The following is a 267,274-nucleotide window of genomic DNA, read 5'->3' as shown; positions in this document are numbered from 1 at the left end:
GAGACGCGCCAAACTTTAAACTACATGCCAACGCCCCGGCAGTGAATTGTTGTGCGAGTGTAGTGTGTTCATGGGGCCGAGAGAGCTGTTGGCCCATTAATACGGCCACCCCCGCAAATAGGGGGCTAAATGCATATGGGGTGCGAAGGGTGGGGAACTAATCTGGGAATCTAAGCCCGATTTGGAGGCACTTCCGCTCTGGCGAACCCACTTGAGGGTTAGAAAGGTGTTTGAGGGCCTTGTCTAAGCGGCGATCGTCTAGACTTTGGCACTCACTCGTTTTCCGCCAACTACCGGAAACTACAGTGAATTAAATATGGAATCAACAAAACTTTTAATAATTAATTAATCAATTCATTAATTTGTAATGCAATCGAATTATGGAAATATTTGTAATATGTGGTTAGAGCTTAACAGTCACAATCGCACTTGTTATTAAACATCTTATGCATTGCAAAACTAACGATTGATAAGCAAAATAACTAAACTCGAAACAGGAATATTCAAATGTAGCTTAACTTCTTTAAGTGACACTTGTCCACCAACACAATATTGAATATCGACGTCTGATTTCTCCCCGTGCACTCCTCCAATGACAATCCGTGTCAGAAGCCTCAACAGGACAACTCGACTCTCGTTCCTTGTCAGCGGAGAAGTGATAGTGAAATGGAGTGCTGCCCGGCTGGGGAGGAGTGGGTTTTAGAGGATGGCAGACAATAAACTTACACAAAACCCCAAGCAAGCACGGCATTCATCATACGAAGGCAACGTCAGCCGCAGGACATTCCAAGCTGAGTTTCATTCGCTTTCAAGCCCACATTTTTTTCGGGGGTTAAAAGTGCATTTTGTAAATTGCCAAGTGATTGACACCAACAGCAAAAGGAAGTGCGATGGATGGGGGACCTCGAAAGGGTAGCAGGAAGAGGGATTTGGCCACCAGGAAAGGCAGGGTGGCAGGAAGGCAGGGAGGCATTGGAGGATTGGATAAGAGCAGGCAGCACTTAAACCGAACTCAAGCGGCCACTTTGTTGCTCTCGGTCCAGAGCCAAGTGTGAAACCGAACAGCCTACGACCAGCAGGGGCAACTTGGCCATCCTTTCCCATGTCCTGTGCGGCATCGTCGTCCTTTTCCTGTTTGCTGCTGTGAGTGATTGCATTGAGATTAGGCAGAGCAACAGCAGCAGCAGCAGTAGCAGCAGCAACATACATTGCAACACGGCAGCAACATCAACAGAACACGGCAGCAACTGCAACTGCAACTGCAGGGGGATGGCAACTTTCAAATTACTCATGCAGATAACGTTGCACTTTTGCAAATTCGTCCAGCTGCCTGTGCCTCTGATCAGAGAGTTCGAGTGCCTGGGCCGATGGCCGTCCCTTGTTTTCTTTTAAAATACATTGACAGGAGTCTGTACATGTCCGTGTAGACCGAAGATGTAGAACCATCAATTAAATGGGTGGGGAGCAAAGTTTGGTTGTGCTATACAATTGTGTAGATCATGCAATTCATTGAGGTTTTGGCTATCAGGCACTTATTGAATTAAGTTTTCAACAACAATACATTTTAACTTTTAGAGTATTCCCAATACCAATTATACTACAAAAGCAGTAAGCAGACTAGTAGTAGCTTCATCCTAAATATGTATATCTGTTCTTAGTATTCATATTTGTATTACCTGGTCAACATACTTGCACAACTTTAAGAACAACCCGCCAGTTCTCAGCCAGAGCCAAGGTGCATTGAACTGCTCAAGTGGAGTTCAGGGCAGGGGTCATTCAATATGCTCATTCCCTGCACCGAGCCAACTTCATCTCATCTCGTCTCGTCCGGACGGACTAAGAACCAAGTGAACTGAATGGAACCGAGCTGAGCTGAGCTGAGCTGCCGGGCAACTGGGTCAACTGTACTCCATTCCATCGAAGCGTCACTCTGGCCATTGCCAGCCTGGCTAAACTGGGCAACCTGGCAACCCTGAGCAGGTGTGCCAATTTCTCTCTTACATGCTGCTCAACCCGATTTACCGCACCGCACCGTGTCGATTTAAGGACCTTGCAAAAATATATAATCAAATATTTATTATAATGGCAAAAGCTCGCCTGAAAAGGGCGAGAACCGAAATGACGACCAAGAAAATGCAAGAAATGGGAGAGAAAGCGGTTGGGCAAGGAAGCTGTGGAAATAATGTAAGTATAATGAATACTTTCACTTGGTCGCCGAGGTTTCCGTTTCCGTTGCACATGGCGTATGAGCAATGTGACAAATGAAGCAGCGCTCATTGAATTATTACAAAAGCCACTCCCACTGCCCCCTTTCCTTTGCCTTCCTCTCCCTCCCTCTCCTTTTATTTCTGTATTTTTGTTGGCAACGCGCGAGTTGTCAAGGCAAGTAACTGGTAACTGGTTACTGGCAAACTGAAACTGGAACTGAAACTGTCGCACGTTGTCAAATGAAAAATGAACGCGACAATTATCGTAATTGGCCCGTCCAAAGCAGCCACAAGGTTTCGGCTGCCAAAAAACCCGAGAACCGTTTTGGCCCCACTCGAAATGTATATATAGGTTTATATCTGTATAACTTATAAATGATGCGCTTTAAAGCGCCGGCCAAAAGAAACTAATTAAGTAAATGGCTAACTCAGCTCCGTACTTTATGACTTCACTGGCACAGATACGCATAAACGCATATGTATAGAAGGGGATCAGGCTGAAGGGCAAACCGATTCAGCTGTCCAGAAATTAACATCAAAGCTGGCCACAGGCAAAACCAACTTAAGCAGTGCGGCAAAGCTCCAGCAAATAAAACACCCACCCGCCAAATAAAAGGACTAAAAACTTGACATCCTCCGGGCAAAAGTAAGTCGTCCAAAGTACAATACTCCCGCTTTCTTGGCCAGCACTCAGTTGCCAATCCTTGCTTATACCAACCCCATCGTCTTGGCTTCCAGTTGGCACTCTGGCCATTGCATTATATTGTTATTTTATGCACAGACTTTTGGGGGCCGAGCGTCTAAGGCTATTTGCCAGCTGGAAGATACGTTGCAACTGCATTCGGGACTACCATTAGATAGACCAAATTATTGGACAAAAGTAACCGCAAAGACAAAAGCCGGCTAGGATCTGCAAGTTGCGGCTAAAACCTGAGAGCTTTGTGACGAGATGTATGCTCTACAGCGGTGTGAATGCGCTGTGTACTTAGAACTTGCTATAAGTTTTGAAATTCGTGAAAAGGTGGCAGGAAAACTAATAGTCACTCAACTAGTTTCCTGAAGACTCTAAGCGGTAGGAAAAGTTTCGGGTAACAGCGCAGTTGTAATATTTATATTCAGAAAAAATATATTATTTATATCGCTTAGATGCACTACCTTCCATATTCTTAATAAGCCCTATCTACCCACCTTGGCAATTAGCTTGCAGGGTATGCAATGCCGGTAGAAAAAGCTGAAATCCTTTTTGGCTCACTACTGTCAAGGTAACTCTCGGACCCATTCTTAGTCCAATTCCCCACTCCCACAGCCAAAACCACTCTCTATTCCCGAGGCGGTGGTGCAGTGGTGCAGCTGTTGCAAATTTTTATGGCGCGCGGACACGTTGTGGGCGGTGCAAATGGGGTGGTGCTGGGTGGCACCACTAAAGCTGCGACAACTTTCGCCTTGGCACATAAAAGTGCCGCCCACTTCCTTACAGAAGCAGCAACAAACATCTGAGGCGACATCGGCAGAAATTGTTAGTTTAAATCGCATATAACTTTAATGCTTTTACCTTTATGTCCGACACTTTTACTACCCACCGAACAACAAGCATAACAACAACAACAACAACAGTTGCAGCAGTAGTAGTGTCGAAAACTATTGGAGACAATCTTTTTTCGTACTTATTTTTATTTTTTTTTTTTGTTGCCAAGAAATTCCATTTTGAGTTGGCCAAGTTGCCCATCGCCGCCCCCCGCAGTAAGCAGCTTAATTGAAAAATTCTAGAGTTCCTCACTCCGGCATCATAATTGAAAATATTTTTGTGCTGCGGTCGTTGCAGAAGCCGAAGTTCAGCCCGGGAATCCAAGAATCCAGAGCTAAGGCCAAAGTCGGGAAAGCTGGAAAAGCTGGGAAAGTCAGGAAAGTCAGAAAAGTCAGGACTTCGGACTAAAGCTAAATCTGCAGGTGAGCTGTCACCAAGCATTTCTATTCCTATTGTATGGTCATTGGATTTTGTTATGGCTTCAATTCGGTTTGGCCTGAGTGGCAAGGGTTCTTACTCCGTCTTTTTTTTTCATTTTTATGGCAGTGACTTTCAATGGGAAACAATATAAACGAGTTTAAAATTCATCGAGGAAAATTAAAACTTTAACAAGCCATTTGGAAAAATTCTTCACTTAAAACATTTGCCTAACTCGGCATATAGCTAAAAGCCAACTTATTCGAAAAACAATTGGAAAAGTGCGCCAGACATTAAACGCATACATGCACCTGCAACTGGAATGTAGCCACTCTGAAAAGTTTTCCTCTCCAAATCCATAGGTGAGTGCTTTGTGGGCCAGGCAGCAAATCCCCATATAATTGCTATCCATTTAAGCAACAACATTTTTTCTTTGCCTTTCTTGCTTTTCATATTTATGACTCCAGTCGGGAACAAAGTCGACCACAAACAAGTTTTAATGCACAACTTTTTAGATTTCCGTCATAATTTCTTGGCCCGCCAGATAAAGATTTCTGCATGTGAGTCAGTGTGAGTATGTGTGAGAGTGTGAGTATGAGTGTATTTGTATGCAGCGGCCGTGCGAACGAGAGGGAATGCCAGCATTACCACTATAAAGCGTGGAGCATAAAGCATATACTTTAGCCGACAATAAACTCAACTTTATGCACTTTCAATCCCGCCAACTTGTATGCACAGATTTGACTGCCATTCTGCCAGGAGTGTGCTTGCCGTCTCACTCTCTCCATGCCTTTTCCTAATCGGGCCCTCTCGCTTCCTCCTTCTTAGCCAGGCTGGTTTTCCAAGCACAAGATTCTCTTTCTTTATTCTCTTTCATGATGGTGAGCTAGACGGCTCAGTCATCGATTTTGAAAGAAGAGTATTTATAGAAAAGGGACATTTTTGAAATTAATTACCTATCTTCAAGCCATGTGGCTCATTTATACATTATATATTATTTTAATTTCAAAATATATTTAGTAACATTAATGAAAACATTTAATCATGTTAAAAAGTTGCTTTCCAGTTCGGCATGAAATCTTTTAAAGGAAAAATAAAGCAAGTGTATTCACAATTCAATTCAAAGCCCAATAACGAATCCTTCTTGTTTCAAAACCTAATGGAGTTTCCTGCAGCACACACACACACACACACACACATACACCGACCGTTCTCGCAATCCCTAACACATGCAAAGTTTTCGTTTTGGTTTTCGTGACGATAAGCAGCACGAGTCGGCGGCTTCCTGGCCAGCAAAATTTATGCATGCCACATAATTTGGGCACTATTATTTCTTTTGCCCCCGCCCCCCATCCGTCTCTTGTTAACCTGGACAGGGGGGGGGGGAGGGGAACTCGAACGGAATGGAAAACTTACACTAAAACTCGAGGGCAATTCAATTAGATGTCGGGGCTTTAAAGAACTGAAACTCAAGCAAACAAATCACCAAAACAAAATCAAATAACTATAATTCACCTGGGGCTTTATCGCGATTGAGTTGCCAGCGGGAGGCTGGCCAGGAAGTGCTCCTCGCTGGTTCCTCGCTGGCTTCTCCGGGCTTCTGGCTCCTAGCGGAGCTAAGAGCACTCCGTCTGATTAATTTATAGAATGTCGCGCGAGAGCAAAAAATATGCGAGTGAATATAAAGAGAAGGTGGCGAAACAATAAGTGGAAAGTGCGATAGAAAGCGAGCTGGCCAACTGGATTGAGATGGAGTCTAAGACGTTGGTGGGACAGAAAAAAAACAAAAATTGAGTCGCAGGAAACGGAAGCTACAGCACTGATGAAGGACAATGGGCGCTGGGACATCTGCTGCTGCTTCCGCTTCCCAGGAGATGCTTAAGTTGTGATAAACTAATAAAGCGACAAACATTTGCTGGACGAAACGGTCAGGATATTTGCTTTTTACAAGGCGACGGCCATAAAAATTCAAATTGAAAATGAAAATACTGGAATCGAGAGCGGCTGGTCGGTAGCAGATCAAGCCTTCAAGATAACCGCCAGGAGCCCAGGAGCAGTTACCCTCATCAGGGGCGGACCAGTTGTCACAGGCAGCCCAACTCAGGTGTTTGGAAGCCCACCTTGGGGCGTGCAATTTAAACGACGGACAGTGGGTAGTTTTTCCTAGCTGAGTAAATATTTAAGAGCCGGCTGAGCAAATGAAAAAAAAATGAAAAAAATGAAACGGAAAACAGGGAAGACGAAGCCGGCGACGAAAAAGGTGCAAAGTGTCGCCCTCAGCGCTTGGCAATCTGTTTTGCATTAATTTATAAGCCGCTTGCCACTGGCAGTACGAGACTCTCCTGCTCTCCTGCTCTCCAGCTCTACCGCCTTTGCTGCCGGCCAAGGAGCCTGTCAATATTTTTCCATGCGACCCTCCGATGGTTTTCCTGCGTAACTCTCACTTGCAGTTGGCATAACTTTAATGCCCCCAAAAGCAACAGCAAAAGCGTGGGACACCGCGCCACCACCACACCGCCCCATGCCTGTTTGTACATCATTTGGCTTGCATTAAGCTCTCCAACAGTGTCCTTGGTCCGAGCCGTGTCCTTGTCATCTCCACCCAACCCCGCCAACCTTCAGCATCACCACTTTCACCACCATGATCATCTTGCGGCGGTTTCAGCCGCTTTAAGTGCAGTCAGCGTGGGCGTGGGGGATTGGCGTAAAAGTTTACTTAGGCTCAATGCTTTTTAAGTAAGTAGCTGCCCGCCAGTTGTTGCTGATTCTGCTGACGGGTGTTGGGCTTTTAGTTGGCCATATTATTTCTGCTTTGCCCACGCTGGCCACGTCCCCCGCGCACCCTTCTTGTGTGCTGATGCTGGGTCGTATACTTAATGCCCGGGGCCAACTAGGCGTATGCGTAATATGTTAAGCAGTTGAACAAGCAACTGGGAACTTTGCATTAGCCATCGGACGAGGAAGTTGCAGCCCCCAAAAACGTTGATTTTCGCTTTTTCGCCTTGTTATTTTATCATTAGTGCCACTATTATGGAAGTTTTTTTTTTGCTAACATTGTTTGCCTACGAATTTTGATTCTGAAATTCTCTTTAAAAACGTTACCCAGCATGGGTTTTGGTCGGTCATTTATGTGACCCTATTGAAACGATTAAAAAAGGAATACAATACGACAATATCTAAGTCTTATTGAAACGATTAAAAAAGGAATACTAAGCTTGAGACAATATTGAAACAAGAACTTATGATGTTTAAGGTAATGCCACTTTAATAAATTCATATTACATTTTAATACAAACCGATAAATATAATCGTTTGGTTAACAATGATTTAATCCTGCTGCTTTGTTGCCTAACTATCAAACCAATCGCCACGTGTCATCGCTCACAGCTCAATCATCACTTTTCCGTGGGCCGACTGAATGTTGGTACACTGGTAGCCCGCCCACCGGCCACGCCTTTAAGCTCAGCTAAGAGAAAATCGAAGCTAAGCCAAAATCCAATGTCAACGAGCAAAAAGCAGTCATCAAAATTGCTTACATGGCACATTTCTCTTACGGCTGTCTTTAACAGCAACTTATTGTCAATTTGGCTGATAACACACTCACACACTTACACAGACAGCCTGCTGGGGACACGCACACACTCGCAGACTCACATACTCGCACACTTGCACACGCATACACTCACACTCGAGCAGAGGGGCAACAACTGGCTCATCACTTGAGCGGAAGTGTTGGCAAATGCAGTGATTTTCAATCTCAATGCGACATTTTGATTATTTCCATGTTAGCGTGTGTGCAAGCAGGGAAAAAATGATGGTGGCAAGCAGCAGAAGAGGAAAGCCCAGAATGAGATGGCTCACATCAGCAGGCTCACACAAACACAAACTCACACATGCTCGCACACACACTCACACATGCAGCAAGTGTCAGGACTCGAATCGGCACACGTTTGCCGCACCGGAAGCACTGCTTGTGCAAGACGGAAATTACTTTATGCTACACACAATGTCATCGATGCCGCATAAGCAGACAGCAGCAGCAGCCGCAGACAACGCGTGTGGTGAGGGGTGTTGGTAAGAGGGGAAGGGGGAAGGGGGGAAAGTGGGCTGCATTAGTACACTGAGCACAGAAAGACAATACATATACTTTAAATACACATTATACTTGTATTATATATAGTATAGGAAATCGAACAAATGTGAGGAATTTTAAACTATTCAAGTTTTTATGTGGCTCTGCTAGAAACAGGGACACTTAGCCATTTCCTAGCCGTTTGCAAATTGTGGTGGCAGGGGTAAATGCAATGCCACTGCGGCATGAGGAAGCTCCGCTGCACATCGGTCATTCGCCAGAGTGCAGCCCGTACAGTCAGACCGGCAAGGGTTCGTCCATCACGAATGCAGGGCACGCGGCAGCTGCTCGCTGGCCCCGCCGAGTGCGTGAGGGTCTCAAATGAATTTAATTAGAAAATGGTGCACAACTTCGGCGTAGCATCCACTGCCGCTCTCCCGAGATCCCAACTTGGCCAAACAAGCGCGCAACTTGTGGCCAAAAAGGAAGCGAGAAAACAAAAAAAAAAAAACTTTGCTCAGCCCAAGCCGCAGGGGAAAAGCCAAAAACTAAGCGGAAAAAGAGGCGGAGGATGGGAGGGTAAAAAAAATGATAACCGCATTGGGTATTTTTCTTAATTTACGCAATAGTTTTCCGAAGTGTGTACGCCAAGTTCCAAGTTTGAGACGAGGGTCAGAGCTCGCAGGACTTTTAATTAAATTTCACTCGAAACGGTATTAATTGATAATAATACATTGGGACCCGCTAAAGATTACTCCTATTCCATAGCCTAACGTATCATTTTTAATGAGAGCCTAATTCTCACATAACTTAGTTAATGCACCATTGATTGCAATCCATAAATTATTCTGTACAATTTAACTGAAGCATACTTCGTTCAATTATAGTCCATTCTTAATGCGAACGCAACTCATACTTGATTAGAATAAGATTAGTACTTGAAGCAAGTTGATTTCAAGCGTATTTGCAGTACAAACGATATAGCACACAATATATACTTCCAGAGTAATGCACATAACTTAGTTTAATATATTGTGCTTTTAATGATCCTATCCCCTCCATCTTAACTCTTTACCCACCCCCGCTGAGGCCACGGCTCATAAATGCTGCCGATTGTCTCGCACGTTTTGCCCGCGGCGAAAAGTTTGCTTTGAATTACAAAATAAATCAGCAGCAATGTGACTTTTTAATGTTGTATTGTTGTTTGCACGCCCACACCCAAACATGAATGCACACACACACACATGAAAACACACACCAACAAAGAGTGAAGCACACGAACACTTATGCAAATGGGAAAGGGAAAAACAGTTTATTGGTGAATGGGGCGAAAAAGTTTGCGTTGCTTATTTTTTTTTAACAAATTGATGTTGTGTTTGACAGTTGAAACTTGCAACAAATTCGACGCCAAATAAACAAATTCAGTCCAGCAAAAAACGGTTAGCGGGATTGCAACGTAAATGTTGGAAAATTTACTCAGTTAAATGTAAAAGTTGTATTTTTGTTGGCAAATGAATTCCAATTGCTGCATTTCGAAGTAGCTGGCTTTGGCCAACATACGTGAAGGTGTTGGTTACCATTTGGTAGCCAATATCCCTCTGGACAAAATAACAAAAGTTGGCAAATAAGCTAAAGTTGGCCACAGAACTTGGTTCGTCCTGATAGGGATACACATTTGTGCATATGTATATCCACTTTCGGAGGTGAATTTGTCTGTTAAACTTTCACTCCACCCAAATCTAATAAAACATTCAGAATGTGTGCGGCACGCGGGCAAAATTTCATGAGTTATGAACAAGCAGTTTTTCAGAACTTTGCTCGAAAGTTTTAAGTATGCACATTTCCAAACTGTATTAGTTTTAATTAAATATCTTCGACAGCGATATTCTATCTCAATAAAACCTTATACAAATGTCTCTAGTAATAACCTAACCCATTTATTTTGGCCTCCAATTTGCCAGCCTATTTGCGGCGCGTGTTTTTCGCAAATAAGGTCCACTTCTCTGTCAACAAAACAGATATACAAAACAAACAAAATGAGTTAATTTTTATACCCGTTACTTGTAGAGTAAAAGGGTATACAAGATTCGTTGAAAAGTATGTAACAGGCAAAAGAAAGCGTTTCCGACCATATAAAGTACATATATTCTTGATCAGGATCAATAGCCGAGTCGAACTAGTCATGTCCGTCTCTCCGCATGTCTCAATTTTTTTGTAATTTTACTAATTAGATGATGTAAAAATTCAAAAATGTCCCATGACTGAAGTTCTACCGTCCATAACTCAACTAATCTTAATCGGAATTTGAAGTGGCATACCTCTAAATGTTTGCACTTTTCAAAAATTCTTAATTTTTTTTTCTTTTTATTATTTTTTCCCCAATTTCTACCGATATTCAAGAAAATGTTTACATTTCTCGTCTGCACATCCACTAGTTGAGTGACGGGTATCTGATAGTCAGGGAACTCGACTATAGCATTCTATCTTGTTTAGCTTAACCCCAAGCAACTGACCAGACTAAAAGTAGCATCCTGCGAGGATTGGATCGAGAGCAGAGTTTCGCCTACTGCCCCTGGAGTCGACAAAGTTGGCAAAGCGTGAAATTGCAACATCAAAATCGCTTTGAAAAGGAAGGGGCCAGTTTACGAAAAAAATAACAATGTCAAGCTGGGAGCACTAAAACTATAATACAATTTACTAAAAATAACACAAAGGCTTGTTGGTGTGAGTGTATGTGTGTGTGTGTGCACAAAAGAGCACTAAATACACACATTCCAGACCCCAAAACCCATACTTCCCCTCCCTTAGCCACGCACACAGATGCCAGTGAGTGTCATATGTAAATTCTCCCCTGACGCCATTGACAGAGACACTTCACTGCATCCCCCTACCCTAAACCAGAAAAAGGAAAAAAAAAACAAAAAAAAGGGAAGAAATAAAGGAGCAGCAACAGCAATCCCCCAAAGAGAAGCCACTATAAAGTCGATATATACATTTGGGCTGTGGGCAAGGAGGCTCTATAAATTGTAGCATACTTTCGAGCAGGCCTGAAACTCTAAAACGCACACACGCCAGCAAACAGCCGGCAAACAACAAAAAACTTATCTTGCGGACTATCGTGTGCCTGTGTTGGTTTTGCCCCTGCAATGACCCTAATAACTGTCTACGGGCATGTTAAGTGTCAGCGCCGACATGTCCTGTCATGTCTGCACTGGGCCTCTGACCCTCCGCATGTCCTTTGAGTGCTTATATGGGTGTGTGTGCGTGTGTGTGTGCATATGTGTGTGTGCGGGGGCATAATATTGTCTATATTTCTTGTCAGCAAATAAAGCGACAAATAAATAAAGCTGCTAAAAACCGGGACCAATGAAAAATAAGCCAAATGGCGAGAAGGCACTGTCGGTGGTCAAGGCCGAACCGTAAGTATACTGCACTGAATTCTTACCACAACCAATCTGTAATTCTTCCCCTATTATAATGTTTTAAAGCTGTAAGGTTTTCAAAAGCAAGTAGCAAAATACTATAAGTTTGATAGAAACTGCATACTTTGCCTGTCATAAACTCATTAATAAATCTAAAAAATAGCATTTAAAATGTATACAGCATTTCAACTGTGTGAGAAGTACCTTTTCTTAGGGTATCAAAAAAGTCCTTCGCTGTGTAAAAAATGTCAAATTGCGCCTAAAAGCAGACCGCAATATTTCGTGGGCAGGAAAAGCGGTGGTAGTGGAAAAGAAAAACTATTGCCTGGCGATCTGCCACTCGCTCCGTCTCTCTCTGTCTCTCTTTCTCTTTCTACATATATATCTTTCTCCCTCTCCCTCTCGGTTGGGCCGCTTGGGCTTGTTGTTTTTTGTGTTGCTTTTGTGTTTGGCTTGCTCGTTGAACTTTTTCCATTTACTTTGGCTCATGCATTTTTCAAAGCACAAACGGCAAATTGTTTCTGCCCCCATCCCCAAGCCGCCTGCCACGCCCCCTCACCACATCCCTTGGCCCCGCCCACCGCTGCCTTAAGTGTTATTTATCTTTTGCTCCCACGACATTACTCTAGTTCGCTCCAAAGCCATGTGTCCCACGAAACTGGAAAGTCAGCCGGGTGGGCTGGTGTCCCCGAAACAAGAAGGTTTTTCCAGGGGGAGGGAAAACTCAACTGGACCATTGTCCAGTTGGCCAAATATTAACTTTGGCCTTTTTGCATTCGCTCTATAGTCGCCGTAATATAATTGTCAAAGTTTCCCCTGCCTTTTGTCTTTTAACTATTCGATTTTTTTTAGTTTCGGGGGTGGCCCCTAATTGTGTTTGCCCTACTAGGCAATGAAAAGTTAATTGCGAGAAAGGTGGCTGCATTGCTGCATAGCTGCGAGCCCGATGGATCGCATAAAAGTCAAATTCAATGCGTTGCCGGCATTCAGACTGCCGCTTGTGGCAACCGCAATTGTGCAGAGCGAGCTCTTTAGGGTCTGCACTGAAAACAAATTACGTTAATGAAAATATAAACAAATTTTTGCAATTTCATAATAGTTGTATGCTTTGATTAGGGATATATATATAAAACAGACGAAAATCAGCTTGGAAAGCATTTTTCCCCCTTGATTTGGTCTAAATACACATCATATTAGGTACTACTCAAACTAAACTTTACTGATTCCTTTCAGTCAACGTTCTTTGGCTCAGTGTAGAGATGGTGGATGGGAGCCGCACATAGACGACCGTACAGGTCGTGATCCCCAATGCGCCTTGCATTTGCATCGCAGAAAACGATTCAATTTCGCTTTTCCTATTTCCCAGCTCGACGCACCCCTTCACCCCCTCCAATTTCCGTCCCGGATCGCATCCCAATGCGTTTTGTTTGATTTTTAGGGAAAGCTTTATTTGGCTTAGCGCCGAGCTGGCTGTCTCTGTCGCTCCCGCTGATGTGCCATCTCAGTCGCACTCAATTCATGTGTATGTGTGTTTTTGTTTGAGCGAGAATCGCGTTTATTTCGCTGCTAAATTGCTAAAAATGCATTTCTAGTTGAGATTTTAGCCGCGTTTTTCCTCGGCTGCAGCCCGCCGCTACAGAAAGAAAAGTTTTGTCAGCTTAAAATTAATTGTAATCGGTTTAGAATCAAGCAAGATTTTATTATTTAATTGTTTTGGTAATCACTTTGGGCAATAGCAGTATCGTTTTTCAAAGAGGAAAAGGGTCGTTGAAGCTGACTTGAAAAGAAACAGAAGTATTTGATAATAATAAATAAGTTGTAGCATAATTAATATGATTTCATCTAATATAGTTAGTATTTAAAAGAGTGTGGTGTCCTTCGTTGAAAAGCACTGATCATTAAACCCAGCTATTTGTTATTGAGACCAGAACACTCTCGGGCGAGCTTAGGGGGTTTTCCATTTCATTTCTTATCCAGATTTGAGCACAACAAAATCATTTTCATTTGCTTGGCTTCACCTCACCGAAGGTAACTCTAGACTTGGTCAAAGAGTTTTCAGCTTAATCCTCCCATGGCATGTCGATGGGGTGCGGATGTCTAGGTACTTTAAACCCTTTCCCTTTCTGAGCATTTACCATTAGGGTTTATGTCCAAAAATCTGGTCCGTATAAAAAGCGTATTACTAACTGCAAAACGAGAAAGAGAGAGCGGTGGAGAGTGGGCGACAGAAGCCATAAGAAAAACCAAATAAATTTTATTACAACAATGTAATAAAATTTGCTCTAGCTGGGGATATACTCGTACAGTCGTACAGTCGTATGTGGATATGACAAATATATCGCGTGGTGCACGAATAAAATGGAATGCGAAATATTTTGTAATTTATGCGAAAATACGCATATTTAAGTCAAATGTAAATATTTAAGTTGCATATGAAATCTGAACGTTCTGCATGTCTCCGATAGAGGCAACACCAAATGCTGAACGTGCGAGGGAGACGGCGTTGGGATGAGAAAGGGACGCAGCACGATGGGTTACTATAAAATTCTAAAACCACAAAAAAGTATCAAGAAGCAGCGATAAAAACATATACAAAATCCGCATGCATGTGTAGGTATGATGTCAGGTTGTAAAACATAGCGATGCGTGATATTTGTATTTATTTTACATATAACCCTACCTCTCTTTTTCCCGTGCCTATCTCCCTCTCGCTCCAGACACCCATACAGCGAGAGTAAAACTTAAAAAGGACGAAAAATAATGTCAAGAGTGTGGCATGGTGTGCGTGTGTGTGAGAAGCCTGGGCATGAGATACACACACGTCCGCATAAAGAGTTACTCGCCAACATACACTTAACCAAAAAGTCACAAGGACAACACTTTTGCTAACCTTTGTTTGTCTTTCCGGCGTGAGACTTTCACAGTGTGAGACTGTGTGTGTATTATTTGGCGCATAGGTGAGTGTGTTCACCAATACTTACATATGCTGGTTTATTGGCTATCTGTTTTTATTTTGTACTTCAACACAGCGTTGTAACTCTTCGATATTCTCTCCGGTAGTATTTTGTATTTTTATAACGATTGTTGGCTTGAAATCTATTTAAAAGTTGAAGATTAACATTTTTCCTTAGATAGTTTATTTTTTTGTTTAAGTTTTATTATTTTTTTTTTTTTTTTTTGACATATATGCCAAAAAGAATGTTGAATGTTAGCTGAGTAACGGGTATCTGATATTCGAGGAACTCGCTGTCTTATGATTTTAATTTTAACAATTACTCGTTTTCTCTATATATTTGTATATATAATTCACAATTCATCAATAAACTCTTGTGACTGAACACTGCGTATGAGTTATATAACCTTTAAACTGACCAAAAGCATGCTCGCATTCAATTAAATTCAGTAAAATGGCACACAATGGAAAGTATACGCTTCCTGGCCAGCATTTTACATAAACCGACTGCTGATGTCAGTTTAATGCACTTTAGCATATGCCCATGTATGATGGATGGCATTTTGTTCGGCTGACAGCGTCATTTGTGGAGCTCAACGAAATCGCCATTTGTTTTGGGATGCTGTGGAGATGCCCAAAATGATGGCATCCAGTCCAACTTTGTCCGGTTCTGGTGCTGTCCATTTCGATTCGGTTCGGTGCGCTCACAAAGCTTAAGTAATTGCTGTTTAGCTGCGTTTATGGGGCGGGGCTAATAAGGCCGCCACATCCGAGACATCTGACAGGAGCTGAAAACGGAGGGCAGCATGCAGAGCCGCCGAAAACCCAGTTTGTTCGAATGCTGCCACGGGGTTGTTCGGTTAGCGGGCGAGGATGAGGGCCAGGGCGAGGGCGAGGGCCCCAACTCGTGGGGCTTGCAATGAAAATAAAGCGTGACCACAGCATCAATTGAAGCTCAAGCGACGAGCCTGCCAAACGTTGTTCAAAAGGCCTCACACAAGCACACACGCACACCCTTTCAATGTAGTGTTGTGTTTGTGTGCGCATTTCAATAAATCGCTCGCTTCTACAATAACACGAAAGCATGCGGCCAAAAGTAGGCAGCCTGCATAGGTCACGCACTGGAAAACCAGTTTGCAGGAAAGCAAATTGGCCAATATTTATTTCTATCTTCGTAGAACTTGTAAGCTACAAAAAAAAGTACCAAATTGCTTCAAAAATGGAATGTTTATAAGTTTATCACTAAAGTTAAAAATGGAAGTATATAATGTGTTTTATACACATGCATATATGCATAAGATCTAAAGTAATCATATTAAGGTAATGATATACAGTTAATCATATAAAGGTAATCATATAAGGATAATCATTTCAAAATAATATTACACCTGCATAGTTTAAATTTTACTTAGTTTACCCAAGAAAACCCAAGTATTTAAATATAAAAAATTACCTAAACACACACGTATATATTTACGATTTAATGATTGACTTTACTACATTTTTTATCGATATCAACTTTGACAGAAAATTAATTACGTTAAGTTATTAATTACTACATTTTAAGATCAAATATTTTCTGAAGTGAGTGGTGTGGCTGGGATAGGTTTTAGCGCTTTTGGATAGATGGCCGAAACGTGCAGGTAACATGATTTTGAGCCGGCGTTTAAAGGTGCCCGTGCTGGCCAACCCCAAAGCCCCTCTCCCCTTCCAGCTCCAGCTCCATCGTCCCCCCGCAACCCTTCATTGTCGCTGGGGTCCGCGTTCGTAGTCCGAAAATGCAGTTTGCATTTGGCAGCTTAAAGCGATTTTCATAGCAATAACCTGGCCCAAAATGCAACTCTGTCAGTGCGTGTGGATGTCGTGGTATGCGTGTGTGTGGCTGTGTGTGTGTGTGTGTGTGAGTGCGTCAGCCTGTAGCAAACAAATATGCAGCACGCCCTTCTGCAGTTGGCAACTAACTAACAGGAATAGTTCCCGACAGACGACTGCAACTGAAACGCACAGATAGATGGATAGATGGGCCAACGGTTGGGCTGGGATATAGATGATGCCCAGAGATAGATGGGATGCATATTTAGTTGGGTATGGCTGGCATGCATATTGAGTTCACTCGTTCAATCAATATTTAGCCATTGAAATCGCGATTTACGCGCACATTGCGCCAATAACAAATGAAAAGTGCACGGTTCGCATTTCCATTGCCCGCCCATCCACACTGTTGGCCTCCCCAATTTTCCCCCATTTTTCCCATTTTCCGCCTCCTTCTGCTGCCGGTGCTGCGCGAAGATTTATCGATAGCGAACGCAGCTTGCGGATCTCGGAACCGATGAGTTTTCCATTTATTCGTTTTCCTTGTTCATTTACTCTTATTTGCATGCGACTAAATGTTTGGCCAGTGCAACTTAGTTTCCTTTTCAAACTACCTGTGCCATCAGCAATTGAAATTCATGAATGCATTGAGCCAAGCAATGACGGCTTAGAATATGAATAATCGAATGTATTTGATGATTGGGGTGAAAATACGTAATTAGCCATTTATTCTGCGATTTCGAAAACAATTACTTACTAATTCAACGGAATTTACTAATTTCAACGGAATATAAATTTGTGAAATAATTGTATCTTCAAATAAATTAAGTAGAATAATGAAAATGTGTTTAATTAGTTTAGCAGCATAGTGATTTGATTAAAAAAGTCCTTGCATGTAATAAAATATGCCATATGTAAAAGAAACTCTGCAACCCATTTCCCTTTTTATTTTTTACTCTTTGGCATAATTTTACTTTTATTAAAAAGCAACTCTTGCCAATTTAAAAAACACAACCAATTGAAAAAAAGGTGCATGGCTATTCGGAACTAATAACTCAATTAATAACTTATTTTGCGCCCCAAATGAAACTTTAGCAACTGCAGTGGCACGCAGTCATTGCAATTTGTGCAAGAGCAACAAAATCACTGTTCACACCCCGTTGCGAAAGTTAAGAAAAAAACATGGTAGGCGGCCATCATTTAGCCAAGCGAACTTTTATAAAAAGCAAATTAAATGGCTTGACAAGCCCACGAAAAACTAACCGAAAGAGAGGAGGGAAAAAATTGTCTGCAATTTGATTACACACAAAAAAATGTGCAGGGACAACAAGTGGGGTGATGGGATAAGGACGAAAAGGACGAGAATGGGGCAACTGCAGCGACAACATTGTAATTCAATTTCAAGCACAGGAAGTGCTCAAAAGCAACAACAGCAACAACAAATAAAGCCAAAGGGATGGGAATGGCTATTCTGAAAAAGTGGTAGCTGCTAATGAAAGCAACGATGTCCGGGATACAGGATAAAAATGGGGATATAGACAGAGTGTAAGGACATGACAGTGTGTGTCACAAATGCAGTAAAACAGAAAAGCGCAATCGCCCCTGGGGCTTTTAGAGAAAATTTAAAATCATTACAGCCACGAGCCTGGCAAAAGGGAAAAATCATAGAAAAGAAGCATAAGGTAGAACTGAAGAAAGCCAGATCATCTCCATTGGAAATGCCAATAAGCTTCTGACGAAATCAATAAAGGATAATCAACTGAGTAGCAGACAATCACAGAAAGTCTCTGATGATTTTAAAGAAAGAGATGGTTATAAGTTATAAGAAATTGATAAAATTACCTGTCAGTCCTAAAAGAAAACTGTTAGAGATATCAATCAGGTATGTGTCAGAAGAAATCTCTTTCAACCAACTTTATTTTTGTCAACAGAGCCAGAAGTTCCAGCCACCTTAAAAGGAAAAATAAAACAAAGCGCTACCTTATGTATATGTGTTCGAACTTAAATGTAACAATTACAAATATTATTTTTTAACACCCTTTACACAAATCTCGTTCCAAAAAACTGAAACCATTGCAACCCTAATTATGCACACCTGTGAGCTCTGTTAGTGCTCAAGTGAACTGCAAACAGGCCGTAAAACTCCTTGGCTGAACTTCCTGTCAAACAGTTGGCTTTTCGACAAACCAACAAATGCCACATGTATTGGTTACCGAGCTTGTGTGGGTGCCAAGGTGGTTCATAAGGGGTGAAACAGCGCGACAGGAAGCGGAAATGCGCATTTACACGTAACATTAACTGCTGTCAGCGAATCGTTTGCAAAACTGAGAGCTGAGGGCTGAAGGCTGAGAGTTGAGAGCTGAGAGCTGGGAACCGCACCCACAGCAAAGCAAACATAAACCAGAAACCCAAAAACGCAAAATCAACAAGCAAACGAAAACAAACAAAAGTCGGGCATATTCCATATGGTAATGGTAAAAGCATTAAGGTGTACGCAACACAACCGATCCCAAATACCAAATACCAGATCCCGGTTCCCAGTACCCGGATCCCGGCCACTATTTCCCCATCCAGGCGTGTGAAGATTTGCGGCGACGATGCCAATGAGATGGCTATAACGCTGAAGTTGACGTTGGCGCCCAGGATGACTCCTCCAATATTTGCATAAGTCCCTCTAAGCACCGCGCTCTTCAGCTGCAAAATATCCCTTGCCCCAATGCCGTGTGCCTCATTTGGGGCCACGAGTGCCGTGCGGAAAGTTGTTCGCAGTTAGGTGGTGATGATTCAGATGATTCGAAAAGCGAATCGTTTCGCTGGACTATGGAAATACGAATGATTTTTATTAACAAGACTGATTAAACTTTCGATTTTTTCCATTATTAAATGTGCTATGTGTTATATGAAGCCAAAAGAAAGCAATAAGTACACCGCTAATGGTAATGCTATTGTCCTTAAAGCTGTTTGCTTTGACATTATTTTTAATATTGCTGCACACACTAATTGAGGAATATTTTATTGGATTTAAGTTCCCTGGTCGGTTCATCGTTCTTTTCCCCATCGAATTTTGTATCCCACATTTCGTCTTATACTCTTAGCTGTGGATTTTTTTTTACAAAGTTCCGCAAAAGGGAGCGAAAAAAAGCAAAGTGGAGTTCCCCAAACCCTTGGATTTTTCAGCTTTTCCTTTGGCTGATTCGTTTGCAGCTCGCTTGCCTGGTTCGTTCGCCTTTTGCTCATTACAAAGCCAACGGGACGGGCTATTAATCATGAGCTTATTGAGGCATAAACGCGTTGAGCCACAGTGCCCACGTCTTTTACGGTTTCAACGCTTTTGGCTCCTCTGTGCCTTTGCTTTTCCTGTTGTTGTTGCCTTTGCCTTTGCGTTGCTGCACTGCTTTAATAAATATTCATTTGATTTTAAAGCCGCTGCAGCTACATTTAGTAATTGTGGCGCCCACCTGTTTGAAGCCAAATCAAAGGGCCCGAGAGTTAGAGTCAGAAAGATACTGTTCTGCCAAGGGGGGACACATTCACTTTGGCAAATTTACATAGTGCCCCTGGCAATTCCACACGGTGTGACTGGGGCCCGGTCGCTGAAACTGGCATTGTCATGTTGTGCGAGTATCGCATATCCCCAAGAAATTCGCGTTATATTCCAGTCTACACGGACGAAAATGTGAGCATTCAATAATCTCTATGGGCACATAGGAAGTGCAGATTGTGTTAGTAACAATTAAGTAAGACAGTAATTTCGAATTCAGAGATCTATTTTGATACTTCGTTTTAACTTTTTACGACCACTTTTCTCTCTGTGTGGCAATGGGAAATGGAAAAACGTAGCTGTCACAGTATCATACGATACCAAGTGGAGAGCCCAACACTCACGCACTCTCTCACACGCACACACACACTCACTCTCACGCACACACACATGTGCAGCAGCAGCAATCACTCATGCCGACAGCCTCCGGCCAAGAGGGGCAGTGGGCGTGGCAGGATGAGGGTGCGGGATCTGAAGTTAGAGCTGAGTCCTTAGCTGACAACGTTCGGTGCTTGATAAGTGCCCCCGTTGGGTGCTTTTAGCATGAACGTCTTGCATTTATGTTTATTCAAGTGTTAGTTGGTGGTGCGAGTGGTGCGATGGTGTAGTTGTAGGTGGTGTTGGTGTTTGCATGGGTGTGGGGAGTGCCAGTGCAAACACCACCTATTTACGCATACAAACAAACAAGCATTTGGCATTGTAATGATTTATCGACAATCGTTGGTTCTCGAATCCTGTCGCCGCAGGTGAACGCAAGTCAGCGCTTACCATTAGCAAACCTCACACCCCAAGGAAAGCACAGCAGAACCACTGAAATGTCATCAAGAGAGCCACCAAAACGATATGCCATTTATTGCTAAACAAAAGTAATTCATTTTGATTTTTGAGTAAATATATATATACTAGGAACTCGGGCATCAACATAGGAATTCTAAGGTTAGGATTTTAACATCTGCTCATAATGATAAACAAATTTCATATTTATTTATATCAATTTAAAGAAACCACTTCACTTTGTGTCTTTATCCGTCCTCAATGGAGAACATATACTTAACGCATTATATTATCCCATTTGCACTTCTTTTTATGAACGCATAATACCCTGCCGCATAAATCATTAAAACTTGCCACATTACGCATACGCCGCGTTGCAGCAGCCAGCATAAAGTGTCTATAAAAACGCTTAAAATGTGTGAACACAAAAGCTTCAAACTCATGAGGCGAAACTTTGGCATATAAAAATCCTTGTCTTCGCAAGGTGGCTGGAGTGTGTGAGCCGCCCGCTAATAGACACCTTTATGAAGGGAGGGCGGTGCAGAGAGGACTTTGGCTGGGTCTTAATTTTCAATATTTTGTTGCACACAGCAAACTTTTACCATACCTCCAGCACCCCTTTGGCCCCCTCGCACACAGCCAACTTTGCGTGCATAATAACATAATTAATTAATGTGGTGCAAGAGAGCATACACTGGGGGAAATAACGAGTGGGCCGGCGCATGCTGGCAAAATCTGTAGCCTATTTTAAGACGAGCACTTTAAAAACTGCGGCCATGGGACTTTATATATTTATACGGCCAGCACTCGCAATTAGTGTGGCCGGCAAAGAGCTTTTGGCCGTCAGGTCTCGGTTAATTTATCGCTTGTTATGTTTTAAATAGAAAAAAATATATATGTATATATATCCGAGCAGCGAAATTGAAGAGCTGGAAAAATAGCGAATGGAGCAAAATCCCTAGCTGACCACAGCCATTAACGGCCATTGTGTTAAATATTTTGCGAGCAGACAAAAATATTTGCCAGCCCCAAGAAAGCCAAGAAGAAAGGTGCAGCGCGAACTCGAAGGTCCTGTAAATGGTGCGGAAGGGCTTGGCATGTGTGAGCTGGCTAGCTAGCCCAGCGGTATCTCTTAGCCACGGTTTAAAGCTGGCCCGAACATTATTGCGGCACATTAATCACCGGCAGCGGAAACTTCTGCCTGCCTGCCAGGCACTGAAAGCAAAAGTGTTTTACTGGACTCTCTCGAGTGGCAAGTGGCAAGTGAAAAGTGGCCGTGAGGAGTGCTGGCGTGGCTGGAATAGAGATAGAAGGGGGCTAAAAGCATGCCAACAGCATCTGGGCCAAGTGCCAGCGCACAAAAATTAATATGCAATTAAATGAAAATTAGCAAAAATCTGTGGCGAATTGATAATAATATTTAATGGCAAGTCAATTTGTTGCGGCCACCGAAACCCACACACACACACACACGCAAATACGCATCCTTCTCACGATGAAATGGCCTAAACAGCGATTTGCATATGTGTTTTCGCCAGGGAGTACGGGTCAAAATAACCGGACTGAACTCAACTGAACCCCATCGCATTGTTTGCTTCCAATAATTATGCATGAATTATGCATGGCCAGAGCAAATTGCAATCGGAATCTGGCAGAAGAAGAAGAAGATATGGAGAAGTGAATTCCATGCTATAAATCATGCGAAGTATACATACTCGTACATTCACGTATGCATATTTTTCTTTAAGTTGAAGTAACGCCCTAGTGCAAAATTAATGATTCTTAAATAAATAATTTATTATTATGCATAAGCCTATGTAGCGCAACTTATTTGGGGGATCTTTTATATCTGCTTTAAGCAGCTCATTCCAAAGACTTACAGGAGATTTCTTCGAGTGATACTAGAGGTCCTTGATTTAAACATAGCCACCAATTTGCGGTGCACTTGAATGCCAACGAGCCAGCTAACAACACTTTTCCGACTAATTTGGCAGTAAAGAACAGAAATGCTGACCCCTCAACCGAATTAAATCGTGAACCACAAACAGGTGCAGGATAATGCACACCAATGAGCGAATTTCAGTCTGCAATTTTATTATGATTATAAATTGCTTGCCGAATAATGCTAATTTTCGGTATATATTCCTCGCACTCAGCCTTTTCCACCTGCGCAACGGAAGCGATGAAAATTCGCTCCAAAATTAGTTTGCCGATCATTTGTGGTTCATAAAAATCCGGCCAAATGTAAACTGTAAATAATCCTGGCCAAAATAAATATGCATTTCTACGTACATATTTGTATTGAAAAGCAGGCGGACGCGGGCAGTCTGTTGTTATGCAATTGGAATATTCGGTTGGGCAGCTCATTGAATTTAATTATATAAATGAACATTTGGCGGAGCTCAAGTGGATGCTGCCATGATATGACCCGACACTGACCCAGACCAAAGTTTTCGTAATTTTAATTCGATTTAATTGCAGTTTATATGGGCATGCATAATGCACATTTTATGGGCATTTGATTTGTCTGTTTGGCCAGCGCTTTGCATTGTGGCAGATAATTAATTTGATTTGCTTTGAATTACATGTGTAAGCATAATTTTATTCTGAGTGGGCTTAATTCGGTTACAAGCCCTTCTAATTGAAGAGCCCAATAAACAAATTTTAGTTTTATGCTTTCATCAGTTGTTAAATTTTAGAAAACTATATTTTTTGATATATTTGAATGATGAAAGTAACAATATAAAAATCCCATCTCAAATAGTATTCACGCTCAGTTGAATCGGGCTAACGAACTTGCACTAAAACCCCCTTGAAACTGGCTAATCACTAAGCTAAATGCGCAATATCAATTAAAAGTTCAGATGGGTTTTGGCAAAAAATGTAAAAACCCATTTTATTTCACTTTTCGAACCCGATGTCGTGGGCTGTAATCCCGAGAAGCAGCCCTTTCAATCGAATGGTGATACTGAAAAATGAATAAAATTGATAAGCTGCAAAAATGCAATATTTTTTACGCCACCAAAGTGACATTGAAATCGAAGGATGTGAGCAAAAAGCTGGCATGGCAATGCGAACGCGAATGCGAATGCGAATACTTTTTGCACACAGTGTTGTAAATCAAAAGTGTTTCGGCATCGAGGCGTAGCACACATTTATGCATAAATTGTATTTACATTTACATTTCTATATCCAGGCAGAAAAAGTGGCATATCGCCGCGCAATGTCCGCTGCTTGTTGCACTCGTAAGCTGCATATTTATGTATTTATTTGCCTGCTGCAAACAAAGAGCGATTTATTCGAAACTTTTTCCCCTGGCTTTGTGTGCATTAAATATTTGAAGATTGGTAAAAAATGTTGGAGTGTCAAGGCTCATTATTGATTATGTATGCATTACTAGAAACAACAAAAGGCGGTTTAACTCACTAGTAGCCCAGCATTACTGATGATTGCTGGTTTTTTTGCTTGAATTTTGATTTGCATGCCCTTCCAGTGAGTTAATAAGCTAATATTAATTAACGCGGCTTAATTTTTTATTTCGTTATTACACTAATTGTGCGACTAATGGTTGTTAATGTATTATCGAGCCGATTAACCTGCGTCAAAGATTTTACCCCAACCTATCCATGTACCAAATTCGCTTTACCGAGAAGTGGAAAATGTATTTCACATCGAAAATGTCACTGCTTTCGAGTATTCTGCTCACACAAAAGTCAGCCAGCTGCTGGCAGATTAATGCATTTAGGCAAAACTAGACCAATTTACGATAACACCTGCTGGGCTTTCGCTTTTCCGCTTTCCTTTCAGTATTCCCAACCATGGAAATCCACACAGTATGTAGCTTAAATTTAATCGGCATACGAGAAGCGCGTTAAATGGAAATGTTGTTATTCAATTGCTTGTTGAATGCAGTGACGCGTGAGTGGGTGAGTTGTGGGCTGGGTGGCAATGGGTTTTGGCCACTTGAAATGAGTGGCATGTCGTCCTGGTTTCGGGTGGCGTGTCCTGGCTACCGGAGAATGCCTGGTGCCGTAACCCGTAGCCCGTTACCCGCTCTCCCGCGGTCCCGCGGTCCCGAATCCCGGAACTCCGAACTGGGAACTGAGAACTGGGAACTCGGAGCCCGTAATCGTTGCTGAGGCGACATGTTTACGGCGGTGCGTGCAGTTGGCTTGATGCATGTTTATTTCCAGCTGCAATTGAATGCTGCATTGAGCGTATATATATTTATACGTATACCGACATATGTGCTGTTGCACTCAGGAAAAATCGTGACAAAAATATATTACAATTAAGGCCTTTTTTCTATATTTATCCTCAAATAGGCTTTAATTTAGTCGTGCACTTAGGAATTATTTACACTTAAATATATTGCACCTTCTTTATACAATGTCTTTTCTTTCAGTATATGCCTTGGTACATTCAAGCGGGCCATATAATCCTCCATTTTTTACGGCATTTTATTCCATCCGTCGGAGAAACAAACATACGTGTTTTTCATAATGCATTTTTAATATAGATACCCCGCCGATGACTCTGATTTCAATTTTCTTTTTCACCGCTTTTTAAAATTCATTTCAATTTCGGCCGTCTGGCTTTTTATGGCCTTTTGTTTATGGTATTTATTTATAAACAATCAGTTGGCCCCATTGAGTCGTAATATACACTCTTCTGGCCTCGCCCTGCAAGTGACAAAAAATCAGTCAAAAGTTTATGGCAACCGCGTATCACTGCAGTTGATTTATGTCCTGTGGAGCTGGCTACCTCGGTTTGATAAGGACAATGCTGCTACCCGGCTTTTCCTGAAAAGTATACAAAGTCTCACAAAGCTAGCTTAATGATTCACCTATGGAGTATTGAATTTCCCCACAGTCTGAATGCATTCAACTGAACTCTCGTCCATAAATCCACAGCTTTGGTTGACCTTTACCGAAGGCCTAAATGCCACGCCCCCCACGTCTACTACCCACCGCCCACCGCAACCTGCCCCCATCGAGCACATTAATAATTTTCGCTATTTGCTAACAATATCAAGTGGCAAGTCATTATTCATGGCAAACAGCACAGAACCGAGAGAGCGGAGCGAGCAACTAATGACTATGAACAGCTTTGGTCATGGATATTTAGGTGGGTGGTTTCGGGCCAGTTCATGCAGAAAATTATATGCATTAAACCCGTGATTATGTTGTCCAGACGGGCTTGCCATTATTACAGCTGATAAAAAGCAAAAGAAAGTAAGCCAGCCGCACGACAGTGTAAGGACGTCCCGAGAGAAGAACGGACACATAATGCCCTATAAAACACATTGAAAATGTTGGAAATTTTATGTTAGAGAGTTTATGTTAGATACAGTTTCTGTTGGACAAATTGAACGAACTGTTCTTGAAACTTATCGAAAAAATCCAAGCTTTAAAGAAAGAAGAATTTCTCCCAATCATATAGATGTAGATATAGGGTTATTGCAATCTACATTGAGGACACTCTGGTAACTATTTTAAAACATATTGTGTTCAGAAGTTGCCTGTGTGATACAACCCTCTTAAAGGGTATTTCTAACCGCGACAATTGTTCGGTGCAATGTAAGTCACCAGTGGGCGTGACCTGAACTTGCTCAGGTTGAAGCGAGCCAAATAAGGAGGCCATTTCAACGGCCACAGCAGGAAAGTTAGCTTTAAAAATAAGGCGAATATAAAAAGGACAAGCGGTGCAGGCTCAGTTGCTGTATGGAAAGTAATTTTTGGTGAAGTTTGCCACGACTCGGGCCCGAGAGCACCTTTGGCACTTCCCCTGAGGCGGTGGCAATTATAGCACGACTGCCATATGTTGCAAGTGGCACTAAGAGCTGCGGCAGCTGCGTGCGGCAGCTAGATGCATGCCCCTGCGCTGCGGGGCAGCAACTTGCAGGCCCTGTTAATGTGTTGCACTTAAAATTTATACGCCCAAAATGGAGCTGGCAGACAACTTTAACTTGTTGTTTTTCGCCCCAGCCTTTTGCGCCTCCAATGGGCGGGTGGGGATTTTAAAGTGCCGTGGAAAAACCGCAGGACTTCACACGGGCAATGTGCGCATCGTTTGCCGAGCTCAGAGGACATAGCTGCGGTCGACCGCCGCAGGTGCAATATATAATTCAACCGCAATTTTAATTATGTTGGTAGAAAGAAGCAGTCGGCAAAGTGGGAAGGATCTAAAGGTGCCACACTGCGTATGCGAAATCTGTACATTCAATATTTACCAATTTAAGTTTCTCAGTTACGCCAGTATGAGTAGTTAAGTTCTACTTCATTGAAGCCACATGGCGTATGCGCAATGTAAAATTTTTTATAAAATCCGTGGGAATATTGAAGCATAATTAATCTGAAATACTCTTTATTCTGTCGAATTTCGTTGCCCCAATTCGCTTGCACCTGCGAATTTATAGACCTGCACTAGCTGGCAGCCAAAGATTTATATGACTGCATTAAATTCCCATTAACGTTAAAACTAAGCAAATATTTTAGCCGCCTGCCTTTAACGAGGCCCTTTGACTGGCAAGGGTAAACAGAAACAGAAACAGTCACAGACCCAGACCCAGACAGGGCTTAGATGCAGATACAAATGCAGTAACAGTTGCAGTTGCAAATACAGAAGCAGATACAGATGCAGTGGCAAAACAAACTCAAACAAAAGCTCACAAGAGCTGAAGAGCTGAAGAGCAAAGGCGGCGGCAGCAGCAAATGAACATGGAATTGTGTGCCGCATGGATTCGTTTTGGCAGTGTGTTTAAAATGTTAATTTGCTTGTTTAACTTCGGTTTTGGCTGCTGCTGCTACTGCAGCTGCATTGTGGCACTCAAAGTGGCTAAAACTTCATCAGATCCTGTGCCCTTGCTCCTCTCGGTCCTTTGAGCCGTTCCAGAGCCTCCGGTTTGGTCTAAACGGAATGCATTATTTATTTCCATGTCCGATAAATTGGCAACTATTTATTTGGGACTTCTTTTGAGCAACTTAATTTAATGCGCTTCAATTTATTTGGCCTGCAACTTGTTTTTCAACTGCACTTTGCTATATGATAAATGTCACCGGTGAGTCAGTCTGCAGGAGCTTTCAGAATTCTTGTCCGCTTAAATCATATTAAAGTTGTCAAAACAAACTGCATAATTTATGATACTTTGTCAGCCAGAAAGCATCACTGGCGACGGGCTTTGTGTTTGTGCTCACATGTATTATAATTAAGAATAATGCGTAAAGAGAGATTCTATGGCAAATCAAAATTCATAAAAAATTGAAAACACTAGTGCATGAAAGTGAGCATAATGTCCTGCGAATGCGATTCCCAGATACCCTTTCGCCCTTTTTGGCCAACCGGAAAATCAGGCTGAATGGAAAAGCGTTGGGACTGCACTTGCTGCACCTAACAAATCAGAAATCCCCCAATTAAATCAATCTTGCTGCCGTTGATGCAGCAAATTTTACGCATATCAATTTTATAAAAATAAAAAGAGACCAACAACGGAAACCGGAAAAATAAACACATATGTCGAGCTCGGACAGAAAATAAGCAAACACAAACTGCGTTGGCTTAAAAAACGTTGCGGCTGAATTGCAATGAAATAATAATGGTCAGAAATAGCTACATAATAAAATTGAAATTAATTAATTAAAAACAAGAACGGCCAGCAGGGCAGAGCAACACAGTAGAACTCCATTGCTGGGCAGGCGCAGGTTCGCAACGAATCAACAATGGCAGTTATCATTATCATCAGCATAAATGTAAATTACACTTTTGTGTTTTGGCCAGAAGTAAAAATGGCAAGTAACCAAAAACAAGCCAGGCACGAAGACGGGGCCCGAAAAAGTATGCTATAAAACCATGCACTTTGCAATTGCACTCAGACGAGGCGAAAAAGTGGTACCTGTGTTCCTGTGTTGGTATTGGTGCCGTTCCTGTATGTGTATGCTGGTGGCAGACAATACATAACTGTGAATTTAGATTACTTATGATTATTACGAGTGCCGTGTTTCGTGCCAAAAACCGTAAAGTTCTCCTTGGCCGCTGCATGTGCAATGGACTACTCACACAAAGTGCAGCTACCTTAACGATCCGCTGTTTAGCATACTCTATACCTCTATTCTGATCGTAAAAGTGGCCCAGCCACCGAGTCGAGTGCTCCTTTATAGCCAAACATAAAGCGCGAGCACTCGTTGCCCAAATAAGTTAACACTAATGCTGGGCTCCAGTTTATTGCACTTTTAGTACTCCTGCACTTACATCTAATTGCAGGCGCCTTTATTGTTGAGCATGTAAAATATGAATGGCTGTAAATTTGATTTGATTGCAGATCTAGTTCTAGTTCTAGATCTCAAAAAGTTCATTTTCCCGATCAGTATAGGCAATAGAACTGAAGCAATCAGCTGCCAAAACTCTGCCAATTGAGATATTCCTGCCAAGCCGCACAGTAATTAACATGAAACAGGACGTGGGGATAAAACATCAGCATTTTGCCACCGATATTTATTATTGAAATGTAATTGAGCCGTCCGCTCTCTGGAGCGTCGTTAAGCCTGTAGTCTATACTTATAATTAGCTGCGTTAACTGCTGATGGCCAATGCCACGCCCCCACTACCAACGCCCCCATCCACGCCATCTGACAAACCAGCTGCTGCGCCGGGTATCTTTTGGAAACAGTTTGGACCACTGGCAGTGTTAAGTTTAATTTAATTGCCCAACAAAAGGCCCAAAGCAACAGCAGGAGATTCCGAGCACTTACCCATTTATCATTATTCATGTGGACCGCACACACATTGCCTTATTACCACCACCACCAACACCACCACACCCATTCGCACATTTGTTGGCCTTGTTTGTTGCCACATTCGCATCGGAGGGAATATGTGTAAGCCGTGTTGTATTGGCCCACCACTCCATGTTTGCTCATCCTTCCCGGCATCCAAACATTCCTATCTCTGTGTGAGTCTGTGCGTGTCATACACGTTAATAATTGTAAATACCCACACAGAGAGGCGCGAGTGAGCTTTATTACTGCCCGGCGTTTTTGGCGTTTGCTGGCTTAAACGTAACCGCACATTTGGGGAAATTATTGTTAATAAGCAGCTGCGTTTGTGCCATTAAAGTCTGCCCCGGTTTCGGTCGCAACAGTCCCATCTGATTCGTATTGGTGAGCCCATTTAAATGGCTCCACTTTTCGTCGGTAATGTCCTTTGGCAAAAGTGCAATCATTTTTTTCATTATTCAGTCCACCATTAAATGTGTCTTGCCATACATGTGCTGAAAGTAGACGCTACTTCTTGTAACTCGAATGTATTTAGGATATATTAAATATAGAAATATTAACTAAAGTCTAGCAGAAAACCGCACAGTTTTAAACACTGCTTTAGAGGCACAGCAGTCTCGGCAGGTGCATTGTAATTTCAATTGAAATATCAAAAAGATAATTAGCATAATAATATTGCACTCCAACATGGCACACACACACACACACAGTCACGGAAGGCATACAATAGAAGCAGAAATAAATGCAAAATGAGAATCCCAAATGGAGTGGAGGCAGTGAAAGAGAGGTGGAGCGAAATTTATTACCGCCAACACACGTTGAAGTCCCATAAAGCGCTTTTCCACACACACACACAGAGGCACACGCACGCACGCACACACCTGCACACACACGGAGCACATTAGCGTTTTGAAATCAACTCATGGGAACGGTGGAAAATAGTGCATTCTCTTGCCACGAAACTCTTTGGCACAAATTTGAATTTTATTTGCTACTTCCGTCGCTATATTGTTTGACTACTGGCGGGCGGGGGCCACGCCCCCTTCCACTCCGATACGCCCGCCTAAGCCTACACGGCAATGGAGTTGCATATGCATTATTGCCAACCCAGCGGCATTTCAACTATTGCCGGGACCAACTATAAGTTATAAATAAGTCAGGCTGCTAATGTTCCACAAATTGGAATGAGCAGTCATAGAACAACATTGAAGTCAAAGCCAAGAAATTAAAATGGGAACTCCTGGGGGTTCTTCCGCATTAATGGGTAGTCAAATTAAAGTCAAAGCTATAAATGAGCGGAATTTGGCAATTCTAGGAAACACTTACCCATCAGCTCAAAACTTCACGTTCCTTTCGAATTTGATTCAGATTATTTCTAGCCTTCAAGCTACAAAACTATGAAAATCAGTCTCGAATTTTCTGATATCTTTACAAAGAAAAAATCTGCTCAGAAAGGCTTATAAGCAGAAATTGAATAAAGCCAGCAGTCATGACAATTTACACAACATCCTGGCACAAAATTAAAAAATCGCAGCTCTGTGGGAGTTTTTAATTAAATCCCTGCATATTTGACTTGTTCATGCATCTGCAGCAATAACTCAACTAAAAAAAATAAATACAAATTCCAGTTCTGGCACGGGGACATTTGGTTTATGGAAATGTTTATATGTGTGTCTATATATTTTTATTTCCGTTTTTCTAGTTTATAATTGAATTACAACAGATTTGTATAGACGCATTCTAGTGAGGATTTTTGTATAAATTTATACGAGTATATACATATATTTTTAGAGAATAATTTGCATGGCCTGAGCACCGAATTCAGCTGACAAATTACTAATTGAAAGAGCTCGGCAACTTTACATGAACGAGGCGTGGCAGTCGCTTCACACACGCACACTAAGGCACTAAGGCAAGTACACCTGGAACAATTAAGGTCACCTTTAGATGGGCATTTTTAAATGCTCATACGTGCTGGCTGATTTTCGACTGATTTTAGTTGAACCACGAACAAAGTTGCCTGTTGTGTAATGCATCCTTGCATGGCCAGCTGGTCAATATTTTTCTCAGTGCACGGCACAGTATGCTCTGGATACGCAGTGACCTGTGCGACTCGCGTTTGTTTGCCCAAATGCAGAATACGCGAGCTTGTGAGCTTCGAGCGTCTAACTAGCAGCGATTTTGCCCTGGACATCGGGATTTGAATCGGATTGGATTGGATTGGATGGCTTGGCTTGGTATGAAATAGAATGGAAGGGGGCGGTACAAACACCCAGCCATTTTCCCATACCACCCCCCTGTTCTGGTGGAACTGTTGCAGCGGGCGCCGCCCCTCTTTTTCACTGATTTATATGCAAAACGCGAGGAGCGGCGAAAAACAGTTTTTCAATTAAATTCGTTTGAGTTGTCTGCGCTGGATTTCAATTTGAAGGCTGTCGTATAATTTATTAGCATTAACATTAACCCCGCCACGACTTGATCCCACTTCTTGGGGCTCGACCCTCGAAAACCGCAGCCTCATCAAATGCTGCTCAATCCAATAACAGAATGTGAAACGAGGGAAAATGTGACAAATTTGCTTTTCACTTTGCAAAATTAAAAACGCTCACATAAAGTATACTTCCACGTAAATACCGTAAAGCAAGAACAAAAAAGCCAAGAAATTGAACGAATTTTTTGTTCCATTCATCATCGCAAAATTTGCTTGATGAAGCCAGCGGCATGATGAACAGTCGTTTTAGCTGCTCCATTGTGTAATTTGTCCAAGGGGTACATGCAATCTAATAGAGATCTCAGTTCCCAAGCACAAGGAAGTTACTAGATATTAAGCTATGCATACAATATAGTTCCTAAAAATAGGGCTTGCATCGTACTTATTGTACATACCATATGAATTAACTATATAACTTAAATATACGTAGATGTGGGTGTTTAATTTAATTTAGTTAAAGTAACCCTCTCTAAAATACATAAATTATTTGCTATTATTTCTTGCTTATAAATAAAGCCTACGTAAGAGTATGAACCCCTGGCCAAAATTGTCGGTTCCTTTTCACTGTGACTTGGCAAACTTAAGTCCCAGGCATTTGATATTGATTTACTTAAAAGGCAATATCAGTTTGCAGAGCAGCAACCCTTAGCCCGGCCATTCAGCCAAGCCCCCCTCCGAAAGTTGGCCCCCAGAAAACCTTGAAAACATATCGAAAAATGCGAAAATTGTACAATGAAAATTGAAGTGAAATTAAGCTTAAGCCCTGGGGCGATAACGACTGGCTTGTCACTCTCCGCTGCAGATCCACCAGCCCCCCCACAACCACTGTAGTCTACCCCCATGGCAACCCAGCCCCCTTTTCCGACAGCCTCGACTTGTTGGCATTCATTTAGCTCTGTGGCCGGCACAACTTTGGGACACTTAAGCGTCGTTCACCACGCTGACAATGTCTGAATGTTCGAGGGCCAGGAATGTGATGGCCAGTCTCTTTCCCCTTCCCCCTCATCGCACTGCCCCTGCTCCGCGCTCCCCACTTCCCACTGCCACACCCCTCGCGCACTTTCTAATGAGACAAAAATTGCGATTTGAATGCAAATAACTGCAGGGCTGCTCCAGACGGGCAACAATTACATGGGCTAAGAACTACACGATGAAAAAAGGGATTTAGTTATAGAAGGTCGTTGGTATTACACGAAAAACAAGCTTTCAAGCAAGCAGTGATTAAACGTCTCAAGTATCATAATGTTACACTCACACATAATAAGCTTATTAAAACTTTCTAAATAAGAAGAATATTTGTAATATAATGTAATATTTCCCAATCCTTTGAATAAATATCCAGGCCATTTTGGATAGTTTGTTGCTTAGATTTAGCTTTGGCAATTTTCTGCGATTTCAAGACCCTCTTAACAAGTCAGTAATGTTCCTGAAACCCATTTCTTTCAGTGCAGATCTATGGGATTCATTTCGTGTGGGAGTGCGCAGAGCTAGCTTTTGTCAAGGGGCATTTAAATTTGACAAAATGAAATGAACGAAATATTTGGTTTTGGTTTCGAGCTCTGCTTCGTCGTGGGCTGGCATTTTAATGAAGTTCTTTAAACTGGTGGCCGCAGAAGGGGGAAAAGCGAAGAAGGGTGTGCAGGTGGGCAGCTTCTATTTGCATTTAATTAAATGCCAATAATTGAATCAATTTGCACATGGAATGTGAAAAATCCTCGGCATTGTCATGACAGACTAATCAACTGCTACCGTCGGTTAACTTTCGCCCGGCACTGTGTGTATTTGTATAGCCATTATTAATTTGGATATTTGGCCGGCAAGGACACTTTTGGAGTAGCAACAGCCACAGGAATGTGGCCGACTGGGTCTTGGACCCACTGGTTTGGTTGGTCGAAAAGTATTTTGTCCCTGCCTGGCATACCGGAACATTCCAAACTAATTTGATTTGCTTGTCTTTTCCATCTCTTGAAGTTCACCTTCGATTTTCGTCCGAAGGCTGGTGAGGAATTCCTAGTTATCCCAGTTATGCCAATTATTTGCAGCAGTTTCTGCAAGCGCATCTAACGTCTATACAAATTTGTAATATAAGGTATTTCTTTTAGATATTTTTCTATTTTGCGTTAAGCAATTATGACAATAATTTTAATATTCATATAATTCACTGATTCACACAGGAAGTTGAAAGAGCTAAGTTTACATTGGTCAATTACATATCCGTAGATAAAGGAAGAAAAAAAATGTTGAATGCCGTTACATAGTTTTGAAAATTGCCAAGCCTTGACTTGCAGTAACTTTTTGCAAACGACATTTGCTTCTATTTTCGAGGCGTTTTCATTCTCAGTGCAATAAATAATGGATTTTATTTCAGTCCGTTTCCATTTCATCGTTTAATTTTGCTGGTCAAATCAAACTTTTAGCTCGCTACTAATTATATGCATATGTTTTTATTTACTTTTATTTGCATTTTTCGCTTTTTTCCGCCATAAAAACCAATCAAATATTTATTGCGTTTTTTGCAGCTTTATGCAAAGATATGGGCATGAGATTGGGATGGTTAGCTTGTTTTGATTTGATTAAATGTTAACATTTTGCACAAGTTAAGTGCAATAAATACGAATTGGATTGCGAGTAAAACGAGACACTTATTACATAAATATTGCTATTTGTGTGTGTTTTTTTTTTCCTTTGTTTTTTTGCTGAAAATTGTTTTCAGCAAATATCTTTAATTCAATTGAGCGTATAAAATCAGCCCTGTCACAGATTAAAGTGTTAATGCATAAAAATGTTTTACCTATTTGCATACATACTCGCTGGCAATGTTTTTATGCGTGTTTCTGGTTTAGCGAACAATTTGAATTGAGCCACAGATACTTTCTGGCATTACAATGCTAAACTGATTATCCAACAGCGAAAACGGTTCGGCCATCATTATAAATTCAATTTAACCAATCAAACGCTCGTAATTTGATTATGTTGATTTTTGCACATTAATTGCATTTTTATTGACTGAGCGCACACACAGCTGGCGAAAGTGCACAAAAAGTGGCGCATTTGTTTATTTGCCGCGTTACATCATCAAAGAAAATGTTATGCTAGTCGCAGCCGAAAGTGTTTTAATTGTCAATTAAAAGTCATATATTGCATATACAAAATGTACTTAAATTCCAAACTCACTGATGTACAGACGTAATACGCATGAGCTTTGGTGAAAAATCAGAAATACTCTCTATTTCTTTGCATTTCACTGAGCTGCACCACAGGGCACTTGTTATTACCTGGAGTCCTTGGTCATTTGCCAGCGTTTTCCGGTTTCCCAGCTTTTCTCGCATTTCCTTGTTGGCTGTTGAGTTTCGGCCTCTTCCAGTTTTCCCTCGGATTCTCTGCTGCTCAACACGACAGTTTGTTTTCCCAAAACTCGCTTATTGCTGTTTTCAGAGCTCGAATATTGGTTATACAATTTTAAAAGTAATTGAACTGTAGAAATATCAAATATCTTTCCTGTGGCTAGAGTTTGTTGATTTAAGACTGATTTGTAGTTAAATAGGCTTCAATTTATTTCACATTTTATTAATAACTTAATTTGCATAATAAAGGGGCGATTTTATTTACCTAACATCATAAACCAGACAACGAACGCGAGTGCTCCTCTAGTAGTCAAAAACAAAATATATATACATATATATATATACATATACATATATATATATATATACATATACATATATATATACATACATATACATATATATATATATACATATATATATACATACATACATACATACATACATATACATACATACATACATACATATATATATATACATACATACATACATACATATATATATATACATATATATATATACATATATATATATATATACATATATATATATATATATAATATATATATTATAAAAATTGTTAGTTTCACATCACATACACATCACTACACTACGACATACATATGCCTCAGCAGTTGGTCACTGGATATACTGGGTGTCAGAACGCCTATCCCATGGTGATTGTGTCAGAACTAGTTGGGAATTACAAGTTCCCACTGACGAATTTTATTTTTGAATTACACTAACGATAACGTGGTTGCAACATTGATGCATGTATCATGCTGATAGCTGATTGCAGCATGTTGTAAGTTGATTCTATCAATGTATTCTTTATTGTTGAATTTTAATAGTTGAACATTGATTTTTTTTCAGTGTATTTCACCTTATTATGTGGTGTTTATTTATTTTCTTTGTATTCAAGCCATCATTTTTATGTTTCACTGCGGGCGAAATAAGAAAACAAAACAAAAGTTGATTTGACGCCGCTGCGCTTTGTTTTTACAGCATTATTTCTTAATAAGCGCCAAGCTGGATTTTCCAGCCAACTCCTCGCGAGTTTTCCGCATCCGTTCATGGTGTTTTTGCTTTTGTATTTTGTGTGTGGGAAATTGATTGAAAACAGTTAGTACCCCTCCCCCCAAAAAAAAAATATTACCACATGTGACTAAAATGTATAGCCACAGGCCATCGAATGCTGTTTAAGTATTTCACACTTAAATGGACTTAGCTCGGTCCATAACTGGCCATATTAATTGGCAAAGAGCCAGATGATTCGGCTGCTTAAGCTCTCCTCGCATAAATTGCTCAACCATCTAGTTCTTTGTTGTGGCCTCTGGCTACCGGCCATAGGAAATGGGAAATTGGAAATTGGAAATTGGCTGTATTGAGGATTTCTTTCCTGGCCACTTTTTAGCTTGCCGGCATATCAAATTATATGCACACACCGCAAGCTTTTGCTGTGGCTTCTTTTGCCAATCGGCCAGTGGATAAACTCGCTCCTCCGGCATCCATCAGCTGGTTTAGTTGGGTACGGGTAAACCCGATCCCCATCCTGATCACCATTCCCTGTGGAATTCCTCTGCGTCCGCCGGACAGCTGCAGTTCATCTCCGGCACCACAGAGGGAATTCGAGCGAAAAGCTGTGACCGCCCGCAGTTCGTGCGAACGTGTCTCAATAACGAAATTAACAGAAATTGCAACATATTGTGTGGTGGTTGTGATGGTGGTGGTGGTGGTGGGGGTGGTGCTGAATTGCCATGGCTGGTGGGTGGAATGGGCGGGCGGTCCTGCAATCAAACTGCACAGAAAAGTGAACAGCACGTGGAGGCCAACAACTGTGTCAAATTGATATTAAAACCAAGTCGAGATGTTGCTACTTCGGTGGCAAATAAATGAAATTGTGCTTCGTTCCCATAAATATCTGTTAGCAAAGTAAGTAGCGCCAGAAATTGGTTCTGCAACTATATTAATAATAAAACAGCAGAAATTACACGTTTATGGTTACGTGCAAAAATTACTACGCTAAACATATATCAAATTCACATAAATAGCGCAATTCACATAAATAGCGCAAGGCTGAAGTTCTACACCCCATAACGCAACTTATCCCAATCGGATTTTGAAGTGGCTACGTCTAAATGTTTCTGGCGACTATAGTATTTTATCTTGTTTTTCTATTAAAATAGCCGTAATGTAAAGCGCTGTTAAACATAGAAAATCAGTCAGCCAAGGGTAAGAAAAATTGATTCACTAGTTGTGTACTTGAAAATGGAATTTAATACCCTATAATGGGCTACTTATACTGCACATTCTCCTGGGCTTCCTGTAATAACATGTTCCCGCTAATTATCGCATGACTAACCATTCTTCCAGGGAATCCCTGCACAAGGACCCCAAAAAAAAAACAAACTTCAACTCCTCGAATCCGTCACAGCTGGCTGCCTGGCAACAAAAACGCTTAATAAAGCGGCCAGCTAAAAAAACACTTATACTTGGATGGGGGTTGGCAAGGGATGGGGGCTACGGAGGTCACAGTCTTTGGCAACTGTTGCCCCAAAAACGAGCGCAGAGCTCGTTGCGGGAGCATTCACACAAGTGGGGAAAAATCAGCGCAGTAGAGGATGTGGGCTTGGAGTTGGAGGGGGAAAATGGAACCCACTGTGACCACGACGGACGGAGAGCCACACATGTGACCAAAGCCAGAAATTGGAGCGGCCATTGAATATGATAGAAATAGAAATACGTACGTGCAAAAATTTCAACGCTTGATTAAATTTCAGTCACAGTCGAGAGAAGGTTGCTGCGATAAAAAGGAGCAAAGGCGCCACAAGTGTGGGGCCAACTTGAAAGACAATCAGGCAGCAATTTAAAACCATTTTCACTGTGGCCAGCACACCCATACCCAATCCGACATCCAAAATCCACACCACCATCCGGATTGAGGGTTTGCCTGCAAAATCGGATGCCACCTGCTGTGCGGCAGTTGCAGTAACTTCTGCTTGATTAGTTTTGATTTGGTTATTTGGCATTAGGCCATGTGCTTGGCCTTCTTTAACATGCTCTTTTGGCTTCCTTCGATTTCCCCCGCCCTTCTGTCTCGACGGACAGTGAAATAAACTAATTCCCAGTGATTCGGTGACGCAGATGGCTTTCGTTTTTGGACTCCAGGATACGGAATACGGATCTTCCGGCATGTGTGCTCGAGTTTTAATAAAAACTCAATCATTGTCCGTTTTACCATATGGGTCGAAAGTTTTCGGTAGTTAAGAGAAACTTGCAATTTTCTGGTATGGCAAATTGGATTGGGAAATCCCCTAACTAAAATCTTAAGTAACACCCTAAACAAATGTACATTTATGTACATAGATTAATCAATTGAAAATGGAACAATTTTAACAATTTAACAACAAACAATTAAAAGTCTTCCACCATACAGGTGTACATTTCTGAGCACCTTAAAAATGCAGACAATATTTAATTACAGCCACGAACGTGTTTATCAATCTAAATACGTTTTCAGGGCAGAGACAGTGTCACACGTGGCGCATACTTAATATCAGTTAGCAGCGCGTTCAATGCCGCAAAGCAAAGGTTCAAATTGCACTAAGCCGCCCTCAAAACGGTCAACAAATCACTAACCTTCCACCCCCGCTGGAAAGTCAAATAGAAGGTAAGCCCAAGAGCGATTAAGACATTAAGTACACCGAAAGTGGGGTGAACTGAGTTTGCTTCTAGCACCTCTATAATTTGACGAAATGGAAACGCGAGGGAGTGAATCGTGGAAAATAATAACGAGCGCGATCGTTTGTCGCGCGTGCTGAAGTTTCCAGAATGCGGCAGGCACTACACTTCCGCTAAATGTCGCTATTATTTAACAATTTTGTTTATGTATGCCTTTCATGCGGCGCACCAGAAGCACCCGAAGGCAGCCAGCCCCATCGCAATGTGGAGTATAATTTATGGTTACTCTGATTCCCCCAGCGCCGTTGGGCAAACTAAATTGTCGCCCTCGACAGCCGCAACTGGAAAAAAATATGAAACAAAACAATTACACCTGACTTAACACTTCCGTTACTTGTTACAAAAGCCGCACACGTTCCCCAGTTCACCTGGCCACCCACCTGACCACCCACTTGGCCACCCACTTGGCCATCCACCTGTCCAGCCGAACAGGTCCAGCAGACACAGGTAGCTGCGTGGGCGACGGCAACGCACTTTCCCTCAAGCACTTGAAATTGTAATTTAGCACGTACAAGGAGTCCGCTTTTTGAGGGGTCGCTGTCGCCAGTCGCTGGAAGGTAGTTACATACATGACCTGATTTAACAATCCCCATTTTCGGGAGTACCCAAAAAGCTTAGAACCACTTCACAGTAACACTTAATAGACATAAACGGTTAGTACTGTAGTTAAAAAGGTGAATAAGTTCACATCTATATCGACCTATATAGGTTCATTCAAAAACGTTCGATTTTGTAATTATATTAACATTTTATTCAGTTTTCGTGTGTGTAAATCATATTGAAATTTAGTCCACATGCACTAAATTCAAAGGAAAAACAAAAAATTGGTATCAAAAAATAGTGATTTGTAAAGCACCTTAACGAAATCGTTTGATCGTACGTAATATACTTTCGTGCGCTTAAAACTAAAAGCTGACATTGCTTCCAAACGATGATTATCAGTAATATTTGTATAAAAATTGTTCATCGATACATTTGTGTTTTCATAACGATAACCATTCGATTTGTTCATCATACAGAGGCACTAAAGCTTATTGATTCATTGATTCTTCGCGTCTTCGAAGAGCCAAAACATCCTTCAACATATTCGATTTGTGCTTAAGTACTTAAATGCTAAACACGTAATGCAGTGAGAGAAATAAATAGTAATGTTAGACCTGTTTTGGTATAGAGTTTCATTGAGACACTAGATTTATAAACCGTTTTCATCAGAATCTTTGGAGACCTGGACGTACATAAATAAGAAATGGAAGATAAATGAGCGGGCAGGAAATATGTTTCGAGTATCGTGCGTGGTGACATAAATACTCATGAGTCTTTGAGTAATTCGCAAGATTCAATTCTTAGAAATGCGCAATGTTTGGCTGTCTAAACGTATTACATAATAGAGTTCAAACGAAGACAGACTTGCTTGATTGCATAAGATAAATAAGTTAGAAGAAATTCATTTTTACCTAAATAATTCGTTAAGCAATTTCATATCTCATTTCAAGCTAATTTTCAATTTGTTCGTAATAATATGTATACCTAGCAAAAAGTAATTGGTTGTCCAAATAGTTTTCGCTTGGGATTCGATCTACTTTGCAAATATTTTTTAGACCTTCACATTTTCATTTTTTTTAAGTTCAAATTCAAGTTATGGATGACAAAGCAAATAAACAAATGACATTATTGTCAGTTATTCGCGGAAGAACTTAACCAGTTTATAAATTCAAATATTTAAAGAAACACTTTACGCAATGTGTGTTAACATTTTATAAATAATCTGTAAGTGAAATTTCGCAAATTAGTGTTGCAATGTTAAATTAATATCAGGCTGGAAAACGATTGCCTTATACAAACAAAGTTTCAAAATCGGTACAAACAAAGGTGTAAATAAAAGTGCTACATCATAATATAACTTGATTTGTGCACAATTTGCATATGGTTTGTGCTCGAAGCGTGGGAGGTCTAGGATATATTCGATATTCTGATACTCAGTAACACTATAAAGTAAACCTGAAGCTCTATGTCTAGGCAAAGCTTGGACGTAACTGGGTGGTTGCTCAGGACTGTCTATCACTCCCTACTTTGGAGTTCCCGGAGGGGCGTTGGCCATGCCGAAGAGCTCTTCATAGGAAGGTGCTGAAAGATAGATACAAGTGTCAATCGGTAACTAATGCGTGAGTTCATGGCAACTTACGCAGCTCATGGGCTCCAGGCGCCTGGCGAGGATGCAGGAACGATGCTGAGGCCGAGGTGGATGGCAGTTGGCTGTATCCCGGTGCTCCTCCTGCTGCTGCACCAGCTGTTGGTGGCGGAGCGGCGACCACTCCGGCCGGCGGTGGTGTGAGGGCAAGGAGCGAGTACTGCGGCGACTCCGGAAGCGGGTAGGCGGGCAGGTGGGGTGGCGGATACGACTGCACCATAAGCGGACTGGACGAGTAGGGCATGTAGGGCACGTTGGAGCTGCGCAAGCTAGCCCTGGCCGAGGGACTGCCATACTGGGAGGACTGGGAGCCCGAGGTGTAGGACATATCCATGCCACTGGCTCCACCGCCCACGGCGGGACTCAGTGTGGCCGCCGAGGAGTCCGAGGTTATCGAGTTGATGGAGCTGCACTCGCTAAACTGCGAAGAGTGCGAGGGCGAGCCAATGGAAGAGTCCAGTGAGGGGTAGACCGGCAGGGCGGGCTCAAACGGATTGCCGGAGCCCACATCCGGTCCAGGTGGTCCATCGTTTGGTCGCGGCGGTGGCGGCGGACGCAGTGAACTCAGCCTATTCGACGTATCCTGTGAGTACACCTTGAAGGGGAGATTAAGGATCAAGTTCTTAAAAAATCCCCGCAGCACCGCCTCCACACGCAGCTCGTAGACAATGGTGATGACGCCGCTCATCTGGTCATCCGTGGGCTGAGCACCTTCGGGTAGCAGCAGCTCGTGGGCAAAGCTACGCTCGGTCTTCTTCTGCACCGAGCCCGTCTCCTTGGTGGCCACCGCAATGCACTCCACCTTCTGCACCCGCAGTGGCACATGGCTGTAATAGGTCACGTACTGCAGGACGGTGAAGCGCAGTTTCTCCACGGCGGTGGTGCTGTTGTTGATCACAGTGGCGCAAATCCTAAGCGGTTCGCCGCGCACCGCAAAATCCTCCGGCAGAAGGGCCAGCAGAGTGATCGGTCTGGTGCCAAACAAACTGATCGTCTTGGTCACCTGCTTCTCCAGCGAACTGGGTATACTGCGTTGCGATGGCTGGAGCGGCATGTTCTTCACCACGGTGAACGGAATCGTGTGGCGCTCGTCGAAGGTCCACGGTCGCTGGATGAGCACGCGCATCTTGTACTTGATGGCGCCATAGCTGCCCTTGAAACTCGATGGGAGCTGGCGACCCAGCGCCACTTCGAAGATGAACGTGTGCTCCCCAGGCGAGAGTTCCAGGCCACGCGGCTCGAAATCCGAGAGAGGCGTCTCGCTGTGCTCGTACACCTCCTTGCTCGTGTAGAACAGGCTGCGGGAGTACTCGTTGTTGTTTGAGTTCTTGCGCAGGATCTCCATCCATTTGCATTTTCCCTTGCCAGTGACCTGCACCTTGATGGCTGAAAGGAAAGTACACTTCATTAAACGATATCGTTTCGTTAAAAATTAAAACGTTTTAAAATTTAAATTAGCGGGATTTCCAACCATGGCAGCGTTGCCATTCGTTTCGTCTAGCGAATGTCACACCCATAACAGGGCTGCCAGGTCTCAATATTATCGACAGTATCGCCGCATTTTCTGTGACTTTTTCAGACGCCTTTCGGTATTATAAGCGGTAACCAATATGGTCCTATTGATATTTTCACGTACTTTTCACATTGCTGCAGCAATTCAATGTGAAAATCGTTTTGTTAATGCCTGATATACGCTTGGAAAGCGAATTATTGTGTAGTGATTAAGGACAATCGAAAGGGTAAGCTGCTCAGTGGCTGGAAATCCAGTTTGTGCACCTAAATTCAACGCAAACCGGTGCCGACATTTTCTCGCCCAATTGAATTGCGTGAATTGAGTGCGGATTTTGCCGCATAGCGTTTACAAAACCAGTGCCCTTTAAAACACCTTGATCTGTAAATGCCGTGAAGCGAAGAGGTCCTCGCTGCACACATGAACATCGAGTACATTGGCCAAGCCCTGGGCTACCACGGCCAGCCGCTCCAGAAGATCTGGGACGATGAGCGTGGCGTGGACGACCTGCGAGTGATGGGCCTCACCCAGGTGAACTATGGGGTGTACCAGGAGCGCCAGAAGTACTTCACCTTCCAGGAGCGGGCCAAGCGATTGAAGATGCACCAGTTTCTAGCCAGGAAGGCCACCGATTTGTATGATCGCACCCTGGTGGCCAATGTTATGGAGGACTCCGTGCTGGCACAAGGTGGGTTTACGACTGTTAACTGTAGTGGCTGTAGTGAGTGATAACTGCCGTGCTATATATTCCTTGCAGGCAACTCTTGCATGGCCCAGATGCCTCCCTTCGAGTTCTTCCTCAATGTGAAGGACAAGCGCAAGGGATGGGCGCACCGCCTGTCCGCGCTGAAACAGGGCGACATCATCTACACGCAGGTGACGAGGCTGGCCAACGGCAACCGGCTCATCGTGAAGCCACTCTGCACTGCCGAGCCCAAGCACGCCTACTTGGCCGACATTCCCATTAAGGTAAGAGCAGCTTATGGTCTTCCTTGGCTGACTAGTTGTAGCACCAGGACTTAAACTCAAAACCCTATTAACCCTCTATTTCGTCGTAGGCCGTGATCCTGCAGGACTACTGGGGTCCCCTGCCCCTGGACAAGCAGGGCAATCCGCGTAGCTTCGCCCAGAATGACATCGTGCGCTGTGAGATCAACAACATATCTGCGGATACCGAGCGACTCTCGCTGAACATGATTGGCATGTTCAACAAGGCGCCGGATTTAAAATTTGGTCTCTGCGACCTTAACGAGTTGCCCAAGTATTATCGGTAAAGGGTCCCCATCGTTTTAAAGCACATCTGCAATCCTGCTAAACCAATGCTTTTTCTGCAGTAAAATCCATAACGTGGAGCATCCGTCTACGTCTCACTACGAGGATGAGCTAAACAAAGCCTTGGAGTTTGAAAATCCAAACTATGATTTGCTGTTCCAATTGAACGGCTTGCAGCCGAACGAGAATCTGTCACTGATGGCACATCTAAGGGCGGGATTCCCGGAGGCGGAAAACGCCGCAGAGCTGCGTCAGAAGCAGGCCTCCCAGTGGGCCTTCCGGTAAGTCTATCTATATTGACCTTAAGCGTTTAGAGTGTTTGTCATTCCATCATTCGCACACCCTATCGCACCCCAACACCTTCATTGATTGGCCGATGATCAGCTCCGTGGCTGATGGCATCGAACACTTTAAGAACGGCCAACAGGTCGAAGCCTTTCAGTGCCTAAATAAGGCTTTAAACATTGATCCGCGCAATGTTGAAGGGCTGGTGGCCCGCGGTGCCCTCTACGCGAATCGCGGCAGCTTTCTTAAAGGGCTGCAGGACTTTGAGAAGGCACTGCATCTGAACAAGTATCATGTGAACGCGCGCAAGTACATGGGCGAAACGCTGGTGGCTCTGGGTCGCAGCTACGAAGAGGAGAATCGCATACCCGAGGCAGTGAAGGCCTATAGCGACTGCCTGAATCTGCTGCCACAGCACGAAGAGGCACGCCAGTCCTTGGACGCACTGCAGCGAAGTGGAGACGGTAAGCATAGAATAAGCGCTGAGCCGGTCAACTTGACCGGTGGCCCCTCCTCGGACGAGTCCACCTCATCGAGTGCCAGTGATAGTGAATGCGAGGATTCGAGTGAGTACATTTCGGGGTCAGTGCAAAGGCACTGATCCACGGTTTATTATTCCCCCTGCACGCTTCAAGTCGCTAACTTATTCCCATTTGTAGCTGGAAAGGCCAAGTCAAACATTAGTCAGCCCTTTTATGCACAAAAGACCTCGGGAGATGAAAAGTTGGCCGTCATTGATGCCCAAAAGGCAAATGAGTTCCGTCTGGACGACGACGAGACCGTGTCGAGTGTGCGGAAGCTGCTGCGCGAGGCAAGCAAGCACAAAAAAGCCAAGAAGAAGGGAAAGAAAAAAAAGGAGAAGAAGGAGCGAAGGAGGTCCAGGACCAAGTCCGATACGGAGGACCCCATGGAATTGCTTAAGAAGATGGACTTCCAGGAGGCCTTCAGGTGAGTTTTCCAGCAAAAGATGCTCGGCGCACAATAAGTATACATTTTCTTGAGATCTCCCTGCTTAACCCACTGCGATAGGCAAGACAAGTATGTACCAGGAATTCAGCTTGAATTCTGAACTGCATTTGCAACTTAATCGATGCTCTAATATGGAATGCATAATTCGGTTTTGTTGTCAATGCTGTTGAATTTTACAAAATTCGGAGTAATTACCGCAGCTTGTGTTTCTTTTAGGCTAATGAACAGCACCAGCAGCGAGGCGGAACTCAAGGCCAAGATCAAGAGCTATCTAAAAGAAGGAGTAGCAGATTCACCGCCTCCACCGCCGCCAATGAAAAAAACAGAAGTCCCATTGAAAAAATCTAGCTTTGACACCATGGGACCCAGCACATCGCGTCATGCGGCCTCCGTTATTGGCTTTGGCAGCGCCCAGCCACCTCCAGCGCCCAAGTTTCTGCAGGAAAAGAAACCTCCGGAGCCGACACAGAAGCTCTCCTTTCAGATCAAGCGACCGCTGCAGATGGACAAGCTGGGTATGCTGCGTCTAGCAGCGCCAGCGGAACCACTGAAGGGAGGACGGAGCAGCAGTTCCCGCAGCCGGAGTAGGAGTAGAAGTCGCTCGCGAAGTCGCTCACGTCATCGCTCACGTCGGCGTGGAAGGAGCTCGCGTTCGCGGCACAGGAGCCGACGATCTGACTCGAGGTCCAGATCGAGGAGCCGATCACGATCGCGTCGCCGACGCAGCTACTCCCGTTCGCGCAGCCACTCTCCACGCTGTTACGGAAATCGCTTTGTGGTTGGACGCTATCGTAATCGCCGATCTCACCGTTCGCGCTCCTTTCATCGTCGCAGGACGCCATCGCCCTTCGTGCCAAGGCGCTCGCCCTCGCCCCTTTCGAAACGTCGAACGCCTTCACCGTTTGTGCCCCGTCGCACACCATCGCCGGCATCCCGCTATCGGCGCAGCCGATCCCGAAGCCGCTCTCGCTCACGCAGTCGGAGTCCGCGTCGCTATCAGTCTCGCTACCCACAGAGGGGTATGGGCCACGGTCGCGGCAACGGAAATCGCAACAAGTACTCCTGGTACAATCACGATTCACGCAACGTATCCCGCGCCGTAGAGCCAAATGGCAAGGATGACAAGGCACCTACTCCGCCGAAGAAGGGTAGTGCCGATGATGGAGGAGATGCCGGAAAAGCCACGGTTATTGCCAAGCCCACGGTGGAGCAGATGGACAAGATGATTTGGGAGGCGCAGAAGGAGCGCAAACAGGGCCACGTCGGGACAACCAAGGAACTCAAGGAGTAGACACCTCAACAATAACACGCACTACGAGTCTTAAGTTTCCTTTTAGCTCATAGCGTTAATTTGATTTTGATATTCAAATTTGTATAACGCTCCCTTTGGGATTTGTTCTTTGATTACTAAATAAAGAAGCTTGCGAAGCGAATTTATTACAAACTTATATCTATCAGTCGATCATTGGTTCTTTTCAGACAACAAGTGATTAGGTAAGATTTAATTAAGTATATTGTAACAAAATGTTACTAAAAATGTTTCTTAATCCCAAAGATCGACTAAAACTAAACTAATCAAGATGTCTAACCTGGAGGAGGCAGTGAGAAATTATTGAAAAAAAAAAACATTAATGTAATAATGTTAAAATATGAAAAATATTTCGAGCAACTCAGAAATTGTATATAAAATAAAATATGTTAACCGTCACTTGGAATCTTACCAAAATTATTTAAATGTGATTATGAAAATGTTTTTTAGCTAAAAAATAAATGTACGTAAAACATGTAAGTATATGAATCAAGTACCTTTGCAGAATTAATCAATATTATGAAATGAGCCAACAGTGCTAGAAAAGAAACTAGTTTTCATTTTTGTATTTCAGATATCATAGATTTTGCATATGGAAGGAACTAAGTCCAAACTGCAGTCACTTCCAATCGACGCAAAGTGAGAGTGAGGGAGACCCCCAAAAGCGGAGAGCGCAAATATCCCCCCAGTGCACCTTAACATATCTGCATGCTGCACTTTCGCAGTGAGCGCAACAGAGAGAAAGAGCGAGAGAGGTAAAAGAGGGAACGAACAACCGGCTGTTGGTTGGGGCTCTTGAGAGAGCGAGAGCGAGAGAGCCAAGCCTGGAAGCTAAACAACAAGCATCGAGCAAACACAAGAGATAACGACTTGTTTCATTTGATATTCGCCAGCCGGCAGAAGCGGAACAAACAAAAAATAAGAAAAAATACAAATCGGACGCCGCAGCTGCGGACACGAAATTAGAATACTTACGGCGACAAGTTATCGCGCAAATTAGTACGCGGGCGAGAATTGCTACCGAGATACGTCGGCGGACACCCCAAATTTTTTCCCAGAAGCCAAGGTGCCGTGTAAGTGTGAAAGGAGGTGGTTTTACCAGCTGCTAATTTATATAACTATGAAAGCCGCCAGTAAAAGTGCAAGGCCGCGTGCAGTGCAGAAATTCAGAATTGCGGAAAAACAACTCAACACGCGCGACAAAACTAAACCACGTACATATGCATACATATAGTGTCTATAATTTTCCGTGCGGACTTTGGACGATAAGCGGGCGACAACAACAATATCTGGTTATATGAAGAAGACAAAGAACATAAGGCTGAAAAGCCACGCTTGTCTCTCCTGTTTGTTGTTATTGCTGGTGGCGCTCTTTTAAGTGTGTGCGCTACACTTGTTGCCATGCGGCATGTTGGTTCACGGGCACAACAGCTGACAAGTGATTTAGGGTTATTTTTACCCACTCTTCATTGCAGTGTGTGCTCGCAAAGTGAATGGAATCTTTGGTTAGATTCCCGTGATAAGTCATAGCGAAAACTATAACCTTCATCACCTTTGTATCAAACAATTGTTGCGTGCTTGGTAATCTTATCGCACCCATAGGATACTATATATACTGTAGCATGGTCAACTGGAATAATTTTGGTTTTACTGCCCAGATTATGAGTTATTGACCCTAAATCAAAGGATAAAAACCGCTTTATATTAAATAGAATATTCATTATAATTCATTTTTGTCTTGCAGCTCAAGGAGAGGTTGAGGAACTAGAGCCCAAACATGTATACGAAAATCTTTCGCGCTGTGATAATCGGAGCCCCCGGTTCGGGCAAAGGAACTATTTCGAATCTGATCTGCAAGAACCATGGATGCGTGCACATCTCCACGGGCGACATCCTCCGTCAGAACATCATGAAAAACACGGATCTGGGAAAGAAGGCCAAGGAGTACATTGCCAAAGGTCAACTGGTTCCTGATGCGATTGTGACCAAAACGACGTTGGCGCGGATAACCGAGGTGGGCAACAGGTCATACATCCTGGACGGATTCCCGCGCAATATTGCCCAAGCCGAGGCACTGGCCGCCCGCGAGCAAATCGATGCCGTGATCACGCTGGACGTTCCACACAATGTGATTATCGACCGTGTCAAGAATCGCTGGATCCATGCGCCCTCCGGCAGGGTGTACAACATAGGGTTCCAGGATCCCAAGGTGCCTGGCAAGGATGATGTGACGGGGGAGCCGCTGACTCAGCGCGAAGACGATAAACCCGATGTGGTGGCTAAGCGACTGCAGCTCTACGATGAGCTAATGAATCCGGTGATAGCCTGGTACGAAAAGAAGGGCCTGGTGGCCACCTTTAAGGGCAAACAGACCAAGGAGATCTGGCCGAGGATGGAGCTCTACCTCAAAGACCGCATAAATGCGTAATGGGGGAGCACCCCGAATTACATCCAATGTGCACAAACTAACGATAAACTGCTGTGTTCAATTAAGTGCATAACATATTTATATATATATACATATATAAATGAATACGTATGTAATATGTATGTTTGTGGGCCGGTTGAAAGGAACATGCGTATAATTAATGTAATTGCGAAGCCTTACAATGTAGCAGCTGTCGTCATGTATTCCTTTTTCCACACAAATCATTCCCCTCATGTCTTGCAGCTCCCCGTTTTTTGTATAAACATATTTTTGTACTCGTATTCTGTGCTCTGATAATAAATCGCGTTGGTTATGTGTATATACATACATACATTTGCGCTGATAACGCCGTAACAGCCGACTTTGACTTTTGGGGCAGTTAACGGACAGCCGTCGATCTATTTTTAGCCAATGTCCACAAACACGGCCCCATGCGTGAAATCAACACTTATGGCTTCACCTGATGTCACCCAAATGCCCTTCATTTTATCGCGTAGCGCATTAAACTTTTAGAGATGTGGGATAGTGTGCGCTCCCGTTTACTCTTGCCCTCTCTTACGCACACATGCAGCGGACCAGCTGCTGTTCTCACGCACACCTGTATAGTGGCAAATCACAACAGAGAGGCGCTTTATTGACAGTCAAGGGCACACAATTAGGTCAGGTATTAATTAATAGGTAATAATAAATATTCAAATCCATATGTGTTTTTAAAGGTTTACTTCATAATAATAAGAAGATAATACATTAAATATTTTTGGCTCGAAGACTATGAAAATACAATTATTAAGAACCTTAGTTTTGGCCTCCACTGTACTGAGAGCGCTTTTACACCTCTCTCTCTCATTTAGAGCTGACTTTGCGCCTGGCCCCATATTACCGCATTTCAGCACGCCAACAGAGCTCGCCTCTCTTCGCACATGCCTCCACCCCTGCCCCCTCGCTCGGTGCGTTTGGCTTGGCATTTCCTGAAACAAATGCCAGTACTGAAGACTCGTGAAGAACGAAACGAAATTCAATTGCAAATGCATCGGGTGGCAATTGAAAGCTTATCGATGAATGAAAGGCGAGCACCGATGGCAATTGAAGGAATTTGCGAGCAAGCATCTCGAAATTGCTGTGGAGCGGAGGGGGGAGCCCCATAAAATGGCCGCTGTGCTTTGTTAACTGATGGAGTTCTTTGTTTATGCGAATGGGGCCGCAACGAAAGTCCAGCTGGCCATCGGGCGGACAATGGGTTAAAAACCGCTGACAAAACAGAAAGAGTAGACATGATGGCCAAATGCGTTGAAAACCACATTTGTTTATATGTTTATATTTATATGTTTAGATGTTTATATGTATTAGATTACTCGATCTAAGCAAAATCTTTTTGGTGACAAGATCCCAAGTAAATAATACTAATTAACATAAACTAAGAGCTCAACGGCCAAATGGCGTGCAAGCTCATATCTGATATTATTTCTTTGAATGTCTACAGCGGCCTGAGTCACGGATGATGCAAGCCGGGCTTTGAAATATGCCAGGAAACCGCAAGGTATGCTCGACTACTGGCACTTACCGCGTATTTTGGTGCGCTTGCTCACGTTCATCCAGATCTCGCCGCGAATTATGTCGCCCGCAAAGTAAACCCGATCCGCACTGTCCAGCGTGATTCGCAGCCGCTCGCTTTCCATTCTGCTGGCGATGATGGTGATGACTCCCCCGGTTTGGCCACTCTCATCAAGCACTTATCCAAAAATAATTCCGTCATCAAAATGCCGCCACATCGAAACGTACTTGGATGCACTGCAGCACCACGACCCGCACCACCCTAAAGTATATGCAGAATAGTAGCACCACCACACGCACACGCACACGCTTCGCGATTTACGATTTACGATGTAGGATTTTACTACACACACCGCGCGGAGAGTGGGAGCTTTTTCGCGGTGATTGTGGCCAATTCTTGGGGAATCTCGATATCCATCAATCCGCAATGGGCCACAAGTGTTTGTCGCACACCCCGGGCTAATTCAATTCGATTGCAGGCGACCGCTGGCGGATTGAATAATTATATTTCTTATAAATTTACGAGATCCGAGAGTTACGCTTTTTGTTGTAGCTGCAGCTCTCTTTCGATAACCTGGAGAGCGGCGGTCCGATAGCAGAAACAGCTGTTGCGCGGTGCTGCCACCTGGCGGTTGGCTAGCTGAAGCGGTTAATTCGCAGACTTTTGAACCGGTTAGTCGAAAAGTATTTCAAATTGTGTTTAATTTTAAGTTCAAGAACTATACAACGTTTTATAGTGCAATGTTTTCAATGTTCAGTTTGTAGTCTCTAGAAATGCTTGTTTTATTGTTTGAAAGTTGAATTCAATTTTTTGGTGACTGAAGTGGTTTTTTAACAGAAACGCTATGTTTAAATATCAGCGGTACTTTAAGTTTAAGTATTTCATTAAGATTAAAGAAAAACTTTGTTGAAATATTCATAATAACCAGGCTTTATAATCTTCTTTGCAGATAATTACCATAATCGCAGGCTTAGTAAAACGCGTTGTATATGGGACACACATATACATAAAGTTTTTCGTGTGCTTCCCCGTTTATGACTTCCCTTCCTCTTCCAACTTGCATACTTCTACACGAGAAAAATCGCTCCGCAGTCCAACAAAGTCTTTTGATTATTCAGTATTAAGCCAGAGCTGCTCGCGTTTGGTGCTCGCGAGCTGAGTTGCCGCCGATTGCCGGAACGCCCGAATTCCTGGAATCCCAACCACCCCACACCATATCAATAAACCAAACACAGAAAGGAATCTGATATCTAGATACCGCCTAACACCGTCGCCAAGGAGCCAATTCTGGACAGGATGAGCAGCAAGGTGAACTTCGTCTTCGACAGCAATCCCCTGGGGGTCTATCAAGCCGGTCAGCTAATCTCCGGCACGGCTGAACTGGTCACGGAGCGTCCAAAGACGATTCGCTGTAAGTGGCACAGACATGCGGAAGAAGACGCAGTACATACATATTCCAATGGACTCGCAGCCATGACGTCATCCCCCTCCATCTCCAACCCCATTCAAATTCTGATTCCCATTCCCATTCGCATACCCATGTATACCCATTCTCATCCACTTTCGTTGCGTAGTCGCGGCGTCATTAATATTGTTGGTGCTTTGTTGTTATTGCTGCCGGTAGGTCTGTTTGAAAGATGTGTATTGTATAAAGTCGATTTTATATACATACACACATGTGGCCGCTTGGCTAACTTCGGATATCTGATAGCTGCCGGAAAACTAGTTTTGTTTAGAAATTGCGTACGCTGTCTGTATCATTAGATATTTGATTCAGTTACTGGTCAGCCCATTCGTGCCACTACCTTTAAATTGTGCTCTATAGGTCGCATTTTCGATGAATTAGGGGTGATTCATACATATATAGATCCATACAAATCCCATTAGCAAACTAAGTCGACCTTAGCCATATGCGAAAAGCCCATCAAGTATTGACCAGGGTATCCAACAGTCGAACTTCAGCAGCACTTTAATTCGACGGTGAACTTTATTAGGTAGCATTCGCCTTTTGTTATGCTTATGCCTAAATTATTGTTAGTTAATTAACCAACAGTTGCTGTAGCTGAGCCATTTTCCAATACAATTCCACATCCGCAGCACACAAAAGGTCCAAGGTCAGCGGCAATTAAACTAAATGCATAATTGAATTACATACCCGGCAGTACAGACAGTACAGACAAATTAACCCAATTGCAGCGATCTTTATAACCATAAATGGATACGGCGAGACGCGCTGGCAGGAGAGCGAGGAGCGAGTGGGCGAGGATGGGAAGACGACCAAGTCTGCGGTGACCCACACCACCACCGAGGTCTACTACAGCACTGATCAGCCGGTTTACGGACAGGCCGGCGGATCCCAGCTGGAGCTGCCCACCGGCAAGTACGTCTTCCCCTTCCGGACGACCATTCCGCCCAACGCACCCACCTCCTTCAATGGTGCTCATGGTCAGATTAAGCACGAGGTCACCCTGACCATTGATCGCGCGGTTCGCTACAACAACACCTTTAAGCAGTGCTTCACGGTGATCCTGCCACTTGATCTCAATCAGCGGCTGGAGTATAAGGTATGTAGTCTCGGTTCTTCCAAACTGGATAAGCTAACTTGAAGCCCTCTTCACTTAGGAACCCCTGCAACGCTTGGAGTCGAAGAGCTTCTGGTGGGGTTCAATTTTCGGTGCCCATAAGCCGATGATCATGGACGTGAGCACCTCCTACTCTGCCTACGTGCCCGGCCAGAAGATCCATTTCCATCTGGTGCTGGACAACCAGTCGGATGTGCAGTGCATGGACGTGAAGGTGCGTTTGCTCAAGAACGTCTCGTATCGAGCCAACTCATCGGGGGCGAAGGAGCAGCTAAAGGTCACCGAATCTCGGGTGGCGGACAAGCATTGTGGTGAGGTGCTGAAGCACAACAAGGCCAAGTTCAATGAGTTCCTCATGGTGCCGCCAACCACGCCATCCACACAAAGCGAAAAGGATCCCATTCGAGTCAGCTACACACTGCGCTTCATCGCCAAGACCTTCAAGCTTCACGGTGGCGGCGACTTGGTCATGGACTTTCCACTAACCATTGGCACAGTGCCGCTGCTGGGAAGTGCCGATGACAAGGGACCCGTGGCGGAAAGGGCCCAGCCTAGTGCTGCCTCCCATCCAGGTGAGTTTTCCATTCAAGAAAGCAGACTCCTTAGTGTTATTAATCGGCATTTCTGCGGCTTAGGCTCGCCCAACTTTCAGGAGGACGTCAGTGAAGAGCAGTTCGAGGCCAACGCCTTTAAGCCGAGATATCCCGTCTACCCATTTGATGGAAAGCCCGGAACTAATGGCTCCAACGGGGCAGCCAATTTTCCAAGTCTTTACCCCAAGGTAGCGGATGCGCATCCTGCTACACCTGTGAAATTCACACCCAATCCTGTGTCGCCAGCCTCACAAAAATCACCACCATATCCGACCAATATACCCGTTGCTGCGCCGCCAAGCGACAATTTTGAGGTGCTCGGATTCAGTATACCACCAGACTATAAGCCCACGCCCAGTGCTCCAGCCGCTTCTTCCACTGGCGGCATTGGGTGGAAATAGGGACCACAATCCAACCATTTCGTATTCTACTCTATTCTAAGCCATTTTGAAATGCACAAGAAAGCCCGCGTAAGTGGCAACGCTGTGCTCGTGACAGCAGAAGTAATATCGACATTTTACATTTAAGAATTGTATAGTCCCAAATTGACTTTTATCAACTTGAGCATAAACATAGTGATCTGGTTTCAGGGATTATGCTTACTATTACAAATATATTAATGTTCCAATAAACGATACAGATCGAGTGTAGTAATCATGTTTACACAATTAACAAAATCCCACAACTGGAAGTTAAATGCTAGCTATTTTCTAGCTATAATCGCCTGCCCGATAGCCAACAGCTGCCATCGCTGCATGTGGAAAGCTCATCTCCAGCGGCTCGAACAGCTGATTCCGTGCACTTGCCGACGTAACTTGGCTCGTTTTGTTGTTGTTGCAGAGAGGATTGGAGCAGAGCGACGTGAATTGGGGAAACCAGTTTCATTTTGTGGAAGTGGAAAGAGCGGCCAGCTTGGACAGCAGCAACTGCAACGGCATCTCAACGGCGGTGCTATTACAAATCTGGCGAAAAGAAAGTTTTGACGCAATCCACGGGCCGCTGCCTGTAATGAAGAAGCGTCGCCGCCGCAGTTTCTGCTGCACTCTGCCCGCGAACGGACGCATCTGCTCCAGGTGAGCTGAGATTCATCATCACCATCATCAGCATCATCATTATTGAGCGTGCCAGTGACTTGTCTTTGTCTCTTTATCTGAGCAGCAGCATCGGAATTTTGGGAACTGGACAACGGTCGGCGAAACATCGAACAACAAAAGCGGGAAAAAGTGAAATCGCTGATAAACCCGAATACCTACCAAGCTATTGTCAATCAATGAATGCTCGTCTGAACCTGGAGTGTCAACTTGGGAGCACTGCGAATTGGCGCGCAATTGGCCATAACAGAGATAATAGTGAAGTAATCGCAGTGACATCCGCACGCTCCGTGGAGCATGACACTTGTAAGTTCCATCCTCAGATGGATTCCACTCCTACTATTTCCCAATTCCTGTCTACGCACTTGTACACACAGTATACACCAATTTGTCCATCGACTTGATGAATGTGTAAACAACTCGAAGTTTGCACCCTGCCGCACCTCGAAAACGTTTTGAATGAAAGCTACAGGCAAGCTTGACTAAGTCCGATTTTGGTAAACTCCATCTGTGATAGCTAGCAGTGCAGCACAGCATGTATTCTGGTTTTCTATTTTATCAACAAACAAACTCAAGCTTACAATTAAATTACAAATTAGAAAGAGCCTTCTGAGACTTTAGGCTATACTTATTAGATACATGGCAGTTGCAAATTCCGAGTAGGTGGTTGCAGCCATTGAGTTCCGACTGTAATAACGTCTCCACCTGTCTGCGTTTCTTTATTTTACAGAAATGCCATTGAAAAGTTGGCAGTCGCAGCAATAAAAGTGAAATCCGCACGAGCAAACATACGCACACGAAAAGCGAAACCAAAGCCAGCACCGACGCAGACATGACGGTAACCACAGGCTCAGCCAGCGAGGCTACCGCAGCCACAGCTCCCGTGCCGCGACGCAAGCACAGTACGCGGGAGCAGCTGCATCAAATGCTGGCCGGTGGACTTTCGGCGGCCATTACTCGCTCCACCTGCCAACCGCTGGACGTGCTCAAGATCCGCTTCCAGCTGCAGGTGGAGCCGCTGGGCAAAATCGCCGCCAAAGAGGGCTCAGGAGTTCTTACCTCCAAATACACATCCATCGGACAGGCGGTGAAAACCATATACCGTGAGGAGGGACTGTTGGCCTTCTGGAAGGGGCACAATCCTGCCCAGGTGCTGAGCATAATGTACGGCATTTGCCAGTTCTGGACGTACGAGCAGCTGAGCTTGATGGCCAAACAGACCAGCTATCTGGCGCATCATCAGCATCTATCGAACTTCCTGTGTGGCGCTGCGGCCGGAGGAGCGGCGGTGATCATATCCACGCCTCTGGACGTCATCCGCACTCGACTGATTGCCCAGGACACCAGCAGGGGTTACAGGAATGCAACAAGAGCTGTATCGGCAATTGTCCGCCAGGAGGGTCCTCGCGGTATGTACCGCGGTCTGTCCTCCGCCCTGTTGCAAATAACGCCGCTGATGGGCACCAACTTCATGGCCTACCGCCTGTTTAGTGACTGGGCGTGCGCCTTTTTGGAGGTGAGCGATCGCAGCCAACTGCCCACGTGGACGCTGCTGGGACTGGGTGCCTCCTCGGGCATGCTCTCCAAGACCATCGTATACCCCTTCGATCTGATCAAGAAGCGACTGCAGATCCAGGGCTTCGAATCGAACCGCCAGACCTTCGGACAGACGCTGCAGTGCCACGGAGTCTGGGACTGTATGCGGCTGACCGTGCGCCAGGAGGGCGTTAGGGGCTTGTACAAGGGCGTGGCCCCCACACTCCTTAAGTCAAGCATGACGACGGCCCTGTACTTTAGCATTTACGATAAGCTCAAGCAGGTGCGCTTCTAGGTCTGGCTTCTAGGTCGGGGTTAATGGCGGCTCAAATCCATTGTGCGCCCAAACGAATCTACGCTGTATTTTCTATTTTTATATACATATATCTATCGCAGCGCGTATATAATATTAAGACTTAGGCTAGCTGTTGATTAGTTTTCGGTTGTGCGTATGGGGTTCTCTGTTTATCATAGACCAATCGACTTGGTCCGCGCTTTAGTACACACAAAAGTAGTTGGCGCACCAGTTAAGTTATAGATGTAAGTACAATATGTTAGATTGTAGTTCATTGTCCGAGCAGAAGCAGACACATTCAAGTTATGATTTATCTTTTGTTTAACTCGCAAACGAAAACGACTGCGCTGGCAGTTGATTTGATATTTAATTATCTTACACCTAAGAATTCAGGGAATTTAATAAAATTGACTACATCACTGAAATGAAATAAGGCAACTAGCTTGTTAAGATTTAATTCTTGTTAGCATCCGAGACTAAAATTTATACATATGTAAGTAATTGTGCGTTCATTATATTTTTTTCAAATTCTTTCCGGTGAAAAGATCGTTCCAATTGGAATAATAATTCCAATAATTTAAATTCCTTTTTATGAAATCATGTTAATGAACAGCTGCTAAGTTCCAAGCATAAGCAATGTTAAGAAAAGCTCGCTCTGTGAGCTTTTTGGTTGTGAAATGAGACGACGGTGTATAAAAGGAAGTGCATCTTGCGGTGCGGCAATACAGATACTTGAGCGGTTTCCCGCCTGGAGAAAATGGCCCTTGAGAAGACCTACACCATCGACAGCAACTCCATTCCTTGGGTTCTGTGGCTACCACCAGTAACAGCAGCGGAGCGTGGTACGCTCACATTTCATGGGCCACAGGTGGTGGCGTTTCACTTTGCTAAGAACCGGCACGGAGACACGTTGGACAAGTGGACAAAGCTGCTCGGCGAGGTGGCCCAGGAGTACGCCGGCCGGATATTGTTCGGCTTGCGTGACATCTCCAGCATAGGGGAGTTCTATGCGAATCTGAATCCGGAGGACTTTGGCAGCTACCGGAAGGGATTGCCACCGCGTATCTATGGCAAGGACTGCGAGGGCCGAATCTACGACATGCACAAGCTGGTCAGCGCCAAGTACCTGCGGGAGTTTTGCGACCAGCTGCTGGGGGATCAGCTCTTCCGTGCCGTAGTCCTGGGCGCCACTCCGTCGCTGGACTGCAAGCCAAGGAATTTCTTCGAGCTGCGGGAGGAGAGCAGCAGCGATGTACTGGTGATGTTATACGATCCCGCCTGCTACTACTGGCCCATCCAGAAGCGGATGCTGCGCAAGCTGGTCTGCCTGCTGTCCAGCGAGGATCTGCCCATTGTGATCGTGGACAAGGCGAATAACTACCTGGGCGTGGACTTCGCCCGCAGGTTGCAGATGGTCAACTGTCACGGCTCCATCATCTTTACCTCGCCACGTCGCGATGGCTGGAACAACATCAAGTTGTCGGTGCGAATGGAGAGCACACGTGGCTATCTGCGATACATTGCCCGCAACAGGCAGCCGGAGCTGATTGACTTCGATGCCGAGGGGGAACCCAGAGCACCGGAGCATGCCATGGAGTGCATCCAGTACCTGTTTTAGATCTCGACTCTAAGTGCGTGGCAAGTCACACATTAAACCTATAATCTATAATCCTTCTTTAGCCTAAGATGGCTTTTTTCGGGTTGGCATCCGTTAGGCATCGCAATACTAAAATCAAATGTTGAAATTAAACATTATTACCAATTCCACTGCTATTCACTAAAGATATTAAACCTGAAGGTACATAAAGGTACAGTAGCAGCCAACCTACATATAGAGAAAAACCTGTAGGCGATAACGAACCAAGCTCGGAATTGCTCCAAGACACCAAAAAATAAGAACTATTTGGTTCAAAGATAAGAGTGTGTATTCAGAACTTGACTTTGTTGTTCGCGTCCCTCGGCTGGACGTGGATCATGACCTTGATAGCGCCTCCGGTGCCGCGGCGGGAGGTCTCAAACGCCTCAGCCGTCTCCGTGATGTCGTAGTGGTGCGTCACTAGACGCTTCACGTTCACCTTGCCCGATGCCACCAGAGCCAAAGCGGCGGAATAGCTAAAATTGGTGAGTTATCAGTTGTGTTGACCCACCATGGTGCCACGAATCTAGCGATTACTTACTCATTGCAGTAGCGGAAGACGCCACGGATGTCGATCTCACGTGCCAAAGCGTTGATCAGGGGCAGTTTGATCTCGGGAGCGCCCATGCCCACAACCACAACTACTCCGCCGGAGCGAGTGGCCTGAAAGGAAGCGGGTTTATGCCTGGCAATCACCTCATACCCAATACCGATCCACTTACGAAGATGGCCAGGCGGGCGCTGCTCTCGGCTCCGCAGCAATCGATGGACTTGTCCGGCACCTCGCTCATCGTCTGGTGAACCACCTTGACGGTCTCCTCGGCGGACTGATCCCGCTGCAGGAGCAGCGTGTGTGTGGCGCCCAGCTCCTTGGCCACATCCAAGCGCTGCTGCACCAGATCGGTGATGAGGATCTCAGAGGCACCCATGGCTTGGGCAGCCTAGGTGGGAGAAAAAGTTCAATCTCCTTAGGCTGGTAGCATATTAATCGACTTCCTTACCAGCAGCGTAACCAAACCAATAGGGCCAGCGCCCAGGATGAGCACCTTTGAGCCCAGACCGACGCCTGCGCGACGGCAGGCGTGAACTCCCACGGACAGGGGCTCCAGGAGGGCACCCTCCTCCATGCTGACGTGATCCGGCAGCTTGAAGCAGAAGTCGGCGGCGTGTTTGTAGTACCTGGTCAGGTTGCCATCGTACGGAGGTGTGGCGCAAAAGACCATGTCGGCGCACAGGTTGTAGCGACCCTGCTTGCAGTGATCGCAGTAGCGGCAGGGCACTCCCGGCTCAATGGCCACGCGGTCGCCCACCTGCAGGGTGGTCACGTTCTTGCCCAGCTTGGCCACCACGCCGGCTGCCTCGTGGCCAATGATCATCGGCTTGGTCAGCACAAAGTCCCCGATGCGTCCGTGGGCCAGGTAGTGCACGTCGGATCCGCAGATGCCCACGCTGTCCATGGCCAGGAGAACCTCTGAGCAGGAGAAGGGAATAGGAAATCTGTCATCAAATTTATGTATGTATGTATCTATGAATCGATTCCTAGGCAATTGGGCGGTCGAGTGATGTATTTTTATGACTAGCAATACTTGCAATACAATGATCTAAATCACTCTACTAGCTGGGTTCATGATAACCTTGTAATCTGTGCTATCAGAAGGCCTTATCAGATGGTAAATGTGGTATAAATGAACATAGCTTAATTATGATAGCCTTTCGGTACAATATCATTTCAACAGCTCATGCAATCACTACCTTTTATTACTTGAATAGCAACGATTAATAAATATATGCATTTAGAAACCAAATACATGTCTCTAGTTCGAACTTAACAGAATGTATATACATAGGAGCTTTTTTCTTAGTGTACGAATCCCTTACCATCGTCGGCGATTTCCGGAACTGGGCGTTGCTCCTGCAGGAAGTGAATTAGCAGTTGCCTGACTTATTTCCGGTTTCTACTTACCAATCGCAGGTCCTCGATGCCGTGGAGAACCGCTGTTAAATTATCTGTTGCCATGATTACCGCTTGATTTCTCGTATTTCCACTTTCCGTTGCACAACCGCTCGCTTGGAAGGCCGATTTAGCACTGAATTCAGTATCCGATCCGCCCGATATGCTGTGCTGGCATATATATGTATGTATGTGTTTGTATATAATGTATATTTTTCTTAATTTTGCGTACTTATGTGTGTGTTTGCTTGGACGGGAATACAGTTATTATCAGTTATGTTGGCTGTGAAGTGCCGAAGCTACGCACTGTTATCATCTAACATTGTTGCCCAATTTACATAGATACTTTCCGGAATAGCGGTACTTATATGTATCTCTGCCTTTTGCCTAAATTCCTGTTATTGTTCAATAAGGCGAGCCCCTAAGTTCATTTTACTCGCTCTCGCCTGTAATTTGTTGCTGTTCGTTCTCTCGCTTACTCACATGCGTCCAACCCCGAGAACAGCTGTTTTGTATTTACCCCAAGTGCTTACATATTTCGTGTGGGCGTGTTGCCGGCCAAAACAAAACGGAGAAGAAGCTTGTTCTCTCCGAGTCGTTCTTATTACATACACTGAAAATATTTGTTTACGATTAATTAATTTAATTTATTGGCATTCGATTGCGGGTTATCATTAAAAAGTAAATAGATAATAAAATTGGATAAAAACAGAAGATTTTAAAACTACTATACTATACTAATATACAATTCTGACAAGTGTACGGAAACGTACATGTGGCCAAATACGTTATCAGTTGATTTATAAGCTTGCGCTGCTGGAAGTTAATTGAAAAAAAAGTACGTACATGTATGTATGCAAATAAGAGAATCTGTAGCTTTTCCCACTTAAGAACGCAATAAGATTAACCAGTTTGCTTATGTTTGCTATATGCTTTTATTGGCTTTATTTCTCTGGCTAATATATTCATTTCAATAAGTGTTTGATATTCGGGTTCTTAACATATAGAATTTCTATTTTAAAAACGTTTTCGCTTATATAAGTATGTGTATAAATGTCCGTGTGGCATTGCTGCGGCTTTTTTATTGACGTAGAAATAAAAAATGTTTGCTTAAAACTAAGAAAAAGTTCCCATCACGTCAACTGCGCATTTTAAGTGGCTGCTTTATTTGGTTTTAGTTCGTTTTGAAGATAAATGCATCATATTCTGTAAATGCTATACGTTCCTTAAACAGTTTTAAATTTGGCTTTGAGTTATAGAAAGGAAAGCTGAGTTTCACGTTTGCAGGCTAGTGCCCAACTACAACAGTTTACTGTCTTTTTTTTTATTTGATAACCTTGCAAATTGTCATAAATTAGAGTGGATGGATTTGATGTAGCAAACTAATTGGAAAAGTACAATAATTTGGTTACTGGGGCTTCCCATCAGAGGGAATCAGACAAAAAACGAATTTCAACCTCTAAATATTGAGCAATTATTAGTTTTGGCTGACACTTGCAAGATTATATCAGTTTCGGACTACCGAGCTATTTAGAAGTTTTCCTTGCATTATAGACGCTGTGCGAGTGTTAGATCTCTAGTAACTTAAGACTTTCTAGGGCTTGGATTATGTATGTTGTGGCTTTGATATCCATGTATATATATATATTGTATATCCGTTCACTAAAGCTGCAATTGCAGAGACATGCGATGATGTCAAGTTGAAAGGAACAAATTTGGCCAAAGGAAACTTAATGTGTCGATCTGCGTATGTAATTACGTTTTTTTTATATCACACTTATGGTCGAAACGAAACTGGAACCAGGAACCAGGTCCTCACATCTAACATCCTACATGGATAGTTCCTGGCGCGGTTTGTTGATGTGCAGCCGCTGAGGATCCTGCGGCGCCACACAAATGTCGGTCAGGATGACCACCTCGTAGGGACTGCAGTCGGGCATTCGCAGGAATCCGCACAACCAGCCATAGAATCCCTTCTCGATATCCGTGATGTCGTTCACCCAACTGCTGTACTGCAAACTCAACTGCCGCAATCCCGAGTAGATTCCCAGGCCGAAGGTGCACAGCACGATGGCCAGCGGATAGATCACGAACAGCAGCGGCGTCACCAGGATCTTGTGCAGGTACGTCCGCTCCTCGCAGTAATAGTTGAACATATTGTACCAGGTGAGTGTTCCAATGTAGAATGAGTACACCGCCGAAACGACGGTCACAAACGGCAGGCAAAACAGCGAGATGAGCAGAATGTGTAGACCGGTGCCACAGCTGCAGGTGCAGCACAAATTGCCACCCTTCTTGGCATCGCTGGCCATCGCATGGGCATTCAGCTGCTCCAGCTCCTCGCGACTGATGTTGATCTGTAGATCCACGGACTGGCCCTTTTTGCGACCCCGCTTGATGGTGCCCGTCATGGTCAGGTAGTTGCCGCCGCCCTCCTTGCGCGCCTGATAGCCCCGCTCTAGACTTTGATCGTAGTTGTTCAGGACACTCGTTTCGCCGGACTCCAGATCCTCGTAGTTGGCTATCTCCGGTGAGGAGCGCTGATTTCGCCCCTGGCCGGGCAGATCGGTTGTCCGTATGTTGACCCGCTTCTTGGAGGACGACCGGTTGCTTAGGCAGTCCTGCGACTTGCTCAACTTGGCGTCCAGGCTGCTCTCCGAATAGCAGCTGCTGGGCGTCACCGTGCTGCTCTCATGCCGCTGCGACGTGGACTTGGTGCCTTGCGATATGGATTCGAAGTTCTGCAGCTCGTTGAGATTGCTGTTCGATCTGGCTGACTTCTGGCTGTGCTGCGTGGAGCTGGCCGAGTGGGTACTAGCCAGGGTGTCGTGGGCACTGGGCACTCCCAGCTCTCCCGGCAGCTGCGGCAGCGGCTGCTTGTTCTTGATGATCAGCTTGGACTTGCGGAGCTCCTCCTCAAGTCCCGGATTGGAGGGCGATAACTTGGGCCGATTTTGCTGCAGGAAAAGCAATAAAGAAGTTTATCAATACTATAAGCACAACACGAACTCAATAACTTTTATATGTCGTAATGATTTCGATATTGCTCATCAATAATAAATCACTCCTATCTCTGTCAAGGATTTATATTGCCTAGAGATGCCCTAAAAATAAGCCAAATATGGAGCTTAACTATAGCGTTGTTGTGCAGACAAGACGTAGAACATACGTAGATGATTATCGCAGCACATTTTTGTTCTTTTGGGCCATAATTGTATTATATTCACCTGCACACTGACGATGTGATCCACATAGTTCTGCTTTTTGGCCTCGGACTTGGTTTGTTGACGTTTCCGGGGCGGAATGAAAACAGGGCGTTCCTTGCTGCCCGTGCTGGTGTCTCCGCCCAGGCCGCTGGAGCCCTTGCCCACCATTTTCCGGATTTTCTACTTGCTCCTGGCGCAAAAACCTACATCACTTTCCTCGCTAACGGACTAATTTTTTCGTTCGCCGTGACGTTACTTAACGCCCAGTAATGCAAAAAGTGCACTTCCGGCCTTTGTCGCTCCGCGGCTGTGTTGTTATCGATTTTTCCTGGCTGGCTGGCACGTCCTTGTGCTGATTTTGCGTTCATTGGCGTTTTTGGGGGGCTGCTGTTGTTGCATTTTGGGTTGGGCGGCAATGTTTACAAGAAATTTGGCGCCTGCGCGGGCGGCATGTTTAACTTTTGAAATGCAGTGATTTCAGCTGTAGCAACAGCTTAATTAGTATTTTTAGGCTATTTTAGTACTTATAAATGCACAAATTGCCACGTAACATTATTTTCAGTTTGTTTGTGAGTAGCTTTTGTTTTTCAGATCTTGTAACGGTTTAAGGACAGTCTACTTCCAACAGCTGACTTGAGCAGAGCAAAGTTGGCTGCGATTGTAAATGCACAAGTCAGGTGTGACCAAAACGTACAAACTGATCCTGATGCTTATTTTATTTCAATATAAATTTATGTAACATATTTTAAAAACAGTTTTATTTTTTAATAAATAAATTAAACTTTTTTAATTATATATTTAAAGTTATGTTTCAGAAAAGTATGGTTAATCGATCAAAAATTGCTGCGGCATAAACCAAAGAGATAGTTCGCAGTCCAGGTGAGCTTTTAAGATTTTCTATCGATCGTTGTCTGGTCACACTGCGCCGACCGGCCTTTTCCCGCCTCCTCTTCCTTATCACCATTCGTTCTCCGTTCGTTCTCCATTCGCCAATTGGATCTTGTCGCCAAACTTTCCACTGAACTATACTACAGAGATGTCTGCTACCGAGGGCAAGGTGAGTGCAGCAACTGGAATATTAATTAGCAGGAACACACCCTGGCTGTCAATATGAAACGCAGGTAATCACATGCAAGGCCGCCGTCGCTTGGGAGGCCAAGAAGCCGCTGGTCATCGAGGATATCGAGGTGGCGCCGCCCAAGGCTCACGAGGTTAGTCCACTGGGGATTATGACGGATGTAAAAGGTTTAACTAATTACCATGATGCATGACTCCAAAAGGTGCGAATCAAGATCACGGCCACGGGTGTCTGCCACACAGACGCCTTCACCCTGAGCGGCGCCGATCCGGAGGGCCTGTTCCCAGTGGTCCTGGGCCACGAGGGCGCCGGAATCGTGGAGAGCGTCGGCGAGGGCGTGACCAACTTCAAGGCGGGCGACCATGTCATCGCTCTCTACATCCCCCAGTGCAACGAGTGCAAGTTCTGCAAGAGCGGCAAGACGAATCTCTGCCAAAAGATCCGACTTACCCAGGGAGCTGGAGTCATGCCCGAGGGCACCTCCCGTCTCAGCTGCAAAGGACAGCAGTTGTTCCACTTCATGGGCACCTCGACCTTCGCAGAGTACACCGTGGTGGCCGACATTTCGCTGACGAAGATCAACGAGAAGGCGCCGCTGGAGAAGGTCTGCCTGCTGGGCTGCGGCATTTCTACAGGCTATGGTGCCGCCCTTAACACTGCCAAGGTGGGTTCGTGGAACTTTCTCCACATCACTGACTTACCAACGCCTCATTGCAGGTGGAACGTGGTAGCACCTGTGCTGTTTGGGGCTTGGGAGCCGTGGGCTTGGCCGTGGGTTTGGGCTGCAAAAAGGCTGGCGCCGGAAAGATCTACGGCATCGACATCAATCCCGACAAGTTTGAGCTGGCCAAGAAGTTTGGGTTCACCGATTTTGTCAACCCCAAGGATGTGGCCGACAAGGGTCTGATCCAGAACTACCTGATGGACTTGACCGATGGTGGATTCGATTACACCTTCGAATGCATTGGCAATGTGAACACCATGCGCTCCGCTTTGGAGGCCACGCACAAGGGTTGGGGCACCTCGGTGGTGATCGGAGTCGCCGGTGCTGGCCAGGAGATCTCCACCCGGCCCTTCCAGCTGGTCGTTGGTCGCGTATGGAAGGGTTCCGCCTTTGGAGGCTGGCGCTCCGTTTCGGATGTGCCCAAATTGGTGGAGGACTACCTGAAGAAGGATCTGCTGGTGGACGAGTTCATCACCCACGAGATGCCGCTGTCGCAGATCAACGAGGCATTCGACCTGATGCACAAGGGCGAGAGCATCCGATCCATTATCAAGTACTAAGCATGAGATAACAATGGCTTTCTTTTCACTTTTTATACGAGTTGGCAATTGCATGCGATTGCGTAGAAAATTAAACACCCAGTGTATATGTGGGACTATCTTCATTGGGGGTCGGATTACTGCCCCGCTCGCGTTTACTCCTCATAATTGCTCGGATTTGCTTATCTGCGCTGGCCCACTGAGGCTCAAAGTTCAACCACTTTGAATTGTTCCAGATTGCGGTTACTTAATACGTAATAGTAGTATTTCGCAAATTTGGTAAAGATTGATAAAGCTATCTGATGACCCAAACTTAGTTGACTGCTCCGAAAAGTCGTGGTTACACGTTTAGAATGTCTGTATTTAAATACGCACTACAACAAGGTTTGCAGACAAACACGCGCACAGATACTTAAAAATGCTAATATGTCTAGTATGTTGTTGAATCTAACAAACATGCATGCAGTTTTGGTTTTGTCGTTACATATATATCTCATTTGAAATGCATATTTCTTATGGAACTTGCTAGCTTATATACAAGTGTCTTTTAAATAGTCTGATATTGCATACATATGTGAGTAAAACTTTAGATTTGTTCGACTTTACTTGTGACTACGAATACGCTGACGTTAAAAACATACTGCGCTTCACTTTATGAACACAAAGGAGTATTAATACGTTTTCTTAAGCCTAGGAGAGCGTGATACTATTGAGAAACTATTGTTTTGGGACATTAAAACTTAAATTTATCGAAAACACAAGAGATTGTATATAGGGAGCTATGGATTATTCTAGGCGTGGGATTCGGTTTGAAACTATTTGAGCACGGGCAGGACCAAAAAAGTCCGCCTCACATCCGCGAATTGTAATACGGGTCATCTTCGCAGGGCGGATATCCGTAAAGGTACGGATGGTGGCATTGCACTCACGACCAGCGCGACTTCTGCAGGTCGATCTGTCCCTCCAGGGTCTTGGCCAGATAGATTACGAACAACTGCAACAGGGCTATGCCCAGGGCAACGCCGGCAATCACATACAAATTCCTCTCGACCCATACGCGCACGATCTCAATGCAGCCGCTGGTCCAGATGCGCTTGCTGGCGGCGGCCACTGAGTTCGCCTGCACGCCATACCCACACATGATGTTCACCAGGCCGGAGCTGATGTCGGTGGCATTGATGCAGCAGCTGTAGGGCACTCCACACTTCTCCACTGACGGCGATGAGCAGTTAAAGTACTCGTTCTTGCCTGTGCGTTTATACGGAGAAGGATATTTATAATATTTATAAATATAATATATATATTTGACTATATTAGCTATAGCTATATAATAATATATACATTATATATAATATATATAATAATATATACATTATATATAATATATTATATATAATATAATATATATTTATAGATATAATATTTATAAAGTAATTGAACATATATATCACGTATACTTTTAGTTTCGAGTTTAGCCATGTGCATATGTTACCGAAATCGTTTGTGGCTTAAGAATCAACTACTTACTCCAATCCTGGTAGCCGGCGTTGCTCAGGCCGCAGCACTTAAACTCCTTCTGGGCAAAGTCGATGAAGTTCTGCAGGTCAGAGTCGTCGCGGTACGAGTGGATGATTTTGTCCGTGAACTGGTACTCAAGGAACGAGTTCATGTACTGCGGAAAAACGAAGCAGATGATGGCCAGCGACATCTCGAGTATGAAGAAGAGAAGCAGGCACATGGAGTACAGCTTTAGCAGCCAGGTGTTCTCGCGCAGCGCCCCCAAACAGCCGGCGAAGCTGACCGTGAAGACGATGACTCCGGCAATGATCATCACCAGGGAGATGTTGAAGATCACATCGTAGACGGTGTCCAAGCGCAGCCAGCTATAGCCGTCCTTCAGCTTGTCCATGAAGGCGTATACGCCAATGCCCAGGAGCAGGCCGCCGAACAGCCAAAAGAGGAAGTTCAGCAGGAAGATCATGTACTTGACGCACGAGGAAACGTAGCTGAAGTGGTGCGGATAGGATGAGATCCGGGGGTGCATGTAGTTGCCCCCCTGATGGTATCTGTGGTTGCTCATGGCCGCGCGAATGTGGAAGTCGGGTTTTCAGTCGAGTATCTGGATGAGTATCGTTTTCCTGGGCTTTTTTCCCAGGTTTCCTCCCCCACAGTTTTCTTATTTCTTTTTTTTTTCTTTGTTGACGCCCTCTTTGCGTGTGGTCTGTTCTGTGGCCTGCTCTGTTTTGTTTGCTGTTTTGCAAGCTTCCGACAAGTGCGGCAGTAGTCGGCAGTCCAATTGAGGTGCTTCCCCGAAGCGATTTTGTGTAATTAAACCACTTGCTAAAGTTTTTTTTTACTGATAAGCGAATTTTATGGAGCCACAAAAAATAACAAAGTGGCCGGCGTTGCCAGACATTCAGCGCACTTGGGCAGCGGTTGGCAGCGCGGCCAGCAGTCAGCTGTCAGCTGTTCGCGTGACCGTACTGCATTGTTGCCCACAATCCGCAACGACCATTCCCCGTTCGATTGGCAACGCGAGCAGCCAGGTGTTTGATTTTCAACGCGTGCAGCTGTTTTCCCAAGCAGCTTTTTTTGTATTAGTTTTTAATTTTCCGCCGCTGCGTAACATTGCGACGCACGCTTGTTTTCGCCCGCGTTTGGCGCACTCATAAACAAAAGGCCAAAAATAGCAGCAGCACCATTTCGAGCGCTATTCAGCAGGTGAGTAGTTTACCAGCGGATGGAAAGCCCAAGGACGCAACATTTAAGTGTGGGAAAATGAAGTGTTTTTTGTTGTTCTCTGCTGGTGACATTGAAGCACAATTGTGAGCGCATTTTCCCTAATTGAGTTGCGACTTTCTCTGCGCTGCGCTTTCTCCTCGCCGAGGCGTAAATCGCAAAGTACTCAAAAGCAGAAAAGCGCTCGAAAATAGAACGATAAATACGGAAAATGTGGGAAATGAAGACGGAAGTGGCAACGCGAATTGCATAAATATTAGTTCGCGTGGGCGCAGTGTACAAAACATTGACTTTTCCACCATTTTCGCCCCTCGCTGTTGTGCTGATTGAATAACCAGGCAGTGGCAAGTGCAGTTGTCAACCGAAATTAGCCGCAAAATGTTTGCACTTTCTGCTCGCCACGCACTGCGGCGCACTCGAAATTTCGCCATTCAGCGCTTTTTCGCAGGTGAGTTGCACTGGGAGAAAAGCCAGGTATAGCTTCAACTACCTGTGTTGGGTGCGGTGTGTCGCGCCCTCTGAAGCAAACTATAGTATACGGCATGCTCATCGATTGGCCAACGGCTAATTTTAGACACAATTTGATTTGATTTTATTCACTTGCATTCCATATGAACGCAGATGCGGCGCTATTTTGCGACTTTGCTCGAAATTAATTCATTGTCTTCAATTGCCCGCGACACACTTGGCTGCCTTTTCAATTGTTGCACTCGGAAAAACCGAAAATAGGAGGTGACTGCTCCACCTCCACCTCCTATTCAATTCAATTTTCGTTTTTCGGCTTTTCGGCTTTTCCTTCCACCGTTTGCTTTGGGCGCCACTCCGTTTGATTGCCGGCTGGCAGCATAAAGCCATAGAGCCATAAAACTATTTTTGGCCCAATGCGTTTCTCCACACAATTTGATGATGGCCGCACTTAACAAATCTGTTTACACCTACATTAATTAGCAGCCAAGTTTGTATACCAAATTTGTGTTACTAATTCGCTGGATGCACAACTTTGGAATCGAATTTTCAAGAGGGAAAATAGGGAAAATAAGACAAGCAAATTGTGTTAGGAAAACGATATATATGATATACGATATATATTCTATGCTATTTATGGCCTCTGTTTAATATGGGAATACAAATCGAATTGGCTTCGTAGAATGGCCAAACTTTTCTTCTTATAATTTGTTATTGTATAAATTGATTGTGAAGCCAGTATCAGGATGATAAAGCCCTGCTATTTTCATCTCGTTTATGGCCCAAATCGCTTGTTTAAAATAACAATATGATTATAAGTTTCGAGAAAGTATTTTCCGCAACTCATGGCTGATAGCGCCCAGCAAGATTTGTTATCGGCTGGCTATAAGATGGCCGCATTTAAATAGGCAAGTAAGTATGCCCAAGATTTTGCCAAGTTGAAAGTCCCTACGATAAGGGGCAGATTATGACAGAAGCTTGACGAAGTCTCCACCACAACAACTACTCAGTTTCCATTACCCAACTGCTGGCGAACAGAAGAGCACACACTCAATCCGACCGCAAACCAAATACCACCGTATTGTATTGCATTTCAGATTCACGCCAAGACAGCGACAATCCGGCCAAAAGGTATTCCGGACAAGCGGCCATGGACAACAAGAGCGAGAAGGTTACGGTGAACAAGGAGGAGCTGCGCAAGCGCCTGACCCCGGTGCAGTATCAGGTTACCCAGGAGGCGGGCACCGAGCGACCCTTCACAGGTGGGTCCGCCCTCTCCTTGCTAAACATGCGGCCATAATCATGACTAAACTCATGACAACTCCTTGCTCCACCACCACATTCGAAAACCGAAAACCAAAATCCTAATCCCAAATCCCCACAGGTTGCTACAACAAGCACTACGAGAAGGGCGTGTACCAGTGCATCGTGTGCCACCAGGATCTGTTCAGCTCGGACACCAAGTACGACTCGGGATGCGGATGGCCAGCCTTCAACGACGTCCTTGACAAGGGCAAGGTCACGCTGCACCGCGACGCCAGCATACCAGGTGCGTATTGGCCAGGCGGCCCACTTTTGGCCATCTGACATTGTTCGGCACTCTTAGTTGTTTATTGCTGCAAACCGTTTTGAGTTCTGTTTTTATATGAGTTGCTGTTGTCTTGTTGCCGCACCCAAGAGTTGAGAATTTAATTTGCGTTTATCTTAGGAGACAATATATCCCAGACTAGAGACTTATATGCCCAGTTGTCATGTGTGCATAAGAGCAATCATACGATCAACAAGTAAAGCAAGTTTATAAGTATACCAAGTTTATAACGAAGCCTTGATAACGATAACCTATAGTTACATGAATTTAATAATAGAATACTTGCAGTGCTTATGATTTTTTCCATTTTTAAAGATAGTAGTGTGCAAAAGCCATCATAAAGAGATAAAACCATAGAGTAAGAAGTTGTAAGGAGAGGCTTATTAATTAATAGCTTAATTAAACATTATAAACCTAGTAGCATTATTCATTTCGAGTCTGTGCCGTTTGTGTTGCCTTGTTTGTTGTTACGTTTTGGCTTTGTTTCGTGTTGAACTTGATCCTGAACCCGACCCCGAAACTGTTCCATTGCCCAGAGTTCACTGTAGTTTTGCCGTTGGCCTTGCCGTTGTTGTGTTACTGTGTTTAGTCTTGTGGCGGTGATTGTGACTAGTGACTAGTGAGTGTTCCTGCTGCCGTTGCAGCACCTGAATGTGCAACAGAGCGAGAAGAAGCGACTACAAATGATTCCTAACCGAGTATTGTGTTCTCTTATTCCCCTCTCTATCCCGCCTGACTTTCTCAACATTTCTTTCCTTCTAAAAAACGAAAACAAAACTAAAAAACACACGAAATACAACTAATTCCATATCGATTCCACCCGAATATCACCCACGAGTATCACTTTTGAAACCGATTAAACCAACAGTAGTCATTTCGAAAACGCTAGGCATGGTGCGCACCGAGGTGCGCTGCTCCCGATGCTCCGCCCACATGGGCCACGTCTTCGACGATGGACCGCCACCTAAGCATCGCCGCTTCTGCATCAACTCCGCGTCGATCGATTTCGTGAAGAGTGCGACGCCATCGAAGGCGGATCCACCGACGGCCTCGTCCAAGAAATAATGACCGACCGATCTGCCTGCTAACCACAAGGAATACTATTGCACCCGGAGCAGTAGTTCCATATAGACCTGCGGGAACTCCTACTCCTCGTCTATAGAGAGCTGCGTCTCCAGCATAGAAAGATATTTAGCTATTTTATAGGCGTTTACTATGCAAAACTGTTTAACGAAAAGGAAACACATAGCTTATACACAAGAACGATGTTTGAATATGTATTGCGGAACGAGGAGTGAGAGATTAGTATTGTAGATCAGCCCAGATTCCATCTCCTATATACTTTTACCTCCTCACCTATGTCTGTTTCGGTTTCAAATCTCTATACTATGCTATCGCATTGACACTTTAATAAGTTGCGCCAGTTTTTCCTTGGTTAATGCACTCTTTTCGGTTTACAATCAGTCACTGAATACAAGAACTCTACTTCTCAAAAGTATTCCCATCGTATATATAGAAAATATTGTACGTTAATAAAAACTAACCCATTTCGTAGGAGCTTACATGCTTAGCAAGAAGTTAAGTTTGCGCAAGGTTACAATGTATTAGGGATCAGACGAGGGTTCCTTTACTTCGTTTATATGATTTCCGTTCGGTTAAGAGCAATTTTCACCCCTATTTCGGTTTTAAATCTACCAAGATCATAGAGCTTTCTCCACATACTCATTTCGATCATCAATCAAGGTCGGTTGGCTTTATTTTTGGGCCAGGGCCATTATGTCTATGTATGTCTGTGTGTGTGTGGTGCTTTTATTTTTAAATATTTCCGCATAAGTATTTTATTTTCTGGTGCTGTATTTGGTTATAAATATGATTTAGACTTTACGCTTCAGTTTTTTGCCTTTTACTCACGCTCAGTGGTTTTGATTTAAATAACATAACCCGAATACTTTAACAAACATTATATCCATAAACTATTTAGAGTGTTTTAAGCAAACCGAATAATGTGTATTTTCGTATATTTTCTATTTCTCTTTTTTTAACTCGCTTCAAAACAAAAAAAAAACAAAACTAAATGTACAACGCCTGTAAACGTTATTTGGGGGTTTTGTTTGCTAACAAAAAACACGAAAAACACAAAAACACCTAACTCATCGTTGAAATTATAACACCCGAAAAAACGACACATCCATCAAATGCCTAATTAACCAAAATAATATGTGCTCCAAATCATTCGGAAAATCATTCATATTTCTGATTCGCCGTTTATTTTCACCCGATTTGTGTGATTTCATTTCATGTTGTTTCACCCGCCACCCATTGTTATTTATCGCTCTCTCTGCCGCACCTCCTTCTTCGCTCTCTGATTTGCACTCCCATTTATTTGCCGTTACTTTGCTCTTTTCTGTGATTCTTTCTCCGCTTCACTTTTATCACCCATTCTGCAATCAATTTTCTATTTCTGTTTGACTTGTTTACAACGAAAAACTTTGAATTAACCTTGCAAAACGATCAAAATAAATACAAAAAAAAAAATATTGTAAAAAAATGTCAACAAAATGCGCTACACAAAAAAAAACAAAACAAAACAACAATCAAAACGTATCCAATTAATCCCACGAAATGGCAAAATACAAACTAAATAGGGGGCAATATTTTACTACTAATCGCACATCCAGAACGCATACGCACCGAGGTCCGCTGCGCCCGCTGCAACGCCCACATGGGTCACGTCTTCGAGGATGGTCCGAAACCGACCCGCAAGCGCTACTGCATCAATTCCGCCTCCATTGAGTTCGTGAACGCGGATCCCGCCACCTCGTCCCCGCCCGTGGCCACGCCCACCGCGGCGCCCATTGCCCAGCAGTGAGAGAAACCGAAAGAGGTGAACAAAAAAACCGCCGCCAACGGAAGAGAGCACAGCCTCAGTGTGTCGTTGCTGCTAAGAATTTTTCTACGTGTACTTTCTAACTTCTAACCGCAAATGTGGCCAATTTTAGCTCGTAGTCAAGTCAATCGCCCCTACAAATTCTACCTGTGCCCCTCTGTTTGTGTAAATAGCTAATGTCTTGATTCGAAATTTGTTCGTTAATTTATACAAACCCAAATACCGAATACTCTGTAACACACATTCAACACCTTACTAATTTTAAACTGAGCGCGCTAAATAAACGTGTGTTTTTTACAATAACCTGGTGCTAAAAAGTGTGTTGGTTTTGCAGTCGTCACTAGTAATTTGAACATAGCTGTAAGTGGTGACCAGGTGAGAACGGAACAGCGGAGCCGCGTTGCCAACCATTTCAGTTGGCTTTCGTTGTTTGCGCAAAACAGATGCTGCAGTTGTTGTTGACGTGACGTAACGACCGGCGACGCAACAACATGAAATCGAATTTATTTATGGCTCGGAAGCCAATTGATTTTAATTGCAGCAAATTTCAATGTTTAAAGTGATGTGCTGGCGACAAATCGATAACAGCGAATGCACTGAGTGTGTGCGATCATTTGGTTTTGGTAGTGCGACACGTGTGTAGGGTGACTGGAGAACTTTCGGACCGAACCACCCACATGTGCGTTCTACAGGCGATTGTTTGTATGTGACTTTCAAACCAGCGAAGCAACTGTGATAGGCTGCATTGTAAATTCGCAATTATCTAACAGCGATTTCTTTATAAATACAAATCGTGCACTTCAAAGTGATAATTTCGGATTCTCAACGCGAAGAGATTAGATTGCAGCACCCGACGACGACGCCGACGACCATGGCCTGATACACCAGATTGCCCGTGAATCTAGGCAGTATGAAGCCTATATGAGCTTCACCTGTCCAGATGCAGAAAAGCCCAGCTAACGGCATCCCATTCGAGCGCTTCACGTAAGAGTTGCGTAGCGCACGTTACGTCAGTGACCGTTGCGATATTTTGAAAATGAAGGAGTGGCTAAAGATCTCCTGCCTCCTCTGCGTCTTCGGCTGCATCCGCGAGATCCGTCCATCGGAGCCCTACGTCACGGAGTACCTGTTGGGTCCCTGGCGGAATATCACGGAGCAGCAGGTGAGTGCCAGCCCACCAAGTACTCATTCAATACGAGTATAACATCACATTTCCTGTCATTCCAGCTAACGCACGATGTTTACCCAGTGGGCACCTATTCCTATCTGGTGCAGTTGGTCTTTGTCTTCCTGATAACAGATTTCCTCAGGTAACTATGCGCTGAACATTATATACATTTCCAGTTGCACGAAAAATGTATTTAATTAAAACAGACTTTTTACTGTAATTTTTTTTTTTTTTTTAAGATTTTAAAGAAAAAAAAAAGTAATTTATGATAATTAAAAAAAAATGTTTGTAATCCAGAGTCATCATATTTGAACCATTATGTGACCTACTCCAAAGTCAAATTTTTCCCTTCGCTTGTCAAAATTTGATTGTGATTCAGCAAACTGAATTTGATAGGGCAATTTAATGGCTTTGCGAACATAAACAGGCTCGATTTAATACTAAATGTATTTACTTCAAAATGTATTGTCTTATGTTTTAGATACAAGCCGCTGATCATTACTATTGGAGCCACAGGTGTGATAATATGGAGCATGCTCATCTGGACCACCAGCGTGCTGTCGCTGCAGATCCTAGAGTTCTTCTACGGCACCTATATGGCCGCCGAGGTGGCCTACTATACGTACATCTATGCCAAAGTGGACAAGAAGTACTATCCCAGAGTGACCTCCCACACCCGAGCGGCAATGTTTGCGGGCAAACTGCTGTCCGGCATCACCTCCCAACTGATGCTCAATCTGGAGCTGATGAACTACAAGCAGCTGAACTATATAACGCTGGGCAGTACGTACAAATCTAGCCCAACATTACCATTATTTATCATGCTTTTGCTGATACAGCTCAGATTATAGCCATGCTTTGGGCCTTTTGCCTGCCCGGCGTGGACAGGAGTCTTTACTTCCATCGGGAGCAGTTGGCCATTACGGAACCGCAGACCGAGCTGCCCGGGGAGGGAAGCCCGGAAGTGGTGGATCGGCGACAGGAGAGTGTTCCGAAGCAGCCCGGGGCACTGGGCCTCCTGTGGCTTCACTTCCGCAACGCATACACCAATCCGCGAGTCGTTCAGTGGAGTCTGTGGTACGCAATCGGACTGGCTGGTTACCTGCAGGTCACTTACTACGTTCAGGTTCTGTGGAAAGTGATCGAACCGGAACCTCTGATTGCATGGAACGGCGCTGTTGACGCCGTCCTCACAGCTCTGGCTGCTCTCTGTGCTTTGGCCGCAGGTTATCTGCACACTGGAAAGCTCAGACCACGAACATCTCTTCTGATCCTGGCCCTTTTGTCCGCCGTGGAGGGCGGATGTGTGCTGATCTGTTGCTGGACACACGACATCTACTGGTCGTATGCGGGATTCGTGCTTTTCGGCGCCCTCTACGGCTTTACCATCACGGTGGCGAGGTAAGCCTCATGATTTTCACAGCTACTCATATGCATTTTAACTGTCTATAAATCGTTGCAGTGCTGAGGTGGCCAGAAATCTGGAGGAAGAAAGCTTCGGACTAGTCTTTGGCGTAAACACCTTCGTGGCCCTCATTTTCCAGTCGCTTCTAACCATGATCTTTGTCACGGACACTGGCTTTGAGCTCGATCCCGTTGGCCAGTACACGGCGTATGCGTTTTACTTTATTGGCGCAGGCGTCTTGTATCTGATTTCCGTGCTGATTGAATACTTTATGTGCCGCGACACCGACATTGAAAAGCTGGAAAATTCTGTGGATTGAGTCCCGAAGCATTTAGACAGTACTTAAAGTCCCATGTTGGCAAACACAACTCGTTACTTAGAGAAAGTCTTGTTCCTAAGCGTGATGTATTCGTGCGATGGTCGATTGTATTCCCAGAATAAATAGGCCGTCTTTTTATCAGAAATTTTTTGGCGATTCTTAGTATTTAGTGGAGATTTCCATTTATGGAGCGCACAATCAGTCCCAAGTGTGCAGGAATAAAGTGGATTTCTTTAATATTATCTGACGATTACCGAACTAATTTCGCTTAATGTATAGAAAAGAGCTGATTACTGATAGGAAAGTAATCAAGTAAATAGCAACCCTATTAATTTTAATACCTATAATGAATCATATTTGTCCAGAGCCAAATATGACAGAAATTGGAGTAGACTTTAATCATTCTGAAACCACATTTGTTTATGATTGGAATCCCCTCACTGTTGTTACTATACCCGGAACAATTTCTTTCGCACTTATAAAAAGGCTATCGCTGATTATTAACTTATCAGTGTTGATACTTTGCATTAATAGATTACAGAAACATTAAAAAACAAGTGTCTAAGACTCTGAGAAATTCAGTGCAAGATCCATTTAAGTGCCCTGCTAATGGGCTAATTAGTTGATAATTTGTATGGCCACCTTGGAGTGGCAACCGCATCAGGCGAGAGCAAGTTAATCGCGATCGCGACCATGCCTGGTGTAAGCGGAAACTTCCCGGATATTCCATTACCTCTCCGCACCGCTGGCCTGCACAAAATCGGAGAGCACTTGGATCGTAAATCGCGAATGGCCCAGCGCTGATTACAAACGTCGAAGGTAAATCTCTATACTCGGCACTAGCCTGCTAACCCCTTGGAAGAATGTGCAATTATTATAATAGCTGCTCGAAGCTCCACGCTGCCAGACATACATACGGGTATACCCAGTGGGATAGCTGGTTGGCATTAAGATCGCGATTAGATTCAAGCCAACAGCCGTGACGGCATGGAGTCTTGGCTGAAGATATCGTGCTTGCTATGCACATTCGGGTTTCTCCGGGAACTTCGACCCTCGGAGCCATACCACGCGGAAATCCTGATGGGCGAGTGGTATCACGTCACCCAGGACGAGGTGAACCGATCCGTCTACCCCGTGGGTACATACTCCTACCTGGCGCTCCTAATCTTTGTCTTCCTCATTACGGACCTGCTGAGGTACACTGGCCATGCATGAATGCAATCTTTATGGGCCACCATAACCCTCTGTTTGCCTTGCAGATACAAGCCCGTGATCATCGCAAATGCCATTACGGGCATCTGCATCTGGGGCACTCTGATCTGGACCACCACTTTGGGCGGCCTGCAGGCGGTGGAGGTTTTCTATGGCTTCTACCAGGCGGGCGAGGTGGCCTACTACTCGTACATATACGCCAAGGTGGACAAACAGTACTACCCCAGGGTGACCTCGCATACCCGGGCAGCCATGTTCGTGGGCAAGCTGGTGGCCGGAATTCTGGCGCAACTGGTGATTGGCATGAAGTGGATGAACTACAAGCAACTGTTTTACATCTCCGTCAGCTGTGGGTTCCCCAGCCATCAAAGTGATTTTATAGTCAGTTAACTAATGATCCCACTTTCCCACAGCTCAAGTTGCAGCGCTGCTCTGGGCATTCTTTTTGCCAAAGGTGGAGAAGAGTTTATACTTTCACAATCGAAGCGAGGCCATAGAAGGTGGCACCAAATCGGAGGGTGGTAACCTGGAGAGGGGCTCGGAGCAAACCAGTGCGGAAGCGGGCCAGGAAAAGAAGGTACCAGCGTGGCAGCTCCTTTGGTCCCACTTCCGTAGTGCCTACACCAATCCTTTGGTGATACAATGGAGCCTTTGGTATGCCATCAGTTTGGCTGGCTTTCTGCAAATCACCACCTATATGCAGGTTGTCTGGAAGTCCTTCGCGAACGAACCAACAGTGAGTGCTTTTCAATGTTCAATGGCCTTCTAATCCTTGAGATTTCCCCAACAGATAGCTTGGAATGGAGCTGTGGACGTGGCCCTGACCCTTTTGAGTGCTGTGTTCGCCCTCCTCGCCGGATACTTCCATGCCGGACGTCTGAGCACCAGGAGCAGCCTGCTCTCGATGGCACTGCTGTCGATCCTTGAAGGGGGTTGTGTGCTGCTCTCCTGCTGGACCAATGATATATATCTGTCCTATCTAGGCTATGTGCTGTATGGAGGCCTGTTTGCCTTCACCATAACCGTGGCCAGGTAAGGAATCCTTACTTCTTGCTCGAATAGATGTAACCTAGAAAACCACCTTATCTTTCATAGCTCGGAGTTGGCCAGCAGCTTGGAGGAGGATAGCTTCGCTCTAGTTTTTGGCTTCAACACGTTCGTTGGACTCATCCTGCAGTGCATCCTCACATTTGTCGTTGTCTCGGAAAAGGCCAATCTAAACTTGAATGTTTTTCAGCAGTTTGCAGTCTACGCCTTTTATTTTATAGTTATTGGAGTAGTCTATTCTATTGTTGTTGTATTGCAATATGTATGGTCGATTTCGAAGAAGCCAAAAGCAATTCAGGAGACAAATTAACATCATACTCTAATGATGTAAAAGTGTTCATTTATCGGATAAAATTGTAATACATTTTTAAAATACCATCACACGATTTTGATTCAAATGGATTTGAATGTTGTAAAGAAAATTGGGCAACAAAGTTATTTATAAGAAATAATTCCGAAGTTATCCAGTGAAACGTCGTTGTTTTAATATTGTTTTACACTTTATTAAAATGTAAATGATTTTACAACTGTTTCAAAAAATGTAATGAAATTAATCCTAAGCAGCGAATTTAATCAGAGCGTACCATGTACATATTATGGCCACCACAAACTTAATAATATATGCAATTAAACATGATAATGAATGTCGTTATTTTCAATACGACATTCAAGAATCAGAGTGCGATTTGAACACACAGCTTGGCTAGCAGAACTCGGTCTGATCCCCGCCATTACGGAGGACCGCTGACACCCGCCACGTCATCGACTCGTAGAGCATCTCAATTTTGTCCACCATATCCTGGTCGCTGTGCCAGACGTCGTACAAGACAGCACGGAACTCGCTGACGTTCTTGGGCGCCTGATTCTGGATCCTCGGCTGGATGATGGCCATCAATTGCTCGAGGAGATTGAGGTCATTGCAGACGCTGCCCTCTGGTCCCATCAGCGAGTCAAGGAAGATCTCCTTTGGCGGCGTTGATTCATCGACGAACTTAAGATCGTCCATGTTGAAGATGTTGCGCCAGTCGCGCACTGTCCAATCCTGGTGGGCGGTGGCCCAGGCCAATCTCTTTCTTTTCGCCTCCTCACTGAGTCCGAAAGTGTTGGGCTCTTGTGGCTGTGGGCATCCCCTCGATTGCCTTGCGCCTTTGGAACGAATCTCGCTGATTCTGCGCTGCAACGTCCGGCGGCTGACCTCAATGCCGAGTCGGGCCAACTCCCGCTGCACATCGATGGAGGTGTAGTGCGGGTTATCGCTAAGCATTTGCTCGACCATTTGCCGGTTCTCCAGGACCTTGGGTCGGCCCACCTCGCGCCTCTTCTCCTCCTCCTGAACAACCGCCACAGGCGCTGTTGCTTTCGGCCTCTGCGGCAATCTCAGCGTGGCTGTCTTGCCCTCGAGCAGCTCACACTCGCGGATGCAGCTCGCCACGCTCTCCACGTCGCACTCCAGGATCTGGGCTATCTCCTCACAGCTGTTCGACCCCTTCAGGGCCCTGACAATACTTCGAACCTCGGGAGCGAGAACCATTTCGATCACTTCTGTACACTTCGAGTTCCACAACACCAATGATGGTAATTCGAATTTCGTATCCTTTATAGGGATTTTAGGCACCTGGCAGGTAAAAGTTTCTGCCCCGATTTTTGACGCTAGTCTGGACCTTAGTTTTATGGCGAGCAAGCTGCAATTACCGGGATTACGGCGTCATTTCAGGTAAATTGCTTCAGTTGGCGTCCCTTTTTATCATTGGCGGCCATTCCGTTATTCGTCTGCGGCAGGGCTGGCAACCCTTGTTTTAAGGGAGGATTTTTCGAATATCAGGATCAGCTGTTCAGGAAAATACCATCACTTAAAACTATTATTTTAAGATCTCTATTCCATAAATGCTCTGTTTTGTGTTTTCCTATAAATGTTTTATAATGTCGGATATCTTTAATTCTCGAAGAAAGCTGATAATTAAAGAGTCGCACAGTAATCTTTAGATTCTTCCTGTACTTTTAAATACATTGCAATGCAGCAGTTTTTTAAGTGCAATTATTTTAAAAGCCATCTTTTAATAAAATATAGCTTTTCGCTAGTTGATTTAAATACAAGCTTACCAAGAATACGATATGAAATGCAAAATACCTGCATGGGAACCACTTATCTTTACAACCAATTGCCAAGACGCTTGCAATTAAGTACGTTTGCTTTGTTTTGAACATGCAATTTAATCGTTGATTTCCTTTGATGCTTTGTAGAATTACAAAAATAAATATAAAAAACTTGTACATATGTGTTAGTTACCTCTACTGTAGGAAATGCATTACACTTTTTATCGAAAATTTAGAAATATATATTCCAGATATTATGTTGCTTGTCTTTTATGCTGTTTGTTATTTTCTTGATTTACGTTTTCATTACGTTACGTTACACCGTTTTCATTGGCGAGGGCGGTTTGTAAAACTATGTTCAACTTAACATATATACGTGAAGGGTGCACATTCATTTGGAATTGCAAATACCATAAAGATCAAATTTTGAGTACGCTTAAGCTCGCTAGAGTGGCTCAGCCTTCGAGGCAGCTGATTGAACTGATAGATATTAAAGCACATAATCGGGGAAAAGGCAACTGAATTAGCCACTTATACTATGTGACGATGGGAACCGTAGCTGGGATCGTAGCAGAGGGATCGGAATCGTATAATTAAATAAATAACGCTAGAGTATGCCTAATTGGTTTAGATCCATGTGCTAGGTTTTGATTTGTGTGTGTCCATTTTTGTTTCTCCATCGCTTTTGAGTGTGTCTTGTGTGGGAGTGTGGAACTAAAGCTGGAGCTGGGGTTATCGAGAGTGTGGGATAGACTGCCCGTAGTTAGTCATCCAGATCGATATCGGAGTCATCCGAGTCGTAGCCTCCACGTATTGTCTTCTGTGGGCGGTTGATGAATGGTTTGCGTTTCACATCTGGTGGCTGCATCAGATCACCCTTGTATTCAATGGCCCCCGAGTGGGCGATGCGCCACTCCAGCATCTCGGTGGCGAAGTCGTCGCAGTTGCCCAGATCGGTGAATCCGACAATGAAGTCCTTGGTCTTGCTGTCCTTCACCAGGGCGATGGTGGGTATCACCTTGATGCGCAGCCGCTGGGTCAGGAAAGGAGTCTTTTCGGCATTAACCTTGCAGAACTTGGCCTCCACGTGCTTGGCCGCGAGGATCTTCAGGTGCATGTCCACGATCTTGCAGCGCTCGGTGCTGTCGCGGTAAAAGTGGCAAACAATGTTGGGCGACTTTTTCGACATCTCGAAGAACTCTTTTTCGTCGGCCAGCTCGGTGTAGGTGCCATGACCCTAAAATAGATTAACAATTAGTGTGGGGATTATTAAGAGTATTCCGTTAACAAGGGTTTCTTTGAATCGATTATTCCTATTTCAACTAACAATTAATTCTCTTAATAAGGCTCCGACAAGTGTAGGTATGTTACATGAAAAGTAAACATATATGTACGTAATTGCATTTGGAGTCAGTAAAATAACATTTATATAGTCTAAATATCATTACTTAAAACTGGCCTATGGATTAATTTTAATACTCTGTGATTACTTAAAAGTTAACTAGGCGAAGTAAGTGTTATGGAAGTCCTAAAAGTCGCATCTCGAAGACCATTTGGTCATATGCCACTTGGAGAACAATCTCGAAGAATGTTGAACAGTTGAGTGCTACAAAGATCTCTATGGCGGAGAACACCTACGTTTCTGAGCCACTCCTGCTTCTTGTTGTTCAGGTCCTTCATCTCGCGGAGGCGCTGTTCCCTCAGGGCCTTCAAGTCATCCGAGTCGAGGTTGTCCAGGCGGTCGAGCTGCTGGTCCAGCTGCTGCTCGATGGTTTTGGCCGCCGTGAACAGTTGGTTCTCCAGTATGTTGGCCATGTTGTTCTTGTCCAGTTGCTGCTCCTCTGCGTGCCTTGCTGTTTCTCCGTTACTCGCACTCTGCGTGTGGTGTGTTCGTGTTGGCGTCGATTGGTGAGCGTGTGTGCGTGTGGTTCCGGCACAAAAGGAAAGGCGTAGTCATGGAGCCGCAGATGCGTCATGTTTTGTGGAAAATGAAGTTAAGTAAGGCATGTTTCGGGGAAAGTGCAGTGCATCTCGATGGAGGCGCACACAAATCGATTATTTCGAGTGTACTCACGTTTTATTTCCACTTATTTCATTGACTTTACTGCTTAAAAGTTTATTTAGACGTATGGATCTGTGTGACCGTTGGACTTTACTAACGAAAATATAATGGGCTACTTCGGGTTCAAAATACCATGCCAGTACTATTGTCCGTCAGCTGTTTTCGTCATATCCGCTGGTCACACTGCCGCCCTTTGATGTTATTCCAATAGTGCAATATATTTAGTTGATCAAAGGTGAATTAAAGATGAAGCCAGCCCTGACAACGGTCAATGCCACAGGCAAACACACCGCCTCCGTGATATTCTTCCATGGATCCGGCGACACCGGTCCCAATGTAATGGAATGGGTGCGCTTCCTGATCGGTCGGAATCTGGAATACCCGCACATAAAGATCCTTTACCCCACGGCTCCCAAACAGAAGTACACGCCGCTGGACGGGGAGCTATCCAACGTGTGGTTCGACCGCAAGTCCATAAGCATTGCCGCGTCGGAAAGCAAGAAAAGTATGTCCCAGTGCTATGACTCGGTCAACCACCTGATCGACGAGGAGGTGGCCAGTGGAATTCCGCTGAACAGGATCATTGTGGGCGGATTCTCTATGGGCGGCGCTTTGGCCCTGCACACGGGCTACCATTTGAGACGCAGTTTGGCCGGCGTATTCGCACACTCCTCGTTCCTGAACCGCGCCTCAGTTGTCTATGACTCCCTGGAAAACGGCACAGCGGAGTCTCTTCCCGAGCTGCGAATGTATCACGGGGAACGGGATACTCTGGTGCCTAAGGACTGGGGTCTGGAAACCTTCGAGAACCTTACAAAGCTGGGTGTCAAGGGCACATTTCATCCGTTGAGGAACACCATGCACGAACTGAAAACTGCCTCCATCACGGATCTGCAGCAATGGATTTACGAAAAACTACCTCCACTGGAAAACCAAGTGCAGAACAAACTCTGAGTGGCAAGTTTTTACTTTTACTTACATAAACAATAATAATAATTTATTTAACCCTCTATTTTAGTATTTGGCATGAAACCCGTGCATTTGGAAGCACCGCAAAGGCAAGTCTTTCCACCTGTCAACTTTTTATACTGCTCTTCTCCGCCATAATGAAAGCATAACTCCTCCATGGCCGCAATATCCCTTGCTGCGAAAATACCTAAAAATTACACATGACGAGAGAAGTCAGATCAGAATCAGCAATAAAACTCGCCTATTTTTGGTATGGGACAGTCTATTCGCACAGCTGCTATATGGCAGTTCGGTTCGCAGCTGTGATTCAGGTAGCGTCCGATGTTTCCACGTCTTGATGGGTCCACGATGGTCACCTGTTGCATCTTATCGCTAGTGTATTCATTAAGAACCAGGACATAGTTCATCAGGCCGAGTTTTTCATTAGCCTGCAAGCGTCTTTTTGCCTCGGGCACCGTTAAAAGTTCTCCAGCATACTCGCAGATATATCCTCCTTTTGGAATTTTCACAGTAGTCCGTAATCCTTTGGATCCGTATGCAGGCGAATCGAATATCTCCAAATGTTTTCTTGGGCCTAAGTACACAAGACGATTGCAGCAGGTGTTTCTACAGCATTTGCATAAGTTATTGCACTCGATGACAGGATTTGCGGATTTACGAAGAATTAATTCGCTGCCATCTCCTGTGAACTCGTATTGACCTCCATGTGGGCAGACTTTGCTGTTTTCGCAGGCTCCTATGCAGGGGCAGTGGTTCAAAAGAACGGAATTGTAGTCGTCCGCCAAACATTTGAATTCTTCACTGTCATCGCTGGGCATTAGCACAGATTCCAATATGTATTCGAGCTCATCTTGGTGCTCATAATCGTCATTCGGAGCTGTTTCAGATCCGTCCATTCCAAAGTTTGTTTACATTGCTTCCAGTACTAGAATTTGTTGCCCATTTTATGGATGCATAACAAACTCAAGCGCTTTCCAAAGAATAATGCACTTGATTACCTCGGTCACACTCTTAATTTAAAAATGTTCCCTAATTTAAACAAAAACCGTTTCGATAGGAAATTGCCTATATTTTCTGATGTGATTCATACATATATCCTTGTAGTTCTAATTGGACCGCTTACTTTTGGCGTTGCCAGACTTCTCGGAGAAAAGTAACTGCCCTGTGATGAGCGCCCATATTTGAGATTTCCCCTGCATGTTGAGTGCCCACCGCTCCACCATGGTGGATTTCCCACTCCTCCATCGTGGTGGGTTACCATTTCGGAGCGATGAAGGGGCTGATTTGGATCCAATCGAAGTTGTCGAACGATTGGCAGCACGTCTGAACTTTATGGGAGCCTGGTAGAAGTTCATCGAGTCGATGGCTTCGAAATGGTTCTGAATGTATCGATTTTATTGGGCATTGGACGCTGGGCGGAGGGACATCATCCGTATTGCAGGGCCATGGTACTTGCACATTGGAAAGTATGGATATTTACGCCAGTGTGATTTAACTAATTTTTACTCTTTGCGCTGCGCCTTTTTTTTGTTCCTCCTTATAGTCGTACGTATTTCTTTTCAGTCGGATTAGCATTAGACTTGAAATTTCGGAGTTCTTAGTTCACTTCCGGTTGCTACATTTCGCAATCATCATGGATAATCATCAACGTGAATAAATGGGAATTTCTGAAATAGTTTTATGTAAACAAACCATAACGATAAAATGGGTGCAAATTTATATACATATGTAAGCTCTGATATGTCGGACCATTGAAGGAACAATTTCGTCATTACTACTGAATTTCACTGTACTTAAGCAATGGAAAACATTTTTTTTGCATTAATACCCCTTTTCGAAAAAATATAATGTTGTAGAATTTATATATTAGTTTCAAAACCTTTTATTTTTATTTCATTTTTTAAAGTAATTTAATCTGTGTTTGAACATCATAAATATTTATATATAAAATCCTTTGCGTTAAAACATCTTTTGCATTAGCTGGAGATTCACAATAATATTTAGAAGGTGTTGTAATATTTATTTGTACTGATACTGAAACAGTTTAACAATTATACTCTTCTAAAAGGCTCCAGCGGTGTTTGTGTCTGTAAATTGGTGGCAATTAATCTGGATGAATGGAATTATGCAAAGCCTGGAACATTTTTCATTGTGTACTAATCTGAAATTATAGTTCAATGATATTTCTTTAGGTTTCTATTTCAGTTTGTTATCTTCTTACCATAGTTGATTTTATTTGCTTAGGGCATCTTTGATTTTGTCATATCCCGACTGGATATTGTCAGTTACTTTGTTGGTGAGCCTGGTAACATCATCCTCCTTTTCGTAGTAGGCAATGAAATAGACGGCTAATCCAACCACAATGGCGATCACCAGAAATCCACTGATGATTGAGATTAGCACACTAAGTGCACAGTTGAAGCAGCTAGAAATGTTAAGAATACAAAGTTATTCATTTTTTAAATTGCTTATCATAATGTACTTATGGGGGGTATAGTCATTACAACTGTACTCATTAGCTCCAAAGGGTGGGAAATAGTCTCTTTCTCATAGCAATGATGCAATACTTTCGAATTAATTACGCATGATAAGTTGTCCAATAAAAATGCACCCCAAATTACGCTAGTAGATAAATTTCCACCCCATCAGCGAGTTAACGTAAACAACTACGTTTTGAGGGCCAAGAGCTGGCATTCCAGCGGAAATGCGAAACCGGCGCCGAGCTGCCGTTTGTTGGCTAAAACCAAATGGGGCGGGATATGGAGATTCCTGAGGGTAGATATGTGTTTAAGGAATAATTCCGTCGCGCCTCGATGGAGCCAGGACTTTCTGGTGCCAGATGGTACATAAAGGAAACTAATGCGTCGCACAGTAGTAGTACGAAGTGCTCGACATGACCACATTTTTTTGTTTCTATCTCATAGATACGCCAAACGCGTGTCTTCATTTCTGGCCAGTGTACGCGAATATGAACAAATCTACATACATACTCGAATATGTGCAAACATATAAACGAGTGCCTTAGGAAGCGTGAGCTGGAATAATAATAAGTAGTCTTCTGTGGATACCATGTTGCATGTCATGTACACATATATTTCACAGCAATGTGCGTATAGAACCATGGACAATTAAGTAATTCATTCTGCCATCTGAATGTTTGTTTGTATGGATGCGATGATGATACACCATCGAAAGTGGATACTGATACTTTCAGGTAGAATAACCGAATGGATCTGAGTACAGATTCTCGTGCGGTTTGTTTACCTGCTCTCCTCATTGTTTATTGTTCAGTTGCGATATGAAAACCTGTATGTATAAGAGTTGCAAGCGAGAATTCGCACAGGGGATTTCCAGTTTTCTCTAAATTCGGCTTCCGCTTTAAAATTACAATGCTCTCATTACGCCGCCATGTAGTATATAAATAGTATAGCTAAAACAGCTCCCTTGGGAGAGCTTTCTGCGAGAACAAATGTTTTCATGGGAGTTATACGCACATTTAAGTATGTATGTAAGTAATGGGAACCGAGCTATCAGGTGGTTGCACACTTTCTTATCGTTTTTGCCGTCTTACTCACAGTTCGCGAACTACTTATAATTCATGGGCCAAAACCCAATGCTTCCCTACTTATAGATGACTTCTTACACTTGAAGAACTCACTCATCACCAACTTACAAGATGCTACAGCCCCACAATGCTAATCTAATTATTAGAACTTACCAGCAGGCTACGTTTCCGGCCAGACACTTGCACATGTTGTTCTCGTTTTAGTTGAGACGATTTCTGGTGAATATAAACAATTTGGGTCTGCAATTAAATAAATATTAAGAACTTTACACCCGACTGAGCACAGAGAAACAGCTTACAACCAAAGTCAACCGCCTTTGTCGACAGAATTTGTTTAACTAACCAAAGAGAATGAGAATGAGTTTATTCCGCGTTCGGTTCGGTTCGGTTCGAAAACTTCGCTGTCATACATGTTCGACGTCGCACAGTGACGCAAGGCCTATTAGTTCGTGGTCAGTATTAAATACATTATCGAATATAAGAAATGCATTATTAAAATGAAATATGTTATAACTAATTGTCCTGAAATTATTGAAAAAATTGCACTGTATTGATATATGGTTAGTCTTTTTAAAAAATTGCCGTGCAAGCTAGAATCAATTTTCATAATTTTTTCCCGTGAATTCATATATTTTCAATAAAAAACTTAAGTCAATTAAATCTATTTAAACGCAACTTAGACCTAAATACTGTTTGAAGTCGTGTTGCACGCACAAAACGACTGTGTCCCAAATGTTCGACTCAGTAGAAGAGATGTAACTAAAGTTGGCCAGGTTTAAAAAGTATATTCCCTATTCTTTGATTTGTGCTTGCCCTTCAGAAGCAGAATAAGTACTTCATGTGAAAAGCGTGAATGCTGTACAATCTTCTTTTGCTCTCAACTTCTCAGCTCTTATACAAATATTTAACGATTCGGGGTGAGAAGTTGAATAGAGCGTAAACAACATAAAAGAAACATTAGAATCAACCCCAGACGCATTTGGTGTGCCTTTCAGTATCAAAAGAGAATCAAGTATAAGTAAAGTTAAAGATTATCACGCACTAAATTACGTTTGCATTTATTTATAAGGAATTCCCAATACAAAAACACAAAATTCGCAGAAAAATAAATTCTTTTTGGATTAATTGGATTTATTTGCATAAGCTTATACTTAAAGTATTTACAAAAACTTGCTTTCGATTTATTGGATTATATTCGCAAGTGTTTTCAATATGGCAGGCATCTGTTTATTCGACTGCAAAATATACACTAACATATGTACGTACATACACATTTGCACAAGTTTCTGGTAGGAAAGCACTTGGTTATGACTTGTGGGCTATAGCTACAAACGTATATATGTACACAGATCCATTAGACACTATCCACATAAATATCTTAACAATTTTGGTCATACATAGTAGAGTATTTAATGCATATAGGATAGAGTTGAATACATTTGTGGTACAAATCGAGCGGCATGACCTCGAGATTAGACGAGAAGTAATCATTCTCAATACCATACCATACCACTATCTAGGCATAACGTTAGATATAAAACTTTGAACTACATCTGTCGGCTTATGAGTAAAATGAAAGCGGCTAACCGGGACCGGGTCCGGATCCGATTTCTAACGTATTTTCGGTGCTCGGAAACGAGTTGAACATATCTCAACATCCCGTAGACTACGAATATGGGGTAACATGCTGGCTTTTGGTGTATATGATACAGTATTGCAGATAGTGTTGGTTCGATGATTCGCAGGTAGGGAGCCTTTGAGGCTATCACATATGATTGTTCCTTTCTTTTTGTGGGGGTTTTCGAATGGATTGTCCTACGAGTACTGCGGCGACTCTCCGCCCGAGTTGATCTTCTTCACCCGGCTGACATCGTCGTAGGCGATGGAGAAGACGCTCTTCTTCTCGGCAATGGGATTGCGACGTCCCAGGCTGTTGAGCAGCGAGTTCATCGCTATTCCGGAATCGTGATCATCCTCCAGCGTGGATGCGTTTAGCTGTTTCTGTGTGGGATGCCCCGTCCCGCGATGCTCCACGTAGATCTTCGAGTTGGACACCTTTACTTCGTTTTCTCTGATGGGCGATGGCTTGGGCTTGGCCTCCTTGCTGGTCTTGGACTCCCTGCCGGCCTTGGATTCCTTTCCAGCGGCGGCTGCATGTGGCGGAGTCTCGGGATACATGTAGTGGGGCAGCTTGGTGGGCGCCGCTGGTACCTCCAGGGCGTTCTCCCTTTCGAAACGGTGCTCGGAGTGCTGGAGCAGTGGGTGATTCGTGTCAGTCTCGATTTTTGGTTTGTGCTGCTTGTTTAGAGCTCGATCCTCCTTCAGCAATCGACTGCCTTTTGGTGGAGATTTCCTGGGCGCTGGCTCTGGCTTGTATCTGCCGGCAGTCTCATCATCCTCCTCCACGTCCTTGGGTTGCACTGTGATTCTGGTTTTCGAAACCCGCCTCTCCGCTGCTCCCACCCGCTTCTTGCTGGATGGCTGTGACTTGGATGACTCGGTGGAGGTGCGTCCACTAACGGATGACTTCTTTTTGTTGTAGTACCACTCCATGTACTTGGGTACATTACGTTCCTCGGGCTCGAGTCCCGCCAACTCCGTTTCACTCTGGTAACTGCGATCGGTTAGGGATCGCTTGGAGCCAACTATTTCCGTGGAGGTGGACAAGAGCTTCCTGCCATTTTCTGTCACCGTGGACTCATACTTTGAGATGGACACTCGGTTATGTGGCGGTTCTGAGGATGTCTGCTTCCTGGCACCCCTTTTGGAGCTATCGCGCCGTGATAGTCGCGGCACGGCTTCTGGCTGGGAGTCCGTTGGTGACGACTTTGTTGAAGGCCTTTTGCGATCTACTGGGGCTTCCGGCTCCGCATAGATTTTCTCTTGCCTTCGGTACCTTTCGTTCTCCTGCGATCGACTAGGGTAATTGGTTCTGATCACAATCTCATCCCCATCCGAATCGATAGAGTACTCCGTATCGTCCTCATCGAAGTCGGCATCGGAGTGCTTGTAGTACTTCTCTACCTGTATTTTTCGAATGCTGTGGGATTCCGGACTTGCCAGTTCGTCCATGGAATCGGTTATTTCCATGAACAGATCACGATTATGGGCATCCGGTTCGGATCTGTGGCGATTGCCTGTTTGGCTTTCCCCGTTTCGGGATTGGTCCTTTCGACTTTCGTCACTCAACTGCTTGCGCAGGATACTCGTTTTGGTCTCCCTCAGTGGTTTCTTGGGTGGCACTCGCTTCTTCCTCTCCTGAACTTCCTCCTCCTCCTTGATGGGCGTCCGGATCTTGCGCTTCACCTCCTCCACCATCACGATTCTCTTGCGAGGTTGCCTTGGCCGTTTTTTCGCCCTCCTTCTCTTGATCCAGTAGACTCCTTCGGGACTATTTGGCGGATTGAAGCGCACGTACTCGTATCCGTCCTCCGACATGGACTCGTCGTTTTCGCTGCGTGCTCTTCGGCGAGAAGGTTTGGCCAGTGAAATTTCGGAATCCAGGACGCCATCCAATCCCTCTGTTTGAGTGCCAGCATCGCAATCCGTCTGAGTTCCTATGGCCATCGACTGGCCGGGAAGACTCTGTGTTTCCAATGCCACTTCGTGTTGGGTGTAAGCATTCTCCAACTTCTCCTTTTCCATCAAAATCTGTCGGAGGAGTGCATTCTGCTGCTTGAGTGAGTGCTCCAGTTCGTGGGTGAGTGACTGATTGGAGACAGCTGGCTGCATCTGCTGTTCCAGGGAAACCCCTTCGCCTGCTTGCACCGGCTGCGTGTGGATGACCTTCACCTCCGGCTCCAGTTGGGAGTAAACAATGCTATTTGGTCCCGATTTTCCCAGCGGGAAAGTGTCTCCCTTTAAGGTCGATCCCTGCTGAACCTCATTGGGCATGGATTGGATATAGGTAGCGCCCGGAACTATCTGATAATGTTCTCTGATGATCTGCTTGCCATCCGGCTGCTCCTCGATGAACCTGCGCATCAGGATCTCCTTGCCGGAGTTGTCGACCATCAGCAACTGGGGATGGGAGAGATTACCTGCCGGTTTCAGTGGGACATTCACATAGATGTTGTCATCGTCCAGGTTTAGGCCATCCCTAGTCTTATCCCTGGTCATCAGCTGAAGAATCTCCACGTTGCCATCCTTGATGAACAGCTCCCTTTTGCTTTTGAGGCTATTGTGGGCGGTATTAAAGTCAATGTCACTCCCTCGATCGATCTCATGCCTTCGCATGGAATCATCGTCGATGTGGCGCACATCCGAGTCGTACTGCTTCCTCCGGGCGTACTCCTGCCTGTTCACCCGGGTCCGGGTAATGTGCTCCCTGTCGCCCGCCAGGTCGCGGTTCTCAGTCACATCCTCCATGTATACGTCGCGGTCGTTGATCAGATTAGTCCTAGAGTTATGGAAATTAAGATGAAGATCGTCTTTGGCTGTGCGGTTATGCCTGCAGGGTTAGTGAGTGAGGGAAACGTTAAAATCTGTTTTGTTTTGAAGCCTGGCTTGGAATCCTACTTGATGCGAACACGTCGCTGCTGCTCCTCGGCGGACTGGATGTGTCTCCGGTCGCCTTCGCCGATGTCCTGGCCCCTTCCTACGTCTTCGTCAAGCTGTTCACGTCCATCGTGGAACTCCCAGCGGGTGGGCTTCGTTCGGGTATCTGGAGGTTTCTCCGCTGACCAGGCATCGCGTCTTCCCATCCACTCTGCGACCTGCAAGTAGGTTGGGGATTCAGTTTGGATAAGCTTTTAAGTTTATACTAGACCGAAAAAGCGAAGTATATCTAAGGAATTTGACAATGCATACGAGTACGAGGCAAAGAATCTTGAGAACTTTTCACTAAGCAGTTGCCCTTTGAGAGAAGACATTATACGTATAAAAAAGCGTTCAAAGGTAAGAAATTTTTAAATTTTAAACAATTATTTGTATAATCTAGTGTTATTTACTTCAAACTGCTTTGTGAAATGCATCCTGGGGTTAGATTGTTCATGTTAGATATACTTCCGCATCCGTTATGAGTTGTGCAAATTTTGCAAAGTGAAACAAATTTCGTAGTCGATAAGGAAATCAAAAATGAAAAACTTAAGATTGATAGCTTTTGCAATTTGGAATTTGGTAAGTGCGTTTGCATTACAATTTACTACTACAATTGAATTCGAAAAAGTTCAAAATCTACCTGAACAGATTTTGTTTGTTTTCCATTTGCCATTTCCCTATGCACTAGATGCACATCGTCTTCAGTTCTACTGATATTAACTATTCTTTTGCTACAAGAGAAAAATAAAAGATTATACATGGGTAGAATGGTTGTGATGTGTTGTTTATTATACGTAAATTAACCCAGAAATCTTAAGATACCTCTTCACCAGTTTGGACATGGAATCAGCTTAGTCATATCCATTTAACTCAGTTATCATACTCAAGTCGGCATGTTAAAATGGGAATTGCGTGCTTAAAATTTATAAAACATTTATTGGGCATCGTAAATATTTGACCACTTTGCATTTGACTGTCAAATATGTTCGCCAGTATTAACTTTACAATTCAGCGGCTTCCCCCTTGACCAATTTAGCATTAGAAAGTCGGCTTTTAATAAATATTATTACAACTATTTGGAAATAATACATTTTATATGCATTTGTTACGAGGTTTTTATGCACTTCAAATGTGCAGTATTTACAATTACGTTGGGTCCGTTGTGACGTTGGGTAGTTTGGCATATTTCAGTGGGGAGACTAAGTAGTTTTCGTACTGAGACGGTTAAATAATCTTTGGAAAATATATCCTTCGCTTTTTTAATGTGAAATGAATATTCGGATGATGCTTGCGTACTTTAAATATGATTTTTCCAAAGATTATGGAGGAATCCCATCCCAAAATGAATAACATTGTTTGGTACTCACGTCGCCGCCCCGTATAGTGGACACCAGGAGCAGATGCAGCAGAGCAGCAGGATCAAGATGGTCAGGGCCACCAGGGTGGCCAGCAGGATGAGCAGCCAGAAGAGCACCTTGTTCTCGGCCTTGTACTGCGTCTGCAGGGGAGTGAGCGTCTATTAATGGCAATTAAGCAACCCGATCCTTCAGGATCCACTTACGTCTGTGCTGGAAGTGTCCTGCGGCATAATGGCGTACGAGTTGTTGTGATGGGACAGTCGTTGCTGGATCTCCGATATATCCACCACCGATGAGCTATCGTAGATCACGGTGGCCGTCACTACACTGCGCTCCTTGATACCCGGATTACCCGCTGGTATATCCTTGGCACCCGGCTCATCGGGACTCAGGGGACGGATGTTGTGGATGTACACCTTGCCGCCCGAAAGGGCAGACAGGGTTTCCTCGGTTTTGGCCTTGTCCGGATTGTGTCCTGGCACCACAAACTTAACAGTGCGCTTCCGGCTCTCCGGTGGATAAACACGAATCGTGGTGGTGGAGAACCGCACCGGTACACCCAGATCATAGGCCCTGGCAGTCAGGATAAAAATATCCGTATCCTCATCAGCCGCTCCCGCCTGCCGACGCCTTCTCGTCTTGGCATTCTTCTTGGAGCGCAGGTTGATCTTCTCTCTAACGGTCAGCTCACCGGTTATCTTGTCCAGAACAAACTGATTGTCGTAGTTGCCATTGATGATCTCGTAGCGCACCTCGTTGTTGGGAGCTGTGGCGTCCTTGTCCTCCGCATGGATAACAGCGGTGGTGGTGAATCCCATCAGATCGTGTGTGAGTATAAACTCGTAGAGATCCTTATCGAAGATGGGCGTTTCGTCGTTGACATCAATTAGTTTGATTATCAGTGGCACCTGGGCCCGATTCCCCTCGCCATCCATGTCCCTGGCCTCCACGTAGAGATGGTACTCGGGCATCACTTCCCGATCGAAGCCATGTTTGTTGGTGGACACCGTGATCAGTCCCGTCTCCGCGTCCAGATTCAGGGAGGTGTTCAGATAGCCCAGAATGGCCGTATAGCGCACCTTGCCGCCCAATCCCGAATCCGGATCGGTGGCCAGCACTTGGACCACCTTTGTGCCCGCCGTCATGTTCTCCGGCAGCTCCACGGAATAAGCTGGCTGCTCGAAAACCGGAGCATTGTCGTTCACATCGTTGATATAGACCGTAACGTTGACCAGCGCCGACAGATTGGTGGCCGGTCCGAGTTCCTGGGCCAGGATTTGGAACTGCACCGACTGCTGCTGCTCGTAGTCCAGCATGGAGTTGTCCCGCACCCGGATGAGGAATCCGGCACTCCGTTCCGCCACATTGGGACTGATCTCGAAGGTGCCATTGTTGTTGAGCAGCGTCAGCGAGAAGACGCCGTTCTTGCCCGTATCATCGTCGTAGACCCGCGGCACGTAGGGATCAACGAACGTCAGTGCGGTGCCTTGTGGGGCGTTCTCGTCCACCCTCGAGACATAGCTGCGGGAAAGGAGGAGCAGGTGAGCAGAGGAGCAGGGGAGCAGAAAAGTCGTGAGCCAGAGATTAGCATGGGTAAAGAACTTCGTGAACGCCTGTACACTGTTGTAAAGGCGTGCGACAAGCTACTTCTACACTCGTCAAAAAGCTAGTGACTAGCCACGTCATTCTGCCCAACAGACAGGGCTCATTATGTTAAGGGGTATATTATATGGACAGCACAAGGTCGCATAAAATATTTTCCCTCTATAAGGGTGGTCTAAACAACAGTCCCCATAAATACCATATATATTATATGCAACGAACAGCTTCCATCTGGTCGAATAAACCGATAGCTAGTATATTTGATCAGTTTGAAAACCTCATCAGTTTGAAGACCATTTTTGATTGAAGATCGCGCATTTTTTTGACTGCAGCCGGACTGGCGGACTGGCAGTTGGCTGTTACCAGTTTGTCGGGAATTCGGCTGGGACGGACTGGAGTTCAAAGTTAGTGCGCATAAATGGATGCTGCAGTCGCTGATTTCAGCGGAAGAGTTTATAGTCCTCGTCCTCGTCTTCGACTTGGTCGTCTTCTAAGTCGTCGCCTTGTCGCCGTCATCGTGCTGGCCTATGCCAAGAATTTTAGGACTTTATGCTAATGGACGCGGCTAAAATTTGTTGTTTGTGTTGGTCGCACACTGAGCTCACTGGTGTCTTTTGGGGCTTTTGTTTTTGGCTAAGCAACATCACTCCTACTTCGCCAAATTGCACTTGGAGCTAGCAGGCTACAGGCTACAGGCTACAGGAAACAGGGAAAAGGGGACCAGAGATTCGGGACCCGGGACTCATAGTGGTTAAGCAGGTTTGCCCTAGCAAAGTGTGTTTTCTTTTCTTTTTTTTTGGTGTAGTATGCCCCCCGGCTGCTGCGATGGGAACCTGCTGGTACTTACTGATCGTTCTCGAAGTACGGCGGCGAATTGGTGCGATCGGGCAGAAAGAACGCCAATTGGACCGTGGAGGCCAGTGCGGGCGGCTCGTCACGACCCACCTTAACCTCTTCCGCAATTACGGTGAGCAGCACCGGATCACCCACATGCGTGATGAAGGCAATGTCCTCGAGGGGTCGCATCAGGAAGATCTCACCTGCAATGCAAATAGCCAAGCGTTGATTGATTTAATACCGAAACGTTAAAGCATTTGAAACAACATAAAATAATATCATTAAGTCATAGCACTTAATCAAGCTGCCGTTAGCTAAGGCAGCCTTATTTGAGCACATTGCTAGCCAGTAAAAAGCACTATCCGAGACCCATCAGTCAATTAGAAAGGTCAACTATGGGAACCTCAGTCTATTTCCTTGCACCCATTCCGGTGTGATTTGCGCACTGGAAAAACTGAAAGCTGCTGCTGCAGCGGGCCCAGAAGCGTTTTTCTTTTTGCAGCCAGCCGTCATCAGAAAACCTGATAAATGGTGCAGAAAGTTGGTAGTTCCCACGCCAAGTTCAGTGCACGTTGATTATGCTTTTTTCCCAATTTTTTATTGAACACTTTTTGTGCATTTCCCCCGGTGGTCGCTGGGTAATATGCAAAGAAGATTCTGTGCAGCTCGAGAGGAAAAGATTCCCACCCATAAACTTTTGGCGAATTAGCTGGCGCCACAGCAAAGTTCTCGGCGGTTCTCAGAATCCAGAATTGGCTGATCAACCTGGCCATCCATAATTTGAATAGCTAATCAACTTGAAGTGCATATCTAGTACAAAAGAGGCAACATACTTATTTATGCGTCGTTGCCGTTAAATATGTATGTCGTGTCTGCCAGCCTAAAAATAGCTGCAATAAATACAGCCGCTAATAAATCCGGGCAGTGGGAATATCGACCACAACGCTGTTAATTGTTTTGCCCCAAAGGGACTCCAATTTGAAATTCATTTGGCCGGAGCCAGCAAACTGTGAATCTTCGTGGCAAGAGTGCTTCCCACTGCACATGGCTAAAAGAAATTGTGGGTTGATTGGGGGAGGAGGAGGAGCTGTTGCATGAGGAGGAGTTGGAGGTGGAGACAGCCTGGCCATTATACTCGTACTCCATGGCGGGGCAAGAGCGGCTCGGCCTTATAGCCAAAGTCATCAAAGTGCTACTGCCAACGAGACGAGACTAGCACGAAACAAGGAAGTCTCTGTGGTGGCTTGGCTTTGGGTTTGGGTTTGGGTTTGGGCCAAATTGCGGCACAGAACTTGGCCGCAACGAACGGGTATTGCCGTTGACGTCGAAGGAAGTTGGCTGGAATCGGAGAACGCCGGTTTCGGAGGCGGGGTGAAGGAAGATGGGTTGCTATCTAACGAGTCTGACGACAAAGCGGGTTGCCGTGTTGCTTGCAGTACTACAACCACTCCACCGCACCACTGCACCACTGCACCACCTGGTAGTTATGTTAATATCGGTTACCTGACGTTGTTCTGCGGCTATTTTCCTCTCGCTTATGCCTGGCATTTGTTGCTGCTATTGTGGTTTCTGATTTTCGTCCAATTTATTTCGCTTGCTTTACTTGTGGTCAATATTTTTAAGTCCGCTGCCCATGCGCAGACCATTTTTCTTGCTTCCTGCGACTATATTTGCAAAAGCTCGCCTCATCGCCTCATCTATGGGAATCTGCGATGCATCTGAATCCGCGACGCTAAGACAAAAAATGTTCCACTATCTATGCACTATCAGTGTCCCATGGAGATGTTATCTTATTTTATTACAGTGGCCGATGGTAAGAGTAACTATTATATAGGCGTTCTTGCCAACGATGGCCATCACAGGAGGAATTAAAGTGTGTTATCTCTTTGATAAATGTTCCAGCCTGGAAAACTAAGTGTGCTTCCGCATAGAAATACGTCTCTTACTTACCGCTTGTTTCGTTGATGTCGAAAAACGACGTGAACGGATTGTTCTCGGATACCAATCCGTAGCGAACCTCCCGGGGATTCCCCTTGTCGCCATCCTCGGCATGGACTTGCAATATCTGGGCAGGCAGGCAGAGGCATTGGAATTTATGTTCCCAAGAGATATAGAGAATATATATACCTTATCGCCTGGCAGTATTCCCGGTGGCAGTTTGGTCACTGGGGGAGCAGAGGTGAAAACTGGCGGCTGATCCTGAACATCCTGCACGATAACCACTATCTCCATGCCCGCTATATTGCGACTGTCTTGACCAGGCTCAGCATACGCATCCTTCAGGTGGATTGGGATATTACCATTTATAGCTATGATTAGCTCAAAGTGCACTACTCACATTGGCTAGTATCGTTAGATGGTACATGGCTTGCTTCTCAAAGTCTAATGGTCCCAGGAGGAAAACGGTGCCTTCTGTGGTCTCGGAAGATACGATTTTTTGTCTTATGGCAAACAGCGGAGAACCCTGTTGGTGAAAAGTACGTTCCATAAATCACAAGCTCCATTGGGTTAGGGGTCTCCATCGAAGTCCCCATTGGCATCTCTCAACTTACCCATAACTCGAGGTAGACTGGTTTCTGAAACAGCGGATTCTTGCGGGCAATTACGTAATCCAATTCCGTGCCGCGTTTAGCATCCTTTAAAGATAAATCGAGGTTGGGGCTTATAACTTTTGATGATATTTCGGTTGGAGTAAATTACACATTTGACCCTGGCCGAATCCGCTTGTAATTTTGCCCCATAACAATGATTATCGTGTACGAGCATCGCTTATGAAAACGAATAGCATCTTCTCCATTGGGAGACGTGCTTCTAATGGCTTATCTGATTACTGCTTCATTAAAGTGGCTACACTGGCAGAAAAATTGGCGACTTGGAATGGCATAGGAGTGGCACCATTGGTGAAAATGTACGGTTTAAACTAATATCTCGAAATGTAAGCCAGAAATCTGAGATATGCTTTCCCTTGATTCCCTTTAATCCTAAGACCTCTGTAGTAGAACTTTTCCAAGTGCCAGTCCCAGCTCCTCTAGACGGATCTCTTTACGGGCGTTACTCGTAATTGGTAATTGAAACGTTCTGGCCGTGGCCACATGTGGATGGCTAGTGTTCTCACCTCGGGTATCATTATGATGCCGGGCTTGTGCGGGAAGATGAGGTCGTGCGGCGTGGTGAAATTGGTGGCCGTAATTGAGCAGAGTTGCGTGGTCATCCCACCCTTGGTGTCCTTCACCGATACCTGGAAGTCATAGTATCTGCCCGGCTCCAGTCGCCGCTGGAGCACGATGTTCGCCTGGCACACGGAATTGTACTTGGTGCAGGGAAGCGATTCCACCTTGACGGTGGAGGCGCTGGCATCGCCCACGAACTCGAAGGTCAGCGGATAGTCGAACTCCTCGTCGGTGGCACGCAACCTGTAGATTACCGAGTTGACCTGTGCGTCCGCCGGCACAAGAACCAGGCGCATGCGCGTGGTCGGATCGAACTTGGGGTCCGCTCCCTGGACGTGATGTGGACACAGAATGCCAATTAGGAGGCTGATTGTCAGCAGTCGATAGGCGGTCATTGCGCCCAACCAGGGACCAATTGGACCCAGTCGCGATGGCCAGTGGTGCTGCATCTGCTGGTTCTGGTGATTGTGCTGCTGCTGCTGCTGATGCTGCTGATGATGATGATGCCGGTGGTGCTGCTTCAGGCGATGGTGATGGTGGTGATGGTGGTGGTGGTGGTGGTGCTGGTGGTGGTGCGAGGAGGTAGCTGGGGTGTAGTAGTAGCATTCCCTCTGCCCACTGGGCTCCTCAGCGGCACTCGTGCGACTGACAGACTCTGTTCCCAGGCGGCAAAGCGGGACATGTGGTCGGCTCTTCTCCGGCTGGCTGCTACTTGTGGAAGCCATTTCTGAAATCAGAGAAATGGCCAAAAACTAAGGATTAGTACAAGCTAAGACAGCGAACAAAGGAAGGTAGCATATCTGATAAGAGGTATACGAATAAATCAAACTTCAGTGAAGACAAAAAGAGGTCTACTTCCGCTGCTTTACAAATGAAATCAGTTATGAAATCGTATGTTTAAGCCCCGAAAAATCAAAATTGAAATTTTCCTGCTGTTGAGGCGGTAACCTTATTAATTTCAATTATAACGCAATGCGTATCGAACGGATGGTGTTAACTCGGAAATTGAAGGCAATTCAATTAGGGAGCCAATTTAGAAACGACTTGCAATGCATCATCGTGGATCAATTAAACGGTGCTATCGGAGCACCCGATCTGCATCTACGGATCTCCAAAAGGTTGTCTGGGGATTGGGAAGCGAGCGTGGTTGTGCAATGCGGTGACCACGGCCTAAGCCGCGCCGAATCATCGTCCGAAATGCATAACTTTTGTGGGCCAAGTCGAATCCAAAGCACCAAGTCGGGACTGGATTGCAGTTTGGATCGCTTCGGGTGTGTGCAAGTGTGAACTATGTTTTAAGGTTTAGCTCGGTGTCCGGTCGCTCCACAAAAGTGGTTGACTGACCAACCAACCAACCAACCGACCAAGTGACCAAGCGACCATCTACTTTCATTTTCCATTCGGGGCGGTCGCGGCAGCGCTCTAAAATCGAATTAGATTTCATAATTAATACTGCAGCACTTTCATTTTTCCTTAAGCCATGTAGCCATGTAGCCGTGCAGCCATGACCAACAGAAGAGGCCAATTTGTACGGCTTAACCGCAGTTAAGTTGGTCCACGGCTGATAAATAATGCAATTAAGAGATCTACGACTGCTTATTTGTCGCAAACACGGCGCTCTGTTTTTGGCACCCTGGCTGAACAAACTACTCAAACATCGGGCCGAGTTGTAATATTATTAATTAACAAAATGCTCTGATACTTTGGCTTGTGCTTTTATGCAATCGCTCCGAGCAACGACTTTTCACAACGATTAAGTCCAGTTGGTCAATGTTTTTCCGCCGCTTGTACTTAAGTTTTATGTCTTTTTTCGGTGCCATATAGGTTCGTTTGTACAAATGTGAGCAAGAGAAATGAGCTGAAAGCGTTTTGGCAATATGTTGAAATGGGCATAAATTATGAACTTAACACTTGAAAAGGTTATAGCTGTCCTAATTGCTTTTGTTTCGCCTAAAGAATGGCCGCCATAAATCGATTCGTGAAAAGGCTTTCCAACTAATGCTTTAATGGCCTTACTTGCATTACTTTCCAACTTGTTGTAAAAGGGCATTACTTTCTCACCTATCTCCGAAAATTGTAGTAATCGTAGTCACTTGCGTAACTCCTTTCGGTTTTCATAATTATCAAAATCAGATCGCATATACATACGGCTAGCAATTAAAGCTTCTTTGCTGAAAATGCAGATCCCCAGATCTACGAAATTAAAAGGTAGTCAACGTATTAAAACTAATGTGACAGCATAATAACATTCGCTTTGTTTGAGCCAAGTTATTATGCAGTTGAGAGATGAGAGATCGTTATCATATCATTACATTACCAGCAGCATATAGCTCTTGATGACCTTTATGTAACTTCGCGCTATTAAGACCCCAGATGAAGTGTCGATTCATCCGATTCGGAGGGAGAGATGGGCATTATGTGGCTGGATGACAGGTAGCACTCGTTTTCAGTACATGAGTATGTGCTTTGCGGCCCAAAGAACACCATGTATAGAAGATAATTGGGCTACGATGTGGATGTGTCTTGGCTAAAGAGTTTCATTCTTGAGCCATCATATCGGCCATCATCACAAGCCGGGTTTCAGAATTGGTAACGCGGTCATTCAAGCGGTCACGTCTCGTCTGTCTAAACGCGAAAAAATTTTATTACGTTTAATCATGTGCGACAATTACAAGCGGTACTTTAGACGCATTTCTCCGAGACTTTGGTAAAAGTATCGCCGTTCTTTCTGGTCTACTTGCTGCTGAACAGCACTTCAAACTCGTTATTCTAATGAAAATTCCATAAACCTTAAAGAATGTGTTTCTTCTCGCTTTTTGCTCAGCTTTTTCACTTAATAGCTGACTGATGGATTCTGGGGTGGAGATGAAGAGACAGCGGCCAGCGGCCAGCGAAGGAAATCGAGAAATAGATCGCGACGGCTTTCGGTTTTCTTAGCCCAAATTGCTCAAATTGGTAAGTACACACAACGTGAAAGATGGTAAAACGCGGACCGTAACGCTGACACAAATGACAGCGGACATTAAACGGTGTTGAAATGACAGTGTAGAGCTTTTATTCGCTTCTTTTTTTCTGCACTCATCCGAGTGCCAGGTTGACCAGTAGTTGAGCAAATTGAGGGTCTCCGGCTCCGACATCCAGTGGCAATCTCTGGACACAAAGCAAGAAGGTTGGAGAAAAAACGACCGTTCTGGATGCTCGATTACAGGAGCATCGGAGGAGCCTGCGCCTGCGCAGACAGTAGCCGCGGCACAGGCGAATCATTGACCAAATCCTGCGACTGAAACTGGGACTGGGACTGGGACCATTTGCTGGCCGCGTTTGCTGGCCCTTAGCGTTCACGTGTGTGCACGTAATTACAAAGCTGGCCAGGAGACAGCAGCAGCAGTGGTTTCACACTGCGAGAAAGTACTGAGCACTGGGAGAAGGATTGCTAGGATATATGCACTTCGTTGAAAGTACAATTATATATCACAATAGATAAGCTGCATTTTGAGTCATGGGATTGAGATATGCGATGGTTAACTCCTTTACTTCAAATTGAATAATAGTGAAGGCAGTGAACTAGCTGAGTTCACACTTGCACTTAGGTAGTTGCAAGTGGTATATCTTTCTCGCAGTGCAGCTGCTCCTTTTGGCCCGAAACGAACCGAACGTCGGCTGCTTAAATTGCGAGCTCAGACTTTTTTGCGAACAGCTCGGCGGTGAGCTATTGGCAATCCGGTTTCTGGCCCGTCCCGTCCGCCGAACGGCCATTTCGTGCTAGCTGTATTTGCCAATTTCCAGTTTGTGCAGCTGCATCTAAGTGGCATCGTCGAGTCCTTAGCCACAAGCCAATGACCAGTTATGTCAGTCGGATCCCAGGCAGCCCCACTTGGACTTTTCAGTATGCAGTTTGCAGTTTTCAGTTTGGAGCATGGAGCATGGAGCTTGGAGCTTGGAGTTTGGAGGCGAGGCTATGGCCACCCGACACCCTCGCTTTTGGTCGCCAGCGTGTTGCAATATATTTTGCGGCTGCTGCCGCGGCTGCTGCTGCCCGCATTTGGCTTAGAAAGGCTAAAGTATAATGAATCTGTGTTATATGTGCATAGTATGCACACCACTGGCCGCCCGGCTGGCCCGATAATGCATTCAATTTGCAAGTATATCGCCAGGCCCAGTTCGGTTCCAAATCCAAATTCACATCCACATCGATATCCACATCCAAGTTCCCAGTTCGCAGTTTCCCGGCTCTGCTGCTGTTGCGCAACAATTGTAACACACGGCACACAATATTTGTGCCATTTGACCGAATTTCTCTTAACACATATATGTGTTTCAGCCGGATCGGAGCAGTCAGACAGCTTGCCTGGCTAACTGGCTAACTGGCTGGTCGACTGAATCCTACCACTGGCAATGAAGTTGGCCTGGTCTTGGGTCTCTCCATCGCCATCGCCATCTCCATCTCCATCTGGAGCTGTAGCTGGATCGGCAGCCAACGCCTTGATGTTTCGCTGTTTGCTATTTGCTATTTGCTATCTGCTACTTCTCCACCATCTATATATAGGATTAAACAATCGTTCACATAACGCCACGGATTCAGGCAAGACTACATTTCTTTGCAGAAAGGAGTATGAGTCAGTTGAATTTATTACCACCCAAAATGGCTTCATTTGTGCCGCTCAGAAATGCCTTTGAAATGGGGGAACACTTGGGCCCACTAATGCCAGAGTCACTGTAGCCTTGTTTATCCATTGATGGCCTAAATCGGGGCATTGCTTAAAGAAATAAACAGCTGCTTTGGCTGGCACTTAGCTACCTAAATTGTGAAGGTATTTTAAATTAAGTTGTACCAGATGATTCATTTCGACACTATAGCTACAGATATTCCTAAAAATTGCATGGAAATAACTGCTTTGAGAATAGCACGCATCATCATTTATGTAAAGGATTAGTAACTATGATCATACATTATGATCATTTTTTTTTCTATCATATATATATCTTTTAAAGTGCGCCCAACATATTTCACGGTTTCTTCTTTGAAAAAAAAAAAACAAAATGTTGCTTTCACATTTGGATTTCCTGTTAATTTATGGTTTCTTTTATAGACAGAAATTACAATAAAAGGATATTGCCGGCGATAAAACGGGACATTAAAAATGTTGATTGTAATCAGGTAGCTGGAAAAGGAGTACTGAATTGCATACGATCCCCAACTTTATGAAACAGTTTCGATTTTATTGGCTTGCAATCGCCACAGCTGTCGGAAAATTGGGCAGACTGCATTTATCGTGTCGCGAGTGAAGGGTATGTACACTTCGACCCGCTGCCGTTGATCAATGTCTTCCTGCTTTTGGGCCAAGTCTGCGGTCTAGTCTCTGGTCTAGTCTGCGGTCTACCAGCTATGGTCTATGGCTATGGCTATGGCCTGTGCTCCATAGCATATTCCCACTCCAAAAGCGGGCGCGCCTCGGCCAAAGCTCGTGAGTTCACTCTGGAGCAAAACAAGATTTTGGGCGTTGTTCAATTTTTCGGGCTGGCCTGGCTCCGGTTCAAAATCCAACTGCAACTTCCACAGCACGCAGCTTCGTGAGCTCTGCACTTTTGTCTCTTTTTTGCAAATAGTTTTTCTGTTTTTCTGTTTTTTTCTGTTTTGGATTTGGCTTGGTTTTTGAAGTCGGGCTGGGCTGCAACTGGCTGCGACTGCGCCGTGGCTGCACACAAGTAGAATGAAAATTTGTGTTGCAAATAAAGTTGAACCTGATGGCAAACTAATCTGCTTCACGACAATAGAGCTCGCAGCCAGACGCGGGCAGCAACAAACTGCTGCACTGCGACAAATCAATTAAGCCGAATTTTAAATTAAATTAATACAAATTGTTTGTGTTCTTTGTAGAGCCAGCATAGTAATCTATGCTTTTGCAGGTTCATTTGGCCTGAGCAAATTATTAAAGAAAATAGTAAATGCACAGAAGCAAACTTGCAGCCTTGAAATGGTTCTGACCAGGAACAAGCCTCCCTATAAATAACTGAACTACTACGATTTGTTCTCAGTGCAACCGCGAGTAGACGGCGCAGGCAGCTAGCGGCGCAGACTCGTAATCAACGTTTATTTCGTGGCTCGTTCGTGTCCCCCATGCGACCGTCGACCGTCCTTCACCACGCTAGAAGCCCCGTCTATCCTTTCCTGTTCGGACTTCAGGGGGTGGGGCTCGGACCAGGGCATTGGGGATAGGGGATAGGGGCTTTGGAGTTGGGTCTGTGGTCTGGAGCTGGAGCTGGAGCTGGAGCTGGAGCTGAATACTGTGGCTGGGCCCAAACCCAAATCCAAAAGCCGCCGGCCGTTCCTTTCCGTCTTTGGGCTTTTGTCTGTCTGTCAGCTCGTCAGCAAACACACAGATATTTATTCATGTATTTGCAGTCAATTTTTGCAGTGTACGTACGTATCTGCATCTATAAAGTTTTTATTGCTGCAGCTGCGGGCGTGTTTCTGGGTGCGCCTCGCTGGGTAAAATAAATACGCATAAAGGTGATATAGCTGAGCAAAATGGAAACAACAGGGATAACTACTCGTACTGCGGCAAGTCTGAGAACGGCAGCATTTTGAAAATATGTTTTTTTATTTTAATTGCGGTGCATAAAGTGCTTTGCAAATAGTGATTATTCAATCGCCTATGGGAAACTCCTATTGATGTGCCAAGCATTAAACGCATAATTAAAACCTATCTATAAATATATTACGATTAAGTGTAAAGAAATATGTGCTAGATTTTAATATATATGTTTATGTGGATAACTGTGAAAGTTAATACTCGTGTGATGGATGGCTTAGTGCACTTTTACCATTATTTCTCAAGGTTTCCTATCTGCAAATCAATGTTGACTCAAATACCGTGGTGCTTTCTAAGAATTTTCTTTGTACTTGTGAATTCTTGGCAAATACCAACGGAGGGCGAGACAATAATGTGTGTGCTTTAAAGTGTCTCGAAGTCTCGCCTTTTATTTATATTAAAAAAATAAATAAAAAAATTTTATGCGCCCTGTTAATGTGATAATTACTAAGGGCAACATTTAAAATACAGCTAATTTGGCGTAATAACACTGACACTTATCACTATTATCTTTGAAAGCCAAGTTTGTATGACTTGGCTGGCGGTTGTACGTGTTATGGATGACTAAAAAGTTTTTTTTTGTTGAACTATGGCCGTTTCCCCAGATTTTCTAATTATCGTCGGGGCCGACTGTGATGTTTTCCTTTCATCTCAACAATTCCAAGCAGTTGGCAGCCAACGTTTTTTTGTTCGCCTTTGTTTCAGCCATTTTCCTATAATTAACAAAGAAACGCACTGCGGCGGCCTAGACAAGGTTCAGCTGCAGGCTTCAACTATTGAGTGAGAAACTTGGCCCACAGTTCACAGTCGATTGTAAATGAGGAGCACAAACAATGTTTTGTTCGGCATCCGCAGGGACCTCAACAACTCCAGATCCAACTCGGATGTGGACCCGTCCACGGAGGCTGGACCACAGACTCTTCGATTAGTCGGGGTGCCAACGCCAACGCCGACGTCTTGCATCTCCGGTTTTGAATCTGGAATCTTGGGCTTTTGGGCTTTCGGCTCCCATCTATAGCCATCGCCATCGCCATCGCCATCACTGTCTGATAAATATTAAGAAACCCCACAAACATCTACAGCGTCATCGCCCGCGCCTTCTTCTATTGCCCGGTTTTGCCTGGTTCGGTTCGTCTCGCCTGTCGACTCTACTACCTTTTTTATATTTTTTTTGCATCCGTCATGCTGCCGCTTTGTTTTCGGGCCACGGTTCCTACGATCCCCAGCAAACGCAGCGTAAAAATAAAATAAAAATGTAAATAAAAGACCCCAATGAATGCAATAACAGCAATACCAGCGAGCAGCGTCATAAAATGGTGCGTGGGATTGACAGCGAAGACAGATACCGAGATGGTCTTAGCTTCGACTACGACCATGGTTGCAGGGTTCCAGAAGAGATCCAGAGTCGACTCCTATTCCACCCGGGGCATTGCGATCGGCGATCGGATCCAATCCGATCCTCCAGCCGGCAGCGTGTTGAGTACTCAAATTGAATCTCGACTTTATCGGCACCCAGCCACGGACCGCTGGCAGACACGAAATTAATTGGCTTAATTTATTTTATAAGAAAATGCACTCAGGCTTTGGGCCTGACTCTGAACTCTTCTGGCGAGTTGATTTACATTTATTTTCGCGATGCCAGCGCGGCTTAAATACCCATCCCGCAGTCTTCTAATGCTTGTTTGGATTGTAGTTAAGCCGCATCAACAGTAACAGCCAGGCCCCAACGCTCCATAGGATACCATCCATCCAACTGGGTTGGTACTAGTATTAAAAAACGCCTTTGCCGTTGGCCAGCCTTCAGCTCAGTCTGCTCCTCAGTCTGGATTACCAACCGTCATCGGATGAAGGAATCCTCGCAGACGGCCAGACAAAGACTGTGACTGATGGCTGGCTGGCGTATCAGGGGCCTACGGCATTAAGACACTCAGCAAAACCCATATGCAAATCAATAAAAGCAATAAAAGTGACTCGTCTCATATCTAAATGAGAATTTCCAATTTATTCATTCAATTTCTGTCAATTTAAAGTAATACTGTCAAAAATTAATAGTTTACAAATGGTTAGTTAAACGTTTTGATGGGACATATCGTCTCCGATTATTGCCTACAATTAAATTTAAGTGATTCGTATCGTTTAATTATACGCTCTTTTCTTTCAGTGCTTAAACACCAAGATTGGAACTGGGAATGGAGTGGAGGCTAGGGCTATTTTGAAGAACAGAAAATCTATTTGCAGTCGTTGTAAGGGATCGCCGCGTCGTTGTAGGCCATAATTGCTCTCCTCAATAAAGCAAAAATTTATTTCCACTTTGGCAAATGGGACGCGCTGAGAGTTGGCCAAGAGTGTAGTGTAGTGCTTTGGCCAAGAGCTCTGCACGGTATGGGAAATGAAGAGCGGGCCAAAAAGGCAGACTGCAGCGGCGACATTGTGGGCGTCGAGCATAAATAAATGTCTTTATGTGCCTTCGCGCAGTTATTGTTCTTCATTTTGCATGCGGTCGGGCCAAAAGGCTTCAGACTCCGAATTGTGTTTTTAAGACTACGGTTGAACGACACTTTAATGACGCCACACTGCGTTGGGCAACCGGCGAGAACTAGTCGCCATTACCAGTTGAGGTACGTGGATGTGCGTCCCGTTGCCTCGCGGCAATCGAAAGACTCAGGCAACGAACGCGATTTTTCGATGCCCATACCGATGCCGATGCCCATGTGCTGTCCATGTAATTCACTTTAAGCGTCTCCGGGCGCTGGTAATCGGGATGCAGCGATCGACGAATGGCTTTCCAGTAGTCTAATTTGCCGTTTTAGTTGAGGCCAACAGCCTGCCCCCCAATTAATAAATATGCCCGGTTCGATGCGTTGCATAAAGAAGAATAGCCATAAACGAAATAAATCATAGACCGTCGACCTAAACCGACTGCACCCCTCAGCGGCGTGTCGGATTTTTTATAAATGAAAGCATGCGGCAGATCGATGGCCGGGGAAAAGTTGAACTTTCGAGAACCCAAAGCCAAACGAGGCACGAATATACCATACGTACGTTTTCGATGCTCAGGCACGCACGGGACGGCACATGAGACACACAGCGTACAGCACCACCATTATGGATAATTCTGCAGCATAAATTTTAAAATGCCGCAAAGCTGTCAATTTTGGCACTGCCCCGACTAAAGTGGGTCAGGCAAGGTCGCTCCGGTGTTGTTGCTGCCGCTCAGGTAAGTGGCCAGGTATGTAGTTTGCCTTTGCGTTTCAGTTGGAGTCTCTGTTTGCTTTTGCGTTGGTAGCTGGTAGCTGGTAGCTGGTAGCTGTTAGCCATGTTCGTGTGGCTCGATATATACAGATATGTATCTGTATATACATACACGTGTACGCACATACATATATAAAGTAACTCGGCTAGTTCCTGTAGCAGCAGTCAACTTACTTGCTGGCTGCAGACGAACGTACATCGTTATGTAATCCATCAACTTGGACCGACCAAGCTACCGATTTGATTAGATTCACCATATGGTTTAATGTTTCGGGTATTTATGGGGGATCATCCCACAAATTACTGGAAAACCATCCGACAAAATCGGAGATTTCAAAAGGAAGGTTGGATAGATTGTCAAATTTACGGCTTCTGTTGAAATCAATTGCTATTAGATTTCTATCGCAATCAATTTCAACAGATGATTAAGCCCCATTAAACCATTTTGCTACTGACCGATAGATCGGTAATTAAATGTTTCTAAATAGTGGCTTGGTGATTAATTGTCGACAAACGTCATTTGAATTCTTTATAGCAGATCTTGGCTTTTATCCAAAGCACAAATAGTTAATAAAGGTCTTTAAGAACATGAATATTTATGGATCTTTTTAACAACAATATTTACAACATTTGTTTATAGGCTATTTATAATGGCCCTTTTACAACTTTTAAGATTACCTAATAATACGAGAGAGTTGGTCTTGACTTTTACTTGGTTTTATTTGTGATTTATCTCGTCTGCAGGGACTGATTCATATATTTTATTTTCTCCCTCGCACATCGGACCTAAATTGATTAAATATGTACATACAAACTAGTTGAATTATACCTTTTGAATGGTTAAAAAGTGCTGCGTTGTGAACTCCGGTGAAAAATCGTCGTATCTTCACAGTCTGACTTTTAATTTCAACTTTCCATGTGGTCGGTCGCTCGCCTTATTTATGCAACCCGAATTCGAGCACTTCACTGGTTTTGTTTGTCTTTTGTAATCAAGTGATTGACATTCTCGGACCCGCACTGAATATTAATAGACCATGTCTTAAATTGACTGCATCACTTTTTGGCCACTGATTTAAAGGCACATTTCTGAGCGTTTTTTTGTTTTCACCAACTATCCTTCCGCGTCCAGCACCTCTTCCATAAATTTAAGCTGATGAGTCGAGAAACCAAACCAAAGCAAACGATTGAAAACCGAAACTGAAACTGAAACCGAACCGAACTGCTCTCGATGATCCGTGTTTTCTAAGCTGCTCGGATAACCAATTTGGGGCTTCGCTTGAATGAACCTCGAACGACCTTGCCTTCGGATTAGATCAAAGTCGATCGGATCGGTCAGATCGGTCAGATTCGAAATTAATGGCGATCCCGATCGGGCAGACCTGTCAGTCAGTACTAGGAAACCATTCTTTGCGTAACTCAACACCGCAGCACATTTATTTTTGGGAACTTGGCGAATTTGCTAAACGTTCTTTTCTTCGCCCTGCTGGAGTCTCCAGTTGCAAAAACATCAAAAGTATTTACGTACAGCAGCGTCAGCAGTTCAGCGTCCACATTAAATTGCTGCAATTATACTGCCTGGCCAGCAGCAGCTCTACAATCTCGGACTCGAGTCCCGATTTCAATTCCAACTGCAATTCCAATTCCAATTCCGATGGCGATCGCGATCGCGATCACGATTTAATCGCAGCTAGGTGTAGTTTGGTATAGTATAGTATGGCATAGTCGATGCGATCCAATTTCGATTCAGATCCGGGTATGTTGTAAAGCGCGCCGACGACAAAGTGCTACTGCCGACGCCAATGGTCCGGAAAGAGTGCTGGACTGGACTAGTGGAGCTTATCTGGACGCGGAGAATTCTCCGCAGAAAGCCAGAGGCAGAGCGAGAGTCTTCCGAGACGCAGAAAGCCGGTTTCTCCCTCTCTCTCTCTCTCTCTCTCTTTCTTCTCTTCGGAGCCGAAAGCAAGGCAATGGCAATACCCACTCTTGTTTTTGTGGGAGCAGCAAACCCGTTTCGCTCGCCGGTAGGTACAACAACCACTCTGCTCCACTATGCTCCCCAACACTCCCCTCACTCCGCATCACTGCCCCACCACTCCACCTTAGTCCACTCCAATGAACCTTGATATATTCCCAATAATAAACAAGCCTGAGAACTATCGGAAGCGGACGAGTCCGCAATTAATCCTGCAGCTCTTGTATTCGGTTGCGTTCGCACATGCAAATGGCGTTTCTTTCAATTATTCAACTATTGGCCACAAATTTGCACGGCTTATACAATAGGTAATTTGTTGGCGATTATCGCCGTTTTCGATTGAGACATGAAGCCATTATTGCTCGTGATATATCGCTGCTTATTTCGGCGATTTTACTGCCACCTTTTCCAACCAAAAACAAAAATCAAAGCACTTAATGCATTCGAAGCTTAATAGCAAAACAATAGTTCAATTAAAAATATATGCAAGTTTTATGCTTAAATCTTTCATTGAGGTAGTTGCTTGCTTAGATTTATGGTTCATTTAAAATTCCCAAAGTGTTTCAAAATATAGTGCCTTATATGTGGTTTCCTAATGCCAGCTCCTGAAAGGCATCATAAATTATATTTTTGTTAACTTGCAAGATCGGCTGTTCAAAAGGGTTCGCTGGCAATATTGGTTACTACTAACTATTTTTAGTAGTTTTATTTATTGGTAGTATTAAAAATAGATTATATAAAGCTGATTGTTATCTCTCGAAATATGTAATTTGGATTGGCTTCTTCGACAACAGGAACATATTGTAAAGGTCATTGTTTTTAATAGTGCTCGTAACTGAGACCGTGACTATGCTAATACTCGCATTCAAAACCGACATTATTCCGATTAATGACTTGTGTATGTTTAATTAATTTGGTCAGAAGGCACCCCCCGCCCTCTCAGCCGCCGACAAATTAAAACATTTAGAGAACCAATGTTTTTCGAGTTGGCTTTTCCTGGTGGCGTCGGCCCGGAAAATGCTACACACACGAAATTGCAGTAATTCGATCATGTTTTCAGCTTGTTCAATATGTGTAATCGTGTTCTGTGCTATTTATCTGGTGACCTGCATCTAATGCAGCCGGCAGAGCGCCGGAGCAGCCTATCGTAGGTACATTAAAATATTTTTCCACTGCCAGTACCAGTGTTGCTGTCCGCAGCCGGCTGTCTATAGGATATTTATACACGGGGCCAAAAATGAAGGAAAAACGAACACAATGAGGGCGGCAACCTAAACGAGTTTACCGCCGAATCCCAGGCCCAAAAACCCAAGACAAGAACTCGGAGCAGATGTTGAACCCATTTCTCATATTAACCTCCGTGCGCATGGAGGTTTCGTTACCACTACGCTGGCTACGGCTGCAGTTGGAAAAACTTGAGATTTGGCCAAAGGGGCCCACGTGGTGACACACTTTTCCAGGCATCTATTTTGCTTCTTTTTTCCTTTGTCGGCTGTTAGTCACGTCTTGGGTTGACGAAGTCGCTAGCCAGCTATCCTGACTCGTCCACATCCCAGGCTCCTTGAATGGGGTCAACCCAATAATGAGGACGATGGTTTATCGGAATGCCATTGGCTCGGCTACGCCCTAAATCGCATCCACCAGTTGAGCCTGGTTTATGGGTCTTCGATTAGGCCTTACCTTGAATACACCAACTTAACGGCACCTAACCTTTTTCGACCTACAGATATATTAATTTTGATGATGACGACGGCCTGACCTTGTGACCAGGCCAAATACAAAAAAATAAAACAAATACATAGAGGTGCCGAAGGAGTCTAGGGTGAGCTATCCAATCGGACACGTCAAATAACCATTACCATTACCATTACCATGCATACTTAAGCAAGTATAAATACATGTACTAAGTACACACACAATTTTCAAGTGCAATTGGATTTTCCAGTCAATTTCAGCACACGAATAGTAATTACCTCATTTTGGTTAGATTCCCTCAGTTAATTTCCGATTTGTTGCGCTTCATTATCCTTTTGGGGCACATTGCATTCAATTTAAACACTATTTGGTCTTAAACGTTGCGCTTTAGAGATACACGACAGCAGTGAAACAAATGTCATGTTGTTATTCAGAATTCAATATTTGCCATAAGTTTGGGGCTTTCACTGTCATGTTAACTTTATCCGCATGGAAGTTTAGATATAGCACAAATCACGCGATGCACTTTGGCAGCGCAACTTTGACAGCCTGCAACATGTGGCATCGAATTGTTAGGCCCTGCATTGGGGCAATTTCGCTTTATTGCCACTTATCAGGCGCTTTTCTGAGTGATTCTTGGGAATCGGAGAACTTAAGACACCGAAAGCCATTCCAGACGTAACAACTAGCAAGCGAAGTGAATTGAAAGTTTTCACACGTACTCGGCCGTGCATACACATACTTTACTCTGCTGATGCTCTATTTAGGAAGCCAGTTCTTGCCAGATGGCTTATCTGGGCTAACAATGAGTTTAGCAGAGGGCTAAAACCAAATTCGGTGGCGGTACAAGAACCTCGGATCCGCCAAGGCACCCAGCAGTTATCGCACCGTCTACACTTTCTCAAATTATTTTTGGGGTAATCAATAGGAGAACGAGGTGGCGCGAAGGGAAAGAGTTCACTGCCTCAAAAATAATTAATCTGGCTTTTGTTGAAAATGTGGCTTTCGAGACGATGTGGCCGATTTTTCGCTCTTCTGACAGCCTTGTCGTGTTTTCGCATCAAGTTTATTGACCCAAAGTAATTTCACATGCGTGGCTTTAAACCTGCGTATTGGGACGCAATTATGTTATTAGGAATCATTCTCTAATATTTTTCAACACGATTTTATTTGGCAAGTTAATGATGTATTGATTAGTTGTATAATCAGTTAACACTTGTCACCGCATTACAGAATGGATTAGAAAAAAACGCGTCATCGCACCGAGAATATAATTGTAATATGTAATATTGGTAACCCGCGAGCTACCGTTAAGCTCGGGGTCTTGACCACGTCTAAAGGACTTGGAATTTGATTTGCATGCGAACGGCCCAAGCGACGGAACCACTGGAAAGCCGTGGGTCGAACGAAATTACAACCTGCCCCCGAGAATGTCCGAGTGAATTAATGAATAAAGCCGCGATTTATTCAAAGTCCGGCCCGGACTCTGTACTCTTCCAAGGTGTTTGGGTGAATCCATGGCTCTTTCGGTTGAATTGTGGCTCCGGCGAATGTCATTGGGACACCCTAGTCCCATTTGCATACATATTCCCGAAGTGACCTCTCTCTATTTTCCACCGCTTTGGCTCTAACGCCATGGTTACCGGCCATGGTCAAAACACGCTACTGGACTTTCCATTAATTTATACAACAGGATGAATGGTGGCATGAATCCTAGCCACACACACACACACACATTTTCCTGCATTTATATATATACGGCATGGGTACGAGAATAGAACCTCAGGTGGTTGGACTGGAGCCCTTTGCCTTCGGTCGCCTGACCAGACCGAGGACCGAGATCCGAATTCCGAAATCCGAGCAGTGTTTTCCACACCTACAACTCGGCGAATTCGCCATAGGTTTGTGAAAGGCAAACTGAACGAAATGTTTGGGTTTCCGGTTTGACTTGTTGAGGTTTTATTTGCATGCGAGCCCAGCTCTCCCAACCGCCGATTGTGGCAGGAATATTGAAATACTTAATTATTCCCTATTGGCGGCGTTCATACATTTTATTCTCGCATTCACGCAATCCACGCAACTGACCCCCAGATCGCAAATCAAATTCTGTCCAAATAACCATTCCCTTTCAGTGAGATTTCACTGGACTTACGTGCATCGGAGCAATGTGGTTGGGCGGACTTTTGAAATAGCCCAATTGGGGTCAGCCACCCAGAGTGAGCTACACTTTTCCAATAAAAAATGATTTATGAATTGCCCAGAATACATTTAAGAGGCGATCCATGGATTGGGGCATACCATTTAGGGGCCTAGGACCTCTGTTTACCCTTGGTCTTGTGGAACCATAGGTGGATATATTCCTCGAAATTTTTTAGTAGCGCCTTTCAAGGTCGCAAAAAACATGACTGATTTTAATTTTTATTGCCTTTAATAACTTAATAGCCCACCGTGTTCTGAGTATTTTATTGGAAATAGCGCATTGTGCACGAATGTTTTTCAAAGGAAATAGGTTATAAAAACCTGCGTTTTTAAGACTTTTGTTAACGTTTACCATTTACAAAACTTGCCCTTGTTTTCGTTTGACCCCGTAATTGCAAAAAATATGTTTTTTAAACCAATTATTATTTATTATTTTAATTTCTCTGTTTCTGTCTTAATTGCTCCAGAATAGAGGTATAAAGTACTAGCATACAGCATATGAAATTCCAGCGAGACACTTTTTACTTTTAGTTTGCAATTCACCATTACTTTCAATTTCAGCTAATGGCGTTTTGATACCACAATTGCCGCCCTATCTGCTGCCCCCAAATCGTGCATCGAAATAGTTTTCATAATAGAGGTGCCAATGTCGCACGCCACATATTTCCCGGGCGTTAATTTGAGTGCCTCATACGATGGGGCAGACCACCTCACCTGCTCAGGGGTTCGTGCCCAGCCACATACCGCCATATCTAAGGTAAATTTACATACATCCCACACTTCGATTTATTCATCATGCATGGCCGCGTATGCAAACGAATCTAAATTGTTGCACACACTGACTTCCTAGGGGTTGGAGCCAATTGAGGACTCACCTCGAGGATGGAGAACGGCCGACAGGACGCGTGGGTGAGCGTGAGGCGCGTGGATAACATGGATGATGGCCAGGAGCGCGGGACAGGATACGGCGGGACACGAAATGGACACCAGGCTGTAGATATGGTATTCCGATTCGGAGCACTCGCACTCGCACTTGCAGCCCGGCGAAAAGTTAAAATCAAAGTTGGCAAAAGGCGTCCGCATGGCGGGATTTCCGATCGCTCCTTCAGCCCTTCGAGCACTGGCCAATATACTCGCGGCCCGAATCCGACTCCTCCGGTTTCTCCGGTTCCTCTGGTTCCTCCGGTGCTCAAGTGCCGACTGTCAATGCAAATAAAAATAACAAAATGGCCTCACCTGGCACCTGTATCCTGGCAACATTCATTAAAACACCTCCGAGCGGAGCCGCGCCGAATTTGGCGGCTATTCGTTGAGGCCCTTTTGGATATATGCTTGGATATGCACATATATATGTATGGATACATATGGATATTAATCCATTTGCAGTCGCGCCACTGCATAAGACAAATCGGGCAGCGAAACCGATTTCTCGGCCAAAACTTGCGACGCTGCAAAACGAGCGCATTATTTAATAATACCGTTTGTTTATTGAATCGCAGTCAAAACTTTTGGCACAGACGGAAACCCAGCTCCCCAGGACTGCTCCTGCTCCCAGTGCTCCTTCTCCAGTTCGCCGCAACTTGGTGGGTGGCTGGATGGGTGGAGCTGCACAGAAAGAAATCATGGTAACTAAATGGTATGTATTAAATCTTAAAACAAACAAAAGGACACTTAATATAGTAGTGGTGCGTATATGCTCACAATGCAACTTTCCAGGCACACTGAATTGTATTGAATTGAATAGGAGGTTTTCTCTGAAGTCACTGCATGTATTTTGAATACATTTTTCCCAGTGCAGTTGGAGGGGGTGTTGCAGTCGTCGACGGCAACGGCCAAAGTATGGGCCAAGTGGCAAAGGCAAAGGCAAAGGCAAAAGCAACGCCGGCATGTCTGTCACACCCCGAAAAGTGAAATAGCTTCTGTCAATATTCTGTCAATAGGCACATGTTTTCCGCTGCCGAGTGGGGTGGCGATTGCCAAACCAAGCCAAACCAAACCGAATCGAAACCAAAGTGGAGCCATTGGGGGCTTTGCTGCGTTTTCCCTTTCGCCTGATATTTAATCGATCTCCTGGCAATGAACATAGATCAATATTGCGTCCGAAAGCGAGTTCTTTTTGGGGGCTCGACCCATTTTTGCCACTTATCCTGTGCGGAGTGTTATATGGGCTTTTACATGTTCATACATATTGGAAGCCAATTGGAAAAGTATACAGTCAGCACTTATAAATATTTGCTCGGTGCTGGTTCTTAGCCAGCTTTCAGTAACAATGCATTTGTTATTTTTGTTGATCCAAAGGATATGTAAATTTCCAGTCCACATATCCATGCTGGCCTTGTTTAGTTGCGGAATAAAGACGTCCTCGCATTTATCTGCATAAACTTAAAGCGCAAAGTATCTCAACTCAGCAAGGTAAGAAGATAGACCCAAGACTCAAGGGTCAAGTTAGTACATACACTCTAGAGTGCATGTATGTACGTACTGCGAACATGTGCATCTGTGTGGCGGAAGACAAGGATCTGGAGTTGCTGGGACGGCTGGTCTCCAGTCCAGAGACTCGACACTGGGATATGGGAACTGAGAACTGGGAACTGGGAATTGGGAACCGGCAGCTCCAACACTTTTCTTTGGCCGCTGGCCATTCCATCCATGCACCATAATTTTCAATAGCTATTCAAATTTTTTGAAGTTCTCGAGGTCACCTAACGGGTGCAAGAAGGCATTGAAATTGATCCAGGCCATGAGCATCGCATCGCATCGCATTGCATCGCATCGTATCGCAGTTGCCACTGCATAGTTGAAAACTGGCGAACTTGCCATCCGCTGGGCTTTTAGTTTTGGTCTTGGCATCGGTTTTTGGCCACCAAACCGGATAGTCGTAGTCTTAGTCTCGCTCCAAAGTCCCTTGCAGCTCTTTGTTGTTTTGTTTCGGTTCGTTTTTTGTCTGTTCTGTTGCTCCACAGCCAAGATGCATCATCACATCGACCCAATCGCATCAGCCAGCATCCCATCCCATCCCATCCAATCCTATCCAATCCTATCCCGCACATTTATCTGGCAAGCAATTCCAATTTCGTCCGTTACTACGAGTATCCGCGTAATCACTGGGTTTCCAACCAATCAGGGGGTTAAATTGCATCAAGATGCTTACTTAAAACAAAGTTGATTTTATAAGAAAAAATCCATCATTAAGCCTACTTGAGGTTGCATACCAAACTGCCTAAAATTCCGCATCCTAATTAAAAGTTTTTTCTATGAAAGCAGCATGTTTTTTGATCTTACCATGTACACTAAATGTGAATTATTATACCAGCAACTTACCAGTCCGGCAACAGGATCCTAAAACCACTTTGATATCGCTCACTTAAGTATCTCCAATTACCAAACTTTAGATTTGTAACTTTGGACGTGGGATCGTAAACTTGGCTGTGTCAAAAAGGATGTAGACTAGCACAGAGCATGGTAAAGTGAGTATCTGAAAGATTCTTATTTTTATCACAACAAGTACTTATGAGTGGAAAAAATCCTGACTTCCCGAGGAAATACTTGCTCAAAAGCAATCACTTTTTTAATGGAAACTTAAGTACGCATATCAGATTACGAGCTAATGAGCGTATGCATGAGAAATAATGGCATCGGGATCGGGATCGCCTCCTCTCGTTTAACGGTGTGGTGTTATGAAGGTAACGACCTTAAGGAGAACAGATGTTGGATCCAAGGAATTTGCATACTGGAAACGAAAACTGAACCAAACCGAAAACCAAAACCAAAACCAAACCAAACCATAAGCGATATGAAGCCGGCTTGGTGTTAAGTATAAGTTTGAAAATGAGCCAAAGAGAAAAAGAAGCGTGCATTATAATGTAATGAACCAGTTCGCCCATGGTCGCATATTAACCATCCTGCAGAGTACTTCATTTGCGCCAATGCCTAAGCATCTTGGTTAGCTCCTGGGTTAGCTGGATGGCTTCTCGGCTCCACGACTGCGACTGCGAGATGCAAATGAAATATGCGCCGGCATTAAGAGCAGAATTACAAATTTCAGAGGAGTGCGAGCGGCAGCTGCTGCTGGCCATCTAGATGGCAATGGGTATGGGTATCGGTATGGGTATGGGTATGGGTATGGGTATATGGCTTATGTGGCGCTGCCTTCTGCACGGTGGCCATTTCCTGGCATTTTAACTGGTTTTGTTTGACGGTGGTTACAATTAGCGGCTATTTAAATTGCCACGCATGAGCCGCTATTAATTACGGAACGATGGCACCGCAGCCTAAAACCGAGAAAAAGTTGTTTACGCCTGGTATTCCAGGGGGAATACGGGGCCCATCTAACCGTTAAACGGAAGCTCCAACGTCTTTCAAGTACCCGAAGTACACAGAAATTGGGGGGATTGGATAGAGGGGGCTCCCAGAACCCGGTGCCCATTGCACTGATTTGGACTCGGGGGAATCACTTTTTATCAGTCAGCAATTTGCACCTATCAGTCAGTCGATCAGTGTCCCTTTTCTTTTCCCTATTCTACTTTTTATATTCTACTTCCTTATATTTTCCCATGGCGCAATCACAACTAATGCACCGCGTATGAAGCCTCTAAATGTCGAATGAAGTCAGCGATAAATTCAGCTGGTTGATTAGCTGTTGGGGCAATAAATCCATCGCTTCACACCGCCACAAGTAATTGCCGACAAAGCGTCTTCGTCGCCGTCTTCATCTCCATTTCGACAAAAAGCTCAGCTCCGATCAGCTCAGCGACTCTGGATGTGGCCATGGGCATGGGCATGGGGATGGGAATGGGGATGGGGATGGGTATGGTGATGGGTATGGGGACTTCAGTCCAAGTCCAAGTCCAGCGCCGTCCATCCATCCATCTATTCTGCGGACTGCGGACTGGACTATCGAGCTCTTGGGCTCTCCACTCTTCACTCTGAGTAAGAATGTGTGCCGGCCAATATTTTATCAAACCTGACATTTCCTCGTGTAGCTCCGATTATGGCCCGGGTTGCGACGAGGTCGCGATTCTCTGCGAGCACAGCGGCATTGATTGCCACTGCCCATGTGTATTTATTCCTCTGCTTATGTTTATGTTGACATTGACATATCTCGCGTCTTATCGGTTTGCAATAAGTGTACGCCGTTCCATCGCACAGGCACCACTGCACCGCTGCACCGCCAATGAGCCGGCATCGCTTTAACGTTCTGTTTTCCTCTGCTCTGTCGCCACAGTAGATACTGGTGGCATGGGTACCATGGTCGAGGACGCTGGCGACAACTACAGCTCGTTTCGGCCCTCTGGACCCGGATGAAATGGACAATGACCTGCCGCAACGAACGGGTTTCACCATTAGCAGTAAGTTATTCGGCAAACGAAATTAGAGACCCATGGTACTTAATACTTGAAGAATAGTAATTGCTCAGTGGTAACATTTTGCGAATATTCTTGTAATTTTACATTTTTACACGTGTTATTTGATATAAAACCCAATACAGTGGCATTGATGTTTTTATAATATTAATTACCTTCATAAGATTACAATGAGATAAATAAGTTAGGTAAAGAAACATATTTACTCTTCGACGGATTTAAATAAATTTAAGGACGGTTTTAGATTTGTACATGTTTTCGTTGTCAATCAAAGTGTCTAGATGGTTTCCATTTTCACTGAATGCTAATGACTAAATGGCCATTTACAACATGAAGCCAATATGCTATTTTATCTATTAAGAACTAAGAATTAAGTATCGGTGGCCAATTAACTAATGCTGAGCATACGAGGTTACCTTGTCACAGTAAGTATTTACATAAGTAGAGCATTAAATTGATCTAATTGCACCAGGCAGCATCGAATTGGCATTTGTTGTGGAACCAGCGGGTCATCCAGGCGTTTTTCTTTGACATGTTTGCAGTTTCCTCCAAAAGGTTGAAACTCGTTGGATCGTGCTACATAAAATACATATATTAGCTTTGGCTCTCGAAGTATCTGGATGGATACATACAATGGGTTTAGGGAAAATGCGCTTCATGTCCACGCGATGCAAGTGCTCCTGATGAGCCCGCTGCAGCATCTTGTACTCCGATCCACTGAGGCATTGCAGGCAGAGATCGCACTCCTCCTTGTTGCAGGACTTGTCGCAATCGTGGACAGCGCATTTGTTCAATTCGGTGGCCAGGTTCTTATCAGCTGTGACCATTTCACTGCTTTCGCCGAGCCTTAAAGCAAATACATTTTAAAGTTTGATCATAATAATACACATAATAAACATTTTATACTTACAATGTGCCACTTGTTGATGTGAGTGGCCTTATTCCCACCAGATTAAACACGCTGTATAGAACTTGCTCGTACAACAGCGAGTTGGGCTTGAAGTGGGCCGATGAAAGATTGGGAGACATGTTGGCCTCCATGAGGAAAACTTTCAGATCCTCGTCGATAAACAGATCGAACCGCATCAGATCGAAAAAGTTGTGGGTCCGGTAGGATCGCAGTATGCTAACGATATCCTTCTCCTTGGCCGCGATCGTGGTGCGTACTATGTGCTCCACTTGAGGCCAAATCTTGGCGGGGTTCTTGCCCTGATCTCGGACATAGGCTTCGAAAACGGTGCGCATGCTGCCGCCAAAGCGATTGTAGTACTTGCGCAGCGATGGAACCTCCCAGGTGGGTAAATAGTCATCCCCCACAATGTACTTGTCCACGTTCTCGGCATCGAAGGGATGGTATTTCACCGGGCAGTAGCGAAACAGAACATCACCCGTGTAGATGTACACTCGCAAGGGATTCACCGAGGTGATGACGACATAGACGCCGATGTCGAACTTGTGGCCATCCACCAGGTAGGGTCGCTGCACGAATTCCTGGACAAAGGAGTCATTCGATCCGAAGGCAATGTCAGCTGGCGCTCGCACCTTAATGTGCCGATGCTCGTTGTGCTTCTGGACGAACAGTGCCTGGGGATTCTCCCTGGCGTAGTCCAGGAACTCCTCCCGTTCCGCTGGCAAGCGAAAGGCGCGTGGCAGAAAAGGCAACTGGGTGGTGCACAGGTCCACCTTGTTGGTTAGATAACCGCAGCCAGGCAAGTGGTTCACCACCTGATGCTGGCCGAGATTCTTTAGATTGGCAATGGAGAGAAATGGATAATCGTGGGCCCACAGGAGATTCCAGCTCTCATTGACGCCCACTCTTCGGTAACCGAACTTGTGCAGCACACCAACCACATGCACCAGGTGCTCCTCCGTGGGACTGCGCCCGAAGATCGCATATGTGGGCGGTGGCTGCAGCTGATCCTCTGCAGAATCTGCCGACTTCCAGGGCAAAACGCTGCTGGCATGGGGCAGCAGTTCCACCACCACGGCCGTGGTCACCGTCGCCGCCAGAAATATCATAATGGGCAGCAGTCCAATGCTGTTCGATGGCTTTTCGGACTCCTCCGTTTTGGCCAACTACAGAAAAAAGAGAAAGTTTTCGGTTGCTCATCAATGGGAGAGGCACCAGTAGTAGAACTCACTTTGCCAACGACCTCCTTGTGATTAGGAGCATTCTCCTCCACACTGGCATCCATTCCACGACTGGGAGTGCTATTTGCAAATGCTAATACAAGCTTCTAATTTAAAACAGCCTTTTTTTATTCGCGATCTCCACGGCAACCGAACTGAAATTTCCCGTTTGCCATTCAAAGGGAAGCGGCAACGGGCCAGCTGTTTCCAAATTTCCCCTTTGTGGCGCGCGTTTGAATGTGGCATCTTGGGTGAAGCGGCTTAGGGAAATTTTTAACGGTCATTTAAAATATTTAAAATCACTTGATAAACAGTCTTAGAGCCCGATACTGGGTATTTCAAATTTAATTTCATTTATTATGTTACAAAAAAAGAACTAAAACACATCTTTTGTTCCTATTTATTTTTTTTATACATTTTGTTATTTTTTCGTTTCAAAGTAAAAATGCAACGGCGTACAAAGAACACAGCTGATGCGAAAAGAATGCAATCACTCAAGGCATTGTTCAAAAAAGTGGTTCGCATAATGAGCCTAAATGATCCGTGGAAGGAAAACGAAGATGACCCAAGGATGTCTTCAAACGTCATGAGGAATTTACCCACTAGAGTGCGGACAAAGTCTAAAACAGGGTTCCTAACGGCAGCGGTATAACACACTTACTAAAAATATAAAACAACCAAATAATTGCTAACTTCATGACAGGACAAATCTTTGATTCGAACACCGCACGTGATTCGAACAATTCCGGAAAGAATGAAATTATGTAAACTGTTTGCTAAGTTGACATGTTTGGCAGGCTTCAGTCCAGTTAGTACCATTTTTAAATGAGGACGCTAACAATTGACTAATGTTTCTTTAGAAAATTCGAGCTCGATTAGTTCCTGTGGTCCGTTTGATGCCCGTCGATGCTGGTCGCATTATCATAAGACAATCGGATGCTCCCATAACCGTGTTTTTTGTACTTACTGGGCAAGTACATATGATTAAGAACGAAAAGGACCAGGTAATGGCTTAAGAACGCAATCCATGATCCTAACTTTTCATTTCATAGAAGGGCGAAGGAGTGGTCGTGGGCTTTCTGGGTGCTGGAGATATGATGGGTGATGTGGAGCTCTTGGAAGGCATCAAACGAACTCACACCTTCAGAGCAGCAAGTAAGTTATTAGGGTCTTATGGAATATTATTCATATTTTATACATATTATTTATTTTCTTCACTCTGAGAGCTGAGCAGCAATATAACCCCAAAGCTAAAACTCTTTATCTCCCCCAATTAAATCACACTTAAGGATGATAAGAAGGTGAATTAGGTAAACTGCAGCATTTGCGGCTCATGTCGGAATAAATGGGAAATACATAGGGCCAGCACGCGATTTGTACGATTGTGTTTATTGGGAGTTTGTTTGGTTTTGTTGCTTCATTTGCGATTGCCTGTACCCACCAATTTAATCAGCAATAAACAACGTTAAGTCCTAATTCGATTCAATCAAAATGAATAACAAAATACCCCCCGCCCGCGTCCGTCACGAATCCGCCAGCTATTCAGTAGTATAAACTATTCAGTCAAATATATAGGTTGGCCCAAAACAACACCCGCCTTCCTTTGGCGCATGGGCTTGGCTTGATTTTTGGGCTGTTGTGCCTGTTACTCCTCGTGCTGGCAATCTTCAAAAAAAACAAAAAAAAAAATAAAAAACAGATGCACGCCACCAGAAGCACCAGCACCAGCAGTACTTGGCCCCAGCTCCATGGATTCCATGTGCCCCGATTCAATGGGAGTCGCCAATTTGCCAGTTCGCCAGCAACTATTGAACGCTTCACTTTGCAGCCTACTGCGAACTACTCGTCCTGTTCGACTATGATTTTGCACCGATTCTTGGGGCCTACATGACCAAGATTTGGGACGAGAAGAAGCGGGCCCTCAAGGCGCTGGACTACTTTGATTTCCTCGATGACGATCAGGTAAACGAGCAAAGGGTTTCCACACTGCATCATTACAAACCATTTCATTCAATATTAAGTCCAAAATATGCATATCTATAAGTATCAAAAAATATCTTGAGCTAGATTCATTCCTTAACAATATTCATTCATTCAAAAATATTCATAACCTAATAACAAAACCTCCCTACTAAAGAAAATCTTTTGCAATAATTTCTGTAAATACGGTGTAGATCGTGGAAGCTTGTCGATATGGGCGGCTGAAGCAATTCGACCCACTGGATACCATATTCTGTGAGGATATAGGATCCATGACCAATGTCCACTTCGTGCTCAGTGGCGAATGTCTGATACTCCAGTGTCTGAATATAAGGGTCAGCAGATGTGAAAACCTTTGATTTCTACGTGAACTCCTCATTCTGATTCTAGGTTTCTCTGAAAAGGGGGAAGAAGGTATATGAACTTTTGCCGGCGACTGAAGGTGATGTGTCGAAAATGTTCAAAAAAGCCGTCAGATCCACATTTTCCACGCCAAGTAACAACGAGGATCAGTCAAAAATGGATATTCTGGACCTTGTGGCAAGTTCGAGTTCCACTTCCAGTGAAGATGCGCAAAAGAGTGCTCTAAACCGCAAGGTAGGCTCATTTTAAAATATAAGCAACTTAAATTCCTTAGAAATAGGCTTAAACACCCTGTGTTATTGCTTGATTTGTAGTTTGTTTTTTATGTTAATTAAATATTCATTAAACTAATATACAGATGCGAAAAATGGATTTGAGAGATATACAAAAACGGTGTGGTATGATCAAATCACCGCCACCAAAACCGCGCTTCACTTGGCGCCGCTCGATTCGAAAGTCAACGATGTCTATGTTTTCTCGCAGTGAAAATAAGTTTATCAGTGAAGATATATATGAGGATGTTTGGGAAATGTGTGTGAATGAAAGTGATAGCGAATCATATTCATCGGACTCAGGTTACATGGACATGGAGTTTAGGCAATCCTTCCGCTTCGGTCCTGTATTAAATGGTTTTGCGGGAAGTGATCACGATGAAAGCTATGTTTTATCCTCGTCCCTATCTAGTTTATCCTCGAGCAGTGTTGATTCCTCCGTAAGTGCCCAGGAATATTACGTACTTCAAAAGTGCTCCCTAAAAATAAGCTGCCTTCAATTTATTTTGCATTTATTTCACCATTCGGATTTTCTCCTTGCAGACACCCACATTTGAAAGCCATTTCATTGATGTTGGCACCATAACTTTTGGCGGAATTTTCGGCTTGGGCGAGAAAATGGAAAATCGCGTGATAATGGCAAGGAGTACGGTTCAATGCCTGATACTGCCCAGATTTTTCCTGCTGGAGAAGAAACAAAATCCCGGCAACGTCTGGGAGCGCAGACTGCTGTACGTGGATGTCATGATTCCATCCAGAGAAGCGCTTTTTGCCCACTATCGCAAGGCTTCTGACTGGAAGAAATTCAAAAGCGACCTCATTTCCGAGACCTTGAAGCCCTCCGATAATGACTACACGCACATTGAAGACGTTCCCATAATTTGCAGAATTGTAGAATCACCAGAGGATCTCAATTAAAGGGGGAAAATAAATTGCTTATAAGGGGCGTTTTTGCGCTTTTCAGTTGAATCGAAAATATCTGTTACTTTTGACATTTTAGTTCAACTGAAAAATGTAGAAACACTCCTCATGGATTCAAATACATACTGTATTTATAATTATAAACTATTTTGGGTTCGGGTAATAACATCTAAATAATATATATTGGTAATTCTCGGAACCCGCGTCACCCTCCAGTTATTAAGGGTCATTACAGGTCAGATGTATATATATAGAATCCAAGAATATACTTATTGTTATAATTCGTTGTGGGATCAACAAGTTGGAGCGACGTCAGCTGGGGATATGTTTTGGCACCCAAGGTGTTGACATGGCAACTGCAAGCTACCGAGGTTTCCATTGACATTAGGACACCTTCGCTGGTCAGTATTGATTCAACATTTTCCCATGCATGGTGCTTGAGTTACTGAAATGACGACGGCGAGTTTACCAAGGGTTCCCGAGGGACTGCGGGACCTGATGAAGGTCTATACCAAGGAGGTGTTACGTGAAAAGCCGGCTGACTTGTATGGCTTTTCGGCCAGCTTTTTCAACATGATTGTTGGTGAAAAATCGCATCAATCGGTGCGAAAATACGAACCGGTGCAAACTTACGAAACCATCATGAAAAACCGCATACGTCAGCAGGTGCCCCTATCCATGGTGTTTAATTTAATACCAGAGAAACTCACCGACCTCATCAAGCAATTCATAAAAGCAGTTCTTAGAGAGAAACCGGATAATATATACATATTCGCACAGGAGTACTTTCAGCGAATGTCCAAGGAAAAGTCGGATCGAATTGAGTACAGCAAGTACTCGTCCTACGAAAAGTCATTGAAGGACAAAGAAAACGTAACTTCTGCATCGAAAGTAACCTGTGAGTGTGGTCGAGTACTGAGTGCGAATAAAAAGGATGTGGTAAACACGGCATCCGTATATACAGACAACAAATTGGCCGAGGCCGATCAGAGAGCATTTTCCAGCAGAATTACCTATATACAATCGGTCGTCATCATCCAAAGACATTTTCGCCGATATCTCAGCGAGCGGAAAGTAGGTCGCACTAAGGATAAATGCAATAACCTCGAGTACGTGGCAGCTATCCTCCTGATTCAAAGGCAGGTGCGTCGCTATTTGGCCACCAAGCGGGTGGAAAAACTTAAAAATTCACGTGACGCACAAAAACACGATGGTAAACCTAAGCATAAAGCTGCCGACTATATGAAAGCCGTGGTCGTCATACAACGACATTATCGCATATATTTGAAAAAGAAGCAGGAGCAAAATCGATTGAAGCACGGCCCAGTGTCCTTGGCAACAGCAGCCATCATAATCCAAAGAGCCTACCGGAGAATGGTGACTCGGCATAGGGCCAAGAGAACCACATCCTCCGGCACAGATCATGCCGAGGAACTTAATGACAATGCCTCCGAGACCGGATCCTACACATCGGTATCCACCGCCCTGCTTTCAACGGAATCCACCGAGCTGGGAATGGCGAACTTCGAGGAACGAGTCCATCAAAAAATAATTCACGAGGACGAGGAAGTGGAGAACAGTAATGTTGATGCCAGCCTTGAGAAGGAGTATTTTGCGGAGGACATTAAGGGCGAGCGAAAGTCGATAAATTTGCGGAAAAGCGGTAATTATGCTAATGTTTTTCCATTAAATTTACTGCTTTAAGCAGAAGTTGCATTTCATTTTCGTGTGTCAATCTATTCTGTTAAAATCTATTTTGCAGAAATTCTTAGCGGTGCCCTAATTGAAAGCATGATTTGCAAACCTGATTTGCAAAAAAATAAGAACTCGAACGAATCAAAGGAATTCGATGTAGAATTAAATGTAAATCTGCATCAACCAGCAAAACTTGAACAGGACATTACCGACGAGAAGATAACTATTCAAGATCCTGAACCGGAAGTAAAAGTTGAAAATACAACAAGTCTAGATCTAGAAACGATGCCTCAAATCGAAGTAAAAGCTCAAAATACAAGTAAAGATTTTCAGTCGGTAAGGGAGGATCATTTGAAATCTAAAAAAAGCAGCTTGGATATAGAACCTGAAACGCCAGTGGAGTGCAAGGATAAACCTGCTACAGGAGATTTAGATAGCAAAACTGAGGATGAAATTAAAGCGAATCCAATCGACTCCGACTCTGATCAAGTCGAAGAAAGTAAATTAATAGGTAAGATTGTGCAATCTGAAATGAAGGCTGTAGACTCAGGCAGTGATCTTCCTGAAGAGAGTCGCGAAAGTGAGGACAGCACATTACCAAGTAATATTGGGAAAAAAGAAAGTGATGATGTACAGGAAAATAATGCGGAACAGGGTATCGCCTCATCTGATAAAACGAAAAATGGCGAAAAAGATACCGCCATTATTGCGTCCAATGAAATAGTTCCGCCACCTAAAATTCTAAACTCTGAAAACCAATTACAGGAAGTTCAAATTAAAAACGAAATTACTCCCACAGTTTCGATTGAAATAGAGCATGTTGAAGACATATCTTTAGAAGATTCATTAGCAAGCCCTGATGATTTAAAAGGTAAGTAGCGTTTACTCATTTACTTCATTTTTTATTAATGAAGCTTGAATTGCATTTAATTATTTAGCTAAGGATTTATCTGAAGGTACCTCGGTAGGAGAAGAGACCAAGAGTATCCCCAACGTAGAAGTAGATAGCTTAAAGAGCATACTAGTCAATCATAATCTAGAAGTTCGTGAGCAAGGTACAGAAGATAATAAACATTTTGATTAAATTACATTAATGTCATTTACAATATTTTATGGAATCTTTAGACGACAAGAATGTGGAAGCATCTGCAGAAACACAAAATGTAATTTCAAATGAAGAGATCCATCCCTCAGATACACATGAAAATATTAGAGAAAGGACAAGCATTGAAGATGAAGACACTGTTCAATCCAATTTGGAATCCCAGGATGTGTTGATTACCGAAAGCAAAGTTGATCAGGACGAAATTCAGATAAACAATGACCACAAACTGGAGTTGGGGGGAAAATCGGAAATAATAGCACCAAAAGTGGAAGAAGTGCCGAAAACAGCACCGAAAGATACAAAAGATGGAGAAGTGTCAGGCAGCACGGAAAAAGTAGAAATACATAAAGAAGAACCATTAGAAGAAATCATGGAGGCACCAAATCATGATATAACATTGGACAAAGTAATCGAAACTGGTAAGCAACTACACAATTTAAATGTATTACATCCACCAAAATAATTTACTTAATTTTTAAGATCCCAATATGGATTATCATAAGGTGTCGGAAAATAACCAAGAGCGAATGAGGCATTTACCATCTGAAGATGTGGAAACGAGTACTCCAAGCTTAGCAGAGACATCTCACTTGCCAGGTAAGTTTTAAAAAAATGTTAAATAATAATAACATATTAATCATAAAAAACAAACATTGACAGAAGTTAAAAAGGAAACAAAATCTATGGATGAATTAGAAGCAGCGAAAGAGTTATCTGGACTTTTAATACATTCCAGAAATGATTTATCAGAACAAAATATCAACAAAAATTTAGAACAAACAGGTTAGTAAGTTCAATGCATTTTTGTTCATTATCTTCAATTGTTAAGTTAAATTTCAAGATAAACTTCGTTTTGATGACTCCTCGGAGGAAAACTTACAGGATAAAATGAAAAAACCGTCACAAGAGGAAATCATTCCAATAGAATCTGAAAGTTTAGAAACCAGGGGATCATCTCCAGATAGAAGCAGACTTATTAGTAAAAATAACTCAGAAGAAACCAATAATGAATCACAAAATGTCCATACTGAACGGACTGAATTAAAAAACAAACCCATTTCTGCGAAATCCTCAGGTAAATAACATAAATCTCTAGTTCAAACCAATCTTGAATAGTTATTGAATAAATATGCTTTTTTTTTATATCAAAAGAACAAGAGGATAATATAAAGATTATACTTCATGAAACTGGTAATCAGGACACAAGAACCCGCACAGAACTTTCTGTCAGTGATGGTAAATAACTAGAATTATAATTCTAATACACATTCTGATACTTATATTAAAATTAAGGTAATATTTCACTTGGGGAATCTGAAAGATTAACAGCTGAACAACAACATTCCGAAACAAAGCAACTTGAAAATCGAGAAGTGGAGAACGAAACTGCGGAAAGAGGTAAAATAGTACCGGAAAACCCCGATGCCAATGCTAAAGACCTAGGATCTTATAATTCCGACTCTGAGCAAGTCGAAGATACTAAACTAGAAGGCGAGATTGCGGAATTGAAACCTGTATCTGAAAAATCGGAGGATAAAACTATTCCAACCAAATCTGAGTCTGTACAAGCTGAAGATGGTAAACTCGTAGATAAGTCGACGGAATATTCAGAGGATGCAAAAGGTATGTATATATTTATACCCGTTACTCGTAGAGTAAAAGGGTATACTATATTCGTAGAAAAGTATTTAACAGGCAGAAGAAAACGTTTCCGACAATATAAGTATATATATTCTTGAGCAGGATCAATAGCCGAGACGAACTGGTCATTGTCCGCATGTCTAAATTTTTTTGTAATTTTACTAATGTAATTTTACTAAAACTGAAGTTCTAAAGTCCATAACTCAACTAATCCTAATCGAAATTAGAAGTGGCATACCTGCAAATGTTTCTGGCGCAATTCTCTAAAACTCTGCATTCATATTTAAAATTTAAATTTTTTTAAATTTTTTTGTAATTTTTCTGATGTTATGATTTTTTAGAAATTCAAAAATGTCCCAAGACTGAAGTTCTAAAGTCTATAACTCAACTAATATTAATCGGAATTTGAACTGGCATACCTCTAAATGTTTCTGGAGCAATTCTCTAATAATCTTCATTCAAATTTAGAAATTTATTTTTTCCAAATTTTTTTGTAATTTTGTTGATGTTATAATATTGTAGAAATTCAAAAAATTAAAAAAATTTCCCAAGGCTGAAGTTCTAAAGCCCATAACTCACCTAAATCTTAATGGGAATTTCAAATGGCATAAATTTCAATGACACTTTATTTATACTTAGCAGAAAACGAAAAGTCAACTTCACTTGAAAACCCGCCTTCATCCGAAAAGGAAAAGCCAATTTCACTTGAAAAAGCGCTTTCATCAGAAAAAGGAAGGTCAACTTCACTTGAAAACCCACCTTCAATTGAAAAAGAAAAGCCAATTTCACTTGAAAAGGAGCCTTCATCAGAAAAAGAAAGGTCAACTTCACTTGATAAACAACCCCCGGCTGATGAAAGCACAGAGGAAGATCCTTTGCAAGAATCCCAAAAAGCCGATGAGGAAATTTCCAAGGGAAAAGCTGATATTGCAGTTGGTAAGTACATTACAGTGCAGTTACATATGCAATGATTTTAATCTAATACTTTTATGCCAGTGGACCAACCTGCTACAAATACGGTTGAATCTATTAATAGCCAGTTAGAAGGAAAACCCAATTCTCAAGAATTGGAGGACTTACAAGCTGATGCTAGTACCGACAAGAAAACGGAAGAACCATTCACCTTTTCTGCTGAAAAACACAGTAATTATACATTATAGATATTAATATACCTATGATATTTATTCATCGTTTTCATAAAAAAGGTAAATCTGAAACATCAAATGAACATAGCAATACAACAAGCAATGAGATCGAAGATAGTAAAGATCGCACAAGTAAGAAAACCGCTTTAGAATAGTTAATTGTTTAATAAATGATAATTGCAGGAGTAGAACCATTAGTTGCAAATATGGAGAGCACAGTTGACGCCGTTGTGCTTGAAGGAGATTGTTCAGATGATCCAGCAAAACTTGGTGAAACCAAAACGGATCTTAAAGAAGAAGTATTCGATGATAAAGATAGTAAGTTTAGAATGAGGAACTATAGCCAAAATGTGTAATGAATATTTCTTGACTTAGCTTTGGAGCCAAGGCCCGAAAATGAATCAACCCAAAATCCCGAAGTAATTACTGGTAAGAATTCAGAATCGAAAAGGTTTTAAATTTGTTTTTAAATTAGCAGAGAAAATCTTCATTGCTTGTATCTAATCAATTAATTGGCACCCAAAATTTACCTACTAACCATATTGAGGTTGAAAAGACCACCAAGAAGTTATCTAGCCCTAGTGTAAGAGAAAAAGATATTGGCACCCCAACATCGGGACGACTTGTGTCCACACCCATAGCTGAGTTACAGCTCAAGTCATTCAAGACTCCCAACGACGATGGCGCCTGGTATGATATATATGTGGAGCCCAAGGTGACCACTGGTATGGATCTGGAGGTCCCTCCAGCACCGGTTGAAATCAAAAGACCGGAATCGGGTAAAGAAGTAGCTTCTGTTGTAAAAGAACCCAACATTATGTCAGAAAGAGCTCCAAGTTACTATACACCCAAGGAAATAGTAGAAGCTGTGAAACCGAAACTAAAGAATTCAGTTTCATTTTTTGTTTCATTCGATTCTGATGATGGAAAACCCAAATACAAGATACCGAAAAGATTTCGGAATCAACCGAATAAAGATGGTAAAAAAGAAGTAAATGATATTGAACCTACTCAATCGGAATCAGATATCGATTACAACGAGGAGGAAATTGTAATTATTGAAGTTGAAGAAGGCGATCCTGAATATCAGCAAACCGGCGGAACTAAACTACAAACCATAATGGAGCTTGATAATGAGAATGAGCTGACCAATGAATTTAACATTCAAGGCCGAGAATTAAATCCGGATGATAGTGGTCTGTCAAAACCAAAATCCCCCGTAAATTCTATTACGGAATTTGAGTCAGCCTATAAAAGAGACATCTTAAATATCACAAGATCTGTGCTCATCATAGAAAGAGCTTACAAACGGTTCAGGAATAGGCCTTCTTTAAAAAGTAAGTCTGATTTTGAAAAACAAAACAGGGCTGCAATAGTTATTCAAAAGTGGGTTCGGAACACCCTTAATCAGAAAGCCTCTGATACTCAAAAATCGAAGCAAGATCTTGCTGCGAAGAAAATTCAAAGAGCTTATCGAAAATATATCGAAAAGGCCAAGCAAAGGAAAAGGCTAAAACAAGAAATGGCTGCACTCATTATCCAAAAGGCATTCAAAAGATATTCTCACAGGATCCGCACGGAACTGAGTAAAACTCAATCTTCAGTTGATGCAGAAATTGAGCAAACTAAAGCTGCTTCTAAAATTCAAAGGGCTTATAGAAGATATCTAAAATTACAGTCTGCAAGTCACCAAGCGGCTGGAATCCCAGTAAAAGGTGATTTAAGTACAGCTGGCTTGGTAAAATTATCCTCAGAATCCGAAGTAGTTGATAAATTGACATCTAATGAAGAACAGCAAGTTAGTTTAATCCCCATTTCCACTCAGGAATTACCTGATTACCCAGAACATATAAACGAATTGCAACCTGAAGATCTTCAAGATGTAGAACTAGAAGAGCCTTCGAGAGGCGTTTTAAGTCCAGTTAATTCGGCAAGTGTATCTGCAGAAGTTGAGAAACCTGTGGAAGAATTAAAATGGCCATCAGAAAATCACCAAGATAAACAACAGGTTGCAGAAACTATGCCAAACCCAATTAATTTGACACAATCAAGTGAAGAACCTAAGAGGGTAAAGGAATTAAAGTCGGATAAGTTCCAAGAAATAGAAAACTTTTCAATAGTTAATTCCACTCCAACTAATACGAAAAGATCACCTGATAAAGTACCAGATCCCATTGAAATACAGCCTCTGGAACAGCATAAATTAAAAGATACAAAAACTGACATAGACGAGAATAAAAAAAGTATACATTTACAGACCGAAAAATTAAAAGACTTAGAAAATCAGTCGAAAGAAACGAATCATAATGATAAGCCAGAAAGGATAACTGAACTACAGACGAATGTATCTCAGGCAAGTCCCACTCAGCCATTAAAGGATGATCTCGTAGGAAAGTCAAGTGCAGCCCTGATAATACAAAGAGCATTCAGGCAATATATGGAAAGAAGAAAGCTTGACAATTTCGAGGATAGCTCCATTGATTCCATTACGAGTTCGCGCATAACAGCCATAGAGACTACCGACTATCCAACTGCAGGAACACCATCAGGAAGTTTAATTCAGGAAGCTATCGGAAACGCAGGAGATACTTCAGAAGATACTTCTACGACCCAACCAAAGTCCGAGTGGTTTGTGGGGTCAACCCGCATAATACCAAGCCAGGGAGTCGTTGAAGGAGCTGTTGAGTTGGAAACCAATCCGGATACAGCTGCAATTGCAACCACAAGTAAAGCCGAGCTCACCACCAGCACGCAAGTAGAAACAGTTGAAACAGTAGATAGAACGCATGGCTCGCTTGAATCTAAATTAAATCCTGGTACCATAATCGATGAGAATCTAGGCGATGCATCCGAAAAGGATAATGCAATCTCTTCTGGTTTAGCAGGTTTAGCGGAAGCTTCTGAAGATCGTCTTGATTCAGTGGAGGATGCCCTTCTCCTATCGCAATCTGAATTTGGTGGGCTCGTACAGTGTAAGTTTAGAAAAACCATTCAAGGTCTGTTAATCGGTAAATACAGTAAAAACATTATATTTTCTCTAGCTCTGGACATCGCCTCGACTCAAGAACTTCTCAATGCTTTCCTGCAGAACGAGATTGAATATTCTTCTAAGCACGGACCGTTTCCAAGTGCTAAGCTTCTTGAAGAAGTTATTGAGGAGCCTTGCATAAAAAGATGCGCTTCACTGGTTACTGTTTCCGAAGGTGAATCAGAACCGGATATTGCTAGTCAAAAAGTCGAGAATACAGATTCATCTCTATCTGAAACTACGGGCTTGGACACACTATCTGCAGATACAATAGACAAAGCCACGGTTAAGTTATCCAAGCCAGAGGAGGTAATTGAAAAAATGTCTCAGCTTCGTGACTCAAAGTCCCTCGAGAGGATTTCCTCAGCAGATCCCAGTTTCGATGAGCCCGTTATCCGACCCATGAGCTCTCTGCAGGAGCAATCCAGCCTGGACATCGAGGATGGAGATATCATCGTATACAACCGACTGCAGAGGGATGAAACTAGGGAGAGCTCTGCTCAAAGCGATTCCGTGGTCTTTGGTGATGAAGTGTCCGAAAATAATCAAGAGAAGGAGTTGCTCAATGAGGAGGAATCCGGAAGGGTGCATTTGATGAGGCACTACACCATCGCAGGAGATGATCCGCGAGGACTATTCAGATCCGTGACCATCGATGATGCTCTGAGTTATGTGGAGAACGGAGCTAAAGGGATGGGCGCGAGTAGTTTCTGTTTGGACGACGAAACTTCGGAGAACATTCGAAAGAAGATGATGGCCTACTCGTTGTCTGAAACGGATTCCGATTACTTTGATCCGAAAAAGGTCAGCAACGAGGACATGGACATAGACACGGCCATGGCAGACGCCATGGGTACATCCACTGAAACGGAATCCACAATTGTTTCGGCGGCCACAAAGATCCAGGCTGGAGCTCGTGGCTTTCTCACCAGGCGAAGATTGCGACGGGCCAGTGCTGGCACCAAGTCATCCACGTTGGACACGAAGGCATCCTTTGGTAACGATGCGATCAGTGAGTCCCTGGAACGATTCATCGAGGAGGAGGCGGCTAAGAAGATACAAGCCGCATACCGGATGCACACACGAAAACGAAAGGTTCATAGCCGGAAAATGGAAGGCATCAGTTTGGAGAGCAACCTGGCCGCCAGACGCCAGAAGTTGCAGCGGGGGGATGCACTTCGAAACGATTCCACTCCGGATGATGAGAACAGTTTGATGGTCAGTGCAGGCAAAGGGCAAAAAAGTGCAAAAACCCAGAGAAGCAAAACCGTTGGTAGGTGATCATTTCTAAATTGGTAAGCAAGTTTTTAATATTTATCCTATGAACCTATTTCCAGGCGAGGCTAGGTCAAGCGCTGACATGGAATTAAGGTGGCTGAAAATGAGGCAGAATTCGATGCCCGTGCAAATCGATTGCGAAGTTTTCAGAGTAATCCCCAAACATATGCGAAAACGCATTAAAAGCGCCGAGGCGAACAAAAGAAAATAAAGTATACGAATTGTATAGGTATCAACGCTGAACTATATCTAAATAATATATATAATTAATCTGAAATGTTTTTGTTATCAAAGAAGCGGAAAGATTTCCGGGACTAAGTCATAACATTTGATTTTCCTCAATTTAAACACATTCAACTTAAACAGACTACGGATGGCGGCGGATGGTTGCCAGTTTGGCTCTAAACATTAAACGCTCTTGACAGATTTATGGGATGGGTGTGCACCTTGGGTCGTTGCACTGAATCTTGATGAATACATTCGCTAGCCAGCTATTAAATGGGTTCTATTAAAAAATAGACACGCCTTTATCTTGGTGCTCCCCAAAAACAGAACTTTACAACTATCATTACGTGTTTTCGGTTTCGTAAGCTTCCATCAAGTGCTATATGTTCGATGAATAAAATGTTTATTCACTGTATTCATACCATATACATACAGCACTGTACACCAAAAATAGGCCTAGAGGAAACACAAACAAATTGATCTCGTTAATGGATAGTGCTGTCTTTCAAGATTGCGGTTTCTTGAGTAAGAGTATTTTATTCTTCTGGAAGCTATCAGTTAATATTAATCTATTTACACGACACGTATTGAACTAAGCGGTAGGATTTGAATACACATATTTGTATGTACAGTAGAAATCAGAGTTGTGGAACGGCCAACGCGCAAAATCATTACACAATGGGCTCGCATTGTTTCAATTCTTTGCGTGTTTTGAATCCCCGGAAGCCAGCCTGAATTTTAACGGCCGCATCGGTGGCGATTTTCTGCTTCTTTCGCACCAGGAATCCACGAAATCCCGCCTGTATCTTGGTGGCACTGCGATCCTCCACGGATTTGCCACCATTCTCGGAAGCCGTGCGCTGATCCTCGCCGCTGGGACGGGGATTTCCGGTATTGGCCTGGTTTTCCATGAGGGCGTTGTTCTTGGGACGCTGTCGCTGATTCCGCCTGGGATGGGGATTCTTGCTGGATCGGTGGATCTCTTTGCGCACGCGGTAGCCACGAAATCCGGCCTGAATCTTGATGGCCGCACTCTCTTCGGACTGCAAGGACGATGCTGATTCCGGGGAGCTGGGGTATATGTACATGATCCTCTGGTGCACTGCGACAAAAATGGCAATCTGAGTCCGCGTTTCTAACCAACAAATACCGCTTTCATCGATTGTAGGCTCTCTGTTCCGGCCGAACTCGCTCGCTCGAGATCTAAAATTGTACTGGCGTACGGCGGACGCAGGCTTGGCATATGTACGGCGAGAATTTTCATTTTCATTCACAAAACAAAGGCCCCACTCAGCGATTTTTTGTTCTCCCACCTACCGCCATATATCTTACATGGGCCTTTTGTATCTACACCTCTGCTCCGGCGGACTGAATCCCATCCATTTGCTCTCCCGCGAGAATGGGAAGGAATCCACGGATGCTGATGATGCTGATGACGTTCAAGAATTTTTGTTTCACAAAGTACACAAACGCGTTGGAAACAATTATCTAATTTCGCCAGAGCTCACAATGGTGTGCAACCTAATTAACAGACAAATAATAATTGTCATCGGTTGCGTAATGTATCCAGTATATTTCTCAAATATCAAACTATATTATTAGGCTTAGCTCGTGTTGACAATCAACCGTGTTGACATCACGCAGAAATCACTATTTTGGTTAGTTAGTGTAAACAACTACAGCCTACGTAGCGCGTGGTGGAAAAAAAATGGAGTAAATTGGTTTAGGGGAAAAGCGAACTTATAGATACACATGGATCCATAGCCATATATATTCATGTGCAATGAAAAGAACATCGGTGCAACGCTTTGTTAATGGAAACGATGAACAGACAGAGGCAGAGGTAATTGAAAAATACGAACACTCATGTGCATCAATATCGGAATATGAATTTCAATTAATCTCTTATTGTTTGATGTTTGAATTATCTTGACCCTGGGTTCGGATGCAAAGTTCAAAGTATCACAATGTTATTAAATTGAGCAAACAGCATACACACATGTACTATGTGTTTAAATAGTTAGCAGACTTAAATGGATATTGGAAATTCTCGTCACAAATAAATTATATCTATTTTCATAGCCTGGGTGTTTTTTATTGATACGAAGTCCATGATTTTCTGGAATTTTTCGAAAACGTCTAGAGAAACATGTTTCTAATTCGCCCTCAATAAATTTTAGATCAACTTGACGTCATTCGGACCTTAAAACGCAGCAAAGTGGCGTCAGTTGAGAAAAATGTACGAGAAATAAATATTATTGTTAGGACTTTTTAAATAATACAGTCATTCCGTACATGTTCCGTGGTAAACAAGATTGTAAAGATTTCCTTCCGGAAATTCATAAATTTCGAATGCTTATATATATATTTGCCATTGTTTTTAAATGGCCAAAAGCGAGCATACGTAACACGCTTACGTATTTTTGAAAATTTGTGCACATATTGAGTACTTTTCAGCTTTCAAATGTATGTAAGTACATAGTTGTGCATGCGCAAATATATACTAATTGAGTTTTGTATAAAAGGAAGTAATAAACGTTCTCAAACAGAGGAAAAAATATTTTTAAGAAATTGGCAAGTGGCCAAGGCGATATGATTGGTTTTTGTGATTTGTCCGAATGACGTAGGCAAACACAGTCGAATGTAGAGCGAAATTGTCGGTTTGCGCGGAAATTTGGAGGCCGACCAAAGGGTCTATGTGTTTCACCCAAGCATTATCAACAAACAGAATTTAGACATTGCTTATAATCTCATTTTTTAAATGTAAACAATCATAAATATTTCTCTAACAAATAGTCTGCCAGCTCGACTGACTTATGCACTTAAAATACCTAGGATTTCCCACTACAAGTATCGCAGAAATCTATTCTGTAAACTTTTAGTTTTGTAAATCATCACTGTATTATTGTAGTTTAAATATTAAGCAGCACTTGAATGAATAAAATAAAGATTTAATTTGGTTTATTCGGCTCATATAATGGGAAAGAATGTAGTGTTCTCTTAATAATAAATATGGAAATACAATTACCGTGACGAAATGATTGATGACACATTCAACGATGGACAAATAATGAATTGATTAACAGTGTTCAGCAAATACGATAGAGCATCTTCCGTTGCATCCTGTGCTGAAGCTCTCCTCGTCGAATCATAGTATGAATAACTTTCATTACCGTGCGTTCTTCGTATTTCTGACGCAAAAAGTCCTAAGTAAAGAAAGCATTGCCAGTAAAAGCTGTTCATACGAAACATAAGACTTCTGTGCTTACCTGTAAAATATTCTGCTCTGAGACTTGAGATCCGATTGCAAAGCGACGCTTTAATTGCTTTTCGATGCGGTTGAGTGTTTCCTGGTCCTCCTCGGTCGTGAATCCTTCGGCGCCGGCCAAGCTGCCAGTCATGGCAGCATCAAGAGTAGACACTTGGAAAAGGCGAAGTGCTTCGTTCACGTGCTCATCTGTGGCGAATGGCTGCAAGCGAATCTTAGCCAGCGACTCCGAGATGCGGATGACAGCCTCCAACTGGCGCACAGTGATGGGAATGCTCAGTCGCTTGTCCGATGCCTTCTCCTGCTGTCCGGCTCCACTGCGCATTAGCACGTAGCGGCTCTTTAGCTTCTCGCCGGCAGCTTCGCTCAGGCGCGGACCGCAATGAGTTCGGCAGTAGTGAATATACTTCTTGAATGTCGACAGCGATATCTCACCCTCAGCCGGCTCTGAAGGCGCCGACTTGTTAGAGCTCAGATGCACGTTGATGATGTGCTTGGCCAACGTAATGTCCCGCGACTCGTCGTGAATATCCTTGACTATGAAAATCATGTCGAAACGGGAGAGAATTGTGGGCATAAAGTCAATGTTCTCCTCGCCCTTGGTGTCGTCCCATCGACCGAAAATGGAGTTGGCAGCCGCCAAGACCGAACAACGTGAGTTCAAGGTGGTCGTGATACCGGCCTTGGCAATGGATATTGTCTGCTGTTCCATAGCCTCGTGAATAGCCACACGATCATCCTCTCGCATTTTATCGAACTCATCAATACAAACAACTCCGCCATCGGCCAGCACCATGGCTCCACCCTCCATGACAAAGTTGCGCTACAGAATAATATATCATTTCGTTTGTAAGGATTGGGTATGCAAAGTATTTTCTCACCGTCTGAGGATCCTTCATAACCGATGCCGTGAGACCAGCCGCACTGGAGCCTTTGCCCGAAGTGTAGACTGCTATGGGTGCCACCTTCTCCACAAACTTTAACAACTGTGACTTGGCAGTACCAGGATCGCCCAGCAGTAAGACGTTAATGTCGCCTCGACGGCACAGACCATCCGGTAAACGCTTACGGGACCCGCCAAAAAGCATGCAAGTAATAGCCTTCTTGATGTCCCGCGAACCGAAGATGCTGGGAGCCAGCGATTGTGAGAGACGTTCGTAGATGTCCCCAGAGGCGGCCATTCGCCGGAAGTGCTCCTCCTCATCAGATGTGATGTTGCTGTATCGGGAGATGGCGCCCGCCCCCTCTGAGTCTACTGTGATGCCCACTACCCTCATGTAAGGAGCACGGACTCCAACGACGGCCTTCTCGCGACCATCACGACGAGAGGGTTTGCCCACCTTGCGAATGGAGTATATGCCTTGGATAAGCACACGATTGCCGGGCACCACACGTTCACAAAGCGAGCGATCGCAGAAGAGTTGCAAGTGGCGGGGAATCTCACCCTGCGGCACAAAGTCGGGGAGTTCTTGCAACTTAAGGGTCTGGAAATCGACGCACTTGCACTTGTCCGGCATGATAAAGAAGGGGTCCAGCGGGCATTTGGGTCTGCCCGCCTGCTCCGTGTTGCACTTCCTGGGTAGGGAGTAGCCCTCCAGACCTGGATTCACTTTGAGGTTCGGGATGACCGTACTACAAGACATGCACTGGATGGACATTCGCGTGGCCTTGGCACTGATTCCTGAGGCTGCGACAATGATTCCGGCGATCTTAACCAGCTTGGATACGCAGTCCGACTTCAGCTGCCGTATGTTGGTGGGATTCGCATTGGAGCTCAGAAGAATCTGGATGTCGTGCATATGCTCCTCGTGCTCCGGCCGGGGAGCTGTTATCTCGTCGGCCACCTCCCGGGCAGCCTCCTCGAAGATTTCCAAATGCTCCGTTGGCTGTTTGTTCAGCTTGTCCGCTAGAGTCTCATCGAAGCCCACCAAGTCCTCCATCTCAATTTCCAGGAAGTATCGGCCATTCAGGTAGTTCCTCTTCAGAGTGTCACTGCAGAAGGATTACCTTTTATGTGGTTCAGATTAGGAGATGCGGTCCACTTACCGGTATTTGTAGAAAAAGTTCTCCTCGTTGAAAGTGCGAATGAACTCCTTGTACTTCTTTTTCACGGCCTGCAAGTTGATTTGTGCATCCTGCTGGTTTTCTCCGCCGAAATTGTCCGAGAAGAACACACCCGCATCGTCGAAGCCTTCCATTTTGATATGTAAACAAAGTTAAAAGGAGGAACTGTGGTAATAGACGCTACTTCTGCCCGCTTTATATTTCGTTCTGTTTAATAAATGCGATGTGCCAATATTTTGCCGCCAAAATTACCGGTCAAGCGGTCGATAGAGATGTACACGTGACAGTAAAACTATCGCTATTCATTTACAACTATCGATTATACATGTTTTCTGTTTTATGTATTTAACACTTAATTAGTTACCTTATAGTTTTATACCTTCACCATCAACAAAATTATACCCTTTTGGCTCCAACCAAATTCATACAATATAAAACCATATTCATTTCTCACTCTGTATAAACCATTGTCACCCTAGACTTTGAGTTAGTTTTAAATAAATAAATTATACTCCTTTTTATAGAACCTTCCGTAGACGACTAAAAATACTACAATTTTAGTGAACACCGATAGTATCGCACTGGCGGTATTTGTTTCAGTTTTTGTCTGGGGAGCAGTGTTGTCAAGCGACATTTTAAACTAGCGTGCTGTAGAAAGAGTCCCATCATTTAGTCGCTAATTTTTCGACGTGAAAAACCAAAGAGACGCCGAAGGAATTAGGAAATGGTGAGTTTTGGTCAAAATGTGACGGTAATCGACAGACCAGTAGGTGACGTACCCGATTCGCAGGCCAGCACAGACATCCCCATGGAGGCAGCTGTGGAATCGGCGACCGGCATCACGCCCAATTCAAATGCGAACTCAAACAATGTGGCGAAGAAGCTGCCCGCGGAGGGCTCCACCGGTGATAATCCCAATGCCAATGCCGACGAGATGACGTCCCGCGACTATTACTTTGACTCCTATGCCCATTTCGGGATCCACGAGGAGATGCTCAAGGACGAGGTGCGCACCGTCACATACCGCAATGCCATGTACCACAACAAGCATCTGTTCCAGGGCAAGGTAGGGTTAACTTCCGGGATTTCATTATTTTTCGTGGCCGTTCTTATCAGGGAATCCCCTCTTTGCAGACCGTACTGGACGTGGGATGCGGCACAGGCATTCTGTCCATGTTCGCTGCCAAAGCCGGCGCCGCTCAGGTGATCGCCGTCGACTGCTCCAACATCATTGAGTTCGCCCGCCAAGTGGTCATTGACAACAATCTGCAGGATGTGATCAAGGTTGTCAAGGGCAAGATTGAGGAGGTTGAGCTTCCAAATGGTATTGAGGGAGTGGACATCATCATTTCCGAGTGGATGGGGTAGGTTTCCATTAGTGGTGAAGCTTAAAAAACCTCCACCTCCTACTAATGCCGTATTGGCATATTTGAATTGACAAATTTATAACTGGGATTTGTGAAAGTTAAATAACTTGGATTCACTGCTAACTACTGACCATTATAATTTCCGTCCCTACTCTAGTTACTGCCTCTTCTACGAGTCCATGCTGGATACAGTGCTGTACGCGCGGGACAAGTGGCTGAAGAAGGACGGCATGATGTTCCCGGACAGGGGCACGCTGTACATTACTGCCATCGAAGACCGCCAGTACAAGGACGAGAAGATCAACTGGTGGGACGATGTCTACGGTTTCGACATGAGCTGCATTCGCAAGGTGGCCGTAACTGAGCCACTGGTCGACGTGGTCGATCCCAAGCAAGTGGTATCCACATCTTGTATGGTCAAGGAGGTGGACCTGTATACCGTGCAAAAGGCAGATCTCAACTTCTCGTCCAAGTTCAGCCTGTGCATCAAGCGCAACGACTTCGTGCATGCATTAGTCACCTACTTCAACATAGAATTCACCAAGTGCCACAAGCGTCTTGGGTTCAGTACGTCACCAGACTCCACATATACGCACTGGAAGCAAACCGTGTTCTATCTGGATGACCACATGACGGCCAAGAAGAACGAGGAGATCACTGGCACGTTCCAAATGAAGCCCAACGAGCGGAACAACCGTGACCTGGACTTTGTCATCGACATTAATTTCAAGGGCGAATTGTCTCAAATTCAGGAGTCGAACACATACCGCATGCGCTAGGGGCTGCCATAACCAATCCGATCTGCTTTTTGGGATGGGGCTCAGAGCCCTGCAGCGAGGATACATAAAATGACTAGACGTAAGGTTTATTCCAGTGCGAAATGTGCAACGAATTCGTGTTGCGTCTTCTCCTAAGTTTAAAGTGTACCTTTGTTAGTATACATAATATTTTTACACTCGTGCGCCTGTTTAAATTATTATCCGAACATACTTCTAAGAAAGTTGTACAGCAGCACGTCAATTCTCACATAATAAACAGTGCATTATGCACGTCCCCTTTTTGCTGGAAACAAACGGCTTTTGATGATATATGAAACCGATCAAAACTCGCTGATTGTGCGTCTTTATTTCTTTGTAAAAAAAAAGGAATTTTAAGAATGCATCGAAAGATTTATATTGTCATCTGAAGTAAATTTACTTACATCGCAATCAACATAGGACATCCTATTAATAAGTCGGCCTAAGCCACCTTGTTTTTCGATTGCGACACTGCTTAAACGTTATCCTTTTTGAAATATTAATGACGATCGCGAGAGTCCGAGCGACTTCGACGATCACGCGAGAAGCTGCGGCTGCGGGGCGATCGGGAGCGACGTGGTGATCGGGACCTGAAATAAACGCATTGGTAAAGAAGAAAAGATTACTTTAATGTTGAAATACATGAAATAAAATCAGCTTAGAATGGTAAGAAGTGTATGTACATACGCGCCTTACAAAGTGCTGCCAAATAGGTGTGTTAAATACTGCAGAATCATTATTTAAACTAATTACCAGGGGAAACACAAATGAAAGCTGTGCAAACTGTTTTGTTTCTATGAATTAAGCTAGGGACCAAATAAGTTTAGTTTTTATTGCTGCTGCTGCTTTTGCTTTTAGAACCAACCTATATATAGGATTTAAAGTTCTCTACGTAGGTGTCGGATAAATTTGCAATGAAAAAATGGTCGGACAAATCTATAGTAACTGTATTATAAGCGTTAAACTCGTTTAAGGCCAGTTTTCTCGACATCAGAGTCAAGTACTTGAGAAAGCGGACCTTCATATTTATCAGCGAACCCTCGTATTTTACGCAACTAAAGTAAAGAAATAATTGTAAGCAATTATTTGAAAGATACGCAGGATAACTTCATAAGTAGAACTCTTTGGGCGACTGCATTGCTTCTTCTAGGATGAAATCATTTGGGTTGCTAATCAAAACTTCTGTGCTGTGACGCTGAACATGGTTAATTTAGAGTTGCAAGTTGAAGGTTGCTGGCTGTGGCTGTGAAGATGGTTGCTGTTGTAGATTGTTGATGTTGTAGAAGGAAGAAGTAGCAGTGGAAGTAGTTCTAGCCGAAGGAGTTATCCTGAAAAAGTGTCGATAACTCGCATTTAACAACCACTAAATGATTGGATCGTAGATAATATATGTATACAGTTTGTAGGTTTCGTCTGAATAACGTACGAAGTCAATTTTCAATTAGAAATGTTATGTATAGAACGTTTTGTATATGTATTTTTATAATGTTATGAATAAAACAGACTGCGAAGAAGTACCTAAAAAGCAGACATTCTTCGCAGGCTGTTCTATCACGTGCAGAAAAAGGCGGGAAAATGTACTTGTTTGCTATTAGCAATTAATGTTTTTGCGATGATTCAAATGAAGATTCGATAACAAATTGTATACGTTTTTATAAGAATTGATTAGTTTGGACGGTTGGAGACATCATTATATGCTTAGAATCCTGAAGGAAGTACCCAATTTTCGGAGTCAAGTGATCCGTGATTCCATTGGGGAGACACACATTGAGTCAAGTACCATCAGAAGTACAGTTTTTCGTCGAGAAATTACCTGTAGCGGCCGGAGCCAGAGCGTCCACTACTGCCACCTTCTCCGCGCCGGCGATCGCGTGAGCGACCCGAAGACATCTCCACGCGAATCCGGGTGCCGCAGCAGCGTGTTCCGTCCAGGGCACGCGTTGCGTCCTCCGCGTCTCGGCGATCCTCAAACTCGACAAAGGCAAAACCAGGCGGATTGCGGGCGACCCACACGTTACGCAGGGGTCCATATTTCGCAAAGGCACCTTCTATCTCGTGCTTGGAGGCCGATGAGCCCAGGTTGCCCACATACACCTTGCAGGCCAAATCCCACTCCCTATATCGCGGCATTTTTGTCGGGCGGTGCGGTATCGTAAGTATTGCGGGAGAAACAGAGCGACTAGAACACGGATTTCCGAGTTACTAACATTCGCCGTACATGCAGCTATATTTTTTAAACTTCTTTCAGCACTTACCTTCTAAAATGTCACCCAATTTTGTTAAAATTTTAACAAAGCTCCTCGCCTTTCCTTTATTTATTACAATTACCCAAAAGTATGACCATACTCGCAATTAGTGATGGAACCGAAAACCGATGCCTCGCTATCGACAGTTCCTGAAATGTGATATTTTGGTGTCTTAAAATATTACTAGTTTTAAAAATATCTAGCGCCAAACAAAGTAAAATTATGTGATATTGCCATTCCATTTTGTTATAAGTGCAATATTATACGGTCTAAAAAAACAAATAGAATAAATTTAAAAATATGAAGTCACGGTTTCATGATTCAAAACGTGACTGAAGAGTTCGCATCACTAATAGAAATTTTATATTTTCTGGCAAAGTGGCAGGGAAAATCTGTCTCCATCTGGCAACACTGAGTTTCATAACCAGTCCGCCGGATTCTATTTCATTCAACGAAAACAAGCAAATCCTCACTGAAATGAGGTTGACGAACACCCTCTGTGCCCAGCACATCGGCTGGCATTTCAAGAAGCACTGGCTGGTCCAGGGTAGGCGAGTCCCCAAGGAAACTGGCGCCGCCGCGGAGCTTCTGAAACTTGGTGTTCAGGTGAAGAATCCCGAGGATATCTTGAACGCCAAAGTGGAAAGAAAACTGTAAGTATCAATGGGAAATAAGTACTAATTGTAATAGGTAATATATCTGACTTTACCATCAGGGTGGGCATTGTTGGCACACGCGAGAAGGCGGTTCCCGAAGACAGCAGTCACCCTGACTGGCATCCTACAGTTTGCCACTCTTACTCCGACCACAGCGTGCTAATTGGTGGATTGCCACAGGCCCAGGTGCTGACCAACTCCATCGAGATCCAAAGCTTTCCCAAGCAGATCGAGGATGCCATTGCCAGCCAGCAGTTGCCAAATACCGTAGACAAGAGTGTACGGTATGCGATTCTGGCATCCCACGTGCTTGATGCAGAGCAAGTCAAGCTGCCCAAGGTAAGGCTGCCGGAGCGACCGGCTTTTAACCTGCCCCGCTCCTACGGAATATCACACGAAAGGGTCAAGTAAGTTTATATCTTTGTACTGCATTTCTACAACAGAAATAAATATGTACATATATCTATCTTTTTAGTCGCCTGTTGGTAAACAAACTCCTGCATGAAAGTGAAAAACTGGCCGGCCGTTCAGTCTCTGTACGAAGGAAACTGATAGACAATGCGTCTTTTAAGGCTTCCTTAAACAAGGATGGGGATCTAATAGGTTTCTCAATCAATGCTGAAAAAGTGGTGTTTGCCAATCGAGCTATCGAAGCTGTTAAGGGAAAATTTGAAGGAGATTTACCTGATCTTTACCCCATGAAGAGTACGATATCGATTCCGAAATACCACATTTACCAAACTGAGAACTTATATCGTGAGTTATTCAATAAGTACTGCCCGATGCTGGGCTAATTATGTTATTCCCTTTAGCTTTGCATACGGACATCAGTTGCTCCCACCCGCACACCATCTTTACGGTGTTTAACAAAAACCTAGTTAAAAATTCGCACGGATCGGAAGTCACAACTTCTCAGCTTCAGGCAAGGACCCTGGTCAAAGCTTTCGTTGTGGCTGCTGCTCGAGCAAAGCAACTGCATGGAGATTCCGTAGAAGGAGCTCTTCCCAAACCAATTGTTGTGCAGAGTGTCCAGACTGACGGAAGGACGTTCCACTTCGGAGTGCTGCAGCTTAATACCCTCGATCTTGGCGCAAATAGCACTACCAAAAACTATTGGTTCCATAAGCAGAACTACGATCTATTTGCTAAATGCACCTACGAAGGGGGAAGAACGCATTTGGATAATTACAATGGCGACGTCTTCCGCATACTTAATGCTTTCTATAACAATTCCTAAAATAGAAATCTTACTGAATAATAAACTATGTTTTTGTTATGTCTGTATATGGCTAAGGAAATTATTATTAAAATAGAAACAGCAATATAGCTAGAGTGCCAACACTGAGTGGCTTAACCAGGTGTAAATGCCTGAATTATTTGGCGCCTTGTGATTCCCCTTCATCCACAGGTCGATATACAAGCACCCATCCCCAACTATTTCAGTCGACTCCATGGCAACCAGGATGCACTGAATTGTTTATGCATCGATGTATTGACTGCTAATAGAGACGTCAAGCAAAGTTTTCTCCACCAACACACATTTAAAGTTTAAAAAGGCAAAAAACTCGCTACCATGAATAGGCAAAAGCAGAGTACCAGCTCCAACAACAGTGGCACATCATCGGAAACCAGCGAGACGCAAAGTGTGGATGACCAACAAGGTACTCCGCATTCAACCATTCGTTCGAGCAGCGCCTCATTGAATAGGTGGGTAATATAGGCCTACAGTTTGGCCTATTATTGACACAATTTTTTGCTTAATAACTTAATACCTCTTTTCTCTTTAGAGCCAAAAACAGTTGGAGACGCATGAAGGACCTGGCTGCGGAGAAGGAAAAGGAAAATGAGGCCAAGCGACCTCCTTGGCGGGCAGTTAGCGTTTCCACGCTCACAAAGCCCGATAAGAGCGCCCTGCTTCGGGCCAAGTTACTGGATGCTTCGAGGTAATTAAGTTAAGTTACAGAATTTTAATATTATTAAGTGCTTTTCCAAACAGACGACTAAGAGCTGGCAAGGCGAATGTGGCCTTGCAGACGGACTTTGTGCCGACGAAGCTCATGAAGGAAGTGAGTTTCGGGGTACAGAAGGATCTGATTCTGCTCAAGGACGTAGGCATTCTCACCGATGGACAGTACTCCAAAAAGAAAGATGGCTATGAGAAGTGTAGGTTTGCAACTAGATATGCTGTTTGACTAGTTATAACACAGATACTTGCAGATGTACTTACCTATTCCATGTCCCAAATGACCGACAGTGTGCCTACCGTTTCGCGCCAAACTCAGACGCTACTGCCGAAGGCCTATAACAAGGATCTGGTCAACTCCTACCTACCCAAATCAGATGACGATGACAGTGATGGTATCTCCGATGTGGAGAAGAGACTTGGCGATCAGATAGCAAAGATACGGAGGCTCAACTTTGATGAATCCACTCAGTCGAGGAGAAGTGGGAGTAACACTATACTTGCTCCTACTCTGGCATCCTGGCATTTCGATGACGATGCAGTGGAAATGGAATCAGAGCGACATTTTATACCCTATACGATCGAATCGTTTAAACCTTGGCGCAGCTTCGTACCCTTTCCCTTCCGATTGAGGGGTAATGCCTTGATTGGCACCCAGAAAATAGATTGGTACGCCCTTCTGCAGTCCATCGATGACCTGATCAATGAGTCCAACCACTTGGTAGACAAGCTGGAACACATCATGATTGAGAATCAAGCGCGTCGCAGATCGGTTTTGGGAAAACTGGGTAAAATACCCAACTTTGAACCAACCAAGTTTATAGCTCCTTCAGAGCAATGGCTGCCGCTCATTGAACAGCAGGAAAAACAATTGCAAATTATTTTAAGCGGCAATGCGGCTAAGAATGAGTCCCCAAAATAGAGGTCTTCAAATGGCACAAATGCTTAAAATATAATCTTAAACCTTATTTCTAAAGAAATTATATGGTAAATGGCCTAAGGCCTTGATAATTGTTTTAGAAATGCCTAAAAGCCCAATAACAAGTTGAATAAAGATAACACAATGGAGTTTATTGATATGTGAAGAAAATATTTGGTTGTATGCGTATGGAAACCAATCTTTTTGACATTTAAGATAACAACATTAACTAAACCTTCTTTTCCCGGGAAATTCCACTTGATTTTCCTTTTCCTTGTGGGGTTTTCTTTGGCATCAGCTTCATTAGAATATCAGTAGCTGATTTACTGTCCAGTGGACAATTGGAGTACACTTCTTCACAGGCTCTATCGTTGGCTCGCTTTCCATGCTCCAATGCCTCCTTTATGGCCGTTCCATCGAGGAGGTAATCCACCAGGGCATTTCTAGAAATAAGTGAATCAAAAGCAAATATAAGCTGTTAAGTGCCTTGAAGATAAAGGGTTGCAATTACTCCGCCAGCATATGAATAAATTCGTCCATCTGGTCTGAGGATCCGGTCTTCATATTATATTCCGTAGAGCGCACATAACCACACACAGCACGCTGCATGCAACTCGTAGAGTCAATATTGTTCTGACCCAAAACATCGTCAATCTTGTTTATCATGCTGCTCAGAGGTGTTAGGTCGCTGTCCTCGCCTGCAAATGACCCGAAATTAACTTTGTTCTGCTACATTACTTCTACACCTATTGCACTTACTGCGGCCATATCCGCCATAACCACCATGGAAGGCGGATAGGATCTTGGGAATCAGTATGATGGCGCCAATGCCCACGAGAGTGCCCAGGACAACGCCGCCCAGGTCCAGTTTTATGGGATTGTAGGCGGATAGTCCAGTGCCGCCAGGATAACCCTGGGTAAGTATGGTTCAAAGATCAATGTAATTTTAGTAGCCATTTAGCATGAGATGGGGGTTCCGATGTTGCTCACGCACATTTAGGGATCCGTAGCCAGTGGTATAGCCCAGGCGTTCCAGTCTGTCCTTTGTGGAAGCTGCCTGTGGTTCACTGGGCTGGGTCTTGTTCTCGTTATAGTACGATCTATCCCGCTGCGCCTTATCCGCATAGAACCTGAAGCCACTCCAAATAAGTATCGTACATGGGTCACTGTAAGTCACTTACTTGTGGCTATCTTCGTATTTGGGGATCGCACTTGCGTAGGTCAGCACCACCAGCACTCCCAGCAGCTGCAGTATGACAATGTAATTTCTGTTCATGGTGCTCTTTTAAGAGGATATCCTTTGGGGCTTTAGGTAATTTAGTAATAGTCCTTTGAGGGTTTTACGGTGGCTCCAACGCGTCGTTCGCTCTGCTCGAAACTAATATTTCCAGCGGCAGCAACTCCACTATTTATAGGAGTTGCCCCAAAAATGCGTGCAATTTGTTCAAATTACAAAATGTCAAGCAACGTGCGGATTTGAATGCCGTTTATGCGAGTATTTGGGAAAAAGTGAGGAAAGAAAAGCATTCTAGCAAGACGAATGAACAGGTGTTTGTAACCATATAGGCACTTATGTCCCCACACAGACGCACAGTAAACCCCCCCGAAGAAAACCATTCATTGTACTTATGTCGCTGTAATGCGCAATTTTCATTGCATACTCAATTATTTAACGAAATTATCGCAGACACAAAAAAAGGCAACCACGCTGGCTGGGCGGATAAATTGAGCAGCCATGCATCTGAAACCAAAAGTCGTATATCTATGTACTCCAATGGATCAAAATCGCGACTCGGGACCGGAGACACATGGAAGTGTTTGCACCTGCGCCACTTGCATCATTATGAGGGGCACCCGACCAAGGAATTTCTGGTATTAAGTCACTGACTTCTTGCCGCTCGTTTTCCGTCTATATTCAAACGGGTCTGAATTTATGGGCTTTTGCATTGATATTTATAAAACGTTCATTGCAATTTGCAACTATATGTGTATTGGTTTATAAATTTTGTAAATTAGCCTAATATCAAACATTAAATCAACATTTCAAGAAACCATATTATTTAATTCACTGACTTTTCGACGCTCTTTTGTATATGGTATTTACATTTATTATTTTAGATGCATGTTTTTGAAAATAATCTTTTAAAGATCTTACAGATCTGAAGACTCAACATCAGGGTCACCAGACAATGACCTCCATATTTCATCACACATTAAAATAATTAATGAATTATGAGTACTTTAACGGACCATTAGTAAACTTTTCCAAGTTGCATACTTAAAGTAATAACATTTAATAGGCGATTTATGAAGATCAACAAATGTTGTGCAACCTTACCATTTCAATCCATGAAGAGTTGTTGAGAAGTTGCTATTCTTGAATCCTTTTGGCCAATTTATTTTCTGCTAATTTTTCAATGTCTATTTACACCTAATTAATACAAAGACAACATTAAATTCCAAGTCAGTGCTCAATGACATTTTTGTACGCCGATTAGGCTGACTTGGCAGCCTTGAAATTACGAGTCATTCATTGCCTCTCGTTAAGGTTAATGTCATAAAGAATTTGCTTTTTTGAATTTCTGCCATGGTTTTGTTTATGTACAAGCAAACACCTACACATTCGATTTAATACGAGTATGTGGGTATAGGATGATGTGCAGTTTATTTATATGTTCACGAATACATGTTTCCGATCTTATTGTAAGATGGTATGAGTAATCTGGCCTCAAACTGTTGGAAAACAACATTTATTTTTATCTTATTTTCATTTTTGTATTTTCTTAATAATTTATATCCAGAAATTTGCGTGGAGAGCTCTGTGTCCGGTCCACAGGTGATACCCACTGACCATAAATTGCTCTCAGGATTTTAATTTCACGCCTTATTTGCTTTAAAAAATGCCTAGACTATGCAGCTCGTTCTATCAGTTTTAGGTAATTAGTCTTTGAACAATGATGATGATTTGAACGCTGATGTTTTGAATGGTGATGATTTGAACGCTAATGATTTGAATGATGGGAGCACGATTTAGATATAGAACGTTATTACTGCCTACATGTAATCATATTGCTAAAAGCCAATTGAACTTAAAAATCGTGCAATTGCCGCTTTCAATATTTGCTCATTATATTGAAAATATGTACCAGAATTATTAATAAATAAACAGCAAAATGTTTTGATGCTTATCGATCCATATTTAGCCTTTTCCAAAAGGGCCACTTTCTCCCATCATCAGATGCCATCATCAATTATCGTGATATCCGACGCTAAATCGAAATTCTAAACTAATCTGAAATATTCTGGAAGCAATCCGTGACGTTTGTTTTCGAAGAAAAGGGCTCCAAATCCTGGGAGCACTAGACGCTGTACATTGGTATATAGGCTTTTCCGAACGCAACTGTATGAAAAGTGCTGGCTTTATGTAAACAGAATTCGCTCGCTCTTTTGCGAGGAGAGATGTCAATGTTTCTTAATTCCAAAAATAAGTTTATTTGGGAGATGGACAGAGAAAGAGGTATGGGCCGAGCGTGCGAGAGAGCGGGATCGAAGGCTGTGAAAATTTTGAAAATCAAAAAATTATAAGCAAGTGCTCCGTGCGATTCTCAGGCAGATCAACTCGAACGGGCGTCAAGTGAACAACACGCAACGACGATATATCCGAACCAAAATCCAACGAACAATTCTATCTGAAAACTCTCTGAAAGCATCCAAATCTAAAAATCGCAACATGGTTTACGAAAGTGGATTTACGACCCGCAGAACCTACTCCTCGAGGCCGGTGACTACTTCCTACGCAGTTACGGTAAGCCCTTCGAAATAGAACTTTTTACTTGACATACGGTAGTGTGGTTTTCCTCGATTTAAATCTGTGAAATATATCTGTGCGTACAGTTGCCAAACTGAAACTGAAAACTCCAGCGGTTCAACAAGTAACCTGTGAATGCGAAACGCTGCGGATAAATTTGACAAATTTGAAAGCAGTTAGCAACTAGCAGTTAGCAGTTAGTTAATGGCTGATCGAATCTGTAGTCACAAGAATTCAGTTTTAAGCGCTTGTGTCCCACTTGCTGTACTCAATGGTTTCATTCTGACAAGCGAGCAGATTACTTGAGAAATTGAAACACGTTTGAATGTAAAGTGTCTACCAATTATGAATATCGTATCGAACTTGCAGTACCTAACTAGCTGGTCTTTCACTACAGAATGTCCTTGTGCTCAAAGATATTATGGTTTATGATCACCTAGATGTTCTGCACATCATGTATATAGCATTTTCAGGTTGAGTGTAAACATTTGTGTAGTAATTCATACATAAACCTATTTCTAACAATTTAATAACTCTCACACAATGGTTGTATGTAAGCGTACTATACTGAATACTATGCGTGAATTATGTGCATACACAGTCTATGCAAAATAAAATCAGACCGAAATAATAAATATGTGACAAAATTTTCTGACAAAATGATGCGAGTGTGAAAGATTGAAATTTTTGCGAGATCGTGGGAATTGAATCTTCAGCAAATTTATTGCCGCGCGATGATCTTCATATCTCTTTCGGATATACGTGTTTACTCATCTCCCAAATATAAAACGCGAATACATTTTAAGAACTCAACTCAGAATTCGGCGGAGGCCGTACATTTTCCTCTCTATCTATTTTATTATTATTTACAAAATTCCGAGGTCCGTCTGGTCTGCTGGTCTGCTGGTCTGGTGGTCTGGTGCCCAAAAATGTTTAGAATATATATGGGCGAGTGGAATTCCAAACACATGCGAATTCTCGATGAAACTCATACGGAGCCAGCTCTCTCGATAATTTGCTTTTGTACGGGCCGTGGTTTCTGCTTTTTGTATGTGTAATACTATATGCGCGCGCATTTCGCTCTTTGCTGGTCCTAAAAATATCTTTCCGATTTCCATAATATATTCAAATAAACCGATGCCATGGCAAGAAACTACAACAAAATAACGCAAAATATTCGAAAATTAGAAGATAAATGCTTAAGAGGAACAACAAAATGCCCATTTTCCGACAGTCTAATGGGATGATAATCCACAGCAAGGATATATATGTACGCCGAATCCCCAAGAGATCCATCTTGTCCGGACACTTTTTGTGTACCATGCATATACATTTGGACAGGCACTCGCTGTTTATAATTTATAGTGATAATTTTATGATTTGATGAATGAAAGCGGCAATCTCTGTGCAGCTACATTTTATCGAGATTTGATTAAGGTATTCGGATAGAGTGCAGGATAACTTGCTTAAATGATAAATAACTTAGCTAAATTGCTGTAAATATATATACGTTTGCTGTTTGTGTTCCATCTTAATGCTCCCATTGCACATTACTCACAACCACACTACGTCGTATCAATATGCATATGTACATATGTGTATTCAGACTGGGGTGGACCTTTTGGAAAAACGAAATTAAATTTTCATTGCTGAATTTCAATAGAAAACAGTTAAGTAGGCAAGCTTTTTGCAGCCCAGCCCCGCTGGCAACGTTGCGTATGCGTAATATCAGTTTAAGTCTTCTGCAAACCAAAAGATGGAGGTCCACCCTAGGGCTCAGACACATGTGTAGCTATGCATCTTGCGTCATAATGTAAGGATGTTCGATGTTGTTGGATACAGCTTGACCCACCCAGTCCAGCGATCTGATACCAAACTCAACCACTGCCCCAACGAAGCTGTATATAAATGACCCGCCCGCGCACTGTATGTACATATATCTTAGACCCAACGCACCGCCCAGTTGAGATCCCCGTTGGCTGCACCACCTAACCACTGAGCCACAGCTTAATACCCGGCTGACCCAGAAATTAAAAACAAACTTGTGGACTTTTGGGCATTGCAGAGAACGAAGAGAACACCAATTGACTGGGAGAAAGTTCCGTTCGTGCCGCGGCCGTCGCTCATCTCGGATCCGGTGACCGCCTTCGGAGTGCGGCGTCCCGATCTCGAGCGGCGCCAGCGGTCGATCCTCGATCCGATCAATCGGGCCTCCATCAAGCCCGACTACAAGCTGGCCTACGAGCCCATTGAGCCGTACGTCTCCACACGGGACAAGAACCGGACGCGTATCCTGGGCATGGTGCGCCAGCACATCGACACCGTGGAGGCGGGCGGCAATACCGCCGGCCGCACCTTCCGCGACAGTCTGGACGCCCAGCTGCCGCGACTCCATCGCGCCGCCTCCGAATCCTTGCCAGTTCGCCGGGAGACCTACCGCAACGAGAGGTCGGGCGCGATGGTCACCAAGTACTCCTACTAGGGGAGCGACCTACTCACCCAAACCGATAACCCGAACCCAATCGAAACCTAGTCGAACGAATCTAAGTCGTATCTAAGGACCCATAACTAACTGAAACAGACAGAAAAAAAACTGAAAAAGCATTCAAAATATTGATAGGCCTACATCTAGTCTAGCCATAGTCCATTAAATCCTGTGTTAACCCACTAAACACTGTACAAGTTTTTATCCTACACAGAGAAAAAGAACAAGTAATAGCTATTCTGTGCTGAATTCGATCAGCACTCAACATTGTAATCGAAATATTTCCAATTTAGATGTACGTAGTATAGAAATTGTTTGAGATTCCATCTAGAAGGCGCCAGTGCTTTTTTCTCTGTGTACCCATGTATCTAACGTTTCATCCATAGACTCATAGCATTCTTTGTGTGTATAGACGGTTGCATTAAGCTCTTAACTCTAAAGTAAAACAGTTCGAACATGTTTCAATTTCCCCGATTGAGTCGCCTTGCGTTCTTTGGCCATTTGCATACAGCAGTTCGTGGAGCAGCAGAAGCAAGTTCTATCCCTTACCTCTAAATGATGCTTGTGCTGCCAATGCCAATGCCGAAACCAAAACCAAACCAAACCAAACCAAACCTTATCTCTATATCACTATCAAATCGGAATTTATAGACTCCACGCTTAGACCTGTGCACGGACCGACCGGGCTCGCACCGCAGCCGGGCCGCCTCGGACTACTCGTACACCTCGAAGTCGTCCGTGGAGAAGAGCAGCTACGACTCGAGCAACCCGCACTCGTACCGCCCGGAGCGCTCCACGTACACGTCGACCGTGGAGAAGACGTCACGCAGCGGTCCCGGCGGCTCGTACAACTACAGCACAGAGCGGACCAGCACCACTGGCGCCGGACCCGGCGGCTACAGCTATTCCTCGACCACCAGCGGCAACCTGCCCGGCGGCACCAAGTACCGCCACTTCTCCTACCACGTGTAGGATGCACTGCGCCAATGGATCGGCGTCGGCTGCGTCCACGGCTTTGAATGTTATGGTGCCCACTAATACGTCATTGTTCTGAATATATATAACTATATACATTTTGCAAATAATCCACTTAACCCGCTAACCTTGAGTGCCGATATATACATATATATACGATGTTTTCGATGATGATGTACTTTCGTTTTGACTTGGACTAATCACCACTAATGACCAAATAGTTTCGCATATAGACTAGATTAACTGAACAAGATCAACAATTTCTGTGTGTATTTGCAACCCTCAAGAAGTCATGTTAAAACATATTTGTGATACAATAAAATAAACACGGTCTTATCTCAAATGAACGTAGCATTATATTTTTTGAAATGAGCATACATAGAGGTCGATACGATATTCATACTGAAGACACAAAGTAGGATAAGCCAATCTACACCGTTTCTGTCAAGAAATATGAGAGTTGTCAGCTCTTTTGAACCAAAACTTGAATTGCCGTATTTTGTATTACTTTCAGTACCCTTCGGTCGAGAAAGTAACTCGTGTAAGTATTTGGCTTTCATCCTTATCGCCTACATCGCTTGTCATCCATCTTTCTATGGTTTACTATTCTTTTCTATTGACTATTATCACACTGTTCAATCACATCCATCACATCATCGTCACTGGAAGAGCAGACTCGGTTAGTAGTAAGCCCTCACATCATAGTCTTACTTAGTTTATATCGCTAGAGAACCCATTTGATCACAGTTTGGATTATTCTGAGTAAATCCCACCTTCCCAAGTCTTAATAAAGTTCAATAATCGGAAAGTAGAGAGCATTTTCGAGATGCATTATTCATGCATTATCATTTCATACATACTCATTCATATAATCATATTCGGGTTGTAAAGTCGACTACTTCCATAACTGATCTAAACATCCAACATAAAGCAGGCAAAACTCCCTAAATGGAGAGATCACGAACATTTGGTTTACGTTTCTGTTTCTAGTTATGTTCATATTTATTTTCTCTGCCTTCTCATTTCGCTAATCAAATCAAAATCACCGAACCTTGCGATTTCGATGTTATCTTAATGCTGAATCCACTGCCAAACAGGTGTACAAGTCGAGTTACCCCATCTACTCGAGCTACTCGGTGCCCCGCCGCGTCTACGGCGCAACCCGGGTGGTGACCTCGCCCATCCGCGTGGTGACCTCACCCGCCCGCGTGGTGTCCCGCGTCATACACTCACCATCGCCTGTTCGCGTTGTCCGCACGACGACCCGAGTGATTTCATCGCCGGAGCGCACCACCTACTCCTACTCCACGCCATCGACCTACTACAGCCCCACCTACTTGCCATCGACCTACACTTCGACCTACATCCCGACATCGTACACCACGTACACGCCGTCCTACGCCTACAGCCCGACCACGATCACCCGGGTGTATGCCCCCCGCAGTTCGCTGTCGCCGCTGAGGATCACCTCCTCGCCGGTGAGGGTCATCACCAGCCCGGTACGCGCTGTGCCCTCCTATCTGAAGAGGCTGCCGCCTGGTTACGGTGCCCGCGCCCTGACCAATTACCTCAATACCGAACCCTTTGCCGTAAGTTGGTCCAGCATACTTAGCACGTTGCTTTCGTAGACACACAGAACCTGGAGTAGTGTTGTTCTGGGCCCTCGCCTCCAAACGTTTTATTTCGATTTGGCCCCACTTTAACTTTGAATCGACATTACAGACCTTCTCTGAGGAAACAAGCCGGATTCGCAACCGCGCGCAATCTCTGATTCGTGACTTGCACACTCCCGTGGTGCGCCGTGCACGTAGCTGCACTCCCTTCCCCGTCACTGGGTAAGTAGGGGTCATAGGCACCTAATGGGCATCCTCTAGCACACCCTAAGCACATTCCACTCCAATGAGGACACTTTTAGAACCAAAAATAGATACAATACCACCTACATGGATGCAATTATATATGTTTATGTATGTACTTGGGACCGATTTGGCGCACATTCTTGAAACTAGAAGGCCCTTGGCATAGAAAATAATCGCATTCGTTCCACTCTTCATTTCTGTGCTGAGATTGCGCATACGACATGTGGGCCTGCATATTTTGGGGGCAATGATATGACAGATAAATTTGATGTGCTAAAAATAGCAATTGGAGACCCTTAATGACATTCTGTAGACTGTGTTAGGTATCTGCTAGATCTGCTATGTACGAGTATAATATATGCATGTGTATATATGTTTCTAGTTACACCTATGAGCCGGCTTCCCAACTGGCTCTGGATGCCTATGTGGCCCGCGTCACCAATCCTGTCCGTCATATTGCCAAGGAAGTTCACAATATTTCGCACTACCCGAGGCCAGCAGTGAAATATGTTGGTAAGTTGCGTTTCGAAATGCCAATGTAAGACAACTGCACTATGTATTCTGTTCACCACTGTGGTTAGATAACTTAAATGTATAGCAAATGGTTATTAAATTCCATTCTTTAAACAATTAAATAACAAAAGGTAAAAGTCATCTTGCATCAGTAAGGATTTGCGGTGACAAGGCCTATAATGTTAGAAGTCCGTTGTACGATACGGACAAAGTTCGAACTGATATTAACCTCTTGTCCTGGTACCTTAGACACCCGACTTGGAAGAATGATAAGAAATCCCAAGGTCCTTTGAAGGAAGGTAAGTACTGTTCGTGTTGTTACATTGCGCTTGAATATGACACCTGTATATATGTATCACTCAAGCATAAATGTAATAGATGTTTGCGCCAAACGATTACCATTCATTTAGAGATGCATATTTAAGGACAAGGATGTGCACTTTAATTTTATTTATTAAATTACAATTTGTTCAATTTTTGTTACCATCCTGATTCAAAAAGAATAAATCTGCGAAAAGCACTTCTCTCTTCACAATCCCAAATCAATCAATATATAAAATAATTAATCAGCATTACCTAAAATACAATTTTATCTTGTTTATGAGCACCAGCCGCTTCAAATCCAAATTGTAGATTGGCTTGGATCCGCATCAGTTCGCAATTCTTCGTACTCGCCTTGTCCAATAATTTTTTTTCAGTATATTCCTCCAATTACTATAGTTATTATTAACGTACAACGTTTGTTATTTCGAGATAAGAGGTGCTTTAGAATATAAATTAAATAATTCATTTGTAACTAACTTACATATTTGGTTGCTGCATCCTGAATTGTTCAGTTCATTGTATTTCACTAACGTTATACGTTTTATGATTGATTGATTCTTTCCAGTTGAAGCTGTTGAAGTTGAGGCCTAAATGATAACATGCCTGATTTTTGTATGGACATACACTTCTCTTTCTTAAATAAACCAATCTAAAAGACTTTCTTTTGCGTGGTAGACAATTAGCCGATATCTACAAGATGAACAATTGATATCGACACACTCTGGCGCTTTCACTACTCAGACTAATATTTACACAAGTCAGATCAAAACAGCTTTCAAGATCGAAATAATGAAGAATTAAACAAATTCAGCGCATCACTTGTGATACTAACATTTTTCATGTGACTCACCAAAATGTAGATACTTATTCATTCTCTTTCAATTTGTTGTAGTTTAAGTAAAAAGCTGACTTTTAAATTATATATTTTCATGATCACTGATTACGAACTATTAAATACTTCATGTGCATAATTTTTGGCATTTAAGATATGTACGTCAGCGCGAATTTTGTTAACCAATGTTATGTTCATGCATATGTAAACACATTTTAGGGATAGTTACTTACAAATATGTATCAATATATTAATTTGTAAATACTGATCTAAACGCAACTCTTTCCTTGTGGGGTCGAATTCAGTGGGGGTTAATATGGATTAGAAAGTGGCTACCGTCCTATTTTGGTATATGATATTTTGTATATCGGGCCTGATTTAATTAGATCTGCCCACATTTTTGTACATAGCGATGACTAATGGATTGTTGCAGAACTTTAATAATGAATGACGCAAATATACACAGTACAACACTTCGAGATCTTAGCTTACTTCATATACTCTTTTTTGCATTTTGAGATGTATATATGTATGTATGCTTAACCCATTAACCACATTTTGGTTCAATTCTTCATACCCAGAACTTTTTAAAAACTCCCATTAATGCCACACAATACTCTAAAACATTGGCGTCTACTGTATCTGCAATTTTCCTTGCCTCGTCTATAAGCAAACCAACAATCGCCGAACCCAGTAGTAAGTATTGTAAGTATAAGTATAATGTATTCGACATAGCCGAGTGAACAACAAAGTGAAGGATATTTATTGTAAAAGAAAAATAAAATACAAATGCTTACGCACTTTGGTAAGGGTTCTTCTGACAAGCATTACATTTCAGATGCCGAGTTGGATCCTAACCGTCCATCTAGAAAATTTTCTGCCCCTAGGCCCCTGGAGGATCCCCTCGATGTGGAGGCCAAGGAGAAGCAGCGTCTGCGCCAGGAGCGTCTTCTAACCGTCAACGAAGAGGCTCTCGACGAGGTGGACTTGGAGAAGAAGCGTGCCCAGAAAGCCGATGAAGCCAAGCGCAGGGAAGAGAGGTGGGTGCTTCCTATACAAGCTTTAAAGGACCTTTCTTATTGTACCTTTAATATTTCTAAAGGGCTCTGAAGGAGGAGAGGGAACGTCTGACAGCTGAGGCCGAGAAGCAGGCTGCTGCCAAGGCCAAAAAGGCGGCCGAGGAAGCCGCCAAGATCGCTGCCGAAGAGGCTCTCCTGGCCGAAGCTGCCGCCCAAAAAGCTGCCGAAGAAGCTGCCCTAAAAGCCGCTGAAGAAGCTGCCCAGAAAGCTGCCGATGAAGCGCGTCTAGCCGAGGAGGCTGCCGCCCAAAAGGCCGCCGAGGAAGCTGCCCAAAAAGCTGCCGAAGAAGCTCGCCTAGCAGAGGAGGCTGCCGCCCAAAAGGCCGCCGAGGAAGCTGCCCAAAAGGCTGCTGAAGAAGCCGCTCTAAAGGCAGCCGAAGAGGCTCGACTGGCTGAAGAAGCCGCCCAAAAGGCAGCTGAAGAAGCCGCACTGAGGGCTGTAGAGGAGGCTCGTGCCGCCGAAGAAGCTGCCCAAAAGGCCGCCGAAGAGGCTCGTGTCGCTGAAGAGGCTCGTCTGGAGGAGGAGCAGCGGGTGCGTGAGCAGGAGCTGGAGCGCCTGGCGGAGATCGAGAAGGAGAGTGAGGGAGAACTTGCTCGCCAGGCCGCCGAGCTGGCCGAGATTGCCCGCCAGGAATCCGAGCTTGCCGCCCAGGAACTGCAGGCCATCCAAAAGAACGAGAACGAGGCCAGTGAGCCTGTGGTCGAGGAGCCCGTCACGCCCATTGAGGAACAGGAACCGATCATCGAGCTCGGCTCTAATGTTACCCCCACTGGTGGCAACAGCTACGAGGAGGAACTCGATGAGGAAGTCGAGGAGGAGGACGAGGAAGAGGAGGAGTAATAGATTCTACACAATCATCATGCTGTCAACCTAATTTAAAAAGAAAAAATATAATAAAAATAATATAAAACCATTTTTACGGGGCAATGGGGTGAATAATCAAATATTAGGTGTCACATAAATTCATAAATTCATCGTAAATCAACAAAATGTGTTCTAAATTTAGAGCCATTATAAATTTGCTGAATAAATCAAAATTAAGATACCATATTATTTCCAAAGCATTTCATTGAAATAATCATTTCTTTTGTTTTAAAGATCCTCTTAACTATATCCAATTATAAGATCCCCATTTAATTCGGACATAAAAATAGTTTTTTTCGTTATTTTCATTGGACATTTTCAAACTTCGCGCCTACCAATAGTATAAAGAATAAATACCAAAAGAAAAATACCGCGGTATACTAAACTAGCATTGTGTCGAAACTGTTGCTTTGACCCCACTATTCTGCGGCACAACAACAACAAGCAAAGCCGAAAACGGTACAAGTGGCTTTGCAAATTTGTGTTAAATATTTTATAGGCAAACAGAATGTCGAAGGACGATAAGGAAAAGACGCAGATCATCGACAAGGACCTGGACCTGTCCAACGCAGGGCGAGGCGTGTGGCTGGTGAAAGTGCCCAAGTACATCGCCCAGAAATGGGAGAAGGCGCCGACGAACATGGACGTGGGCAAGCTCCGGATAAACAAGACACCTGGCCAGAAGGCCCAGGTCTCGCTTTCCCTCACGCCCGCCGTTTTGGCTCTGGATCCCGAGGAGAAAATACCCACGGAGCATGTCCTGGACGTGTCGCAGGTGACCAAGCAGACGCTGGGCGTATTCTCGCACATGGCTCCGTCCGATGGCAAGGAGAACTCGACTTCTTCGGCGGCACAGCCGGATAACGAAAAGTTGTATATGGAGGGCAGAATTGTGCAGAAGCTAGAGTGCCGACCCATAGCCGACAATTGCTACATGAAGCTGAAACTGGAGTCCATACGCAAGGCATCGGAGCCACAGCGGCGAGTGCAGCCGATCGACAAGATCGTCCAGAACTTTAAGCCCGTGAAAGACCATGCACACAACGTGAGAACAACTATAAACTCGATTTCAGTCTTATATATATATATATATTCCTCTATTCCTGCAGATTGAATATCGGGAGCGCAAGAAGGCCGAAGGCAAGAAGGCGCGCGATGACAAGAATGCCGTGATGGACATGCTCTTCCACGCATTCGAGAAGCATCAATATTATAACATCAAGGATCTGGTCAAGATCACCAACCAGCCGATTAGCTATCTGAAGGAGATTCTCAAGGATGTGTGCGACTACAACATGAAGAACCCACACAAAAACATGTGGGAGTTGAAGAAGGAGTATCGCCACTACAAGACTGAAGAGAAGAAAGAGGAGGAGCACAAGTCAGGCAGCAGCGATTCTGAATAGCATTAGGAGATTCGTCTACTTACTTTCATTAAAACAAATTTAAGTGATTGCATGGTTCCGTTTTATACCTTAAGAACTACACCTTATAATTACGAAAAAACATTATATCTTAAACTGCTTGTAAATAGACACTAGCTTGCACTCTGGTAAATACATACATATATACACTTTATTCTTATTTAGCTTGAACTTTATCCTGTCAGAAATTTTCTTATTTATATACTTTTGTACAGAACGAGATCAGGTACTTGAAATTAGTACTATCAGCTCATGAGGATTTCCAAAATCACATGCGTCGTCAATCAAAAAGCCAATTGTCTATTTTTTGTTCTAAATTAAAGGAGGTATAGAGTTAAATTTTTAGGAAACCATAGAAAAATATAAGGATACTAAACAAATGTATTCGTAGGTAGAGTAAAATAAATCAAAAATGTTCAAAAGAAATAGAAGTAAATAAAATTGTGAAAATTTCAAAATCAAATAAAAGAAAATAAAAAGAGTAACAAACCGAAAAAATGTAAAAGTAAAACTAAAAAGCGGCTTCATGCTTAAGGAAATCGAGCTTAGATAATACTGGTTTACTACTCTAGATGTTGGTTGATACATCAATAAGCTTAAGCTAAATCATTCATTCTATTGCAAGCCTGTTAACAATGGGCAACTAAAACTTACATTTGTACAGAATTGTGGGTAAATAATCTGGCAAGGGCTTAAGTCTACTGCAGCCTCATGATCTTGTTATACTGCTGGGAATAATGCATTGATCTCTGGGCCTGAAAATAATATAGATAAAGATTGAATTCCAAGGAGTCACACAAACTACAATCTACCACTGGGACGCAAGGGATCTACAAACTACGAAGCACATTTAAGACAAAACACAACTACTCATTAAGGCGGGGTGTTGATGCCAATGAAGAGCCCATCGAAGATATCCCCGAGTCGGCATCAGAAGGAGTCTGCCACATCTTTGGGATGGGCTGTATCAATCGCACAGTTTTAGCAAACACCTCGGATAAAGCCACTTCCGCAGATTTTCGTTTTGTAGCTGCAGACGCCGGGTTGCTTTTCCATGTCTTCATATTGTTAGGTGAAACATTTGGCTCTTTACTCCTCGGCGCCGATTGGCCCTTGGCAGCATTTATGTTGCCTACGTCGTCCTCGGGATGGATTTCCATTCGCTTCGTACTCTTTAAATGCATTCGAAACTGAGACATGTCGATGGGCTTACTTTTATCGCGATTTCCAAAATCCAAGGACACGTTTCCGTGGTTTGTCTGCAAAGGGGGCGTGTTAGTATCATGGTTTTTCGGAAAACATCATTTTGATTGAACGCATTAACCTACCAGCACCAGGGAAGCCAGCATATAGCGACACATTATGCTAGGATCCTTGTCAGCCATAACGTCGGCTAACGTGGCTGTTCCGTTGCCCGCCTTGCATATGTCCAACACCTCAGTGCCCAAGTCCCTAATGTTGAAATTTTGCCGTTCATGGGCTGCCTCCAAAGAAGGAGCCAACCGTCTATGCCAGTCTCGGATCTAAACGTATTACGTTAGGATTTTCATTTACCGCTTGCTTTATACGCAATATTTACCATTGAGCTGGAGTCGGGGTTATCCAAATCGTCAATTTCGAAAGGCGAGTCGCAACGTGTTGACTCATCGCAGTCGTTGACTGCTGAGTCGGCATCTGGATTAGGTGTTTCAGCAGGCAAATCCTTTGCAACTGCTTCGTCATTTAAGGTAGCATTTTCCTGAAGGGTTGCAATCTCCAGGTCTGAATTGTCAAGTTCAGTGACGTTTAAAATACAACTGTCTACTGCATTCGGCTCCATTCCTAAATCCACTGTAGTTTCGAATCCGCTTAGAGTTCCGGACGTTTCAGTTACTTCAAGTTGCGAGGAATTTGCAGTATTGTTCTCAGTTTTGGGTTCGGCAGAAGTGTTTAATTCCTCCACCAACGCGTCGCTTGCGCTCACATTATTCAACTTGTCGGTGTGTGCTTCAGTTCCGTCTTCAATCTCAATTTTAACTTCTCCGATGGTGGACACACAACCTGAACCGGCACGCAACTCGTCAATATCAAAGCCCGAGTCAAATGTGGGTCGACGTTGGCGGAAGCCCAGGAAATCTGGCAAAATATGTTACGGTTATGCGAGGTGAGAAAGTATGCCACAGTAACTTACTAAAATCCTCATCAAACTCTAAGCTGCAGGGGGATCCGAGTTCTCTTTCTTTTTGGGGAGCTTCTCGTTGAATCTGTAATATAGCTCTGGGAGTGGGTGTGGCTTTTGGTTGCGCCTCTCGCTTTGCAGGAAGACGCTAAAACACATAAAGCACAGATGCAGGTCAAGATCCAAAAGTAATGTAATGATTTCGAACACTTACTGCTTGCTTGAATAAGTCGAACTCAGTTGGAAGTTTGAAGATACATTTGCGACGCAGGCCTTTAATGGGGAGACCCATAACATTCAGCAGAATGGGATAGCACACCTCCCTTGGAACATTCACTGCCACATCGGCATCCATTTCAATGATCTGAACTGTTTTTGCCTCTTCCGTATTGCTAATCAACTTCATTGTGGGCGACATTTGGCGTTGATCTTCTAAATCTGAAAGAACAACACCCTCATCGTCAAAAGACTGGCCTGCCGTGACAAATGCAATGCAGGGATGCAAGTGTGGGATCAAGTGCCAAAATAAAAGAGTAAAAAGAAACAAATATGTAAGTACTTGAAATCAAGAACAAAAGATTAAAAAAACGCTTATCCTTAATACGCTTGGCGGGCGTTGGATTGCCATTGGTTTACCTGTATGCATTTGGATATCGGAAACGTCTTCCATACCAATCCCTGAATCGATTAACAACATTTCGTCTAGAGTGAGATCTTTTATGGAGGGCAGATCCACTCTCGTGCTGTCCAGGACACTAGACTCATTAATGGCCAATGTGCTGCTCAGCGGCGGATTCTCTACTTGGCTAACGCTTAAGGAGTTTTCTGCCTGGCTGACGCTCAAAGACGACTCCACTTGGCTAACACTTAAAGTAGAGTTCTCCACCTGGCTGCTGTCCATCGTGGTGTTGATGTTGCTGTTATCCTGACTCATGTTCATCGTTTCGCCTAGTCCCGAATCCACTGATATTTGATTTTGCAGGGCATCGGCTGTGGCTAACGACTGGGTGTTGTCAGTCATCACAGATTGGTCCACGTCCATTGCTTCAAGGGGAGCAGTTTCGTCCGTATCAATTGCCAGATTCTCGTCCATGCACACCTTTTTCGCAAGCTCCGCTACCAAGTTGTCCTCCATCAATCTCTTCGCCGGCTCAACCAATCTTCTCGTTCTGACAGTGGCTCCATAGCGGGCTGCTAGCATTTGATTCTCCAGCGCAATATACTCGTCCAGATAATCCTTCGTGGTCATGTGCTCATTAAGAATCTCCGTGGTGTTCAGCTGGTTTGTGTGCACATACTCCTTAATGAGATTCAGCCTTTCGAAGGGAATATCTGGCAGAAGCGTATTGTACCTATGCTCTACGTGATACGTAAACATTTTGTACTGCTTTTTCTCATCCTGGTCGTAGGGATTGTGGGGATCCACAATTGGCGCTTGTCTCCACAGGTTGGGCGGCGTGTGATCCTGATAAAGGTATTCTATTGTCCGATTTCTCGTGCACTTTACAAAGCCCGACATGTTGAAGCGTTTGTCATCCGACATGGTCTTGAACTTTTTCGGTTCCACTGTGAGCAAATAAGGATCTATTTCCTTCTGCGTCAGCTTCTTTGCGCGACGTTTCCGCGGTTCCTCCGGCCTGGGGTCATTGTTCTTCGGTCTGTAAACGTGACACAAAAAAAATTAGTATATCACTAAACGCAGATTTAAAGGGGATAAGCACTTTCTTTAATGGCACAAATGTGAGTTAAGTACTGATTTTTAGGGATCACATAATATAATTAAATCAACTTGTGTTTAATCAAAATACTGGTGTTATCTTTTAAGAACGATTAGACGTTTAACATTTAGGTCACATAATCTTCCTAAATTATTTAATATCTGCTGATAAGAGAGAATTTAAGTGGTCTTGAATGACTTAAAGGTTTAAAATGTAAACATTTTTAATTTAGAATGTGATCTATCACTGAATATCTTCCATGTTTTAAAGTGTATTTTTATGAATGATCTAAACAGTCTACGTTTTTTTCTTCAGTTGTTTGGTTTATTACTCATTTCTTTTTGTACTCTATTTGTTATTTGTTTTTTGCAAGCACAAAAACGTGCTACATATGCATATCATTCATTAACATGTGATTAAACGCCAAGCCGGCTTCTGTGATATTAACGCAAACAAAGCCGAAGATGGGAGCGTAAAGTAAAGCTCGATAAACGGCATTCTGGACTGATAAGAGCCGACGCCCTGTCAGACTCAATAGCGACAATTGGGGAGCACGTGGCTTTGTCGTTCTCCATCTTTCTAACTCTTCTGTTCTAAGTTCAACTTACGCACTACTTCCGCCGGGCGTCTCCTTCTGCGACTCCGATGTGAGCAGGGCTTCGATCTGGTGCTCCACCACCTGGTACATGTACTCCACACGGTCTCCATAGATCTTGCCGCAGTACTGGAGGGCACTTCCCGCGGCCACGATGGCTGATCTACGGGAGACATAATTGTGTCCTAAGCAGTGCCGCAGTAGCTCCTCAATATACTGTAAAGATAAATCTATTATAGGATCTGATGGTGTTTACTATAAGTTAAATAACAATTTCTTTTGTGAAGATCATAGCTCTTGGCCAACTGTTTTAAGTAAGTTGTGACTTACGAGGCATAACTATTTTAAACATGTTTGAAAATATACAGAAACTAGTTCTGCGGCATTTTCAAAGTGATTTATAGTTGGAATTTTAGGATATAATGAATAAAAATCATAGTTGAATACATTTTTAAAAGAATTTTGGTTTAAAAAAACTTGAAAATCCATTTCTATAGTTTTCGCATACGTTATGTTGGCTGTGTTAGCTCAAGTTTTAAGTTCAAATACCAGTTTTCGAGGCTTGACTGTACCACTCACGCACATTGCGTCACACTTTTGTCTTGATCTTGCTGTTCCTCGGCGGTTTGGCTTATCTTGATAATACTGTGATTCAACACTCACATATCCTAGTGATATCCGCAGGTCCGTGGAGTAGTCCGTGTTCTTGGAGAGCTCTTCGAGGAGGACGACTAGCGAGGCGAGGTCCTGTTGCTCATCGTAGGCGAGGATGCACTTTGCCACTTGGGTTCCCGGCCGACTTCTGGCTATTTCCACTATCTGCTTCCGCGCTTCGCTCAAGGAGGCTGTGAATTAAAGATAAACCAAATCGATTTAGTGAAACAAAAATCACACACCCAATTGCAGATCCGCTTTTTTGTTTATTTCTGCCCTGCTCCCACACATACACTCACATAGGAGCACCTATACACGCGATATACTGGAAATAGCGCTGACTTAATCAATGGGAAACGAAGATCGCCGCCTGGGGCTCTGCTCCGCTGGTTACCTAAGCTCTAGGTGCTTACCCGCTTCTTCTGGCGATATACGCTCCATGGCTAACTAGATGACACTACAAGAAGCCCGTTTTAGGTTCGTTTTTGCACGTTTTACTGGCATCATGGGGAGCTCTTCGCACAAACACTGCAAACACGCACGCACGAGGAGTGGGGAAAACAAAATGGTGGAGGCTCGACGCTGCGTATTTGATGGATTGTATTAGTTAGGTCCAGTTATGTTATATTTGTCCTTTGTTTTGTTTTTCATTTCCTTGGCAGGAGTATTGGCGCGAATCGGTGCAGGGACAATTTCCTATTCACCCCAAGATATATGTATTTCTTATTTTGTTTTGCTCTCCGGACGAGTAGCGAATGAGAGAAGAGACGTACAAAAATTGCTACGGCAATGCTGTTAGGGAGCACATGTAGGCATGGTCACCTTTAAGTTATCGGTAGCCGGGCGCGATAGCCGGGCGCGATAGTTGGGTCGTTTAGTATTTTGAAATCGATGAATACCTAATAGTAACCATGAACAGAAATTCTTTTATTTTAAATTGTTCGCTATTATCCATAAACCTAATATGCACAAATTAACAATAATTTAAATAGAAAGTGCACAAAATTCAATATATTTCTGTTTTGCTGTGAAAATTTCGTTTGCTTGAAGACCGGATTCAAATATCTATTTTGGTATTTTTACGAAAACAAAATTTGCTGATAGTGTCATCACTATCGTGATTGATTTGCCTGTCTCAAGTGTCATCACTTCTTCAAAACAAAAATCACTATTATTTTTGTATTTCCGCACTGTTTGTCTTGAAATGTCCAACCAGGAGACCCAGGTTTCCAGCCTGCCGATGCCGCCGGAGCGGTACATCGCCAACTACACGGACGAGAACATCCGTCGCAACCGAGCGCCACGCCCACCTCCGCCGCCCGCGCAGCACGAAGTCTATAGCATGTTTGGCATCCAGTACAACAACGACGAGATGATCCGCAGCTTGGAGTCCCAGAACATCAAGCGACTGATTCCCATCCATTTCGACCGGCGCAAGGAGCTCAAGAAGCTCAACCACTCTCTGTTGGTCAACTTCCTAGATCTCATCGACTTCCTCATCCTGAATCCCGACAGCCCGCGGCGCACAGAAAAGGTGAGAACACCCTAGTCACTTGACCCATCCAAATGTAGCATCTATTGTATTACACCCAATTGAAATCGTAGATTGACGATATCAGCCTGCTGTTTGTGAACATGCATCACCTCCTCAACGAGTTTCGCCCACATCAGGCGAGGGAAACGCTGCGCGTCATGATGGAAATGCAGAAGCGGCAGCGCGTGGAGACCGCAACTCGATTTCAAAAGCACCTGGAACGTGTGCGCGAGATCGTGAATACCGCCTTTTCAGCTCTGCCGGTTCTAGATGATGACGACGAGAGCGGCGGAGCAAAGATTAAGGCGGAGGTGGATCCCTTGGAGGCGAATGCGGCGGCAAAGAATGATCCTAGTTACCAGCATGACCGCATGTTGTGCAAACTGGTGGATGCCATCGAATGAGCTGAGTTGGCAGAAGACTGGACATCGACGCTAGAAATAGTGTCAATCATTGTGAATGGCTTGGAAAGAAGAGCTCCTCATATTTATAACTGCTTTTAGTCTAAGAAATAAAACCCCAATTGTGTGATGAGAATCTTTCACGTCTAATGAGTAATTCATTCACTCGGCATTAATGTGCTAAGTCATCTTTGAGATAACCTTTACACAGATAAGATCCGAGATAAAGGCACCCGTTTAAGCCTCCCACAAATTTCACCATTGAAATTATGTAGTCTCGCGTGGAATAATAATTTCGCCAAATGTCATAAGTCATATAGCTGATAGAACATTTTCTTCTGGATGAGGAGAACAATATAAATGTATATACATATGTACGTATTTCATTGTAAAGGAAAAATGAGCACACATTAAATCTACTAATTTTGTTTAATAAAAATGATTAAAAAGCCCACTTTATTCAAATTGTATTATAAGGGTTTTCCCTAGAGTTGTGGGAACTCACTGTGCCCTTTACGAAGCCCAATGTGGATTTTCTAAACAAACATGGTTTAATATGTTTATTAGCTTTCTTAGATTGTAAAGCCCGCGATAAGAGAGCTGTAGCTGAGTGAATCTTCACATTTATTGAGATAAACTCCGATAAAAGCAGGTGCCATGCGCTCTAGAAGATCATTTCTCGCGCAGCATGCAACTGTGCAAGTCGGCTTAATAAAATATTCTGAAAACCCTTAACTGTGACTGTGAACTTAATTTTTTGAAGAACTTGTGTTTGCGCTTTTTAATTAAGAACTGCAGCGTATTAATTGAACAATAAATATCAAGAGCAAGTCAATTGTGAAAACCTATAGTGGCAAACAGTAATCGCTGAGATGTCGGAAAATAATATTAAAACAGTGAATCCGGAGAAAAGCAAAGGTAAAGCGGTTACAAAAGATTTTGGAACAGAAAAGTCATGGTTAGAGGATAAAGTGTAAAATACCTAATTTAACAAAAGACAGAGCTTTCTTAAAAAGTGAATTGTCTCAAGTTGTGTGATGTAAAAAGTAGCAGCTATAATCAAAATATTAAAATGTATTTATGACAATGAAAAGTAGTTGTAAAATTATGTGATTCCTAATCTGAGTACTTAAACGGCAAAAACAAGTGTGGAAAAGTTCAGATAGTGTTTGTGGGATGAAATTACAGCCCCATGCAATAAGTTAATGTGCGCCCTAAAAAAACCTTCTTATCAATTCAGGGCTGGAAAATGACAAGGATGCGGATGGCAATTCAGATAGTACGGCGGAGGCGGCAGCCACGCCCACCGAAGAAGGTCCTGCCACCTTTGACAAGGCGATCGAGAGTGCTGGCTTCGGAATCTTCAATCTGATGCTGCTGGTCGTCTCCATTCCCGCCCAGAGTGCCGCCATCTTCGAGTCCAGCTCCATGTCCTACATCCTGCCAGTTGCCGAGTGCGATCTTCACCTGACTCTGGAGGACAAAGGTGTGCTGAATGCCGTGGCATACGCGGGCATGACCATCTCGGCCATAGCCTGGGGCTATCTGGCAGATACGAAGGGTCGCAAAAAGATACTCTACTGGGGCTATCTGATCGATGCTGTGTGCGTTTTTGGCAGTGCCTTGAGTCAGAACTTTAGCATGCTGGTGATGTTCAAGTTCCTGGGTGGCTTGGTGTAAGTACTGAGTACTGTTTTCTATAAATTAAGACTTTAATTTCTATTCAATTAAAGGGTTAATGGCCCGGCAGCTGTGCTTTTTACTTATCTGACTGAAATGCACGGATCCAAGCACCGATCTTCCGTTCTGATGATCGTGGGCATGGTGACCTCCACGGCGACGGTTTCACTACCTCTTCTGGCCTGGGGAATCTTTCCCAGAGATTGGGACTTTGAGTTCTGGGGCTTGCAAAGTAAGTTACTTGACAACATGTTAAAGAACGGTGATTTAATCGTTAATTTTTTTTTCCAGTTCACAGCTGGCAGATTTACCTGTTCGTTCTGGGCTTTCCAAGTTTGATCAGTGGATTGATTTTCTGCAGCATGCCAGAGAGTCCGCGATTTTTAATGGCCCAAGGACGCAACGAGGAGGCGCTGCAAGCCTTTAGGCAGATCTACCATGTGAACAGTCGCAAGCCCAAGGATACCTATCCAGTATGAAAATATTTTAAAATTGCTCCAGTGTCAGCTTTTAATTCGAAATGCTTTCTTACAGATAAAAGCTCTTATTCAGGAAGTTCCTGATCGTAAGGCCGCCCAGAACGAGGTGATCTACACCATCGAGGAGAAATCCGGAGAGATGCCCACCAAGCGGCAGTCCCGTACTTTGGCGGAGAGCCTGCGATCCGGGCTGCAGCAGATGAAGCCGTTGGCCAGGAAGCCCTTGGTGGGATTGGCCATTTGCTGCTACGTGATGCAGTTCGGCATCTTCCTGGGCATGAACACCATCCGGCTGTGGCTGCCGCAGCTCTTCGCCTCCATGGCGGAATATGAAGCCCTGCACGCCGGCGACGGATTGGATGCGAGCATGTGCACCATCCTGGAATTCAGTGTCAATCGGACGGCTGAGACCGCCCTAAATTACGACGACGCCTGTTCCGAGGTAGGTATCAGATAATGCTTGGAGATAGCAGATGTAGATCTGGTGTGGATGTGGATCTGTAGATTGGGCTTATCTGACAGCTCACCTAACGCCTAGTCATCGTGATCGTGACGTGGTTATCTCTGCTCACAAAATGCAAGATTACCACAATCGTTCATAATGTGGTACAACTTCCTTCATTTGATTTGATAGTTACATGCAAACTGGAAGTGGCAATTTGTTTGACTTTAATTTCTTTTATAGCCCAAGGTAATATCGATGGACATGTACCTGAATAACATCATTGTTTCGGCCACGGGCTTTGTGGGCTACTTCTTTGCCGGTGGAATCGTGCGGGCTCTGGGTCCAAAACGCATGATGAGTAAGTTGCTCCTGGAACTGTGTATCCTTGGTGATATAACCCTGCCTACCTTGCAGCCTACGGACTGTTTCTGTCGGGCACATTTGGCCTCATGCTCTACTTTTCCGTAAGCAGTCTAATGACACTCATTGTGGCAGCAATCTTCCTTACGATTACGGGAATTGCTGTCTCCTCACTTTTGGGAGCTGTTGTGGCCCTCTTTCCCACACAATTAAGGTGGGTTTTCTATTAATGGCATCGAAATCGTATTAAATGAAAGGTTAACATTTCCAGAACCGTTGTGGTTGCCATTGCCATGATGTGCGGACGCTTTGGAGCCCTCTCCGGAAACTTACTCTTCCCCGTATTCGTTAAAGTCGGCTGTCTGCCTCCATTTATAATGGTCTCCTCAGTGCTGATATGTAAGCTGAAGGTGGTTTGTTCTTCAGTAATTATTTTATTTACATTTTTATCTCATTTTATTGCAGTATCCGGCATCCTGTCAATATCTTTGCCTGATCCAGCCAAGGCAACGTTTACTTAGAGTAAAATAAGAAATACCAATAATAAGACAGTAAAAATATAACTATAATATAACCATTTACTTAGAATCAGATCTGGCGACTCTAGCTTTTGTGTAGTTTTACAAATTAGAGATAACGACTCAACTGGATTAGATAGACGCTCAACCACTATTTATATTTACCTTAAGTAATCAAACCAAATATATCTTTATTGTCCTACAAATCACCATGTTATGAGAGCTCCAATCAAATTACTACCTGCTTAAGCCAGAGAAGGGCAAGTATCGGCGGATCCCTCAAAGGACTCCGCTGGTGGGCAAGGACAATAGTCGGCGGAAGTTGCGACATGCAAATCTCATTAGCACTAATTAAGTGTATCCGGCGGTGCCGAGTTGGGTTGGCATTGGAGTGGGTGGCTGTGTTGGCAGGTGAATTGGCAGGTGAGTGATCAACTACAGATAACATTAACCAAACTTGCAAAGGCCTCAGACGGGCAAAGTGGAAATTAGTGCTGGCTGAATTGACTTTTCGTGGCATCCTTTAAGTGGATGCTCTTTATCCCATTGAGCGCATTAGCGAATCCTGACAACATGAACTTTCACCAAATGTGCACTCAATGTTAATCACTTTGGAGCTGCCTTTAATCTTAAAATACCAGGAATTGCTAATTACTATTGCTGGCATGCTTTTTATTTCTGGAAATACACAAGTAGCTCTCCTAATTGCAGACAGAACATATCTACATCTGGAATAGAAATTGTACTGACAGCAATGATCTAGTGATAATTGGTGGTATGCTTACTTTATTTCATTTTGCCTTCTTATAAAAAGGAATAAGGTATTGCAATTTAGATATTTGAGCATGATTTATTGGGACTGGAAAGTCCCACATGCCACAGTATGTGAAAGTATTCTGGAAATATCCCATTCTGGAAATATCCAGGAGTCTTTCGAGTAATTTTCAAAATTTGCACTACATATATAATTTTCTTAAATGTCGGAGCGAGCAAGGGATAATGCTGAGGAGGCTGCAGATTTCGAGACGGCGATCGCAGAGTGCGGCTTTGGGTTCTTCAACCTCTTCATCCTGTGCAGCGCGGCGCCCTGCCTCACGGCGATGGTCTTCTCGGCCTCGGCGCTGTCCTATGTGATGCCCTCCGCCGAGTGTGACCTTGACCTGAGCATCGTGGACAAGGGCATGCTGCATGCGGTGACCTATGCGGGCATGATCATCTCGGCGGTGCCCTGGGGCTTCATAGCGGACACCATTGGGCGCAGACCCGTCCTCATTGCGGGCGGCTGGCTTGATGGCTTCTTCGTCCTGTGCGCTTCCCTCAGCCAGGACACTGCCCAGCTGATGGCCTTCAAGTTCTTCGATGGATTTATGTAAGCGGGCCACAGGGTATTTTTAGTTTTTGCATGTGCTTATTAATGCTATGAGCTTCCTATCCAGCATCTGCGGTCCATTTGCGGTCGTGGTCAGCTACCTGGCCGAGTTCCATGGCAAAAAGCATCGGCCTTACATCATGCTGTTCGTGGGTCTGTGTGTTTCCATTGGATCGATGATTTTACCCCTGTTCGCCTACGTTCTGCTGCCGGTGCCCATACTTTTCAAGGTCTCCTCCTTGAAGTGTGCGTGAGACTGCTTCGCCTCCTGACCTTAATTACGAACTCTATCTTCCGCCAGCAGTTCGCACCTGGCAGGTCTTCCTGGCGGTCAGCTCGCTGCCCAGTCTGCTCAGTGGTTTCCTGCACATCTTCCTGCCCGAGAGCCCCAAGTTCCTCATGTCTCAGGGAAATTATAAAAAGGCTCTGGTCTCCTTGCAGAGCATCTACAAGCTGAACAAGCGGAAGAGTAGAGAGAGCTACCCGGTACTAACCTTGCTTTTTTCTGCTTTTTAAATAATTCATTATTAATACAACAGATAAAACGACTCACCGATCCCACGCCCGACCGGTCTGATGACCTTGATGGCCCTGGGCGGCCATCAACGCTCAAGGATAGATTTAGTCGGGCCAAGAGCAAGTTCCTCGATGGATTCAAGCAGCTGAAGCCTATGTTTTCCAATCCCTATTTGGCCATTTCACTGCAGGTGTATTGCCTGCACTTCTGCCAGATTATGTGGTAAGTATATCTGAAATATATATTTATGTTTCATACACACATTACATATCCTAGTGTTAACTCGGTGCGCCTGTGGCTGCCACAGATCTTCGCCACGATGAACGCCATGGACTCCTTGGGTGCGAATGATACGAGCATGTGCGCCGTTTTGGACCACAATGCAAATGCGATGTCCATGGATGAGGAGGAGAAGAGGGTGGAGTGCGCTCTAGTGGGTAGGAGATCGCTTGATATGGGTTTCCGGATCTAAAGTAATCATTTCTATCGTGCAGCATCACGACCCGGATAGCTATTTGGATAACATCACGGTAGCTGGAATTAGTCTGGTCGGCTTTCTGGTCATCTTTCCCTTCATGCGGTTCCAAGTGGTCTCGAATCACATACTGAGTGAGTACTGTACTTGTGCTAGGGATGCAAAGCGGGTCTCAAATAATTTAAAATACCACATCACTATGCTGATAACATGATTTATTGCTAGTTTCCAATTCAAAGCCACTCTTTAGAGCCCTTTGCATCGCCATTTAAATTATTTATTTATATGAGCTCCTGGCAGAGGTGTTCCTATTCATCTGCATTTTCCTGGTGGGCAGCCTGTACTTTGTGAAGACTTCGCTGGTGACGATGATAGTTTCCGCCGTTTACCTGACCATGATGGGCATTTGTGCCACTACGATCATTGGAATGTCTGTGGTGATATTTCCCACCCTGATGAGGTTTGATATCCTTAATAATAAATCAAGATTAACATCTGCCTCTATTCGCCAGGACAATGGTTTTGCTACTGATCATGACCTTCGGAAGACTTGGGTCTGTAAGTGGCAATATGTTGCTGCCGGTTTTTATGCAGCTTAGCTGCCTGGCTCCGTTTCTCTGGCTTTGCTCGCTGATGTCAAGTGCGTAGTAATCAACTTAAATCGGTTAACTAATTCTGAGGTAATCCCTATCCCCTTATACAGTTGCCTTTCTGGTTTCGCTGTTCCTAAAAGTCGACGATCAGCAATCGCTTAACTAAACTACCATAATTTGGTCTTGGTTGTAATTAATTGACTCGCTGTCGATGGATTCTGGGAGAATTAATAAAAATAATAACAAACAGTCGACTGTGCGGTTAATTCAAATTAATTACTTTTGAACCACAGGCAATCACATGCCAGACGGTGCTGATTAATTTCTTGAAGCCTTTTGATTGGTGGGGAAAACATACATACATATCTGGCGGTAATTATGCTTTTGCGGTTACCAATTAATTTGCACATGCAAAGCTGACTTGCAATTCGCGCTCCGCTGACTGCCAAAGTGATTTCCACCCGCAGATGCCCTTTGTCTGGCGAAAAGTTTCCCCCTGCATATTTTTCTAACCGCACCGCAACCATAAATCAGCACTAAAGTTTTTTGCCATCGACTGGCGACAGAATCAATGGGAATCTCCCTGTGATGCACACACGGCGTATACTTGATTTCGCCCCGAGAACCGACAACGAGAATATCCTATTTCCTGGCACTTTCCTTCTCGACTCGGGAAACTAACCTATTTCTCTGGCTGTCAAAACAAAGTCAAGCGGTAATTGACACATGTTGACTTGGGGCGTTTCCCTTGCCAGTTGTTGGTGCTTTTGGCTCCCAGATCACACATATGGTTTGTCTGCATATTGAGTCATATACGTAGCTTGGGCTGCACCTATTTCGGTTCAATTTATAGGTGGTTTTAGGCCAACCTACGCAAGACTATTAAAGCAGTTTCCTGCCTGGAGTCATCTGCGTTTTGCCTACTCAGCACTTGTGCCGTGAAGGATATTCTAAATTCATAGTCAAGTCAGCGTCAGTTTGTGGGTGTATAATTTTAAATTTGTAGTACGTTTTTAATATCCACAGAACCGACGAATAGCAGTAAAATGAAACTACTTATATGCCCACATAAGTATGCTGCGAAACTATGCGTTTAATAACATTTTGCAACTGGCTGCCCAAAGCATTTGTTTTAGTTTCGTGAATTGTGTAGCGGGTACCCAAAATTCGCCTTAACTTAAGCACAATTTTTCTCACTCTATCTGCTGGTGGAAAAATTTGACTAAAAGCTTGATGCATAAATGTATTCCCCAAAACTTCTGCACATTGCTCAGTATTTTATGAAGCTCTCTATTTTGAAAATGTAAAAAAAATACCTCTGGCTACTCGTGCGCTCTATAAAAACGGCCAAAACAACAAATGCGCATAAATTTATCATAATAAACATGTATAAATCGCCGTGAATATAAACAGAGCTGAAATATGCTTAGGGCGGCCTAATGGTTGGCTGTGTTCTTTTGGGGGGCGGGGCCAAATGTAAGCCATAAACTAAACGAAACAAGATCGTAAAAAAAGCTAAACAAGGAAATGCATACGCTTGTAAGTGTGTGCGTGCCCCGGGCAGAAATGAGGTACATAGTGCTAAGATTGTGGGGGAATCTGTAAGGACGAACAGATGGAGGCTGAGGGGATCCGCCTGAATGGGCAGTCATAATCACATAGGGCCGAAAAAGGAGACTTGCGGGGCAGAGCAAGCGGCAGACACAAACATTGGCAGACATTAGCAAACACAAAATAAGACAAACACAATCACAAGCACACAATCACAATGGGTCATTTGAACGGTCCTTGAATGGTCCTTTGTTCGGGCAAGTGTGTAGGTGTTCCACAGCATGTGATTGTGTAAGTGTGAACCGCGTCCTTTGCCATCATTTGCAGGTCATTCATCACAGCACCACGAAGTGAAACGAAATTTACACCTGCCCACTAAGCTTATGTAGTAGTAGGTGGTGTATCAGGTGAGCTGAACAAGGGTTTTTTAGTTGATTTTGAAGTTTATACTATGAAAATGGCAACTAAGTAGACAGAAGCTCAAGGTAACATCATGTTTTCTAACAATTAATTATTAATTAAATGAATAAACTATTTTCAAAATCGAAATGACTTCTAAACGCTTTTTTTTAAGAATATTCATTAAACCTATTATTACTGACTTTTCATTCTGACAGAATTTAAGACTTGCTATAAAAACATATCCGGCAATATGTTGCCAGCAGAGTAATGTTGCTAGGTTCTCTCAACAGGTATGTTGCCAGCCTTTCTGTTGCGTTAGTGTGCGTGCCGACTGGCCTGTGGAGGAGGCAGAGGCAGCGACGCCGACGTCGACGTCGTCAGAAGAACCCGCAGAATTGGTATTTTCATACATTTTCATGCAAAGCGTTCAGTCGGCGGCGGCACTTGCAGCGCTAAGGACACGCGCAGCACAGAAAGCGGAAACTCGGGCGCCATTTCAACAAAATAACAGTGTTGCCAACTAACGGTGTTTTCGTAGTGTGTGCTTGTGGGCGTATTGCCACTGTATGGGTGTTGTGCTTGCTTTAAGCCTGTGAAAAGCGCAATGGAAAATAGTGGCGAAAAAAAGGGGCTACAAAGTGTGCAAAAAGTTTGTAATGTAAACACAAGTGGGATGCAAATATGTGCAGTATTGTGATTTTATAAATTCAATTTTAATGCTATTTATAACATCAAATTGTGCGACAATTTTAGTAACATGTAATTAAGCACTTACGTTTTTGTTCTCATGGAGTATAAATAGAAACGGTTTCTAAAAAAAGAGCTTCATTCGAGAGTGAAATACGGTTTAAGGTTTTATTAGCTCGTAATCGTGTGGATACGTGTGAATAATAATTGAACAAAAATACAGGATTAATGAAGTGAAACAATATGATTAAATTCAAACCCTTTCATGAAATCAAATCAATTTGTGTATTATTCCTAATTGCTTGCAATAACATGTTGAATTATTAAACGATTGTAATTTAAATGATAGATTAAATCATATTTACCTATAATCCATGTGCGTTTAAACATCAGAAAATATACTTAAGCACTTAAACTCGTTTTCAAGGTTGCAAGGTTGACAGTTTTGTGACCAAATGGCCACATGCAGTGTTAAACGCATCTCGTCCTTGACCACCGGCCAAAATTAAAAGTGTGTTGCATGTGGCTGACAGTTGAAAGAACATAAAAAGGAAACCTCCTTGGGAATCCCGCCACAAAAGAGGATCAACTGAAAGCACAGCATTGACGCAGAAATTAAGAGTCAGCTGGCTTCTATGGCGCCGCGTTATTAAATGTGGCATAGTGCAGCGGGATCATTACGGAAACCATCCTGCACTCAGACTGCAAAATGTCGGAGATTGTGGACACCGAGCTGCTGGTCAACTGCACCATCCTCGCCGTCCGACGATTCGAGCTGAATAGCATTGTGAACACCACGCTCCTGGGCAGCCTCAACAGAACCGAGGTGGTCAACCTCTTGTCGAGCATTATCGACAATCGGGATAATCTCGAGAGCATCAACGAGGCCAAGTGAGTGGGCAGCAAATACTGCGTCCTTTTATTTAGCCGTCCAGGTACTTTGACTCCTCGCCCGCGCTCGTCCTTTATTTATTTTCGCCGAGATCTTCTAGCAGCGCGCACCCAAAGTTATGCAAATTAAACGGTAGAGTTAAGAGCGAATCGCGGAAGCAGTCGGGTTTCCCTGATGAAGGCCAACTGATTACTCGCGGCGAGGGCTTAAATTGAATAAAGTTTCGCGGGTCTGGCAGCTGATAAACGTGTTTGGCGTTCGTCCGGTTAAATCGGTGCACTCGGACTGAAAAGTATCCAAATAAAAATTATTATACATAGCGTTTTATAGATTTAATATTATGTTTCCCTGCTAACTTTTATTATTCAACGCAATTTTTTTGAGTGTGGTTTTGGAAGAGTAAACAGTCTTAGTCTAAAATCTTGGAAGCCCTAACTTTGGTGGCAGAGAGAAATTTGTGTACATTTGTTTAGGCCTAATCTGATTGCTTTTGAAAATATATCTATAGTCACGCTTATATCATGAATGCTTTCAGCACTCGGATTTCTTGAATACCGAAAATAAATCGTGCTATTCACTCTTAATATCCTTTAGGGGACTTTTAATTATAAATAACATGCGCTGCATGTTTGTACTGTAATGCAATTTCAAATATCTTTCATTGTGTAATTAAATTTTATCCTGCAAATTACGTATCCTTTATTTAAAAGCCGGCACAAAAGAATGCTTCATATAATAATAGGTTTATAATATTTGTTTTGAAGGTTCTTATTTTTAAAGCGAAATTGGTTAATAGGTTATGACAGCTTAATTTTTTGTACCTATTATTTCACGACCAGTAACCGCAATGTCATTAAAATTATGTTAATAGATTTTCCATCATTAGCTAAGTTGGCCAAAATCCCACTTTGGTCTAATGAGTTCCGCATAAAAGCAGTTTAAATAAACTTGATATCGGGGTCTGTGGTAATTGAATTGCTGATTAGCTTGTGAAGGAGTTGGCCAAATATAATGCGTTGTTGGTATGTTTTAATCAGGACAATTATTTTAAGTTGACCAAGAACTTAAGCCGCGTGTACTATAAATACCCGCATTTTCATTCGTACCGAAAGCTAACCACAAAGTAAAATTAATGACTTGCCGCAATTGCGACTATTGCGTAATAACTCAAAAGCTTGGTCCATAATGAAAATAAAAAAGGGAAGGGCAATCTTTAAAAGTTTCAGCCAGGGGATAAATATTTACTAGACTTCGCCTTTAACGCTTTTAACCAGCGGTGGATTTTGGCCTCTTTTGGAACTGGTTAATTAAACGCTTAAACTGTTTTTCAGCCTCATTACAGGGGCTTTTGTTTTAAGGATGTCCTTTAATTGTTTGTAGACGCAAAATTCAAGGGGAGATGAAGTTGTTTATGCTTTCACTTTGCTTTGTTGTCACACAACAGTCCTTAAACACTAGTTTGTATCTGAAAGTTTGTGGGAAAAGTTTATGTATCGTTTAAAAAGTTATGACATGTGTGAAATAAAACGTATTTTAAAATTCTAAAGCTAAATTAAAAGCCGGTATTTAAATTCCAGGAAAATATAAATAAACGTTTGACGTACAATTTCTGCTCTCAAATTGCACCACAAACCATGGCGCTTTGTGCTTCAATTAAAACGATTTCTACGAAATGTCTGACAACTACTATGTTCGATATACAAAGGTGTGGGTTATAGAGAAATGCTTTTTATTACCGGTTATTTTCTAGAGAACAAAATCATTCAGTGACTGCCTTAAGCTTTTAGATTTAATTGGTAATACAGTTTGGCAGAAATATTTAAAATTTAAGCATAAAGCGGCCTGGGCTTCCCACCTATAATTTGCTATTTAAGTTAATTTTCTCCCCTGCAAATTCCATTGTAATTGCTTCCTTTTAGTTTAGAATAACCAAGTGTCACAATAAGCTGAAAGGGCTCATTCACACACACACGTTTACTAATTGCTTTCCACACCAACATGCTGTTTTAGGTGACAAACTACTCGAAAAGGGAAAAATAGCGAAAAAATAATTAAATTCCAACAAATGCAAAGCTCTCTGCTGGCCACCCAAACTAAATCCTCGAAAAACTTTGACACAAACAAAACGACCTTCCAAATGTTGTTCGATGGTCTAAATTTGGCACATAAGCCTCGAGGTTTAATGCTCTTTGTGAAAGAGAAAGTAAGTAAAAGTGGAATTGTGCACAGCTAGAAAAAGGTGTGTGGCCTGATCCTATTTATTGTAGACGTTTGCAAGACGTGCAAATCCAAAGTAAAATATGTAAGCGACGAATATCAATCCAGCATAGCAACTACTGCTGCCAAGAACAAGTTCTCCACTAATTGTGTATAAACTGTGCTACGACGAAATTGTTTACAGTGTATGTCCTTTGTTTATGTGTGGGCATTTGAGCAGGTGAATTGCCTGCCGCTTGTCTCGGGTTAAGCTCATTATGTTTGCTTCAATCAGAACAAATGTTTCGGACTTTTCCCATGGATTATTGATGGAAGGAATTTGACAGCTTCGCCACGCGTATGGGATTTGCTCACATTGTCCACACACTTCAGTGCGCGTCAGCGTCCCACGCGGCGTATACGCAATGTCGTAGTATATTACAAACCGATGGGATGGCTTGCTCGAGTCGATTTAAAGAGATCGCATCCTTTCGAATTTGATGTTTATGGCTTTTCGTACGCTTATTGATTTTGATACTTGCCCAACGATAACAGCACAGCACAACAAAGGACCCACGACATTAGTCCATATCCTGACGGTTGTAGCTGCTGTTGCTGTCCATCGGGACATTGGCATTTTTATGGGCAAACTCAAATCCAATCAGAATGGATGGCCCACATAAAAACAAGAAGTGTTCATTGATATTGGCGAGCATCGAATTTCGAATGCTTTACACAAAATTAGAGTAGATGGTGCTTAAAAAAAGAGATCAGATAGCGGCAGTCCATGGGGGAATGTCGTGAATTTTCTGTAATTTTATCGATTTTACAGTAATAAGAGTAAGAAATTAGACACAGTAAAAAGAATAATGTAAATTCGGCTTGATTAGAGAACATATGCTGATATTTATACGGTTTTTGTAATTTCTCCTCGTTACTTAGTATTCTGCGGGGATAAAAACCCAGCTAGTTACGAAATCCCCGTAAACTGTGCCATTTATCTGGCCAAAACAGAAGTGGCTCATGTAGCCAGCTTGTTTAGCTGAGGAACCCCTTCGAGACGCCACGAACTGTGACATTCCGGAGGAAATTCGAAAGAAATGGTTGGGATTAGGTCCGGAACGGGGGAATAAGAAGTCCGGAAGGAAGATTCCTTGCCTCGCAGTCGGGAACAGTTTGTTTATGTCTACTCATCGATGGCTAAGCCCCAGCTCAGTAGAAATGGCTACGGGGCCTAGGAATGGATTTCGAAAAAATATTGTTGGCCATTTCGAGGGAACTGGACGAGAAGAGCGCAATCTGCACAAGTTGAGTAATTTGCATATGACAAATTTTTCAATTACCTTTTTCTCGCCAAACATAAAACAAGTCCCCAGTGCGGATGGGTATTTTCAATCAGTGGACGAGCAGAGGGCTACATTAATACAGCACGCAAGGCCAATGAAACAGATATTCGGACAGAGGCATGAAAATTTAATGGCCACTCCATGGCAAACAACATGAACAGTTTCATTTACGCACTGCCATGCCACCATCCTCATCAACACTCTCGATTCCTCTGTCAAGTGCATTTCTGCAGGACACAGAATGTGGTGGCAGGAACTGGGGGTCTCGGTCGAAGGGCTGGTGGGAAATTGAGGCACATGTGAAGCACCCGCGTTCATAAATTCTGAAATTGAAAACGGCCTCATTTGCGAAGCGTGTGGAAAATTCAAGTGACTGCAGCTCCACTTTAGGCACTCATTGTTTTTGTCCGTTCAACGCTGATGATTTCGGGCTGCGGACTGGAAAGGTGCCTGTGACAGCCTCCATTTGTCAGGCATTGATGAGCATTAGACCCAACTTATCTACTGTCTCCGACACCCCACACATGAGCAAGGATGACACTGAGGAAAACATGTTCGCTTCAGACTGCTATTTAAGCGTTGCATTCTGTTTGAAACCAAAGTGTTCTTGACTCTCATTAAAACACTTTGCCTTAGGGATGCCAAATGCAAGCATTCTTGCAGTGCATTTTAAAATATGAATTTCAAAGTATTTACTTAGAAGAAAACCAATTACCGAGCACTTATAAGCCCCCTGAAAGTCGCTTCGCCGCGCCGGCTTATTAGTATTTCACCAACTGTATGCAAAAAGCCTTTAAACTACGTGACACTTGCAGTTCCGTAACTTTACCGACTTTTCCTACTTTGGCAACTGCCGTTGGCAGCCGAAGTTATCGCCCAGCAGTATAAACACACGCTGGGCCAACTTGCAACCTGCGTGCGGCATGCCCAATGAGGTCCTTGCCGAGTACTTGGGACCCTGATCTACCCTGGTTTGCGCCATCTCAACTGTGCAGCAACCGAAAAGGACACCCAAAGGAAGCAGAGAGGCAGACAACCAGGGAGCCAGGGAGCCAGGGAACCGGAGCAAGGCAACCAGAGAACCAGGCACAGATATATAGCTAGGGAAATAAAGTAGCCGCAAGACCGCCAATTTGGGTTGCATTGCCCGGTTCGTCATGCATAAAATATTCAGTGGAATATAATAAAGAGCGAAATGCGAATGCGAAACATGTTAGCTGAAGCGGCTCCAAGGAACTACTGGTACATAGTGCGCAAATTGCCAGGACGTCGAACGGAGGTTACAGGTTACTAACAGGGGGTCGACGACTGCTAGCCGAGTTAATGTGGGTAACTCACCTTTATGAGTGCGACGATAAACTCGTCTAACTGCCACATAATGACGGGCAATTTATTGCTGCCCCCTATGAACAGGAAATTACGCAAGGGTAAACTATAATCGATGATAATTTCCTTAATTTGTCTAATTAACTCGGAAGCAAGCAATTCATAGTGCTGCAATTTGACAGGATAGATAATTAAATATAACTTATTAAGAGACTATATATTAATAATAGTAATAATAGTTTTGGTGCAAAAAACTACTGAAATCTCTATTCTGTTGTTTACAATAATAGCGCATTGATTTAAATTAATAACCACAATTTATCACCCAGTAAAGGTCATCATTTAAACATAAGGCCAAATCAGTTGAGCGGAAGTCTGTGTGATGGTAAAAATGGATGAGTGCACTCACATTGGGTCAGAGTAAACAACTGCAAATTCAATCAGATCGAAAATAGCACAAAAAAAAAAAAATACATTTGCACACGTATTGATTCTGTGATATTCGCGGAAAAGCCACTCGAAATTCTTTCACTTTAACGAATCAAAGCAGCTGACACTTTTGGGACTTTCGCGGAAGCAATCAAATAATAAAAAAAAATTTAAATTCGCTTGCCTGCCAAATGTGCTGCTCAATTTTTAAGGAATTTGCGGAATCGGTTCCAACGAAAATTTGCATACTCAGGGCCAAATATATGACCAAAGACGAGCGATGCCAACTTTCCGCAGTTATACTGCCAGAATCGCCAGGGGAAAGTTGTGCTGTCATTAGGCGAATTTCTAGCAAGCGGCACAAAAATTATAAGTGTGCACGGAAGTACAAAGTAAAAAACTTACCAACGGATGTAATTATTTCACTTCTGACGGCCAAACACTTCCGTCCATGAATAATGATTATTTTAATAACAGGAACAAACTGACGTTTAGCACGGATTTACAATAGCATTAAGCCTAATTAGGCGGCCATACAGGAAGCAGGGCCAAAGGGAAAAATACAAATTACATTTATCAAGTTAAATTTGCTTAAATTAGGCTGAAAATGTACACCATCCGAGGCGAGGCTCGAACTGCCTCCTGTGTCCTTCGTTATCCTGGTGCTCCAAAAGTCAGCTGCAATGGCAGGAGACCATAAATCTGCTGGCAACTTTTTACCCGTATTTGTAAAAAGTGAAAAGTTCCTCAGACAACAGCAATTATCATAATTGGAAAACACAACCGAAAGTAGGGAAGCTCAAAGAAGTAGGCAACGAAAATTGTTTAAATTGAAGGTGGGCGCTTTTGTTTGTCATATTTAAAGGAACTTAAACATAATGCATATGTAAATTAAAAATATTCGCAAATTCTGTCCGATTTTCAGGTGCACTGAGGCGAATAATATGCGTGCATAATTTCATTTTAATGAATTGAAAATGCTAATTATTGTCCATTTGCATTTCTATATATTAATTACATGCAAAATTTGGTAATGGCAGCTCAATAGCACTCACTTTATGTAAACAAATTTAGCCAAAATATCAACAACGCAGTTTTATATTTTCGGGAATTACATAGTGTCCATTTAATGTTGATTATGGTTCATTGTTACATGGACGGCTTTGCGTGTATGTAATTAATTGAGTTCTTGTTTGCTTGTGCGGATCGCAAAATATCTAATTAAATGTGAAATCGATGGTCGAATCGCAAATAAATACTTCGAATGTAATGCGATACGTGTTTCACAGGCCAGACTGCAAAAACAAAAACCAAGTTGGCCATCTGTAAGTAGATTTATGGCCAACCAAACTTGTTATATGAAACGATAATTTTCTGAAGAGCTCTCAGCATATGCGTTGCATACAGTCTGAATGAAATTAAATTTAGCTTACTTAATAAAGGTTGAGTACGGAAATAAATAACTAATTCATTTGTAATATGTTAAACAAGAAAATTCAGACTTAAAGTATAGATTACAATTTGTAATTTGTAATTTTTTTGATGGGATGATGTTGTAGAAATTCACAAAAATTAAGAAATGTCTTAAGGCTGAAGTTCCAAACTCCATAACTCAACTTATCTTGATCCGATTTTGAAGAGGCATACCTCTAAATGTCTCTGGCGCAATTCTATAAATCTGCATTCAAATTTAAAAATGTATTTTTTAACATTTCTTTTTAAATCAATGTTAATTCAATTTTAATTCAAAAATGTTCATATATCTGATAGTCGGGGAACTCGGCTATATATCTGCATACACAACTTTTTATCATCAATTTGGTTTCGCCACTTCACAATTCAACAGCTTACTGACCAGAATGTCAATTCTATTGATTGGATATATGAACAAATGTGGCAACATGGTAAACTGCAACTAACCAACTGAGAAGAGAGTTTGACAACATACGCAACTGAAATGTAAAAAACGAGAAAAAAATGCAACAAATTTTTGTAAATTTGAAAGCTTAAGAGCTAAATGTTTAGCAATTTAATTCCATCAGTGCCGCGGGACCCCGGAACCCAAATTATTTAAATGTAATGTGGGTTAGTCAGAATTATTTTGTGGGTCAAACAATATCAATCAAACAGGGCATCAATCATGGTTAGACAAAGTGGGCAAATTTGATGCCTGAGAGACAAGTGGCAAAAGAAATGAAAATGGAAGAATGTGAACAATTCGCTTATTGAATTTTCGCTGGAATTGTTTCTGCTGCATTTTGAGCAGGACGGTAAAAATAGAAATGGAAAAGGGGGCAAGGCAGGGTCATTGATATTGTTCATACGCCCTGTAGCGCGCAGACAAAAGCCACCGCGTGGCTACGGAAGTCGGGTGAACATGGTCTGCGGATATGGATGGGCCGGACAATAATTGAACAAGGTTCCTCTAATTAATAGGATTTGCCATTCATTCAACTACAGGCTAATCAAAAGGAAGCTCCAAAACCAGCGAGCCAATGACAAAGACACTCCTCGAAACAATTAGCGACATGTTCTTCGCATCACCAGTTCTGCTGCCATGATTAGCATAATGCCTGATATGATAATCGGATGCCCAGTTCCAGTTCCAGTTCCATGGTGTCCTCTCGTGTCCTCTGGCCAACGGTAGTCTGTCCAATGGAATTACAGCACATTTTCCGCTACACAGTTCTGCTGCTGTTTCCATATCGATAAGGATGCTTCTTTTGTGGCAAGTTTCCTTTAGGAATTTTTCGCCAAGCTTTTGCTTCATTGATTTCTTATTGTTATTGTTAAGGCGATGACGAGCACGCAGTTCTGGAGAGGTTCTGCCAAATCACAAAGTTTCAGGCAGACTGTGATTGAATTTCCAAATATTGCTTGCCCTGAAGGGTGGCAAAAAAGTTAAATTTAAGATGGGTATTCTTCAAAGGCATTTCCTCTGCAAAATATGCCATTAAGTTAAGAAATAAGTTACCAATCTTTGAGACTTATTTCCATTGAATTAAGACTTTCAGCAGGGTCCAGTATTGTAGAAAGTCCCTGTACCAAGATAAGTACCAAGATAAAAATGCTAGTCATACAGATATTTTCACTATCATTTACTAATTTATCCCTAAGTGTACTTTACCCTTAATAAAATATCTGAAATCAAAAAGGTACTTCATTCTTTAGGAAATATTTTTACACCATCAACATTTCTTTCCCCTAAACAAAATAACACTAGCTGCTTCTGGCTTCGCATTAAACGAAATTTTGCAATACAAATTGGATGATATTTTCGATTTCCCACAGAGACTTTCTGACCGAGTGTCTGTTTCCATCGCCGACAAGACCGTACGAGTTGCCATGGGAGCAGAAAACGATTTGGGCCATCATTTTCGGACTGATGATGTTTGTGGCCATTGCCGGCAATGGTATTGTTCTCTGGATCGTTACAGGTAAGCTTGCAAAAAAGAAAAAAAAGGCTGATTTAAAGCACTTTCCACAGGCACGTATACGCCGCATTGGCGATAGCCCTCTCTCTAATTTCCAGCATTTTTTTCTTGGCCATCACGTGTCTGCTTTGCCATTTCCCATTTTCTCGTTTCCCCGAGGTTTTCCCTCTAATCCCCCGCTTCTCTTTCGCCAAATGTCTCTGCAGGACATCGCAGCATGAGGACGGTCACAAATTACTTCCTGCTGAACCTGAGCATCGCCGACCTGCTGATGTCGTCGCTGAACTGCGTCTTCAACTTTATATTCATGCTGAACTCGGATTGGCCATTCGGTTCGATTTATTGCACAATCAACAATTTCGTGGCCAACGTCACGGTCTCCACGTCGGTCTTCACGCTCGTGGCCATAAGTTTCGATAGGTGAGTATCGCTTTCCCCACCTCCTGCCCTCCATTCCCATCCAGCGACTTCTAATCGGTGCGTCGGCACATCCGCTTCCTGCCATCCTGCAGATACATCGCCATTGTGCATCCGCTGAAGCGCCGCACGTCGCGTCGGAAGGTGCGCATCATCCTGGTCCTGATCTGGGCACTCAGCTGTGTGTTGTCGGCGCCCTGTCTGCTCTACTCCAGCATCATGACCAAGCAGTAAGTGGGCGGTTATCTTCGAATCGAGGGCTTCTCTCAAGATAGGGTATTAGTAGTCTTGCCACGCTGGATTCTTCTTAGAAGTCATCAGATTTCAGCAGTGAGCAGAAAAGAGCAAGCTACAGATGCTCATAAACTTTTATGGGGATTCTCATTAACTTTTAATACTTAAATATAATTAAATACAAATTTATGTATAGTTTATTGAATCAATTAATACACACAATATAGTGAGAATGATGTTTGATTCTAGAGTACTTAAAATTCGTTGCCAAAACTTGGGCTTCCCTTTGTTTCTGTTTGATCTCCGCGTGAAACACGAAACGCAATGCATAAACAAGCTTGTAAGCCATGGCTTACGAGTTGGCCAGCCACCCTGTGGAGTGGTAGTGAAGCATTTCCCGCAGCTTCAGGTATCGATTTGAGAGGCCAAACAAATATAAAGTGAAATTCCGCGCACCTATACAGAATTACTTCCATATTTTTTCCACGTTTCCCTATTTCTGGTCGGCCTTTTTTGGTGTTGATATAACATTCGCATCCATCTAAATCACCTTGTCGCCTCAGCTCCGACAGCTTCATTTGAATTTTACGCAAATTCGCAACATTCGGGCGGTGAATTGCTGCCGAACTGAAGCGGCAGGGTGTCCTGGTTAATAGAATTGAAGAATTTTTTATTTTAAGCTCTCAACAGGCGGCATAAAAGGTCTCCCAGGGTAACAGACTTCAGGCATAATAAAGATGGCAAGTTCATATATCAAAATGCGATAGAGAATAGCCAAGGCGAGGTTCAAGGGAGTCGAACGATGGCAAATTCTGACAAGAGCATATAAAGGGGAGTGAAATGGGGGATATACACGTATATGGCTGTAAGAATATATATATTATATGTGTGACGATTTGATAAGGAGTGAAAAAAAACGCCAAATTGGATGAACGTTTTCGCAGAAAACCCCCCGGGGATATAGACCGTCAACGTTGTAAGTTGTAAGGCATACCAGTCAAGCTCGTATTAGCCTCGAAATAAATTTCCGAAAGTAAAAGGATTCATTTAGATAATAAATGTATAGGCAAGTTGGAATTCCCGAGAGCCTACGTATTAATTGGAAGAGGAAAGAATATTAATTAAAAATACAATTGGCTAGATCCTGACAGCAATTTTAATAGCTTTACTAAATCCATTCATTATGAAGTTATGAAGTTGAGTTCAGTTCTCGAAATTATAAACAGCAATTTTCCATTTGAATCAATCATTTTGGCGCTGAAGGGTACCAACCCTCCCGGGCACTTTTCATGATAATTGTTGGTCAAATTATGACCTGTCTGTCACAACCAGTTGCCATGGCCGTGTTATTAATGGTTGGAAAAGTACAGGTAAACAGACAGGTACAGAGGATTTTTGTGAGGACTTGAGTCCACATCCCTTTTAAGTGCTCGACAATACTGCGCCGTGAAAGACCTCATAATTTGGCAAATTAAGTTTTCAATTTGATGACGGGCCAAACGTGAAATTTGTCATGCTTGTAACAGGCAGCTTCCTTTCGCCATTTCGTCGGTGCTTAAAACTGGCGAAGTGTGAAACCTGACAGCTTTTAAGTTCGAGGGAAATGTGGGGTGTAATTAAATTTTGAAATTTTGATTTATCAGATTCTGAAATTTGATTATTTAAATGAATACTTTATGGCGGCCATGTTAACCTACTTAAATGGACCATTTGCAGCTATTACAATGGAAAATCGAGGACAGTTTGCTTCATGATGTGGCCAGATGGACGATATCCCACTTCTATGGCGGATTATGCGTAAGTATGAAATTATGCTGAATGAATTTTCAAATTTTAGTATAATAAATTAATCGTTGATGATCTCTGAAGTTATAGACCGTACCTTTAACTAGCGTACTAAGAGGATAAGTTGGTCCAAATCTAACAATACTAAATTACAGATACAACCTGATCATCCTGGTGCTGACCTACGGCATTCCCATGATTGTGATGCTCATCTGCTACTCCCTCATGGGTCGTGTTCTCTGGGGCAGTAGATCCATCGGCGAGAACACGGATCGCCAGATGGAGTCGATGAAGTCGAAGCGGAAGGTGGTCCGCATGTTCATCGCCATCGTGTCCATCTTCGCCATTTGCTGGCTGCCGTATCACTTGTTCTTCATCTACGCCTACCACAACAACCAGGTGGCATCCACGAAGTACGTGCAGCACATGTATCTCGGTTTCTATTGGCTGGCCATGTCCAATGCCATGGTCAATCCGCTCATATACTACTGGATGAATAAGAGGTAATTGGAGATGAATAAGCAAATGAAATTAGGGAGGGAGAGGTGACTATGCAAATAAAATATATGATTTAGTTGCGTCCCTGCAAAACGATAGCAATCAGTACGAGAACTGCTAATTAAAGTATAGAAATCTGCAGTTAAAATGCAGTCGCATTTGCTAGAAGAATAAGTGCAAATTATTAAAAATTTCCTAAATTTATATTCTTGATTTCAGGTTTCGGATGTACTTCCAGCGGATCATCTGCTGCTGTTGCGTGGGCCTCACCCGCCATCGATTCGACTCGCCGAAGAGCCGGCTGACGAACAAGAACAGCTCCCACCGGCACACAAGAGGTGGGTACACCGTCGCCCACTCGCTCCCCAACTCCTCCCCCCCGACCACCCAAACTACATTGGCCGTTCTGGCCCATACTCAGCCTCAACCTCCGCCTCAGACCCAGTTGCTCTAGCCTTGCCACCACTTACCACATACCACGCAACCTTCCGCAGCGGAGACCAAGAGTCAGTGGAAGCGCAGCACGATGGAGACCCAGATCCAGCAGGCGCCGGTCACCAGCTCTGGCCGGGATCAGCGGAGTGCACAGCAGCAGCAGCATCACCCTTCCGGAGCAGCAACCAATCGGGCGGCGGTCGAGTGCATCATGGAACGGCCGGCGGATGGGTCCAGTTCGCCGCTGTGCCTTTCGATCAACAACAGTATTGGCGAGCGGCAGCGCGTGAAAATCAAATACATCTCCTGTGACGAGGACAATAATCCCGTGGAGCTCAGTCCCAAGCAGCTGTGATGTTATCCCGCTTTGTCCTGCCACTGCAACGAATTGTGAATCCTCCTGGCCTCCGTCTCCTTTCGCCGCGGGGAAATGCAATTTGCCACTGCTTGCTCTACTCTGTACATATACTCACATTCACAAAGAGATGGAACATGTTTGCATAGCAGGGTGGGTCGATTTCAAGGGACGACCTTTCACCTATTTAAAGAACTTAATATTGTGCGCTTAGCTTAGTAATGTAGTTTCGTTCCCAAAGAAATGTTTTCCCCTTTCGAACTTTATCTATGCGCTGTATGAATATTTCTTTCCCTTTAAGTTCTATGGTATACCTGCAAAACGAGCCACCCTAATGCGAAAGTTAAAGTCGAATTTCCGGTTGTCAAAAGAAAATACTTCAGCAAGAAGGAAAAACTTACCAATAAATTGAATTTGTATGTATTTGTATAGAAGAATCTATCGACACTTTAACCATCGAAGAACTGTAAGTTTTAACTGTTGTAAACATCTAGGCTAAGCCAAGTTTGTAAATACATTCTGTGTATAACTGATAAATGCATCTGCGTATATGTTGTGCTATTTGAGTAAAATAATTACATGGAATCAAAGTCATGGAATTTCTCACTTTAAGTTGTTTTAATCGCTCGCAATTAATTGAAGAGCGCACTTAAGTCGCAAGTCAAGTCAGCTCCTCTATCAGATAAAATATTTAGTTATTGTTTGTCAATTATATACAATTGATATGTGGACAGTAAGCATTGCTATCCGCAATTGTTAACAGCCCGTATAAAGATATCTCCTGGTCTTGGCCATTTAGCTCAAGGGTTAGGTAAATATTTTAGCTGGAAATTGGAAATGAGCACTAAGATGGGATTAATTTGCTTGAATAAATACAAATTTTACTGCAAAAGTGGGCTGCTAATATCATTAGACCAATCCCAAAGGGGAATTTGCATTTCATTATGTTGGCAGTCGCATTATTTATGCAAAGCTCAGAGTCCAATCCTATTCAAGCCAGTTGGCCATGCACGAATTCATACTAATGTGGGTGTAGTTATTACTCAAATATGGCCAAAAGACTGGGTGGCGATGGGTGAAGGGCAAATCCTTTCAAATACGCTCAAATCATATAATCTTCAGACTGCTGCCCACGTCATCCCATTCACCTTCTTTTGAATAGTTCAATTTTAAAAGATTTCGCCTTTATGCGCTCAAAAGCAAACAGAAGACGAGTTTCAAGAGGAACACATACTTACATAATGGTAAGCGAATACAGAGTGTAATTGAAACTCCAACCAGCAACAGAACCTAACTCCATCAAAAACCACTTGGGAAACATTCAACTGTCTAATTGAATCACAAACAGTTTCATCTCAGGACATTCAGTATGAGGACGAAACCCTAATCCAAACACAAGCCGAAATCAAAAATCAACCCGAAAACCAGACACCAGCTTACAGAGCGCTACATTTTTATTGCCCCTATTTGGCAGTTGGAGAAGAAAGGAGAAATTCGCGCTAATGCGTTAAATTGCTTGTTGCACGGTGAACTCCGAATGAAATCGATGGACAGAGTTTATTATTCGAGGTAATAGGATTTCATGGTTTCGGAGCTACGGGAACTGTGTGTCCCATTCGCGGAATAACAATTTGCATAATAAGATGATGTTTGTTGCGCAGTTGCCCCACTTGGCAGCCTCCTTTTCCATTGTCATGGCAGCCGCAAAAAGGCTTTAACGATTGAAAAGGCAAACCGAAAATCAGTTGAAAAGATTCTATTACCATCCATGCTCATATGGTACTACGTTTCCTTGCCAACAGACTGTGGCTAAATCCTGGGGTCACACCGCAAATAGTCAGGGTAAGTTTGAGTGGTCTGGCATCGAATTAGGGCGCTCATTTGATAAGTATCATATCCAATTCAATGGTCATCGCTTTCCATATACACGCGGGCTTGAGAGCACACTGTTATTGCCCTAATAAAGAGGTACAATTACCAAAAGGTTCAATGGTTATAGGAGTAGGAAATCTAAAAAGGAGCATATCATATTAAAATTCCATCCAAAGTTACCACCCAGTAGCTGTAGCTTAAGTTGGATACCCAGTTTGTCCAGCCTAACTCCAATCATCTCAGTTTTGATAAATCCATCAAGCCATTTTCAACGTCTCGGAAAGAAAATACACATTTTTCAATACACAAGCGAGTGTCCAGCTTTTGAGTTTTCAACACGAAGGAACAGAAAACCGTAAGGAATTAAATTCGAAAATGATTGGAGTTTGGGGAACTTTCAAGGTGTTGGCGGCCCTATCGGGAATGGTGTTCATGGGCTATTGCGTATATTTCGACAAACAGCGTCGCAGTGATCCGGATTTCAAGAGGAAGTTGCACGAGCGCAGGAACCAACGACCAAGTGCATCCGTAAAATCCCCGGCATCGGTTCCCGTGAACGAAAGGGACGTGGAAATGTACTTCATGACCCAGATCCACAAGGGCGAAGGCCTGATCACAAATGGCGATATTGAGGGCGGCGTGGAGCACCTAATCAACGCGATACTCGTCTGCAGCAAGCCGGGAAAACTGCTGCAGGTGCTCCAGAACACCTTGCCCGTGGAGATCTTCACCATGATGCTGATCAAGATGCACGCCTACGAGGCCGCGGAGCGCAGCTCACCCGTTTTAGTGGATGAGGAGGCTACCAGTGCCCTTGAATAGCCTCTGAAATATTCCAAAATGGAGGGTGCCTGGTTTTTTTCGAGCAAGATGATAACTTTTTTGAGAGATGTTTCCCTAGGAGCGAAATACATTTCTTTGGTTCACGTATGTCGGGCAAATACATTTAATGTATACACTGGTATCTCGTTTCATTCGTTGCCAGGGCCAACTTGTTCGACAATTTGTGGAATGAGGGCACTTTACAGCCATTAGCCAAGTTGGCAAATTAATGACCTCGATTATAATGTCGAGCGTAATGTTTTGCCATTTTATCTCCGTTTTCATTCTTGGTGGCAGGAATTTCTTAGTCCAATGAGCTGCTTTAAAGCAGCAAGGTCTCTGTCTTATAGTACTTGTAACCATGTCAACGGAATTTTAAACAAAACCTAATACGTTCTTTATTGCATGCACGTTGGCCGCATATGAGCCATCTAACTAGCCATCATGTCTTAATTAACTCGCCCATTCTAGCTTGAAAATCATTGGACTTATCAATTAAATTCTCAGCACATTTCATCCGACAGACGAGATTAGCATGACAATTGAGATGTATCTGATGTCGATTGGCATGGGCTGAATGCTCACTGGGCACGAATGAAGTATCCGACATCCCATTTCCGGTTATGCAGCATTTGCATTTGCATGTGTGCGTAGCCTGTGTTTATGTGTGTTGTGTGTGTGTGTGTCGGCCAACAAGGACAGGCAAACAAACTGGGCTTCGGGGAATTCCCTCCGTGGCCCAGCGGTCTGTGTGCATAATTCGCCGGGAATTCATACCCGTGAATTTGTCACCCGGACGCATTTGATTGATGGTCTTGTGGTCCCGCCAATTGGCCAAACTGTCCGAAACGTCTTCTCCCTTTAAACGGTCGTTTTGAGCATTATAGGCATCTTGTTTCTGTCTTGAAACGCTGGAGAAATCACGGAGTTAAACAAGGGACAAACAATATGGGGCGGGGCATTCAGCTGGTAAGTTAGGTAATCAATTAAAGCCTTATAAACTTGGTTTAAGCAAATAACATTAAATATATATATTGGGTGTTCATTCACATGCATAAAATAGAAAAAACTAGTTTGTAAATCCTTCCCTAACCCTCTTTTAGTGTGCTGAAATGGCTGAAATGGACGTAGGTCCATCTGAAAGCAAGCAATCTTTTAGCGCCCCTTTGGCAGCATTAAATGAGTGGAAAATTCAACTGATTCCCGTCCGATTCAAGTTCCCATTGCCTGTAATTACCTAATGACCTTTTGTGGTGCTCTCCCTGGCTGCCAACCATTGTTCAGTAATTACCACATAAAATAGACAGACGGACGGACGGGGAATGGCAGCTTTGTTGCCCGGCACTAATTTTCAGGCTAAACATGGGCCAATAATGATTTTTGCTTTGAAGCAGTCTGGCATCAAAGATTTGGCCCAAGAGCAACAGCTAATTCAATAAAATCTCCTGGCAGAATACCGAACGCGAATATCTGGGCTGTGAACAGTGCTGTGCTCAAATGTTCCATCTCATTTGGAATATTGGCAAATTAAAGCAAGGTAGTTGACCTTCCGTTCGTTTTGGAAGTTCAACAGAAAGAAATCAATATAAATCATTTTGGCAAGCGTCAGCATTTAATTAATATAATTGATTACTTTTTTTTAAATTTGTGTATATTTGAGTTACATGACTGTAGATGTGTCGTTTTATTAACAAGTGATTTATTTTCGAATTCAATGAGATGGCCACTAGCAACAAGATATTAATTAGGTTCACAAGCAGACTGAGACTGACAAAAATTAATTATAAGATAAAGTAAGTGTAAGAGAACTATATCTGGTTTACTACAAGTTATACTTAATTTATAAAACTATATTCTTTCATGTTTCCACGTTTATTTTTAGATTTTCAGATACCATTCCTTAATCCAGTATTTTTCGGCACTTCACCTAACTGGCCAAGCAAAAGTAGTTCGGCCTAAATGGAAATCAAGACAGCCGTGAATGTCTTGAACGTGGGAGCAGTGTTGCCATTCTGGGATGCGAAGCAACATCAAACAGACTAATTGGTTTATGGCAGCCACAGCGACCAGGAAAAGTAGCTCGGAGATTTATGCATTGGAAGGGGAGGTGTCATTATCGCCGATGTCTAATTATGCCATGGCGCGCAAATGTCATTAAACATCTCTCCATACAGAGGGATACGAAAATGCGAAAATGTTATGAAATCCCATGGTTCAACTGTTTTCATGGGTGCGACAGATATATCACGTATCCGCCATGTACACCCTGAAACCCCAGCAATCCAATTCCGAAAATGGCTTTAACATAGTTTGCTGTGGCAGGGGGAAAAACCATACCGTGCTTACTCTGGTTTTTTTGTTTTTGGAATTTTTTCATACCTTGCGCTTGACTAAACAGAAATTCCCATAAGCCGTATCAGGCTAAAAGGACGACAGAAGGCAGAGGTACAAAAAGGGATTCATGCCCCCGTTGCCCACTTCATAAACCATTTGGCAACACAATGTCACATTGGCACTCACACAAATACCGATGCCCGTACAAAAACAAGCACCAATAGAACACTTGCTCACACGCACGGAGACTTTCATTTCCTGTCAGCGGAAGTGGTTGTTGCGTCGTTCTACGTGTGTGTGTGTGTGTGTTAAGTTCTAGATCATATCCTGGAATTTTTTCGCACGTTTCACAATTTTTACACTCAGATGTTTTGAATTTCATTTGAATATTTGCTTTCCGAGCATTGGGACAGAAAAATGCGACCATATGCATATAGTAAGCAGTAAGTTCAGTACACCGAATGAATAACGTATACGCCATGTTTGCCAGGAAAAATTGTGCCCGCAGCTAGAAGGCTTTCGGCAAACAATTGGAACACGAGCTTCTCGCCAATCCAGAGCTATTTTACAACACGTTCAAAATGTTGCAAACAAACAACCATAGTGTGTGCATATTGAAAGTTTTACAGCTTACGCTTGAGGAGAAAGGATTATTGTAAGCCTGGCTGAAAGCAGAGTATACAAGGACTTACTACAAGAAAACAGATTTAAAGGCAAGCACTTTTCTTGCACGAGTTAGCCAAGCATAATGTTCAATCGCACTCAGACAATTGTAATGTTTAAATCAGAACACGATTGCTTACAAAACTCTTTTAAGCACCCAGAGAGATAGATAAAAATGAGAGGATATCTGGCACTGCTTCGGTTGAATAACAACTTTTTATGATTCCCATTTGCTGTCACTTTAATTAAGTATTTTGTCGAGCTTTCACATCGACTTATTGCTTTTTTAGTTGAGTACTTTTCTTCCGCCATACACAAGGGCAAGGAAATATCTCCTTGCGTTTTACCTGAATAATAAACTGGATATGTATGGCTTTCAAGCATTCAACGACTGTCCTATGCAGTCAAAACTCGACCAGCTCGACTCGACTGGCTCACATCATTGTTAAGTGGAATTAGAGGAAGGACTATTTTATTGCTGCAATTTCCACTAAGCCAAAGCCAACAACAGGAATGCGTACACATATATAAGCAACGCAGCAGATATATTGTTTGCGGCAGGGTCTGCCAAGTTTCGAGAAAAGGAAATGCACTGGCTGCCTTTACTTCCCTCACTTTGTTACTTTTATAAGTCCGTTTAAGGTGTGGGCGGGCGTGGTGTTTTCATAGGGGGCCCACACCAGATGGCGAAGCAATAGTGGTCGTACACGCTAGTCCTGCCATCACATTGCATTCTGTTTGCACAGCCGCCAGGAAGCATTTGCCATGAAGGTTCTCTCATTGTGCCCCCACCCGATTTTCGTGCCACAAGCCCCAAGTCCTGGAGCGAGGGCCGTGCTGGGAATGTCGTCAAAGGACTTGCGTCACAAGACTTTAACCACACGGCAACAGCAACAGCTGTGAAATCAATTTTTAGCCAGCCCCAGTACCAATGCTTCGATTCGGCAAAGTCAAAAAGTAATTCAAAGGCTTCATTCAGCTGCCGAATGGCAGAATTTGCTGGAATCCAGCGGAACTTCTTAATTGAGGCCGGCCAATCTAAATAGATCCTTTGACTGGCCGGGCTTCCGGCCCAGTTCCGCTGCCACTTCCACACACCACACTCCAATTTGTAGTCGATGTGCTGGGAAATGATGGTGCACCTGGGACCGGACACCACAACGCCAACTGGAGTGGCACGAAGATTAATGGCGGTCATCTCTTAGGTCTCAATGCAGGCTAAGAAAAAGTTGATGCGAAAGTAATCGACACGGATTTTGCTGACTGTTAATTATGGATTTACTTACTATTAAACTAATTGACTGCCCAATAGGATTAATTTAACTAATTAAAGTGTATTTTACAAAGGAAACTCTCATTTTTCCAAGTGTATTTATGCCTCTGACAATGTGGTAGTCTGGACTGAACAGGCGCCTGGAACCCTGTGAGTCCTGAAAAATGTGGTCACATGCTTGCAGTGGCTAACAGCGGCTCCAGGGATCCGGAAAGTCAAATGAGGAATGACGAGCAGGACATTCAACTTGCAGGACTCGTGTATTCCAAGACAACGGGTGGCATTCTTCGCCAGCATTTGGTGCGTATGGCAGTACGACTCTTATTTAAACTTGAGTGCCAGAATTGCTCGAACTGAAAATTAAAAGATGCTCAACAGTTTTGGTTCTGAATATGGTTCTTATCCTCGAATGTAAAAAATGACAATAATAACAATTTAACTAATTCCCTTTTACTTGTTTACAATAAATAATTATAATGTCTTCTCCATTTATAATTTTGCCTTTAAGGTATTGTTTCAGATTGCTTTCTGTTTCTTTCCCACAGTATATTTTCACGCTACAATAATATTTGGTCTAAGTCCAAAGTTCCTGCTTTATCATCATTCAAGACCACACAAGGTCTGGCGCTGTGTGAGAAGTTTAATCAAAATAATAAACTCTGTTTGCTTTCTAATTTGCCATGCAAAAGAAAAAGTTGCCAGGACGAGGATGCTTTTGTGCCTTAGTTCATTATGTGCGTCTTTGAAACACCCACCGCCGAATCACAAGCTCAAACACCAAGGATACAAGGATACAAGGATACCTACACCTCTGCAGATGTCTAAACAATATAAGTCGCCCACTGTTACAGTTCATTTGAATGGAAGGAATTTCATAGGAAATGAAGGCGACACAGCATATTAGATTTCTGCTCGCTGAACGGGCTTGGAAAATTTCAAATGCAAATGAACAGGCATAAGATGGGAATGATTCCGAATATTTATTCATAATAAACAAGATTACAATAACAGCAATGCCACATAATAAGCTCTGTCAAATGTTATCGCCTCCCAGGTCTGTATTTCGAATAGCGATCCATACATATTTATGATTTTCGGGAGTAGACGGCGTAAGCAAATGTATGGAAAACTTTTGAGCTTTTCCAGGCGCCAACAAGTCGTTGTCCGATTAGAAGGCATTAAAAAGTATTATTTTATTTTACGACTAAATCAACCTAAATCTGTTTTATATTGACGAAGCTATTAAAGACTCATTTTATCCAATGTTTTGCATTGTAGCCAACAGCAAAATTGAATGTTCAATTGGATTAGGTTGGGTAACCCGCGTAATTATTTAACCGGCTGCTATGCGTAACAAGTTTGTCTAATTCTGCAGTTAAATAAATCCAGTGAACTTTGAAAAGGATTTGCAACAGCTTAGGCAATGTTGCTAATAAGTACGTGCGCAGCTCGCGATTTGTTTAAACTTGAAATCACGTCAACGTATTACGATACATTCATTAGCTAAACAAGCACCATAAATGAGCAGCGGGTTCACTTAATTACACAACTGCTGCTAAAGGATCTCATTCATGGGTCTTATTTTCAAATTAAACATTTACCTGTTTATTTGCCAGGCAGGCAAAAGTGCTTATGCAGTGCTTTATTTTGAAGCAAAGAAGCTTAGAATGAATAAATTGTTGAATTTAAATATAAATTTGCACTAGAACAACAAGCAAAAGTGATTGGCAAACATATGCTGAGCTAGTTGGACGGTCTTAAATATTCATTGGCCTTTCAGCACAATCCCCTTACGACTTTCTATAAGCCATTTTAACAGGCAGGTGACCAGTTGCTTGCGGGAGTCACGTTTAATGTTCCAATTTTCAAGGGGTAAACGTGAGCCACATGCCGAAGACAAAGGCAAAGGAGAAAGCCGTTCCCTGGATTCCCTATTTCCAGAGCTTTAAAATGTGGCAATTAAGTGCACTTTACACACTGCGCCGATCTTTTTGTGGCGCCCCAGCAGTTGGCACATATATCAATTATTAACATGGCTTGCCCCAATGTCCTGCCCCTCGAAATGCAGCGTGTGAATATTGCTTTAATGTGGCATGTGCCACTGAAGGCGAAAATAATAGAGCCACAGTGCACATTTTGAGCAGACAAGCTGGCGGTTCACGTGGCGTATACGTCATGTTGGCTGGCAAATAAATCTGCGCGAGACAGACCTGCGGTTGATTTTATTTCGGCTTTCTTTTGTATTACTCCATCCCGTTTGAAGAATTTATGAGCCGAGCATAACGTTGATTTAATATTTATAACAACAATTGCTTTCGCCCCAAAAGCGGGCCGTCAAGTTTTTTAATGCCTTTTGGCCTGAACGCAGGAATTTGGCAAATTAAGTTTACTTATTTAGTGAATTCCTTCATCCTCACATCCCAGTTTAATACGTTTCCTCGGATTTACTGGGACCACAACTGAAATTTTTATTTTCGGCTTACGCGCTTTTATGGCTCTTGTTCATCATAAAGTTGCTAAAATAATTGAAATGACATGGCTTAAGTGAGTGCGGAAGTTTTGGCCGTTTGTTTTTCCTCTGTCATTGCGTTGGACAAATTTGAGGTTGTTTATGACGCCAGCTATTAGCCATCACAATGGGACTGGGCCAAGATGAGGATGGTGGGCAAAGTTTGAAAAACTTACTGAATGGAACACCACTTCCACACATTCTGTACATGCGTGGTAGTTGCGATAAACTGCGTGGGCAAACTTTTCCGACGCAGCCCAACAATTAAAAGGCAATGGCAAATGGGTTGTGATTATACAAAGAAAATGTGCTTCAAGAAAAATGCATTTGACGTTAAAATTTATTAGCTTCTATTTATGTGAACTTGTTGAATTGACGTAAAATGTGCAGAAACAAATATTAGCCCAATGGAAAGCTATGATTTTAGTTTTAAATCTTTAACTATTTCAAGTACTGCAATTAATTTTGACTCTTAAATAATTAGGTTCTTGCCCAATTTGACCAAACAAATTTATGCAATGTACACATTTTTGTGGCTGTCACTAATTCCAATTTAAATCCTTGGTTTCCAGCTCGATCGAAATCCTCGGGCTTAAATAGTTCATTTGATTTTCACTAGAACTTGGCTTTTATACTCTGACGGTCGTCCAGCAAATTGAGTTAAATGTGAAAAATAATTTGAACAAATCGAAACTAGAAAAGCCATATTCAACATTCCTCATTCGTTTGACGGTTGAATGATGATGGCTGGCACAAAACATTGAATATTTCAGCTGCGAGTGCGGTAAGCTGTGACTGAGCTGGAATATTTGCCCAGCCAGGAGAAATTTTGTAGTCAGGACATCATGTTTTACATTTTATTTAAATAGAAAGCCGCAAGGGCGAGCAATTTTCGCTGGGGACGAGACCCAACGTGTTTTACAGCACTTTGCGGCAGAGAGTTTTGTAACTTTTGCGTAACTTTGTCGTTAATGCTCGGTGCCCATTTGAGTTGGGAATATAGGGGAATATATATGCTCGGCGTCTTTCCCATTAACGATGCTCTTTCCCCAGACAGGACCTCCACCTGCGTCATCAACAACTTGCGCCTAAGCCATTTGGCCAAAAAGGCAATTAGCCGAACCTGAACTTAGAAACTGAGAAACTCAGAAACTGAGTGTGTGACAGCGCCATTGTTGCGGGATTAGCATGTGGTATTTCGGCCAGATGGGACGGCCCAGATTCGTTTACATGAGTATGCAAATTTAGGCTGCAAACGTGACAAATCGAAAACAAACCACACCACACCGCACTTACGTACATAGTATGTATGCTTGGACAGGAAAATAATTGACAAAGCACCTGAGATTGCCTCACGTTCGGGCTGTGTTTTCCCAGGTTTAATGGGGCGATTTTGTGGGCGTTTTCAACAAGTGTTACATCAATTTGGCTCAAGGTTATGGACAATTGCCTTTATTGAAAGTCCGCCTAGCTGGCGTTTCACTTTGGCATTTCATTTCTTCTGCTCTCAAATTTTAATAACCTTTAGAAACTTTCCTAGCTGTTTTATACAAAACATATATTTTTAAATTCCCAACCCGGATGCGACCTCAACAAAGCAAACTTGGCCCACAAAGGCTCCTGGCGACAGGAGCAGCCTTGAAAGTCCTGCCGCAAAAATTTGAACAGGAAGCCGTTGAGCTGTGAGACCAAACCGGGCAAGGACACCAATTGCTTTTTATATACACACAGGAAAAGGAAGTGGATTCGATGAATATATTTATTTTATATTAAATTATTAAGAAATCATTGGAGATTGAAGTCTTAAGATATGCTAGGGATGAGCTAGCTGAAATAATACATATTTATTTTATATTAAATTAATAAAAAATCATAGGAAATTGAAGTCCTGATAAATCCAGGAGAGGTAGACAAACTAGCTGAAATAATACATCAATTATTCTGTGAGCATTGTTTACTTTTCAGCTTTTACTATGAACATAACTACTACTATCTTTTTGCCCTAGTCTCAGTTGTATATTTCAATTTCAATTACAAATTTCAATATATCCCTTTTTCCGGTGCAGCATCCATACCAACACTTCCATCCATGGCAGTTCCCTTTCAAGATTTCTCAGCCAGACGACACACCGTCAAATCGCCGGCAAAGTCGACATAATTCAATTTTCTCGGCCTGCTGAAAGCTGGCTGATATTTTACGAGGCCCCCGAAAGGGGAGCACTTTGAGCCCCCAAAAAGCATAAATTAAGCGTTTTAACTGCTTTTCCCTGTTTCCAAGCTGGGGGCGAATGCCGATGGGCGGGAAAGGGTTAAGTGTTGGGCCCAGTCTCGTTTTGTTCGACACGCAATTTGCGTTTTTGTGTGATTGAAATGGAATGCTTTGTGCCGCGACAGAGTCGTAAACTTAATTTGACAAATTGCGAGCTTAGCGGGCAGGAAAAAACCACCCACTCATATGTCAGCCTGGTTTTTTCGCAACTTGCTTTTCCAACGCTTTTTCGAGCCTGACACATAAGCGCTTTAATTGCGCGCCTTTTGATGGGGTCATAAAAAGGGCAAACGATCCGAATCGGAATTGTATGTGGCTGCAAATGTGTCGCCAGCTTGTGAAATTTCATAAAAGGCATTAATTAAATGATATAATTCCCGCACATGACAAGTGAAATTGCCAACCAAGCAATTCGCCTTAAAATGCGTATCAAAGCGGTTAATAAAAGAGTGAAATACTTTTCGAAATGAAAGGAGTCACGTTCCGTAAATGTTTCCCATGGTGATAACGCAAATTGATTATAAACTAAAATTGCAAATTTATGCAGTCATGGCTTCCAAGCTTCCAAAGAGGAGAGAGTGAACTTTAAAAGACACAAGCGGGCATTCGCCCAGCATAATTACTATTTAAGGCATTTTTCATTAACGCGCTCTCCTTTTCCTGCTTTTCACTGGGACTTAAGGAAAAGCCAGGGAAAATAGTTGCAAAAGAGAAGCGTCAAAGTATTAAATGGCCTGAGGGACCTTTTGCAGTCACCCACTAATTCCAACAAAATGTGGGGTTTTCTCATCGCCTCTGGCTGAATTTCTCAGGTTGGAACAGCACTTGTTGCACTTCAGAACACGAAAGGCAAATAAATTCCCCTAAAACCCTCCTAAATACAAGTATATAAACAGGGGTCAGCTGAGCAGCTTAAAATAACAAACATTTTCTAGACTAATTAGTAGTAGAACGGCCAAGAGGTCATTGAGTGTGAGCCAGGACTCTAAAAACTAAAAGGATACTGTTGTCCGAGCAGGAGCTTTTGCAAATTTAATTAGCCAAAAAAGGTCGAGATGTTCAGTTCTGCAGTAGCAAGAATAACTGAGGACAGAGAAAAAAAATCCCTTTAAACATGGTAATTGAACTTTCCTAGCCGCACTCTTTAATTGAATTTGCTGAGCCATTTTTTCCAGTTTGCTTCCACTCCATTGAAGCCAGATAGACAGATAGCCATAGTCGAAGTTGGCCAAAAAGAACCCGTGTTACGTGCTGATGTCCAAGCCATAACACTTCAAATGTAATGGCCAGATCGATGGGGCAAACACAGATAAACTGACATGGCCAAATGGACTGGTCAATGTCTAGCTGAATGGGCCCAAATGAGCCCTTTTTCTTTTGGCCAAGTTCCTGCCTTTAATACGGCTGTCTGTCAAAGAAGCCAAAATGTGTACCGAAGATAAATGACCACTGAGCAACAACCAGAGGCACTGTGACCAACTTTTAGTGGGGGGTAAGAAAACTTGGTCAAAGTCACAGGCCATAAAACCCAAATCGTCAGTTAATTAAGCCTTCAGTTGTCCCAAAAGCACTTCTCACATGGCAGAACTTTCTACCAAAAAGTTTGCATTTTAATTAGACCGGGAAGTTGACAAACACACTTGAACTATGGCATTTCTAGAAATCCCCTAACAAAACAGGACCATAATCAGATTGTGGTTAGAAAGGGAATTTAATCCACAGCTATACTAAAAATAAAGGCGGAGATTTCTTCGGATTTTAATAGGATATGCCGATGGAGCGTTTATATTTGGCTCAGTAGAATAATGGCAAACATTTCTGGCTTCCCAACCGTAAAGTGTCTACTTGCAAACAAAGGCATCGAGGAGTAGAATTCGTATCAAATAATAACCAGAGGATCCAAAAATATAAACTGCTGTTGACGTCAACAATTTCGGCATTTAAATGCAAAATACGACATGGCAACCAAAACGAGAAGCTACAAAACAAAAAAAAAACCAAGTTCCGGGAGTCTTTGATTTCTTTGATGTACATATTTTTGAAGCTAGTTAATGAAGACTAAATGGTAAATGTATATTTGCTTATGAAATTGAGAAATTTCAGCCCACAAAAACTGAGACTGCGTGCTAGAAGGTTAAAAATGTGCCTATTTAGGGCGAAAAACGAACTTGATACGTGCGTTAGCTAAAGAAAATTGATTTGATTTCATTAATTCAAACAATTATGAGGATTACACAAAATTCTTAGATTACTCTACTCACTAGACCAACATGATAGCAATTGTGGGTGTAATTTTATCCCTGAATTATATAAATCGTGATCATTATGAGTATTTAAGGCGGAAAAATTATTTGTAATTTGATTACTTCCGCATTACTGAACTTCAAGACAAACATTATTGCCTGTTAAAGGATTCAAAATGAATTATACTTTTTCTTGGCACTCGAATTCATATTCTGGTTAATGCTTTTGCATAAATTCCGCATCACTTGGATGCCGTTGAGCTTAGTATTTGCATAAATAGATAGAGATCTTATTGTGCAATTTGCATAAGTATACGAAAACAAAACCGATGGGATAGCTTTGAAAGTATGCAAAAATATAGCAACATTTGAACTATTTATGCGCTATGCACTTGAACTGTAATTAAAGGGGACATTTTCGCAAGTTCCACGGAGAACCTTCAAGGAAAAGCGCGTTGCAGCGACACTTCCTAATTGAGATTCCATAACGGCTGCCATCATTTGCACAGTTAGTTAAACAAGGGGAGCAAATTTTCCTATTTGTTTAATGTCCTGCGTCGATTTGACAGCAGCCCTGGGGTGTATCCTTCGCAAATCCTGCGAAAATTAGAGCACTGCTTCTGGCCACCCGTTACCGTTTCCCAGTCACGACTTTCCCCGGCCGGGGATCACGTCGGAATGGCAAATAGAAAAGGAATTTCCCCGACCGCTTTTCAATCTGGGATGCTGGTTTTCCACTGGCTTTTTTCTAATACTGCGGGGGTGGCGCATGTTTGTAATTGCTCAGCGACTCAGCATTTAAACGCATTTTGCCCAAATCAAAGCGTGCTTTGCTTTGACCTCTGACCTGTCCGCAGTGGGGACGAGGAACTTATCTTCGGGTGCTGCAAAAATGGAATAAATAAACGGAATTATGCAAAGCATGGTCACCCCCAGGGGTAATTATTTTCACTTGCCACGACGCCTTAAAGTGTTTCGGATATTTAACAATTAAATTCAGTCCGATTTCGCTTCTCTGCGTGTCTCGACCAACGGTGCGAATACTTCATCATCTGCAGGCCGTAAATCAACGTGGCATGATGCATGCATATCCTGTGGCAGCGGAAACACTCACGACCTCTGCCATGGCAGAAAAATCTGGCCTCGACGAGGTCTTATCAGTTTTCTTTTCGGACACTCGCCACAAACACGGCTTAATTGAAATGAAGAAATAAATCATTTCGAATGTCTTATGTACCATGAATATGTGTTTCATGAATATAACGAAGAAGCTATATTATACAATAGTATAGTTGTTTATAGCTTTCTTAAATAATTTAGCTTACGCTGTAGTCATATGTTTTCAGAACAGTGGTGCAGAAGAATAAAAAGGACTTTTCCGGATCTGCCACCCACTCGTTGCGAATATCCCCATGACATTTAAGCCCGAGGCTCAAGTCGGCACCCATGTTCGCATGTAAATAAATAATGAGAAGGGAAACCGCTGTTCAAAAGGCAATTGACTGGAAAAAGGTGGACAGGTCCGATGTCCCAAGTCAAGTGATTGTGCAAATGTTTGGACATCGGTCAGGTGGCCTTCTGCCGAATCGGCTTCTTTGCTGCCCCTGATTTGAGTAATATTTTCCCTGTCCGCAGGTCGACAGCCAATTTTCTTGGCCTTTGCGGCTAATCAGCGGCACGTGCACACTTGACTGTTCATTTATAATTTCCGATGTCTAAATTGCACAAAAGAACATTACTTAAAACCTTACTTAAAAAATGCCTTGTGTGTGCCAAATAAATTTCAAGCTAGAAGGAATATTACTCCTTTTGGTGATTCTGGCTAATGTTGTATATTGCCGTACTTCACTGTTTTGTTAAAATGTCCACATGACATTATTTAATTTTCATTTGAAATACTGCCAGCCCATGTCCCACTGGAAAAACTTGTGTGGGTTTTACGTTTTACTAGTAATTCTGTTAGAGCACGAGTAGATAGTTTTGGCGAGTGCTGGAAAACGAGTAGCTAGCATCTAGATTTATTTCATTAATATTTACACACGATTCTCCACCCCGGAGCAGCTCTCCCATCGCAGATCCTTTGCCCTCCTGCGTCCGGTGCAGTCAAAAGCAAAGGGGTGAGCAAACACCGAGCGCTGTTAGCAGTTATTCATTTCGAGTTTTCCTGACACAAGTTGGCACCTCATCAACACGGACACACATGCCTGACGCATCGCATCCCATGTCCTATGCTATTCCATCTGATTCCATCTGATGAGGACGCGCGGTGGCATCTCGAGAGGAAAGTTGCAGATGCAGCATAAAATCCAGTTCTCGCCTTTTCCAAAATTCTGCACGTTTTGTTTACACTTGATTATTCCGTACGGTTGACTTTCATGGCGGACTTACTTTCGGACCAAGGCATTATATGTGTTTTTAAGGTCGTTTGCTCTTCGAAACTGTGACAGTTGTTTTGTGGGCGAACCTGGTATCAGCAATTAATCATAAAGTGGTCGAGGTTGGCAACAAATAACTTAAACACCACCTCAGAACTAGGAGGACCTCCAACCACAATAGCCAAAGAAAGAAAACTTTATCTTGGGCGCAGTTATCACTGAGAAAAAAATATAGTGTTCGTTGATACTCTTTATTGTGATATATTTTCTAGCGAAGACTTAAGTCTTAAATTATACTAATATATATGGCTTGCAAACATAATTGGTAGATATATTATATATGATTTAATCTTTACTTTGGATAAAGCGATAATAAATAAATATATATATAATATATATAACCTATTAGCGCAAAATCATATTGAAGTAAATTATTTATAATATTATAATTCTATTCTGTTCCTCTCCTTAAAATACCGCAATATTCTTGCAATTTGCCAATGGCAGCAAACAATTTCATTTATGATTTCCGACTTCGTTTTTCCCTCAGTCATGGCCAATGGAAATTTATGGACTATTCTTGGCCCTTATCAAATCGGGTTTGTTGGAGGGCCTTAGTTTTCTTGTGGGCGGCTGCGTGGGCGTGCCAGTCGGACGGACATTGCATTGTTGCCGACAGTTGCAGCCAAGCGAGTAAATGTTTAACAAGCGCGAAATTCGCGCAAAGCAAAGCGACTGAAGACGACAAAGACCAAGAGATAAAATGTTCAGCAGTTTTCCCTTCCCATTGTTGCTGTTTTCCCTTCTCATTCTTCTTTTCTTCTTTTTCGTCCTTAGTGATTTATTTTAGGCTGCTTTTTCTATTTCGCTACCCTGTAATGTATACCGAATCAGCTCCAAGGGATCTAGGAATTTGCATTTTATGAGCTATAAAAAGTTGTATTTAAAATGTTGAAGAGGGACTTTAAAGAGTATAAAACTGAGCTCTAATAACAAATAGGTAATAAAAACATTATCGAGAAGTTTTTACTTATATCTAAAAAGTTATGTTTTAAAATGTGATTTGAAAGTGAACTACTTGTCATGTGTTTCGGAAAAGATGTAATATCTTTGTGTCCTACATAATTAAAATCTGTGGTAGTGAGTATCAACACCTTGCAATCCCCCAACATTGTGGCGCGTTTTTATTTTTGGGTCACAGACCGAGGAGAGTATTTAATTAAATTTTTGGTCCTAGTTGTTTGCAACAGCCGACGCTTCGGTAAATCTTTTGATTAACTCGCACGCAGACAATGAGAATGCATGTTCCTGGGTCTGACAACTTGATAATCTTTGCATCGCTGCGGAGTTGGAAAACCCTGATCCTGGAGCGCCATGTGGCAGCATTTGATGAAATATAAAACTTCAAAACGAGTCTGACAGCTGCTGACATTGCGATGTCCTTCCAGCGCCCCTGTATGTGTTTCAAGTGTGCGTGTGTGAGTGTGTGCCAGGATTAAGCTGGCGCATCATTAAACAGACGGCTGCACATTGCGCATACGTCACGTGGCCCGCTAGGAAAATATATAACGACTTTTTATGTATTTCGTACATGTTTATGCGATTTGTCACCGGCGAATCAGCTGTCATCTTAGAGGCATTCAAATGCTTAACAATTAATCAGCTTATCGCCGACTGACGTGAAATGCGATTGACACTGGAGCTTCAGCGCCAAAAACTCATTTCTAGTCCTAAGAGGTTCCACAACTGCAGTCAATACACCTTGCTGGTGGCGAGATGAAAGGACTTGCTTTGAGATTCCCGATTCATTGTGGAATTCCCAAAAAGTAAATATGTCATCGCTTATTGTCAAGCATCAGGCACTTTCTCTGGCGTTCCAGACGACACCATGACATCGCTTATTGAAAATAGTGAAGTAGTTTCCGATTTTCGATATTGCTTCGTACCTCGAGAGACGTTTTATGGATAAGCCTTGAGGGCTTACAATAAAAAGGTAAGGTTTTTGGATATTAGTCTTTTAAAGTGCTTAAAGTGTGTACTGAGTATAATTAAATCTTGGTTTTGATTTGTATTTTATTTATGCGTAATAGTATACTTACTTTTGTGTCAGTCAGTCTTTAATTAAAAGGTTCAACTTGAACATTTATGTTGAGAACGCCCGCTGGCAGTTTGAAGAAAGACCGGATCCTTCCGGACCGGATTTCCCATCACAAAAAATAGGACAGAATGCTTTAATCGAGTTCCTCGACTATCAGATACCCATTACTCAGCTAGCGGGAGAAGGTTCGACATTCTTTTGGGTATATTCAAAGAATTAAATCAAATTAAATTTTAAAAAAACGCTTCCTTCTGCCTGTTACATACATTTCAACGAGTCTAGCATACCCATTTACTCTACGAGTAAAGGGTATAAAACCCCCATGGCCTTCCGTCCGTTTTGGCCATAAGTGGGGGCAATTACCAACACTTCCAGCGGCATTTAGACGGCCCAGTACGTTCCGAAATTGAAATAAAACAAACAAAATTAATATGCTGCCACCCCATTGAGTGCGCCTGGGGCACATATAAACTCAATGGACCGCCCGCCGGGGAACTCTGCACACGTTTGTGGTGTTAGTGGCCGAGTCTCGACCAGGTCCTTTCTTGGTGTGAATATAACACTTATGTGGGGTGAGTGGGGGACAATGGCACACACTTGGCACTTATTATTTTGCAACACCCGCAACACTAACTCAATTGATATGCATGTGTTTGTAAATTAGCAAACATACAATTCAGAAATGGGAGGCTGCGTGGCATGTTCTTTAAATGACTTTCAGTGGGGTTCGTAATTAGCTGAATTATATGTATAATTAGTCCGTAAAGAAAGGTTTTTGTTTATTGATCAATAAGTATATAAATAGCCATATAATGATGTTCACTAAAAGTGCTACTGAAATCTGATAAATTTAATCAATTTTGTATCAAAAGGACCGCAAATTGCAGAAACTTTTTACCTTTTCCGGCTGTGAAGCCATACCAAATTTAAAGTTGGCCTGCAAAGGACAGGATTGGCATCACGGAATACCACCATCTATCCGGCCATCAATTAAGCCACAACAGCATGGCATATCTGAAGTACACGGCTAAATAAAGCTGCCATCTCCCGAATGTCAACAAGGTCGTTCCGAAAAGAGCGAAATGGATCAGGGTACCGGGGTACCGAGATCCGGATTGGACCCACATATCGGCACACCACAATCCCATACATAAACAACGAATCTCCGCCCGGCAGTGCTTAATTAAATCCCATCGGGCAAGTTTATTTCACTTTCTCCATCCTGGCTGGCTGTCAAATTAGTGCTTCATGCTTCATGGGCCAACTCCCCAAAACGGCAGCGGCTGTTGCACAAATTGTGGTTTCGCTCCGGCTAAAACTAATTTCCCCTAGATGATGTCAAGCCATTAAGTTGTATTTTTGGTCAGTTGGGGAACGTGGCGACCACTACAGAAATAGTTGAGTTAAGCTGTCCATGACAGCGCTCGTGAAAACCAAGGGTCAAAGTCAAAGGAGCAAAGTTCACTGAGCCCATTCGCAGAACTTGTTGCATACTTCTTGGGGCAGCCGTTGACAACTCGAAACTGGTAAACTGGTGAACTGGTGAACTGGTTAACTGGTAGCTGGTAAAGGGGGAAAAGGCGTCGAAAATTACGAGTGCTCTGGAACATAAAGTTTGCTAATTGGACTCAATGCGGTGTTCACAGTAGATTTAATATGACACGTTTTACTACGTTTTGCGAGGGGTGAACTCATTAAAGTTAAACTGTAATTATAATTAAAAGAGTCCGAGGAGTCTTTTCCTGCAGGTTTATGGAAGCATAATCTTTGTATAGGGTATCTTGCATTATGTATTTTAAAATGAAACCTAAAGGGTACAAAGTTCGGTTAAATTATTGCCATATGGCACACTGTTTTGCCTTATCACACTCTACACTCCACAACAAAAATGAACATTGCTTTAGAAGTTTTCAGCTAAGCCGCACTCACAACAGGATTAAATCAGATCCTCAACTTATTCTGACGTCAATGATGAGCGTATTTGCCCCTGGCAGCAACTGAGTTTTTATTTAACTTTGCCTGCCGAAGTCAAACAAATAAAATGACAAAATGTACCGGGCCTGGCCTTATTTAAGCCTCTCGACTGGCAGGAGTGTTTTAATTTGTCAGACCCAGTATCGGGACTTGTCGCCAATCCTCGGCAAATCTCACCTGCCAGGTGGGAGGAGCAGCTGAGTGCCTGCCTACAGCTGATTAAGCTCATTTATCAAGGGGAAGCCAGCCCAGATGGCGGTTCCTCGAAGTGCTCGAAGTGCTCGAAGTGCTTCGCTCGACGTAAGAGTCTCGCAATTAAATGGCCTGAACTGGAGACCCAGAAGTCGCCTGCGGCATTCGCACAGTACGGAAAGTTGAAGTCAATATTGATATTCATGTTGGGAATCCTGAATGCGCCTACGAATTCCCAAGGAATAGGAAAGGCATTAGGAACGCTTAAAGGCCATGGCATTTTGGTAGTTGAAAAGTTTGGCGCGCATCAATTTGGCAAGACAAACATATAATCGTTAAAGTTTTAATTGTACTGCGTAAATGATGTTTCGCTGCCATCTAAATTTAGATTGCACAAAGTTTCGATATACACGTATATTAACAAAGTTTGGTTTGCTCAAGAGGGCAGAGCTTAATTCGTATTGATAACATTTGCACAAATCTAATGAAATTATCACCGAAAACTTGTGGGCAAAGAGAACCCCAAGCGGTTCTTAGCAAGTGTGTTTTGCTCCTTCAAAAATATTAAGCAAACATTTTACAAAGGAGCACGCCATAACCTATGTAAATGATTTAAAGATATACTTTTTGAAGTCAAAGTAGTTTCCCTGCGGAGCTAATGCCCCGAGGAGAAAGTGACTTTCAGCTTTCGTCTACAAGCTACTGCATCTGTCTCGAGGAATTCCGACTTTTGTCGAATAGTTGGCAACTTTCTTCAACTCACCCAGACCCAGGACTGGTAAAGAACTCAACACCCTCCTCGAAGTCCTGCCCTCGCCAGACATCTGGAAACTATTGACGTGTTCCACTTTTTATGCCATCCGCCTCCTGGGACCCAAGTTGGGCACCCTTCCTCCGTATTCCTGCCGTTGGCTTATTCCGTCGCAAAGTTGATTTCACGGCATTCTTGCGCTGAATCCCATGCGTTGTCAATGGGAAAGGAATCCTGTTCGCAGAAGATCCGACAACATAACACGACTCTTCTGGTGCGGAAATTTCTGTTCAGGTATACTTTGGGGTTTTATAAATGTTGTTTTATTACTTTTTGTTTCGAATTTTGTTTTTGAATTTACAAAAAGGTGCATAGATATCATTAATTTAAAACCTCACTATTATGCAACACATTGTGAGGTTTTAAATTAATGGTATCTTTTTGTAAATTACACCTTTTTTGCAAATTACCTGTTGGCATCACTGGCTGGCATGGTCCGCTTGATTGAGTCCGGCACTTGTGAAACAAATTGCCGTAGATTCCGACCAAATCCGCTTTTGGCCAACGCATCTCGGTCAGAACATGTTGAACAAATGGACAATTTCGTGAATTAATTTGATGTCTCGGCTGATTTGCCTCTCGTTATTCAGAGTCACAAGAACAGCCGCAAAAAACTTTGCATAATGGCATATAAAGGGATAAAGGGCTTTTCAACCAAATGTACGACATTCCACAGATGTCACATGTGCAGAACAAAGGCTCGAGACAAAGAATTCATTGCAGCCGAATGATTAATTTTAACTCATTCAGCACATTGCTTTGGTGATAATAACGACCATGTTGATGTCAAGTTAATCATTGAACAATGTTTTTCGATCCGCTTTGGACAATCTATCTTCATGACTTTGAATAATATGGTTGTGTGTTTGCTCAATAAATTAGTAAGCATAAAACAGGAAATTTTAGCCCGTCCGTGTTTTATATTGGACATACACATATGTTTTTAATGAAACTAGCCTCAGCGTCCATTTAAAGCGACGTAAAGACCTGTGCCAGCATTTTATTTGAAAATATTTTGAGACCTTCTATAAAATTCCATGCGTTTTTTGGACTCACAGAAGCTCGCACAGTTGTACATCCACAGCCGGCGGAAAAACAATGCCCTTGCACTGCATTTTAATGTCCAACTTGTGGTTCAGTACACAACCAAAACTCTTGTCTGTGAAAATAGACCCTCTGGAGGCCATTATCCTGCTGCCATTGCTGGTGGCAAACTATTTTTAAAGAGTTAAAAGCGATTCTGGGGAAGGCGAATTTATGAAATTAGCATAAGTTGAACCCAAACTGAATATACAACTTTGAGTGGCCCAAAAATTCAGATTCATTGAAGTGAACAAACGAAGGAAAATCCAAAAATATCTTTGCACTGCAAAGGGCTAAGATGGACAAATACGTAAAAATATGGGTGGTCTTTGGGAATTATTTATTTTACTTTCATTTCTGCCGCGGGTCCTTTTCGTTTCCCTTTGTCCGCCTGTTTGTGTAATCGGCTGGAAGGACTTAGATAAAACACGGAATGGCCACAAAAGGATCTTGGCGCTAAGAGCATCTACACCCACACACACTTCATAGATACTTGTACCCATGCAAACATGAGAGTTCGATAACCGGATTTCGAACCAAGTCCGGCGGCCTAAAGGATTGCCAATGTTGGCCAAAACAACTGCACACGTCGGCAAATAAGAATAAATACGTGAAAAATCACGGAACTATAAAAGCATGATGGAACGTATAAGCTCTGCACTTGTATATTTCCAACTCAAAAGGATGCTGCTCTGAATCGTTGGATTTGTAATAGTTAACGACAGATGTTACATTTCCTAGCTTATATTATAGATACTACACTTGCAACAATTTTATATTATAAATGATCCACCAGAAACTGGCCAAACCGCACCATCGTGGACAGCGGGTGAATCATATAGACGAAGAGCATGGCCAGAACGGTGGCCTGCAGGACGAATTCCGTGCGATCCGCTTGCTCGAATCTTCGCTGGTGGATGACGGGGATGGTGAAGAGCACGAGGGTAGCCACGTAGATCAGACTGACCATCGACACGTATCGCATCATATAGCGATTGCCGTTCAGATACACAATCAAGTAGATCGAAACGACAATCACTATGCAACACAATGTGAGGACGAGGATGAAGATGGTGCCGGGCAGCAGCTTTAGCGGCAGATAGATACCCATCATGTAGAGCAAGACGTTCAGGACCAGTACGATGGCGAGGACACCAGCCATCCAGCTCATCGATAGCCGCGCCCACCGGTGGCAATTCACAAAGATGACCATCACCTCCACGACAACAATGGCCAGGAGGCCATTGCACGGACACTGGCTGGCCACGTACACGAAGCCCATGATCAGCACACATCCGAGGGCCAGAAGCAGCCACACGAAGCTGGGCACCGATGGGCTGATCAGCTCCGAGAAGTCCTGATTGCACAGCCGCAGGGTCACAAGCTGAACAACCGCGAGTGCCGACAGAACCGTGTGGATGGCGTAGACCCAGCCGATGTGTTTCCTTCTCACGTCCACCAAGGAGCGATGCTGGGAAGGACCTGACGATATGGCTGTTCTCAACCAGGCCATGGATTCACTAGGTGTTTTCGCAGGTGGCGGCGTCGCAGGTGGCGGCGGTGGATCGGGAGTGGGAGCGGCATGAGTGGGCTTGGGTGGCAGACTTGACCTCGGGCCAGTCGATTTGCGTTGACCCGTCGACGCACGGGGTTGGATATTTGGCTTGCTCATCTTCCTCCGCGTTGATACCACCACCCCCTTTGTGGGCACCTGCTGGGTGCTATGAACATGTATATTAAATATGAATATATTTGATTAACAAGGCGTCGAGTGTACTGTGGGAAAAAAGTGTTACGTTACAATTTAGATTATGTGCTGTTACTGAAACGAAACCAGTTCAATAATACTTTCAGGTGCTGATCTGTGATGGAATAACGAATCGACTGCACATATGATTCTCCTAATGAAACCACTCCGGAGAGTCTGCAGTGCTGCCTCGTCCGACTCATGCATATTAAATGGGAATCATGGGAATGGTGGCCAGGACTCAAGTGCTAATCAATGACACGTGCTGCGTTGTCACCAGACTCATTAAGATGGCCCACCTTTGCACCTGATGATGTGTTTACATATGTATTTAGCTCTGACGCTCTGTGTGCGCTGTGGGCCAACTTATTGGGCCATTTTGTGGCTGAGGCTTTTAGTGAATTTTAATTAGGCTTTGCCGCTGAAAAGCCAGCACGTGCAGAAACATTGGCAAACACGGCCAAAAGCCAAACAACAAAGGCAGGCATTAAATAAACATGAGTCGGCCAAAAAACTTTGCGGTCTCGCCTGGAAGAGAGGAATCCAAGCGATGGCATATTACCTGGCTTTCTTTAGAATACGTTCTTTGCTTTGTTCGCCTGCTATCTAATCCCCAATAATCGAAGACAAAGTACGTATTTATCCAAGACCTTGCTTACACAAATGTCGGCATCAGGAAATTTGGCATATTCGATATTATTAGCCCAGTTTGCTGTCATAATAGGCTTTGGCATTAAAAGTCCTACAAATGCCTATCAACCAGCCTGCCACTCACAACAACAATAACTTTTGAGAGATTTAAACTGACAGGGCCAATAGCCAGCAAAAACCACAACACGAACAGAATGCCAAATTCTGATCGGAAGTGCGCCCAAGGAAGTCATAGTAAATCCAATTAGAAGGACAATCGGATTCTATTGACGCTCGAATGAGTTGACCTAAGCTGTGAACTGTACAAAAGATTTATTGATGCGAAAGAATTGCACTTATTATCAGGAAAATTAATGGTTTTAATATATTTATATAAATATATGAAAACTACGAGTATATAAATTACCATCAGTAAGCACATTTACTTTTTTCATTTTCCAATTTTGGTTTCATTTCAGTTTTCTTTGAAAAGCCAACCTTAATTATGCCCTAGAAAATTCACCTAAAATGCAAATGTAATTAAATTTTAATGACTTCCATTAAGTTACTTGGCCTGGTTGAAATGTCGTTACTTATTGAACCAATTAAAACGTCCATCTCAGGTTGTCATGACAAAGGCTCAAAATATAAGTGCCATCAACGATGTATGGCTGATTGATTGAACTGGCGGATCCTTGTGCATTTGAGCAACAATAATACTTAATAGATACCTTGCATTCTATTAATAATAACTTGGCATACTTTTGGCAATTAGAGGGTTCTGAATGTTCCACATTCCACCTACCTAATCAGGGTGTCAGCTTATGTCAAGCCAAGTCAAGTCTTTAGCCTTGAAAGTTAACAATAGGGCTCCGTATAAGCATTCATGGGAAGATAATTACCACGGACATGCGAGCTGGCCAAGTGTGCTCAAAGAAGGTTAATTATTTAAAACCATATTTCTAGATATAGAATAGAGCAGGACATACGTGTATGTGGCTGGGTAAATATAGAAAGGAATATTTGAACCCTTTGGAACACTTACCCACCCCAAAAAGGTTCAATTTAAAACGCCATTCGGTGGCAAGACATTAAATATGCCTTATGTGGCACGTGCCCCCATCAGAATCCTACCGTGACCTTCCAACCGTGCGACATGCAATTGAACAAATAAATCAGCGGGCTAATAAATTTTTGCCAACGATGGTAGGAGCAGCCTCTAGCTGGGGCCAAAACCAAGGCTACCATAAATGCTGCCATAAATGCCGCCGACTGAGCCATTCAAGATGCCAGGTGAACGGAGGACAAAGCCCGATTTCAGGCGACAAGGCAGGGAGTTACACTTGGATGAGTTTCTGTAGCTGTTGCAATTGCCGGGTTTCCAGCTCTTTTTGGGATTTTCATGCCTCTCCTGGTTTTCCCTTCCTTCTCCTGACTTCACTTTTGTGCTGTTGCCTGCTGTACCACATTGCGTATACGTGATGTGCCACGGCACTCGCTTCCACATTCAACAATATGATTAAAGGCAATTTTTAGCACCTGTTCTGGCTGTTGATTTCGTATCGAGTATTAATTGCAATTTATTTTTATGACAACACTCGGGACGACTCACATGCGTTTAAATTATTTATGCGTGGGAGGATAGCACATTTAAATGCTTATTTATGCATAAGTAACTGAATTGTGTACTTCGTACACAGTTAACGGGAACTCAGGTTGATCGGAATCGCTTGTTTAAACAATTGCACTTTGAAATTACTTTTTATAAACGTGATCAAAGTGTATAAGAATTTGTTCCCATTAACATATAGCTAAAAATGACGGTGCAAGATAAAAGACTACCTGAAGAAACATAACGTGGTTCTACATAAAATAAACATTAGGGCCATCTCAAAGGAAACCCAAAACTCATTGAATTTTCTCTTCATGATTATGATTTCTCTTACGTTTCTTTTTCGTTTCTCCCAAAGGTTATCTTTAATTATGTCCAACATTTTTCCTTTTCTTTTTCATCTGTGTTAAGCCCTTTCCGAAGAACAACAACAAGCTGAGCAGTGTCCTTGTCCGTTTCCAAGTAATTTAAAAACAAGCCTAACACTCATTAAGACTTTGAGCTACGATTCCCAATGCACAGAGAATTAAAAACATTCCAGCCATGGGAAATATTCAAACCAGAAGGCAGGCGGTCCACCTATTTTTATGTGAGCTCTTCAAGCGTTAAGTGCTCAACGGCGTTTTAACTAGTTCTGGAATTGCAGCACGGTGGTTTACAACACGTCAAAGACAACAATGCTGCAAATAACAAAAGTTGGTCTTCTCTGTTGTGTTGAGCCCTCATCATCCGATTCCAACGAGTTAAGTTCCTTAAGTTGTGGGAGCTGCACATTAGTTTCTATCTAGAAGTCCAAGTTGTTTTTCAGTTAGTCTGAAAGCACCACTTAAATGTGTCACTTGAAAAGCATAAACAGACATTTACTCAATATTAATCTGCGTCTGGCATCTGCCCAACAAAATTAAAGTGGAATATCATTACGTTGTTAAAGTCAAGCAGTCAAGCAGTCAAGCAGTCAAGTAATGCTTTTAAAAGAAACAATGAAACGAGTGCAGACACCTACGCTTAAAGTTTAGTAAGTCTGGTGTAATCTTTTAAGCCTGAAAACAGCAAATAATTTATTTAAACCTAAAGCCAAAGTTAAGCCGGAGTCCCAAATGCTGCAATAAAAAACATGGAAGCTTTGCCCGTGTTTCTAGACAAATGTTGACTATAAACAAAAAGCTTAAGGATTCAAGCACTCTCTTAGCTTCTTTGATAAAAGGAATTTTGCCTACCAAAAGATGTTGAAGAAGCTAATAGTGGCCCCTTATGTTTACTTACTTGTCCACAAATACAATCAAATATACAATAATATAAGCCCCTAACAAGCTGAGAAGTTATTTTAAAAGCATGAGGTTTGAAAGCCTAATTTCATGTCTGCGAGTGCTGTGATCAAAATTCATTTTAAATCCTGTCAGTTAACTTTGTATACATTTTACAACTAACGATAGAAACTAATATAGAAACGCATGACATCAAAAAACTTTAAAAAAAACATAATTATATTTTAAAATATTAAAAAATATATAAACCATGAAAAGAGTACATGTGGACAACTACACACCGAAGTACTACAGTGGCAAGTGGTCCTGGAGCACCGAAAAGGATTGCCTGGAATTCGAGCCGCACAACGATCTGGAGGATGCCAGGGAGCGCTACATCACCACCAATGGCTACAAGTTCCTGCGCATAATCGACCAGGAGGAGGAGCTCATCTTCCGGCAGGCTTATGTGCGGGATACGGGCACCTATGACTTTGACACCTTGGTGATCAACGACGTCCGCGACCTGGTTCTCTTCCTGATGCCAAGCGATTTCCTGACCTACCGGTTCGTGGAGTTCATGCACCGCCCGGCGGTTCACCGTCTGATCCATGCGCTCGTCATTTACTTCGAGTACTTCCTGCGGATGGTGGAGTTTGTGCTGGTGCGACGCGATGAGCTGGCCGATCAGATCCAAAGCGATCAGACCATCGATATGAAGAAGACCTTCTCGATCTATCTCAGCCAGTATCGACTCCTGGTGGCCCGCAACTACAGCGTAATCCTGAAGGGAGACGGTGACATGTCCAAGTACTACCATATGAAGGAGATTATCAATATTTCGGATACCAGTCGCGACCGGGTCTTCCACGAACAGTTCCTGGCCGTGATGACCCAGATCGTTTGGATCTGCATGCATCGCCGTGCGTACAACGTCATTGAGATGGAGATGAACCGTCTTTTTCGGTCCGACCACTTCGTTATGGCACGTCCGGAGTATCTAAGCTTTACGCCGGCGGAGCGGAGTTTACTGTATGGCCGTAACCATAGGATCGTCAACTATCGCACCCAGGTATCGCCGCTCGTCCAGGAGTTGGAGCACGTGGAGGAGGAGGACATGCCCATCCTGTGGATTGGCGAGCGCAAGTATCGAGGCAACGACAGGCGCATTGCCGAGATGGAGCTGGAGTACATTGTGCCGGGACCACAACTGCGTATGATCGATGTGGCACACGGCATACTGGGACATCCAAAGGATCTGTACAACACCATTCTCGACCTGGACTGGCCCACAGTTCGCTACTCTAACTTTTCGCTGGGCTACGATCCGTACCACATCATGCGCCAGCCGCATCTGGATATTCCCAGGATCGATGCCTTGAAAGTGCGCAAGATGAGCGAAAACTACGAGCACTTCTACAAGGTATATCGCATCTACGAGCCGCACAGCCTGCAGATCCTGAGGAAGTGGCTCAAGCGGGACAAGCTCGTCCAGTTCTATCGCTCTGGGGGGCTGCTGCTCACCAACGTGGTGTCCCGGTGCGAGAAGGAACTGGCCGAAAAGGTACCGGTCACCAAGGTCGACCAGGTCATCTCGAACTACTTCAAGGTGAAGTCCAGGCTGCGCAAGGGATCGCCATATGAAGTGGACAACATCAGCATCACCTCCTCGCGCATCGGGGGCTTCAATTCGCCACGCCAGAAGAATACGCCCCAGGAATACTATTTCGATTGATGGGTAAATGGCCAAATAATTCAAAATTATAATTTCGTGAATAAAATACTTATGAGTCTTGCATTCTTGGCATCTTAAAAATATGTCTAATGTTGATAGTTTTTTATAATGTTATTAGCACATGTTAAGGTGCATATTTCCGCTTAGAAATGCGAGCCGTATACTTTTCGCTCCCACTGTTTCAAATGGCAGATCAGCTGATCCGCAGATAAGGCTATCGTTTCAAAATCTGCCCACCTCGACAGCAGTAGTGCAGTAGTTGCTCGATAGACTCGGTTCAGTAGAGTGGCACATCTTCCGACCGCAATCATGTCCGCTCCGCCGTATCGTCATTTTACCCAAATCGGGGATCCTGTACTGCGGCAAAGGGCCGAAGAGGTTCCGCCCGAGGACATCGACAGTATGGAGATCAACCAAATTATTGACGGAATGGTGAAGGTGTTACGTCACTACGATTGCGTGGGCGTGGCTGCGCCCCAAGTTGGAATACCGCTGCGCATTATCGTTATGGAGTTCCGGGAGGGAAAGCAAGAGCAATTCAAGCCGGAAATCTACGAGGAGCGCAAGATGTCCACTCTGCCCTTGGCCGTAAGTAAAAATGTACTTTTCACTTTAGGAAAATGTGTTATATACATTAAGGTAGTTTAATGAATGTGTGAGTTTTAGAAAGTATATTTTTGCATCCAAATGTATTGCTTATGTGCATCACCAATCCCGTGATTTATCATCGTAAATCATTTGCCTGCAGGTCTTCATTAATCCGGAGCTGGAGATAATCAGCAGCCAAGTAAACAAACATCCCGAAGGTTGCATGAGTGTGCGAGGCTATTCCGCTCAGGTGGAGCGGTACGATAAGGTCCGGATCCGAGGGATCGGCAAGCTGGGCACTCCGTCGGAAATGGAACTGGAGGGCTGGAGCGCACGGATCGCTCAGCACGAGGTGGATCACCTGAATGGCATTATCTACGTGGATAAGATGGATCTCCCCACCTTCAACTGCATTCTCTGGGAGCAAATTAATGTGGCTGAGGGTCGATCCGCCATTTGGTATCACAAGTAAAGCTATCCGTTGGTTGCGAATAGGACGCACTATAACTTCAACGTAATATATGCATTTCCAGGAGTTTTTTCACTTTCTTATGACGTTTTGTACACAATATTTCTATATTATTCGAAAATAAACTACACCTCTAAAAGTAATGCATTGACGGATGGAAAAGAATGTTACAAACATATCCTATATGTAAGACAAAAGTTAAGCTCACTTGCCATAAAGATTAAGCTTTTCCAACAAACTTTAGTCCTTTAAAACGCGCGCAAAATTGCAAGTGTTTACCCACCGATAGATCGATAGCAAACATTTTTACATCCCTAGCCGGTCAGGTGGCCAGTAGATCATCGATACGATATTTTTTTTTAATATCACGACATCCCTACTCTAAATTAGAAGACATGCCTTACAGTCTTCACTAGAACTAGTTGGGATTTATAGGGCTACAAGAAAATATGTTTCCTAAAGAAATATTAAAAGCGGCAATGACTATGTGTTCCAACAGTAAGTTAAACAGGCTTCAGGCTTTATTTAATACAATTTTTACTACTTACTTTAAAGACCTCACTATTTTTACTCACTAATATAATTATTTCAAAATAATAGACTATTATTAATAAAATTATTCTTATTATTATTATTATTATAATTATTATTAATTGTTATTAGTAAAAATTGTCTTAAATAAAGCCTGAAGAATGACAAACTTACTGTTGTAACGCATAGTTATTGCCGCTTTTAATATTTGCTTAGGAAAAATATTTTCTTGTAGCCCTATAATTCCCAACTAGTTCTAGTGAGGACTGTAAGGCATGTCTTCTAATTTACAGTCGCAAAATAGTTCAAGTAATCTCTCTTACCGGTCGAGCAGTGAGAGAGTGAGAGAGAGAGTGAGAGATAGTGTATATGAAGTGTATGTACCGGTGTATGTAGGTATGTATGTATGCATGCATGTATGTATGTATGCATGCATGTATGTATGTATGTATGCATGTATGTATGTATGTATGTATGTATGTATGTATGTATGTATGTATGTATGTATGTATGTATGTATGTATGTATGTATGTATGTATGTATGTATGTATGTATGTATGTATGTATGTATGTATGTAGTGTATGTGTTACTTGCACAAAGTAAAAATTGTCTTAATTAAAGCCTGAAGAATGTTTAACTTACTGTCGGAACACGTAGGTATAGCCGCTTTTAATATTTGCTTAGGAAACATATTTTCTTGTAGCCCTATAATTCCCTAGTTCTAGGGAAGATTGTAAGGCATGTCTTCTAATTTAGAGTCACAAAATATTTCAAGTAAAATAAATTTTAGGGATATGATGATTATATTTAAAATATCATAAAAAAATATAGATATATTTGATAATTTCGATATATTTTTTTTTTCAAATAAAATTTGGTTTTTTCCCACAATAAAAATATAAAAGTTTCTTATTAACTTCATGTTTCTTATTTAACTAGATATTCAATATCTAATACAGATTGTGTTTATATAAATTAATGCTACTTATTTCCAATACTTCGAGTTAAGTGATTTTATGTCTGTCAGTCATTCGTGCGTCACAGACTACACATTTTATAGCGGACGCCAATCGCTCTGAAGGCACTGAGCTCCCGGAGTGATCAGATACCTTATGGTCATTTTAACACGATCACTTTTACCCGGTATCTTTTTGGAAATCAGAGTGACCGAAGGGAAAATATCAAGAAAATATCGTCGATACTGCGATTTGGGCAAAGATAATATCACGATATAAATTTAAAATTTTCAGAAAAAATATCGATATATTGATATTTTGATATATTATCAACAGCCCTAGTGGCCAGTATGACCGTGTTGTATAAGTGTTTTCCTCACAATTTTGGTCGGAGTATTGAAATAAAGGAGGTTAAACGTTGCACAAAATGCGCCTGAATCCTCGGATAAAAGTATGCCAAACGATTCTGGGACACGGGCGATCCTTTGGAACGAGTCCTGCCGCAGGTCAGTCGTTCAGGAAGTGGTACCAACAACTGTGGGCCACGGAGCGCACCAACTTGCCGCCCTACAACCATTTCACCCAGATTGGGGACCCTATTCTGAGGCAACAGGCGGCTTTGGTGCCCAAGGAGCACCTGGATAGCCCCGAGATCAAGGCCATCGTCGAGCGGATGGTCAAGGTGCTAAGGAAATTCGAATGCGTCGGCATTGCGGCGCCCCAGATTGGTGTATCGCTCAGGATCATAGCCATGGAGTTCAAGGGACGCGTCCGAAAGGAGCTGCCCGAGGTCGTCTACCAGGCGCGACAAATGTCCGAGTTGCCACTGACTGTGAGTTTGGGTCCTAGCGAGCTGTGTTCGGAATCCCAACCCTTCTGATACAATGGTTTTTACAGGTTCTCATCAATCCCGTCCTGACAGTGACCAACTACACCAAGCTGAAGCATCCAGAAGGCTGCATGAGTGTGCGAGGTTACTCCGCCGAAGTGGAGCGTTTCGAAGGTGTAAAGCTAACAGGCCTTGACCAACAGGGAATACAAAGCGAACTGGCTCTGAGTGGGTGGAATGCCAGGATAGCACAGCACGAAATGGATCACTTGGAGGGGAAACTGTACACCGATCACATGGACCGCTCCACCTTTGCGTGCACCTGCTGGGAGGCGGTAAACACGAAATCCGGACGCGTGGAGATACCCTTCTACAAATAGTTAAGTCGCTCGGGGATCGTTTCACTATGTATGTATATAACTGATTGAATGGAATTGTTCTCTATCGTTGGCAAATGCGCTCCCGACTGGTTTTAGTCCATTGGTTTGGTGGGTGCACAAACCCGTAGATTGTGGGTAGCCGCCCCAAGGGCCGCCTTGGCCTTGAAGTACTCCGGACTGTCCCACAGATCACTCTTGTCCATCATGTAGGCCAACAGTTCGTGGTACTCCCGCATCAGCAGACGATGGGTGGCAGTCGTCTTCAGCCGTTGCATCTCAAATAGCTCAGAAAGAGTTGGCTCGGCTGCAAGCTCTTGATCACTCCCAATCTTCAGGCTTATTTCTTCGTGATGGATGCCCAACAGGCAATATTCATTGTACTGCTCCCGCAGACTCTTGCCAAGATAATTGAGGACTGCAGTGCGAAGGATAAACTGCCGGATGACCGGATCGGCATTGTCGCGCCTCAACATGCTAAGCACAGTCTGTGAAACTCCTAAATCAGAGTGGAATATACTAATCCTGTGTATACAGATTGACAGAAAAATCACGCCACCTTGGAACCTATTCAGATCTTTTAAATGATCACAGTCGAAGCATCATCTAAATTTCAGTCATTCTGAGGAATAGAAACATTGTACTCTCATTGAAGACACCAATTTTGCACTGCTTTTATAAATTTATACTCCCTTTAACTACCAACCACAATGAAGCGCGTTCATGTGGATAACTACGCACCAAAGTACTACAGCGGCAAGTGGTCATGGGATTCGGAGAAAGACTGTCTCCACTTTCAGGCCCATAATGATCTGGAGAACGCCCGGGAGCGCTTTATTATCACCAATGGCTACAAATTCCTGCGCACAATGGACCAGGAGGAGGAACTCATCTTCCGACAGGAGTATGTGCTACCGAAAAGCAACTATAGTGACGTTGTGGTGGTGGGAGATATTAGAAACTTGGTTCTCTACCTTATGCCTCAAGAATTTCTAAGCTACAAGTTCGTTGAGTTCATGTACGAGAAGGAAACGCACCTACTGCTTCACTCCTTGATTATATATTTTGAGCACTATTTGCGAATGGTCGAGTTTGTACTTATACGTCGAGATGAGCTGTCGGGTCCCCTTGGTCAGGTGCAGAGCGAGCAAACCAATGATATGAAACGAACATTTTCGGTATATTTGAGCCAGTATCGTATGCTTGTTGCGCGAAACTACTGCCGCATCATCGGGGGCGAGGGCAAAATGGCCAAGTACTACCACATGAAGCCGATTTCCAACATATCCGCAACGATCCACGATAAGTACTTCCATGAGCATTTTCTGGCTGTGGCTATCCAGATTGTTTGGATCTGCATGCATCGCCGGGCGTACTTCGTCATCGAAATGGAGATGAATCGCCTGTTCCGGTCGGAGCACTTCGTTTCCGCCCACCCTGAATACCTCACGTTCACTGAATCGGAGCGCAGTCTGCTCTACGGCAGAAACAAAAAGAACTATAACTATCGCATTCAGGATTCGCCCCTTGTCCAGGAACTTAAGCTGGTTCCTGAGGAGGATATGCCCATTTTGTGGATAGGCGAACGCAAGTACAGGGGAAATGATATCCGCATTGCCGAGATTGAGCTGGAGTACATTGTGCCTGGATCCCAGCTCCTCTTCATAAATGTATCGCACGGCATCATGGGCCATCCGAAGAATCTCTACAACACGCTTCTTAGTCTCGACTGGCCGGCTGTACGGTTCTCAAACTTTTCGGAGAAGTTCGATCCGTACCATATAATCAGGCGACCTCACCTGCAAATTCCCAAGATAGGTGAGCTTCAGATGCGTGCAATGAGCGAAAGATATGAGCATTTCTACCAGATCTGCAAGGTTCATGAGCCAGCCACCCACCATCAGATCTGCAAGTGGGTCAAACGAGACATCAACATTGCGTTCTTTCGGTCCGGAGGTCTGCTCACGAACGTAATCTCGCGCTGTGAAAAGGAGTTGGAAAGCACATCCTCAGGACTAAGGGTCGATCAGATCATTTCCAACTATTTTAAGATGATGTCCAAAATACGAAAGGATGATAGGGATGTGGAGGTTCTTTCATCTAATCGTAGTAGTGCTGCATCGCGATATAGCCTTTTTAAGTCGTCAAAGAAATCAACCTAATTTTAAAACTTAATCACAATTTCTTGCATATTATTAAATATACACCAAACCCAACGAGCGCTAAGTTGTAAAGCACTATGATAGCATCATAGCCATGAACAAAAGCCATTGGTATCCGCTCTAGAGTATCGGCTTTGTAGGTGGGAGCTTGGGAGTAAAACTTCACTCAGGGCTTTCGGAAATGGTCATTATTCCACTAAACTTCGTCACGTACACAGCACTAAATACACTTTAAGAACACAAGACCCAACCAGATCCTCATTAATCAACGCGACTACGATGAAGAGGGTCCATGTGGATAACTACGCCCCAAAGTACTACAGCGGCAAGTGGTCATGGGATTCGGAGAAGGACTGCCTCAACTTCCAGGCGCACAACGACCTGGAAAACGCAAGAGAGCGCTTCATAATCACCAATGGCTACAAGTTCCTGCGCACCATCGACCAGGAGGAGGAGCTTATCTTCCGGCAGGAGTACGTGCGCTCCAAGAGCAACAACAGTGATACAGTGGTGCTAAGAGACATTCGAGATTTGGTGCTCTACCTGATGCCCAAGGAGTTTCTAACCTACAAGTTCATTGAATTCATGCATGAGCCAGCGGTGCAGTCCGTGCTCCACGCCCTAATATTGTACTTCGAGTACTACCTACGCCTGGTGGAGTTCGTGCTGATTCGCAGAGATGAACTCTCTGGCCAGATGGCCCAAATTCAGAGCGCGCAGACCACTGAGATGAAGAAAACCTATTCCGTTTACCTGAGCCACTTTCGCATATTGTTAGCCCGAAACTACTGTGAGATTATCAAGGGCGAGGGAGACATGGCCAAGTACTACCACATGAAGCCGATTTCCAACATATCCGCAACGATCCACGATAAGTACTTCCATGAGCATTTTCTGGCTGTGGCCATCCAGATTGTTTGGATCTGCATGCATCGCCGGGCGTACTTCGTCATCGAAATGGAGATGAATCGCCTGTTCCGGTCGGAGTACTTTGTCTCCGTCCGCCCTGAGTACCTCGAGTTCACGGAGGCGGAGCGAAGTCTTCTCTACGGCCGGAACAGCAAGAACCTCAATTATCGCGTCCAGATCTCTCCGCTGGTGCAGGAGTTGGAGCACATGGCGACGGAGGACTTGCCCATTCTGTGGATAGGAAAGCGCAAGTATAGGGGCAGTGATCTTCGCATTGCTCAGATTGAGTTGGAGTACATTGTGCCCGGATCGCAGCTCCGCTTAATTGACGTGTCCCATGGCATCCTCGGTCACCCAAAGAATCTGTACAACACCCTTCTGAATCTCGACTGGCCGGCAGTTCGATTCCTAAACTTCTCGGAGCAATACGACCCATATCATATCATCAGACGGAACTATCTGGACATTCCCAAGTTGGGTGAACTTCAGATACGGAAGATGGCCGAGAGTTATGAGCACTTCTACGAGATCCTGCACTTCTTCGTGCCAGTCACCCATCATCAGATCTGCAAGTGGGTCAAACGAGAAATCAACATTGCGTTCTTTCGCTCCGGAGGTCTGCTCACGAACGTAGTTTCGCGTTGTGAAAATGAGTTGGCCACCACATTTGAGGGACAAGACGTCGACAAAATCATTGCCAATTACTTCAAGATAGTCTCCAACATTCGGAAGGTGGACTATTTCGAGTCACCTCGTGTCAGTGACATTAGCGCAGTGAAAAAGGGGAACTTAGGTAAAGGATAAGGTACCTTATACGTCGGCTTAAAAGTAGGAGCAAAAACCATGCATTGTTGGTTGCGACTTTGTGACGGATTGCTACCTTACTTTGAAGGGCCTACAATAGGTATTCTTGTAATTTATACATTTCCAACCTGTCTACATATGAAAAAATACATTTATACGTTGATGAAAATATAAAACAACTGAAAACATTTCGTTTTCATTCACTCGCCTCTGAAAAATAAAAACTCGACATTTTAAAAGTAACCGAAAACCGTCAGAAATGTATATTAGTTTACCAACTTTCAAATCTTATCTCTATATTACTTATATACAATTTAATTTGTTACTATTCTGGAATTTACTATGAAAATGCCTTGAAAGTTATTAGGAATCCACTCCTTTGTCCGGGTTGCAGTCTAAAACAGGCCCTCAATTTGTCCGGTTTCCGTGTTCAGGTCGATATCGTAGATAGCCGGGCGGGTGGGAAGACCCGGCATTTTGGTGACCTCACCGCACATGGCGACCACGAAGCCGGCTCCGGCTGAAACATATACGTCCTCAACGTCCAGGGTGAAGCCCTTGGGGGCGCCTTTGATCTTTGCATCGCCAGTGAAAGAGCCGGAGACCTTGGACATGCAGATAGGAAGATTGCCAAAGCCCTGCAATTCGAACAATGGATTTATATTAAAAATGTCCGTTTATTGAAGCAAATGTGCTACACTTACCGCATCCGTCAGGCGCTTGACCTTCTCCTCAGCCGCCGGCGAGAGCACCACCTTTCCAGCGCCGTACATAGTCGTGGCGATCTTGTTCATCTTATCCACCAGCGGCAGCTCCAGATCGTAGAGCAATCGGAACTGGTTGCCCTGCTCGCAGGCACTGATCACCGCATCGGCCAGCTCAACGGCACCGGCTCCTCCGTCCGCCCAGTGAGTGGAGACTACGGCGGCGAATGCACCTGCCTCCAGAGCAGCCTTCTTGACCAACTCATGCTCCGCCGGAGTGTCGGCTGAATGGGCATTCAGGCTCACCACCACTGGCATGCCGAAGGCCTTCCCGTTCTCGATGTGCTGCAGCAGATTGGGCAGACCCTTCTGGACGAGCTCCAAGTTCTCCTCGGTGTATTGCTTGTTCAAGGGGGCTCCGGGCGTGACGGGAGCTCCGCCACCGTGCATCTTGATGGCCCTCACAGTGGCCACCAGCACCATGGCGTTCGGCTTGCGACCGGATGTCCGGCACTTAATGTTGCAGAACTTCTCCATGCCAATATCTGATCCGAATCCTGCCTCCGTGCACACAAATCCATCCTTACCAACCAGCTTCAGGCCGACTTCATCAGCGATGATCGAGTTGCAGCCGTGGGCGATGTTGGCAAAGGGACCAGCGTGCACCAGCACTGGAGTTCCCTCGAGGGACTGCATCAGGTTGGGCTCGAGGGCGTCCTTCAGAAGAACTGCCAGGGCGCCGGTGACGCCCAAATCGTCAGCGGTTACGGGCTTGCCCCGTTTGTCGAAGGCCACCACCATGTCAGACAGCCGCTGCTTCATGTCCTCCAGACTTCGGGATAGCGCCAGCACAGCCATGATCTCGCTGGCCACCGAGATGGAGAACCGGGTCTCCCTCGTAATTCCCTTCTCGGTGGGTGATTGACCTACGGTAATGGTGCGTAGGTACCGATCGTTGATGTCCACCACGCGCTCCCACATAATCGTATCCGGATCGATGTCCAGCCGGGCGAAGGGACCGTACTCCTCTTCGGTAAGGGTATTGGGATCGGTTTTGGTGATGCCCAATTTCTGGAGCCGGCGTAGCTGAATGGGGCTGAATTTCCGCAGACCCTTGATCGCGGGCACCAATCTGTCATACAAGGCCTTGTCCTTTTGGGTATTCTCGTGGAAGATGCGGGTGTCCAGCTGGGCGGCCAGCAAGTTATTGGCTGCAGATACCGCATGGATGTCTCCGGTCAGATGGAGATTGAACTCCTCCATGGGGATCACCTGTGCGTAGCCGCCGCCAGCAGCTCCTCCTTTGATGCCAAAGGTTGGGCCTTGGGATGGCTGTCGCAGAGCGGCCATGGTGTTTCTCAGCTTGTGCGCGCCCAGAGCCTGGACCAAGCCCATCAGAGTGGTGGTCTTGCCCTCGCCCAAGGGCGTGGGTGTCATGCCGGCTACAACCACATAGTGACCCGCCTCCGTGTCCTTTAGCCGCTCCAGCACTGACAGGGAAATCTTGGCCTTCTTATTGCCGTACAAGGAAACCTCCCGAGCTTCCAGACCGATCTCCTTGGCCAACACGGCGATGTCCTTCGGTTTTTGGGCACGGGCAATCACAATATCGCTGGGCACGGGACGCAGGGGCTTCAGGGGCAGCGTTTGTAGGTCCCACTGGCTCCTACCCAGACGCTCCAGGAATCGGGCCGCAGATCGCACGGTGTTCTTCATTAGCATGGCCACCGTCATGGGTCCCACGCCGCCGGGCACGGGCGTCAAATGTCCAGCCACCTGGAGAGCCTCCGCGTAGTCCACGTCCCCGACCAGCTTGCTGCCACTGGCCTTGCTGGCGTCTGCAATGGATCAAGAAGCGGACTTAGATGGAAACGCGTTTTGGATCGGTTCGCCCCGATCGGGAGCTGTTCCCTGACTAATTCTCGAGAACATGTTTGAAAACAAAATCATTTCTTATCGTCGGGGTTAGGAGTTCCACTAGGGGGTCGAAGTCGTTGATAAGCGATTGATGGGTAATCAGTTATCAAGTGGAAACGTTTGGTGTCAAAAATAACGTTAATGTTCATTTCATTGTATCTGAGAGATGGAAAATTATCTACCCATTGTTTTTTCAGCGGAATATGGCGTAAAATCTTAGTATCTAGATATCATTAGATACAGATAGGGGATTACCACAACTCACCTGGCTTTACGTTGATGCCGCAATCAATGACCACGGCTCCGGGCTTTATCCACGATCCCTTGACCATCTCGGCCACTCCGATGCCGACCACCAGAATGTCTGCAGTTCGGGTGATCTCCTCCAGGTTGCGGGTCTTTGAGTGGCACACCGTGACCGTGGCATTGGCCCACTTGAGCAGCTCGGCGGCGGGAGTGCCCACGATCTTGCTGCGTCCCAGAACCACAGCCCTGGCCCCGGCGATCTCTACTCCGGAACGGCGGATCAGCTCCAGGCAACCCCAAGGGGTGCAGGGCAGGAATCCACCGAGGTCGCCGATGGCCAGTCGACCTTCGTTGACCGTGTGCAAGCCGTCAACATCCTTCTCCGGGGAAACGGCGTCCGTAATTCGATGCGAATCGATGGTGGTGTCACAATCCAGGGGCATTTGCACTATGATGCCGTGTACTCGTGGATCCTCGTTCAGGTCGTTGATCTGAAAGGGTAAAGTCGAGTTACCAATAATTTATAACTTACTTGAGTAGGGAATATTTCGCTTCTCAGTTGATAATACTTTGTATTGACCATATTGCATAATACCCTTCCGTCGCGAACTCACCTTATCGAGCAGCTCCACCTCGGTGATGGATCGAGGCAACTGGACGTGGGCGGCATCGATACCGATCTCCGTAGCCGCCTTGATCTTCATGCGGATGTAAACGTTGGAGTCCTCACGTCCACCCACCTGGACGATCCTCAGGCCGGGCGCAAAGTCCGCCAATTGTTTGCCCATAGCCGTCACCTCGTTACGCAGCTCCTCGCGAATGGATCTTTCAAGAGGACGGTATAGGATGAAAAGGGATTCTGGGATACCAAATTTGTGTCCACTCACTTGGCCACCGCGGTGCCCGATATGATCTTGGCCCCACTCATCTTGATCGCCGGCGCTGCAGTCCACTCTCCGCTGAAAAAACGCAAGCCCGTAAAGTATTTAAGTCCGGATGACCAAAAGGATCGCCTCACTAGCCACGCCAACTCGGCTCGCGCAATGCAACTGAGCTGAGCACTCCGCGGACACCCCTATCTATAGCCAACATAGGTGTTCCGCCTGCTCCCTCTCTATTTTTTGTAATCCCACTCCCTTATCAGGCACCGAGATAATCGGTTTCGGGTTTCTCGCGGGTCACATCTTGCGATTGGTAGCCGCGAACAACACCGGCTGACGTATGAGCCACAACATGCGCCATCTCTGGGAGAAAAACAGCCGCAGAAGTGCGAGTGGTAAGTTATACCATGGCTTCCACCGAGAAAGTTGCTGGTATACCTCATTTCCATATAAAATGCGTAGAGGCACTGTTATCACCACTTGAAGAAGCACTTGAAAGTTCAACGAGTTCATAAAATACTCCTACATGCGCTGTGGAAACTATCACTAGCTTATGAGTTTCCTTCCATATTTAGATTATGTTCTGGAAAATATTCCATTAAACAAAAATGGGAATGCTCGAGCCCAAAGGCGAATCGGCACTCTTCTACCTGGGTCATTAACAACAATTTCCTAATCTAACTAAACAAAAAATCCACGAGAACCACAAATATTTTTGGTAAATATATAAACCAGTCCTTATCAGCAGGTGCCAATTGGTTGGGCAGATAAGCAAAGCAGTCCAAGCATGCAGAGTATGAGCAGAGTTTGTGAGAACTATACGAGTAGACTTTGAGAACGTGAATTTTGAACTAGACCGAGGGAATTTATTGACATGCGTTTAGTTTGTTTTGACGGCTGCTCTCAGCTTGGCGGATCGACTGCGGGTGTTCCTAGCCACCTCTTCGGCATCTGGCACGATGACATGACGATGGAGTTGCTTCCAGTTCTTCTTGGTCAGTGATTCTAGCATATCTGGCTCGTCTATGGCATAATAGCTGGAGTATTTGAGGGGCAGAGCATTGGCTGTGCCTGCCAGGACGTTTCCATTGATGTGACGCTTCACGATGGTGTCCTCCAGCGAGTGAAAGGTGATGGTCACCAAGCGACCATCGACACGAAGGATTTCGTTGGCCAAAACCATGCCGTAGTTGATCTCGTTCAGCTCGTTGTTCACGAATATGCGGATGGCTTGGAAGGTCTTGGTGGCTGAGTGTGCAGGTCTTCGAAGCTTATCTTTCCTGGTCCCGCCATCCATGATGTTTTCAATTATATCTGCCAGCTGCTTGGTGGTCTCGATTTTAAGGAGGGCATTGCGCGCGTCTATCAGTCCTCTAGCTATCTTCTTGGCTGCTTTCTCTTCGCCATACATCCGCAAGATCTTCACCAGGTCGCCCTCTTCCACATTGGCCAACACATCAGCAGCTGTAACCCCTCCGCTGTGGCCACCATCCATTCGCATGTCCAGTGGACCGTCCTTCGAGATGGAGAACCCTCTGACCGCCTCATCGAATTGCATGGAACTGCAGCCAAAATCAAAGAGCATCCCGTCCACCGAGTTCTTGGCCAGGCCGTGTTCTTTGAAAAGCTTTGGTAAATCGGAGAATTTTCCCAGCAGGGGAATCAGCCTGCCCTTAAACTCTTCGGACTCGCTCATATCGCGGGCCAGTTGGTGTGCCAAGGGATCTCTATCTAGGGCGTACACTTTGGCCCCGGGACACTTCTCCAGAAGACGCCGCGTGTGGCCACCAGCTCCGAAAGTCATGTCGAAATAGGTGCCTCCTGGAACGGGCTGCAGGTAATCAATGGCTGTGTCGCAGAGCACGGGAACATGGGGAGCAGTCTTCACTTCTATAGAGCTTCGTCTCAAGCAATCCAGTCTCAGTCTAGTGGGGTTTAGGAGTCGCTTCATTATGGTACTACTCCTTTTTGGAGCCCTCGTTCAGATATTGCAGGAACTCGGAGCTCAGCACCTGGCTGCACTGGGCGGCGGTTAATCCAGTGGCCGTGGATTCGAAAGTGCGCGGATACTTCTTGGCGTACACGTTGTTGGATAGCCTCTCCAGAGCTTCGATCTGGCGGTCCAGCTCCTTATCCGTCGCTCCGCCTTCTAGACTTGTGAGCTTGGTCACCTGCTTGCGAATCTGCTCGCCGAGATCCCTTTTTTGAGTAAGAGGGGAGAAAGTTTATTACCAGCTAATTGAGTGGATGTGTGTGTGTGTTTTCTGTGGCGGATGTTCGTTCCATGCGGCGCGGCTGATCAGGATATTCGGTCACTTTCTGCGGAAGAGCGGGCTTGGAGTGGAAATCCACTTCATGTAAGTGAAACCAACAATTGGCTAACAACTGTGGCCAAAAGTAGCAGACGTCAAAGTGATGAAGGGAACAAGTTTTATTGTTCGTCAATTATTATCTAAAGATAATTATCAACACGCTTTATTTTTGACTCAAATTAGCCTTGCTATACGAATATTTGTATTACCAAAGCTAAGAGTATATTCCCAAACTTACTCGAGTCCATGGCTCAAAATAAATTTCTCCGGCTCCAACTGATATGCGAATTTAGAAGCCATTTTTCTGCCACTCAAAATTTAAGATGGTATGATGTCTGTATGTTCGCCAAACTGGTAAGACAATGAAAGCCTTTTAAGCCAAGTAAATCAAGTAACTGAAATCCGCGATCCACAACCGCCCAAGAATCGGGTAAATGAAACCCACAGTCCACATGTTCATTGGTCAGCTGGCGTGGAACCTAAAATTCTTGGCGGGCTGGCAGGTGAAATACTTCTTAAGTAAATTCCTGGAATATTTTGCAACTGCCGAACTGATCAGATAAACCATTCACGAATCAATGTTGGCAAGCCTAACTCGTTGCATTTAACACAAATAATATGAAGTCCTGGCAATATTTATTTGTTAGATAATCCAAAGTTGATGCGCCGCCAGAACGAACATTCATGATTGCAGTCTATTATAATGGGCATTCTCACCTGCCGACTTTCGATTTCTCCGCTGGCCACTTTTCAAGTACTTTTAGGAATCTTTGGTACTGCGCCGACATAATTGTTTCAACTTAAAAATTAAATTAAACAAATAGCAGCTCAGCAGCAACACACGTTCTTGCTGGGGGTGGAACAATCGTCGATAGTTATTCGATATTATTAACAAGGGTGTTCCCATTATGCATAAACTGCTGTTGCTAAAACTTTGTCAGCAGTTTGCTGTCTATTCTCCACCAACTCGGCTTTAAAATGTTATGTTTCACAACTTTATATATTTTTCTGCTTGTATTCATTTATTTTCTCGGGAAATTAAGCTGTTATTGTGATAGCTATCGATAAGCGCATGTGGGATCATAACTGAACTCAGATGATTGTCAGTATTGGGAAAGTTCAAAATATTTTAAAAGCTTCGTTTAAAATGACTGTTACAAAGTTCCGCTGACTTTACTTGAATTTAAGATACAAATATCATCATCTACGGTTAAGCCGGCAATTAAACACGCATGCGATTACTTCTTGGTTTTATTTCACAACGACTAATATGCGGCTTAAACAGAATCGGTTAGCTTAGCTAATAAAATTCATGCGTTCGTTTAAAATTAGGAGCATCATAATTGTTAAAAGAAAACTACGGGCTAATACAGGTTTACGAGTAAATGTAACGTGGTTATGAGAGTCGTACACCCCAAAACGGTTAAATGCTAGTTTCTCTTTATATAATTTCGCTATTGCAGATCCTACGCTCTTCGGCCTTCCGGCTTTAGAAGCTGTAGCTTGGTGGAAATGGGTCTCAGCGATGATGAGGACAATGGCGATGAGGACGATGATGATACGGTGGATGTGGATGCTCCTGACGATGAGGAGTGCGGGTAGATGGTGCTGCCACTGCTGCTGGAGAACACAGGAGTGGTTCGGCTAAGGGCCGCTGGATGGGAGTACTCCGAGACGGGTTGCGGTTCTGTGCCCCGGAATTCCTGTGGCAGCTCCCCTCTGTAGACTCCAAACTGTGGTGTGGTACGGACCAGCTGTTCCAAGGGGGTCAATCCATACTGGGCATGTCGCTGGTGGACGCCGCCATTGTCCGGTGCATTCAATTTGGGCGGCAGCACCAGGCTACTGTCCACCACCGACTTGCCATCAAAGGTGTACAGGGCGCCACTCGGCAGCCGGGTATGGGGAATCTTGCGGTTATCCGGCGGCAGGTAGTAGGTGTCTATCCGTTCCGCAGCAGCTGCCATTCGGTCATCCATGTCTAGCTCCAGCTCATCCGCATATAACTCCTCTTCATCGGGCCCGAAGAGGTCCTCCAGCAGTTCGGGATCCGCTTTCTTGGTGGTGTTTCTGAGAATGTCTTTTGTTGTGGTCACGGCATCTTTTTTGGTTGTCTCCTCCAGTGGCTCCACGTCATCCGCCTCCGGCATGGGCTCCATTTCCAGCTGCTCTTCGTTTGAGTCGTCTCCAAAGAGTTCGCCCAGGGTGGGCTTCCTTAACTCCGAAGCGGAGGGCAGGGCGTGCTCCAGAGCTGCCGAGGGCAATCTCAGAGCCGACGCCGTGGGAGTAACCTCCTTCACGTTCACCCTCAACACTTTCGTGGCGTTGGTACTGTCCAAGGGCGATGGTATAAACATGGGCTCAAAGCTCTGCGTTTCACTGCCTCCCTGCTGGGCTGTCAGAAACAGGGTATCGGTTTCCATCACCTCATCGATTTCTGTGCCGGGATCCTCGCGTCGATGGGCCACCTGATCGATGATCTCCTTGGGCAATTGGACCCCAGTGCCATCGGTTCTAACGATGGGTCTGAATCCGCTCTCAACAATCACGGTGTCGGGCTTGAAGCCCTGATTTACGGCAGGACGCATACTGGCGATTTCCTCCTGGGACGGTTCCTTTACAGTGGGACGTTTCACCAGCGGAACCGTCGTGGTGGAGCTGGGAATGGAGATAGAGGTGCTCTTGGGTTTCTGGTCCCCCTTTCCGCCTGGCTGCTTAAAGAAAGCCGTGTTTTGCAGAGAGCCCTGCGGTTCCAGGTCCACATAAGGTACTGGAATCTTGGGCTTGCCCTTCACCTTGAGTCGGTCCCCCTTGCTATTCAGCCCTCCAAGCTCAGTGGGCTGACCCAGTAGTAAGACAGACGCGGCCAGCGGCTGCAGGGGAAAAGGTTTCTCCTTTATGAAAGGTTTCAGCAATCCCGGTATCGGTTTTCTGTAGTGGCTAACAATCAGGGAGGGTTGTTGCTGCAGATGGACGGGATGCTGCTGCGGATGCGGATGCAGGTGCGGATGCTGCTGCGGAAGTATGGGCCTTGAGGCCGGAACCTTCTTGATCGGAGCGGGGAAAGGTCGACGGCCGGGCAGCTTAACCGGATGAAAGAGCGGAGCGTTCTGCGGCGGACGTAGAAACTCAGAGAGTCCAATGGTTTTCTGGGCCAGCGCTGGAAGATTAGCGGTTAGATTGTGGTGATGCAAATGGAGATGCGGGTGGGTGGCATGCTGCGGTTGGTGGTGCAGGCGATGCAAGTGCGGGGGATAATGGATGAGATGGGGACCAGCCGCGAGTATGGGTAGCTTTAGGTTGGCAGTGGGTAAAGTGGCAGATGGGGATGGGTATGCGGGTGCGGATGCGGATTGAGATGGAGATGGAGATGCGTTCAGCGTGTGGGCATGGGCATGGGTCTCGCCCAGCAGAATCTCGGGTCGCGAGCTGATCTCGGTTGGGGTCACGTTCGGTTTCTGGTGCGGATTCGGATTCGGAATCGGGTTCTGGTTCTGGTTCTGGTTGGGATGGTTGGGGTTCAGATTCGGGTTCTTCAGTAGGCTCTCCTCGAGAGCCTCAGCAGCGCGGATGCCATCTGAAATCAGTTTGGTTATTTCCGAAGATTTCGTTATTTCAAAACTCAGTTTGGGCGGTGTTCCGTTCATATTGTGGTTCTTAATCAAATCGGTTTGGTGCTTCAATAAAAAATTATCGTTGGCGCTGACCTTGGTTTCGTGCCGGACGGACGCCTCTCCGGCGTAGTCCTCGTGCACAGGCGCCGGTTCCGCGGCGCTGGCCATCGGCGGCAGCCGGATTTCGTGGCGTTCGGAGGGGGATCCCTTAAGGCCGCCCGCCTCCGAGTCACAGGAGTCGTGCACGTGGATCTTCCATCCCAGGTAGCGGTGTGTGAAGCAGTGGTAGTACACCGTGTCCGGCGTATTCCGGTCCGGCTTCCAGGTAATCACTCCCGGCTCGCCGGCGTCGCACTTGAGGGTCAGGGTGCGCTGGTAGGCGCCGAAGGACTGGTAGTCGTCCGCCGGAGGACCCTCCACGTCCGGTGTCCAGTTGCAGAGGCGGCCCACGCCGGTGGGCGTGACCTGACCGGACCGGGAGCGATGCACCCCGGCGTAGATGCGCACGGCCTACGGCAGGGAAATGGGCATTGCAGTTGGGAGTTCATGATCAAAGTCAATTTCACCTTTTTCTCCTCCTCGCGCTTGTGCTCGTATCCTCCCACAGGATCGTCACTGATGTAGAACGGATGGTACTTGGCCGGAATGTCCGGATTGTTTCCGCCCTCCACCACAAATGTGTACGTCTTGCCGCGCACCACATGGATCTCGGGGATCAGAAGTCCGTTGATGTACCAGGAAATTCCCCAACCGACGTGTCCTGAAATATACAGACTTCTTCTTAAGTATCACGGTATAAATTGAAACCTTTTTATATAATAAATAGGTCTTTGCAACAAAATAGGACAGAGACCGACCTGTGATGGCTGGATAGCCGTGTTTGCCTCCAGTGGGACCCATCTGGGCATAGAACACTCCGTCCTCTGGCTCGTGGCACTGAATGGCAGGGATGTCCCAGGCGCCATTGCTGTTCACTGGCTTCGGAGTGGGCACAGGGCGCCTTTGGGTGATGATCGCTGTTTCCTGGCGCCTCTGCGGTGGCTGACGATGCAGTGCCTCCGCCCGGTTATCGTAGAATTCCTCATCGGGCTCTACGTTGGGTCTGCCCGCTGGCGGGTAGCCAGCTCCGCCAGTGGAACTCTGGGCCGCGGGAGCAGAGTCCTCCTGTTCCGATGAGTTGCTGCCGGCACGAGCACCCTCTGGCAAGGGGCAATTCCACTTGGGCTGGCGACCGAACTCGATCTGGTGCAGATGCTTATTGTAGAAAGTGTGGAAGGAGACCTCCTGGTAATCGTTAAGTGGTCCAATGGCCCACACCACTGACTCGGCTTCCGTTATCGAGATGGGCAGATCCAGGCGATCCGTGGCTGCTAGGGATCTCTGGTAGGTCACAATCGAGTAGCCATTCACCATGGCGGCGTTTAGTAGCCTTATGGAGTTGGTCTTCTCAGAGATCTTGGTGTCGGGACAAGCGCCACGCCCGCCCGAGCACTGCGCCTTGCCCTCCAGGAAGTAGTCCGTTGCAAATCCGTTTCCGGACTTTGGATCCACCCAGGCCACCACTGCATCCGCGCCAATCATCTGGCTGATGTTCTTGTTCGGCGAGATTCCGAAGGACATGTAGTTGTTCGGTTCTGCGGGGATATAATTGGGATGAGAGCGGGTTCATAATGACTTATGAATGAACCCTAGACATTTCTATTTGCCAATCCCACTTGGACTGTGTACTGTAAGTGCTGGGAGCCCCACAATCAACGAAAGTTGATCGCCCCAATTCTGGCTTGGTCAACCGGTCGGCAGGCATTTTCCCGGTGAAAATTCCTGGCGGCATTCTTAGCGGTTGCAAATTGCCCAGATTGGAGTAAGACCAGTGGCGGTGGATATGGACAAAGTATGCCCACGGTGATCGTGATTGCAGATGCAACCAACAAATTGCCATCCATTTGGCCACCCCATCCCAGCCAGCAGGCGAGTTGCGCAATAAAACCAGTCGTCATAATTCGCAACTTGTTGTTCTGCCAACCGATGCTGCTGCCATCGAAGCTGCTGATCGGTCAATTTGGATGCTAACTGGATTTTATTGTTGCCATCTGGGCCCCTTCTCCGCTAACTGTACTCGATGAAATGTCAAAGCTTCATAAATCATCGCCAGCATTCATTCAGCCGCATACAGCGGGCTGAAGGCTTGTCACCAAATGGGATAGGTCAGGTAAAGGGCTTAGCTCAGCAAGGAGTGTTGAGTCTTGAATTGCATAAGGTGTCTCTGCATGGCTTGTCTAACTTGTTGGAGCTATGATGGCTCAAACAGGCCCCTCAATTGAATTAAAGTTCGGCTAATAAAAGCATTCAATTAAAGTATCGTAGTTCAAAGATGTAAATCCTCCAATTCCTCTTAACATTTGTTTTGCATATTGGCGAAGCCTTAACACAAAGCCAACATCATCACAGCTTTTAGAAGGGGCAACTTCCGCTAATTAGCAGCAGCTAGCACCCAGGACTTACCCAATTTGGCCACCAACTGGACCACGATGCTCTCGCCGGCCACCGCCCAGCGAACCTCGAAAGCCAGATCGTCGTAGAGCACCTCGCAGTTGAGCTTCGACTGGAAGAGATTGGTTTAAGGGAAGGTTCGATTGGATCGGAAGCGGAATCGGAAATGGAATTGGAATCGGATTGGGAAATGTGTGGTGCGGGGGTGTGTGTGTGTGTAGGTGTGGATGTGGACTGGTTTTTCTTTGGAGGGGGAGGAGAAAGCTTTGCCAAAGTCAAAATTTTGAGCATACCCGAAATGTTTGCATTTTTGTTTTGCTGTATTCGAAAGAGTTTTGCTTTTCGAATGGTTTTATTATACAAAATGAAAAATGTTTTTGATTTCGCTTGGGTGTGTTAGTATGTCGATCAGAAGGATATGTGTGCGTGTGTGGAGGGGGAATTGTGTGTCTGTGTGACGCGGTGTACGAGTATGTGTTGTGCGTTTTGTGTGTTTGGTTGTTTTGCGTGTTGTGGGTTTCGAGGGGGAGGAACAATTAGGATTCAGTCCCACACATATTTCATTTTGTATAAGACGCTCCCGGAGCTCAAGCAAAAGCTGATCAAGACAACAAAACACAAATAACAAGCAGGTGAGTACATAGACACATATATTATAGAATGTGTTGCACATATGTATGTATATAAGTAATATATATGTATATATTTTGGATCTCTCCTCCTCCGCCGTCCGTCTAGCTTACAGTCTAGGAATTTCCGGTCACGACTCGTGATGCCGGATCCGATTCGAATCGGTTGATAAATATTTTGCATATACACAACAATAAATACGCTTGCATAAATAGAGTTACACACAATTACACCCATCTACCGCGATCAGCTATCTGCGATCTGCGATCTGCGATCTGCGATCTGCGGTCAGCGATCAACGATCAGTAGTAGTAATCAGCGCTGCAGCTCGCTTAAGATCTGGCTGGCGTTCTTCTTTACCTGAGGACTGATTCCGAGCATCTTCAGGGAAGGCGGCACATTGAGGCCCTCGGGCAGGCGAACGTGGCCGAAATCGACGGTGAAGGCCTCGCACCAAACGCCGAAGTGGCCAATGTCGAAGATGGTCAGGTCATCGGGCAGGGTCAGCACAATTGTCTTGCGCTCGTAGCGGCGCAGCGGGTTCTCCTTGCCATTCTCGTCCGGAATCCTCAGGCCGTCGGAAGTGGGCCGCTGGCCTCGACCCACCCAGAATTTAGCATCTGAAAATAATATGTGGGGGAACTTATATGCCAGCTAATTGTCAAATAACAAATTCTCCGCAAGACCATTCTAATCAGCTCACTCATTTCAGGTTTATCAAATTAATTTGTTATTGCATTATTTTGTTCACTTATGACGAAAGCAATTTATTGATCTAGTATATTTGGTTGCCATTACTTTCTGTGTGAATTCCCCAAATTAAAAGCATTGTTCAATAAATAATGCATTTCATTATTATCACTTTAATTCTTGGTGTTCTGTGAGCTGTGGAAATGCTTCTTTGAGTTATGCGAGCCTTGGTATCAAGATACATTTCATGTATAGATGGTAATTATTCTGTGCTCAAAACTAATCTTTTTGCACTTCAATAAATCTATAATTCTGCGGAATATGATTGAAACATTCCTAAGTATTTGAGATAGATTGTGGGCTATAAAGTTCGTTGAGAGTATTGCAAATGTAAATTTTGGAGTGGTACCCACCTGGCGCCTCTCCGTCGTAGCTAAAGTTGGGCACCAGCAGCGTTTGGGCGTCCACGATGACAATGTTGTCGGAGGAGACGCCATGGACGCCCCGCAGAGCGTTGATCTTCTGTGGCCGCGGGAAGTCCAAGTTGGGCGGAATGGAAACGTCGCCGAAGTTCACCGCGAACTCGTCGCACCACACCGAGAACCACTTGATGTCGCGCAGTGTTTTGCCCTCGGGCAGCGACAGGGTGACGTCCTTGTTCCGGTAGCGGCGGGTCAGGGAGGCGGTTCCGCCCCTTTCGTCCCTCAGCCGGGCGGCGCCTTCATTGCTGGGCCGCGCAGTATTGCCCACGTAGAAGTAGGCAGCTGGCGCCTCGCCGTCGTAGTTGAACTTCTTGATGAAGATGGTGCGGGAGTCGACGGCGTACACATCGCCGGAGACACCGTGGTGCAGGCGGGTCAGGGCTCCGATCTTGGTGCCATAATAGGGGTAGGCGGCATCTCCAAAGCTGACTAGGCCTGCAAACACACAAACAATCAAAAGAATCGGTTAAACAAAACAAAAGACTTAGGCAACAAACTTGGCGCTAGCTGAGTCAGTGGGCAATGAATACACAGGCGAGATCTTCGCAGCCACTTAGCGACCTTTTAATTAGTCGTACACTGTAGGAAATAAAATGCTTTAGCTTGTCTAAGATCGCTGTTTGTTTATCATCTCCCTCGATTTTTAAAGTAATACTTATGTGTGTAATAATTATGTGTTAATGACGTGTTACTCCATACACAATGTTAAATTAATTAATTTCCGACTTAAAACCCGACTTTTATTGTTATTGTTTATCGTTTATTGGATTGATTTATATAGCTTATTGTCTTTTATATTATGAGTGTTTTTCATTCTTATAACGACGGGTTCCAGGCAAACAGATAAACCAAAACAACCAATTCAAGCTGAAATCCACGAAAGCGGTGTGTCATAGGCTAAACGCGATCGCAGTCTTTGTTCTTGGAGCACAGGAAGTTTCGGATTAACGGATTTACGGCAAATAAATTTTGAATACAATCCGAAATTCGTGAGGCGTGTAACACCAAAACAAAAATGAAAAATTTGTAAAAAAAAAAACAGGTCTTAATGGGAACTAATTCTCATTAGGAGATGAATGGTTCTAAGCCGACTTTAATGGGCCAACTTTGTTTGCTCTGTGGGCTGGCGAATTTCGCTTGAAAAATTCCCACTTCACCTTCACAAACTTGGCTTCAACTCTTGCTGCTGTGGTTGGTGTTGTTGTTCAAATTCAATTTATCTGTGTTTTATTACAATCTTTTTGTTGCTATTGTTTGCGCTTTGTTTTTTGCATGGGCCATAAACACGTTTCTGTTTTTTTTTTAAACTGCCATCAAATGGTTTGTCGGGGCGACATGGTCGCCATGGCCTGCAGTTATTTTTTATTTTTGACACAGCCCGATTGGTTTTTTTATTTGTTTTTACTCGCTGGCCGGTTCACTTTTCCGTGGCCATGGCTTCGGCTGCTCCAAATTTTGCGCAGATGCGGACGAGTCTTTCTCGTTTGCCAGAATCTGAATCTGAATCTGGCCAGTGGCCAGTGGCCAGTGGCCAGTTTGTCGGCCACGAATCCGATCCGATCTGCCCAGCCGATTTCCGCCCGGCTGGCCCAGAATCCATCATTGATTTAAAGCTCACGGGGCAGTTGCCAGCGCGCATGCAAAATGCCAAAGGTGTAATTAAAAGCAATCGCAGTCTTATTAATGATGATCGGGCTGAAGTCAGACGGAGCCATTAGGCAGGCTCACAACGAGCACTCAACTATTGGCCAAGCCAACCCATCGAACTGGTTGGGGGCAATTGGCAATCATCCGAAGCCACTCGAATTGCAAAACCAACGCATCCAAAGCATAAGATCGCACAAAAAAAAAAACATTATTCACTTGAGGATATTTTTACCGAATTGTTTCACAAGGTACGATATTTCAATTAAACGTTTAATCCCCATTATCATTTGATCTTGCGGCATTTTAATGAATCTAATTGTTTTCTGATTCGTATTGAATATCAATTGAGATTTTATATTTTTAGTATCTAAAACCTGAGCTGAATGAATATTTTAATAAATGAATTCAATAAAGTCATTTTTTTTATTCGCACGGACTAACCAAACCAGAGACCTACTTTCCCAGCGGCTTTTCCACTCGCTAGGAGGTCTTCAAAATGGTATCAAGGAAACGTGTTAGCAATTTATGCAAATCTCCGGTGGAAATGCTAATGCAGTCCGCCAGTGGGACAATTGTGGAGTTGGTCAGCGGTTCAACGGTCAGCGCGATCATAAAAGCTGATGAATATTCAACTGGCTAGCCCGCTAACCGCACTCACAAAAGATGATATATGTATTCGGCATGTCATTGAGCGGTGTGGCTCATATTAACAGGCCACTAGTCTAGTTTCTGAATATCAGCATCAGCATCAGCATCAGCATCAGCATCAGCATCTGTATCTGCAGCTGTGTCTGCATCGCTCTCCGTTCAATTTGCATCACAATGGCACTTATAAATCATTGCCCGGGGTACTTACAGCTTAATGCGGCCAATAGGCCAAATAGCAGCAGCCAAGGTTTATCCTTCATTGCCAACATGGCTAGCGGTTGCAAAAGTGTGCCTGCGTGTGTCTCGTGTCTCGGGTTTCTTTTGCTTCTACTTTGTTTGGCAGCGTGGGTGTTTGGGCACAGGCCCCGCTATGACTCGGATTTTTCCCGGCAGGATGTGCTATCCTGGCACTAGCAATTGCACACACACACGCGGGCTTAACTATGGGTTAGAGAAGGAGAGAAAGAACTGCACTCGCGAATTAAATTCGAGTTGCTACGGATCCAGGGATCTTTTTTGGGTTCCACTTAGCCAGGTATCTCGCGACCGAACGCAACGAACTCCAAAACCGCACTGATCGCCAGCGATCTTGGCTGTCAGCAAAGAGTTGAAAACTTTCGGACCCGCTGCTGCCGCATCTGCTTCCGCTCCCCTCCCGCTCTCGCTGCCGACGCCGGCAGCGCTGTTTGGGGCTGGTTTGGCTGCCAATGTTGCTGCTGCTGCTGCTGCTGCTTTTAGCCTGAATGTTGCTGTTGTGCACTTGCAGTGAATGTTGCTGCTGTTGCCTGACAGTCTCAGTAAGGCAACAGTAAACTTAATGTGCTTCCATCGCTTTATTGATAGTGTTGCATCTGTCACTCCAACGATTTGCATTTGCATTTGCAATTGCCTGGCAGCAAGTGTGTTGCTAATAGAACTGCTCATGTTGCTGCTGCTTTAGCTGTTACCGTTGCAGCCGATGTTGCTGCTGTTAGCGTTGATGTTGCTAATGTTAGCTTTGGCACTGAGCCTATGTTAGTGCTGAAGCTTATGTTGTTGCTGTTATGGCTAATGTTATATTTATGCTGCGCTGTGGTATTCATTTACTGTTGCGCATCATGTTGCTATTGATAACACCTGATGTTGCCGCTGTCTGCTCTGCTACCAATGTTGCTGTTGGGCCAACACTCTCTTGGCCATTTGTTGTGATCACCTGGCTCTCCAGTGACCCACTGCAGCCGTTGCCTTTGTGCTGTTACTGCTGCCCGTCAGCAACAATTATTGCGATGGCTGCTGTCGCGTAGTACCCTCAAAAATGAAAAAAGGGGGAAAAAAACATAGACAAACTTCAAACGTCTTTCTGCCGCGACGCCTTTTCGGCCAAGTCAAATACACTTTTTTGCACACCTTCTGTCATTTTTCATGTCTTCTCATGTGTTTCTTCTACTTTTCGTTACCCACTTCATTGTTGTTTGCTGTTGAATTTAAATGCTATTCTGCGTGTTGAACTTGTTTCGCTGCTAATGCAATTTATTTTTGTCAAATTATGGCTGAGTGTGCTTCGAAAATCTCGAATGCTCGATACCCACTTTTGTTGGCCATTACGTGCAGTTTTTACTTAATTTGTGTATTCCCTTATAAACCAACTTCCGCGATGCTTGTCATTCGCGTGTACAGAAATCGAGTTGTATTGGATTTCCTTTGGAAGCTGTTGCTTAAATATTTTTTGGGGGCAGTATGTGCCGAATTATAAAATACCATTTAAAAACTTCCCTTAACACATTTTTTTCGATTTTACTTTCGATTTCTTCTACCACTCACATGGCAACTAAGCGTTTATTTTCCGTTTCCTTATAGCCATGTGCTGTTGTGTACTGGCAGATTAGTTTATTGATATGGTCTCACCCTTTCGATTAAATAATACCAAAAAGTTAATTGGTTTTTTAATGTATTCCTCTGCACTTTCGATTGCTCCCGCGATTACTGCGGCATTAGCGGATTAGATAATCGGCCATGGCAGCTGGCTTATCGTGATGGATCTCCCCGGTTCGGAGGTGAAAGAAAGCAGATTGCCAATTCGTGATCCGTTGCCAAGTTCACAACTTTTGGCGCAGCTCGTGGTGGCCGGAGGGCCTCAAAGATCCAAAAAGAGTGAGAAATCACAAAAGGTCAGGCGGTAAGTGTGCGGTTACCACCGCTTGTTAACCGTTTGCTTCCCGCTTACATAATTCAATTAGGGCCTCGGCCATAATGGAGATCATTGCTGGCAGCCCAATAAAAGCCAAAATAACGACGACATTGGCCGCAGTCAGGGCGCATACTAAGTCTAGGTTTGGGCATCCTTTTGTTCTTGGCCAAGGCCCTGAATCTTTTGTGGCTTTGTGACTGCATTCGAGCTTTGTTAGCCATATATCGCGGGGCTTAAAGCCCCATCTTTTGTGGTAACAACAAAGGCATAGGCGAATCAATAACCTCTGGGCGCAGATGATGATTTTAATATGCCCAAGCGGCGCTATGATTTTTGCAAATTCAAATTAGGTTTCAACAGATTTGCCTAAGCGGTGGCTAAAGCCGTTTTTCTTACCCATTTCTGCAATCTAGTGTTCGGTTCCACAGCTGGCAACGTGATCGATGATTTCGCATGGGGAGCGTGTAATTATAAGGGAAATGGTGGAAATACTGAAATGAGGCAAAAACGCACATTTCGTATAAATTACCGACAGTCATCATGTTTCAGGTCGCTTTTAATGCTTCTTTCACTGAAGACAGGCAGGCGAACAAAAACTCATATGGCTGTTGTAAAACGCTTTCATAATCAACTGGCTGCGAAGGTGGAGCCATCGGGGAACCTCTTTTCCAGCTGACTTTCCCACTCCCCCAATACCCTTCTCTTTGTCGGAAACCATGTCGAGGCTTAGCCGGCAGTACACTTGCGAAAATTCCCTGCCAGTATTACCAGCGGCGTGCCAAACTTACAGCGAAAGTAGTTCTATGCTCCCACTTCCTTATTAATTAATTGATAGGAAGTAATTTATGAGTAAGTATGAGCTGGCAATTTCCAGTGTATCTTGTTCCGAAGACTAGATTTTTCGGTGCATAAATTATATAGGTTGTTTTTGCCAGTGTGGGACTGCCTCAACGTGCGTAATTTGGATTGCCATCAAATTAGATTTTAATTTCTCAACTGACATTGGGAATAGATGGAACCCGCCGAGGCAGCACAACCAGCCACACAAAGCCACGAACAAACATTATTAACTTGGCTACCACTTTTGGGTGCCCAGCTGGTCTTCTTCTGACCACTTTCGCATTTGCATGGCATGGCCAACTCGGCTGGCGACCATTAGATTTATGGCTTTAAGTCGACGTTGACTCGCTCTTTCGGCCAGTTGATTGATCCGAAAATTATGCACGAGCACGATAAAGCCAGCATCCATCCCAAACAAATCCGACCACCATGATGATGGGGCCCAAACGTGTCGCGTAATTAGCCTTTGTTATGCGAATTTCTTGGGGTGGCGGTGGCTCTGCTTGCTGGCTTACAGCCGTCGGTTATTGGAGGTGGACTATATCATCTCTTGGCTGGGATCGCTGTTTCAGGAAAACTGATGTTGCTGCTGCGGCGAAAGTTGGCCACTTCTGGTGCATTATCTATGCATCTGCGCTCGTTTCCCTTTCCTGACAACTGCCTCGCATTTCCAGCACTTCCTCTCACCTGCATCGTGCTCGTAAACATCGAGAATCAAGGTGCATGCTTTCAATGTCGCTGCCAAGCGACTCGACTAAGGTCAGATCGGCATGGGGGGCCTGTCCCCAATAAATACAACGAAATCACAAAAATATTGCTTATCTAGGGAACAGCTGGCATCGTACTGGGGAAAATAATCGCAAACAGCAGGCTAGCCTGGAAAGATCGAAAGTGGAATTACCCGAGGACTTCAGAATGAAATATTCGACTGAAGAAAACTTTTTCAAAGCGCTGAGTTTGGACAACTAGAAGTTTACTGAATGATCTTTGGATAGTCAAGCCGACGAGTTCTTCTCCAAAAACCATTTCGGCTGCGACCAGCTTATGATAATCAGCAGACACGCCGCTGACCACTTAATTACAGGGTATGCAAATTGGAAAGGCAGCTCGGCTTAATTTATGGCCCGCTGACAAGGCACATTCTAATCATCAGTAGAAGCGAAAATAACATTCACCTCCTATGGCCGAAAAGCAAAAAACACACAAAAAAAAAAACAGTCGAATTAAAGCAATGCGAATAAAGCAAAGTTGAATTTGTTATCAGCTTGTTGTTTGTTTGCCCAGCCAGCCAGGCCAATCGCGTGCCTCCGACGTGAATTCATTTAATTAGTCTCGCTAGTCTCACTTGGCCAGGCCAAGAAGAACCAACAGATGACCTTGGACCGCTGGTGGGAGATGGCTGATGGGCTGATGGGCTGATGGCTAATGGATGGGCGAGATGCCGATGGCCGATGGCTGATGGCTGATGGCTGACGGAGGGGGATCTACTTGGCCGCACATTGTTTATGACTTGATTGTTCAGCTGCGAGCAAACACCTTGCCCCTTGGGGCACCACCCACCCTTTCCCCCTTTCCACCTGCCGCCTGCTCTTCGGCTGCTTCTTTGGCGAGTCAAGGCCACACAGCAGCAAATCTGCACGATGGCTTCTAATTTGAATTTTACAACATGCACTTGCTGCGATGCCTCGCGATGCCTCGAAAAATGCTGTTTGTATTTGCCTGCCTTATTTATGGCCGCCGCTAGTGTAATTAATCTTCTGTGGAGCCGCTGTAGATGCGAAATGCGAAATGCGAATGCAGCATCTGAAATGTACGAGTACTAAGTCGGAGGCACATGGCATAAATTTCCTGCCTGCTTATTTATCATCTGGCCATTTTCATTTGGCGACGCTTTATGGCATTTTCAGTGGCAGTTAGTCGCCGGATTTAGTTAGTCGCTTGCCTAGTCAGTGGGTGTGGGTGCGAGAGTGGAATGGATGGGTCGAGGTGCAGTCAAAAGGTGGCACTTGCGGCCTTTGTTTGTGCTGGCCAAGACAGCATTGAAGATCTGCAAATATTTGTGTGTTTGCACACCAGTGCGCCGGACAAGTCCGAAATTAAGTTGTCAAGGAAATATATAACAAATATTAAATGGGCGGCCAGCTCGAGCGAACTGAGGGGAACTCACATGGAAGCATGTTTGCATTCCTCGAGTGTTTGCAAATATTCAGTTTGCTGTGGGATATGCCAACTGAAGGCAGCGCGCTGAATTTGTACTTAATCTGTGGATAATGTAAGTCAATGCTGGTAATTACCTCATATGAAAGGTATATGAGTAATGAATTAACTTGGCTCTGCAGAGATAATTAACCGTGCCCACTAAACTTAATTGAGTTGCCAGTTTCCAAAAGTTTGTTAACCAGCCCAACTAATGAATATTCCAATACTCTCAGCTTTGTTAGCCACTGCCAAAGCATCTGCAATTAGCCGCGGAGCAACAATAGTTTTGCATACATTTCTTGAGCGGCGTGAAAAGCCGGTGAGGCAATCGCAGTTACAAAAGTCTGGCGGGGAAACAAACGAATAGCGGCCCCCACGCACAGACGGCAATTAACTGGCACACAGACACCAAAGGTGCACTGGGAGAAAAGTATGCGTCATAGATGTATTTATGTTTCATGATACCACTCTAGCTACTTGTTGGAATGTTTTTGCCTCAGCGATGCCTTGAATGATTTCTAGACACCTAATACTCATAAAATGCTCTTTCTTTTAGTGTAGTTACATGTACACTGCGATTCACAAGAGTAATTTGTGCATTTGACGCGAGGATGCCTGATGAACATATGCCTGAACATCAGACAATGAAGTCATGTGGACAGACCGCCGACTGATGATCGCACACGTGTGGCAGGAAAAGCAAGATGGGTTTTCCATGGGAAAAGGGAGAAAAATCGTTCAATGTGTACTTGATGGGCACCAGAATCTCCAGATTGCGCCAGACACAACAATAGCGCAGACTAAGTGGACAAACCAAACTAATTCTTATTTATCAAAGTCAATGGCTAGACTGACACACATAGCGGCTGATAAAGAAGCTGGCACAGGAATTATCAAACATGAATGAAAGCAACTTTTTGTGCGCCGAAGTCAGTGTGCTCTTGCACTTATATTCGCCTAATCAAGCTTGATATTTCCGCAATTTTAAAAGACCGATTAAATTATATTAAAACAAGAATGGATGTGCAGGATACCCTTTTATTCGTAGTAACCTGTATGCATGAATACACGTTAACATTGAAAAAGCGACTACAAATACTCTTCACTCTATTTAAGTATATTTCGGCAGGTTATGCCCCAAATTCGATATACCCATGCAAAAGAGAGGGTATAGCAACAGAACGACAACACGCGCTGAAAGCTAACAGCACCGCTCGCTGTTATCTAACAGCAGTAGAGAGTGATCGCCGCTGTTTAGAACAAAATGTAACGGTTAAACGCCGCGTGGGAGCAGCCGGCACTCGGATATTTTCATTTTCGAGCGTTTTCGAAAATTTCTCTACCGATCAGTTTTAAAAGACACGCCAAACAGTGCGAAACGTGCTCGATCGCTGCGGAAGAGCAAATTAAGTACAGAACCAAAACAAAAGTTCCGCAGTTCGCGTTGTTTGAATTGAACACAAAAGTAATATTTAATTCATTTCAAAATAAACAAACAGAAATCGACACAAAATGCACAGCAAATTGTTGGACGAGGTGGGTATTCACATTCAATCAATCGATGGATCGATCGATTTTTCCATTACCGTATATCTATTTCGGAACCCAAAGTATTATTTATTGAAGGCACTTTTAGTTAGTCATAATCATCCTGGGATGACTTGTTCGCAAAGAGTCATCGTGTTATTTACAACCATCGGCATCATAAACATTTCGTTGGCTCGGAAAATTCAATGTAGGAAAAGCTTTCTTTTGTTGCTGTGCAGAATAAAGAAAAGACAAGGAAATTTTTGCAGATTGAGGAAATGTTTTCAGATTCTGGAAACATCACCCATTTGGTTAGGCAAAACACAGAACAACAACTCTTAACACCAGACTAGTTTCCAAACAACGTGTGTGGCTCATAATAACGATCTGGTGGGTTAATTATGGTTTAGAATAGTTTGTTGGCAAACTGGTTTGCGCTTGGTCAGCTTTTTGATTGAATTGAATAGTTAATTCAGCATACAATTGATTAATGACGTTGAAATAGATTTACTAAGGCTTTAAAATTTTATTTAATTTTAGCTAAAGCTTTTCGTACATATTTTGTATTATTTTTTAAATATAAAAATATGTTTTGTTTTAAATGTCAGGGCGCTCCTAATCAATCAGGATTTTCTCACTGTACGCCCAAGTTCTAGTTCAACTGGCCATTACTCAACATGTGGATTACACATTAATGCAAACAAGCTTCACTTCAAGCACCTGCCATTATCAAATTCAGCGCGATTACAAAATCAGCTGGCTCAGCATGTTATATGACAAACAGTGAGCATACGTGATGAATGCAGTTGCTGGTTGGCGACCCTCTGGTGTAATTTTCCATGAGCACGCCTTTGTAATGGAGCCCCTACATATATGGTGCATTGTGCATAGAGCACCAGCCGGAAAATGGCCCCACTTTCCTGCACCCACTTTTCCGATGATTTAGTTAGCGGTTCTGTAGCGTCAGATCGACAGCTGACCCCATCTCTTGCGTCTTTCGACTTTCGATCACTTCAGGTGATTTTGCGGGCTGCCTTTGAGTCACGGCGCCTATTTTTACTCTCGTTTTTCACTTTCAGAATTCTCGCTCAAGCAATTTAAATTTATTTAATTTAACCACACTCATGCCACCAGGAACCGGGAGAAAGAGTGGGAGAGCACCCACAACAAAAGTGATGTGTTTACCAAGCCGAAGTGGCATTGCTCTTCCTGAAGATCGCAGTTTCGCATAAATCTAAGGGAGTTTGATTGTGCAACAAAGCACACATTTATCCGTGTTCAGATGCCACTTTGAGTAGCGTTCTCCACCATGACCCTTCTAAAATATGCATTAGAACCAGAGAATGTGTGAATTTTCAATTTAACGTTGACTGATTTCAGTGAATGAGCACGGATTTCGGTTCGTGGATTTATGTCAGGCAGAATCATTATTTTGACGAGCACCGGAATTTGTTAATTAGCGAGCGTTGGGAAGGTGAACAAAGTGAACTAGTGCACTGCGCGAAAAATATCAAAAAGAGCACTCCTTATATGTTCAATGTAATCGTTGAAGGCAGTGACAAACAGTGTGCCTGCAGTTTCCTTAATTGTGGAGTTAATTAGTAATCTTCTGCACTAATCTTCTTCTATTCTGCTGTGATAATGGTGTAATACCCCTGAGTAGGAATTGCAAGCGCGTGCCCATTATGCAGTCGGTCAATCGGTCAGTTGGTGCGATAATCTCCAGCCCCCGTACAGTCCGTACAGTCCGGTCAGTCCGGATTGAGATTGCCGGATCCGCCAGACCAGACGGCGCAGGCGATAAGCGAAATAGCTTAAAATGATTATTCCTTGGGTTGAGTTGAGTTGAGTTGAGTGAGACCTTCACCCGCTTTCCTACTTGCAGCTGAATGAAAACGGCTACATTGTCATCGAGGACTTCCTCACTGCCGAGGAAGTGGACACGCTGTTCCACGCGGGAAGAGCTCTGTGCCTGGATGCTCCGCAGAACAACCGGAAGATCTTCAGCACCATTAAGCAGGAGGATGCGCAGGGAAAGGAGCTGTACTTCATGGAGTCGGGAGACAAGGTGCGTTACTTCTTCGAAAAGGGCGCGGTGGGCGATGAGGGCCAGCTGCTGGTGGATCCCATGATCGCCCTCAACAAAGTGGGACACGCCCTGCACGTGGAGCATCCGGCCTTCAATGCCATCACCTTCAGCAACCGGGTGCGGGAGATCTGCTGGCAGCTGAACTACAATAAGCCAGCCGTCTGCCAGAGCATGTACATCTACAAGAATCCCGGAGTGGGTGGCGAGGTCACGCCCCATCAGGACTCGTGGTTCCTGCACACGGACCCCAACTCGGCGGTGGGCTTTTGGCTGGCCCTCGAGGACTGCACCCTGCAGAACGGCTGTCTGCAGTTCATCAAGGGATCCCACAAGAGCGGAGTCCACAGGCGCTACCTCCGCAATCCCGACAAGGATGCCAGCGAGCTGATGGTCTACGACCGGGCTGCTCCCATTTATCCGCAGTCCAGCTTCACGCCAATGCAAGTCAGCAAGGGTGAGTTCATAAAATACTATTTATCATGAATTTAAAGTACTGCAGAGTAGTAGAGCTTTAAAATATATCTTAATGGGGCTTAAGTGGGATGTAAATATTTCGTTGGCTGCTTTTTATCAGACCAAGTGATTTTTTATTTTTGGCCTTGTCGCACGATGAGTTATATTTGTGGACTTTTCATATAGTTATTAAAATGTGGCATTTCATTTTTCCCAGGCACTTGCATTCTGATCCATGGAAATGTGGTGCACAAGAGCGAGCCGAACCGCTCGCAGAAGAGTCGCCACGCCTACACTTTCCACGTCATCGAGACTGAGAACAACGTCAAGTATTCGGAGGACAATTGGCTGCAGGCGCCGAAGGATAAGCCATTCCCCGTCCTCTTCGAGCGCAAGTCCTAAGCATCTGGTGGGGATCATGATTCGGTATTTTCGCACATAAGACTAGTGACTCCTTAGGTTCCGTCGTACACGCCAAGATGTATGATGTAATTGTAAATGTAAAGAATAAACTTCCTACTGTATTACAATTTGAATTTAAGCTGGGCTCACGCGGGCGCAAGCAGTAGTCAAGCAGCAGCCAAGCAGCACTTTTGACTCGAGTCAGTGAGCAAGCAGTTGCTGGGAACAGATGGCAGAGAGCGAACGAGCGAGCTGTAACTACAGTACTAATCAAATTTGAACGACACCGAAGGGGAACGAAAACACGGCCAGGGTACAGTAAATACACAATAAAGGCGAAAGTGAACTAAACTGAAATTATCGTGTCAAGTATTGGATATACAATCTAAGCCTTATGACTGAATATGTTTTATGCATGTAATATTAGAATGGCGAGACCCCGATCGCTGACAGCTCTTCCTGATTAGAACTGCTGTGACGTAAACGAGTTTTCCACAATCCGAAACGCTCGTCCACAATTTGATAAAACTTTCTGTGTACGCGCCCGTGGGTCGCGTTGGCGTTACGATCGCCGAGAGATAAGCCTATTAGTAGTAGTAATAGGCCACTGGCCCATTAGTAGTAGTAGTGGGGCACTGGAACTGGACTCCGGACACTAGCTAACACAACTCAGTATGCCGCCAGCTGTCAGTCGCAGCAGATCGTGTGTGGGAGTGAAATGGCCACCAGCAAGTGGGAATCCGATGAGGAGATACAGTACTTCCGCGAGTATCTGCGCATCCCCAGTGTTCATCCCGATCCGGACTACGGTAGGTATCTGCGTGATGAGCTGCCATTTACGCGAATAGCAAGTGTAGAAGATGTAGGCAAATTGAGTGCGATTTGACAGATACTTACGCTTACCTCCATAGCACCATGCGTCGCATTCCTAAGGCAGCAGGCCAAGCTGATGGATCTGCCAGTGAAGGTGTACTATCCAGCAAACGAACAGAATCCCGTGGTGGTTTTGACGTGGGAAGGCCTCGAGCCCGAGCTGCCCAGCATTCTGCTGAACTCCCACATGGACGTGGTTCCCGTGTTCCCCGAAAACTGGACGCATCCACCGTTTGGAGCCGACATCGATGAGGAGGGTCGCATTTTTGCCAGGGGAACACAGGACATGAAGTCCGTGGGAATGCAGCACCTGGCCGCCATTAGAGCGCTGAAGAGAAGTGGAGCGAAGTTCAAGCGAACCATCCACATCTCGTTCGTGGCGGGTAAGTAAACCATACGAGCTATTCCATAATACACCTAAAATTCCATGCGGAACTCTGTGCACTTAGATGAGGAAATGGGCGGTCGCTTTGGAATGCGACCTTTTGTGCCCACTGATGACTTCCGGGCTCTCAATGTGGGATTTGCAATGGACGAGGGATTGGCTTCACCCGATGAGCACTTTCCGCTGTTCTATGCAGAACGCGCAGTTTGGCGTAAGTTAGGGGGAATCAGGGAAAGCCCGGAGCTCTGCTACATATTTGCCACTTCGAACAGGTGTAATCTTCAACATCAGTGGAAACGCTGGTCACGGATCGCTTTTGCTGCCCAATACTGCCGGCGAAAAGCTGAACTATATAGTAGGGAAGATGATGGAGCTGCGCAGGACTCAGGTCCAGAGGCTGCGCAATAACCCAGAGTTGGTCATTGGCGATGTAACCACCATTAACCTGACCAAACTTGGCGGCGGCGTCCAGAGCAATGTGGTGCCTCCTTCGCTGACGGCCTGCTTCGACTGCCGTTTGGCCCTAGATGTGGACTTCCAGGAGTTTGAGTCCAATGTAGGTGCTGTGCTCATCTTGCATGTGGCCTAAACTAACCTCTGTGCCCATTAAAGCTCCACAAATGGTGCGACGATGTGGGTGGGGGCATCGAGATCACCTACGAACAGAAGCAGCCTAAGGTTCCGCCCACCGCCATCGATGATACTAATCCCTTCTGGCTGGCTTTCAAGCGAGCCACGGATGAGCTGCAAGTGTTCTTATCTAAGTACGAGAGCCCTGCTTATCACGGCCTTTTTGTTCTTTCAGGCACCTCTCCATCAACCCACAGATATTCACGGGTGGCACCGACAGCAGATACATTCGTGCCGTTGGCATCCCAGCCCTGGGCTTCTCCCCCATGAACAACACGCCTGTGCTTCTCCACGATCACGACGAGTTCATCCAGGCGGACGTCTATCTGCGCGGTGTGCGGATATTTCAGAGCATTATTAGCAGCGTGGCTGAGGCCTAGTTAATGCCTTTATATATCCCTATATATATTTTTGTTGCATATGATAACATCCTGAGAGATGTACTTGGCAATCCACTTGTTTGTGATGAGCTTGCTTCAGATTAGACTCGTGGCGGAGATAAAACTAATAATAGATTAATAAAAACTTTGGGGACAAGATGTCTCTTTAGATTCAGTTATATCCGTGCTTTAGATAGGCACACAATGGCTGCTAAGAACTGGGAGACCGACAAGGAGATCCAATATTTCCGCGACTACCTGCGCATCCCAACTGTGCATCCGAATCCTGATTATGGTGGGTTTCAAAATATTATCTGATTAGTACAGGAAAAAGTACTTTAAATGTTCAAATTACGTTGTTTGCACTAGAACCCTGCGTAGAATTCCTGAAGCGTCAGGCTGAGGACTTGGATATACCCATTAAGGTGTACCATCCTCTCGATAAAGAAAATCCCGTGGTCGTCCTGACCTGGGAGGGCACTGAAAAGGAATGGCCCAGTATCTTGCTGAACTCCCACATGGATGTAGTCCCCGTATTTCCCGAGAGCTGGACCCATCCACCATTTGGGGCAGCAATCGATGAGGAGGGTCGCATTTTTGCCAGGGGATCGCAGGACATGAAGTGTGTGGGAGTGCAGTATTTGGCAGCCATCAGATCGTTAAAGGCCAGAGGATTGAGATTCAGGAGAACCATTCACATGTCGTTCGTTCCAGGTAGATAACCCTTTAAACAGCAAAATATCATTTAATGATTTCCTCAATTAGATGAAGAGCTAGGTGGGCGCAAGGGAATGATGCCTTTCGTTCGTTCGGAGGAGTTTAAGACCCTGAATATTGGCTTTTCCCTGGACGAGGGAATCGCATCTCCGACTTCAGAGTTTCCCGTTTTCTATGCCGAGCGAACGTCGAAAGGTAAGAAAAAGTGAATATACCCGGCAGGTTAGGACTATCTCAAGGCTGTTTTCAGGTGTTATTTTCAAAGTCAGTGGGCCAGCCGGACATGGCTTGCTTTTAATGCCCAATACAGCTGGCGAGAAGCTTAGTTATATAACTAACAAGATGATGGAGTTCCGAGCGAGTCAGGAAAGGCGCTTGAAGGATAATCCGGAGTTGCAGATTGGCGACGTCACCACCATTAACTTGACCATCGTGAGTGGCGGAGTCCAAAGCAATGTGGTGCCACCCTTGCTGACCGCCGTTTTTGAAGCGCGGTTGTCCTTGGATCTCAAAGTCTCCGACTTTAAGGCTTATGTGGGTATAGCCAAGCTCAAACTTCATTAGATTACTAGGATGATACTCCCCTTCTAGTTGGCGAACTTGTGTGAAGAGGCTGGCGGCGGCATCGAGTTTGAGTTCCATTCAAACCGAAGGAAGGAACACATTGCTCCCACTGCCACGGATGAATCGAATCCCTTTTGGGTCGCCTTCAAAAGTGCCACGGATGAGCTGTGAGCTTGGAGTAATCTTGGACGTAACATTATTATTTATTGCTTATTTTTCAGAGGTCTGAAGACCAAACTTCAGGTCTTTCCTGGTGGCACCGATAGTCGCTACATTCGCGAAGTAGGCATTCCAGCATTGGGATTTTCTCCCATCAATAACACGCCCGTTCTTTTGCACGACCACGATGAGTTTCTTCACGCAGAAACGTACTTGAGAGGTGTTGAGATATACGAGAAAGTTATTGAAAAATTGGCCAACGTTGACAATTAATTTCCTCTAAACTAAGCCTGTTCATGAAGAAATGTAAATGTTTTCGTATAAACATAAATACAATTTATTACAATATTCAACATTTTTTATATACACTTCCACTAGCTGAGTAACGGGTATATGATAGTCGGCGAACTCGACAATTGCATTCTATCTTGTTTTAAAATTTAAAGGCGAACATTTTACATCGTAAACAATTACATACACGAACATTTATTAGAACAGATGTCAAATGTAGTATTGGTGAGTGCATCGGCTATGTTAAGCGCATGCTCAAACACGGAGCATAACTGGGCTAAAGCAAGGACAGAAACCATTTATTTAGTACTTCAAAGTCGGCGGTTGAAGTTGAATATGACTACTTTTCAACTTTTTCATTGAAATAGATATTAAATTTTGTATGTTAAAGAAAAGTTTGATAAAATAGAAATAAAAAGTTGTTGTATCTGTAGTGAAGATACATAAAAATGTTCCTAACCACTTTATATTTTTACCAGAACACTAGATCTACGCGATGAAGTCGGTTTTTGAGAAGCTTTCGAAATATCACACCATGTTTTAACTCTTAGTCAAATAAACTCGAAATAAACCAAACCTGGAATTAAGGTCCAGGGTTTTAGCTTTCGCTGCTATATATTGGTGAAAAGACATCAAAATTAAGAAAAACGTTTAAGCACAAGATTCAGTGCGGAAAATGATATATAGTGTGGATTAATTTTGGGCTTTGAAGCACATTGAGTTATGAAAACCAGATCATAACTATAAGATCAGAGTTCAAAGCCACAATTTCGATCCAGCCTAGCCAAAGTCGAGCAACATACGTGCATGCTATGCTCCACCTCCGGCCAGGAAAGTGCCCCGACCTCAGGATACCCACCTGGCAAGTGTCCCCAGCCATAATTTTGTAGTTGGCCAACTTTTTGCGGCTCTTTTGCTGCGGGTCTTTTGTTGGCCGCTGCTGGGCTGCTGGCTGCTGGGCTGCTGGCTCTTACGTGTAATGTTCTCCCATGTTGCAAAACGATTTGTTGGAGCCAAGATTTATGAACTTGTTCCCACTGACAGTCGACAGTGGTTAAGGTAACACACACGGCAATCTGCGCGCGTGAGTGTGCGTGTGTGTGTGTGTGTGTGCGTGAACATGCCGCCTAATTAGAAGATTTTAATTATCTGTTTTCAATCAGCTTCCATTGAGATAACGACAATGCTGCCGCAGCCTTGTTCTTGTTGGATTTCGCATCTTTTTCGGCCCCCGTCTTGCTTCGTGGTGGATTTTTTCTGATTTCCCTCTTAGCCACTACTTTGCGTCCGCTTAAGCCAAAATGCTGTTGACATTTCGCTGGCAGCGGCGGCCTGGTCAGCCCCAGAATCGCAATTTGGCAAGGTGTTGCTGGTATCGCGGCCACGCGCATGCTGCCAATAAGCGCTGTCAAAGTGTCCTAAATCGATTAGAATGGATTTTGAAGGGACGCTGACAGGCCAAAGCGGACCCGCGAGCAATCATCCGCGATACAATGGCGCGGATTACAGTTGTCTGTCGTGTCCTATGGACTGCCACTCCCACCCCAGCCCGCTCGTCAGTCCCTGCATCCTCCTGCCCTCCGCCTCCGGCCGGATTGCGTGTTTAGGCCAAGCGGAGAGGCGATGTTGCTGTCATTGACGATTTATGTCAACTGCCGCCGCGGCACAATATTCAAATTCTTTGCATTCACTCATCACTTGTCGCCGGCGAGCCGCCTGTCCCCCGCTGTCCCCCGCTGTCCTCGCCGCTCGTGAGACGCTTGTCAGGGGTGTCCTTGGAGGGGTCCTTTTGGGGGCAGGGTCCCCCCAAGCCTGAAACCAGTGGTCCTAGGGAGGGTCATCGCTTCCTCTTAGGGTTTGCTGAAACTAGCAATAGCTGGCTGAATCAGCACCCCCTGGAAACTTACTGCTCACCACGCCTTTGGAGGAAGCCGAACGCTTTGAACTCTTAAATCACTGGGCTGCAAAATAATGAAACACGAAATACCTGGCGAGGGCTGCTTGAGAGAAAGTAGGCGATACATAACTTTTAAAATGTTACTAGGCGTTTTGCTTACTCGTAAATACCAGGAAGCAAGTTTCCCTAAAATATGACACATGTAACATTTCTCTCTTCTCAGGTTGCAGATGATTTCTGGTAACTTTTCAACCCACCCACTGGGCAGCTCCTTCCCCAAGCACAGCGCAGCTCATCTCCACCTAGTTAACTCGCAAATTGAATCCAAACTCAAAATTTATTTAACTCTAATGGATTTGGCAAGCTGAGTGGTTGCCCCGCCCCACGAAAAGGGACGCTGGTCGGTTCATCTTATCGAAACTTTGTGGAATACTGGATTCTGTATGTCTGGAATCCCGAGTCTGGATTCTGTATTCTGTATATCTGGTGGCCGGCTCGCGCGTTTTCGCCACGCCACTTTGACTCCGTTGTGTTGCCTGATTTGACAGGATTCATTGTCTCCGCCACTTCAGTGACTTCAAGCTTACGCGCCTTCCCCGCCGTCCTGGCCTTCTGCAGCAGAAGGAACCGTCCTGAGAACCTGAGCTGGATGCGTATTGACAGTTTAAATGCGTCCATCACTTGCCTGAACTCGGTGCGCGGCCGACGCTGACGGAATTCATTTAAATACATTTCGGCCCCAAGGGGCTGGACAGGCCCAGTGGCATTGTTGGCCCGAGGTTTAGGACACTGAGAAAAACACAAGTGCAGTTACAGAAGGAAATGCAGTGCTTTGCTCTCAGTCTCATGGGGCACTTACATATGGCAGTGCTATTTATGTTTTCTACACCCAAGAAACAGTGCATCTGATTTGTAAAAAGTTCAGTCGGGCATTCGTTTCCTGAAAATGTTTTTATATGGATCTGAAATGGGATTTTTTCGAGTGCGCTGGGAAGTAAATTGGGCCGCGTCAGAGCCAATCGAATGGAATTTATATGCGGCGCATTTTCGTGGCCTTTGATTGACTTGTGTCACTTTGTCTCATTTGTCAGACGAACGCCTTCGACCAGGCGGGATGTTGGATAGCTGGACGCCTGGATGGCTGGATGCTCATCATCCCTCCTCCGATGCTGGCGCTCAAGTGTCAGGTGTCTCACTTTGGGCCGCTCAATTGAAATGTTCGGGCGGATAATTCGAGGACGAGGGCCCAGTTCTTTGTGGCAACTAAATGACACGAGTCTGCATTCAAATGCCCATCAAGTTGTTACACAGTCGAGCGGGCAGCGCGTATCCTTTTGGGCAATATCCTGCCGCAAAGCGCAACTCTCGAACATGGGATTTATGACAGCTGAATGGGTGGAGTGGGCCAGCGGAAATGTCCTGCCTGCTAACCGGAGATATGTTTCATATCCGCAACACGATGGCCAACTAACGTGCGAGATTTCCACATTCGCACTCGGATTACCATTGCCATGTCCATTCACTCTCCGCTCCGCTCTCCAGCACCCGTGACAGCCAAGATTTGTTTGTTTGGCCACGTCCAGGCCAGGTCTAGTCGTCCTAACCCAAAAGGGTTCCGCGTTCAGATAATGCCGCACGTCTGATTGAAGCGGGCCTCCATTGGCATGTCCTTCAATCCGCCTGACAGCCGTAAACTTTTATCCCCCAGATCCTCAGATTGCTTGTTTTTGCATCCGATTCCATTGATGCCACGGCTGCCACTGCTGCCACTGCCCCTCCTGTTAACATGGCCATTAAGAGTGGCTGGTCGCAGAAGCACTAGCCAGGGTGTTCAAAGTCCCAGCCGCCTTCGCCCGCCGGCCAAGTGCAATTACTAGCCAAAAGGCTGCCATTGTAGCCGCTCCAGGATTGGCCAAGATCCCATTGTCTCGCTGCATCATTCACGGTTGCTTCAGCAGGAAAATCAGCCATTTGCACATCATTTTAAACATAAAAACAACTGCTCTTGAAGAAATAATGTTCAAGTAATGTGCACAAATACAAGGCAAGAGCTGAACTACTCTATTTCTTAGGCGGATTGTGGCGCTGCCTATTCCTGCGCGATAATCTTTTGTTTCCTGCCAAAGTTTGGCTGCTGTGGAACACATAAATCGCGGCGTGAATGAATTAACATATCAAGATCGGCCGAACCCATCCGCGTAGCCCCGAAAATCGTTTCAAGTTGCAGCCTTGATTTAGATAATGCAAATCGCCGACCACTTGTTGCAATTATGATTGCGCCAGGAGTCTTGGTGGCCAGCTGCCCCTTGGAGTCGCGGATCTCGGAACGCCCAGAGGTGTAGCCAGCTCGATGGCAAATTGAAAGCCAAATGCAACTGGCTAAGACGCCCCCGAGCAACACGCCCATGCGCCGACTGCGAGTGGCAAGATGCACAGGAAAAAACTTGTATTACAAGCTAACTTGCTGACTGATGAAGAAGAAGGGAACCATTTTCATGCCAAATAAGACTTTTTCTGTGCTTCTTTATGGAGAACCAGCAGCTATTTTATACGATTAGCACAGCAACCTAGTACATCAAAACCTATTGTAACAAAAGAGCTTAGCATCTTGTATTTACTTGCCCAGTGAATACAAAACCTTTTCACATGTAGCAATATGCATAGTTTCATTGACAGTTTTAATGAATTTGAACTATCTTTTTCCACATGTAGCGAGCCAGGAGCTTGGTATTTGCCACAATTGCCTGGCACTTTGTAACTGTCGGCGGCTATTAAGCGACTCATTTTTCGCGGTGCTGCACTATGTGGGCATGCAAATGCCATGCCCCACTGGCTGCCAGACTCAGATTCATATTCAGATTCAGATTCGGATTCGGATTCGGATTCGTACTCGGATGCAGATACAGCTGGGCAGCTGCTGTAGGACTGCAACCCGAAGGAAAGGTTGCGTAATTTGTTCGAGGCGGCACAGTTTTTGATTTCCTTCAAATTGGCCAGCGTCGCACAATCAGGCGGTCAGCAAAAGCCGAAAGGCCGCTTTGGCCAATGGCCCCTGGAATTGAATTCAAATTTCAATGCAATTTTGCATATCCGAGCGCATTATAGCCGCTTGCCAACTTACTTCCCAGTGCGCAAGATCCTCCGCTTCAGACTGAGCCTCATTTTAGTCCGACTTCAGCACAAAGCCTATTGAACTGTGGGCCATTTTGGCTTTTGATGTGCCGCCCGTTTTGGCCTTTAGGCAGCTTTCGGCTTCAGGCGGCCGCCTTTGTGTCCTGATGGCCACCATCTTGCGACTTGCCGCTCGGCTCAATCTCAACTGCAACTGAATTACGCAGAATGGATTTGAGCGGCAGCAGGGGCGTCAGTGCACTGTGGGAAAAGTGCTCAGTAAACTTGTGATTCGAATATTTAGGGCCGCTCAGAAATAGTTGGTTTTGTGCTTCGATTAAGAAGTCATATATTATAATTCAGAAACAGAAAACTTCTTCGAACAACATCACATCATTCTTCAAGATTATTCAAGATTATTACAACTTCAATTAATTGTGGCACAGAATAATTATTTCTCAGTGCTCTTGGGAAGGTGGAGGCAACTAAGTTGCTCAGCAAGATGGACTGAACGTCAGGAGCACAGCGACATGAGCCTGGGATTGGATTGGGCTGGGTTGGGAACTGCGGATTGGGGATTGGGGAGCTGCTCGTGGGCCTTCTTTTATTCGTGGAATCAGAGTATTGACATTTTTTCAACGGCGACAGCAACAGCGGGACGAGCATTTGCTACATTTCGCTGGCTCCCAGTGTTCGGATCGCCAGAAGATCTTGGCCAGAAGAGCGAGAACAATGGCCAAGATGTGCCAGAGTGGGCAGGCATCATGTGGCGACGACAATCGCATCAGCATCCATTCCTCCGCTCGCAGGTCCTCCAGCTCCAAGCTCCAAGCTCCAAAATCCCATCTCCAGCCCCTCCATCGGTTGGCATTATTGCATCGCGCTTGGGGCACTTGGCTCTTGGTTCCGCTTTCGGCCTCGTTTAATGCCGCCAATTGAGGGAAGTTTTTTAGCCGCAATTGGGGGAGCGATGGAACTGAGATGGAACTGGCAAGATCTGTGTTCCTCCTGCTCCTGCTCCTGCTCCTGCTCCTGAAAGTGTCCCCATCAGGTGTGTGGGTTTGTGTTTCAGCCTCCAAGGAAGTCTTGGCTCGCAAGACCACAGCAATGCGCTACATCTGCAAGGTGCCAAGTGCATTGGGAATATAATAAAGAAGCTAAAGATATTTTCTAGGCCACCAAACATGCTTAAGCCCACTTTCTGTTCCATCCTTTAATATTTGTGTTGCGGAATATTACGCATATGTCAATTAAATTTGACATTGATGTAATTGGTCTATAATTTGGTAGTATCTTCCACAGATTTCTCTTGTAGGGTGCATCCAGCAATTGCCGACAAAAGTAGGGAACCTTGGGCATCTTCGGCAGCCATCTATACTCGTATGTGTCTGGCGATCGCCAAGCGTGGTGGTGGCTACCAGGATGCGATGGAATGGATGCCGGGCTGGTCAATGGAGTCATGTCCATGTTATAAGCACTTAATCTGATCAGCCCTCGACTGGCGAGGCCTTTGTTTCTCCGCCCGGCGATCCTCTTCGTTGGTTCCTCTTGGGTATTTTTTGTTTGTTTGCTTGCTTTTTGTTTGTTGGTTCAGCCGAAATCGCGGCTAAATTATTTGGCGACTTCTGGCCTGGAGCTGAAACTAATTTGTTGGTGGCCAGTGGCCAACATCAATTAAAAGCCTTTGACTGAAAGCCTTCAAGCCTGCGAACCCTACTCAAGATGTCTATCTGTCTAGGGAGTTTCCTTGGGGATCTGGGATCTGGTATCTGGTATCTGCAACTGCGATTTCACATTTGGGATTTGGGCTATGTGATGTTGCAGGATGTTGAGGAAGTCGTAAATCGCCTAACAGTTTGCCCCCCACTTCCCCGTTTCATTAGTATTAATTTGTGTCTGCTTCCCCTGCGTGCTCCCTTTTTACGTTTTTGTTCTATATACAAACTGCGGTAGGTGAATGTTAATAGCCAGCTCAAGTGGCCGGGAAATGCTTTCACTTTTGGATTGTGGCACGGATACGGACGTGGACCACACACACTGGCACTCGTGCTATGTGTCGCACATACACACACTTTCGGATAAACACTGGCTATCAAAATATTTAGAGAAAGGCGGGAGTGGAAAAGGGGCAGATTGTCAGGGTCGCAGGCCAAAGTGAAAGCGGTAGTCAAATTTTTATGGAGTTGCCCAGCAGGAGCTAGCTAATCCGGGCTCGCTGCTCGACATACTCAGATACTCAGATACTCAGATGCCCAGATACGTGGCACTGGTCCTCCGATCCTCAAAAGATATATGTCCTCACAATTGACTTTGCGGCAGGGGCACAAAGGCAAATCCGCTGCGACAACTGCGACATCGACAATGACAGACGTCTTGCGGGCCTTTAGCGCATTATTTCACTCTCCGTTCCGGCGTTCTGCATTTGCATACGGCTTTGTGGCCAACTCTGGCTAAAACCAAGGAGAAAAATTGAAAACCAAAAGGCAAGAGGCGCAAAGCCGCTTGGCCATTTCGTCATGCTTGATTGTTGAGTGCCTCCTTTTATGAGCTGATCTCTGGCGAGGAACGGCTCCTGAAATTCGTAGAAAAC

General features: G+C 44.1%; 49 protein-coding genes across 76 annotated transcripts; 29 read left to right on the top strand and 20 right to left on the bottom strand.

Moving 5' to 3' along the window:
- Positions 1-39,809: 39,809 nt before the first annotated feature.
- LOC6551902 (arrestin domain-containing protein 17) lies at positions 39,810-51,166 on the bottom strand. The gene is made up of 3 exons (XM_001980581.3): positions 50,596-51,166; positions 41,256-42,647; positions 39,810-41,197 (listed from the first exon to the last, which is right to left on the bottom strand). The coding sequence occupies exons 1-3, from the start codon at positions 50,708-50,710 to the stop codon at positions 41,139-41,141; spliced, it is 1,566 nt and encodes a 521-aa protein (XP_001980617.1). The 5' UTR covers positions 50,711-51,166; the 3' UTR covers positions 39,810-41,138.
- LOC6551920 (tetratricopeptide repeat protein 14 homolog) lies at positions 42,845-46,745 on the top strand. 2 transcript variants are annotated; one of them, XM_026976231.1, is made up of 8 exons: positions 42,845-43,459; positions 43,529-43,740; positions 43,830-44,041; positions 44,106-44,324; positions 44,428-44,894; positions 44,988-45,276; positions 45,358-45,366; positions 45,514-46,745. In XM_026976231.1, exons 1-8 carry the CDS (start codon positions 43,192-43,194, stop codon positions 46,586-46,588), a joined length of 2,751 nt encoding a protein of 916 aa, XP_026832032.1. In that variant the 5' UTR covers positions 42,845-43,191; the 3' UTR covers positions 46,589-46,745. The 2 variants fall into 2 exon arrangements, with proteins under 2 accessions (XP_026832032.1, XP_001980618.2); XM_001980582.3 differs by lacking the exon at positions 45,358-45,366.
- LOC6551921 (GTP:AMP phosphotransferase AK3, mitochondrial) lies at positions 47,161-49,388 on the top strand. 2 transcript variants are annotated; one of them, XM_001980583.3, is made up of 2 exons: positions 47,161-47,672; positions 48,351-49,388. In XM_001980583.3, the coding sequence occupies exon 2, from the start codon at positions 48,384-48,386 to the stop codon at positions 49,032-49,034; it is 651 nt and encodes a 216-aa protein (XP_001980619.1). In that variant the 5' UTR covers positions 47,161-47,672; positions 48,351-48,383; the 3' UTR covers positions 49,035-49,388. The 2 variants fall into 2 exon arrangements, with proteins under 2 accessions (XP_001980619.1, XP_015009926.1); XM_015154440.2 differs by having other exon boundaries at positions 47,164-47,679.
- Positions 51,167-51,176: 10 nt separating the features above from the next.
- LOC6551922 (arrestin domain-containing protein 1) lies at positions 51,177-54,415 on the top strand. The gene is made up of 5 exons (XM_001980584.3): positions 51,177-51,257; positions 51,536-51,997; positions 52,783-53,150; positions 53,209-53,740; positions 53,804-54,415. Exons 2-5 carry the CDS (start codon positions 51,883-51,885, stop codon positions 54,160-54,162), a joined length of 1,374 nt encoding a protein of 457 aa, XP_001980620.1. The 5' UTR covers positions 51,177-51,257; positions 51,536-51,882; the 3' UTR covers positions 54,163-54,415.
- Positions 54,416-54,523: 108 nt separating this feature from the next.
- Positions 54,524-57,109, top strand: LOC6551923 (mitochondrial thiamine pyrophosphate carrier). 3 transcript variants are annotated; one of them, XM_026976233.1, is made up of 3 exons: positions 54,524-54,834; positions 54,923-55,158; positions 55,583-57,109. In XM_026976233.1, the coding sequence occupies exon 3, from the start codon at positions 55,685-55,687 to the stop codon at positions 56,681-56,683; it is 999 nt and encodes a 332-aa protein (XP_026832034.1). In that variant the 5' UTR covers positions 54,524-54,834; positions 54,923-55,158; positions 55,583-55,684; the 3' UTR covers positions 56,684-57,109. The 3 variants fall into 3 exon arrangements, with proteins under 3 accessions (XP_026832034.1, XP_026832033.1, XP_001980621.1); XM_026976232.1 differs by having other exon boundaries at positions 54,890-55,158; XM_001980585.3 differs by having other exon boundaries at positions 54,527-54,834; positions 54,920-55,158.
- Positions 57,110-57,332: 223 nt separating this feature from the next.
- LOC6551924 lies at positions 57,333-58,445 on the top strand. Its single transcript, XM_001980586.2, has one exon. It carries the CDS (start codon positions 57,441-57,443, stop codon positions 58,299-58,301), a length of 861 nt encoding a protein of 286 aa, XP_001980622.1. The 5' UTR covers positions 57,333-57,440; the 3' UTR covers positions 58,302-58,445.
- Positions 58,446-58,585: 140 nt separating this feature from the next.
- LOC6551925 (sorbitol dehydrogenase) lies at positions 58,586-60,559 on the bottom strand. 2 transcript variants are annotated; one of them, XM_026975660.1, is made up of 7 exons: positions 60,503-60,559; positions 60,283-60,436; positions 60,198-60,231; positions 59,321-59,790; positions 59,042-59,260; positions 58,861-58,982; positions 58,586-58,795 (listed from the first exon to the last, which is right to left on the bottom strand). In XM_026975660.1, exons 2-7 carry the CDS (start codon positions 60,334-60,336, stop codon positions 58,612-58,614), a joined length of 1,083 nt encoding a protein of 360 aa, XP_026831461.1. In that variant the 5' UTR covers positions 60,337-60,436; positions 60,503-60,559; the 3' UTR covers positions 58,586-58,611. The 2 variants fall into 2 exon arrangements, with proteins under 2 accessions (XP_026831461.1, XP_001980623.1); XM_001980587.3 differs by lacking the exon at positions 60,503-60,559 and having other exon boundaries at positions 60,283-60,439.
- A 593-nt stretch (positions 60,560-61,152) lies between these two features.
- LOC6551926 lies at positions 61,153-64,157 on the bottom strand. Its single transcript, XM_001980588.3, has 2 exons — positions 63,498-64,157; positions 61,153-63,227 (listed from the first exon to the last, which is right to left on the bottom strand). The coding sequence occupies exons 1-2, from the start codon at positions 63,642-63,644 to the stop codon at positions 62,100-62,102; spliced, it is 1,275 nt and encodes a 424-aa protein (XP_001980624.1). The 5' UTR covers positions 63,645-64,157; the 3' UTR covers positions 61,153-62,099.
- A 222-nt stretch (positions 64,158-64,379) lies between these two features.
- LOC6551927 (alcohol dehydrogenase class-3) lies at positions 64,380-65,926 on the top strand. The gene is made up of 4 exons (XM_001980589.3): positions 64,380-64,533; positions 64,598-64,687; positions 64,757-65,218; positions 65,272-65,926. Exons 1-4 carry the CDS (start codon positions 64,513-64,515, stop codon positions 65,836-65,838), a joined length of 1,140 nt encoding a protein of 379 aa, XP_001980625.1. The 5' UTR covers positions 64,380-64,512; the 3' UTR covers positions 65,839-65,926.
- Positions 65,927-66,160: 234 nt separating this feature from the next.
- On the bottom strand, positions 66,161-68,248 carry LOC6551928 (tetraspanin-33). The gene is made up of 2 exons (XM_001980590.3): positions 67,345-68,248; positions 66,161-67,065 (listed from the first exon to the last, which is right to left on the bottom strand). The coding sequence occupies exons 1-2, from the start codon at positions 67,895-67,897 to the stop codon at positions 66,743-66,745; spliced, it is 876 nt and encodes a 291-aa protein (XP_001980626.1). The 5' UTR covers positions 67,898-68,248; the 3' UTR covers positions 66,161-66,742.
- Positions 68,249-68,308: 60 nt separating this feature from the next.
- On the top strand, positions 68,309-73,799 carry LOC6551939 (methionine-R-sulfoxide reductase B1). 7 transcript variants are annotated; one of them, XM_015154441.2, is made up of 4 exons: positions 68,309-68,538; positions 70,119-70,283; positions 70,406-70,570; positions 73,288-73,799. In XM_015154441.2, the coding sequence occupies exons 2-4, from the start codon at positions 70,172-70,174 to the stop codon at positions 73,476-73,478; spliced, it is 468 nt and encodes a 155-aa protein (XP_015009927.1). In that variant the 5' UTR covers positions 68,309-68,538; positions 70,119-70,171; the 3' UTR covers positions 73,479-73,799. The 7 variants fall into 7 exon arrangements, with proteins under 7 accessions (XP_015009927.1, XP_015009930.1, XP_015009928.1 ...); XM_015154444.2 differs by having other exon boundaries at positions 73,255-73,799; XM_015154442.2 differs by lacking the exon at positions 73,288-73,799 and adding an exon at positions 71,499-72,688.
- Positions 73,800-73,884: 85 nt separating this feature from the next.
- On the top strand, positions 73,885-76,533 carry LOC6551940 (thiamine transporter 1). The gene is made up of 5 exons (XM_001980592.3): positions 73,885-74,658; positions 74,724-74,806; positions 75,146-75,447; positions 75,504-76,065; positions 76,127-76,533. Exons 1-5 carry the CDS (start codon positions 74,533-74,535, stop codon positions 76,386-76,388), a joined length of 1,335 nt encoding a protein of 444 aa, XP_001980628.1. The 5' UTR covers positions 73,885-74,532; the 3' UTR covers positions 76,389-76,533.
- Positions 76,534-76,569: 36 nt separating this feature from the next.
- On the top strand, positions 76,570-79,022 carry LOC6551941 (thiamine transporter 1). Its single transcript, XM_001980593.3, has 5 exons — positions 76,570-77,584; positions 77,648-77,949; positions 78,014-78,336; positions 78,391-78,632; positions 78,696-79,022. Exons 1-5 carry the CDS (start codon positions 77,376-77,378, stop codon positions 78,955-78,957), a joined length of 1,338 nt encoding a protein of 445 aa, XP_001980629.1. The 5' UTR covers positions 76,570-77,375; the 3' UTR covers positions 78,958-79,022.
- A 117-nt stretch (positions 79,023-79,139) lies between these two features.
- LOC6551942 lies at positions 79,140-80,394 on the bottom strand. Its single transcript, XM_001980594.3, has one exon. The coding sequence runs from the start codon at positions 80,176-80,178 to the stop codon at positions 79,351-79,353; it is 828 nt and encodes a 275-aa protein (XP_001980630.1). The 5' UTR covers positions 80,179-80,394; the 3' UTR covers positions 79,140-79,350.
- On the bottom strand, positions 80,191-82,945 carry LOC6551943 (thioredoxin domain-containing protein 9). The gene is made up of 3 exons (XM_001980595.3): positions 82,816-82,945; positions 82,380-82,616; positions 80,191-81,978 (listed from the first exon to the last, which is right to left on the bottom strand). Exons 2-3 carry the CDS (start codon positions 82,554-82,556, stop codon positions 81,505-81,507), a joined length of 651 nt encoding a protein of 216 aa, XP_001980631.1. The 5' UTR covers positions 82,557-82,616; positions 82,816-82,945; the 3' UTR covers positions 80,191-81,504.
- Positions 82,946-82,955: 10 nt separating this feature from the next.
- LOC6551944 (lysophospholipase-like protein 1) lies at positions 82,956-84,008 on the top strand. The gene is made up of 2 exons (XM_001980596.3): positions 82,956-83,760; positions 83,822-84,008. Exon 1 carries the CDS (start codon positions 83,050-83,052, stop codon positions 83,755-83,757), a length of 708 nt encoding a protein of 235 aa, XP_001980632.1. The 5' UTR covers positions 82,956-83,049; the 3' UTR covers positions 83,758-83,760; positions 83,822-84,008.
- LOC6551945 (histone-lysine N-methyltransferase SETMAR) lies at positions 83,769-84,775 on the bottom strand. The gene is made up of 2 exons (XM_001980597.3): positions 84,014-84,775; positions 83,769-83,959 (listed from the first exon to the last, which is right to left on the bottom strand). Exons 1-2 carry the CDS (start codon positions 84,666-84,668, stop codon positions 83,805-83,807), a joined length of 810 nt encoding a protein of 269 aa, XP_001980633.2. The 5' UTR covers positions 84,669-84,775; the 3' UTR covers positions 83,769-83,804.
- A 947-nt stretch (positions 84,776-85,722) lies between these two features.
- Positions 85,723-87,701, bottom strand: LOC6551946 (protein midgut expression 1). Its single transcript, XM_001980598.3, has 4 exons — positions 87,637-87,701; positions 87,491-87,577; positions 85,994-86,197; positions 85,723-85,933 (listed from the first exon to the last, which is right to left on the bottom strand). The coding sequence occupies exons 2-3, from the start codon at positions 87,523-87,525 to the stop codon at positions 86,005-86,007; spliced, it is 228 nt and encodes a 75-aa protein (XP_001980634.1). The 5' UTR covers positions 87,526-87,577; positions 87,637-87,701; the 3' UTR covers positions 85,723-85,933; positions 85,994-86,004.
- A 746-nt stretch (positions 87,702-88,447) lies between these two features.
- On the bottom strand, positions 88,448-112,889 carry LOC6551767 (cadherin-86C). Of its 7 annotated transcripts, none has more exons than XM_015154580.2 (12): positions 109,518-110,525; positions 98,789-99,570; positions 98,226-98,309; positions 98,012-98,137; positions 97,801-97,950; positions 97,624-97,738; positions 95,684-95,876; positions 93,438-94,755; positions 93,244-93,374; positions 92,517-92,607; positions 91,856-92,052; positions 88,448-91,787 (listed from the first exon to the last, which is right to left on the bottom strand). In XM_015154580.2, exons 2-12 carry the CDS (start codon positions 99,566-99,568, stop codon positions 89,153-89,155), a joined length of 5,820 nt encoding a protein of 1,939 aa, XP_015010066.1. In that variant the 5' UTR covers positions 99,569-99,570; positions 109,518-110,525; the 3' UTR covers positions 88,448-89,152. The 7 variants fall into 7 exon arrangements, with proteins under 7 accessions (XP_015010066.1, XP_026833239.1, XP_026833258.1 ...); XM_026977438.1 differs by having other exon boundaries at positions 93,244-93,392; positions 110,214-110,525; XM_026977457.1 differs by having other exon boundaries at positions 110,214-110,525.
- Positions 112,890-120,042: 7,153 nt separating this feature from the next.
- Positions 120,043-122,229, bottom strand: LOC6551768 (tubulin polyglutamylase TTLL6). Its single transcript, XM_001980601.3, has 4 exons — positions 122,059-122,229; positions 120,828-121,993; positions 120,550-120,763; positions 120,043-120,493 (listed from the first exon to the last, which is right to left on the bottom strand). The coding sequence occupies exons 1-4, from the start codon at positions 122,110-122,112 to the stop codon at positions 120,377-120,379; spliced, it is 1,551 nt and encodes a 516-aa protein (XP_001980637.1). The 5' UTR covers positions 122,113-122,229; the 3' UTR covers positions 120,043-120,376.
- Positions 122,230-122,456: 227 nt separating this feature from the next.
- On the top strand, positions 122,457-125,719 carry LOC6551769. 4 transcript variants are annotated; one of them, XM_001980602.3, is made up of 9 exons: positions 122,457-122,693; positions 122,751-122,855; positions 122,908-123,051; positions 123,100-123,202; positions 123,876-124,009; positions 124,222-124,362; positions 124,418-124,624; positions 124,749-125,102; positions 125,206-125,701. In XM_001980602.3, the coding sequence occupies exons 1-9, from the start codon at positions 122,493-122,495 to the stop codon at positions 125,578-125,580; spliced, it is 1,764 nt and encodes a 587-aa protein (XP_001980638.2). In that variant the 5' UTR covers positions 122,457-122,492; the 3' UTR covers positions 125,581-125,701. The 4 variants fall into 4 exon arrangements, with proteins under 4 accessions (XP_001980638.2, XP_026839520.1, XP_026839522.1 ...); XM_026983719.1 differs by lacking the exon at positions 124,749-125,102; XM_026983721.1 differs by lacking the exons at positions 124,222-124,362; positions 124,418-124,624; positions 124,749-125,102; positions 125,206-125,701 and having other exon boundaries at positions 123,770-123,943.
- A 265-nt stretch (positions 125,720-125,984) lies between these two features.
- On the top strand, positions 125,985-135,752 carry LOC6551770. The gene is made up of 17 exons (XM_026983722.1): positions 125,985-127,246; positions 127,346-128,149; positions 128,217-128,333; positions 128,404-128,802; positions 128,864-128,980; positions 129,044-129,166; positions 129,225-129,458; positions 129,536-129,619; positions 129,677-130,006; positions 130,664-130,960; positions 131,021-131,167; positions 131,230-131,301; positions 131,353-131,487; positions 131,545-131,588; positions 131,645-134,141; positions 134,211-135,470; positions 135,535-135,752. Exons 1-17 carry the CDS (start codon positions 126,034-126,036, stop codon positions 135,684-135,686), a joined length of 8,025 nt encoding a protein of 2,674 aa, XP_026839523.1. The 5' UTR covers positions 125,985-126,033; the 3' UTR covers positions 135,687-135,752.
- A 428-nt stretch (positions 135,753-136,180) lies between these two features.
- On the bottom strand, positions 136,181-136,945 carry LOC6551771 (abnormal spindle-like microcephaly-associated protein homolog). Its single transcript, XM_001980604.3, has one exon. It carries the CDS (start codon positions 136,786-136,788, stop codon positions 136,372-136,374), a length of 417 nt encoding a protein of 138 aa, XP_001980640.1. The 5' UTR covers positions 136,789-136,945; the 3' UTR covers positions 136,181-136,371.
- Positions 136,946-138,639: 1,694 nt separating this feature from the next.
- Positions 138,640-141,330, bottom strand: LOC6551772 (DNA replication licensing factor Mcm5). The gene is made up of 4 exons (XM_001980605.3): positions 141,015-141,330; positions 139,850-140,960; positions 138,970-139,791; positions 138,640-138,906 (listed from the first exon to the last, which is right to left on the bottom strand). The coding sequence occupies exons 1-4, from the start codon at positions 141,164-141,166 to the stop codon at positions 138,790-138,792; spliced, it is 2,202 nt and encodes a 733-aa protein (XP_001980641.1). The 5' UTR covers positions 141,167-141,330; the 3' UTR covers positions 138,640-138,789.
- Positions 141,331-141,635: 305 nt separating this feature from the next.
- On the top strand, positions 141,636-143,468 carry LOC6551773 (protein arginine N-methyltransferase 1-B). The gene is made up of 4 exons (XM_001980606.3): positions 141,636-141,759; positions 141,823-142,098; positions 142,167-142,396; positions 142,557-143,468. Exons 1-4 carry the CDS (start codon positions 141,757-141,759, stop codon positions 143,176-143,178), a joined length of 1,131 nt encoding a protein of 376 aa, XP_001980642.2. The 5' UTR covers positions 141,636-141,756; the 3' UTR covers positions 143,179-143,468.
- Positions 143,469-143,504: 36 nt separating this feature from the next.
- On the bottom strand, positions 143,505-145,569 carry LOC6551774 (RNA-binding protein 1). 2 transcript variants are annotated; one of them, XM_015154576.2, is made up of 3 exons: positions 145,452-145,569; positions 145,010-145,375; positions 143,505-143,786 (listed from the first exon to the last, which is right to left on the bottom strand). In XM_015154576.2, the coding sequence occupies exons 2-3, from the start codon at positions 145,324-145,326 to the stop codon at positions 143,696-143,698; spliced, it is 408 nt and encodes a 135-aa protein (XP_015010062.1). In that variant the 5' UTR covers positions 145,327-145,375; positions 145,452-145,569; the 3' UTR covers positions 143,505-143,695. The 2 variants fall into 2 exon arrangements, with proteins under 2 accessions (XP_015010062.1, XP_001980643.1); XM_001980607.3 differs by lacking the exon at positions 143,505-143,786 and adding an exon at positions 144,295-144,524.
- A 236-nt stretch (positions 145,570-145,805) lies between these two features.
- Positions 145,806-147,382, top strand: LOC26526494 (39S ribosomal protein L37, mitochondrial). Its single transcript, XM_015155004.2, has 4 exons — positions 145,806-146,095; positions 146,158-146,505; positions 146,574-146,854; positions 146,911-147,382. The coding sequence occupies exons 1-4, from the start codon at positions 145,920-145,922 to the stop codon at positions 147,333-147,335; spliced, it is 1,230 nt and encodes a 409-aa protein (XP_015010490.1). The 5' UTR covers positions 145,806-145,919; the 3' UTR covers positions 147,336-147,382.
- Positions 147,383-147,443: 61 nt separating this feature from the next.
- LOC6551760 lies at positions 147,444-149,065 on the top strand. The gene is made up of 4 exons (XM_001980608.3): positions 147,444-147,805; positions 147,886-148,041; positions 148,095-148,261; positions 148,316-149,065. The coding sequence occupies exons 1-4, from the start codon at positions 147,672-147,674 to the stop codon at positions 148,981-148,983; spliced, it is 1,125 nt and encodes a 374-aa protein (XP_001980644.2). The 5' UTR covers positions 147,444-147,671; the 3' UTR covers positions 148,984-149,065.
- A 46-nt stretch (positions 149,066-149,111) lies between these two features.
- LOC6551761 lies at positions 149,112-150,383 on the bottom strand. The gene is made up of 5 exons (XM_001980609.3): positions 150,162-150,383; positions 149,975-150,110; positions 149,740-149,893; positions 149,492-149,678; positions 149,112-149,423 (listed from the first exon to the last, which is right to left on the bottom strand). Exons 1-5 carry the CDS (start codon positions 150,254-150,256, stop codon positions 149,210-149,212), a joined length of 786 nt encoding a protein of 261 aa, XP_001980645.1. The 5' UTR covers positions 150,257-150,383; the 3' UTR covers positions 149,112-149,209.
- Positions 150,384-152,549: 2,166 nt separating this feature from the next.
- Positions 152,550-161,768, top strand: LOC6551762 (protein anoxia up-regulated). Of its 4 annotated transcripts, none has more exons than XM_001980610.3 (7): positions 152,550-152,785; positions 156,763-156,789; positions 157,346-157,837; positions 157,971-158,083; positions 158,490-158,620; positions 160,615-160,816; positions 160,879-161,768. In XM_001980610.3, the coding sequence occupies exons 1-7, from the start codon at positions 152,711-152,713 to the stop codon at positions 161,693-161,695; spliced, it is 1,857 nt and encodes a 618-aa protein (XP_001980646.2). In that variant the 5' UTR covers positions 152,550-152,710; the 3' UTR covers positions 161,696-161,768. The 4 variants fall into 4 exon arrangements, with proteins under 4 accessions (XP_001980646.2, XP_015009935.1, XP_015009936.1 ...); XM_015154449.2 differs by lacking the exons at positions 160,615-160,816; positions 160,879-161,768 and adding exons at positions 158,752-158,919; positions 159,510-160,050; XM_015154450.2 differs by lacking the exons at positions 156,763-156,789; positions 157,346-157,837; positions 157,971-158,083; ... (1 more) ...; positions 160,615-160,816; positions 160,879-161,768 and adding an exon at positions 154,854-156,591.
- A 360-nt stretch (positions 161,769-162,128) lies between these two features.
- LOC6551763 (general transcription factor IIF subunit 2) lies at positions 162,129-163,303 on the top strand. The gene is made up of 2 exons (XM_001980611.3): positions 162,129-162,764; positions 162,829-163,303. The coding sequence occupies exons 1-2, from the start codon at positions 162,228-162,230 to the stop codon at positions 163,123-163,125; spliced, it is 834 nt and encodes a 277-aa protein (XP_001980647.1). The 5' UTR covers positions 162,129-162,227; the 3' UTR covers positions 163,126-163,303.
- A 336-nt stretch (positions 163,304-163,639) lies between these two features.
- On the bottom strand, positions 163,640-169,103 carry LOC6551764. Of its 2 annotated transcripts, none has more exons than XM_001980612.3 (9): positions 168,682-169,103; positions 168,278-168,459; positions 167,628-167,830; positions 165,938-166,959; positions 165,516-165,775; positions 165,314-165,449; positions 164,723-165,258; positions 164,472-164,666; positions 163,640-164,402 (listed from the first exon to the last, which is right to left on the bottom strand). In XM_001980612.3, exons 1-9 carry the CDS (start codon positions 168,707-168,709, stop codon positions 164,010-164,012), a joined length of 2,955 nt encoding a protein of 984 aa, XP_001980648.2. In that variant the 5' UTR covers positions 168,710-169,103; the 3' UTR covers positions 163,640-164,009. The 2 variants fall into 2 exon arrangements, with proteins under 2 accessions (XP_001980648.2, XP_026839649.1); XM_026983848.1 differs by having other exon boundaries at positions 165,516-165,739.
- Positions 169,104-169,370: 267 nt separating this feature from the next.
- Positions 169,371-170,346, top strand: LOC6551765 (mediator of RNA polymerase II transcription subunit 7). The gene is made up of 2 exons (XM_001980613.3): positions 169,371-169,802; positions 169,874-170,346. Exons 1-2 carry the CDS (start codon positions 169,473-169,475, stop codon positions 170,204-170,206), a joined length of 663 nt encoding a protein of 220 aa, XP_001980649.1. The 5' UTR covers positions 169,371-169,472; the 3' UTR covers positions 170,207-170,346.
- Positions 170,347-170,870: 524 nt separating this feature from the next.
- LOC6551766 (synaptic vesicle glycoprotein 2B) lies at positions 170,871-173,748 on the top strand. The gene is made up of 9 exons (XM_001980614.3): positions 170,871-171,121; positions 171,444-171,879; positions 171,937-172,115; positions 172,175-172,356; positions 172,418-172,804; positions 173,048-173,165; positions 173,222-173,381; positions 173,439-173,566; positions 173,633-173,748. The coding sequence occupies exons 1-9, from the start codon at positions 171,076-171,078 to the stop codon at positions 173,686-173,688; spliced, it is 1,692 nt and encodes a 563-aa protein (XP_001980650.1). The 5' UTR covers positions 170,871-171,075; the 3' UTR covers positions 173,689-173,748.
- An 863-nt stretch (positions 173,749-174,611) lies between these two features.
- On the top strand, positions 174,612-176,887 carry LOC6551966 (synaptic vesicle glycoprotein 2A). Its single transcript, XM_001980615.3, has 9 exons — positions 174,612-175,054; positions 175,122-175,300; positions 175,359-175,540; positions 175,594-175,793; positions 175,848-176,004; positions 176,066-176,180; positions 176,347-176,506; positions 176,559-176,686; positions 176,750-176,887. Exons 1-9 carry the CDS (start codon positions 174,663-174,665, stop codon positions 176,803-176,805), a joined length of 1,569 nt encoding a protein of 522 aa, XP_001980651.1. The 5' UTR covers positions 174,612-174,662; the 3' UTR covers positions 176,806-176,887.
- Positions 176,888-179,025: 2,138 nt separating this feature from the next.
- Positions 179,026-193,213, top strand: LOC6551967 (tachykinin-like peptides receptor 86C). Its single transcript, XM_001980616.3, has 8 exons — positions 179,026-180,170; positions 188,760-188,905; positions 189,109-189,322; positions 189,415-189,549; positions 191,270-191,350; positions 191,494-191,841; positions 192,056-192,174; positions 192,331-193,213. Exons 1-8 carry the CDS (start codon positions 179,989-179,991, stop codon positions 192,624-192,626), a joined length of 1,521 nt encoding a protein of 506 aa, XP_001980652.1. The 5' UTR covers positions 179,026-179,988; the 3' UTR covers positions 192,627-193,213.
- Positions 193,214-194,751: 1,538 nt separating this feature from the next.
- Positions 194,752-195,454, top strand: LOC6551968 (mitochondrial import receptor subunit TOM20 homolog B). Its single transcript, XM_026983752.1, has one exon. It carries the CDS (start codon positions 194,874-194,876, stop codon positions 195,318-195,320), a length of 447 nt encoding a protein of 148 aa, XP_026839553.1. The 5' UTR covers positions 194,752-194,873; the 3' UTR covers positions 195,321-195,454.
- A 20,418-nt stretch (positions 195,455-215,872) lies between these two features.
- LOC6551969 lies at positions 215,873-216,930 on the bottom strand. The gene has a single exon (XM_001980618.3). It carries the CDS (start codon positions 216,814-216,816, stop codon positions 215,923-215,925), a length of 894 nt encoding a protein of 297 aa, XP_001980654.1. The 5' UTR covers positions 216,817-216,930; the 3' UTR covers positions 215,873-215,922.
- A 3,613-nt stretch (positions 216,931-220,543) lies between these two features.
- On the top strand, positions 220,544-222,175 carry LOC6551970 (protein phosphatase 1 regulatory subunit 36). The gene has a single exon (XM_001980619.3). It carries the CDS (start codon positions 220,649-220,651, stop codon positions 222,110-222,112), a length of 1,464 nt encoding a protein of 487 aa, XP_001980655.2. The 5' UTR covers positions 220,544-220,648; the 3' UTR covers positions 222,113-222,175.
- Positions 222,176-222,334: 159 nt separating this feature from the next.
- On the top strand, positions 222,335-223,312 carry LOC6551971 (peptide deformylase, mitochondrial). Its single transcript, XM_001980620.3, has 2 exons — positions 222,335-222,700; positions 222,861-223,312. Exons 1-2 carry the CDS (start codon positions 222,422-222,424, stop codon positions 223,170-223,172), a joined length of 591 nt encoding a protein of 196 aa, XP_001980656.1. The 5' UTR covers positions 222,335-222,421; the 3' UTR covers positions 223,173-223,312.
- Positions 223,313-224,976: 1,664 nt separating this feature from the next.
- LOC6551972 (peptide deformylase, mitochondrial) lies at positions 224,977-225,942 on the top strand. Its single transcript, XM_001980621.3, has 2 exons — positions 224,977-225,490; positions 225,556-225,942. Exons 1-2 carry the CDS (start codon positions 225,086-225,088, stop codon positions 225,865-225,867), a joined length of 717 nt encoding a protein of 238 aa, XP_001980657.1. The 5' UTR covers positions 224,977-225,085; the 3' UTR covers positions 225,868-225,942.
- On the bottom strand, positions 225,888-226,419 carry LOC6551973. The gene has a single exon (XM_026983845.1). It carries the CDS (start codon positions 226,338-226,340, stop codon positions 225,960-225,962), a length of 381 nt encoding a protein of 126 aa, XP_026839646.1. The 5' UTR covers positions 226,341-226,419; the 3' UTR covers positions 225,888-225,959.
- Positions 226,420-226,470: 51 nt separating this feature from the next.
- On the top strand, positions 226,471-228,153 carry LOC6551974. Its single transcript, XM_001980623.3, has one exon. The coding sequence runs from the start codon at positions 226,575-226,577 to the stop codon at positions 228,024-228,026; it is 1,452 nt and encodes a 483-aa protein (XP_001980659.1). The 5' UTR covers positions 226,471-226,574; the 3' UTR covers positions 228,027-228,153.
- On the top strand, positions 228,122-229,890 carry LOC6551975. Its single transcript, XM_001980624.3, has one exon. The coding sequence runs from the start codon at positions 228,306-228,308 to the stop codon at positions 229,737-229,739; it is 1,434 nt and encodes a 477-aa protein (XP_001980660.1). The 5' UTR covers positions 228,122-228,305; the 3' UTR covers positions 229,740-229,890.
- An 80-nt stretch (positions 229,891-229,970) lies between these two features.
- Positions 229,971-236,774, bottom strand: LOC6551976 (C-1-tetrahydrofolate synthase, cytoplasmic). 2 transcript variants are annotated; one of them, XM_001980625.3, is made up of 6 exons: positions 236,517-236,774; positions 233,494-233,565; positions 233,221-233,431; positions 232,626-233,097; positions 230,444-232,281; positions 229,971-230,377 (listed from the first exon to the last, which is right to left on the bottom strand). In XM_001980625.3, the coding sequence occupies exons 1-6, from the start codon at positions 236,585-236,587 to the stop codon at positions 230,135-230,137; spliced, it is 2,907 nt and encodes a 968-aa protein (XP_001980661.1). In that variant the 5' UTR covers positions 236,588-236,774; the 3' UTR covers positions 229,971-230,134. The 2 variants fall into 2 exon arrangements, with proteins under 2 accessions (XP_001980661.1, XP_015010060.1); XM_015154574.2 differs by lacking the exon at positions 236,517-236,774 and adding an exon at positions 236,038-236,442.
- Positions 234,328-236,672, bottom strand: LOC26526361 (probable methyltransferase-like protein 15 homolog). Its single transcript, XM_015154990.2, has 2 exons — positions 236,517-236,672; positions 234,328-235,686 (listed from the first exon to the last, which is right to left on the bottom strand). Exon 2 carries the CDS (start codon positions 235,436-235,438, stop codon positions 234,368-234,370), a length of 1,071 nt encoding a protein of 356 aa, XP_015010476.1. The 5' UTR covers positions 235,439-235,686; positions 236,517-236,672; the 3' UTR covers positions 234,328-234,367.
- Positions 236,775-237,036: 262 nt separating the features above from the next.
- LOC6551978 (protein Skeletor, isoforms B/C) lies at positions 237,037-246,595 on the bottom strand. Of its 2 annotated transcripts, XM_001980627.3 has the most exons (8): positions 246,209-246,595; positions 243,637-244,140; positions 242,894-243,153; positions 241,916-242,015; positions 240,271-241,047; positions 239,980-240,173; positions 239,507-239,923; positions 237,037-239,376 (listed from the first exon to the last, which is right to left on the bottom strand). In XM_001980627.3, exons 1-8 carry the CDS (start codon positions 246,267-246,269, stop codon positions 239,335-239,337), a joined length of 2,355 nt encoding a protein of 784 aa, XP_001980663.1. In that variant the 5' UTR covers positions 246,270-246,595; the 3' UTR covers positions 237,037-239,334. The 2 variants fall into 2 exon arrangements, with proteins under 2 accessions (XP_001980663.1, XP_015010059.2); XM_015154573.2 differs by having other exon boundaries at positions 237,037-239,923.
- Positions 246,596-252,471: 5,876 nt separating this feature from the next.
- Positions 252,472-255,802, top strand: LOC6551979 (phytanoyl-CoA dioxygenase domain-containing protein 1). Its single transcript, XM_001980628.3, has 3 exons — positions 252,472-252,742; positions 254,619-255,276; positions 255,493-255,802. Exons 1-3 carry the CDS (start codon positions 252,719-252,721, stop codon positions 255,675-255,677), a joined length of 867 nt encoding a protein of 288 aa, XP_001980664.2. The 5' UTR covers positions 252,472-252,718; the 3' UTR covers positions 255,678-255,802.
- A 523-nt stretch (positions 255,803-256,325) lies between these two features.
- Positions 256,326-259,673, top strand: LOC6551980. The gene is made up of 12 exons (XM_001980629.3): positions 256,326-256,486; positions 256,589-256,933; positions 257,000-257,146; positions 257,208-257,491; positions 257,548-257,681; positions 257,741-257,944; positions 258,053-258,240; positions 258,315-258,659; positions 258,711-258,857; positions 258,913-259,196; positions 259,254-259,393; positions 259,448-259,673. Exons 1-12 carry the CDS (start codon positions 256,396-256,398, stop codon positions 259,656-259,658), a joined length of 2,520 nt encoding a protein of 839 aa, XP_001980665.2. The 5' UTR covers positions 256,326-256,395; the 3' UTR covers positions 259,659-259,673.
- Positions 259,674-267,274: the final 7,601 nt, after the last annotated feature.

The sequence above is a fragment of the Drosophila erecta genome, unplaced genomic scaffold (genome assembly GCF_003286155.1).
Source record: "Drosophila erecta strain 14021-0224.00,06,07 unplaced genomic scaffold, DereRS2 tig00000000-arrow-pilon, whole genome shotgun sequence".
NCBI lineage: Eukaryota > Metazoa > Arthropoda > Insecta > Diptera > Drosophilidae > Drosophila > Drosophila erecta.
Note: the sequence above shows the minus strand (reverse complement) of the source record. Positions and strands in the feature narration are given on the sequence as shown.

What these genes read in the sequence shown, in the direction of transcription:
- LOC6551920 (XM_026976231.1), top strand. Translation starts at nt 43,192, where the DNA reads ATGAACATCGAGTACATTGGCCAAGCCCTGGGCTACCACGGCCAGCCG. An exon ending in TGGCCGACATTCCCATTAAG is followed by an intron (nt 43,741 to 43,829) that starts GTAAGAGCAGCT and finishes ATTTCGTCGTAG; the next exon opens with GCCGTGATCCTGCAGGACTA. An exon ending in TAGTGAATGCGAGGATTCGA is followed by an intron (nt 44,895 to 44,987) that starts GTGAGTACATTT and finishes TCCCATTTGTAG; the next exon opens with CTGGAAAGGCCAAGTCAAAC.
- LOC6551921 (XM_001980583.3), top strand. Translation starts at nt 48,384, where the DNA reads ATGTATACGAAAATCTTTCGCGCTGTGATAATCGGAGCCCCCGGTTCG.
- LOC6551902 (XM_001980581.3), bottom strand. Translation starts at nt 50,710, where the DNA reads ATGGAAAGCGAGCGGCTGCGAATCACGCTGGACAGTGCGGATCGGGTT. An exon ending in CAAGCGCACCAAAATACGCG is followed by an intron (nt 42,648 to 50,595) that starts GTAAGTGCCAGT and finishes CTTTCCTTTCAG; the next exon opens with CCATCAAGGTGCAGGTCACT. An exon ending in GCCTGGAGCCCATGAGCTGC is followed by an intron (nt 41,198 to 41,255) that starts GTAAGTTGCCAT and finishes TCTATCTTTCAG; the next exon opens with CACCTTCCTATGAAGAGCTC.
- LOC6551922 (XM_001980584.3), top strand. Translation starts at nt 51,883, where the DNA reads ATGAGCAGCAAGGTGAACTTCGTCTTCGACAGCAATCCCCTGGGGGTC. An exon ending in GCGTCCAAAGACGATTCGCT is followed by an intron (nt 51,998 to 52,782) that starts GTAAGTGGCACA and finishes ACCCAATTGCAG; the next exon opens with CGATCTTTATAACCATAAAT. An exon ending in TAGTGCTGCCTCCCATCCAG is followed by an intron (nt 53,741 to 53,803) that starts GTGAGTTTTCCA and finishes TCTGCGGCTTAG; the next exon opens with GCTCGCCCAACTTTCAGGAG.
- LOC6551923 (XM_026976233.1), top strand. Translation starts at nt 55,685, where the DNA reads ATGACGGTAACCACAGGCTCAGCCAGCGAGGCTACCGCAGCCACAGCT.
- LOC6551924 (XM_001980586.2), top strand. Translation starts at nt 57,441, where the DNA reads ATGGCCCTTGAGAAGACCTACACCATCGACAGCAACTCCATTCCTTGG.
- LOC6551925 (XM_026975660.1), bottom strand. Translation starts at nt 60,336, where the DNA reads ATGGCAACAGATAATTTAACAGCGGTTCTCCACGGCATCGAGGACCTG. An exon ending in TTGGTTTGGTTACGCTGCTG is followed by an intron (nt 59,261 to 59,320) that starts GTAAGGAAGTCG and finishes TCTCCCACCTAG; the next exon opens with GCTGCCCAAGCCATGGGTGC. An exon ending in GTCTTCCGCTACTGCAATGA is followed by an intron (nt 58,796 to 58,860) that starts GTAAGTAATCGC and finishes CACCAATTTTAG; the next exon opens with CTATTCCGCCGCTTTGGCTC.
- LOC6551926 (XM_001980588.3), bottom strand. Translation starts at nt 63,644, where the DNA reads ATGGTGGGCAAGGGCTCCAGCGGCCTGGGCGGAGACACCAGCACGGGC. An exon ending in ATCACATCGTCAGTGTGCAG is followed by an intron (nt 63,228 to 63,497) that starts GTGAATATAATA and finishes CTTTTCCTGCAG; the next exon opens with CAAAATCGGCCCAAGTTATC.
- LOC6551927 (XM_001980589.3), top strand. Translation starts at nt 64,513, where the DNA reads ATGTCTGCTACCGAGGGCAAG. An exon ending in CGCCGCCCAAGGCTCACGAG is followed by an intron (nt 64,688 to 64,756) that starts GTTAGTCCACTG and finishes TGACTCCAAAAG; the next exon opens with GTGCGAATCAAGATCACGGC. An exon ending in CCGCCCTTAACACTGCCAAG is followed by an intron (nt 65,219 to 65,271) that starts GTGGGTTCGTGG and finishes GCCTCATTGCAG; the next exon opens with GTGGAACGTGGTAGCACCTG.
- LOC6551928 (XM_001980590.3), bottom strand. Translation starts at nt 67,897, where the DNA reads ATGAGCAACCACAGATACCATCAGGGGGGCAACTACATGCACCCCCGG. An exon ending in CGCCGGCTACCAGGATTGGA is followed by an intron (nt 67,066 to 67,344) that starts GTAAGTAGTTGA and finishes ATAAACGCACAG; the next exon opens with GCAAGAACGAGTACTTTAAC.
- LOC6551939 (XM_001980591.3), top strand. Translation starts at nt 68,935, where the DNA reads ATGTTTGCACTTTCTGCTCGCCACGCACTGCGGCGCACTCGAAATTTC. An exon ending in CATTCAGCGCTTTTTCGCAG is followed by an intron (nt 69,005 to 70,118) that starts GTGAGTTGCACT and finishes ATTGCATTTCAG; the next exon opens with ATTCACGCCAAGACAGCGAC. An exon ending in CCGCGACGCCAGCATACCAG is followed by an intron (nt 70,571 to 73,254) that starts GTGCGTATTGGC and finishes CAAACTAAATAG; the next exon opens with GGGGCAATATTTTACTACTA.
- LOC6551940 (XM_001980592.3), top strand. Translation starts at nt 74,533, where the DNA reads ATGAAGGAGTGGCTAAAGATCTCCTGCCTCCTCTGCGTCTTCGGCTGC. An exon ending in CTGATAACAGATTTCCTCAG is followed by an intron (nt 74,807 to 75,145) that starts GTAACTATGCGC and finishes CTTATGTTTTAG; the next exon opens with ATACAAGCCGCTGATCATTA. An exon ending in TTTACCATCACGGTGGCGAG is followed by an intron (nt 76,066 to 76,126) that starts GTAAGCCTCATG and finishes AAATCGTTGCAG; the next exon opens with TGCTGAGGTGGCCAGAAATC.
- LOC6551941 (XM_001980593.3), top strand. Translation starts at nt 77,376, where the DNA reads ATGGAGTCTTGGCTGAAGATATCGTGCTTGCTATGCACATTCGGGTTT. An exon ending in CTCATTACGGACCTGCTGAG is followed by an intron (nt 77,585 to 77,647) that starts GTACACTGGCCA and finishes TTTGCCTTGCAG; the next exon opens with ATACAAGCCCGTGATCATCG. An exon ending in CCTTCGCGAACGAACCAACA is followed by an intron (nt 78,337 to 78,390) that starts GTGAGTGCTTTT and finishes TTTCCCCAACAG; the next exon opens with ATAGCTTGGAATGGAGCTGT.
- LOC6551942 (XM_001980594.3), bottom strand. Translation starts at nt 80,178, where the DNA reads ATGGTTCTCGCTCCCGAGGTTCGAAGTATTGTCAGGGCCCTGAAGGGG.
- LOC6551943 (XM_001980595.3), bottom strand. Translation starts at nt 82,556, where the DNA reads ATGGCCAACATACTGGAGAACCAACTGTTCACGGCGGCCAAAACCATC. An exon ending in AGCAGGAGTGGCTCAGAAAC is followed by an intron (nt 81,979 to 82,379) that starts GTAGGTGTTCTC and finishes AATCTATTTTAG; the next exon opens with GGTCATGGCACCTACACCGA.
- LOC6551944 (XM_001980596.3), top strand. Translation starts at nt 83,050, where the DNA reads ATGAAGCCAGCCCTGACAACGGTCAATGCCACAGGCAAACACACCGCC.
- LOC6551945 (XM_001980597.3), bottom strand. Translation starts at nt 84,668, where the DNA reads ATGGACGGATCTGAAACAGCTCCGAATGACGATTATGAGCACCAAGAT. An exon ending in CTGTCCCATACCAAAAATAG is followed by an intron (nt 83,960 to 84,013) that starts GCGAGTTTTATT and finishes TGTAATTTTTAG; the next exon opens with GTATTTTCGCAGCAAGGGAT.
- LOC6551946 (XM_001980598.3), bottom strand. Translation starts at nt 87,525, where the DNA reads ATGTGCAAGTGTCTGGCCGGAAACGTAGCCTGCTG. An exon ending in GCCGGAAACGTAGCCTGCTG is followed by an intron (nt 86,198 to 87,490) that starts GTAAGTTCTAAT and finishes TAACATTTCTAG; the next exon opens with CTGCTTCAACTGTGCACTTA.
- LOC6551767 (XM_015154579.2), bottom strand. Translation starts at nt 99,568, where the DNA reads ATGGCTTCCACAAGTAGCAGCCAGCCGGAGAAGAGCCGACCACATGTC. An exon ending in CCGTACTTCGAGAACGATCA is followed by an intron (nt 94,756 to 95,683) that starts GTAAGTACCAGC and finishes CCTTTCCCGCAG; the next exon opens with CTATGTCTCGAGGGTGGACG. An exon ending in AGGACACTTCCAGCACAGAC is followed by an intron (nt 93,393 to 93,437) that starts GTAAGTGGATCC and finishes TGCCATTAATAG; the next exon opens with ACGCTCACTCCCCTGCAGAC.
- LOC6551768 (XM_001980601.3), bottom strand. Translation starts at nt 122,112, where the DNA reads ATGGATGCCAGTGTGGAGGAGAATGCTCCTAATCACAAGGAGGTCGTT. An exon ending in ACAAGGAGGTCGTTGGCAAA is followed by an intron (nt 121,994 to 122,058) that starts GTGAGTTCTACT and finishes TTTTTTCTGTAG; the next exon opens with TTGGCCAAAACGGAGGAGTC. An exon ending in GCATTTTCCCTAAACCCATT is followed by an intron (nt 120,494 to 120,549) that starts GTATGTATCCAT and finishes TATTTTATGTAG; the next exon opens with CACGATCCAACGAGTTTCAA.
- LOC6551769 (XM_001980602.3), top strand. Translation starts at nt 122,493, where the DNA reads ATGCAACGGCGTACAAAGAACACAGCTGATGCGAAAAGAATGCAATCA. An exon ending in TCACACCTTCAGAGCAGCAA is followed by an intron (nt 123,203 to 123,875) that starts GTAAGTTATTAG and finishes TTCACTTTGCAG; the next exon opens with CCTACTGCGAACTACTCGTC. An exon ending in ATTTCCTCGATGACGATCAG is followed by an intron (nt 124,010 to 124,221) that starts GTAAACGAGCAA and finishes AATACGGTGTAG; the next exon opens with ATCGTGGAAGCTTGTCGATA.
- LOC6551770 (XM_026983722.1), top strand. Translation starts at nt 126,034, where the DNA reads ATGACGACGGCGAGTTTACCAAGGGTTCCCGAGGGACTGCGGGACCTG. An exon ending in CAAAAATTTAGAACAAACAG is followed by an intron (nt 129,167 to 129,224) that starts GTTAGTAAGTTC and finishes TTAAATTTCAAG; the next exon opens with ATAAACTTCGTTTTGATGAC. An exon ending in CCAGAGAAGCAAAACCGTTG is followed by an intron (nt 135,471 to 135,534) that starts GTAGGTGATCAT and finishes ACCTATTTCCAG; the next exon opens with GCGAGGCTAGGTCAAGCGCT.
- LOC6551771 (XM_001980604.3), bottom strand. Translation starts at nt 136,788, where the DNA reads ATGTACATATACCCCAGCTCCCCGGAATCAGCATCGTCCTTGCAGTCC.
- LOC6551772 (XM_001980605.3), bottom strand. Translation starts at nt 141,166, where the DNA reads ATGGAAGGCTTCGACGATGCGGGTGTGTTCTTCTCGGACAATTTCGGC. An exon ending in TTATGAAGGATCCTCAGACG is followed by an intron (nt 139,792 to 139,849) that starts GTGAGAAAATAC and finishes ATTATTCTGTAG; the next exon opens with CGCAACTTTGTCATGGAGGG. An exon ending in CAGAGCAGAATATTTTACAG is followed by an intron (nt 138,907 to 138,969) that starts GTAAGCACAGAA and finishes TTCTTTACTTAG; the next exon opens with GACTTTTTGCGTCAGAAATA.
- LOC6551773 (XM_001980606.3), top strand. An exon ending in AGCATCTGTTCCAGGGCAAG is followed by an intron (nt 142,099 to 142,166) that starts GTAGGGTTAACT and finishes CCCTCTTTGCAG; the next exon opens with ACCGTACTGGACGTGGGATG. An exon ending in ATCATTTCCGAGTGGATGGG is followed by an intron (nt 142,397 to 142,556) that starts GTAGGTTTCCAT and finishes TCCCTACTCTAG; the next exon opens with TTACTGCCTCTTCTACGAGT.
- LOC6551774 (XM_001980607.3), bottom strand. Translation starts at nt 145,326, where the DNA reads ATGCCGCGATATAGGGAGTGGGATTTGGCCTGCAAGGTGTATGTGGGC. An exon ending in TCTGGCTCCGGCCGCTACAG is followed by an intron (nt 144,525 to 145,009) that starts GTAATTTCTCGA and finishes ACACTTTTTCAG; the next exon opens with GATAACTCCTTCGGCTAGAA.
- LOC26526494 (XM_015155004.2), top strand. Translation starts at nt 145,920, where the DNA reads ATGAGGTTGACGAACACCCTCTGTGCCCAGCACATCGGCTGGCATTTC. An exon ending in GCCAAAGTGGAAAGAAAACT is followed by an intron (nt 146,096 to 146,157) that starts GTAAGTATCAAT and finishes CTTTACCATCAG; the next exon opens with GGTGGGCATTGTTGGCACAC. An exon ending in ATATCACACGAAAGGGTCAA is followed by an intron (nt 146,506 to 146,573) that starts GTAAGTTTATAT and finishes CTATCTTTTTAG; the next exon opens with TCGCCTGTTGGTAAACAAAC.
- LOC6551760 (XM_001980608.3), top strand. Translation starts at nt 147,672, where the DNA reads ATGAATAGGCAAAAGCAGAGTACCAGCTCCAACAACAGTGGCACATCA. An exon ending in AGCAGCGCCTCATTGAATAG is followed by an intron (nt 147,806 to 147,885) that starts GTGGGTAATATA and finishes TTTTCTCTTTAG; the next exon opens with AGCCAAAAACAGTTGGAGAC. An exon ending in AAGTTACTGGATGCTTCGAG is followed by an intron (nt 148,042 to 148,094) that starts GTAATTAAGTTA and finishes TTTTCCAAACAG; the next exon opens with ACGACTAAGAGCTGGCAAGG.
- LOC6551761 (XM_001980609.3), bottom strand. Translation starts at nt 150,256, where the DNA reads ATGAACAGAAATTACATTGTCATACTGCAGCTGCTGGGAGTGCTGGTG. An exon ending in AAATACGAAGATAGCCACAA is followed by an intron (nt 150,111 to 150,161) that starts GTAAGTGACTTA and finishes GAGTGGCTTCAG; the next exon opens with GTTCTATGCGGATAAGGCGC. An exon ending in TTATGGCGGATATGGCCGCA is followed by an intron (nt 149,679 to 149,739) that starts GTAAGTGCAATA and finishes GGTCATTTGCAG; the next exon opens with GCGAGGACAGCGACCTAACA.
- LOC6551762 (XM_001980610.3), top strand. Translation starts at nt 152,711, where the DNA reads ATGGTTTACGAAAGTGGATTTACGACCCGCAGAACCTACTCCTCGAGG. An exon ending in TCAATACCGAACCCTTTGCC is followed by an intron (nt 157,838 to 157,970) that starts GTAAGTTGGTCC and finishes TCGACATTACAG; the next exon opens with ACCTTCTCTGAGGAAACAAG. An exon ending in ACTCCCTTCCCCGTCACTGG is followed by an intron (nt 158,084 to 158,489) that starts GTAAGTAGGGGT and finishes ATATGTTTCTAG; the next exon opens with TTACACCTATGAGCCGGCTT.
- LOC6551763 (XM_001980611.3), top strand. Translation starts at nt 162,228, where the DNA reads ATGTCGAAGGACGATAAGGAAAAGACGCAGATCATCGACAAGGACCTG. An exon ending in TGAAAGACCATGCACACAAC is followed by an intron (nt 162,765 to 162,828) that starts GTGAGAACAACT and finishes CTATTCCTGCAG; the next exon opens with ATTGAATATCGGGAGCGCAA.
- LOC6551764 (XM_001980612.3), bottom strand. Translation starts at nt 168,709, where the DNA reads ATGGAGCGTATATCGCCAGAAGAAGCGG. An exon ending in ACGCCCGGCGGAAGTAGTGC is followed by an intron (nt 166,960 to 167,627) that starts GTAAGTTGAACT and finishes TCACGTTTACAG; the next exon opens with ACCGAAGAACAATGACCCCA. An exon ending in ACCCCGACTCCAGCTCAATG is followed by an intron (nt 164,667 to 164,722) that starts GTAAATATTGCG and finishes TAATACGTTTAG; the next exon opens with ATCCGAGACTGGCATAGACG.
- LOC6551765 (XM_001980613.3), top strand. Translation starts at nt 169,473, where the DNA reads ATGTCCAACCAGGAGACCCAGGTTTCCAGCCTGCCGATGCCGCCGGAG. An exon ending in GCCCGCGGCGCACAGAAAAG is followed by an intron (nt 169,803 to 169,873) that starts GTGAGAACACCC and finishes TTGAAATCGTAG; the next exon opens with ATTGACGATATCAGCCTGCT.
- LOC6551766 (XM_001980614.3), top strand. Translation starts at nt 171,076, where the DNA reads ATGTCGGAAAATAATATTAAAACAGTGAATCCGGAGAAAAGCAAAG. An exon ending in AAGTTCCTGGGTGGCTTGGT is followed by an intron (nt 171,880 to 171,936) that starts GTAAGTACTGAG and finishes ATTCAATTAAAG; the next exon opens with GGTTAATGGCCCGGCAGCTG. An exon ending in CTCTTTCCCACACAATTAAG is followed by an intron (nt 173,382 to 173,438) that starts GTGGGTTTTCTA and finishes TAACATTTCCAG; the next exon opens with AACCGTTGTGGTTGCCATTG.
- LOC6551966 (XM_001980615.3), top strand. Translation starts at nt 174,663, where the DNA reads ATGTCGGAGCGAGCAAGGGATAATGCTGAGGAGGCTGCAGATTTCGAG. An exon ending in CAAGGTCTCCTCCTTGAAGT is followed by an intron (nt 175,301 to 175,358) that starts GTGCGTGAGACT and finishes TTCCGCCAGCAG; the next exon opens with TTCGCACCTGGCAGGTCTTC. An exon ending in CACTTCTGCCAGATTATGTG is followed by an intron (nt 175,794 to 175,847) that starts GTAAGTATATCT and finishes TACATATCCTAG; the next exon opens with TGTTAACTCGGTGCGCCTGT.
- LOC6551967 (XM_001980616.3), top strand. Translation starts at nt 179,989, where the DNA reads ATGTCGGAGATTGTGGACACCGAGCTGCTGGTCAACTGCACCATCCTC. An exon ending in TCCAGCATCATGACCAAGCA is followed by an intron (nt 189,550 to 191,269) that starts GTAAGTGGGCGG and finishes GACCATTTGCAG; the next exon opens with CTATTACAATGGAAAATCGA. An exon ending in CTCCCACCGGCACACAAGAG is followed by an intron (nt 192,175 to 192,330) that starts GTGGGTACACCG and finishes AACCTTCCGCAG; the next exon opens with CGGAGACCAAGAGTCAGTGG.
- LOC6551968 (XM_026983752.1), top strand. Translation starts at nt 194,874, where the DNA reads ATGATTGGAGTTTGGGGAACTTTCAAGGTGTTGGCGGCCCTATCGGGA.
- LOC6551969 (XM_001980618.3), bottom strand. Translation starts at nt 216,816, where the DNA reads ATGAGCAAGCCAAATATCCAACCCCGTGCGTCGACGGGTCAACGCAAA.
- LOC6551970 (XM_001980619.3), top strand. Translation starts at nt 220,649, where the DNA reads ATGAAAAGAGTACATGTGGACAACTACACACCGAAGTACTACAGTGGC.
- LOC6551971 (XM_001980620.3), top strand. Translation starts at nt 222,422, where the DNA reads ATGTCCGCTCCGCCGTATCGTCATTTTACCCAAATCGGGGATCCTGTA. An exon ending in TGTCCACTCTGCCCTTGGCC is followed by an intron (nt 222,701 to 222,860) that starts GTAAGTAAAAAT and finishes ATTTGCCTGCAG; the next exon opens with GTCTTCATTAATCCGGAGCT.
- LOC6551972 (XM_001980621.3), top strand. Translation starts at nt 225,086, where the DNA reads ATGCGCCTGAATCCTCGGATAAAAGTATGCCAAACGATTCTGGGACAC. An exon ending in TGTCCGAGTTGCCACTGACT is followed by an intron (nt 225,491 to 225,555) that starts GTGAGTTTGGGT and finishes TGGTTTTTACAG; the next exon opens with GTTCTCATCAATCCCGTCCT.
- LOC6551973 (XM_026983845.1), bottom strand. Translation starts at nt 226,340, where the DNA reads ATGTTGAGGCGCGACAATGCCGATCCGGTCATCCGGCAGTTTATCCTT.
- LOC6551974 (XM_001980623.3), top strand. Translation starts at nt 226,575, where the DNA reads ATGAAGCGCGTTCATGTGGATAACTACGCACCAAAGTACTACAGCGGC.
- LOC6551975 (XM_001980624.3), top strand. Translation starts at nt 228,306, where the DNA reads ATGAAGAGGGTCCATGTGGATAACTACGCCCCAAAGTACTACAGCGGC.
- LOC26526361 (XM_015154990.2), bottom strand. Translation starts at nt 235,438, where the DNA reads ATGAAGCGACTCCTAAACCCCACTAGACTGAGACTGGATTGCTTGAGA.
- LOC6551976 (XM_001980625.3), bottom strand. Translation starts at nt 236,587, where the DNA reads ATGTCGGCGCAGTACCAAAGATTCCTAAAAGTACTTGAAAAGTGGCCA. An exon ending in GAGAAATCGAAAGTCGGCAG is followed by an intron (nt 233,566 to 236,516) that starts GTGAGAATGCCC and finishes GCGTTTTTTCAG; the next exon opens with CGGAGAGTGGACTGCAGCGC. An exon ending in AGGTGGAGCTGCTCGATAAG is followed by an intron (nt 233,098 to 233,220) that starts GTGAGTTCGCGA and finishes TTACCCTTTCAG; the next exon opens with ATCAACGACCTGAACGAGGA.
- LOC6551978 (XM_015154573.2), bottom strand. Translation starts at nt 246,269, where the DNA reads ATGTTGGCAATGAAGGATAAACCTTGGCTGCTGCTATTTGGCCTATTG. An exon ending in CTACGACGGAGAGGCGCCAG is followed by an intron (nt 243,154 to 243,636) that starts GTGGGTACCACT and finishes TATTATTTTCAG; the next exon opens with ATGCTAAATTCTGGGTGGGT. An exon ending in CCAGTTGGTGGCCAAATTGG is followed by an intron (nt 241,048 to 241,915) that starts GTAAGTCCTGGG and finishes ATATCCCCGCAG; the next exon opens with AACCGAACAACTACATGTCC.
- LOC6551979 (XM_001980628.3), top strand. Translation starts at nt 252,719, where the DNA reads ATGCACAGCAAATTGTTGGACGAG. An exon ending in ACAGCAAATTGTTGGACGAG is followed by an intron (nt 252,743 to 254,618) that starts GTGGGTATTCAC and finishes TCCTACTTGCAG; the next exon opens with CTGAATGAAAACGGCTACAT. An exon ending in GCCAATGCAAGTCAGCAAGG is followed by an intron (nt 255,277 to 255,492) that starts GTGAGTTCATAA and finishes CATTTTTCCCAG; the next exon opens with GCACTTGCATTCTGATCCAT.
- LOC6551980 (XM_001980629.3), top strand. Translation starts at nt 256,396, where the DNA reads ATGGCCACCAGCAAGTGGGAATCCGATGAGGAGATACAGTACTTCCGC. An exon ending in TCATCCCGATCCGGACTACG is followed by an intron (nt 256,487 to 256,588) that starts GTAGGTATCTGC and finishes TTACCTCCATAG; the next exon opens with CACCATGCGTCGCATTCCTA. An exon ending in TCCAGGAGTTTGAGTCCAAT is followed by an intron (nt 257,492 to 257,547) that starts GTAGGTGCTGTG and finishes TGCCCATTAAAG; the next exon opens with CTCCACAAATGGTGCGACGA.